The sequence below is a fragment of the Tachyglossus aculeatus genome, chromosome 8 (genome assembly GCF_015852505.1).
Source record: "Tachyglossus aculeatus isolate mTacAcu1 chromosome 8, mTacAcu1.pri, whole genome shotgun sequence".
In the NCBI taxonomy this organism is placed as follows: Eukaryota; Metazoa; Chordata; class Mammalia; order Monotremata; family Tachyglossidae; genus Tachyglossus; species Tachyglossus aculeatus.
In genome coordinates, this window is record NC_052073.1 from 16,066,204 (window position 1) to 16,313,700 (window position 247,497).

The 247,497-nt window shown below is 41.7% G+C and overlaps 6 protein-coding genes across 7 annotated transcripts; 3 read left to right on the plus strand and 3 right to left on the minus strand.

Moving 5' to 3' along the window:
* Positions 1-27,545: 27,545 nt before the first annotated feature.
* Positions 27,546-161,233, plus strand: GNAS (GNAS complex locus). 2 transcript variants are annotated; one of them, XM_038750374.1, is made up of 13 exons: positions 27,546-27,735; positions 33,517-33,589; positions 36,635-36,637; positions 76,346-76,400; positions 76,485-76,604; positions 101,483-101,580; positions 134,080-134,134; positions 139,485-139,558; positions 143,409-143,467; positions 151,382-151,502; positions 151,802-151,932; positions 156,045-156,112; positions 157,501-161,233. In XM_038750374.1, the coding sequence occupies exons 1-13, from the start codon at positions 27,597-27,599 to the stop codon at positions 157,645-157,647; spliced, it is 1,143 nt and encodes a 380-aa protein (XP_038606302.1). In that variant the 5' UTR covers positions 27,546-27,596; the 3' UTR covers positions 157,648-161,233. The 2 variants fall into 2 exon arrangements, with proteins under 2 accessions (XP_038606302.1, XP_038606301.1); XM_038750373.1 differs by lacking the exons at positions 27,546-27,735; positions 33,517-33,589; positions 36,635-36,637; ... (1 more) ...; positions 76,485-76,604; positions 101,483-101,580 and adding an exon at positions 124,884-124,946.
* Positions 161,234-174,541: 13,308 nt separating this feature from the next.
* NELFCD (negative elongation factor complex member C/D) lies at positions 174,542-190,096 on the plus strand. Its single transcript, XM_038750009.1, has 15 exons — positions 174,542-174,639; positions 178,181-178,296; positions 181,179-181,288; positions 182,593-182,702; positions 183,428-183,535; positions 184,033-184,185; positions 184,394-184,524; positions 185,024-185,189; positions 186,164-186,298; positions 187,812-187,951; positions 188,410-188,524; positions 188,782-188,877; positions 188,991-189,131; positions 189,665-189,794; positions 189,879-190,096. The coding sequence occupies exons 1-15, from the start codon at positions 174,580-174,582 to the stop codon at positions 189,911-189,913; spliced, it is 1,746 nt and encodes a 581-aa protein (XP_038605937.1). The 5' UTR covers positions 174,542-174,579; the 3' UTR covers positions 189,914-190,096.
* CTSZ (cathepsin Z) lies at positions 190,097-199,922 on the minus strand. Its single transcript, XM_038750010.1, has 6 exons — positions 199,756-199,922; positions 196,513-196,676; positions 193,248-193,427; positions 192,221-192,371; positions 191,582-191,747; positions 190,097-190,760 (listed from the first exon to the last, which is right to left on the minus strand). Exons 1-6 carry the CDS (start codon positions 199,914-199,916, stop codon positions 190,650-190,652), a joined length of 933 nt encoding a protein of 310 aa, XP_038605938.1. The 5' UTR covers positions 199,917-199,922; the 3' UTR covers positions 190,097-190,649.
* A 13,179-nt stretch (positions 199,923-213,101) lies between these two features.
* Positions 213,102-217,597, plus strand: TUBB1 (tubulin beta 1 class VI). Its single transcript, XM_038750377.1, has 4 exons — positions 213,102-213,202; positions 215,323-215,431; positions 215,938-216,048; positions 216,164-217,597. The coding sequence occupies exons 1-4, from the start codon at positions 213,146-213,148 to the stop codon at positions 217,243-217,245; spliced, it is 1,359 nt and encodes a 452-aa protein (XP_038606305.1). The 5' UTR covers positions 213,102-213,145; the 3' UTR covers positions 217,246-217,597.
* A 2,932-nt stretch (positions 217,598-220,529) lies between these two features.
* Positions 220,530-225,526, minus strand: ATP5F1E (ATP synthase F1 subunit epsilon). The gene is made up of 3 exons (XM_038750297.1): positions 225,431-225,526; positions 222,495-222,621; positions 220,530-220,681 (listed from the first exon to the last, which is right to left on the minus strand). Exons 1-2 carry the CDS (start codon positions 225,460-225,462, stop codon positions 222,498-222,500), a joined length of 156 nt encoding a protein of 51 aa, XP_038606225.1. The 5' UTR covers positions 225,463-225,526; the 3' UTR covers positions 220,530-220,681; positions 222,495-222,497.
* A 5,621-nt stretch (positions 225,527-231,147) lies between these two features.
* PRELID3B (PRELI domain containing 3B) lies at positions 231,148-242,784 on the minus strand. Its single transcript, XM_038750712.1, has 6 exons — positions 242,672-242,784; positions 236,549-236,717; positions 235,290-235,379; positions 234,802-234,872; positions 234,579-234,681; positions 231,148-232,970 (listed from the first exon to the last, which is right to left on the minus strand). The coding sequence occupies exons 1-6, from the start codon at positions 242,701-242,703 to the stop codon at positions 232,851-232,853; spliced, it is 585 nt and encodes a 194-aa protein (XP_038606640.1). The 5' UTR covers positions 242,704-242,784; the 3' UTR covers positions 231,148-232,850.
* Between the last annotated feature and the right edge of the window lie 4,713 nt (positions 242,785-247,497).

Here is a 247,497-nt window from a genome sequence, read left to right on the forward strand (position 1 = left end):
GGAAGAATGGAATGATAGTTCTGAGGGATTTCTGATTTTTGGAAACAGTCATAAAGTCATGAATTGGAATTAAAAATACATGAATTGAAAAAAATCATTTTTAAGTAGCATTTTAGCCCCTTTGGGCATCTTGTGTTTGCCTCTACAACTTGGCAATTTTATTGAAATATGATTTCTATTGCATCAGAGACTTCCTGATTATGTCAGGCCCTAATTAACTCTCAAAAGTTAAAATATACGAAACAGATATTCATACTCTTTTTTAGCAAATGTAGAAAGAGGGGTCTGAGAGACTAATAGTTCACAGCAGTGTAATACAAGTCCCAGAGCAAGGATAACCAAGCTTTCTGTCCCTGGGAACTACCTAAAGTCATCTTCAGGTGGTTGAGAGCTTTAAGATCCAACAACCGACAGGGGTGAGGGGAGGCTCACAGAAGCAACAGTTTTCACTGTTCCCCTTCCCTTCTGTCTCTATCAGTAAAAGTTCACAGTTTTATTTTGTTTTTTAAACCACCATTGCATCACCTATAGTTTACACGTGTGGGTGGGGGCAGAATGTGTTTCTCAGAAGTGGATGAGAAATTAATTATGGTGGGACAGCCACTTATGGTGGTGAATGGAGTTGATACCTGACCAGGAGCCCTTAGAGCCACAAAAGAGACACTTGACAGGAATCACTCCAAAAGCCACAGCTGGATTACAGAAGAGTCTCAAATAGCCCAAGAGCCACAAAAATTGGCCATTCTTTGTCGGGTCCCCAGTTCCAATTCCAGATCTAACCCACTGAAGGGCAGAATGCTTCTACACAGAGAGGAATTCACATACTAAATGAATCATTTAATTTTCTAGAAATATTTGAAGAGCGGAGGAGTTCTTTTAAAATGTGGCAGTGATGAATAATTGATTCATTGAAGCAGCTTTATCAACATGAAAATCTATTGTGACTGACTTGAACTCTTCTTATTATATTTACATTCTTTATGTAGGCTTTTGATTTAACTTGCATGCCATTGTCCCTACATTTACACTTAGTCTGTCAACTTCTGTTCTCAGAAGTAATTTGCAATTTTAACGTGAAATTATTAGTACTCCTGCAAGCTATGCCTTCTGGGCTAGGATTGCCTAGTTTGGTACTGGGTAGCCCAACTATCTGAGTTTTCTGAAGAGCTCTGATATATTTGATAGTGTTATTTGGAGTAGTGTTATTTGAATCAGGCAATCACAGTACTCCTTTGTGAATGAGTTCTCCATTTTCTGATATGATGCCGTCTGCTGTTGAATAACTGTTAGATTCCACTCCAGAGGTGGCTGCATTGCATCAAGGTGATAAAATGTATTTTGAACAAATTATCTTTTCATATGTTTTCCATCTGGGAGTTTAAGGAATTATAACCTTAGCTGGAATGGGAAAATGAAATCCAATGCTTTAAATGGGACATTAAAGCAGTCTTGTAAATAACCCTCAGCAGCTTATTACTTCCCACTGCTTTTTTGGTTTAGTTTTTTTAAATCATCCTGCCCTCTCTGTAAAGAGATGGAGGGAGAAAAATTAATTTGTCAGCATTCTCTATCCTCATTAGCCATTTTGTTAAGTCTCCTGAGCTATGTTCCCGATTGCAAATAAACCCCTGAAGTTTAGGTTTTTAAATTCATTTAGATATGTTAAAATATCTTGATATATTACATTTAAATATGACTCTTCATTCAATTCTAATCTGTGATCTAAGGTCACCGCAAAGCGAGTTTAGTGTGTTTGAAGTTGGCCCCAGAGTTGCATCAGCCCCATGCCTCAGCCTCCAAAAATGTCCTCACTATGGCATGGCCTCTCCCACTCTTTTGAGGAAATTTGTCTAAACGAGGCAGGGCCCTGTTTTACCCCCACAGTGTGGGAGAGGCAGAAATTGGGCCCATGCTTTACTTGTCTGTCATTTCCTCCTTCTCCAGGATTTCTAGGCTGAGCAGTCCCGGAAAGTGAGGCTTCTAATTCAGCTACTCCAAGTTGATTCCTCTGGGCTAGCTAAGTCTTCCCTTCATGCCCCCAGGTCCTCATTTTCACCTTCTGAGCCAATCCTACATCTCCTGCATGAATTTTGAGCTTGCAGCCTGGTAGTACTGACCTTAACTAGAGTGATTTTGATAACAGTGATCTCCACTTAGATTCAGTGCAACTGGACTGATGTTTTCGCTGATTTCCATATTCCATTTTTTGTCATCCTTCTAATTTGTTAAAACTCTGCCCCAACTCCTCCAAAAGCACAAACTATTATGTTCTCATATTGATTTGCTTCCCTGTAAATCATAACTGAAGCATAGTAATACAAAAGCACAAATTGACATGAGCACTGTGTGGGACAGGGACTGTTTCCAATCTGATTAACTTGTTTCTATCCTAGCACTTAGCATAAGACACCATTATTGTAGAGCAACCATACAGATGATTGAAAAATTTCACAGTAGCTTGGCACTAACAGTGTCTGATTCATTTGCCAGGTAATGATAGGTGGACTTGCTGCTACTGAAGTCCTTTTTAATTAACATTCATCTTGGTAGAAATGAAAAGAATAGGTTGAAGTTATAGAGTTAGGTCAGCCTTGGCACAGAATCTTCCCCTTGTGGGTATCTCCAAATTCACTTGATAGGCAGCTGCTGCCCTAGGGTGCTGAAAGCTCTGCATTCCTTCTGTTGGTCAGCTGCTCCCTTCTCTGGGCCCCGAAAACTGTCTTGAGGCTACTCATGGCAGCAGCAGGGTAGAGGAACCGGATTGCTGTGATGAAAAGCCAGAATTGGTTTTAGATTTCAGTTTATAAATCAGGTAGATGAGCATGTTAAGTGCTTACCCTGTGTCTGGTGCCGTTCTAAACACTGGAGTTGATACAAGATGATCAGATGGGACACAGCTGACCCAAATGGGACTCACAGTCAAAGTAGGAGGGAAACAAGTATTGCATCCCCAATTTACAGTTGAGGAAACTGAGGCACAGAGAAGTTAAGTGACTTGCCCAAGGGCACACAGCTGGCAGCTGGCTGGTCCAGGATTAGAACCCAGGTCCTCTGACCCCCAGGCTTGTGCTTTTTCCACTAGGCCACACTGCTCCTCTTAGCATTCATGAACCAACTTTGAAAATAGGACTACTTACTAGTACAGGTAGCCAAAAAGATTTTTTGGGGGTGCTTAGGACAGTCCCACTAGTGTTTTGGTTGGGCTAAGCATTTTGTTTCTATTTAGTACGAAAATAGATTTTTCTATTGAAAAACTGCACTGAACTACTAGTGCTTTAGTTTCAACACTACTCCCACACGCCCATACTGCAGTAGTAGGTTTTGTTGGCAGATTCCATTTCTATCAGTTTTGTAGATACTCTTTTCACTCTGACAACAAACCACATTTGTTGAATATATTTCCTTAGATTTTTTTGCTTTCACATTTGCTTTCAGAGTCAGGAATGGACTATAGGTCCTTCATGTGTTATTTCAAATGAACAAGGAGAGTTTTATAGGGACAACCATAGGTGAAACAATCTGAAATGAAAAAATTTGAGGCTGGAACGAAAGTTGCCAGAACATGAAAACATAAGTGGGTCCTCTTCATTTTCATTCAGTTGTATTTACTGAGCATTTGTTGTGTGCAGAGCACTGTACTTAGCACTTGGAAGAGTACAATACAACAATAAACAGTCACATTCCCTGCTCACAAGGGGCTTACAGTCTAAAGTCAGGGAGACAGACAGCAGTACAAATAAATAAAGTTACAGATATGTACATAAGTGTCATGGGGCTGGAAGGGGTGAAGAGGTAAAGGAGCAAGTCAGGGCAATGCAGAAGGGAATGGGAGATGAGGAAACATGGAGCTTAGTCTGAGGAGGCCTCTTGGAGGAGATGCGCCTTCAGTAAGGCTTGAAGGCTGGGAGAGTAATTGTCGGTTTTGAGGAGGCAGGACTTGGGCTAGGCGTCTTCCACACCCCCACTCATGCTGAGCCAAAAATAAAACCACCACAAATAGTAAAAAGTAAATTGTCCTTTATAACAATAGTTATCTTTTCTCTTTTATAACAATGGTACCTTTAACTCCTTTTTTAATAATCTGCCTTGAAAACAGAAAACAAAATGGGATTAAGTTTAGTTGATAATCCCTTAATGTGAGTTGCATTTGGCATTATCTGGTGATTTTAAACCCTTCACCTTACTGCTGGAAAGTTAAATAACTCTTTTGCCTTCTTAATCTAAACCCAGACGATCAGTTTGGGCTTCTACTGGCTTGTTCCTGCTGTCGGTATATTCCTAAGTAACGGAGTTTACACAGTTCTCTCCCTGATTTTTATTTTGAGTTGGGAGGAATCCATTGTAATTAACTATTCATGCCTCTGCCTGTTTTCAGTAAATGGGCCTTCCCTTTTATGCAGCTTGTTTTTTCCATTGGTAACCAAGAACAGCAAGTCTTTTAAGGCCAGGGCTATGTAATCCAAAATCTTCAACTAGAACTCAAATGCCAGAGATTAACACTGTGTATAACATCTTTGAGAATGCATTCGAGCCTTTTTTTCAAAGCTCTGGGATATTTGCCGTTGCAATCCGTTGTGCATATTTTACTGGAATTAATCTGCCAACACTGGGCAGGTATGATGGTTTTGTGGGTGTCACACTTCAGGTCGATACCCCCAGGGATTGTCTTTGGGGCAACACCCTTTACCACTGTATGGTCTAGGTCTGTGCCAGGCTGGGTTCTTAGTCTTCACACCCCAGGGCTTTTTTTCTATGTTTTGGCCTGGTTGGATTTTGTAAATCAAAATTCCTAGTCTTACTTTCAGCTTTAGAGAATACAGAGCACGTCCCATCAAGGACCCCACAATACTGTAGATTTTACCATCCAAACTACTGCAATTATGTAGTGATCTGAAAAAATTATGCCAAAACCAATACTGGAAGCAATTGAGATTCAATTTGTAATTCATCTCCTTTGGCTGAAATATGGCCTGAGGGGGCCTGTATGAACCCTTATTTTTGGTAGAGTGATGATTAAGAGCACAGTTAGCTTTTCTTTATAAAAAAGCATAAAATAGTTTACTAGGATAAAGTCATTAGGGAATAGGAAAACAGCATAGAAATAAGATCCACAGAGTTAAAATGACATTCCAACATTTACACTAAACATCAGTCATGGGCTAAAGGAGCTTAAAAATAAAATTTGTTTCAAAATACAATCTTTCTATTCACTAGATAGAACCCCAACCACAATTAAACCGTCTCCAGGGTTCAGAAACTAATCTAAGCTTGTCGTGGGCAGAGAAAGTGTCTATCTACTCTGTTATATTGTACTTACCTAATGCTTAGTAGTGCTTTGCACACAGTAAATGCTCAATAAATACGATTGATTGATTGAGATTCCTCTCATTCATTTCTTCTCCCTCAGAGCTGCCTGCTCTGCACTTTTGGCCCCTCTCCTCTGAAGCTGAGCAATGCAACCTGTAACTACCGCCTACTCTCCCGACCTGCTTTGTGTGTGTCGGGCTGGGGATAAAAGCTGCCTGCTGCATGCCCTCAGTTTCTCCCCACTGGACAATTAGCCAGGATGCTTCTTTGGGAACTGGAACTTGCTCTCTTTGGTGCCGTTGAGGAGCCTCCTCTCCATTCCTGCCTTCCATCACCCAGACTGGAAAAAGAAAAACACCCATAGCGTGAAACCCCCACAGGGCCTTAGGAAAGACTGATAGATACTGTAGTGATTTCTGTGGCTACAAGTATGGCTTTGACTCTAATCCACTAGGAGCCTGAAATTCTTTTCCTCTAGCCACAAGCACCCTACTGTTTCTTGTTCTTATTTTGTGAATTTGATCTTGTTTTTCTACCTTTTAGTGTTTTATCATTTCATCACATCTCCTCCTTATATACTTACATTGTGAGTCTCCACAAGAGACAGGTATCATGTCTAATTCTCACCTGTGTATTCTTTCCCAGAGCTTAGTACAGTGCTCTGCATACAGTAAGCACTTGGCTCAATGGAAAGAGCCCAGGCTTGGGAGTCAGAGGTCATGGGTTCTAATGCTGGCTCTGCCACTTGTCAGCTGAGTGACTTTGGGCAAGTCACTTCACTTCTCTGGGCCTCAGTTAACTCATCTGTCAAATGGGGATGAGGACTGTGAGCCCCGCATGGGACAACCTGATGACCTTGTATCCCCCCAGCACTTCGAACAGTACTTGGCACATAGTAAGCACTTAACAAATGCTATCATTATTATTATTATTATTATTAATAAATACTCTTACTACTATTATTACTACTACTACTGCTACTACTGGTCCTGTTTCAGCGCTCCATTTGTTTAGACATTTAATTTCACTGAGTCTCTTTTGGCCTGGGATTCCTGTTTTTCAGCTCTCCATGTAAAGACCCAGGCTTTTTTGCTACCTGTTTAACCCTTTGCAAGTTCATGAATGCTGAAATGTTCCCTGTGTCAACCAAGTGGGCACAAAGATGTCAGAGTTTCTGGGATAGAGCTGGAGACATGAAATTCTAACCAATAATTTTTGTTTTATCTACCCAACTCAATTACTGCTACCTTTGGGTAGTCACAATGTGAAACTTGCCTATTGCAAACTTGGGGCAAAATCAAAATTTCCCCTTGAAAAATCTACAAAAAAACAGGCTTGCCTGGTGCAGATATGTCCAAAATGTTAATAACGAAAGCATGTTCTAAGTGATTTTTTTCCCCCAGATGACCTGGAAACATAGGGTATTGACTATTGCTGAGATAGCCTGATCACTATAAAATTGAAACTTAGATAGTGGCATCATTAAATAACAGTAAGAGGTCTTTGGAGTATTCAAGTTTTTTGTAAGGACAGTATAAATTAAAAATATTTTAAGCCTGATCATTTGTACCAACTGGTTCAATTTAGAAAAATAAAAGGAATTATGGTAAAATTTGAAGTAGTTTTACAGTAAAAGCTTTATTATCCAGCAATTCATCAATTGAAATACTCTGCTAACTAGTATGATATGGGATCATTATGTATGCAATCTCACCGCTGGCTGAGACATCTTAGAACCCAAGGACAAATACTCCAAACTGCTACTTTGGAAAACATGGCCTAGTGGAAAGAACATGGGCCTGGAGTCAGAAGAACTGCATTCTAACCACAGCAATGTCGCTTGCTGTTTGGCCTTCGGTAAGTCACTTAACTTCTCTGTGCCTCAGTGTCCTCAACTGTAGAAGCAGCATGGCCTAGTGAATAGAGCACAGGCCTGGGAGCCAGAAGGATCTGGATTCTAATTCCGGCTCTGCCACTTGTCTGCTCTGTGAACTTGGGCAAGTCGCTGAACTTCTCTGTACCTCAGTTACCTCATCTGTAAAATGGGGATTAAGACTGTGGGGTAGGGACTGTGTCCAACCTGATTACCTTGTATTTACCCCAGCGCTTGGAACAGTGCTTGACATATAGTAAGCACTTAATGAATGCCGCTGTGATGGTGATGATGATTGTTGTTAGTAATAATAATAAAATGGGGATTCATACCTGTGTCCTGGGACTGTGTCTGACCTGATTAATTTGTATTTACCCTGGTGTTTAGAATTCACTTGACACCTTGACAGCACTTGACACCTAATAAGCACCTAACAAATACCATAGTAAAAAAATATAAGCAAACCTGATTAATTCATTCCCTTATGGAGAAAGAGTTCACAATGGTTGAGTCCTCCTGTGAGGTAATACACCCAGCAAACACCTTCAGCTCACAAACACCTTCAGCTCCCCTTCAATCAGAGTTCCCTTTCCCTCCATTGATGTCTGGTCATCCAGTTTCAAGTTGTATATGCTCTGACTTGCTGTTCTGCTAATAGGATTAACAAACAGGACTTTTCCTCTTCTAGATTTAGCAGCTACATTATCTACTGATCTAATGAGCAAACAGTCCTGCTGTAATACCTGAATGTAGCATAGCCAGGGTTCACTGGGCTGTTGGCTCCTCACATGCCTTCCTAGGATTTCTGAGACTTTATTTGAATCCTCTGTCATTGTGCAAAGCTTTTTGAGTTCAAGAAGGATTTGCTCTAAAGCAAATCACCCTTTAATAGCCCATCCTAGGATCTCTTCTTGGTCCCCTTCTGTTCTCTATCTACACTCACTCCCTTGGTGAACTCATTCACTCCCACGGCTTCAACTATCATCTCTATGCTGATGACACCCAAATCTACATCTCTGCCCCTGCTCTCTCTCCCTCCCTTCAGGCTCGTGTCTCCTCCTGCCTTCAAGACATCTCCATCTGGATGTCTGCCCACCATCTAAAACTCAACATGCCCAAGACTGAACTCCTTATCTTCCCTCCCAAACCCTGCCCTCTCCCTGACTTTCCCATCACTGTTGACGGCACTACCATCCTTCCTGTCTCACAAGCCCGCAACCTTGGTGTCATCCTCGACTCTGCTCTCTCTTTCACCCCTCACATCCAATCCATCACCAGAAACTGCCGGTCTCACCTCCGCAACATCACCAAGATCCGCCCTTTCCTCTCCATCCAAACCGCTCCCCTGCTGATTCAATCTCTCATCCTATCCTGACTGCATCAGCCTCCTCTCTGATCTCCCATCCTCCTGTCTCTCCCCACTTCAATCTATACTTCACGCTGCTGCCCGGGTCATCTTTGTGCAGAAACGCTCTGGGCATGTTACTCCCCTCCTCAAAAATCTCCAGTGGCTACCAATCAACCTACGCATCAGGCAAAAACTCCTCACTCTCGGCTTCAAGGCTGTCCATCACCTCGCCCACTCCTACCTCACCTCCCTTCTCTTCTTCTACAGCCCAGCCCGCACCCTCCACTCCTCTGCGGCTAGCTCCTCACTGTGCCTCATTCTTGCTTGTCCCGCCGTCGACCCCCGGCCCACGTCCTCCCCCTGGCCTGGAATGCCCTCCCTCTGCCCATCCGCCAAGCTAGCTCTCTTCCTCCCTTCAAAGCCCTACTGAGAGCTCACCTCCTCCAGGAGGACTTCCCAGACTGAGCCCCCTCCTTCCTCTCCCCCTCCTCCCCCTCCCCCACCTTACCTCCTTCCCCTCCCCACAGCACCTATATATATATATATATATATATATATATGTTTGTACATATTTATTACTCTATTTATTTTACTTTTACATATTTATTCTATTTATTTTATTTTGTTAATATGTTTTGTTCTGTTGTCTGTCTCCCCCTTCTAGACTGTGAGCCCACTGTTGGGTAAAGACCATCTCTGTAGGTTGCCAACTTGTACTTCCTAAGTGCTTAGTGCAGTGCTCTGCACACAGTAAGCGCTCAATAAATACGATTGAATGAATGAGTGAATGAATGATCTACAGAGGAACTTGATTGAGCTCTCTGTGTGTCTACGCAAAGCCCCTTGTTGGACAGCCCTAACTCGTAGTCAACTGCCTTTTTAAAATTAGGCACCTCCCATTTCCCAAGCAGACATGTTACGAAAGCTCTTACTGTAGTTTCTTTAAAGTAATCTTTAAATGTAACCCACATTAGTCTGAAAAATATATAGCTAGACAGGCTTATACTTCAGAGAGTAATGTGCCGTAGAGGACGGTGCCAAGCAAGTCTGCTTCAGTTCTAGTTTTAACGGGAATGGCGATGCTCCCCAAGGGAGGGATGTCAGCCACCCTGACCACTGTTAGATTGCCTTTGTCCCTCAGAGGACAGCTGGCCACAGCAGGGAATCAGATAAATCAATAGTGTTTAACACTGAATTAAGTACTTGGGAGAGTACAGTAATAATAATGAAGGCATTTGTTAAGTGCTTACTATGTGCCAAGCACTGTTCTAAGCGCTGGGGGGATATAAGGTCATCAGGTTGTCCCATGTGGGGCTCACAGTCTTAATCCCCATTTTACAGATGAGGTAACTGAAGCACAGAGAAGTTCACTGACTCACCCAAAGTCACACAGCTGACAAGTGGCGGCGGTACAATCCCTGCTACCAAGGACCTTCCAGTCTAGAGGGGGAGACAGAAATTATATTAAATTGCCAAAAGGGGAAATAGCAGAGTCCCACATAAGTGCTATGTGGGACTGTGGATGAGGTGACTATCAAGTGGTTATGGGGAACTCATCCAAGTGCATAGACAATGCAAAAGGGAGAGGGAACAGGGGAAAGGAGGGGTTAGAGGAGAAGGCCTCTTGGAGGAGATGTGATTTTAGTAGGGCTTCGAAGTTAGGGTGAGTGGTCTATCAGATTTGAAGCTGGAGGAAGTTCCAGGATAGAGAGATGACTTGGACAAGGGGTCCGTGGCAAGAGAGATGAGATCGAGGCATAGGGGCTGGCACTAGAGAAGCAAAGTAAGTGGCTCGAAATCAGTGAGTTTAAAGACTGTGGAGACTGTGTCTGCTTTAATTATTTTTTAATCCTAGTATTTAGCATAGTGTTTCTTATAGGCTAAGTGCTAATACCACCATTCAGACACATTTTCTGTTGTTTATTTGTTGTGCAGTGTTCGATTTATCAAACTACTTGCTTTTTTAAAAAAGTACATTTTAAAATCAAATCCTTTCAAAATGTTGACTATAATGATGCATAACATTATTATTAGTACTAATTGTGTTATTGCGTTTACTTTGTGCTAAGCACTGTACTAAGTGCTGGTGTAGATACAAGTCCCATATGGACTTCATGTTCTAAGTAGGAGGGAGAACAGATATTGAATCCACAGTTTGCCAATGAGGGAACTGAGGCACAGAGAAGTTAAGTGACTTGCCAGAGGTCACACAGAAGATACGGGGCAGAGCTGGGATTGGAACCCAGGTCCTCTGACTCCCAGATTCATGCTGTTTGCACTTGGCCATGCTGCTCTCCATTTACAATCATTTGCACTGATTTCATATTAAATTAGGGTTCTGTTTTGTTTTTCAGAAGAAAATGACATACTAAAAAGTATATCAAGCATTTCAAATAAATTATTTACAATAGCCATATCTGTACTGAGAATAAATTTGGGCAAATGTCCAAAAAGTGTTGCCACTATCACCTACTAAAGCACAGTTCCTCAAATTACATTTGGCAAGAGGGAAGTACTGTTGTGGACGTTATGGACTTTGAGCAGTCAGTAGTGATCACATTTGGTGTTGGATTTGCAACCAGTGAACTTCCAAGCTTAACTTTGTAAATATCTAGTTATTTTAAGTTACTTTTCTATCTTGTCTAGACCAGATTGTGAGATATGTGGGGGTGGGAACTCTTTGCTATTTGTTCCCTCAGTTCTGTAGCATTTAGTATGGTGCTAGCCCCTAATGTTTAAGCAGTAAATATTAAATGACTTGAAAGTTTAAATGGGATTTGAGTACGGTCAAGGACATTTGGGGAAATATTTTCATTATTATTATTAATGATAATGATAATAATAATAATAATTGTGATATTTGTTGAGTACTTACTATGTCCCAAGCACTGTTCTGAGCACTGGGGTAGATAAAAGATAATCGGGTTGGTCACAGTCCCTGTCCCACATGGGGCTCACAGTCTGGAGTTAACAGTGGACACATTCACCTGCATTTGCAAAAAATTATCTCTGCATACTCAGGATGCTAATAGCCATCCAATCAACACATTTGGTATAGCAACTACACAACATTGAAGCAACATACATAAAAACTGATGATGCTGTAACTATTTAGGGAAATGTTGCACAGTAAGTCTTGGGTATAGAAAAATGTGAGCACAATATTTGTATAGAATTCTTTGATGGATCAGAAAAATTTAGTAAATATAAAATGGAGAGACTTGCTCTGATCTGATAACCTTATATCGTTTACCCCATTGCATAGCCCATATGTGCTTAATGAATGACACATACAATCTATCAATTAATGGTATTTATTGAACGTTTGTTGTATGCAGACCACTGTACTAAGTGCTTGGGAGAGTTCGTAGACACATTCTCTGCCCTCAAAGAGCTTACAGCTATTACTGTCTGCCTTATATGCAGAACACAACTTAATTTTCTTATCTATGGTGAAGCTTGGAGAAATTCAGAAAGAGAAAAAATTATGTTCTTTAGAAACTTTAGAAAACTTGATAGCAATGAATTAAAGGAAAACCAAACCCGGAAAACCCATGTATTCATAATTGAAATTTAAACAGAGTGAGCTGCTGAGTAGTTTGTGGATTACTGAGTAGTAGTAGGATTTGATATATACTATAGGATCCAAAGGTGGCTCCAGAATCAGTGGAGTGTTCAGTATATGATTGGAAAAATGACTTTCCTTGTCCTGCCAGGAAATTCCCAAGGGAAAAGAATTGCCTTAAATATCTGTATCAAATTTAAGTAATGTTTAATAGATGGATGCCCTCCCTCCCCCCCACCACACTGGCCCTAGTGCATTAGCAGGAGGTAAAACATGTGAAAGGCATGTACTTCTTGGGATGATTGATTGGCCTTTGACTCACATGCCAGTACAGTGAATGAGGAACTTCATAGGAAAGAAAGAAGGGATTTATGTTTTTGCAAAAAGAGGAAGCATGGAATCAAATCTAATGGGAAGGGTGGATCAGTCTGTTTCAATGCTGAGATAACGTCTAACTGGATGGATTAGCTTGAAGAGAGAGTTTCAACAGGAAGTGTCTGGAAAGTCCTTAAGAAACAAAAACTGCTTATCCCAAGAAAATATACTTGGTATCAAATTCCCTCATAATGTCATTTTAAAAGAACAGTGGTTGAACATCCTAGAGACTCATTTTGGCATTTGCTACAGATCCCTCGATGTGTGTTGCCAGTTCCTTGGCGAACATCACCCAGTCATAGATACAAGACAAAAACATAAAAAAGAGAAAATTTGGATTCAACACATTGGATTCTTTTATTAAGGTCCCAGCCAGAGATTTCCATTTCCCCAACCAAAGCCTTGCCATCCCCAACAAGAGCAAGAATCAGACTTTGTCTAGCGATGCAAGCTGCCTGCCTTTTCATCTGCATCAGCATACGGAAACAGTCAGTTAGAGCACTGTACTGCCCAAGCGCTTAGTACAGTGCTCTGCACACAGTAAGCACTCAATAAATATGATTGAATGAATGAATGAGTGTCAACTGTGTGCAAAGCACTAAATGAAGTGCTTGGAAGCATTCTGAACAGTTCACTCACCACGATCTCATGGGCAAGGAATTCATTCATTCATTCAATCGTATTAATTGAGCACTTACTATATGCAAAGCACTGAACTAAGCACTTGGGAAAGTATTGTGTCTACCAACTCTTTTATATTGTCCTCCCCCAAGAGCACAGTACAGTGCTGTGCACACAGTAAGTACTCAAAAATACCATTGATTGATTGATTAACACTCAGGTTATGCTCAATAAATACTATTTACAATCGATTGAATGAAAAGAGGGAACATGTCTTGATGTCAAATTGTACTTTCCAAGCACATTAAGTGCTCAATAAATATGACTGAATGAATGAATGAAATATTCATTGAACATCATCATCATCAATACTCTTGGGGAGTTTTCCACATAACATTCTCATGGAAAATGGACAGTACTTTTAATCAATCAGTCAATCAAGGGTATTTGTAGAGTTCTTGCTGTGTGCAGATCACTGTACTAAGCACTTGGGAGAGAGCAATGCAGCAGAGTTGGTAGACACAATCCCTCTCCATAAGGAGCTTTCAGACTAGAGACGGAGATAGACATTAGTATAAATAAATTGCAGATATGTACATAAATGCTGTAGGGCCGAGGGTGGGGTGAATATCAAGTGTTAAAATGGTACGGATCCAAGTACATAGGCAAAGCAGGAGATAGAGGGAATAGGGGGAAAGAGGGCTTAATCGAGAAAGGCCTTTTGGAGGAAATGTGCTTTTAATAAGGCTTTGAAGGTGGGAAGAGTGGTGGGTGGCCTGTTGCTGTTTGGTTAGACCTGTTGTTAGGTTACCACATCTGGAGTCTCACCTTTAGGTAACCAGCCCACCCTTCATTGAGCACTTTTTAAAATATTAATAATGATGTCATTTGTTAAGCACTTACTGTGTGCAAATCACTGTTCTAAGCGCTGGGATGGATACAAGGTAATCACGTTGTCCCACCTGAGGCTCACAGTCTTCATCCCCATTTTACAGATGAGGTAACTGAGGCTCAGAGAAGTTAAGTGACTTGCCCAAGGTCACACAACCAGACATGTGGGGGAGCCAGGATTAGAACCCATGACCTCTGACTCCCAAGCCCGTGCTCTTTCCACTGAGCCATGCTGCTTCTCAGCTTTTAGGGATGGGTAAAGCAGGTTCCAATTTGTTTCTGGGTCTCCTCCCTTCCCCAAGAGTGGCACGTCCTCCCGTGGATCTCCTCCTTGCCTCTGTTGTCCCAGCTCCAGCTCTTATGGTGCAGGTGTTCGGAGATCCTCTGGTTGGAATTTCACACCCATAGATTGAGAAGGAAAAGGAAACAGGGGAAAGCGGGGGAGGAGGCAGTTAAATAGTGGAACTTTCTGCTGTTACAGTATTTCCATTCCTTAAATGGCTCCCTTCCTGGACCAAACCCAGGACAGTGTTGGATACTAGAACCAAGGCCTCCCAGGCTTACTCCTAAAAGAGGCCAGTACATAATACAACGCAACACATTTTCAAAAACCAAACTGATCAACGTAAAGGTGGTAGGGCTGTTGGTCCAGTCCAACCTGTCATTGTCATGATCCTGAGTGTGGCGGAGAAAGGCTGTTTAAAAAGCAGAGAGCTGCATGCCTCTGGATTGCTTCTGCACATTTAGACTATGTGAGTTTTGAAGAACATAATATTCCCATCCAAAATACCAGAACAAGACCTAAATACAACCCATAGTATACTTACTAAAACGCATGTCTTTTGATTCAAATATAATGCTACTGATTGCGAGATTATATCCATGAATGTGTGTTGTGGAGAGAAAAAATCTTGCATACTTGCATATTGTGCTCATGAAAAAGTGGTAAAGCACTTTGCCGTTTGGAGAAAGCGCTGCTTAGGCACTACGAATACTGGTGATTGACACTGCTGCCACTCCCTCAGCAAGAGGTCAGACTGGGGCCACATGTTTCCTCTGATTTTAGTTTCAGAGTTTGGGAGGTGATGATGAGAAAGGTATTACCTACTGCCAGCAGGACAAGCTCTTGGGTTATTTTTGCCTTGGTAATGATGATTTACACTGAACCATCTGCACTCTCTGGCTTGGTTCTCCCGGTTCACCTGTCCACATCTTGCAAGGTGGCTGGGAGGGGTAGGGGTAGGCTGTGTTCATGGAGCCAAGTATTTCTGACACCTCATCAGCAGCTTCATAAACTAATCTTGAGCATGATTCTTGGAATAATCACCGAACCCTGCATTGAGGAAAACTCGGGTTATGAGAGTTGCACCCTGACCTGTAACATTGACAGATTGCAAGGGCACAGCCACTGTGTACGACACTGTACTGTGTTCTCTCAAGAAGCAGTGTGGCCTAGTGATAGAGCATGGGCCTGGAAAGTTGGAAGGTCATAGGTTCTAATTCCGGCTCCTCCACCTGTCTGCTGTGGGACCTTGAGCAAGCCACTTCACTTCTCTGTGCCTCAGTTACCTCATCTTTAAAATGGGCCACATGTGGGACAGAGACTGTGTCCAAGTCGATTTTCTTGTATCCACCCCAGCGCTTAGTACGGTGTACTTAGTATGCTTAGTAGCACATAGTAAGCGTTTAGCAAATACCATCATCATTATTATTATTAGATATGTATCTATATCATTGGAAGAATATTCCCCAATCCCTTAACTGTGTTCTATCCAAAATGCGTAGTGAAAATACTTGGTTGAAGAAGAGACTGTGCATAAAAATGAATTTGAGCTGAGAGGCATCATGGCCTAATAGGAAAGCTTACATACCTAAGAATCAGGAGACCTGGTTCTGCCGGTAACCTGTTGTGTGACTGTAAACATCCTTTACCTCTAGTGATGTCTTGTTCTTCTCCTGCATGCTGAGGATAATGATACAGCCCCTTCCTGCCTTCAAGGTTAAAATGAGATAACTGGTGTGGAATCACTTTGGAAAATGAAAGTGTTATAGACCTACAAATATCTCTAGAGATTGACTGATTCCTGGAAAAAGATTGCTTTCATCATCTGCCGTGAAATTCAGTTCATGTAAAAATCTTCATAATGATAGTAACAGTCATTCTAGTTTAATTAAAGTGCAGAAAGCATTATGTGTCTTAAGAACAACATTTCTATTTAAATCATGCAGAATAAGGATCCGTCCTCAGTGGAAATCTATTTAGTGTTTCCTGTACTATTACATTGTTACTATAGCTACATTATTTTTAGCTCTTGGAAAAAAATTACAATAATGCCATCTAATAAAAGTGATGGGTAAAGCTCTCGTTGGCATGGAATTATGTTACACAATTGAGTTTCTGAATGCTTTAAGTAGACTAAACTCTAGCAGGTCATCTGCTTCCACTCTAGAGGCCATTCCTCCCAACAAAAGAATAAATAAGAGTGTAAAGGAAGAACAAATTTAACATTTTTCTTTAAAAAAGATAACTTCAGGCATATGAAAGCACTCAGAAAAATATAATCATCATGAAATGCAAAATCACTGCTGTAACTTATTTAAAAAAATGTAAAACAGCACCTCTATAAGAGTGGGCGACAGTTTGTTACCATCATGATTAGAGTCCGTAAATGTAATTGCTATGTATGATCAAATTTTCCTCCTTTTGAATGCTATAATGCATTCAGTGGTTATTAATAGACTTTCAAGAGGTCTTCAAATAAACCCATATATGTAAAAATGGTCTTTTCAGGAGCTTTGTCCTTAATTCCCTAGAACTTTATCATTTAGCAAGAATGAAGCATATCAATGACCATTTGAAATGTGTTAGTAAATCTATTTTTTAGACTGTGGAGAATTTTTGAGTAGAAAAATTTGTTCTCCCTAGGAAACACGTTCCCTCTTTGTGTGGAGAATTTTCATTGAAATGAGTTTCACACAGAGGAATGTACTACTTAGAACTTTTTCTAGTCTCTAAACCTTCATTTGCCCCCAACCATCCTCCCCTCTGCATTGCCTGTGCATTCAAATCTGTATCCCCTAAGCACTTGTCATTCACTACACCCCCAGCCCCAAGGCACGTGTATGCATATCCTTACACTCTGCCATTTCCCCTTTCTGTAATTTATTTTAATGTCTGCTTCCCCCTCTAGACTGTAAGCTCCTTGTAGGCAGGGATTGTGTCTACCAACTCTATTGTATTGTACTCTCCCAAGTGCTTAGAACAATGCTCTCTGCACACAATCAGAGGTCAGCAAATACCAGTATTGACTGACTGACTGATTGATAGATAGGTTGCTTATTTAATGTCTGATGTGTCAATAGGGTTATCATTTTTTATAATAACACCCTCTTTTGGGGCCTATTTTCAGATCCATCTCTCTCCAGTAAAGTGTTACTGTAGGATCCATCTCACTTTAATATGTGCTGGGGATGTTGATAAAGGAGAGATGTCTAGTGACAGCAAATTTGTTATTTGAGGACTGCCGACCACAATATGCAGTCTTCCTTCAGGATTGACAGATGAGCCTTGGTCCCAAGAAAGCCAATGTGAAAATGTTGAAGGGGATTGTTTACTACTGAAGCCTTGTTACTTATACAAGTCCTAAGAAAAGTGCTGCCAGGGTTGTTCTTCATCCCTCTTAGCAAGAGGTCCTTCTGGTTGGGCTGAGGCTGTAGATCTTTTAAACCAGCTTTCCAGTTTCCAACTAGAACAGATCTCCTGAGGTTTGTGAACTTTCCGTTCCCCAAACATGCCTAACAGAGGAAGTGTCTCTCTTTTAAATGTCCCCCCCGGCCCCTTTTAGATAGTGAATTACTGTTATTTTCATTACTTATGTACTTAACTGAGCTGAATGAGGTAGCTCCCTCATCTATGGACATGACATGACCTCACCAATTGATCAATCAATCAACTGGAGGAAGGAAAAATGGCCTATTGGCAAGAGCACCATACTGGGAGTAATAATAATAATAATGGCATTTATTAAGCACTTACTATGTGCAAAGCACTGTTCTAAGTGCTGGGGAGGTTACAAGGTGATCAGGTTGTCCCATGGGGGGCTCACAGTCTTAGTCCCCATTTTACAGATGAGGTAACTGAGGCCCAGAGAAGTTAAGTGACTTGCCCAAAGTCACACAGCTGACAATTGGCGGAGCTGGGGTTTGAACCCATGACCTCTGACTCCAAAGTCTGTGCTCTTTCCACTGAGCCATGCTGCTTCTCAGCGAGTAAAGAGAGTAAAGGGAGTAAAGAGAGTAAAAAGACTTAAGTTCTAGTCCTGATTCTGCCATTGATCTACTCTGTGACCATGGACAAATCACTTCATGTCTCTGTGCCTCAGTTTCCTCAGCTGTAAAATGGGGATAGAATACCTGTCTGTCCCACCTCTTGGTCTGTGAGTCCCATTTAGGAAAGAGACAGGCTCTGATACTTGTCTGCTGGGTAACATTTAACTTCCATGTTCTCCAGTTTCCTCATCTGTAAGATGAGGATTAAATACGTGTTCTCCCTCACCCTTAGTCTGTAAGTCCCAAGTAGGGTCAGGACTGTGTCTGATCCAATTGTCTTGTACTTACCCCAACACTTAGCACAGTGCTCAGCATATACTAAATGCTTAACAACAGTAATAATAATAATAAACATAATAAGAACTATGTGCAATCTGGTTTCCTTGTTTCTACAGCAGCATCTAGCAGAATGTTTGGCATGGAATAAAGGCTTAATAAATGCCGTGGTTAATTAATTTAAAAAATGAGCAAACTGCATGGCTGTTTACCACATGTTAAACATAGGGAAGGTGGAGTAAATTCTGCTGGGCCCCTAGAACATTATGCACAATCATTAAATGCTAAATTACATCCACTGAAGACCATGGAGTGGGCTACCTTTGCATTTCAAACTGCAGGATGCAAAGATTAGTGTTCTGCTACAACATGTGTTTTTATTATATGATTCGCGTATAACATGGTGGAAGTATTAGAGAATATTCTTCTCACAGCACAAGTGTGTTCTGGATATAACTCAATCCACAAGATTGCATTTGGTATAGGAAGAAATGGTTATGCGCATGTGCATGGTCGAGGCGTGATGCTGCTTTACATCCTAACCTCGACCTCAGCCTTAACTTTGCAATACCATTCAGTGTTGTAGGTCTTTGCAATGCTACAGTATTCAATGCAGTAAACTAACAGTGAGTGGCAAGGGTATGCAACCATTCTGCTAGTGGTTGTCATAAACAGTAACAGAGGAATTTTCATAGAAAATTGTCAGTTGTGGTGGTGTCTTTGAATGATCTCCCTCCTAACCCAATAGTTCCCACTGAATCAATAGATACTATAAATGCGATTTTCCCATAACACAAGGTTTTTCAAGAACACATCCCCCATGTTATAACAGAAATTGCTCTTTTCTCCTCTCCCCTATTCTTTTTCTGTGGCTGCTCCACAGCTTTTGCTGAAGGGCTTATTCAAGTCCCATTACACTGGCTCCAATTCCTCCCCATTTTCCTGTTTAGTAAATAGGCCTACTTTCTCCTTCCCTTTTATACTGGCCAACTCTGTCTGGCCTGACTGACAGAGACAGGGCCATGTACTATTTACCATGATTGTTACCTGTCCAAGGAGCATGGGGTTAATTAGTTACGGTATTTACTAAGCATTCACTGCATCTAAGTACTGTGTTCTGTTCAATCTGTCTTGTCTGTCTCAGTCAGGAGTAAGGCAGTATTTATCACTCAAGTCGGGCAGACAGGGTGTGCAGCCATTGCAGTTATTGCAGGTATCTATCTGTTTTCCTCAAGCAGTAAAAGCCATTCAGGGATAGGAAATCATGACATTCATAAGCTTAATGGAAACCTTGAATTTCCAACTACCGTTACTGAGGTAACTGTTCCCTAATTTCCCACTAACAAAACTTTAAAAAATCAGGAATAAATACAGCTTTGTTAGAGGCATGGTATTTTCTTGTGAGCTACTTAAGGGGCAGAAGCAGGCCTATTTGTTTCAAAAAGTGCACAAAAGACCGTACATGAGTGACAACGGGATCATTTGTGACAAATGATGAGTTGTCTAAACTGGTCTGTTTGTTTAGCTTATTGAGACTGTCAAATTTGAGAAGCATTGTCTGGAACCACACGATTCTTAGTATGATAACTCAAACTTAGCTTGATAAATGTGAAATTTCACATTTTCAAAATCCTGAGATAGACCTTTCCCTGACCTCTTTAATCCTATCTAACACTTCTGAAAATGTTTGGACATATGTATTATATTGTATTTGTTGTGTTATATTTTCATTTTAGGATATTTTAATTAGGAGAATATATGTTCTCATTTTAATTGTGAGGTTTTAAAATCCAAACTTAAAATGAAAATTATTAAACACGTATACAACTTTGAAATTAGTGAAGGCGGTTGTTATTTACTTGCTCCACAACTTTAATTATTTTTGTCTTCTTTAGATATTCTGGAACCGTGATTAGGTGAAATCAGAGGTGGTGAAGTAATTTTCAAGTCAGTGTGACTTTCCCAGATCTGTTGATAAAAATCAGAACCGAGTTCTATCCATTCCAATTCATTTAAGAATAAATAATAATAGTAATAGTAATATTTGTTAAGCACTTACTATGTGTCAAGCACTTACTAAGCACTGGGGTAAGTACAGTGTAATCAGGTCTTACATGGGGCTCACAGTGTAATAGTAGTATTTGTTAAGCACTTACTATGTGTCAAGCACTGTACTAAGCACTGGGGTAGGTACAATGTAATCAGGTCCTGCGTGTGGTTCATGGTGTAATTAGGAGGGAGAACAGCTACTAAATGCCCATTTTGGAGAGGAGGGAACTGAGGCACAGAGAAGGTAAGTGACTTGCCCAAGGTTACACAGCAGACGAGTGGCAGAGTTGGGATTGGAACCCAGGTCCTCTGACTCCCAGACTCAAGCTCTTTCTGTTAGGCTATGCTGCTTCCACAAGAAGTCTCTGGGGTAGCTTGGTGTAAAGCTTTGCAAATTTTTCAGTCCACTTCAAATAAGTTTTTCATGCTTTTATTCTGGAGTTGCCATAGACAAAGTGGCATCATAGGTGAAAACTGGGGGACAACTGCAGCAGCTTGACCTGCTGCAGTCAAGAGAGAGTGGACTTTTTTGAGCAGAAACATCAAGAGGATTATGAGACAAGTAAAATGAAAGTAGCGGTAGGTACTTCAGCAGCAGACATGCCGGCACAAGAGGCCATTTTGGGGTGGGCATGTTGTGGTTGGGACTGTCAGTACTGTATCAGCCTTTTGGGCCACATTCTAACCCACAGGGACACTTTATCATCAGCATCATCATTTTGGAATACATTGAACAACTTTATATTCTGGGTTGGTTTCAGCGTTTCTTTAATTTTGTTGTCTTAAAACTAGGCATATGGTACATCTTCATTCAGTCGTATTGAGCGCTTACTGTGAGCAGAGCACTGTACTAAGCACTCGGAAAGTACAATTCGGCCACAGATAGAGACAATCCCTACCCAACAACAGGCTCACAGTCTAGAAGGGGGAGACAGCCAACAAAACTAAACAAGTAGACAGGCATCAGTAGCATCAAAATAAATAAATACAATTATAGGTATATACACATCATTACTAAATAGACAGAATAATAAATATGTACAAATGTACACAAGTGTTGTGGGGCGGGGAGGGGGGTAAAGCAGAGGGAGGGACTTGGGGCAATGGGGAGGAGAGGAGGAGCAGAGGAAAAGGGGAACTCAGTCTGGGAAGGCCTCCTGGAGGAGGTGAGCTCTCAGGAGGGCTTTGAAGGGCAGAAGTGAGCTAGTTTAGCGGGTGTGAGGAGAGCATTCCAGGCCAGAGGTAGGATGTGGGCCAGGGATCGACGGTGGGACGGGCGAGAATGAGGCACAATGAGGTTAGCGGCATAGGAGCGGAGTGTGCGGGCTGAGCTGTAGAAGGAGAGAAGAGAGGTGAGGTAGAAGGGGGCGAGGTGAAGGAGAGCCTTGAGGCCAAGAGTGAGGAGCTTTTGCTTGATTTGAAGGTTGATAGGCAACCACTGGAGATTTTTGAGGAGGGGAGTGACAGGCCCACAGCATTTCTGTACAAAGATAATCCGGGCAGCAGAGTGAAGTATAGACTGAAGTGGGGAGAGACAGGAGGTTGGGAGATCAGAAAATCAGTCAATCAATCATTCAGTGGTATTTGTTGAGCACGTCCTATGTGCACGGTGCTATTCTCAGTGCTTTGGAGAGTACAGTAAAACAGGATTGGTAGGCTTGATCCCTACCCAGAAGGAACCAACAGACTAGTGGAGGAGACGGATGTTCAATTACGGCTATGTCCCTGAGTGCACTGTTGGGGCTCAGGTGCGATGCTAAAAGGGTACAGATACTAGTGTTTTGCAGACACGGAATGAAGAGGGAGTTGGGGAAATGAGGGCTAAGTTGAGGAAGCCCTTTTGGAGGAGATGTGATTTTGGTAGGGCTTTGAAGGTGGCAAGAGGAGTGGTCTGTAAACACGAAGAGGAAAGAAGTACCAAGCCAGTTGACCAACTACCTCACTTTTCAGAACTCTTGGCATTTGCTTCCCTTTAAATGAACAGTTTCACTTGCTGTCATATATTTACAAGGTCACTTCCTATACTTCCCTACTTGTTAATCGTAGTTAGCTTTGTTTAACTGCACCCTTAGAGTGTTACTTTTAGTTTCCCAATTGCAGCTCATTATCCAGCAGCTATCTGGGTATCCTACTATCACCTGTCCACCTCACATAGCTTCCTCAACTAAGCCCTCATTTCCCCAACTCCCTCTTCATTCCGTGTCTGCCAAACACTAGTATCTGTACCCTTTTAGCACCCCACCTGAGCCCCCACAGTACACTCAGGGACACCTTACCTTATTGAGGTAAGACTAGTTCAATGCTAGGAGACTGACCTCGTTCCAGAACTTGGTCGTCTTTGTGATCCTGTCTTGCCATTTGCTCTTGGAGTAGATTGGCATCTGTAGGGAATCCAGGCCTCACAGTCATCGTGAAGTTGCGAAAACACTATAATTCTGTCAACTTTTAGTTGGGTCAGGGCCTATTGCCATGCTTCTTATAGCCATCTTCATTATAGATGTGCAGTAGTATCAAACATAAACGTCCCCCTTTGGTTATGTGCTTTATTTTAGGCTAGCATTAACGTCGTTATAAGATTATTTTTAAAAGTTCATGAAAGTAAAATGGATATAACATAAGCCACGATTATGTGAAATCTATCTCACAATGACCTATTTATCCCTTCCTGTTGTAACACATCTCTCATTTACTATCTAATTTACTACCATTCTCATTTTACCATCTAATTTACTACTATTCTCATATGAATAATACTTTGTACCCATAGAGCACCTTTCATCAGATGATGTCAAAGTATTTTACAAGCAAAGTAATTAATTAATTAAGCTTCACTATAACCATGTGAGGTAGGTGGGTGTAATTATAACCATTTTATAATAGAGGCAAGGAAAGGTTAAGTGGCTTGCCCAAGGCTATGCCTGTGAATCAGTAGCAAGACTGAGAAGAAAGCCTTAGGTGTCCTGCCCTGGCTATTGTAACCACCCCTGCTTTAGACTGGTCACTGATGGCGCTTGAGGATTTCTAACATCTCTCCGCTGGCCCAGAAGTCAGGTGCGGTTGTGCGACTTAAAGTAATGATGTCTGTGGAAACCTGAGAAGCTCGAGCATCTTTATGGGAGATGTCCCCTCCGTCTCCTCTCCCTTGCTTCAGTTATTGTGTTCCCTTCCCAAATATCACTGCCAAGCCAAGCTGTGGAACGCAGCAGCAGGGCCTGAGGTGGTGGGCGGCTGTGAGTTTAAAATAAACATTTTCGACCTAAAGTTGTCCCCTCTCCATCCCCCCGTCTTACCTCCTTCCCTTCCCCACAGCACCTGTATATATGTATATATGGTTGTACATATTTATTACTCTATTTATTTATTTATTTTACTTGTACATTTCTATCCTACTTATTTTATTTTGTTGGTATGTTTGGTTCTGTTCTCTGTCTCCCCCTTTTAGACTGTGAGCCCACTGTTGGGTAGGGACTGTCTCTATGTGATGCCAATTTGTACTTCCCAAGCGCTTAGTACAGTGCTCTGCACATAGTAGGCGCTCAATAAATACGATTGATTGATTGATTGGTGCCATTTCAGTGCTGGATGATGATGGGGGGGCTGGGGTCAGATCAGCAGAAAGCTGGACTTGACGAATGGCCCACCCTGTCCTGCTTTCGTGATGTTCACAGCTCGCACCAAAGAATACACTGATCATGAGACTAAAGCAAAATAGATGGCTGTGCCCTGGGTGAACACTTTCCTTCCCCAAATAAAAATGACGGTGGTATTTATTAAGCGCTTATGGTAGGCCAAGCACTGCAGTAAATACAAGATAGGTTCGACACAGTTCCTGTTCCACATGGGACTCACAGTCTACGTGGGAGGGAAAGCAGAATTTGAAGCCCCATTTTGCAGATGAGGAAACTGAGACACAGAGAAGTTCAGCCCTTAGTATGAGAAGCAGCATGGCTCAGTGGGAAGAGCACGGGCTTTGGAGTCAGTGGTCATGGGTTCAAATCTTGTCTCCAATTGTCAGCTGTGTAACTCTGGGCAAGTCACTTAACTTCCCTGTGCCTCAGTTACCTCATCTGAAAAACTGGGGATGAAGACTGTGAGCCCCACGTGGGACAACCTGATCACCTTGTATCCTCCCCAGCACTTAGAACAGTGCTTTGCACATAGTAAGCGCTTAACAAATACCATTATTATTAGTAGTAGTACAGTGCCTGGCACATAGGAGAAGCAGCGTGGCTCAGTGGAAAGAGCACGGGCTTTGGAGTCAGTGGTCATGGGTTCAAATCTTGTCTCCAATTGTCAGCTGTGTGACTCTGGGCAAGTCACTTAACTTCTCTGTGCCTCAGTTACCTCATCTGTAAAATGGGGATTAAGACCGTGAGCCCCACGTGGGACAACCTGATCACCTTGTATCCTCCCCAGCACTTAGAACAGTGCTTTGCATATAGTAAGCGCTTAAGAAATACCATTATTAGTAGTAGTAGTACAGTGCCTGGCACATAGGAGAAGCAGCGTGACTCAGTGGAAAGAGCACAGGCTTTGGAGTCAGAAGTCATGGGTTCAAATCCCCGCTCTGCCAATTGTCAGCTGTGTGACTTTGGGCAAGTCACTTCACTTCTCTGGGCCTCAGTTACCTCATCTGGAAAAATGGGGATTAAGACTGTGAGCCCCCCGTGGGACAACCTGATTACCTTGTAACCTCCCCAGCGCTTAGAACAGTGCTTTGCACATAGTAAGCACTTAATAAATGCCATTATAAGAGAAGCAGCGTGGCTCAATGGAAAGAGCCCGGGCTTTGGAGTCAGAGGTCATGGGTTCGAATTCCGGCTCCACCACAAGTCTGCTGTGTGACCTTGGGCAAGTCACTTAACTTCTCTGAGCCTCAGTTACCTCCTCTGTAAAAATGGGGATTAAGACTGTGAGCCCCACTTGGGACAACTTGATCACATTGTATCCCCCCCAGCGCTTAGAACAGTGCTTTGCACATAGTAAGCGCTTAACAAATGCTCTTATTATTATTATTATAGGAAGTGCTTAACAAATGCCAGTTATCATTATTATTTTGCCACAGGTTGCACAACCAGTAAACGGCAGAGCTGGGATTAGAAGCCAGGTCCTCTGATTCCCAGACCCTTGTTCTTTTCACTAATAATAGTGATAGTAATTGTTATGCTAGGTGTCAAACACCGTTCCCTGCCACGTTGCTTCTGGTGAATTAGCTCAGTTTTTTCCACTTCTCCCCTTTTGGGTGTCGGAGTGAGTTTTTCCTTTTGTAAAGGCTGGGGTGTCAGTGTCACTCGAAAGCCCCACATATTTGAGGGTGGCACTTGAGAAGGGGGCACGTGTAATAAATTGGGTGGGTGGGTGGGGGTGATTCAGCCAAGGCCCTGCATACCCTAGTCTTCACCACCAATTTTGAGTGCGGGCATGTGTGTATGAATATGCATTTTTCAGGGTCCGTTTGGAGGTTTGGTTTGAAGAGGGCGCCTCTTAGTCCTGACGTTTGGATATCATGTGAATGTTCCGTTCCCATGGTTCAGTGTGGGCTGCTTGCCCCACCCATTTCTCTCTCTCTCTCCCCTAATGCAAATATATATATATTTTTCATATATGTATATATAGTTAGATGCATGTGTGCACAGATGCATGTAGATTTTTTCGGAGAAAACTGGGCCAGGAACGGGGAAAGGAAAATACTGCCAATATTTTTACAATAATTTTTTATTGTGAAGGGCGGCAGGGGAAAAAGGCTCTGCTTTGGGAGACCCTCCGGGGGCCTCGCTGCTGGCAGTGGGTGTGTGTGTGTGTGTGTGTGTGTGTGTGTGTGTGTAGAAGCCCCAGGAATCAATCAATCGTATTTATTGAGCGCTTACTATGTGCACAGCACTGTACTAAGCGCTTGGGAAGTACAAATTGGCAACACACAGAGACAGTCCCTACCCAACAGTGGGCTCACAGTCTAAAAGGAAGGAGTAAGAGCCTGGAAATTAATCGTGAAAAAAAAAAAGAGGAGGGGAAAAAGGGGGGGTGGGGAGAGGGGGCTCGAAGAGAGACCTTGGGTTGGGAAAAAAAAAAACCCACCATTGGGAGGAGGAGGGGGAAGAAGAAGAAACCAGAGCCAGGGGAGGAAAAAATTCACATACACACAAACACACATTCAGAGGGAGGAGGCGGAGAGGAGGAAAAGGAGGAGGAGACCCCGCTGCGGCCGGGGAGGGGGCGAAGGGACGGGGGGGGGGGAAGAGCGCGGTGCAGCTGGAGCCCGGCCTGGGAAGGGGAATTTTCCTTTTTTTCCTGGTTTTCCACCCCCCCTCCCCCCACCCGTCATTTTTGCTTAGGAGTCGCGGTGGATCCGGGGGCCTTGTTTGGGTATTTTTGAGGAGCGTTGTGGGCGCCTTTTTTTTTTTTTTTTTTGGCGTGGTTTTTTTTTTTTTTTCTGAAGCGAAAAAGGAAAGGAAGAGAAATTGCCACCGAAGAGGAAGCGGCGGCCGGAGTTGGATGTGCCGGGGGGCTCCGGGGGCGTGAGGAGGGGCGGGGGGTTTTTTTTTTTTGGTTTTTTGTTTTTTTCCCAGCCCGGTGGGGGGGCCGCTGCGGCCCTGGGGGGGGTCAGGAGGGGGGGGGGGGCTCGCCCTGCCGCCGGCCCTGCTCTTCGCTGCTGCCGCCGGCGGCGGCGCGGCGGCTCGCACGGGAGAGACTCCCCCTCGGGCGGGCCGGGGGAGCGTGGTGGACGCCTCCGACTGAAAAAGGGGGCGAAAAGAGCGGCGCCATCGGCCCGGGCCGCTTTTCCAGCCTCAGCCGGGGAAGCGGAGGCCCACGGGGAGGTGGGGATTTTCTTCTTCTTATTTTTTTTTTTTAAAAAAGCCTCCCACCTCCCGTCTTTTCCTTATCCGCCCCCTCAGCCTCCACCCTTTTTTTTTTTTTTTTTTGGAGGGGGGGGGGCGGGCGGCGAACGGGGCTGACCGGCCGCCATGGGGTGCTTGGGGAACAGCAAGACGGAGGATCAGAGGAACGAGGAGAAGGCGCAGCGGGAGGCCAACAAGAAGATCGAGAAGCAGCTGCAGAAGGACAAGCAGGTCTACCGGGCCACCCACCGCCTCCTGCTGCTGGGTAAGGCCGGGGGTGGGGGGGGAGAGGGCGAATTGGGGGTGTGTTTTTGGTTCTGTCCCCCTTCGAGACTGTGAGCCCGTCCCTGTGTGTTGCCAACTTGGCTCCTGGTGGGCCCAATAAGTAGCCCGCTGTTGGGTTGGGACTGTCTCTCTATGTTGCCAGTTTGGACTTCCCAGGCGCTTAGTCGAGTGCTGGGCACGTAGTAAGCGCTCAGTAAATACGATTGATTGATCGAGGAGGCCGACGGGGAGACCCTCCCCTCCTCCCCGCTCCGCTCATTTCGTTTCCCTTTGCCCGCCGGCCTCGGGGAGGGGCCCGGCGGGAGGGGAAACGGGGGGCTGAGGGAGAGGCCCAACTGGGGAGGAGGAGGATGATGAGGAGGAGGATGTTTGTTAAGCGCTTACTAGGTGCGGGGCACTGTTCTAAGCGCTCGTGAGAGGGCTGTTTGGCCCTCGGGGAGGCCGGCATTCCGGGCGAGGGCTGCTTCAGGGGCCTAGGCGGAGCGGGGGAGCCTGAGGTTTGGGTGATTTCGGCCGACGAGGGACGGGGGGTGATGGGCCAGGAAATGGGGGGTGACCCGGGCGGCGTCGAGGAAGGACGATTGGGGTTGGGGCGGGGGGGGGCACTGAAGGGAGTCCAGAAAGAGGGGGGGCCCCCTAGGAAGGGGGAGGGTTCGCCCACCGCAATGGCTGTTGTGGAAGGGGGAAAGAGGAGGCCTGAGGAGGGTCGGGGTGGGGGTTGGGAAGGCGGGGGGAGACATTCATTCATTCACTCACTCATTCATTCATTCATATTTATTGAGCGCCTACTGTGTGCGGAGCACTGGACTAAGCGCTTGGGAAGTACAAGTGGGCACCATATAGAGGCGGGCCCTACCCAACAGCGGGCCCACAGTCTAGAAGCGCTTACTTGTGTGCCAGTCAATCAATCAGTCAGGGCAGAAAAAGGCCTAGTGTGGCACAGGTAGTGCTGGCTGCCCAATCAATCATATTTATTGAGCGCTTGCTGTGTGCGGAGCACTGGGCTAAGCGCTTGGGAAGTACAAGTGGGCGACGTATAGAGACGGGCCCACAGTCTAGAAGCGCTTACTTGTGTGCGAATCAGTCAGGGCGGAAAAAGGCCTAGTGTGGCACAGGTAGTGCTGGCTGCCCGATCAATCATATTTGTTGAGCGCTTACTGTGTGCGGAGCACTGGGCTAAGCGCTTGGGAAGTACAAGTGGGCGACATATAGAGGCGGGCCCTACCCAACAGCGGGCCCACGGTCTAGAAGCGCTTACTTGTGTGCAAATCAATCAGGGCGGAAAAAGGCCTAGTGTGGCACAGGTAGTGCTGGCTGCCCAATCAATCATATTTATTGAGCGCTTACTGTGTGCGGAGCACTGGGCTAAGCGCTTGGGAAGTACAAGTGGGCGACATATAGAGGCGGGCCTTACCCAACAGCGGGCCCACGGTCTAGAAGCGCTTACTTGTGTGCAAATCAGTCAGGGCGGAAAAAGGCCTAGTGTGGCACAGGTAGTGCTGGCTGCCCAATCAATCATATTTATTGAGCGCTTACTGTGTGCGGAACACTGGACTAAGCGCTTGGGAAGGACAAGTGGGCGACGTATAGAGACGGGCCCTACCCAACAGCGGGCCCACAGTCTAGAAGCGCTTACTTGTGTGCCAGTCAATCAATCAGGGCAGAGAAAGGCCTAGTGTGGCACAGGTAGTGCTGGCTGCCCAATCAATCATATTTATTGAGCGCCTACTGTGTGCAGATTGATTGATTAGAATAGAATATCAATTCTATTTATTTTATTTGGTTAGTGTGTTTGGTTTGGTTCTCTGTCTCCCCCTTTTAGGCTGTGAGCCCACTGTTGGGTAGGGGCTGTCTCTGTATGTTGCCAATTTGTACTTCCCAAGCGCTTAGTACAGTGCTCTGCACATAGTAAGCGCTCAATAAATACGATTGATGATGATGCAGAGCACTGTACTAAGCGCTTGGGAAGTACAAGTTGGCAAGGTATAGAGACAGCCCCTACTCAACAGCGGGCTCACAGGCTAGAAGGGGGAGGCAGAGAAGAAAACCAAACATATTAACAAAACAGAATAGATATGTACAATCAGTCAGTCAAGCAATTGTATTTATTGAGCGCTTACTGTGTGCAGAGCACTGTACTAAGCGCTTGGGAAGTACAAGTTGGCAACGTATAGAGACAGCCCCTACCCAGCAGTGGGCTCACATCCTAGAAGGGGGAGGCAGAGAAGAAAACCAAACATATTAACAAAATAGAATAGATATGTACAATCAATCAGTCAAGCAATCGTATTTATTGAGCGCTTACTGTGTGCAAAGCACTGTACTAAGCGCTTGGGAAGTACAAGGTGGCAACGTATAGAGACAGCCCCTACCCAGCAGTGGGCTCACAGTCTAGAAAGGGGAGGCAGAGAAGAAAACCAAACATATTAACAAAATAAACAGGATAGATATGTACAAGTAAAATAAATCAATAAATACGTACAAACATATATACAGGACTTATCTCAGGGGCCTCGGGGCGACAATCAATCAGTCAGTCGTATTTATTGAGCGCTTACTGTGTGCAGAGCCCTGTACTAAGCGCTTGGGAAAGTTGGCAACATATAGAGACAGCCTCTACCCAACAGCGGGCTCACAGTCTAGAAGGGGGAGGCAGAGAACAAAACCAAACATATTAACGAAATAAATAGAATAGGTATGTACAAGTAAAATAAATAAATATGTACAAACATATATACAGGATTTATCTCAGGGGCCTTGCGGGGACAAGTTGGCAACATATAGAGACAGTCCCTACCCAACAGTGGGCTCACGGTCTAGAAGGGGGAGACAGAGAAGAAAACCAAACATATTAAAATAAATAGAATATATATGTACAAGTAAAATAAATACATAAATAGAGTAATAAATATGTACAAACATATATACAGGACTTATCTCAGGGGCCTCGGGGCGACAAGTTGGCAACATATAGAGACAGTCCCTACCCAACAGTGGGCTCACAGTCTAGAAGGGGGAGTCAGAGAACAAAACCAAACATATTAACAAAATAAATAGATATGTACAAATAAAATAGAGTAATAAATATGCACAAACATATATACAGGACTTATCTCAGGGGCCTGGGGCGACTTATTGGACGGTGGTCGCCAGGAGAGAGGGTGCCCCCCCCTCCGCTGTAGACTCAAGAGGGACGTGGGGAACAGTTCCTCGTTGGCCATTGGAAGGAATGGAATCGGTCTGACCCTGGTGAAAGCATAATTCGATTAAATGCCAGCTCATATACGTTCAGAAATCCAAACCCCTTCCCCCTAATGGATCCTAAAACTAGCACTTGTTTCGCCGGCGCCCTCCCACCCAAAACGCGTAACAGGAATAATAATGTGTTGGTGTTAGTTGAGTGGGTTAAAATCAGATTTAAAAAAAATACGGATGTTTAGATTTATGCCCCTGTCAAACTTTTTTTTTTTGGTAGAGGGCAAGCTAGAACTAATATTTACTTCTTTTTTTTTTTTTTTACTTTTTTTACTAAAAGGGTTTGTAGTTTGGGTTAAGGATTAGGAAAATTCCATCGCTTATTTAAATGCTTACTTTTAATGAAAAAAGGAGGGCTGAAGAGTTGTACAAGTGAGTGGGAGAAAATACAGACCATTAGAGTGAAAGATTTTCCAGTTCTATTTTAAAATAGCCATTTTTTTCCATAACTTGGTCTTAGGGTGGTAATTCGCCAGAATCAGATCTAAGGTGGTATATTTTTATAAATATACCTCTGTTCACATCCAGAAAATCAGGCTGATGAAGAGGCATGGTTTTAAAAATTAAGAATTTAGTTTTTTCTCATGTCCATTATTTTTTAGCAATATCTATTTATTTGCACTCACTAGGCATTTAAATACCATTACTATTTCTTCAGCGAACGGTCCCTATTGGCATCAATCTAGAATTATAAAAAAATTGAAACATTCCATTAGTTGCGCCATAAATAGCTGAATTGTTTGTAAGTCTGGACCTATCACATAGAAACATGTAGGACTGTGTTAGACTGTGTACCAACAGCATGAATGCTACGCATAGAATACTGGGACATGATGGTTGTGAATGCTTAATAAGAAAACAAAAATGACACCTTGAATTTATGGTGCCTTGGCTACTTATTTTACATACATGCTTGAAAATTATCCCTTCAGGTGAATATTATTTAGGTGATTTTTATAAAAAAAATTCCATTTGACTAAATTTTACTGTAATTTATTAACATATTTGATTCAAGAAGGTGGAATCCTTGCATGTTTTTTTTTTAATTTCAGTACACCAGATTTGAGGAACGACATGTAAAAGAAGGAAAGCAAAAGGAAAATGCCAGAAAACGCCTGCTTAGAATATGTATTGTAATAGCTTGGGAATTCAGAAGCTGGGTTATTTTCTTCCTTGTAACTATGTTTACCGCCACCAAAGCATGTATTTATCTTATTCTGTGATATTCCCGTGGATTTCCTAACTGTGAACGTGGAAGTTCTTTGTATATATTGCATTATATTATTCCTCATTTTGATTGTCTCGGGTATGTTCTTGTTAGTATTTTTCATGCTTTAATTTGAGATGATTGAAAAGACAAACCTATCAAGTTAGGTTGTGTGCCAGAAAATAAAATAAGCATTTTTAACCCATAATTGATCAGTGAAAGGGGAGGAAGAAAGGACAGAGGGCATTACATTCTGAACAGGTTCGTTTGTGTTTCAGGAGGGTTAAAAAAAAACCTGTCAACCGAAGGACTGTCAAGGCTTAATGTGAGGGCACACACCCACTTCCGAAAGCAAGAACTTTCAATTCCCAATAAAAGAAAATAGAGTGTTTCTCTGTAAAATGAACTTCAAAATAAAAATTTAAAGATGAACCAAAATGGAGGCATCTGCTGTAGCAGTTGAAGGGTAGAGTTTGGAATCTTCCAATTCTGGAGTTGTTTCTGTGAAGTAAAGATGAAAGGGTCCAAGCAGTATGCCTAATTGACCCTGTGCACTTTTTCCTAGCTGTGCTCCAGGTTGCTGAGGATACAATGTAACAAAAAAAAAAAACCAGAAACCTAGATTTGGGTCTTGGAAAGGGTATTTAGGAGGGAGATAATTGATGGCTTACTAGGTATCCCTTTCACTTGTTTGTGAAACATAATTAGGTTGGATTCTCTAGAAAGACTAAAAGCTGTGGAGAGTATGGATGGGGTTAGAAGGTCCACTTGAGGGGTGTGGGAAAGGTGACTTCTGCAGCCCAAGGTAGGAAAAAATCAGTAGAAGGAAATTGCTGCCTGCGCACATTTATGGTCAGATGGATTGGTGGGACTGTATGAAGTGACTTGTAAATTACCCGATTTGTTCAGCGGGGATGTGGATTCCATGGGCATGCCTTTCTTTCTATTCCAGAAAGTGGTGATGGGCCCAGGAGGTTGCTGGGGAGTTCATTTGATTTTTTTTTTTCATAATGGCAAAATGGATGCATTACTACTTTTCCCTCTCTGTCTCTCTTCCCCATTCCTCAATTAAAAATAAATCTTGTCATTACTCTGGGAGAAATAGATGGTGAAACACTTAAGGACCCCGAGCTGGCAAATGACTTCAGCTGGACATTTATTTTTAGCAATGATTGCAGTTTCAACAAGATTACAGTTTGTTTCTTCTTTTGTGCCTTGTACCACTGGAAAGAACAACCCCATGTGCCCAAGTGTCTGTTCATGTTTCCTTTTAGAAACTGACTTACTTTCATTTTCTAGGTGCTGGGGAATCTGGTAAAAGCACAATTGTGAAGCAGATGAGGATCTTGCATGTCAATGGATTCAATGCTGAGTGAGTGCCTTTATGTTTTAGTCCTTTATGGAGATTTTATATTTTGAGCTTTTATAATTGGTAAAAATTAGTTATATATTGGATTTTACGGTTAGAATTCTGCATACCAGTCTACATTTGGAAAAAATTAAGAAGTATTTTTATTTGTTACTTTTTAATGGAGCAAACGTGGAAAAAAAAAACTTAACATCTTTACCGTTCAGGTAAAACAAAATTTATTTGAAGGAAGATATTAGACACTGACTAGCTAGGCAGGCTTCTGTCCTGCTACCTTCAGTGTATGAAGATTCTGCAAGGCGGACTCGATAGTAAATTTTTGTTGCAGTTTCTTTCATATCATGGCAGATATTGATTAACCCTTGGCTATGAAACATTGATTCATACAATTACAAATATGAATTTGTAGTAGTAGATTGGTCCTGAGCAAATTTGGTGTTCTTTCCCCAACAAGGAAGCTTCATTTCAATAGTTGCTCTATATTTTGGTTTACAGAATTTGTCATATTTAGTGGTAGAAATAATTTGTTGCTATAAAGCTACTTAATTTTGAGAACTTTTTATGTTTGACTTTGCTAGTTCATTTGAGTCTTTTGCAAGTTTGTGAGCCAAGAATTTTAAGCCTGAAAACCTTCTCAGCTGTTGGCCATTTGAATAGTCACTGTATGTTATGATCAGTCAAAGTGATTTCCTTTTTTCACCTGATTTCTTTTGCTATCCGTTTGGACAGAAAGATGACCGAAGTGTCCGTTTCAGCACAAGAGATTTCATTGCGTTAGTTTTTGGCTACATTTTTTTGCAACGGGAATGATTTCTTGTTTATCTTTTCCAATGGCACGTGATAAGTGGTCTAATGGAAGAGAGCAGCCGTAGGAGGGTGGGGAAGAACTGCAGCAGGAGTCGTAGAGTGGGTGTATATATAGCGGTTGAGGTACAGGATTGGGAGAGGGCCAGGATTGCTCCAGAGAGAGCCAACTCCGGGGAGACGTGGGAGACATAGCCGGAAAACTGGTGAAATTGTTGGGGGAGCAGGGCTCTCTCTTCCCCTGTCCCGCATACACCTTTCTCCCCTCCAGTTGCCTGGCTCACCATCTGATTAAGGGAAGGCTGAGTTGTGCTTTTTCCAGGCTCCCCAGGGTTTGATGGATTCTTCTTGGTCAAATTCCTGACAAAACACAAGAGTTTCTGATAGACAGCCAGTATCCTTACACTGTTAATATAGTTGGTAGACTTTTGAAAACAATTTAAAGGGATGATAGAGTAAATGTTAGAACCTTCAGTTACTTATAAGTAACTTGACATTTTGAGAGCCAATTGTTTCCTTCCTTTGCATCCTTTATATTGCTCTGTTTTCATCAGAAGAAAGCACCAGCAGTGTTGTGAAATGTTTGAAACTTCTGAAATGAATGCGCTTCTACTTAATTGCAGTAAAAATTTAGAGTGATTCTTTCACTTTTTTGCTGGTTAGAGCATATTTGAGAAGGGTGTGCTGGTTGTTCAGTATATGATAGTTGTGCCAAAAGGTTTGAGGCAATATATAGCTAGAGAGTTTTTCTCAATCCACGGTTTTAGATTCGACATGTAACTGTCTGGAAGAAGATTGAGCTTTCTCGTAATAAACATAAAAGAAGTCTAGGTTAACATGTTTTTTGCTACTGTTTATAGGTTGGGTTAATATCTTGGCTTGGGTAACATTTCCTGTCTAAATTTACCCTCAACAAGATTAAAATTTATGATGATATTTAAAATTAGATACAATCCTTCCAGTGTTAGTTTTATGTTAAGATGCCAAGTTACCCCAAAACTAATGGAAATACAAATTTGGCAAGATGCACATGTAATGATGAAAGGAATACCACTTGATTTAAATTCCTCTCCTTGTCTGGAGAAAACAAAAACAAAATTACATGACAGCAGTTACAATAGTAGTAACATATTACTGTCTTGGAGTCATGTATCATCATTTCTCTTAGCAGTTCTAAATTATTGTATGTAATGTAATCTCATTTTTCAGAGACGTGGTATATCGTAATGCCCAACATCAAGTCGCTGTTGGATTTGGGACTAGAATTCTGTGGACTCTTGACTCACTAGGTGCCTCAGCTTGAAAAATATTTTCAAAATAACACATTAATAATTTTAAAGGGTATATGATTGTCCTTATTTGATTGCTAGTAAGATGGTTGACTAAATATTTCTTTTTCTTGTTAGAAAACGTCTTAAAGAATGAGCTTCTAGGTGAAACTAGCCTGGGTAACGAAACAGGAGAAAGCAATAAATATCTGGGGTTGTTATGCTTGGTGTTTATTTGAATGCAATATATAGTAATAGCTGAAGAATTGAGTTACGCAGTTTCTCTGGTCTGGATTCCCTTGGCTGCAGTCAAAAGAACTTAGTGCCTCACCCCCTCCATCTGTAAAAGCCTCACTCACAGGTTTTCCCTGTGCATTTTGGTTAAAATGTAACAGATGAATTAGGAACTTTTTTTGTGACAATGCATGTCTGTCTGGATTCACTGTGATGCAGCATTAAAGAGGAACAGTTGTGTGCTGTTGAACACTGAGTACTGCTGTGTGTGTGGGGGGGGGTGGTGTTCCTTAATGTGGGGTCTTGCAAGGATGCAAACTCACATGGTACAGCTCTGATACACCTCTAATTAGAGTAGTAGGTGAAATGCAGCTAAGGATTTGACCCAGAATCCCTTTTACATGGCACACATTATCTCTGTTGTTCACAATCAGGATTAGTGAAGAAACTCTGTTGAAAACTTGGATGCCCTTGATTGGTCACCTCTGTGATATTTTTGTATTAGTATTAACACAGTGCAACTACTAAAGTGCATATTGTTCTGTTTAAAAATAAACAGGCTCACAGCCTATTTCACACAGATTTTACATACAGTTAATTTAAGTGTTTTGATGAATCATTTCACTGTGCCATGAGATTTTGGTAAGTGAAGGATGCACGTTTCAAAATCGAATAAACCAGTAAATTGATTATCCAACAATACCTAAGATACCTAATTTTACAATTGGATTGATGTCAGGAGTGCGTTGCATTCAAATATTTAAAAGTGGCCGTTTGACAGTGTTGTTATAAACTGGACATTTCGTTCTCGAAGTCAAAATGTGATTTGGTTTTGTGATTGTGAAAAATTGGGTGGTCAAAGTATGTAGTCAGAGAGTATATAGAGTATAGAGAAGAGCAAGATGGTTAAAGATGTTATCAAAAGTTTACTTACAGTAAAGACTGAAGTACTCTAAATTTTGCGCATGAGATGTCTCGAATTAGAAGGAACAAATTTTCTCTTTTTTTAGTACAGTTGAGTAGTGCATTTGGAAATGGAAATGTGTGTTAACTTCACTAGATGAGATAAAAATAGTGCTAAAATCCATTGACAAAACTCCTTTATTGAAAACTTGAGAATCCATTAAGTGAAAAATGTGTATATCAAAGCAGATAATTTGGCATTAACTGACTAAAAACTTCAAAATGTTTTAATAATTTTAAATCCTGAAATCAGAAGTGTCAGAATAAATTTTAGGGTTTTTTTTTCCATTTTATGAATGACTTGGAATGAGTCATAAACTTAATTTTTCCTGAGTAATGTGTGAATGTGTGCATCTCTGCCGCTACTATTATCTTGTCACAATTTCTGATACAGTGGTCATTAAAACTCCACAGCTGTCACTGTCCATCTGCAAACAAAACATCCCATTTAGTATTTTGGAAAAAAAAAAAGGGGGGGGGCATTTTAGAGTCATTTAGCAAAACAGAGTGAAACAGTCATCTCCTCTCTGGAGGCACCAAGTCATTTAATTCCTTTTTAAATTTCTAGAGATTTCACAAAAATGTGAGTGTAGAGTGTGAAAGAAGGCAGTGATGATATGAGCATGATCCAATTAAGGGAGGCCATCCGGTGATGTGTCCTAAAGTACTTTATCCAGGGTACTAACAAATTCTGTATCTTCATATGATTATATTATGCTTCTTATAATATTCTTCAGCATTATTATAATAATTCCATTTCTCTGATTCCATTCATAACTTCTCTTTACAAACTAAGGAGTCAAATATTTTGGCAATTCTGTTATTTCTGTATATGAAATAAGTCATTTCAGAAGAGTTTTATCGGTTTATTGCTAGACGGGAAAGAGCTATCATGAGGGGAAAAAATACTTTGGCGTGTGTTTTTTTTTTTTGTCAGTTTAGGTATTAAACTCCATAAAAGTACATTTCCCAGTAATATTAAAACATTTTTTTAACCCACAAAATTTTTTTTAATTTTCTGTTTAAAAATATGGGGAAAGTGTTAGTATATTAGCGGAATGGAATAATGTAGGAGAAAATGTGGAGCTAGTCTTCTGATAATAATTATTGTATTAAGTGCTTACTATGTGCCAGACACTGTACTAAGCACTGATGCTCTGAAAGTGATTTTAATTTTAAGAAAAGGTTCTGTAATGTGTTTTGTCCCAAGAATTTGACAAGGTAGTGTATCTTTACAAGGATGGTTACACAATAATAAGCTGACAGTGTACCAGTTGGGTAAATATTGTGATTAAAACTGGGCACTGCATACATTTTTAAATGGCTGCAACCACTGTTTACTAAAATTAGATGTTTTTCTCTCATTTATTTTAGTCTGATGGAATAAAATTGTGAATTGATGGAATTGTTAAAATGCTACATTTTCTAGCAGAAGGATTTCCCCCCTACAAAACATTGAAAGTTGTAAGGAAGGGCTTAACCAAAAATAAATGCTATTTTGTACTACAGACAATACATTTAAGCCATAACTTCTCCTTTTTTTATAAAAAGAGGAAGAGAAGTTCCCAGTCTGATTCCTTTTGTGGAGGAAGATGTAGGTAACCTCAGAGGATTTTATATTTAGCCTTTGAATGGCATGCTGGGAAATTTCCACGTGGGGTCTTATTTTTATTTCTGATTCAATCTTTTCACTCTCTTCCAGCAGTATCAGAAACATAGGTTTCACTTCAAGAACCTTTATGGATCTTGAGCTCTAAGTTTAAGATTCTCTGTGGAATGGTGCCAAAGGGATCACTTGAGATGAGAGATGGTGTGGCACAGCTTCATCAACGTGCTCTTTTTCTATTCAGAGAACTTGGTGAGCTTGACCAGGTGATATTTTTGAATAGTCAAATTTCCCTAAGCGTGAACTCTCAGCTTGTTGCCTCACTGATGGCTTCATTTTTTTCCCCCAGTAGTCGTGGTTCTCTATTAATTTGACTTTGAAAAGAGTGGTTGAAAGGCACCTTTTTAGGAATCCCATTTAATTAACTTGACCTGTTCAATTCTTAAAATTTAATGGCAGGAAAAATATATTAACATGGGTTGAAAATTGTCAAATGTAGAGGCATCTGGAAATAATGGGCCTTTTGTAAATCTTGAATTGTTAACATACTAATATATGCTAGTGCTCCACACACATTATATATTTAGTAAGTTCTATTGATTTATTGAAACTGTTGGAAGGAGACTAGACCTGTAAAACTTTGAGTGAAGTATAGCACCCTTCGGGATTTGAGATCCAAGGGCATGAGCAAAGACAGGAGGCCACAGTAGAGCCTGGCTGAGTGAGTGGCTGCAGGAAAAGACAGGAAGAGATGGGTCCATAGACATGGTGATGGGTCAGAGGTCACATCTCTCTATGCCATCTCCTACCCTTTTCTTAAAAAAATGTATTTGTTATGCACCTGCTATGTGGCAGACACTGTATTAAGTGCTGGGGTGGATACAGTTAATCAGGTTAGCCAAAACCCGTGTCCCACATGGCGCTCGCAGTCTTAATCCCATTTTACGGATGAGATAATTGAGTCATAGAGATGTTAAATGATTTACCCAAGGTCACACAGCAGACAAGCGGCCATATGTTGCCAACTTGTACTTCCCAAGTGCTTAGTACAGTGCTCTGCACACAGTAAGCGCTCAATAAATACGATTGAGTGAATGAATGAATGAATGAAGCGGCAGAGCTGGGATTAAAACCCAGGTTCCCTGCCTCCCATTTTCCACTAGGGCACACAGCTTTGATCATTCTAGTCTCTCTACCCTAGTTTGTATGTATTCAAATTGCTTGCTGGGATTGACAGGTCAGGAGCCTGGGTATTTTCACAGGAATGCATGAAATGAAAGAGTCCAGATATGCTTTAAGCAGTGGGGGCAGAGAGGTGGTGGTGGAGAAAGACTGAAGCCCCCTGATCTGTACAAATTGGAATTGCTAATGTTAGTTGCGTGCTTGCTCAGTTATATAAATGGCAGAAATATCATCATCATCAATCGTATTTATTGAGCGCTTACTGTGTGCAGAGCACAGAAATATGTTTTCGGCAGTGTGTAGACACAGTCAATCTTTATCCATTTTTTCTCTCCATGCCTCAGTCAATAATTAAATTGGAAATATAGGCAGGTTCATAGGTTTAAAATTACCTCAAAATACTTGCACCCCAGGATTACCGTCTACACTATTTTCGTACCTCAGTATATGTACATCCAGTCCCAAGGGTTCATTCAGTCATCCGAGGTAAACCATTCCTTCCCTGCCTCCTCCTCCTCCTCCCCTCCTCCATCATCCCTGCTCATGCAGCTTTCTTGACTCCTCCCCTCCCCCATCCCTGCACCCCAAGCTCATCCCTCCCCATCTCCCTGGTTCTGTCTCTGTCTTGGTCTAACTTTAATTATAATGTCAAGTACAGCTGCGGTTACCGGTCCCCCCACTACTTAATAATAATAATAGTGACATTTATTAAGCACTTACTATGTGCAAAGCACTGTTCTAAGCGCTGGGGAGTTTACAAGGTGATTAGGTTGTCCCACGGGGAGCTCACAGTATTAATCCCCATTTTACAGATGAGGTCACTGAGGCACAGAGAAGTTAAGTGACTTGCCCAAAGTCACACAGCAGGCAAGTGGCGGAGCTGGGATTTGAACCCATGACCTCTGACTCCAAAGCCCAGGCTCTTTCCACTGAGCCACGCTGGCTTGTAGCCTCACCTCCCCACTCCAGACAAAGCGTAGGGACAAGGATTGACTGGGATGAGGTGGCAGAGGTCTGGAAAGTTTCGGCCTCCTTTTTCTCCTCTTGCTCATTCCATTCCAGTGTGTCCCTGCCCCATACCTGTAGTTTTGGGTGGAGTGAGACTACGATCTGAGAAGTGGAAGAGGGTTGGGAGATGGCAGCGACCACGTTCACAGCAGCAACAGCTGTTGCTGTAAAGTTAAAACAGGAAAAAAAAAAAAAAACAACCCACGATTATGGGGAGGAAGACTGGAGGAACAGTCATCTTAGGATAGGAAAGCTGCAGGAAATGAGAAGGTGTCCGAGGGGGCAGGGAGGTATTTTCAGTGTCGTTTTTACTTACTGCAATTGCTTCACTGTCACATTGGGCTTAGTTTCGGCTTGGAGACTAAGTGCATGTGAACATATGGGACAACATACCACAGTACAACGATTCATACATTCAGTTGTATTTATTGAGCGCCTACTGCGTGCAGGGCACTGTAGTAAGTGCTTGGGAGAGTACAATACAACAATAAGCAGACACATTCCCTGCCCACAATGAATGGACAGTCTGTGGGGGGAAAGACAGAAATGAAAATAAATAACATATGTAATAATAATGGTGACGGTATTTGTTAAGTGCTTACTGTGTGCCAAGCATTGTTCTAAGCGCTGGGGTAAATACAAGGTAATCAGGTTGTCTCACGTGGGGCTCACTGTCGTAATCCCCATTTTACAGATGAGGGAACTGAGGCCCAGAGAAGTGAAGTGGCTTGCCTAAGGTCACACAGCAGACAAGTGGCAGAGCAGGGATTAGAACCCACATCCTCTGACTCCCAAGGCCGTGCTCTTTCCACTAAGCCACGCTGCACATCAGTGCTGTGAGGCTGGGATGGGGCAGAAGAAAAGAAGCAAGGCAGGGTGACGCAGAAGGAAGTGGAAGAAGAGAAAAGGGGGGCTTTGTCAGGAATGGCCTCTTGGAGGATATAAGGCCTTTCGGATGAGATGTGCTGTCAATAAGGGTTTGAAGAGGGTTTCAAGCGCTTAGTACAGTCTCTGCACACAGTAAGCGCTCAATAAATACGATTGATGTTGATGATGAAGAGGGAGAGCGTTATTGTCTGTTGGATTTGAGAAGCAGCCTTGTGTAATGAGAAGCAGCATGGTGTAGTGGGGAGAGCACAGCCTGGGAGTCAGGAGGTCATGAGTTCTAATCCCCGGTCCGCCACCTGCCTGCAGTGTGACCTTGGGCAAGTCACTTCACTTCTCTGTGCCTCAGTTACCTTATCTGTAAAATGGGTATGGAGATTGTGAGGCTTACGTGGGACATGGACTGTGTCCAACTCGATTTGCTTGCATCCATCCCAGGGCTCAGTACGGGGTCTGGCACGCAGTAAGCGCTTATCAAATAGGGTAGGGACTGTCTCTATATGTTGCAAATTTGTACTTCCCAAGCGCTTAGTACAGTGCTCTGCACATAGTAAGCGCTCAATAAATATGATTGATTTGAGGAGGGAGGGTGTTCCAAGCCAGAGGCAGGACGTTGGGCAAGGGGTCGGTGGCAAAATGGGCAAGACCAAGGCACAGAGAGAAAGTTACCGGTAGAGGAGTGAAGTGTACGGGCTGGGTTGTAGTAGGAGGGTAGCAAAGTGAGGTAGGAAGGGGCAAGGTGATTGAGTGCTTTGAACCCAATGGTGAGGAATTTTTTTTGTGTGGAATTTGATGTTTTGTTTGATGCACTCAACGTGCAACTTCATTTTCAAGGAACACAGCATGGTTGTATCATGGGGTATATGGCTGGTAAGATTATTCCACTCTGAGGTTCTATTACCAGGCATCAGCCACCATTCTCATGTCAATTTGAACCTAAGCATTTCATTAACCTGATCCACATCTTTCCTTATTTCGAGGGTATTAGTAACACTTCTTAGGTTGGAAAACTGAAGAATTCATTTTTCTTAAGGTTCTTGGTTGAAAACATGTTAGAGATGCACAATACTTATTTTTTAACTTAGTGTTTTGATCTTGTGTGACCAGTTTGCTCAGACTGAATTTGTGAGGCTACATTTTACTCTTCGTCCAAGTCTATTGAAGGAAATTGCATCCATATTAATCAAATTATGTGGATATAAATGATAAAAAAAATCACCAGTCCACGGGTTATTGGTATTTTTCACAAATACCAATGAAAAGCCCTGCTAGTGAATAACAGTTGATTTCTGAGGTCCAGAAGTGATTTACTGGACTAGCATAGAGTTACTGCAGCTAATCATGATATGAACATGTTTTGGAATGACTGGATTTTTTTTTTTCCTCATTGTATAAGACTCTGACCTGCAAAGGGCAGCTGGGACCCAATGTGCATGTTTTTACACTCAGTAGCCGTTATTAGCTTTCAACAAAAATGTGTGATATATAATAAGGCTGTGGCTCAGAAAGGATTGATTTTATTATAATGAATTTATTAGAAAGGTGTTCCACGGTACTTCAAATGTGTGATTTCAGTGCAGCTGCCTTCTAAGAGGGAAATAAGCATGACTGATAATATTAAGTGTCTGAATTACATTTGGTGGTGATTAGTTCTGTTAAAAAGAAGAGAAGCTCTGATTTTGTTTACTATGTGGTTGTGTTTCATATTCTCACCCTCTAAAAATACTAACATTTCTTGTTTCCATTTTTATGAAGTGTTATACGCCCATGGTCATCTCTTCTGCCATTTTGCCCATTGCAGAAACCTTCCTGCAGTAGCCATTAATTTCTCTCACTTCATATGTCTGTACATTTTTAAGCCAACATAATTTGTGTTTTAGAATTTGTTTTTCTGTCTTTCCTCAATTCTCTCAGGAAAGCTGTTGGGTAAGAATTCTGAAATTGTTTTTAAACTACTGAGAAATGTGAGCAGAATTTTTCCTCTGCTCTCTAATCCATCAGAGCAAGGATTCCTTTTAAAAATATTGCTAGTGACAAAATCTCATCTTGAAGATGCTTTGCATTGCAGAGAATGTCTGAATGGAGATCTAACTCTGAGGAAATCCTAGCATTGGTATTTATGGGTGTGAGTTAGGGTATTTTTATCAGTTTGTTCACTCACCCAAACCACATATAGCAATATGCTAGTTAGGTTGGTTTTTTTGCTTTTGGTTTGGTTTTTTTTTTTTTTTTTGCCTCTGTTCCTTAAATGGAACAGAGAAGCTGAGATATGAGAAGTAGCATAGCCTAGTGGGAAAGGCACAGGCCTGTGAGTCAGAAGACCTGGGTTCTAATCCTGGTTCTGCCAATTGCTTGCTGTGAGTCCATGGGCAAGTAACTTACCTTCTCTGTACCTCAGTTTCCTCACCTCTCAAGTCAAGATTAAATACTTGTTCTCCCTCCTACTAAGACTGTGAGCACCAAGTGGGACAGGGACTGTGTCCAACCTGCCCCTGTACTTAGAACAGTATTTGACACATAGTAAATAATTGACAAGTACTGTAAAGAAAGTCTTATGTTTTAGCATGGCAGTTTACATATGTACAGTAGAGTGGAATTTCAACTTGAAAACTTGGAATAAATTGTTCACCTTCTTCTATCCTTAAAGATATTGCGAGGATAACAAAATACTTTGTCCTCCAGGGCTTAGTAGAATGCCCTGCATGTAGTAAGTTCTTAACTAATAAATACCATTCCAGGCACAGTGTTTTTAATCTTTGTCGATTGTCAGAGTGCTCCCGTAAATTTCTTTATCCCTGATTCTGTGTATTTGCAATTAAAACCTCAACTCTGACGTTTTTGAATATGCAAAGAAAAAATATTATGCTAATAAATGGTAAAGGGGCATACAGACATCTCCTATTCCTAGTTTTTTTTGTCCAGCTTAGTTTCAGATGCATTCAAGGGATTGAACTTCCCTGATGTGTATTCTGTAATGATAGACTCTGAGCCTGTTGTTGGGTAGGGACCATCTCTATATGTTGCAGACTTGTACTTCCCAAGCACTTAGTACCGTGCTCTGCACACAGTAAGCGCTCAATAAATACAATTGAATGAATGAATGAATTGTGTTGGGTGAAAGATGATGATGATGACTATACAGAACTCTGCTACATGGTATTTAAATTCTTTATTTGATTTTTTAGGACATCCGGGGAAGGGATGTAGGTTCCCAGTCACTATCAATCAATCAGTCCGATGCATTGTGTATCTTCAGATTGAAACCCAGTAGGTAGAGCAGGAAATGAAGAAATGAAGATTTCTGTGTTCATAGTCTAACTTTATTAGATAGCAAAGTCACTTTTAAAGAAATGTCTTTATCTCTCCACTTAATGCTAGATTTATTAAAAATTTGGTAGCATTTTGAGATTCTGTTGAAATATCAGAAATGTTTAAATAATTATTTTAATTTTATATTTTGTTCTCTGAGCTTACCCAAACCAAATGTCTCACAACAGTTCTGGAGTGTAGCGATAATCAACTATTTGAAATACGGGACTAGAGCTTATAAATGCTCTTTGAATTGAAAAATTGCAGCCATGTACCATTATTCACAGGACCACCCCCATTAACAACTTATGAGGTTTTGCCTTTGATTCAGAGTATGAATTTTGAGGGCTTTTCATTGAAAAATGTTATCTAATTGGTAAAATAGTTTAAATACATTTTTCTGAAAGACATGAGAATTTATGTCCCAGGAAATGACAAAGTTCAGCCTGGTCTTCTATTTTTGTCATCTGCCTTACTTAGGACTATAAAACATCTTGTAAAGATTGTGCCCTGGTGAGTTAGTTACCTGTTGCCTACCATATTCTCAAAAGGGTTATGAAATAAGTCATTGTGCTAACTCCCTGCTGAATGTACTTTTAGTCAAGCACCAGAAAATAATTATCTCTCCCTGCTGCACCTGTTTAGACTCCCAGGAGTGCTGAGCTAATGGAGCAGGCAGACATATGGAATTCTTCCCACTGAGGCTGTAGATCGTCTCAAAAGGCATTCTGGTTTAGCCTTAGAGTAGCAACTAAGGGACTGATTTGGGGGTTGCTCATATAAATATGTTGTTGTTGTTTAACCATTTATTTAGGCTGGATGTTGAATAATAGGCATTTTAGTCGTTTGAAAAATATTTTGATCAGTTTATGAAAAGAGGAAAGTGGCACTCTCTGAATTGCCTCAAAGCTCCGTAATTGTTTGGGATTTCCCAACCTCTACAGGGTTTGGGGATGACCTAGGCAGTCGGTGGCTGTTGGGATTAAAGCTGGGAGGAAATCTGCTGGTTTCAGGCATTGGCTTGGAAATTCAGTCAGCCAAGGGCAGAGCCAGTCAGTGGTGATGATGGTCGAGTGCCTAAAATAGAACGCAGTATCAATAAGAAAACATACCTGCAACTGTAGATGCTCTTAAGCCTCCTGATCTGGCAGCCATTATCCTATCCCTTTTTTGCTTGCCCAGCTCTGGTTTTCTGAGCACTGGGATATCTCTGAGGGTAAGTAGTTTAGTTCCTAATAGTGAATGTATGTGTGTGCGGGTGTATTTGACTAAGTGATTGAGTGTGCATGAAGATATGTTAAGGAAAGCCAGGAGAGAAGATAATAGCAGAAGAGAGGTGAAGGAAGGAACAAAGATTGAGAGGAATGAGGAAATAAGTAAGAGGAGGAAGTGATGGGGACGCAGTGAGAAGGAAGGAGGGAGGGAAAAGAAATGCATTATCTTAGCAGAGACATCTAATATTGATAAAAGTTACAGTAATATCCATCATGCCGTGGATCAGTTTTCCTGGTATTTTACCTTAAAAAAACATGTGAGCAAATTACATTGGTTATGCTTCTGTTATTGCTTTAGTGTATAACTGTGTTTATATATTCCTGATTAGGCTATAAAATTCTTAAGGACAGGCCTATGTTTCTTATTCTCTCTGATCCCCTTGGAACCTAGGCAGTGCTGGGATTACAGTGGTTTCTCAGAAAATATCATCCAAAGACAAAAAGTTTGCTTCTGAATAATAGTAATAATGGTGGGATTTATATTCTCCCAAATGATTTCCAAATTATTAGCTATTTATTGGCCTGTGCATTAATTTACATGGTATAAATGGCTTTAATCAGGCTTATTTATTGAATACCTACTTGGTGCAAACTATACTGTGCCTGGCACATAGTAAGTACTTAACAAACACCATAATTATTATACCACTATATTAACACTTGGGATAGTACTGTAAAACCAGAAGACACAGTCCTTTCCCATAAGGAGCTTGCAAATCTCCTGGATTTAAGGGCAGAACAAGGCTATTATTCAACCTGAATTGAACAATTCTTCAATAATTTTGGAAAACTGTCAGCAAAATAAGCTTTTACTTTGCAGCTTCCTTTAAAGATTTATAATTATATTGCAACTCATTTCATATTGTGATGTTATTATTCTTTGAAATAAAGATTAGATAATAGTTTAGGGATGTTTATCGTGGGACCATTTTGATTCCTTAAAAAATGAATTTCATATTTTCCAGAGTTTCTGGAACAGATATTAATTTATAACACGTTATGGTAAATCATACCCATGTATGATAGAACTACATTTTCAAGGAATATAACCTGGTTGTGTCATGGGGTAGATCTGTATTGGGATTCAAGTATTCTTTTTTTTCCTACTGCAGTTTAGTATGTTTAAAAAAAACCTTCTAATTTTACCTTTCTTTTTTTTAATTTTTACTGATCCTATATGTGTTCTCATTCAATTTTGGTTTTGAACAAGTTATTTGACTCATTTACAGAGAAGATATGACTGGAAGCATTCATATGTAATCATTTGAAATTGAGCCTGCCTGAATTTATTCACAATTTTCATAGTGCCTGTATTTATACTTATGTATTATTTTTATTCTTTATGGTATTTAAGTGCTTGCTATGTGCCAGACACTGTATTAAGCACTGGCTTAGATACAAGGTTGTCAGGTTGGACACAGTCCCTGTCGGACCTCATGAGGCTCACTGTCTTAATTCCCATTTTACAGATGGGGTAACTGAGGCACTGAGAGGTTAAGTGACTTGCCCAAGGTCACATAGCAGACAAGTGGCAGACCCGGCATTAGAACCCAGGTCTTTCTGACTTCGAAGCCCATGCTCTCCGCACTAGGTTTCATTGCTTCTGCTGAGTATTGTGGAAATAAATCTTTCTTAAGGTTTGGGATTTTATTTACTTACAGGATGATTTAAGTTATAATAATAAAATCATAGCTGAAATGTATTTGAAAAGTTGAGTGAAAAATTGCATATCCTGATAGCTTCATGTCCTGCTAGATTGAAAGCTCCACAAGGAAAGGGATTGTGTCTATTTTAATGCACTTAATGGGAAATATGTTGTCACTCTGCCTTTGGAGTTGCCATTTTAAAATAGAGTAGTTAATTTTCAGCAGAATTATTTTAGGACAGTTACTCAGAGGAATAATTCTGTTATTATAAACATGGAACATACCTACCAAAAAGAGTTTTTGCTTTAAAGTAAAATTTTTTAATAAGACTGAGGCAGTCTTTAAGCAGTAAAGTTTTTTAAAATTGAAGATAAAACAGTAGGAGGTGAATGGACTAATGAAGTTCTTTCTGGCTATCATCTCAATGGCCTTGGTGGGAATTTGTGATGTGGGATGTGTAGGATTGTGAGCATAGCAGCTATGAAAGTGAAAAACTGTATTGCTTCCACCTCCTTCACTCCACAGAAACTGCCTTCTCTAAGGTCACCAATGACCTCACTCTTGCCAAATCCAGTGACCTCTACTCAATCCTAATCCTCTTCAACCTTTCAGCTGCCTTCCACAAGAGCATGGGCCTGACGGTCAGAAGGCCAGCTCTGCCACTTGTCCGCTGTGTGACCTTGGGCAAGTCATTTCACTTCTCTGAGCCTCAGTGACCTCTTCTGTAAAATGGGAATTAAGACTGTGAGCCCCACGTGGGACAGGGGCTGTGTCCAACCTGAGTTGCTTGTATCCACCCCAGTGCTTAGTAAAGTGCCTGGCACATAGTAAATGCTTAACAAATGCCATTATTATTATTATCGTGGACCACCCCCTTCTCCTGAAAACATTATCTAACGTTGGCTTCACTGACACTGTCCGCAGCTGGTTCTGCTTTCTCTCTGGCCGCTCCTTCTCTGTGTCTTTCACAGGATCCTCCTCTCCCTCCCACCCCTCTAACTCTGGCGGGGGTCTCATAAGGCTGCGTTCTGGGTCCCCTTCTATTTTCCATCTACACCCACTCCATTGGAGAACTCAGTTGCTCCCGTGGGTTCAGCTATCAACTTCATGGATGATTTCCAAATCTACCACTCCAGCTCTCATCTCTCTCCTCTGCAGTCTCACATTTCCTCCTGCCTTCAGGACATCTATCTGTAAATGGATGCCCAGGCCTCAAACCCCCGCCTCAAACTTAACATGTCCAAAACAGAACTCCTCATCTTCCCACCCAAAACCTGTCTTTCCTGAGACTTTCTCAACACTGTAGATCATGCCACTATCCTTCCTGTCACCCAAGCCCCTAACTTTGACATTATCCTCTACTCATCTCTCTTATTCGACCCCCATATTCAATATCACAGCATCTGCTTTCACGACATTGACAAAATTTGCCATCTCCTGTCCATCCAATGCTTCTGCACTGATCCAAGCATTTATATCCCTCCTGGGATACTGCATCAACCTCTTCCCTGATCTTTCTGCCTCCTGTCTCTCCCCATTCTAGTCCTGACTTCACTCTTTTGCCCATATCATACCTTAAAAGCTGTAAGCTCATTGTGGGCAGGGCACGGGTCTACCATCCCTGTGTCATACTGTCCCCAGTGCTTTGCACAGTGCTCTGCCCACAGTAAGAGCTCAGTAAATTCTACTGATTGATCAGTATCCCAGGAAGGAAATTAAAAAACAAATTCAGTCCATGTCTCCCTAGTCCTCAGGAACCTCCAGTGGTGGTGCATCCATCTCTGCTTCAAGTAGAAACTTTTTACCGTCAATTTTAAAGTACTCAGTCAGCTTGCCCCCTCCTACCTTAACGTTGTTGATTTCCTACTACAGCCGAGTCTGCACACCTAACTCCTTACTTCAGTTTAGTCACTGTACCTCAATCTTGTCTATGTCGCTGCTGATCCTTTGCCCAAACCCTCTCTCTGGCCTGTAGCTCCCTCCCACTTCATAATAATAATAATAATGGTTATTAGTTATGCACTTACTATGTTCCAGGCACTGTACGAAGCACTGGGATGGATACAAGCAGATCAAGTTGGACATAGTCCCTGACCTATATGGGGCTCACAGTCTCAATCCCCGTTTCACAGATGAGGTACCTGGAGACATAGAGAAGTGAAGTGATTTTCCCAAGGTCACACAGCAAACAAGTGGCAAAGTCAGGATTAAAATCCAAGACCTTCTGACTCTCAGGCCTGTGCTCTATCCACTACACTATGCTACTTCATGTATGGCACCTCCACTCTCCCCACCTTCAAAGCCCTAGTAAAATCACATGTCCTCCAAGAGGCCTTCCCCAACTAAGGTTCATTTCCTGTACTCCCTCTCCTTTCTGGTTTGTCAGTGTACTTGCAACCATAACCTTTAAGAACTTAATATTCACCCCACCTTCAGTCCCACAGAACTTAGAGACATAGCTAAAATGTATTTTAATATCCGTCTCCCCCTTTAGACTGTAAGCTTGTGGTAGGCAGGGAATGTGTCTGTTGTATTGTTGTACCCTCCCAAGCGCTTAGTACAGTGCTCAGATAGTAAGCTCTCAATAAATATGATTGACTGACTACTAGAAGTAGCATGGCCTCGTGGATAGACCATGGGCCTTGGAGTCAGAAGGACCTTGGTTCTAATCCCGGCTCTACCAGTTGTCTGCTGTGTGACCTTGGGCAAATCACGTCACGTATGTGCCTCAGTGATCTCATTTGTTAAAATGGGGATTAAGACTGTGAGCCCCATGTGGGACAGGGCAGGGACTGTGTCCAACCTGTCCAACCTACCCCAGAGCTCAGAACACTGCTTGACACATAGTAAGCACTTAACAAATACTATCATTATTATCATTATTACTCCACACATAGTAAGTGCTCAATAAATACACTGGTTGATTGATTCATACTGTGACCGAGCTCTAAATCATTGTTTTGAGGAGGTATAAAGGAGGAAGACATGCCTCCTGTTTTTAAAGAACTTACTATCTACTTGGGTGTGTTAGATCAGGATTAATCATCATCATCATCAATCGTATTGAGCGCTTACTATGTGCAGAGCACTGTACTAAGCGCTTGGGAAGTACAAATTGGCAACATGTAGAGACAGTCCCTACCCAACATTGGGCTCACAGTCTAAAAGGGGGAGACAGAGAACAAAACCAAACATACTAACAAAATAAAATAAATAGAATAGATATGTACAAGTAAAATAAATAATCAGGATTAATGTAAGCATGTCATGTGATCAGGAGCAGCAGTCTCTATATTTTGCCAGCTTGTACTTCCCAAGCCCTTACTACAGTGCTCTGCACACAGTAAGCGCTCAATAAATATGATTGAATGAATGAATGAACAAGGCAGTGGTGATGAAGCCAGCCCAGGGAGACCCAAAGGAGAAGCATTGGCCCCATTACTGAGCTGGATCTCTTTGGCTCCTCTGCTCCCTTTCTTCCTTAACCCTCACAGATTTTCATAACTCCCTCTCACCTAACTTACCTTGTGGTCCTTTTATATGCCCACCAAAGGAGTGGCAGGCAGATGTTGATTGGGCAGAAACTGATGAATGGCCAGAAGCTGGAGCTCCCTCCCCCGTCGTGTGTGCCAGACCACCACTTTCCCTACCTTTGAAGAGAAAGGTTTCTAGTAACCAACTAAAAATTTTGCAGATTTAATAGAGCAAGATTAACAAATTACAAGCGAGGGCAGGATTTACCCAAAGAAATTACAAAGGTCAAGAAGGGTTTTGCCAAAGTGACATGTAGCATATAAATTTTAATGACAGCTGTCATGAATGTAGACCAAAACAGACACTGTTTTTATTGTAATGTCAAAAGTAGGGTTTTCTGCTTGTTTGCACTCTTCTTTATATGGGTTTCCCTACCCTCTTGAATGTTAGGGTAAAAAAGTTCACAAGTACATGTTATTGTCTTCAAAACTCATTTGACATCAAGTTTTAATAGTAAACAGTCTTAAGACTGTAGCTGAATTGAAATTAAAATTTTATAGATGCATAATGAAAGATATCTTAGATATAGTGACTTTTGTGAAGAAAGAAACTATCCCAAGGTCTGTCATAATCAAATTGCCGTACGGAAGAGTAAAAACACAAAGCCTTGATTCTACAGTATTTAGTGGGAAAAACAGAAGGTAGTGGTTCCACTTTCTTTTTACTCCAGAGAATTCTGTTCTAAGTTCTTTGACTTAGAGAGGTGGTGTTGTCGCATGATAGCCTCTGGTTGTCTTGCCATAACTTTTGTATTTCCTTTTAGAAATACTCCTTTTAGTTGTTCCTTTTAGTTGTTTTAGAAAGATTGTTGAATATTCAAATGCCCTAATTATTCCATCAGTCTTCCAAGAAACCTAGTCATTTGACTTTGTTATAGGACTGACTTTTGTGTTTATTAGAGTCCTCAAGGGGTGTTTTTTGCATTTAAAAGTTTTAGAGACCTAATCACTGCTGCCTCATGGTCCTGAAAGAACCTTTAAAATGTACAGTCAGTTCTACCAAAATGTGTATTTTCATTGCACATTTTGGGTAGACTGAAATTGAGGAATTAGGGACTGGTGTCCCACATCCTCATGTTAGCCTAGATAGAATGTACTGTGCTACTTAAAGAAGCAGTCATGGCATGTGTGCAACGTTAATCAAGGTGTAGGCACTACAAATTCTTAACTTCCGTGTTAAAAGATGGTACCACTAAAGAATCCAACAATTTATATGGTGGAAGTGCCCAGACTGATCCCTAATCTTGAGGAGTTGTATCACATTGTATGCTGTTGGCCTTAGGGAGGTCAGGTGAGAGTCCGATAGACTCAACATTTGTTTTATGTGTTACCCCAAGTTTTATATTATAATATATTGTCATGTCTGTCTCCCCTTCTAGACTGTAAGTTCCTTGAGGGCAGGGAACATGTACTGACTCTGTTGTAGTGTACTCTCTCAAGCTCTTCAGTGCTCTGCACACAGTAAGTGCTCAATAAATACCATAGACTGATTATTCATACAGGAGACTTGGGATATTGGTTGCTCGACTGATGAGCAGCAACATTGTTTATGTGGCATTCTTGGTGTGTCTGGTACTTCTACTTAAGAAACTGGAATGGAGAAGTGACTTGAAAAAGTATCGTAAGTTGCCTGCCTTTGTTAGCCAGGCACACCACAGAACCTTGCAGGTCGAAAACCAATAGTAAAATCAAATATGAAGCTCAGCAAAGGGCAGTCTTTGTCTCCACAGTATGGTTGAAACTTTCAATTATAGTTTGGTCTCTTCAGTAACACCTAAACAAAGGGATACAATTTCCTCATTCTTCTATGGACAATTATAGCCTAAATGAATAATAAGATATTGTTTCTAATTATCTTTGGTATTCAGTATTGCTTTAAGGTGAAAAGTTGATCAGGTTCTAGAAAAGCTGCTCTTGGTGCTTTACCAGTATGAAAAAAATCCTATTCAACTTTAGGCCATTTTCAGCATAAATCTCAGGTTTCATATTTTAGGGGTTTTTTTGTCACAAGCCAAGCAATGATTCCAGTAAAGCAAGAAGGAAAAAGACACATTCTGAATATCTTCCCAAGAAATAAGTCAGAGAAGAGATCGCCAAGGGTATTTTCTAGAGGGAATAAGATTGTTTTAAAATTATGACTCTTAAAGCAAAGTCTTTCCCAAGAAAATCATGTGGCTTGAGCTCTTTTTAAGTCTTTTAAGGTAACTTACCTCTCAAGTCAAGATTTTGAACATCTTCAGGGGAAAGTTTTGATAGCTGCCTGTTGTAACTTTTCACCTGACAGTTATATTTAAAGTTACTATTTTCAGATTTTGTCCATTGCAACAATATTTTTAAACAGTCCATAGCATCTGAATTCCATTATAAGAAGTCTGTCTTTGCTTTAACAAGAGTATTCTATAGTGATTCAGTCGCAAGAATTGTCTTGAACTGCTCTAATAGCAGTTTTGATGTCAAAAAGTGTTATTATGTTGGAACATTGGCCCTCAGTGGCAGATAACCTGATTTATCCAGTGTTTTTTTAATCTAAAGAACATAGATTATTCTGTAATAGTATAAGTATTTATTTTCTCATCATTCTGGCAAGTGGTATTTGGAATTCCTAAGCAAATGGGTCCAAGAGCACCATAGATAATTGTAAACTTGGCTAGTACAGAGTGGTGGTAATTATGAAATGAGTGATTTACATTAAAATTATCATTTTTACAATAGCTATTCATGAAGTAGCATGAAGAAAAAGTATTGGAGTATTTTTTTATCATTCTTTGAGGTCCTTTCCTGAATCTTTTTTTTATAGAGGAGAAATGAATTACCCAATTCCAAATTAGTGATGGGTTTGGTTTGTTTGTGGTTAATTTTTAGAAGTGAAATTCAACTTCCTATTCCCAGTTTCATATTCTCCTTGTTAGGTCATGATCATTTTAAAAGTGGGTAGTACATGGAGGAAAACTATTAAGTAACTTTTAAAGCTTCACAGTATCTTCACAAATGGGATACCACTGGCTCAGTTCAATGATTAAATGTTTTCCATTAGTACAGCCCACCCTTTGATCATTTGTGAGGGAGAGAAAGAAAAAAAAATGCAGTCATGCAATGCAAGGTAATCCCAACATTTAAACTACAGTTTCAACCTCCTCTTCTGCTTAACTTTTACAAAAGATGCTAACAAATAGAAAGATTGGACAATCTCCTCCCTTGAACTCTCCCCTTCTTTTCCACTCTTTGGTATAAGTGTTAGTAAGCAACTAATCCCATCTCGGTCACTTTCTGCTGTGTGGCCTTGTGCAAGTCACATAACTTCTCTGTGCCTCAGTTACCTCATTTGTGAAATGGGGATTTAGACTGTTAGCCCCATGTGGGACATGGACTGTGTCCAGCGTGATAAACTTGTATCTAACCCAGTGCTTAGAGTAGTGCCTGGCCCCTAGTAAGCGCTTAACAAGCACCATTAAAAAAATTTAAAAAGGCAACTAAAGCAACAAAGAGGGGAACAGTTGGAAAGGGAAGGTACAATAATCATGCATAAACCAAGTAGGTTATCTAATCAGTTGCTTGATTGATATGCATTGATTTTATTGTGATTGAGTTCAAGCAAGAGAGTACATCTATATTTCTCTGATTATTTTTTCCCTGTTGTAACAATCCAAGAAATAATTATAAAAATCCAGGGAGGGAAAAGACAAAAATTGAGAAATAGGTCAGAAAAAGGATTGAGATTAGATACAGTATGCCTTGGATGGGGATGCTGCAGGTGCAGATCTAGCTGGTGAGAACAGATATTCAAATAAAATATTGGAAGCAGGAAGTGGAGAAAGGTTCCAAGTTACCAAGTGGTGGACTATGGATAAATTAGTTTGAAGAGGTCAGAGAGTAGGTTATAAGCGATGGGCAGTGATCCCTTTTGCCATTAATTGGCCAATCAGATCCTTGAGTCTGTTGTGATAGGGGCTAGTCCTGTGTGGTATTTAGTGAAGTAATCAGGTAATCATGCAGGCTGTTCCTGAAAGAGTTCTCTTTGCCTTGTGAATGACAAAATATCCTGAAGTGAATTTATCCTAAGTGAGGATGCTTGTGCCTTCGGGAAATGACTTGGTAGAGATTGTGACTTTAACATGATCCTCTCTCCTCCCTTAAAGCTAAATGAGTGTGATAAGAAAAACAAGTCATCCCTTCATTACCTTTCCCTTCACTGTAATGTGTATCAGTGTTCTGTACCTCTAAGTCATCTCTTTTGGTGACACCCAGACTTGCAGTCAGGAGTAAAGGTTAAGGTTAACAGGGTCAGAGACCTACTGGACTGGTTGTTTGGCTTCCCAGCCAGTCCACTAAGTGAGATGTTTTACATGTTTCTTTGATTTTAAACTTTTAAAATCCTTAGCTAGCATTTCTCTACTTCGGGCTGCTTCAGCCTTCCAGTATCATATGGTGTGGGCTAGACTTGTAGTGGGGATGGTGAAGTGAAAGCATGGAAATTGAGAATAAAGGAAGGGTAATGAGATGATTACCTATTTTGTTCAGGGTCTGCTTATAGGTCCTCCATTGGAATGTTGGGAAGAGGGGAGGGTGGTAGTGTTGGCCTGACTGGAGCTTGAAGAGCCAAGGAGATTGAGGACATTCCCCCTGAAATCCCAAGCAACGCATGTCTTATATTTTTCCAGTTTTTGTTTTGGCTTTATGTGTCTGTCCTTCATTCCTCCCTCTCCCTTTGATCTTGAGATTGTGAGCCAGGTACCTTTTCTGAGTTAAAATCCACTGTATTTATACTGATGACTATTTAATACATCTCATGGATCTGATTCTTCTTTCTGGCCTAGCAAGACGATGCAACAGCAAAGGCTCCTGGAGTGTCTGAGGTGAGGGGAAAATTAAGGCCATATAATGAAGGAAGAAATTCCTTTCTCAGCAGGAGGGAAAACAGCGAGGTGGAGCCCTGGAGCCCGGGTGACCTGAAGGGTTTCATTTTTGCTTTAAGGTGAAAGCAGTCAGAAAGAACATAGCTCTGTCCCAGTTATTCCATCCCATAGCTTAACTGCCTGAATTAGAAGTGGGGATGAAAAGGATAGGGTGGAAAATCCACCTCGGATTAGAATGATAAAGAATTTTTGGGGGGACTGATGAATTCCTGGACAGACTTCCTGTGGATCCAGTCCTGACTGCCCATTATTTGACAAGAACTTTGCATTACATTTTATTGAACAGGAACAAAAAAAAGCAAACAAAAACTCATTTGGCTTAAAGCAGTAGATTTACTGCTCAATCAATCAATCAATCAATCGTATTTATTGAGCACTTACTGTGTGCAGAGCACTGTACTGAGCGCTTGGGAAGTACAAGTTGGCAACTTAGAGAAGGTCCCTACCCAACAGTGGGCTCACAGTCTAGAAGGGGGAGAACAGAGAACAAAACCAAACATATTAACAAAATTAAATAAATAGAATAGATATCTACAAGTAAAATAAAGAAATATGTACAAATATATACACATATATACAGGTGCTGTGGGGAAGGGAAGGAGGTAAGGCAGGGGGGATGGAGAGGGAGAGGAGGGGGAGAGGAAGGAGGGGGCTCAGTCTGGGAAGGCCTCCTGGAGGAGGTGAGCTCTCAGTAGGGCCTTGAAGGGAGGAAGAGAGCTAGTTTGGCGGATGTTGGGAGGGAGGGCATTACAGGCCAGGGGGAGGACGTGGGCCGGGGGTCGACAGCGGGACAGGCGAGAACGAGGGACGGTGAGGAGATTAGCGGCAGAGGAGCGGAGGGTGTGGGCTGTGTTGGATCCCGGAGGAGTTGGGCCACGATGGACACGATGCCTTTCGCCATTAGAATCGCCTCTGGTCGCATGGCTCCCAATCAGCGTGCCGCCACGTGGCTGAGGCTCAGCTCCACCATCCCCGATTCTACCCGTGGGCACAGAACAAGCTCAGCTTGACCTCTTCGGGGCCACCACTCTGCCTTCCTGCAGAAGGAGTCGGGGAGCCGGTGCCGATGGCCAGCTGCGCTGCGTACGTCAGGGTCTCCCGGACGGTGAGGTAGCCCAGAAAAGTGTCCTCCAACAGCGGTGGAGAGGACACTGAAGTCAGTCCAGCCCCACACTGAAGACCTGCAGCAGCTAGACTGTCCAGCCAGGACACCGCACTGCAGCGTTTACACCACCTGGCCGGGATGCTACTCGGGGGTGTCTACGCTGCCTGGCCGGGATGCCTCTCTGCAGTGGACACTGCCCGGCCAGGGAGTCGCACGGCAGTGTCTACACCGCACAGACGGCACATACTCTGCGGCACCTAGACTGCCTGCCCGGGAAACCACCCAGTAGCCATGCGGGTCCCCACCCACAGGGCATAGGAGATGCAATCCTGAAACTGGTCGGCGCGCGGCCGGTGGCCGTTCACACACACGTCTCCCACCAGTGTCCCCTGCTGCCTCAGCTGCCCCGCAGCGTGGTCCTTCTGGAACCTGAGTTTCCCAGGACCCCCAGCATCTGCCCACTCTCTAGATACAGCGAGACACCCTTCAGGATCTGCCGGGTCCATTTCTGCCCTCTGACCCCGGCGGCCCACCAAGGCCCGGCCCGCTTGCTGTCTCCAGGTTTTGTTTTGTTCTCTGTCTCCCCCTTCCAGACAGTGAGCCCGTTGTTGGGTAGGGACCGTCTCTATATGTTGCCGACTTGTACTTCCCAAGCGCTTAGTCCTGTGCTCTGCACACAGTCCATCACCTTGCCCCCTCCTAACTTACCCACTTCTCTCCTTCTATAACCCAGCCCGCACACTTCGCTCCTCTGGGGCTAACCTCACTATGTTTCTATCTCACCTGTCTCGCTGCCGACCCCTGGCCCACATCCTACCTCTGGCCTGGAATGCCCTCCCTCCTCAAATCTGCCAATTACTCTCCCTGACTTCAAAGCCTTACTGAACGCACAGCTCCTCCAAGCCGCCTTCCAAGACTAAACCCAATTTTTCCTCATCTCCAACTCCCTTCTGTGTCATCCTGAGTTACTTCCTTTGCTCTTCCCCCGTCTCCACATTCCACAGCAGTTACGCATATATCTGTTATTTTATTCATTTGTATTGATGTCTGTTTTACTCCCCCCCCCCACCCCCGCTTCCCCACACTGTGAGCTCATTGTGGGCAGGGATTGTCTCTATTGCTGAATTGTACTTAGCTTAATACAGTGCTCTGCACACAGTAAGTGCTCAATAAATTCGATTGAATGAATGAAAGGAAGGTGCCGAAATGCATTTTTGGTACTTCAGAGCCTCTTCTGTAGTCTCCCAACTGCTTAGTACAGTGCTCTGCACTCAGTAAATACAAGGCAATCTTCTTTTTCCAGGAAATGTGATTGGTAGCCTTTTTTGTATTGGCTTTTCTGGGTGTTTCAACGGTTTGGGTCTTTTTACTCTTGTATTAAAAAAGAATCCATTTCTGAAGATCTCTCTCAAGTCACTTTACTTGATGGACAGGATTTTTTATTCACTAGAGTTTAAAAGGTAACAGGAAGATGCTTAAGTGTTTTTGGTAGAGATTTTTGAAATACTGGAAACAATTCAGCCCCCAGATTGAGGGAATTCATCTTTTAATATGTCTGTCTTTGTGACAGAAATAATGTTGTCATAATCACAATCTCAAGTGTCTGTGAATTTCTAGTTTTATTTGGAGGCACAGGCCATTTCATGGAACATGTGCACAATGTGTTTCATTTCACACTGGCACAGTACATTTACTAGTAAGCACTCAATAAATACCTTTGATAATGAAGTTAACTGTCTTGCCCAAGGCCACACAGTGGGCAAGTGGCAGAGCTGGGATTACAGCCCAGGTCCTTTGACCCCCAGGCCTGTGCTTTTTCCACTGTGGTGCTGCTTCTTTTCAGTTCAGTGCTCAAAGCTGAATATCTTAAAGGGAAAATTATTTCTGATAATTTTTCTAGCCTCTTATTCCTAGCCCTTTAAAAGGTACAGTGTTGGGGCACTAGCTCTGGCCACTGTTCAGAATTTTGAAGCTTTAAAAACTGTAAAATAAAATGAGTTTTTCAGAATTTAAAGCCAAGAATCTTGTCTTTTAGGCACATTCTTCCAGCATTAATTGTGCTTTTTGAATTGTATAATGGGTCTTTCAAAAAGTCTGATTTAGGCCTTCTTCAATTAGTATTTATTGAGATGCCATGAGTGGACACTTGGTTAAATTGCAAAAAATGCCCACAGGAATAAGGGAGTAAGTAAGAAGAGCCAGGGCAAAACAAGGAAACAACCCAGAAGCCCAGTAAGTGTTTCAATCTCCCAGTCAGTCAGTGGTATTTACTGAGCATTTATGTGGGTGACTACCCTACAATAAAGTTGGTAGACCAGATTCTTGCCCAGAAGGAGTTTGCAATCTAGTTGGGAGACAGACATCTATCTAGTAAACTAGGTAAGGGAAACCTCAGGGTATAGGGAAATATATCTACATCTAGATACATTATGTCTATATATCTATCTAGATCTATCTAGATAGATATATAAGTAGATTTACATACACACATATAAGTGCTGTGGAGCTTGGGGTGGGATAAGTATCAAAGTATTAAAGGAGTACAGACCCAAGTACATAGGTCACACAGAAGGGAAGGGGAATATGCTGGGGAAGTGAGAGATCAAGGAAGCCTTCCTGAAGAAGGTATGATTTTTGTAGGGATTTGAAGATGAGGAGAGTGGTGGTCTTTCAGATATAATGGGGAAAGGAGTTCCAGGTAGGAAGGCTGATGTGAGCAAGTGTTCAATAGTGAGAGAGATGAGATTGAGGAACAGTCAGTAGGTTGGTGTTGGAGGAATGAAGTGTGTGGGTTGGGGTGTAGTGAGAAATTAGAGAGATTAGGTAGGAGGAGGAAAGTTGATTGAATTTCTCAAAGCCAATGGTTTGAAGTTTGATTCAGAGATGGATGGGTAACACCTGGAGATTTTTTGAGGCATGGGGAGATGTGTGCTTGAACAAGTTTTTAGAACAATGATCTGTGGGGCAGACTGAACTGTGCCGACTTGTACTTCCCAAGCACTTAGCATGGTGTTCTGCTCACAGTAAGTGCTCAGTAAATACAATTGAATGAATGAATGAATACTCTCTCAGGAGCTCAGTACAGTGCTATGCACACAGTAAGTGCTCAGGAAATATGAGTGGTTGATAGGTATGCCAGGTGCTTGGACCAGCATAGTAGCAGATTGGATGGAGAGGAAGGGGCAGATTCTAGAAGGTATCACCCACAGGATTTGGTGACAGAAAACTATTTAGGTTGAAAGAGATGAGTTAAGGATAATGCCAAGTTTATAGGCTTGTGAGACATCTTATGGACACACTAAAATACTTGCAACTGTACAATACATTATGCATTATTATAAGTTGCTTATTCATATTAATGCCTGACTCCCCCTCTAGATTGTAAGCTGGGCAGGGAATAGATCTGCTAATTCTGTTGTAGTCTCCCAAGTACTTAGTACAGTGCTCTGCACATAGTAGTACTCAATAAATAATAACAATAATGATGTTATTTGTTAAGTGCTTACTATGTGCAAAGCACTGTTGTAAGCGCTGGATACAGTTGATTGCCAATATTCCCCAGGATCCATAAGCCTCACCCCTCAAGTTATTAATTAGTTTGCTCCTCACTCCCTCCTCCCATCCCACTGCTTCATTCCCATTTTCCCATTCTTTCCTGTTCTGAGCAATTGTAGCCCCTTTCATGCCCAGCCTTTAAAAAAAAAAAAACTATTGACACACAGTGTTCAGGTCAGGCTAGGCATTGCTATTGCCAGCAGAAAATTGTTACTGGGTCCTAGTTGGTATTCCCCCGATGGCCAAATGCCTGGGTCCAGTTCCTGGCTCCATGCCCCAAGTAGTAGGGAGTCAGTTTAGGTTGACTTTAGTACTTTCCTCTCTTTGATCTGTGTGCTGGCTCAACCTTCTCTCTGGCTCAACAGGCCTGAGCTTTGCAGTGTCAGCAACCTTCCCTGATCTCCCTCTTCTGCTGTGGCTACAATTGGGCTGCTGTGACTGCTTCTGGCCCTGGGCCCCCCCCAGAAGCAGCCACAGGGCCCCAGAAGGCAGGAATAGCTGCAATAATCCAGGTGGGATCCCAGGGAGTGAGGTGGCTGCTGAGACCATGGAGCCTGGGCTTGGTGGCCAGCGAGGCTATTAGGTTGGAGCCCAGCAGAGACTGGTGCCAGGAAAGTAACTGTGAAGTAACTGCTTGGGGCAAGGAGTTGGGCCAAGTCTCAGACAGTCGGTCATTACAAGGGTCCCAGGAACATTTTTCTGGCTGCCTCCTCCCACTGCAAGCAGTATGTGGTTTGAGCCAGATGCCGCATATATCGTTGACTTCCAAAAAAAAAAAAAAAATTATTGGAAGGTGGAAGAAGGGTGATGGGGAAGCAAGGAGCTGAGCTGAGGATTGAGGGGTCAGGACGTGTTTTAGGGACAGGGTAGAGAATGAGAAAGAGAAATTAGGGATGTAGAGGAATATATAGTGTAATTCTTACTCTCTGTAGGACCTGGCCATCATGTAAAGTCTGCTTGTGTTTAAGTCTATATATAGGAGAGCATACGCCACGAAACAGCCATTTACTATGCAGCCAGATTTTCAAGGAATATAACCAGCTGTATTGTGCAGTATGCTAGTAGAACTTTCTGGCTTGCAGATGAAATTGTAATATGGTACGATGATGGGGATCATAAGCTTTATTTACGTTTGCCTTTTTTCCACACTAGAGGGACTTCTCCATGAGTTTTCCAAAACCTCACTCGTGTTTCTTCAAATAATCTCTGCCAATTCCTTAAATATCCAAGAATGCATATCATTAGGCCCTGTTCATTAGAAAACATCCATCTTTCTTATTCCCTGCTCTCATTAAATCATTATGCGTTTAAACTGGCATGTGAGATGCCTTAATCTAATAATTTTCTGACTACAAACCAAACTGTACGAAAACCGAGATTGCTCGATTAATGCATTTCTGCCAAAGTTTAATCCCTTTTCGGCCCTTCACGCAGTTGGATACTACCCATTTGAAATTTGAAAGTAAGCCAGTCAGGACTTTTTATTTCTTAAAGAGCGTGGATTTAGGCAGGTCTTTATCACTCAAGAAAAGAGACATTGAGCATTAATATTTTGTGATGAAGAGCAGCTTTAGATAAATTAATACAGGCATGTGAAATACAGATTTCTACAAATGTGTTCTAGCATGTATAGTGAATAATGGAAGATTTTGGAATGTCTCTGGAGGAATTCATTCATTCATTCAATTGTATTTATTGAGCGTTTACTGTGTGCAGAGCACTGTACTAAGCGCTTGAGAAGTACAAGTTGGCAACATATAGAGACGGTCCCTACCCAACAGCGGGCTCACAGTCTAGAAGGGGGAGACAGACGACAAAACAAAACATATTAACAAAATAAAATAAATAGAATAGTAAATATGTACAAGTAGAGTAATAAATATGTACAAACATATATACAGGTGCTGTGGGGAGAGGAAGGAGGTAAGGCGGGGGTGATGAGGAGGGGGAGAGGAAGGAGGGGGCTCAGTCTGGGAAGGCCTCCTGGAGGAGGTGAGCTCTCAGTAGGGCTTTGAAGGGAGGAAGAGAGCTAGCTTGGCAGATGTGCCAAGGGAGGGCATTCCGGGCCAGGGGGAGGGCATGGGTCGGGGGTCGATGGCGGGACAGGCGAGAACGAGGCACAGTGAGGAGGTTAGCGGCAGAGGAGTGGAGGGTATGGGCTGGGCTGTAGAAGGAAAGAAGGGAGGTGAGGTAGGAGGGGGTGAGGTGATGGAGAGCCTTGAAGCAGGGAGTGAGGAGTTTTTGCCTGATGTGTAGGTTGATTGGTAGCCACTGGAGGTTTTTGAGGAGGGGAGTAACATGCCCAGAGCATTTCTGCACAAAGATGATCGAGGCACAGGCGTGAAGTATAGATTGAAGTGGGGAGAGACAGGAGGATGGGAGATCAGAAAGGAGGCTGATGCCGTAATCCAGTCGGTATAGGATGAGAAGCAAGGTTACTTGAAGAATAGTAGATGTTTTTGGCTCATGTAGAACAGTTCTCATGTCTCGCTGCTGAAACCAGATGAGTGAACTTGAAATGTCACTCAGGAATTCCAGTGACTGACCTCATTCCAAAAAATGTATATATCATCTTCCTCTGAGATAGATAGGCTCATGTTGTCTTTTGGCGAGTGAAGCTGTAATAACACTAACCAAGGTGTAGTTTTAGTTCTAAGGAATTAGTCTTCTTTAGAGGGTTATGACACCAAAGGTTTTGGAGTAGCCTGTATCATTAGGGACAATGGCAGGGTTTTTCTGAGCCCTAGAGTCTAATCAGAAGGCAGCTTCTCATCCCTGTAGTTGATCAGCTGGCCATGTGGGTTACTGGCCGGAAGAGAGAGAAAAAAACTTTCTTTTCTTACTCCTTCCTACTTACACTGTGAGCCCCATGTGGGACAGGGTCTGTGTCCAACCTGATAAACTTGTATGTACTCCAGTGCTTAGAACAGTGCTTGACACGTAGTAAGCACTTAGCAAGTACCATAAACCAAAACTAACAAGACTTGCTTTCTCAGTGTGAATAATGATCCAGTCGGTGAGTAGATGGGGGAAGACTATCAGTACCGGAAAGATGAGTGGGAACCTGGGAACCTCAGGCTTAGTCAGTATCACAGTGCTCTGCACGTTATAAGCGCTCAATAAATACGATTGACGATATCACCACTGCTGCCATCTACCCCTAAGGATAATTTGCTGAGCACTGGATGCTTGATTTGGCTACAGCCACTGTAATGCATGATCTGCCTGGCTCTAGTGCATGGCCAGTATGTTTTTCGGGCCTTACCTATAAGATCGGCCATCTCCGTCCCATCTACGTAGAGGAATTCCGTCAACTTTTAGGAACAGTGTTTCGCTTCTCAGGAAGCAGGGGAAAAGACTCAGAGAAGGCACATGACTGTCAGAACCCCAGTCCGTTGGATCTTTCCATGGCAGCCACCCCTCAAAGTCCATTGCCTGACCTGCTACAACCTCCAAACTCCTCCCCACTTACTGCAGGATTGAAGAAAACAGCAGCCTTCATAACTTTTTTTAACACTCTGAAGGCCGTAGCAGTTAGGGAAAATACTCAATGCCATTGAAGAGCCTGGCAGTTGTTTTCCCCTCACAACTCCTCATAGTTGGCTTCAGGTCTCTCCACAGACTTTCTGCATCTTACATATTAACTCTCTTCTGGCTGCTCCCAAACTTTCAACTGTACCTCACTTTCAACTTTCCTACCTCTAACCACTCATACTGTTTCCTTCACCCTCTCTCCCATCTTGAGGTCCTGCCTCTTCCTGGAGGCCTTCGCCGTTTTATTCCAAACATCCTAGGTACAGCAATACAAGTTATCCTTAGCCTTTCCATAGTTTCTATCCCCGGCATTTTTGTGCATTTGTATATTTGCATATTCAATTATTTATTTTACCTTGATATATTTGTATTGTTACCTGTACCTAGCACAAAGTGATTAATAAATACCATAATTATAACATTTGTGGCCTTCCTTCTCCTACTCTTTGTGAATAATTTTAGTCTTTCACCCCCATTAGATTGTTAGCTCTACGAAGGTAGAGAAAGTGTCTTGGTTTTGTAATCCTCTTTCAAATGCTTCTCAAAGTAATATTTTCATGTGTGTTCAATAAATACCATTGGTTGAAGAGGAAGCTAAATATAGCAGGGGGTATAGAATCCAATTGGGTAATTTTCTCTTTGTCCTTACAACCCAGAGATAACTCAGGATAAAGCTTGGCCAAGACTAGTACCCTGTTGAGTCAGTTGTAGCTGTCGGTAATGAGGAAGTGTACTATTACTGTACACCTAGTAGTAGTACTCATGGTATTTAATGAGTGCCCACTGAGTGCAATGCACTGATTTAAGTGCTTAGGGAAGTACAACAGAGACATAAGACATGTTCCCTGCCTACAAGAAACCTAAATTGTAATGAAGGAGGCATGACAGAAATTACTGTACAAGAGGAAGGTATTTTGGATGCATTTTGAGATTTAATCAGTTACACTGTATTGATTTTATCGTCACCATTATCTGATAGCAAGATCTGAAAAATGTTCAGGTTAGTCTTGCTACATTTGGTGTCATGCAAGATTGACCAAGGCTTGTCACGTTCCAGACTTGCACTGTCATTGAAGCCAATGTAGCATACAAACTAATGCGGAATATCCAACTCTCTTAGGATGAAGACATGTCAGAAACTTTGAAACAACATTTAGCTAGCTCTATTATGGGAAGAAACTGCCCTTATGGGGTACTGTTCTAGGCCAAAGCAACACCTGGACTGATTTAACGAGATCAAAAGCTATGTAAAACAAAGCAGGCAGTGGATCAACAGCAAACTTGCATAATCCTCATGACACTGATACGAATGATAAAAAAGTCTAATAAGTCTAAAAGTCTAATAAGTAGAGAGATGCCAAAGATTCAAGGCTACGTAGACTGAAATTAATCAAGGATTTTTACAAAAACTGAAGGGGGTACTCTGTGTGGAATCACGTGCACAACTACCACCACACCATAAAGAATAAAAGAAACAAAGGGGGCAACTTAGGGAGAGATGGTAGCAACTGTTCGGTGATCTTCCTAACACAATTTTCACCTTTGAAGATGATGTCTGCTACCACTTAATGAAGTCACCACTGTAGTTATAGTCAGGAAGATTGGCAGAACTCCCAGATCTAATGGTATATCAGCCGAGTTCTACAAGCATGGAGGGGTTATGCTGTGAGTTAGCTACAAAGATTCTTCCTCAACTTATATTGAAGAGATATCACAGAATTGTATAGATACCATCTTTAGCTCTTGAAGATAGTTTCAGGAACCATTCAATTTCTAGTAAATAATTTAAATAGGTGTGGTTGGTTTATGCCGATGACAAGCTGGTAACAGGGTTGCCACAGATACTGCCATTTTGCTCAAAATAAGTACTCCAGGAATAGCAACATTGTGTTTTAACCGATTTACCACATTATGGTAACTTTTCTATGTTTCGTTATGTTCTATACAAGTTGCGTAATGAAAGTATAGCGGAAATGACTGTAATTAAAAAATAATATTTTCTTCACTTGACTTCTTTTTCCCAGAAGTGTTCAAATTTCTTTGCTTAAAGAGTCGAAATTTTTTTTTCTTTTTCAAGATTTATTAGCTTTGGTCCAAGATAATTTTTCTAAGCTGTCAAGTAGCATAAGTATACAACGTTCTTGTTAATAAGCATGGGCCTAGATCAGACTGGCACAGAGTTGAAACCACTCATCCTGAGCTTCCTCATCCTCCTGATGCCTAAGCCCACCGAGTAGTCAACTGGGCTGTGAGGAGGAAGAAAAGAGGAAAACGGAATGAAAACTTTTAAGCCGTCTTTTGTTTAAGTTTTACGATTTAGCGAGAAATAAAGCCTGAGCAAAATACATGTAAAGTTTTGCTTACATTTCCTGTTGAGTGCTGGCACTTATGCCGAGAGCTGGGCCAACATCGGTGCATGCTGACTGTACAGACAGAGCCCCTGGGTCTTTAAAGGGACTGCTGACTAATACGTTGATCTTGCCTCACCAGCAAAACTTTATTTTAACATTTGGAGTTTTGCTCTGCCTGTCATGCTTGAGCCAGCAAAGTCCATGTGAAGAGTTAATTAATTAATTAATGTTGGCATTTGTTAAGCGCTTACTATGTGCAAAGCACTGTTCTAAGCGCTTGAGGGGATACAAAGTGATCAGGTTGTCCCACGTGGGGCTCACAGTCTTAATCCCCATTTTACAGATGAGGTAACTGAGGCTCAGAGAAGTGAAGTGACTTGCCCACGGTCACACAGCAGACATGTGGCGGAGCCGGGATTCGAACCCACGACCTCTGACTCCAAAGCCCGTGCTCTTTCCACTGAGCCACGCTGAGCCCCAAGTTGATGGGGCTTCTTCAAGTCCAACCTGTGCGGGACTCCCTTTTTATAGTTCCTCTGGAACTATGAAAACTCATTTGCTAAGTTTAATTTTTTTTATCCTCAACAGCAGTTTGGTCTTTTGTGGACAGAAATATGAAGCTTGGTAAGATGTGGTTCCCAGTAACAGGTGTTTTGGGATCTTCTGTACGGCACTAATGCTTTGATTAGGAAACTTATTCGGAGACCCCAAGGTCTTTAAATTTAAGACTAAGGCTAGAAAATCCATAAGGGATGAAGAGTAAGCAACAGAACTTGTTAACTGAGTTTCCTGAGGCTAGATTACACTTCTTTTCCTCGTGTTGGGTGGGTGTTAGGGTTTGTACCATTCCTTAGCTATTTTCTATTTATTACCAGCATTTCATTTCTCATCTATTTTCAGTTTTTGAAGTTTGTTGGAACAAGAATGTTATCCAATCGTATTTATTGAGCGCTTACTGTGTGCAGAGCACTGTACTAAGCGCTTGGGACGTACAAGTTGGCAACATATAGAGACAGTCCCTACCCAACAGCGGGCTCACAGTCTAGAAAATGCCATAGCCATAGAAGATGCACTGACTGTTATTGAGATGATTCTTTTCCATATTAAAATTTTCAGTGTATTCATTAATATGTAATTTTTCTATTGATGGCAATGCAGGGAAAAATTAATTGCTGTAATTTCTCTTAAGAATGGGAAATGCCTGAGTTTCAGAATCCAGAATCTGGAAGCTGGTTTGTGTTGTCTCGACGTTTAGGTGGCAAAGATTTTACAAAAGACAAATAAATGAAAAATGTGACACCAAGTAGGAAAAATCAATACTTGTACTATCAGGAGTTAATCTTTAAGTGGTTGGAACTCTTGGGTACTTGAATGAGTAATATCCTCAGGATACAAACTCATCCAAAGGATATTTTACCGTTTTGTGTCTAGCCATTGAAAGTAATTTTATCTTCTGTTGATCCATTGTTATTTGAATGTCTACTTTTTCAGATTCTCTTTTTAGCAGACTGCTTTAACCAGCTTTGTATTTAGTAGTTCTGTCATTTGGTTTCAGTCTCTACTCTACTTGGTTTAATTCAAAGTGGGAAAAAAAGCAACATTCTCACTTGTAGGATTCTCTAAAAGAATGCGTAGCTCACAAAGTTGGACCATGGAGAGGATGCTCTCCTTTCGAGCCCTGGTTAACAGGCCCTTTTTCAACTTCTCTTGACTAGAGCCTATGTGATAACCTATCTAGCTAGAGAAGCAGTGTGGTCTAATGGATAGAGCAAGGGCCTGCGAGACAGAAGGACCTAGGTTCTAATCCTGGCTCTGCCGTTTATCTGCTGTGTGACCTTGGTCAAGTCACTTAACTTCTCAGTTATCCCAGTGTAAAAGTGGGATTAAAGCTGAGCTCCATTTGGGACCTGGACTACGTCTAACCTGATTAGCTTGTATCTACCCCAGTGCATAGTACAGTGCCTGGTACATACTAACCATTTAATAAATACCTTAGGAAGAGGAAGAAGAAAAAGCTAGATTATCTCTCCCCACAGCCAGCAGGCACCCACTTCATTCATTCAGTAGTATTTATTAAGCACTTAGTGTGTGCAGTGCATCGTACTAAGAGCTTGGGAGAGTACGATACAGCAATAAACAGTCACATTTCCAGCCCACAACAGGCTATGCTGTCCACAATGTAATTCCAAGAAATTAAAGCCTAATTTACTGTTTCTGCGATAGGGGCTCTTATGGGGCTCTTGTTCTCTATCGGTGGGGAAGTTAGGTTGTGATCCTGATATGGTGTGCTTTATGCTTATGGAAACTGACTCGTACAATGGAACAGGTAGTGGAATACGGTCCAAAATGATTCTCATGCCTAGAGGCTGCATCTAGGCAGTACTGCTCAGTGAATGACACACCTTCAGTGCCAGGAATGAGCCTGGAGCCACGGCTGTAGCCTGGAGTGGTAAGCAACAAAATCACCAGATTGGGAATCAGGAAACCCAGACTCTAGGACTGGCTCTGCCACTTGCCTGCTGTATAACCTTGGGCAACTCATTTAACCAACCTCTCCATGCCTCTATTTCCTCAGTAAAACGGGGATAAAATACCTGTTTGTCTTAGACTGTGATGCTTCTGTGGGACAAGGATCAGGGCCAATCTAGCCCAGTGTGGATTGCACAGTAAGTGCTTGCATCATTAGGAGATAGAAATCTGAGAGCCAGTGGAAGATAGTTTTTTTTCCCAGAATTGATGCTGTCAAGGAGAGAGTGCTGAAGATGTGATGAGCTGGCTGGGTTGCCTAAGGAGGTGTGACCTACCCAGGAAGTGGGTAGAGTCGTAATTTGCCTCCCGGGGTTGGGGGAAAAGTTGGGAAGCACCATGTTCTGAGTGACATTCTGATTCCTTCTTAAGGAAGAATGTCTAATTGGGTTAGTGGATGACCTTGTCCTCTAGGATACTAAGGCATGCTAGGTCTAATATGAGTGGTTGGCTCTAACAGGCTGAGGTGGCTGCCACTGGGGAGTTGCTTTATGAACATTCAGAACAAAGTTGGGAAATTGCAGTAGCACTCATTCATAGACCAAAGATGGGACAAACCTAGGAGTTCAAGGTTTGTGAACCCAGCTTTTACCCATCATAGGAGGCATTGTATTTCCCAAGTGCTTAATACAGTGCTCTGCACACAGTAAGTGCTCAATAAATACGATTGAATGAATGAATGAGCGTACATATCAGGGTGGGTGATGAATGGAGGCCAGATGGGTCTAGCCAGAGATGACAGGATAATGCTTCCTTCGGGGTGGTAGCACTCAGGATCCAAGTGTATGGTTGGGCATCAGATTATGAACTTCTAGCAATTTTGAAGGCTGCTAGTAGCACTTTTTGTCACCTCCATTGTGTTCGGGTTTGTCAGTCTCAATCCTTTCATCTGTCTTCTTATCCTAAGAAGTATTAGCCCTTCCAGTTCGGAGTGCCGGGGTCCATTGTACTTTGAAAGCAGCTCTGATACCCAATGGAAGGGGATTCAGCTATGACCCCCCTGGCACTGAAGGTGTGTCATTCACTGAGCAGTACTGCCTAGATGCAGCCTCTAGGCATGAGAATCATTTTGGACCGTATTCCACTACCTGTTCCATTGTACGAGTCAGTTTCCATAAGCATAAAGCACACCATATCAGGATCGCAACCTAACTTCCCCACCGATAGAGAACAAGAGCCCCATAAGAGCCCCTATCGCAGAAACAGTAAATTAGGCTTTAATTTCTTGGAATTACATTGTGGACAGCATAGCCTGTTGTGGGCTGGAAATGTGACTGTTTATTGCTGTATCGTACTCTCCCAAGCTCTTAGTACAATGCACTGCACACAGTAAGTGCTTAATAAATACTACTGAATGAATGAAGTGGGTGCCTGCTGGCTGTGGGGAGAGATAATCTAGCTTTTTTTCCTTCCTCTTCCTAAGGTATTTATTAAGTGGTTAGTATGTACTAGGCACTGTACTATGCACTGGGGTAGATACAAGCTAATCAGGTTAGACGTTATTCATTCATTCAGTTGTATTTATTGAGCACTCACTGTGTGCAGAGCACTGTACTAAGCACTTACTACAGTGTTCTGTACCCAGTAAGTGTTCAATAAATACTATTGGCTGGTGGTCATTTTTGTAATTATTGGGAGGCATTACTGACATGGTGAGAATGCTGAACTAGGTTAATAGTGCCCCATTTGTGCCTGAGCTTCGGGATGAGTGGACTGGAGAGTGGTATACCAGAGTTTTCCCCAACCCATTTGCCCATCAAGTATTCCCACCACTTGTCCTCTGTGTGATATTAGGCGTCATATAACTTGTCTGGGCCTCCATTTCCTCATTGCAAAGTGGGTATTAAATACCTATTTTTTCTCCCACTTCATCTTGAACCCCATGTAGGACATGGACAGTGTTCAACCTGATTATATTGTGTGTACCCACATAGTAAGTGCTTAGAGTACCACAGTTGTTGTAATCATTCTTATTCAGTTAAAGGAAGTTCTATATGCTCTTCTAACTATATCGTCACCATCAATGGTGTTTGAGTGCTTACTATCTGCAGAACACTGTATTAAATACTTGGGAGAGTACAGTACACTATACTTCACTCTCAATTCTCTATTCCTCATTCTCAACTCTCCCTCCTTCATATCTGCCACTTAGGCCTTTACCCTGGTTTGGATATCTTTCCCTCCCTGCAAAAGACAGACCACAGCTCTTTGTATATTCAAAGTCCTCCTAAAATCCCCCATCCTCCAAAAATCTGTCCCTAATTAATTTTCCTGCACCCTGAGTCATATCTTCCTTTCCACCAACTCTAGCACTTATGAACTTGTTTACGTAGTCTTTAGCATTCATTTACATTTATATAATAAATTATTTATTTTGACCCTCTGGGTGTGACTCATTTTCTGTTTGTACTAGCCCCTCTTAGGATGTAACTTCCTTATGGGGCAGGGAACATGTTGCTTCCCTGTACTCATGAGGCCTCACAGTGTACCATGCCAAGTGCTCAATCGCTGTTGCTACTACTACTACTACTATATTACCACAACCACCACTCTTCCTTTTTGAAAAAAATTATCTTTTGTACTACCTCATCTCAAAAAGAGGAGAGTCATCATCTCAGAGCTCTTCCTCTTGAAGGTCAACTCTGTGTCTGTGTATAATGTCAGCCAGTTTGTTTTCCAAGTGTGCTAGGTTTGTGGCCGTGAAGTACATCTGTTGTGTGGCCCATACTTATACTAAGAATTTCTTCCCACATTGCATCAGAGCAGTCTGCTGCTTGGAGAGGAAGAAAATGTGGTCACCTGATTGTCAGCCTGCATCTTGGCCTTCTTTCTTTTGTAGCCTGTCTAGGAAGGTTAGCAGGCTAGACAGACTTTTCTCCCATCTAGACTGCTAATTAGCAGCCAGGTGCCTGGCAGAGACCAAACGCTTTGGGCTTTGAGGTTCCTGTGTGGTTGCCCAGTTCATGGCTGATGCATTTGTGGTTACTAACCGGATGGTCTATAGCAGCTGGAGAAATTACTTTTTCCGCTATTGTGATGACTTCCTAAAGCATAAGGTCACTGGTATACACCTCCTAAAGTAATGTCTGATCTTTGGAAATTGCCCACTGTCACACTCATCAGAACACAAGTCTCCCCATCTTCAAAAGCCCTCCTGAAATCCTACTGTATCCCATCTTCCCTGTTTAATTCCAGGACTCCAAGTCATGTTCAGGTTCTAGATAGGCCAGGAAGAGGTCCTGGATCCTCTGGAGAAAGAGTGGAGTGTATCAGATGGTGGTAGTGAAGAAAAATGCACACAATACATCATCCTGACCACCTGGAAGTCCAGGAGTCAAACATGATGAGAAGCCATGTGGATTTGTTGCCTTTTGGTGGGTTGGGGGAGAGAGACTGAGTTTTCTGTGCCTGTTAATTGCCTTGTTGGTAATTCATTGTCATTTTTCAACTTAACGCCCTGTATTCTGGCCTTCATCTCAATGCCACAATCAGGTGACATGTTTGTAGGTGGTCAGATGGGATGCTAGGGTATGCTGACTTCCAGTACAAATGCTTGATGTTATTGAACTCACGCATCTCCTCTTGCAATTTGGTCGCTATGTCTTGTCTCTGAATAGAGTCTTGGAATTAATGTTGGAGCGGCTTTTATAGTGGGTCCAATATTTCCTTCTTAAAATTTTCCGTTGGTTTTGAGATTTTCCCTACTCTCAGGTTAACCGTGGACCAGGCTTTCCAGGTGTTGGCATTGATTCTTGGGAAGTGAGTGTTGGTCTCTACACCTTTGGCGATTTTTGGATCTCCAGAGGCTTTTTCCTCTTGGACTTGCAACTGCAAATGGCATGGCATTTTTCTCTAGAGTTCGGAGGAATGTTCACCAGAGCAGTGTACACCTCAGGGCTTTGGTATTTAGCCCATTAGGTTTCTTGGCTTCATAACTTGGGAGCTACTTTTTTACCCTATTTGTTGGTTTCAGCTGTGGCCCTCTGGTATAGAATCTTGAAGTTACAGCTGTGTGCAAAGCATTGTAGTGCTTGAGAGTATTGGAATTAATTGGGGAAGGCTTGATGGAGGTAATGAGGTTTTAGGAGGGCTTTGAAGATTGGGAGAGTAATGATCTAGTAGCTATATATATGTAGTGGGAGGAAGGCCCAGGTAGGAGAAAGACTAAGGTGTGAGAGTTGAAATTTAGGTAGGGAGATCAGGAGAACAGTGTGTGGAAGGAGAGGGTCCAGGTAGGAGGAAGAGGCTAAGCAAGAGATCAGTGGTGGGAGAGATGAGAATAAGGCACAAGACGTAGGTTGGCTTGGGAGGAGCGAAGCATGCTAGCTGGGTTGTAGACGAAGAATTAAGAAGATAAGTGGGAAGGAACTGATCGGATGCCTTAAAAGCCAAATGCTCAGAAGTTGCTGTTTGATGCGAAGATAAATGGGAAATCATTGGAGGTTTTTAGGAGTGGGGAGAAATGGGCAGAACAGTGTTTTAGAAAAATGATATGGGCAGCAAAGTGAGGTATGGACTGGAGATGCTGGAGGCAGGAAGATATAATACAGTTGTCAAGTTGGGCTATGACAAATGCTTGGGCCAGTGTAGTCGCAGTTTAGATGGAGAGGAAGGGGTGGGTTTTGAAGATGTTGTGAAAAAAGGAACAGCAGGAGTTAGTGACTGAATATACGGGTTGAATGAGATGAAAAGTCAGGGATATAGTAAGGGTTCAGGCTTGTAATAAGACCTGTAACAAGTGTTCATGGAACTTCACAGTAGCCAAACTTGCCTCCTGCCCCAGTTGCTTTCTCGGAAGGCATGTGGCTGGCTCACCGGCACTTTTCTCGGTGTGTGTGGTGCCGTGTGCCTGGCAGAGGGACTAATCTTTTCTCTGGCTTACGAAGGAGTTGAGCGCTTTCTTCGTCTGGCTTGACTGGTCTCCCCTTGGTGCTACTGCTTTTTGTTGTTGTTGTTTTGGTTTTGGCTATTTTTGCTGTGGGTGGGCAGTGCATTCAGGGAGATAATGGGGACAAGAGCAGCTCCAGGGCACCCTGCTGTTGGAGAGCCGTAGAACTGGCATCATGGCTCTTGCACAGCCCCTTTCTGTCTTATGGAGGCAAGATAGACCAGCTATTTCCTGCCCAGTTTCCTGTGAAGCTAATGGCTGGACCCCCATAATCTGTGGATTTTGTGTCTCTATCCACCCTGGCCAAACCTGATTCCAAAACACACTTTATCTGGCCTTTGAACCATAGGTTTGTGATGCCAGTAGTACCTTCTGCTTCTATAAGAGCCAGTTCTGTGTAGCTGAGAGATGTGACCAACCGTATAATTTCGGTACAAGCAGATCATTTACAATGTCTAGCAAAATCAATTTTCTTACACATAAAGACTTGCCACCTGCTCTTTCAAGGACATAGCACTCATTTTTATTCCTTTAATTTGATTCTTTCCTTTCTTAGGTTTTTGGAATTGGGTAGAATAATAGCTAGTGATAATCATTCCAATAATTGTAAACAGTTATTAAAAGAATAAGTCTATTAGGAGATATTTTTATTTTTATTCCGAAATAACCCCCTCCATCCCCCAAAATTTAGTTACCTCTTGAACAGTGAAGTAACTTGTTTAAAATAACTTTCTAGTAATAGAACCCTAATTTAAAAGGCACTGAAATGAGGGTTCTGACTTGCTCTCCATTGACAATATTCTAGTATAGTTCAGAAAATATTTACTGCTATTATATATTTGCATTTGTTTTCTGAAAACAGTTAACTTGTTAGAGGGTAAAATATAATTTTATAAAAAATAGAATTGTCCTGGGTCAAAGATAGCTTATGACTTAATATTTAGTAAGCATATATGCAATTATTAGACCTAAAGTATATTATTAAATGCACTGTATAAGCACACCTATGAGGAGAATTGCAATATTGAGAGGTAGTTTTTAGCTCAGATTGCTCACCTGATTTGTGGTTTCTAATTCCATATGGGAAATCTTTCTCTTCGGTAAACTAGTTAGGTTATATTATTTGAAGTGCTTATAAAACAGTTGGCTCAGCAACCTTGAATTTAGCTATTTTGAGATTGAAAGCAACCAGTTTTTCTTCTTCACCATATTTATTCCCAAAGGAGAAGGAGAAATTGAAAAATGCCAGAAATATCATTCAGTAGCATAATAAAACCTGATTCACACCCAGTGAACTAATCCACAAACAACGAATCTCAAATAATTCCCACCTCAGAATCTTTCCATGGGTCTCAAACATTCCATCACAGCACCCCACAATTTAGTTGTGTTCCTTTTGTGGTAGCCAGTATAAACACTGATATTTCTAAAATTATGATGGATTTTGTTACTTTAGGATGTGTATTTGCAAGTAAAAACTAAACTTGTTAAAAATAGATAATGTTCATCCTTTAGTTGTGTTGAAACCTTGATTTTTACATTGTTTGCCATAATCTAGAATGCATTTGAGGATTGCTTCATAATCTGCATTATAGAGGGGATAGGATAAATTAGCAGATTTATTTGGGTGAAATAAAGTTTCATAGGTATTGTGTGTGTATGTGTGTCACTGACTTGTATTTGAATCTCATAGGATAGGTGGAAATTTTCAATCTGTGGTTTTATCCCTTTGTTTGATTGATTTCATTTACTGATATCTGAAGTTGCTTTCTTCCACGAATGGTATTTTGAATGGTATTTCCAAGTCTTATTAACTTTCACTTTTCCATTTTAGTTCATTACGTCTTGTTTTGGATTTAAAAGCAGTCTCCCGTTAATATAAATCTCAGTGCCCAAATGAATCCAGATCAGTTCTAGCAAGACACTGCTGTTTTACCATGATAGTGAATTTCTTAATGATTAATTTTATGTGATTACTTAAATCCTAAAATGATAAGAACGTTTTCTCATTTGTTCAGGTTTAACTAAAATGAAAATTGGTAGTCTAGCATTATAAAGCAGCCTTTTCAATCAATTGCTTGATTCTGTTGTTTACTGTTGTTATAAATTTGTTGTTTATTAGTAAGCTACAAACATTTTGAAACCCAACATCCTCTTTTTTTCTTTTGTTTACAGGGAGAAAAAAATGAAAATTCAAGATATTAAAAATAATATTAAAGAAGCTATTGAGGTAAAAATGCATGGTTTTTTTAGCATTTAAAGCAATCATATTTTACTGATTACTTACTAAGTAAAGTCTCTTGTCTTTTTGCAGACAATAGTAACAGCAATGGGTAATTTGGCACCTCCTGTTGAGCTAGCAAATCCAGAGAACCAGTTTCGAATTGACTATATCTTGAATTTAGCTAACCAGATAGACTTTGATTTTCCATCGGTAAGTAAAGATTTTATTTCTCTTAAAGTTAGGTTTTTGGTATTTCATCTTCTTAACCATTTTCCCTGTTGTTAAATTACATGAGTTCGATTTTTGTGCTTGGTTGAAGAGGGTACAGGTGTGTTACTGAAGCCAAACAAGAGGGCTTGCACACACTGTATTTTCTGGGTCTGTGTAGCAGATCTCCTACCAACCACCTCTAATCAGCCTACGAGGGTGACTCTTGGTGGAGGGAGGAATGTTCATTCTTTCCGTCTAATAGTTGTGATTTGGGGGTAATCACAAGGTAAACAGATTAGATATTGTCCATGGTCTGCTTAAGATGGGACATCTGGTTATTTTAAGGTAACATGTGGCGAGGCCACTCCTGAAAACCAGAAGTATAACAGTGCAGTTTTCCCTAGCTAGTAAGGAATATTCGAAGGTGTCAAGATCTCTTTGAAATTATCTTCATGACTATACAGTAGGAAAGCTAGAAAAACACTCTCCCCAAATTAACTTAAGAAACAGGGGGAGTGATTTGATACAGAGGTAAATTTGCATTGTGATGGAGACTCCTATTTGGGAATAACTGGTGAACCTTGCTCCTGAGACTTCAAAACCAACAGCCTGAGTGGAGGAATGGTCGCACTAGTGGTTTGCTCAGTGCCACTTAAATGCTTTCTTCTTTGCCAGGCATATTTCTGCTGAGGCAGAGCATGCAGTGAGTAAGTTGGCCAAGTGCAGCAAAGGTATTAAGTCTGGTTTACAATAATTGGATCATTTTTCTGCCACCTATTTCTTTTAGATTTTAGCTCAAAATATGCTGACACTGTCTCATCTTTCTGAGTTAGGCACAATTTATTTAGTAAGTTCCGCCCACACTTAGTATTACCATTACAGTTGATAATTTGATCACACTTGGTATGTCTCTATGTTATTTGGCACAGTGGAAGCAGGGAATTTAAAGAGCAAGCCATCAAGTTTAGGTAGGTTTTCTAGTTCTAAATAGCCTGTGGAAATTCTGTTTCACTTTTAATTAGAGTCCATAGTGGGCTTTTTTTTTTTGGTTTTGTTTTTTTTTAGAAGTTTACGTGAATTGGCCATTTCTCTTCTGGTATTTTTCCCTTGGCTTCTAATTCCCAAGAGGCTATAGTTCTTTACAAGTCAGATATGCAGTGAATTCTCAGTTTTATCTGGAGAGGACTAACTTATTCCCAGTACATTTCCGCATCTATTTGTGGCTTGGGGTAATAAATCTTAAGAAGGACTTGATTTGTTGCCAGAGACTTTCTGAATGGATAGTAAAGTACTTTGAAACAGGGTGTCAGTGTTTCATTTAGGTGACCAGGGTTAGTTTAGATACGGGCTCCCAGTGGGGCAGAGTCAGGATGGGATTAAGGTAAGAGCAAGGGACAAAGACATATCCAGTCCCTGGATGGTGGCTGCGTGAATGTGCAGATCTGAGCGTGGACGGTGGGCTTACAAACACAAATCCATAGGGCCAGAGAAGTGGAGCCAGCGACACCCAAATGGGGGTAAGGAAGAAAACCCATAGATAGGCATATAGGGCCAAGGGGGTTACAAGGAGTGATGGCCCTTTTTATTTGCCACTGGAGTTGCTGCTCCTGCTTTAGGACCTATTCTTCACAAGATTAGTTGGCCATTGTGAAAGGTGTCAAATGCCCTGAACTGAACCTGCAGACGTTTTTTGCCGAATTTTTGGCTAAAATCCAAGTTTCCAGTCTCTACAAAGCAGCCATGTCTGGGGTTTTTGTGTGTGTTTTTTTTTTGTTTTTGGTTTTTTGTTTTGGTTTGTTGTGGGGAATTTTCATAGTTTAAGTGTGGAGATTTGGTCCAATTGGGTTTTCCCTTTTCTTAATTAAGTTTCTCCTATTCATCAGTTTAGCTGTAACTGAAGAACTGGCATGTGGATTGTTAAATTAGCCAACTATAAAAAAAAATACTATTTACTGAGGGGTGTTCCTCCATCCTCACTTGTTCAAACATACAACTGCTATTTTTCATCATGGAGAATTCTCAATCTTCTGTGGGAGCCTATCTCTTTTGTTATATCGTTCAGTGTGGTTAAAAAAAAAGGATGAGGACCCACAGTCAGCCGTCTCTAGTGTCATGTGCCCTGCTGCTCTGGTCCCTTACAGATCTGAATCTGTGGCAGAATCTATGCCTCACCTAGTTCCTTTGAACTTCCAAAAGATTTAAAAATTGACCTTAGGAACACTCTGATATCTCTCATTTGGGGAAAGTGAAAGTGGGTGTATGCATGCTTCTGGTGCCATTATTACAATCTTGTACTAATAATAATGACATTTTACTAAGCATTTAGTATGTCCCAAACACCCAATTCAACACTGGTGTAGATACCAGATAGGTAGATCCAAAACAGTCTCTGTTTTATACAGGGCTTACAGTCTAAGATGGAAAAAGAATAGGCCTTTTTCCCCATTTTACAGATGAGAACATTAAGGCCAAGGGAAGTGAAATTACATGCCCAAGATCACACAACAAATAAGTGGCAGAATTGTAACTAGAATATGTGTCTCCTGACTCCCAATCTTGAACTCCATCCACTGAACTACATTAACTCCCTTCTAAAAGATGTGAAATGTCAAGTGAGAGGAATGGGGCCTTCTCAGAATGAGATAAAGGCTAGTACGAAACTAGTCTTCAAGATATGGGCTCAGTCGTTAAAGCCAAAAATGACGGTTTTACCTGCCTCTACTCTCAGACGTTCAGTGACTGGTGGAGCTCCAGGGAATGAATAAACTTATTCAGATAAGTTTTTAACACTGTCTAGAAAGTGCCCTTCCAGATGTTAATCTTTGAGGTTCATTTAATTTATTTTCAACTCCTTTAAGTTACAGACCATGTTAGTTTAACTTTTTGTGCCTTGCCTTGACAGTCCCACAGCAAGAACCTCCAGGGGTTGCCCATATCCGTAATTTATTTTAATGTCTGTCTTCCTCTCTAGACTGTAAGCTCCTTGTACACAGAGAAAGCATCAACCAATTCTATTATATTAAATTCCCCCAAGTGCTTTGTTTGTGCTCTGCACACAAAAAGCGTTCAACAAATACCATTGATTGAGTTCCAGAGGGGTGTGAACATCATTCTGAGTTGAAGATAGGTGTTACCAAAATGGATGATACAGCTTCATCCTTAGCCTCACCTCTCAGGTACATTTAGAGGGCATGAGCTCTATGATTGTGTTTGCGTATGTTGAAGTGCTCCTACACTAACTGCTTTATAACTGCAATAAGTCCGTGCTTATGACTTCCAAGTGTGTCTTAGGAAGAAATAGATTTCATAAAAATAGTACCATGGTCTAAATTACCCCCAAAGCAGATTTAATTTTTGTGATATATAGTAGTAGTAGTGAGGCTGTTGCACTCTCAACTCAGTGAGCAAAGGGCATGTTTGGTGAGGAATGAAGGGGAAGAACATTATCTGAATGTGTGGCTTAAAGCCAGAATTCAAGAGAGCGGGTTCAGAATGATTTGAGAAGAGGGAATTCAGAGCCCTGAAAAGAACAGAACAGAAGAGGCGAAAAGTAATGGGAAGTTTTCAAAGTGGTATAGTTGAGTGGGTAGACAGGAGATAAAGGTAACATCTTAGATTCTTCATAAATTCTTGGCAGGTTTTAGCTAGTTTCATAGTAATTTAAGACAACCACTTCCCTTCACACCATTTATTCAAAGAAAAGGTATTCATAAAGCCATCGGAAACATACTCTACATTTAGATATAGCAGTTATATTCTTTTTGGCATGGATTTGAATTTTCCTTTAGACAAACAAGCATCTCAGGTAAAAACATAACAGTGGTTCAAGAGGAGGTGGAGGAGGAGGGTAAAGTCATCAATGAACAGTTGCTAGAGACAAAGTTGGGAATGCTCCTGTGAGTAGGGAAAATGTCTACCAATTCTGTTGTACTCTCTCAAACAGTTAATACAGTGCTCTGCACACAGTAAGTGCTCAATAAATGCTACTGATTGAGTAGAAAAGGTACATTTTAAAATAAATCAATTTCAGGGAGGGCTGTCATCACATGATCTTTTCAAGCATCCACAATGGACCATTTGATAAATCTAGAGATTGTACGTTTTTATATTCGTAAGAGTAACCTAAATCATGTAATCATTGTTCAAAAGAAATCGCTTTTGGGAGGTATTAAACGGTATGGGGCTCAGATAAAGATGTGTGAGAGGAAGAATGAATGTCCAGAAGAAGGTAAATAAAAGCATTTCTTTAAAATGTGGGGTTAATAGCACAGCTTTTAATGTTTTATTAACTCCAAAAACATAACTTAAGAACATTGGCAGTGTAATTCCAGGTCAGACCATGTTCCGTTCTCTGACAGTGGCACCAAAGAAGCTCTGAAGAACAGTGTACTACTGTTCTCTCTGATTTCAAACCACATGGTTAAGGATGCCCCAGCCTCTTCTTGAACCCATTTACTCTTTCTGCTTGCATAACTTCCTGTGGTAATAAATTTCATGTGCTTACTATCTTTTATGGTATTTAAGCGCTTACTATGCACTGAGCACTGGGATAGATACAAGATATTCAGTTTCACACATTGTTTCACGTGAAACCCCGTAAGTCAGGCATGCAACCTAGGCAGGACACAGAATCTTACCCAATATAAAGAGCCGCCAACCTTTTCCACAAAGATCATGGTGCTTATGCTGAGCAGGCCTGGTTGTCCCGAGCCCCAGTCAATACCATGATTCAGTAGCAGAAGCCTAAAACCTCTTGGGTCAGGTTTGCCACCTCCCCCACCCCGACTATTCCTCTTTACCTTCCCTTTATCCACAACAAAGATGAACCATAGATGTATAATTGAGACTTTACTGTATTCTGGCTACCTGAGTGTGCCAGTAATGATTAGACATTGATGTATTTCTTGATTTCTCTCATTCTATATGTTCAAGAAATGTGAAGTACTATATTCTTACATGTAGATTTCCCTTTGCAAAATTATTGGCTAAAAAGTATTTGAAGACTTCCGTGCCTAGAAATTGATCCATGAACTAAACTGCCTGGAGCTTCATTTGTTTTTTTGAATTCAAGACTATACCTTTGATATATGAAAGCTTGATTTTTTTTTTTTCATGGTACTTAAGTGCTTACTATGTGCCAGGCATTATACTCAGCACTGGAGTAGATGGAAGGTAATCAGGTTGTTCATTAATTACTTGCATTAAATTAAAGGTACAAGGGCTCACATTTGTCAATACATTACACTCAGTTCTTCTGTACTACAAGGGTTAGGTTCTCAAGGAACCTTGTGTTAGGGAAAATTGGCATTCCAGTTTGCGTGCATTGACTCTCAAAGGCACAAAGCCATTTCTTCCGAAATGGCAATCACATTGTGTCAGATAAGTGTGCATTGTTGGAGAAATGTTTCCGAATTCACTAGTAGCATTCTATAAAAGCACGTAGTGGAAAAAATACAAACAGGATGACTGAGTGTATATTTTCATTTAAATGTGAATTATGTGGGAACTGTGCAGATTTCAGCTTCTTGGCATGATAAATCTCTATGGTAGATTTTCAATGAGAGGGAAAGAGAAGGAACTTGCTTTACTTTGAAAGTTTAACAGCCCAATTCAAAATATCCTATTTGCTTGTTTTGCTACTTTAAGGAGATTTTAAAGGAGCTTACACTGTGAGAATGTAGAGTAGTGTACCTTTCTTTCCTCCCTCTTGTTTAACAGGACTACTTAGAATGACATATAGCAAACTAGGCTATGATTATGTTATAAGAACACAATAAATTAAAAAGTATGAATGGAAATTTGAATATAGTTTCTTTTGGTGTGAGCCTAATGTTCCAGCTTTCTGGATTGCAGACTTAGAAACTGTATTTTCCATATTTACATATCATTTATTGAGCGCTTACTGTTAAAAGTACATTGTACTAAGTGTTTAGTGTAGAGTACAGTATAACAGAGTTGATAGACATGTTCTCTTTCTACAGTGAGCTTAAAGTCTAGAGGGATATAGACATTAATATGAATAAATTGTGGATATTTATCTGCCCACAAATTTAGGATCAATTCCTGAAAACATTATAAACCAAAAGTTATGTACCATCAAATTTAAATAGCAAGATAGTATTAATAAATGTGAAGCTGTAACCCCTGTCAAGAGGAATCGAATGGTTCCTGAACTGGCCAAATGAAATATTAGGTTGGGAAACGTACAGTGGAGATATTACAGCCTCAAATGGCAGCTTCCCCAAAGATCCTATTCTCTTTGTTTTGTATTATATTCAAATATGATGGCCACTCTTACTTTTTAATGGTGCAGGAAGAAAAATTGGTAATGTAGATTTTTAAAAAAAAATCCTTAATGTCTCAGATAACTTCCATGTAGCCTTGGAAAAAATATTTAAAATGATGAAAAATTAATTGATCTCCAGGAAATAATACACGAAACTCTGTACTTTCCTTGCCATTTTAACACTTACGATCCTCTGTGCTCACATGAGGTATTAGTGTAGAAGAACATTTTTGACATAAATTAGTTTGTTTTATTCTTAAAAGTAGGCTGTTTGCATTCAGATTGTTCATAAAAAACAATATTTTAGATCTATGTTAGATACCATGCATAGATGTTTTAATATTTTGTGAAATGGGTGTTTGCATTTGAGTTGAGAGGGCACATTGTAATAATGGACAGATGCATAGGTCACTTGTATTTTGAATAACTTCTCTTTTGAAAGTTTTGAATAACTTTCTCGTATACTTAGAGTTGGTATTCTTCTCATCCTGGCATACATCAGAATATAGGTAGTGAAATATCCCTGTATAGAGAAGCCTTATTTTTCACTGACCAGATCATTTGCAAATTTTATTTCTTGTTGTATGATGTCATTAGTACGTTTCTGCCTCTTCCTCACAAGTAACATTTTTTGACAAATGAAACAAAAGGCCCGTTAGATAAACCATAGCTTGAAATAAATCATGGTGACAAATTTGAGTTTGATGCTAAGAGAATTATGCTCAACTCTGGTATAAGTGTTAATAATTCAAATGACTGTGCGCCTTGGCTAATACAGTGTTTGGTTTGTGGGTTTCCGCAGAGAAACTCAGTAAGAACTGATCTTGCTGAGTTTGCACTGGTTCTACTCTTGCTTTCCCAGCTCTGTTCCTGTACTGCTATTTTTCTACCAAGTAGTTTGTTCAAGATGGGTCATATTCGTGCTTTTTCTGTGTAATCAAAACAGTAGGAGTCTGGGGGTCGTCCTTGTACTTAAAACTTCTCGATCATCTAATGCCTGCAACTCCTAACCTGTAATGTAAATTGGTGCATAACATCTTGGTCCTCAGTCTGTGTCCACTACCTGGCATGTTGGTTCTAGTGCATGGATAAGCTTCTGCTTCTACTGTCCCATCAATCAATCAATCAATCATATTTATTGAGTGCTTACTGTGTGCAGAGCACTGTACTAAGCGCTTGGGAACATGTAGAGACAGTCCCTACCCAACAGTGGGCCTAAGCAGCTGTTCTAGGTTTCTCCCTGATGTCTCTATAACCTTGCTGTCTCAGTTTAGACTATAGGTCCCCTAATGGGAAATAATGCCCGAGCCAAGGCTGATTCTGCAAATCGTACATTTACCTCTTGTGCTCCTTGGAATCTGACCAGTCCAGTGCACATTTTAACTAAGTTCCCAAAAATCCAACTGCAAAATGTTTTGTGAGCATGTAAAATTTTCCCCAGGCTTTCTCACTGCCACCAGTGCTAAGTGTTAGCAATCTAAAGGACAGCCCAAGTTTGATTGTTAAACTTCTGATCTATCTCATAGTTTATTTCGTTTAGGCCCAGTATAAATGCTTTCAGGCTGGGTTGTCATGATTAAGGTCCGGGGTTGGTTGGTGCTGGGTTTTTGGGTTTTTTTGTCTTCGTTTTTTTTCGTCATGGTTTCCAAAAACACAACAGAAGCAGCATGGCCTAGTCAGTAAAGCCGGGCCTGGCAGTCAGAAGGTCATGGGTCCTAATCCTGGCTCCGCCACTTGTCTGCTGTGGGTCCTGGGGCAAATCACTTCACTTCTCTGTGCCTCCGTTACCTTCTCTATCAAATGGGAATCAAGACCGTGAGCCCCATCTGTGAGCCCCATCTGTGAGTCCCTGTGGGACAGGGACTGAGTCCAACATGATGATCTTGTATCTACCCCAGCACTTAGTACAGTGCTTGGCACATAGTAAGTGCTTAACAAATAGCATAATCATTATGATTAATACAGTGCGGAGGCCTGAAGGTGGACAACTGGCTGTCATTATTGAAAGTGACGAAAAGCATTGAAGGGTCACTGTAGCTCTGTGATACTATGAGTTGTCCATGGCAGTTTGGATGGGATTCAGGAAAACCCAGGGAACCGGTTGTGTAGTTGTGATATTTTGTCTGGTTGGTTTGTTTTCTAAATGGTATGTAAGTGCTTACTATGTGCCAGGCACTGTACTGAGTGCTGGAATAAAGGGGTACAAGGTAATCAGGGTTGACACAGTTTGTGTTCCACAAGGGTTTCACAGTCTTAATCCCAATTTTACTATGAATTGTCCATGGAAGTTTGGATGGGATTCAGGAAAACCCAGGAAACCAGTTGTGTAGTTGTGATATTTTGTCCATGGCCCAGCAGAACATAAATGTCAAGGATCAAACTTCATATCCTGCACGTATTGTTCCACGTGTGCAAGTGCCCTGTGAGTGTGTGGAAACATTTCTTGCAAGCGAGGTCCAGGCTTTGTTCTGACCAGACTGGTCTGAGAAGTTCATTTTTGGACCGTACCAGATCAAGTTGTGCCTGGAAAATCATGCATGTTCACAGCTCTTATAAGAACTTTGATGTACCGGTAATCAGAGTTTTAAAGTAAGTGTTAAGGATTACTATCATATATTTCATGTCCAGGGTCATGTCAGTGCTTTGAACTTAAATATATCTTTCCCCCTTTCTGAAATACTGGCATGACGGCCATTTTAAATACTGAATTTTAGTATTTTTTTTTTTCAGCAAAAAAATTGGGGTCAGGGTCACCTTTCAAAATTGTCTATGTGGCTTTATTTCAAAGTAAGTTGGAATTGTACAAGGCCTAGAATTTTTTTATTGTAACTTACCTTGATACTTCAGCCGATTGTAGGCCTTTCATTGCTTGTATGCAGTTTTTTTTAATCACCAGCTCTTTTCTATTGACAGATCTGATTTTTAATTATAAACTCCTTGAGGGTAAGGACTCCATTTTAGGCATTTTTATAGTTATTAAGTGCCTAATCTAGTGTTTTGCACCTAAAGATGCTCAATATGCTTCGAGAAGCTTAGTGGAAAGAGCACGGGCTTGGGAGTCAGAGGTCGTGGGTTCTAATCCCGTCTCTGCCACTTGTCAGCTGTGTGACCTTGGGTAAGTCACTTAATTTCTCTGTGCCTCAGTTACCTCATCTGTAAAATGGGAATGAAGACTGTGAGCCCCACGTGGGACAACCTGATTACCTTGTATCTACCGCAGCACTTAGAACCGTGTTTGGCACATAGTAAGCGCTTAACAAATATCATCAACATCATTATTATTAATAATAATAATATATTATATTATATATAATAATAATATAGCTAGAGATTATGACTGCCTAAGCAATTTTTTTTAACTTGATTCTTTTGGAGGGGTGAGAGCCTCAACACTTCATGAGAACACTTCATGGCCTGGGAGTTAGGTAATGGATTCTAATGCCAGCTCCGCTACTTATCTGCTATGTGACATTGGGAAAGTCGCTTCACTTCTCTGTGCCTCAGTTACCTCATCTGTAAAATGAGGATTGAGACCGAGCCCCACGTGGGACCGGGACTACATCCAACCTGATTTGCTCAGCGCTTAGTAAAGTGCCTGGCACGTAGTAAGAGCTTAATAAATACCATAGTTATAAAATCTTTTGAGAAGCAGCGTTGCTCAGTGGAAAAGAGCCCGGGCTTTGGAGTCAGAGGTCATGGGTTCAAATCCCGGCTCCGCCAATTGTCAGCTGTGTGACTTTGGGCAAGTCACTTAACTTCGGGCAAGTCACTTAACTTCTCTATGCCTCAGTTCCCTCTGTAAAATGGGGATTAAGACTGTGAGCCCCCTGTGGGACAACCTGATCACCTTGTAACCTCCCCGGCACTTAGAATAGTGCTTTGCACGTGGTAAGCGCTTAATAAATGCCATTATTATTATTATCATTATTATTTTGTCATGTTCACTTTGTTACTAGCTGAGGAAGAACCTACTCCTGACTTTTATTGTCAGAATTTAGTGACTGTCCTTCCCAAAGGACCAGTTAATCAGGCTACATAGTCAGATTTTCCCACTGGAAATAGTCCCTTACAGTGACTCCTTTAAATAGGAACCACTTTTTGTATATCTTTTGTATATCTCTTCTAGGCTGTGAGCCCACTGTTGGGTAGGGACTGTCTCTATATGTTGCCAACTTGTACTTCCCAAGCATTTAGTACAGTGCTCTGCACACAGTAAGCGCTCAATAAATACGATTGATTGATTGATTCTGTAATGGCCGTTGCACTAAAGAAAACTGTCTGTTTTTTGTTCTCATTATTGGCCCTTTATAATTTGGCATGATCTTTTGGAATGGAAGCCATCTCAGTATGTGAAGGAAGCTTTCCCTTTTGTTGCCAAACAGTTTCTATGAATAGCTTAGGTATAGTACCTAAGCTTCCTCTGCTATCTTCCCTTTAAGCGCTTAGTACAGTGCTCTGCACATAGTAAGCGCTCAATAAATACGATTGGTGATGATAGTATAAAGATCCTAGAAAAAACACTTTGCCAAAGCCTAGGTGAAATATTCAAGTCATACCTTTTAAAGTGAGAACCGTTTGGTACTGTTCTTCCTTGAATCATTGAAACCTTTTTTTTCCCTTTGGCATCTTATTGAAGCATCATGGCTCAGTGGAAAGAGCACGGGCTTGGGAGTCAGAAGTCATGGGTTCTAATTCCAGCTCCGCCACTTATCGGCTGTGTCACTTTGGGCAAATCACTTAACTTCTCTGTGCCTCAGTTACCTCATCTGTAAAATGGGAATTAAGACTGTAAGCCCCACATGGGACAACCTGATCACCTTGTATCCCCCAATGCTTAAAACAGTGCTTTGCACATAGTAAGCACTTAATAAATGCCATCATTATTATTATTATTACTATTGGAAGTTTTTTTATCCATTCCCACTTTTTCACAACATAATCAACTGATGTAGTATTAAAGCATTAGTCCTAACTTTTTCTCCTTTTTTGCCCTTTCTTTGGCATTGAAAGATCCATGCAACTTGTTTCATTTTTGACCCTGGCATTTTGAAGTGAAATTTTAGTCTGTATTTTTGTTTATCTTCAAATCTGGATTTTCTGGGCTATATTCTTTTATTCTTTCTTTACCTATAAACTTGTATAGCAAAATGTAAGACCTTTAGATGACCAAATGTTTTAACGTTTGTGGTGTTCATTAGATAAGGTTGTATCTTTTCATCTTTTTCACTTTTGGACTGTTCAGTGTTAGTGAGAGTGTTTAATTACCTGCATTCACATTTACCCACATTGATCCCCATTCTCCTGAAATTGCTTTTGACCTTCCCTGTACAATTCCTGGGTAGTTGCTTCTATTTCACAGAACATTCCAGAGATACTTCCTCACCCTTCATAATCCTAGCTGGCTTCCAAGAGGTTAAGTGGTTGGATTTGGGTTAGCTGTTAATGCTATTTTCTATTGGAGTGTTTTATACTATACTCTTTTAAAAATCATCACTTCTCTCCGTTGTTCTTGCCATTAACCTGCACCAAAAGTGCACATAATTAAGTATATATTTTCAAATATGTCCATGTCCTATTAATCTTTCAAATAGGGAAGTCTTAAGAACCTCAATTCTTATTTTCCTTGATAATTCAAGTTTTTAACTATAAAAAGTATTGTCAAGATAGACATGAAATAACTTTAAATGTTTAGCAGAGTGATCGATGTCCAGCCAGAAGATGTATTACAGTTCAATAGGAATATTTAACATTAGATATATTTGTTCAATGCCTATTACATTTTCTGTAGCAGTGTTGGCAGATTGATAGCCAAATTGGAATTGATTAACTATACCAAATTATCCCTTTTATTTGTTAGATTTCGTTTGTGGATAATGCCTTTCCAGTTTTCTCATTTAAAAAGCCTTGTTTTTGATTTCCCAGAATTTTTTGACCCCTGAACATTTCTTAGTAGCCAGTCATATCTGCACTGGTCATGTTTACCTGCCACCTACTGAAACTAGCTGTCCTGATTTCAGTAAGGCAATTCTAGAATTTTAAATATCTCCTGCTGCCTGTTTTAGCTTTTCAGGAACTTCTTATCCACCGCCCCCACCCCTCTATGTAAAACTCATCCATTTTGGAAGGGGGTGATGAGGAGAAGGGGCTGCATGCCCACACCAGCATACTTTGCCCCTCCTTCTGAGAGGGTGGAAGAAGAGGAAAGAAGGGACAATGATTGCAACCTTATGAACCCAGTGGGCCAAGTCTCAGGACTGTGCCCTACCAGCTTGGCCCACAGAGTCTGTGACTTGTCAGTTGCACAGAAAACTAGGTCTTTGGGGTACAGGTCACTCAAGACAGCAAACCTGCCCTGGATCTTCCTTTGCAGGACCCTTTCTTTTCCTTCTGCCTGACTTTTCCCTCTGTGATGTTAGGTGCTTTGCCATTTTTTCCTTGTCTGTCTGTCTGTCTCTCTCTCCATCTCCTCTCCCCCCCACCCTTTACTCCCTGATATGATGTCACCTTGGGTGACTAGGATTTTACCGACTTTGTTGTACCCACATGACTTCTGGCTCCATATCACTTGTTTAATGGAACAAATAAATATTGACCAAATTCATCACCCGTTATAATACTCTGCTACATTCGATTGTTAGCTCTTTGAAGACAGGGAACATGTATCTTACTGTTGCCACACTCTCCCAAGCACTAAGTACAAGTGTCTAGCACTCAGGTGCTCAGTAAATGCTGTTGATTGAGGAAAGAACTTCATTCATTTTATTCTGATTTAAAAGGGGTTTCCTCAGAGTCAAGATTTGGGTATTGTTGGACTCAGCCAAAATTAAGCAAGGTGGCCTTTACATTCCCGTGTAAGCCAACAGGTACTTGTGATGCCAAGTGTTTATTTAGCTGGATCCAGACAGCAACAGTGAGGCCCCTAACTGTCCTCAAACGGTGCACTGTTTAAGGGCTGCCGCGGGGCTGACCTTCCAGACCACACAGTGTACCAACAAAAATTTTCCCCCATTGGGCTGATGTGCTTGCTTTTTGCAGCACCTGGCACTGTTTGCAGTTTTTTGCCCTCTCTCCTCACAGTTCTCCAAGTTCTATTTGAAAGGAGCTACTCCTTTTTTGATTGAAGGCCATCAGGTTGGTCTGTCTGCCTTAGCTGTAGCTCAGCGTTCAGCCTGTTGTTGGGTAGGGATTGTCTCTGTCTGTTGCTGAATTGTACTTTCCAAGTGCCTAGTACAATGCTCTGCACGCAGTAAGCGCTCAATAAATACAATTGAATGAATTCCTCACTTTTTGGCCTACTTAAGGAGTTTCTTCTCTGCCAACTGGTCCATATTAGCCTTCTTTACCCACTATTCCCCAGCTACTTCTTTTTGTTCCTCCCAAAACCTGCAGAACTAGAAAAGGGAAAATGAGGATTTTTCAAAGTAAGCCTTCATTTTTCACCCTATTTCAACTCATTATAAAGAGGGGGCTTGGGTATTGTAGGTTATTCAGTTTTCTCACAAGTCCACCAAAGTCAGGTTGTGATGAGCATATCCTCAATTTTAGCGGACTGACGTTCCAGTATTTTAACGTTTTTGACAATTCTTGCCATTTGAAGATGAGTATGGTGGTTAGGCAATAGCGATGAAGCCGCCTAAGAAAGCTATAAGTGGTGTTTGTGGTGGTCCAGGACTCATAACCGTATAGGCGCTGGGTTGCCCTGCAACACCATAGAGCTTCGCTGTCCTACTCTGTGACCCTCTCACAAAGGATATGCTGGCCTTCTTACTTCCTTATCTATTGTGGTATCAGATGGTGTGCTGCATAGGAAACAGAATTCTGCAACGGCATTCAGTTCTTGTTAACAGTAATAACAGTGATAATAGTAATTGTGGAATTTTAAATGCTTGCTCTGCACCAAAGCACTATATTAAGGGCTGAGAGAGATAATCGGTTTGGACACAGTCCCTGTTCCACCTGAGAGTCACAATCTAATGTATAGATCTTCGATTGTGGGTCAGGTATTCCTAGTACAAGAGGTTGTTATCTTGATTTTCTTCGTGTCTGTCACCGTTCATGTCACGTCACTGCTTTGTTGCCTAGTGGATAGAGCACACAGGCTTGGGAGTCAGAAAGTCAAGGGTTCTAATCCCAGCTCCACCACTTGTCTGCTGAGTGACCTTGGGCACTTCTTTGTGCCTCGGTTACCTCGTCTGTAAAATGGGGATTGATTGATTATTGGGTCTAACTCAATTTGCTTGTATCCTCCCCAGTGCTTAGCACAATATCTGGCACCTAGTAAGCACTTAACAAATGCCATTATCATCGTCATCATTATTAACCCAGGTATTTGTTTAGTGCTTTGAAATCTCACACACACTGTGAATGGAGTTTTCCCCAAGATCTGTCTGTTCCTGATTGCAGACCCAGGTGAGGAGGGATTTATTTTCCCTTACGCTCTGGCTGAAATGTACGGGGGCAGTCAGGCCAAAGCTTGGGATAAAGCATCCAAAAAATGCAGGTTCTGTTATACCCCTAGAGTGGTTGAACCGGGGATATCCCTGCAAATTGGGCAGGATCTACTTACTATACAGTCTTGCTTATCCCATTGGCTCTAGGAAATCTATTGAACTGAGGACCTACTGACTGACCGAGCATGGCATCATGATGCAAGGTCAGGATCTTTGTGTGCGATGGTGATAAAATCACTTTCATTCTTCAGCTGTGTTGTAATGTCTGTTCTAAGCCATATAGGATCCCTAGTTATGTATTAGAAAGCCATGGTTTGGTGGCAGTCTGCTTAGTGGTAGCTATTTCAATCTGGCAGTCCACCATTTGTCATGCCTGTTCCTTTATTTAATTGATTTGCAGGGTACAGCATAGATCGGCTTCTGTAAAACTCTTGTTAGGATCAAGAGGAGCTCCTTACAGGTCTCTTCATCTCCAGCCTCCTCTCCCCTCTAATTTACACTGCTTATGTGGGTTATCTTTTTGAAGCATTCTTCATGTCAAATTTCTTTCTCCTTAAAAACCTCCAATTGCTTCCCCTTTCCCTCCACAAATAACAAAAACTCCTCATAATCTGCTTCAAGGCTTTCTACCAACTGGCCCACCTTATGTATTATTAGCCTTCTTCACCCACTATTCCCCAACTCACTTTCTTTATCCCTTTCCAAAACCTGCAGTACTAGAAAAGCGGGATTGAGGATTTTGCAGAATAATCCTACAGGTATTTCAATCCATATCTTTCACCACAAATCACTGTTATAATAATGTAGCATAATGTTTAGTGATAATTTTTGTTCAACTACTGAGTGTTTGTCCTTCCCCTAAGGCTTTTCATAGAGTAGGGTCTTAGGTGTGTGTTTACTTTCACAACAATATCATGTTTTAATGCGTGAGTGGAGAATTACCTAAATGGACAGGTTATTTTATTTGTGGTCCAGGAATTATTGTCCATGGTTTCTCAGTTTACATGTTGCCAGAAGAGTTACCTTTTATCCTATTTAAATGATATTCCCTAAAAATCCTAACTACAGGAAACTCAATTTTTCAATCATTGTTAATCTTTAGTTTATCTGTGCCCTTAGTCAGATGAGCAGGAGAGCAGGAATGGTGGCCCACCTGAGCTGAGAGGCTTCAGCTTTAGACACTAGTCACAGATTTGTGTGGTAACTAGGTCTTAGGATGTCCAGTCTGGTTCAGTATAAATGTGTCCACTGTTATGGCAGCTAGCCTGTGCCAAAAATCCATCAATCTTCACCCTGAAAGGTATTTTTCAGTTTTACTACCTGTAAGTTTTCTGCCTTACCTGAATTGGAAGTTGAGCTGGAAACTATCGAATTTGCAGTACATGGAAGTATTGTAGAAATAGAGCACGGTTACTTTCAGCTTCATTTAAAGAACTCAAAGCAGTACTTTGATGATATGATATGGTGTAATAGATGATGATATGGTGTAATTACAAGTGAGCTATTATGGAATTGTTTTATCTTTTGTGAGCCCCATAGAAAGGAAAATCTGGCCTTATAAAAGAGATGCAGTAAAAGTTTGTGGATTTGAACCTCACTAATTCAGTTTGTGATCATTTCTATTGAAATTTTGTTGTTCAAAACAATGAATACAGTATTTTAAAATCAGATAGAGAAATTGACTGCCATAAGGAGTTTGGAGAGATGCAGCATAGGTGAGTGAAAAGGATGGGAGGGCAGGGGTTCAGAGGTTCATTCATTCATTCACTCAATTGAATCATATTTATTGAGCGCTTACATTGGGAGAACACAATACAACAATAAACAGACACCATTCCCCGCCCACAATGAAGTTGAAAGAGCTTTGGAGCAAAGCAGAGCAGAGAAGGGGAGATAGAATTTTTAAACTTCATTCAGCTCTCAACTCCCCTGATATGGGGTTAAGGGAAGGTAAGTTAGGAAATGCAGGTGAGTGTGTGAAGAAACAAAGGCTTCAACAGAAGAAAGAGGCCAGGCTCTTTTTCCACCATTTCTCGGTACTCACTAAATTTGTCGATTTGATTGGTCTTCTAAAATCCTGGAAATCTGGTCTGTCTCTGTCTCCACCTACTCACTCCACAGTTACAGCTTCTTCCACCTTTTCCCTCCGAATGTTCCTCCCATGTTTGCAACTGTGTTCAAAATGAAAAGTTGGCACTCTATATGCACCGCTCTCTTAGAGAGCCAGGCAGTGTTTAGTCCTGGTTTCTCAACTTCATAGAGCTATTTTTACCATACCAGAGGAAACTCATGACTAAGCAGTGTAACATACATTCCATCAAGTTTATAGGGAGAAGTTTGCAAGGAGGGGAAAAAAGAGCTGAATGTTTACAAGATGTATAAGGAAATGATTTCCACTGTTGAAACAATTAGAGTAAAAATAACCTTGAAAATCAAGACATATCCCTATACCTTGTGCTTCAAGGAAATCAGGCATAGGTTTAAAAATAAATCTAATAAGCTATATTTCTCCTTCTCTGGGCTTCTTGTTATGTTTTATGGTAATTTGTGATTGTGGGCAATATTGAAATGCTTTGAAATGCTGAACTTCATTATCGCTTAATTGACTTCGTTTTAAGTTTTTGGGTTTGATTATCCCTTAATAAAGTTAATAAAGCTTACCTCATTATAATGCTACTATTACTTGGGAATCTTCAACTTTTAAAAAATTAAAGCAAAACACTTTCTCTGTACCTCAGTTTCTCAATACTCAGTAGTTATAAACGTTAATTATTAGGTTTGAGGTCAGAATATGCCAAGGATGCAAAAGCTCACTGCATGACAAATATATTTTTAATAATCAGTAAACTCATAAAATATTTTTAGCCCCAAATATTCTGGACTGACTCACACTTAGCACTAATAATAATAATAATAATAATGGTGTTTGTTAAGCACTTTCTATATGTCAAGCACTGTTCTAAGTGCCGGGATAGATACAGGGTTATCAGGTTGTCCCACGTGGGACTCACAGTCTTACTCCCCATTTTACAGATGAGATAACGGAGATACAGAGAAGTTAAGTGACTTGCCCAAAGTCATACAGCTGACAAGTGGCGGTGCCAGGATTAGAACCCACGACCTCTGACTCCCAAGCCTGTGCTTGTTCCACTAAACCATGCTGCTTTTCTGCTCTTTACCCTCTCCAAAACTCTATTGCACTCTTCATCACTCCCCAGAGCACAAATCAATTAAGTGATAACTTCAGCATTTCACAAAACTTCAGGTTTAAAAAAAAAGTAATGTTAATTATTCGAGGTATGCAGATCCCAATTGTGGACTGTAAAAATCATACTAGTAGGATTAACTAGAGTTAATAAACAAGAGATTAATCAGGGAAGACCTCCTGGAGAAGATGTGATTTCAAATGGATGTGAAGGGGAAGGGAGTTCCAGGAAGGAGGGAGGGCCTGAGGAAGAGGTCAGCTGTGTGAAAGAAAAGAATGAGGCACAGTGAGTAGGTTGGCTTGGGAGGAATGAAGTGTGCGAGCTTGGGTGTAGAGGGCCAAGAGACGATAGGTAGGGGGAAAAGAGCTGATTGAGTATATTTAAGCCAAGGGTTAGGAGTTTCTGAGACAGAGAGAAATGGGCAACTACTGAAAGTACGAAGGAATGGAGAGAAGTGTGCAGAATTGATGTTTCAGAAAAGTGAAGTGTGGACTGGAGAGGGGAGAGACTGGAGGATGGGAGGTCAGCAAGGAAGCTGATGCAATAGTTAAGATGGGCTATAGTAAATGAAAAACCCACCAAAATGTACCAGAAGATATAACTAGATTTTGGGAGCTGTTTGTTTATAAATATAGTATTTCACTATACCCTATTTCACACCTCACTACCTCCTTTCTAACACATGCCTGCTCACCTTGACTGCGCTGAGCTGATTTTTTTCATTTTCTGCATTCTTTCCTCCCTGGTCCTTTTTTGCTGCTCTCTTTTACCGATCATCATGTCTAAACAGTCTTCATTTCTACCATGCTACATCCTGCGTATTGCCTGATACTAGGTAGAGATAAGCTGTCTCTCTGTTTTCCTTTGTCCTCCAGATGCCCAGCTAGCACTGACTTAATCCAGGAAGTAGAGGGGCTTTGGGAAAGTGTGGTTCCCCTGTTTCATGTCTCTTCACATCTGAATAATGTATAAAAAGTTTGAAGTTCCACAAAACTAAAATTCATCTATTGCTCTCCATTCTTTCACGACACACAACTGGTATCGCCATTACCAAACTCCCATTTGATTGCAAATGTTTTGTACGTCGGAAATGAGTGCTATTCAGTAAAAAGGTACAGACTAAATCCAAGCAGCAAGCAGGATATACCATTTAATAAATAATAATAATAGTAGCATTTAAGTGCTTGCGATGGGTCAAGTACTGTTCTAAGCGCTCGGCATTTACAAGTTAATCAGTCCCTGTCCCACATGGGGCTCACAGTCTAAGAAGGAAAGACATCAGGAATTAAGTCCCCAGTTTACAGGTGAGGAAATTGAGGCACAGAGAAGTTGTGACTTTCCTAAGGTCCCACAGAAGGCAGGTAGTAGAGCTGAGACTATAACCGAGATCCTCTGTCTCCTAGGCACATGCTCTTTCAACTATACCATGCTACTCATCATTTCTCTTTCTCGTGTCTTCCATTGTTCTGATAAAGGGTGAGCCCGTTTTTGGGTAGGGACCATCTCTATATGTTGCCAACTTGTACTTCCCAAGCGCTTAGTACAGTGCTCTGCACACAGTAAGCGCTCAATAAATACGATTGAATGAATGAATAAAGGGGCTCTAGGAAATTGTGGTTCCCCAACTCCCGCCTTTCTGGCTAGTGGGGTGCAGTGTGGGTTTTAATTTGTGTTTTCCACCCTAATCCTTTTTCTGCAAGTGTCACTTCCATATTGTATTCCATTTGACCAGGGTTCTGGGTTGGTGAAACCGCATTCATCATCAGTACATCAATCAATCAATCAATCGTATTTATTGAGCGCTTACTGTGTGCAGAGCACTGTACTAAGCGCTTGGGAAGTACAAGTTGGCAACATATAGAGACAGTCCCTACCCAACAGTGGGCTCACAGTCCTGTCTGGGTGTAGAGTCATTGTCACAGCACTGGCTAAGACTGGCAGCCTGATGCAGGATGGCTCATGGAGATGGAACTGGGGGCTCCTTGCTGTGGAGGGCTTTCCTCATTGGAGTAGGAGCTAAGGGGGAGGACGTGGTTTCACAGTCAGACTGTTGCTAAAATCAGGTCTTCCAAAATTGTCTTGAGCTAGAAATGACTGTCCAGTAGTGCTTCACTGCCCTTTAACACAGCCACTCTTCTATGCATATACCTTGCTCTGATGGTTCTACTTTTTTACAGCTCTCAGTGTGTGGAGGACAACTGTGCTTCTTTTTTTGCTATTTGTTGTTGTTTTTCCCTAGCTTTTTGGAAGAAAGTAGAAAAGGCCATATTCTACCTCTAAACTGTTATCTGCTCAGAATATCAACGAATTAATGTTTATTTATTGAGAGCTTACTGTGTACAGAGCACACAGCACTCTGATGGTTCTACTTTTTTTACAGCTCTCAGTGTGTGGAGGACAACTGTATTTCTTTTTTTGCTATTCTCTGTTGTTTTTCCCTAGCTTTTTGGAAGAAAGAAAAGGCCATATTCTACCTCTAAACTGTTAGTAATCTGCTCAGAAAATCAACCAATTAATGTTTATTTATTGGGAGCTTACTGTGTACAGAGCACTGTACTAAGCCCTTTTAATAATAATTAGGGTATTTGTTAAACTTTTATTATGTGCCAAGCACTGTTCTAAGTGTTAGGGTAGAAACTGGACAGTCAGGTTCCACATGGGACTCACAGTCTAAATAGAAGGGAAAACAGATATTCAGTCCCCCATTTTGTAGATGAGGTAAGTGAGGCACAGAGAGGTTAAGTGACTTGCCCAAGGTCACTCAGGAGACACATGGCAGAGCTGGTATTAGAACCTAGGTCCTCTGATTCCCAGGCCCATGTTCTTTCCACTAGGTCATGCTGCTTCTCACATTTAGAAGAGTACAACAGTGTAGAGTTGGTAAGAGGGATCCCTGCCCACAAGGCGCCTATACAGTGATGTCTTACCAAATGAATAAGAGCACAGTGTTGTCCCCTGCTGTTGGGGTGTCAGACATATTCTGTTCTGTGACCACAGGTCAAAACTTCTCCTGACAACAGCCATGTTGCAGTGTGAACCTGTGAATACGGGGGGATGTGAATTCATGAGCACAGACCAACATCAGAAATAAAAGTAAATTTCCTAGCTGGCAGTAGGGCTATATAACACTCTCTTCTCCTCTTTTCTCTCTTCTCTCCTTCTCTTTTCTGTCCTTTCACTCTCAAGTGCTGGAGTATATACAAGCTTATCAGGTTGGACACAGTCCATGTCCCATTTGGGGCTCCAAGTCTTAACCCCCATTTTACAGATGAAGTAACTGAGGCACAGAGAAGTTGTGACACGGCAGACTAATGGCAGACTTGGGATTAGAACCCAGATCCTTCTGGCTCCTGGGCCTGTGCTCTATCCACAAGGCCATGCTGCATAATCATTGGTACCTGAATAATACTCATCCCAATTTCTAGGGGCCAGAAAAGATGAACGAATGTGCAAAAAGTTCACTTTCAAAGGCACACCTTCATGAATGAAGTCTCACTTTGTATCACCTTTGAACCAAAGGACAACTCTACTTCTGTTTCATCCCTGCTATCATTCAAAGCGCAACTGTGGATTTGATCCTTATTAAGATTGTTTCCCATTTTGATCTTTGCATTCTCTGAGCAGCATGGGAAAGACTAGATAGGATCCAGGAAAAAGCAACAAGATTAAAACCAAAAAATTGAGGTGACTTAAATGAGTTAGTGCCGCTTAATCCATCAAAGAACAGACGACTAAGTAATGACTTAAGAATTAAAAATGAGGAACATCATGAGCTGTTTCAAGGGACAGAAAAGAAATGGCCTCCAAGTTTATAACAAGAGCTTGATTAGGCAGAAGGACTTCTTAACTACAACTGTGGTTAATCACTGAAAATTGGTAGAGATAATGAAGGCAGTGGGTGTTCAACCCATTCAAGGACCTTGGGCAAGAGTAGGAACAGGGAGATAGGGTGATAACTGGAGGGTGAAGTAGAATTCAGAAGCTTATTTAACACGGGAGGCTTGAGCAGGTTTGAAAGTAAAAAGAAAGGAAGGAGCCAACAGAGATTGAAAGATTAAAGATGAACTGCAAGAGAAGGAAGAAATGTAGAAGCAACTGTATTTAATAGGCAAGAAGGGATAGTGCCCAGAGTAAAAATAAAAGGAATAGTTCATTAGACTCTTTCCTAGATTTCTCTCAAAGGAGATTGTGGATTGGGGATAAGAATTAACTCTGGGTAATTCATGTCTATTTATCTCTATTTAATAATAATAGCAATAATGCATTTATTAAGTGCTTACTGTGTGCAAAGCACTGTTCTAAGCGCTGGGGAGGTTACAAGGTTGTCAGGTTGTCCCACGGGGGACTCACAGTCTTCATCCCCATTTTCTAGATGAGGTAACTGAGGCCCAGAGAAGTGAAGTGCCTTGCCCAAAGTCACACAGCTGACAGTTGGTGGAGCTGAGATTTGAACTCATGACCTCTGACCCCAAATCCCGTGCTCTTTCCAATGAGCCACACTGCTTCTCTCAAGCAGCCAAGAAGTAGCAGCAAAGTCTTCAGAGATAATAAAGGAAAAAAAGAGTAACTGGGGGACAGGACTCCCTCGATCATGGTTCTGTTATTTGGACAATCTTTTCAATTTTTCAACTGATTTGTCTGAGATATGGAAAATCATAATTACCCTTGTCCTTGATGCCTAAAAATTGATTTGGGGATTATTTGTTCCAATATTTTTTCTACAGATAAAATGAGTGATATGTTTCTTCCTGGAAACATTTATATAGGAAGAACCTATACCAGGATGTTTTGTTAGCTTATGCCAACAAATGAATCCTTATTATGGAAGCAAGAAATTCATTTATGGTGACATGCAGGAACTAACTGCCTGACTATTACTTATGGGAAATTTTACCTCAGAACTTACAGTGCCTGGCACATAGTAAGCACTTCACAGATACCAGCCCACCCACTTTGTTCCTTTAATGCTAACCATCTCACTGTACCTCGATCTTGTTTATCTAGTTGCCACCACCATTATACATTTCAAGAAAACATCTAGCAACAAAAATCAGAACACAGCTCAGTTTTCATGGTGCAGGTTCTCAGTCCTGAGCCGAAGGACTGGGCTAGTCTGTAGTTTTCAATGGGAAACTCCACTGCCACCTCATTATTGAATAGGGAATTCTTTAGTCAAAGTCTGAAACCATCCCAAAATCCTTATGTCAGTTAATGGGCAAAATTGCATTTTATTTCTAAAAATATATTATCATTGTGATCTAGTGCATGTCTGACAATACTAAACCTATTTCTCTGGAAACTCATTATTTTTGAGGATTGCCTCAAATATCTTTATTTGACAATTTGTGCCTGGTCTTGTGCTTCAGAATCATCATCATCATCAATCGTATTTATTGAGTGCTTACTGTGTGCAGAGCACTGTACTAAGCTCTTGGGAAGTACAAGTTGGCAACACATAGAGACATAATCTTTTTATACTAAAAGTATGAACTTGAAATCATCAGTTTTTACGTCACTAACGTGCCCTGATGAATCCCGGAATCCGCGAGGAGCCAGAAACATTTTACAAACCAATCTATAGAAAGTCATACACAGAGAGGACTTCTTGACAAGCAAATTCATGAAGCATTCCATATTTTTATTCAAAGCTCTTTGAAAATCCCACCTCCCACAAATCTTCTCCAACTAAATTATCAGTACAGGTGTACTGCTTGTTCTCCTCAACCACAGTATATAAAATCTAGAGATGCACCAAGCACTAATTGCTGACAAAGCCCAGAATTTGTAGGCCCCCAGTCCTGTGTTACTAACATTCAATCACTGAAGAGAGGCAAATGGGGTCAGGTCAAACCAAACTGACTCTTCGCCATTTGAGACCAAGTGGGGCTGAGGTTCAAGGCTGTGGATGTCTGATCCCATTTGGGACCCCCTAAGTTGTTCACAGCTATTTGCTCATTCTCCCATATAGTTTCTTTTAAATAGCAAAGTCATAATCCTTGGCTGTTTCTGCTAATCCTGTTATATTGTACTCCCCCAAGTACTTGTACAGTGCTCTGCTCATAGTGCACAATAAATCCAACTGAATGAAGACCTCACACATACGTCTTTTCAACTTAGATTTAATCTCCTTCAGCAAGTAGTTTTAATTTCTGGATCTGCATATTTTCTATATTCAGGGCTTGAGTTTTAATTGCCCTGGGGTATAATTCTTAAAGGATTTCATCCTCCCTCTCCTTCCTGTGTTTGTTGAGTTTGGGTTTCTCTAGGCTGGCTTTCCTTTAATTAGAAAGGAAGTAGAAATAAGAGGGTTTAATGTTCTATGCATTCTTCAGTTCATATGGCATGTAATCCCCCTAAGAGTTCTGAATTATTTTTAGCCACTTAGCTCCTGAATCCTATGCCTAAAACTTAAACCAAAAGGTGTGAACATTATAATCAGTACCTTCAGAGAAGAGAAGTTGCTTGTAGGTATGCTTTCTTTATAATATTTTGTATTTGTAGAGTATTAGCTCTAGGAATCGCAAACTGCTTTGTAAAACATAATTTATTAATCCTAATAACATACTTGTGAGGCAAAGAATTATTATATTCATTTCAGAATGTGTTGCTTCTATAAGATTAACTAATAAGTTGGTGGTAGAACCTGCAATAGTACATGCTTAGATGCCTGGCAAGTAATAAGTGCTTAAATGCCATAAAATAATAAATTACCTAGGCATCGAAATTACCATTGGCATGGTGCAACTGTAATGGTGACATAGTTAAGGTGAAGTGGTGAAAGTAACACTAAATTAAGATGAAAAAGAGCATGTGATAATTTTTTCCACATGTTTTTTTTTTGTAGACCTAAAGAAATGGTAAGTCAGCTCTCTCATTTTATTGATACTTTCTTGTCAATTTTTTTATTGAAATTATATTCCTGTGTTTCACTTTTAGGAGTTCTATGAACATACCAAAACACTTTGGCAGGATGAAGGTGTGAGAGCCTGCTACGAGAGATCTAATGAATATCAATTGATTGACTGTGCCCAATAGTAAGTAGCACACTTTTACTTCTTCAGCAAAGTCTAATTTTCCAAATGATTTAATAAAGGTATGAGGAGATTAATTTTGATCAAGTAATAGGTGTCAGTTCCATAGTTCAGGCATATAATTATGATTTGTTAATGATTTTTTCTTAGACCTAAGGTAATTATTGCCACTTAGAATTAAGTTTGCTTCTGTAATCCTTTTGTGTTTATAGTGAGGTACATTATGTATATGAAACACGCTCTTCTCTTTTTGGTACATAATGAAAATATAACTGTAGCTGGATCATTTAAAATTGGTTTGACATTATGTCTTGGCGTAAAATAAATCGAAATGCATCATCCTAGTTAGACAACTGGTTGAGTTGACCTTGAGGCATTTAAAGATCGTAGATAGAATAAAAAATTCATTCTGATTGCTGTTGCCGTATTTTGTTGATAATAGGAGCCAAGTGATGTTTTTCCTAAAGTATTTCATTCCTTTTTGTATGTCATGATGGTAATACTGCATTACTATTATATATAGATGTGTCAGATTGACCCATATATTAATTAATTTTTTTAAAAAAGCCCAATCCCCAATTCTGTTGTACTTTTTTAGTTAATTCAATCTCTGGTCATTGATTTTGTGGAAGTCAAACTGAGTTATCCCATTGATGATTTTACCATCATGCTCCATCTAGTGGAATATTGATTTTTGCAATATGTGCTTTTTAGCCAAAAAAAATTCCTCTTTGATCATTTAATGGAACTTTTTTTTCCCAAGGACCTTATTTTCAACTCTTGACCTACTTAAGTTTTATTATAGTCCCAAGTTAATGTCCATTGAGAATTGAGATGGTATTAGAATGTGAAGTTTATCTACTTGGATTATATTGTACCTCTTCCAAGAGCTTAGTACAGTGCTCTGCACACAGTACATGCTCAATAAATACCATTGATTGATTTGTCTCCCAAAAATATTTTGTACATAAGAGTGAGCTGTGTTCTGATTTTTGTTGCTAGATGCTTTCTTGAAATGTATAACTTTATAGAGACTTTGAGAAAAATATGTTCAGGTCTTCAAGTGATCAACTAAACTTTCTTAGAAACTGGTCATACTGCATTAACCAGCACTTAGAACAGTGCTTTGCACATAGTAAGCGTTTAATAAATGCCATTATTATTATTATTATTATTAATAGCATATCTACAATTTTCAGACAAATGTATATTTTTGCCTGAATTGCCCCAGTGATTTACTTTGTACTGGCTTTGAAGGCACAGCCCACTCAGATCCTTATAGCCTCATTGTGTTTCTCATGATTGATTCCAAATTCAGGGCTATTAGATGACTGATCTAGCTTTCTGGCTAATTTGTCCAGTCTCTATCTGTACCATTAATGGAGGTAGAAACTACTTTTTAAAGATCTGTGTAGTTAGACCTAAAAAGCCCAAATCAGGTTACATTAATTTCTGTTCCTGCTAAGCACTCCTGATAAGAGAGCTGCAGTTTAAATGTAATGTCCTGCCGTGACCACCTATGTTTAGAATATAAATTCAACATTAAAAAAAATTCTTAATATAGAGTATATGTTCTAGGTGCTTTTATGTGGGTTTCCCATGTTCCTTTGCTTCTATAATGCAACATATTACTCAAAAGTAAACTCGTTAGGAATGTGACTGTTATTGCCTTTTCATTGGTGACTAGAGAGATGGAATAAGACAGTTACTTCTATTTTAGTTTTCAAAAATCAGGGTCCTTAACTTTCTGAATAAGGGTTTTACCGGGCAACAATGAAGGTGTTGTCTAATGAAGCACCTTTGGGTCCGTTCTCATTTGCTTCATCCCAATTCCGGCTTGCTTTCTGAGACTAGCTACAGGATGGGCAGCTTCAAGGGATGAGCCATAGCCTTGTTGGGAAGAAGCCTCCCACTTTGCCTCTCAACAGCTTTGAGCATATTTCACATTTGGGTGTTAACAGTGAAAAGCTTCTTCCTGCTACTTAGTGACTCAACTTTTTTTTTAATGGTATTTGTTCAGCACTTCCTATATGTCAGGCAGTGTACTAAACGCTGGGGTAGATCATCATCAGTAGTATTTGTGTGCTTACTATGTGCAGAGCACTGTACTAAGCACTTGGGAGAGTACAGTACAGCAGAGTTGATAGACAAGTTCCTTGCCCAAAATGAGTTTTCAGACTAGAGTGGGGGGTAAGACATTCACATAAATAATTTATAAACATGTAATTTATGGATATGTGCAGAAGTGCTATTGGGCAAATATCAAATGCTCAAAGGTCACAGATCCAAGTGCATTGATGACACAGAAGGGAAAGGGAGCCGGGGAAACAAAGGACTTCATCAGAGAAGGCCACTTGGAGGAGATATGACCTTAGGTTAAAGACAATCATTTTGGACACAGTCTGTGTCCCACATGGGGCTCACAGTCCCAGTCCCCATTTTACAGATGAAGAAACTGAAGCACAGAGATGTTAGGTGACTTGCCCTAGGTAACACAGCAGACTAGTGACAGAGCCAGGGTTGGAACCCAGGTCTTCTAACTGCCAAGTCTGCACTCCTTCCACTAGGCCACATTGCTTCCAACAAGGAAGAATCCTTGTGATGACTGTGTATTTTGAATGTGAGGTAGCCTGTAACCCAGGCAACAGCAGTTCCCAGCGTGAGGGTCAGAGTGCCGTTAACAATTGCAAGTCATTATCATCAGCAGGAGCAGTATTTAACTGAGTATCCATCATGCGAAGAGCATTTGGAAATATATAATAAAAGTAAGAAGATATAGACCCTTCTCTCAAGGAACTTACAACCTAATGGGGGAGGAAGGATGTCTGTCATCTTATCTTCTGTCATTTAAGTGTCTCTGCCTCCACTGCACTGCTGCCAATGTAGAGTCTTGCAAGCACAATGCAAATTCCAGAATGTCGCTGTAGAAACTCCAGAGCAACTGTAGTAGCTCAAACCCAAAAGCAGTATTAACTGCTACAGTTACACTGAGATCCTGGCTCCTGTCCTGCCCGATTAATACCCCATATGCCTGCTAAAAGCAGGTGTAACAGTATCTCCCAAATGCTCTTTGTGCCAGGAGCGACATGGAGCTTGCAGCCAGATATTTTTCTCTCTATGGCATGATGCTAGGAGGGAAGAAGGGAATGTGAGAGAGGAGTGGTAGAGTTAGGAGAAATGATTGACTTCCACAAGTGACATTAGAGGACCATATGTTGCTCAAGGGCCCATGCGTTTACAAGAGATCTGATGTACACTTTCACCTACCAGAACTAACTGTTTAGGAGAGTACAGTATTGGTGATAAACATAATTCCTGCCCTCAAGGAGTTTACAGGTTAATGGAGAGCCTAAATGCCGAATACTAAGCTCTTTTAAATGCTTCCTATTGGCCAGGCACTGCACTGAGCACTGGGGCTGATGCAGGTTAATCAGGTTGGACACAGTCCATGTTCCATGTGGGGTTCACAGTCTTAATCCCCATTTTACAGATGAGGGAATTGAGGCACCGAGAAGTTCAGACACTGAACTTGACACTGACACTGACACTGAACTGTAGTACCCTCGTCTACAGAACAGTAATTCAGTATCTGCTCTCCCTCCAACTTAAACTGTAAGCCTTATGTGGAACCTGATTATCTTGTATCTACCGCAGTGTTTAGTACAGTGCTTGGCACATAGTAAGTGAATATTATTATGATGTGGTGAAAGCCAGATTAGAACCCAGATCCTCTAACTCCCAGGCCTGCCATGCTGCTTCCCATTGAAACATAGCCTCATTAGATGGGGTGTGTGCTTAGAATAGGTGACTTTGGCGTCCCTAAATAGCTTTTATTTGGCACCGTGAAATAGGGAAAAATAAGGATGCGGAGAAGTACAGCTTCGTTCCCTGAAGCGTGGCAGACTGTTGAGATACAACAGCAAACATACCAGACTGATCTGAACAGAGGGTTTGGGAGAATCACAAGACTAACAGGCAAAACCAAGAACAGCAACATGTGCTAAAAATAGCAAAAATATCATTCCAAATTGGGACAGCCGGTACACGCCATGATGTAGAAGATTTTCAGGCATGTATTGGGTTATTCAACCATACTTACACATGGGTAAAGTTCACCATCCGTGGTGTCATCTTGGAATATGATGGTTGACTATCTAGTGATGAAAGAGGCTTTCTGTTACACCAGATATGATACTCATACTAATGTTTTATCCCATACCTTGCGCAGAGCCCAGGGTTGCTGGACAGGAGAGAATGCCTGGTTCCTAATCCAGTCTCTGAGTAGAAGGAATTTTTTTTTAAAAAAACTGAATACCAGGATTTACAGCGTGAATGGGTGTTGAGTTGCTCTGTGTATGTGTAAATTCATTCAATCGTATTTATTGAGCATTTACTGTGTGCAGAGCACTGTACTAAGCGCTTGGGAAGTACAAGTCGGCAACATACAGAGACGGTCCCTACCCAGTAATGGGCTCACAGTCTGAAAGGGGGAGATAGACACAAAACAAAACATGTAGACACGTGTCAAAATCGTCAGAACAAATAGAATTAAAGCTATATGCACATCATTAACAAAATAAGTAGAATAGTAAATATGTACAAGTAAACTAGAGTAATAAATCTGTACAAATATATATACAAGTGCTGTGGGGAGGGGAAGGAGGTAGGGCGGGGGGAACGGGGAGGAGGAGGGGAAAAACGGGGCTCAGTCTGGGAAGGCCTCCTGGAGGAGGTGAGCTCTCAGTAGGGTTGTGAAGGGAGGAAGAGAGCTACCTTGGCGGATGTGCGGAGGGAGGGCAGGTGTGAACGAGGTACAGTGAGGAGGTTAGCGGCAGAGGAGTGGAGGGTGCGGGCTGGGCTGGAGAAGGACAGAAGGGAGGTGAGGTAGGAGGGGGCGAGGTGATGGACAGCCTTGAAGCCGAGAGTGAGGAGTAAATATAAGAAGAGCCATACCAAATCATCCCTATGGTATGGGCCTCAGATGCCTTAGAGAATATGACACTGTAGAGCTTAAAGTCGCTCAAGTATGGTGGTATGGGATCTCAAGTTTATAGGGGTTCAAGCTTCAACACTCCGATTAGCATTTATTGAGTCCTTACTGCGTTTGGAGCACTGCATGAGCATTGGAGAAACTTTCACTATTTTATGGTCCCAGCCACTGGAGAGTTTAAAATCTAAAAGGAACCTCAAGTGGAAGCAAATTACCAAATCGACAATATGCTAACATTTAAGAGCAAAAATAGAAGTGATTAAAAAACAAGAACAAGCTATTAAATAACTAGAGGAATGCCAGTCTTAAGTTACTGCAATATTTGTCATTTGCAACATCTGGCTGTGGTCCAGGAGCCATCTGATTGCCCCATGCCAGGGCATGTCTCTGTTGGTTCCCCTGAAGAGTGCCACTAGGTTGCATTATTTGAGAACTATGGTCTGTAAAGTAATATTAAGAAACAAGATACTGTATGTTATGCATAATAAAACCGAGGCAGAGGCAGGGAAATATGGAAGTGTGGCCACATCACACCTTGACCAGTGTCACACATGGTACACTAAATCTGTTTGCACCAACTTGTGGATTGTGTTATAGCAAAACAGACTCATGTTGTGGGAGGACTGTTCCTCAATTCTTCCACAATCAGGGAAATATTGCATGGGATGAGTATATTCTGTCAGTGGTGGACATAATAATATGGGAGTCCATATCAAAGAAGTCAGTCATGGTATCTTCAAACCATCTAATTCCCATTAAATCTGTGACTGTTACTCTAGGGTGATTTTTCTCATAAAACAAGTTTCATCAAAAATGCAACCCTCACAGTTTTCTAGGATAACTCCTAGTACCTATAATGCAAGACAGCTGTGTGTTGTTATTGTGCAGTGAGCCTTTGTATGTCCAACATACAGAGCACATAGACACTGCCCACCATGCATGCCCAGTAAAATCAAAGTGCTTTCTCAGGCAGTGGGACCGCCCTAAGGATTACCAGTTTAAAAACTCAATGATGGTATCTCAGAGAAGTGTCAGAAAAAGAGAATCCCTGTACATCTTGAGAACAGCAAGCCTCAGTGGACCACATTCCCTAGCAGGGGGCTCACAGTCTTAATCCCTATTGTACAGGTGAGGTAACTGTGGAACAGAGAAGTGAAGTGACTTGCCCAGGGCCACACAGCAGACAAGTGGTGGATCCAGGCTTAGAACCCATGACTTTCCGACTCCTAGGCCTGTGCTCTATTCACTAGGCATAAATCCTTCAAATTAGAAATTACAGCATATTGAAAACAGCTCAGTGTAAAGGGTAGATTGAGGATTCTATGAAGGCAGTCTCCCCTAGAATGTAAGCTTATTGTGGGCAGAGAATGTGTCTGCTAACTCTGTTGTATTGTACTTCCCCAAGCGCCAAGTTTGATGATGATGATGAAGTAGAAGGTGCATGTCAAAAGACATGAACATATACCATGTTACAAAGGGATTTTAATCACGTGAAAGCATAGAAAAAGAGTGACCTACGGATTTTTTTATTGATTAACAAAAAAAATCAGTGAAGTGGAGGAGCGCAGTCAATTGCATGTACTGGGGCCAACTCTACCAAAAGAACAATGCTATCGGTGGAATCACATGACATTTTAAAAAAAATACTGATATGAAACTTTCACTGTTGTCTTGAAAGTAGGCAGAGATATCACTCACAGCAGTTCAGACCAGCAGTTGCTATGAGTGAAGTTAAAATTTGTCACCGTCCAAGAAGACCAAATTAAAACAACATATAAGCCAAAGTAGAAGTGCCATTATAGAATAAGATTTGGAGAAGAATGGTGGACATTAAACTTTCAATACAGTTGATCTGAGAAATAACCAGGGGTGTTTTGGGGTTTTTTTTACACAGTTAACTATAGATAGGCAGGCACACCTAGAGTTATATATATACACACACACACACACACATATGTATATAGATAGATAATGTGGATTGGCAGGAAGAGATATGTGGATTAGCAGGAAGAGAAAGCACTCCCATCTAACCTTCTGAATCCCAAGCAAGAAAAATGCCCGCACAATTACTGATTATGTACTGGGCAGGGCCATTGACAAAACTTCTTGGTCAACTTATGATAGTATGGTCGGTATAGAAGAATTAATGAAAAGGATCAGGTACAGGGATTTTGTGTTTGTAGGCTTGCTGTGGCATAGTTAAAAAGGAAAAGGACATTTTAAAGAGAGAGAGAGAAGAGTGAGCAGATGGACTTGGAGTTGAGCATATAAAGCAGTTTGGCACCAACCTGACACCCCTTCTTTTATAAAGCTTGAACCAGTACTCTGGAAGACCAGGAAACATTCTTGCCTTTGAAAAGTTATGCCACACTGCCTTCCAGAATAGGAAAGTGCTAACTCTTTTTGATGCTGTATTCCACTGCCTTAGAATTAGAAAGTCTGTGCTAGGTGGTGTGACTCCTGGAACCTATGGCAAGAGGGAGCTTTGCTAGTTTAGAGGTGAAAGTGTCTGGAACATTACAACCACTAGCACAGACCATCTCCCTACTTCTACGTCTCTTCCACCATCCCAGGTTCCTGTCTTTGTATTCCATCGCTCGGGAGGTACAGATCCCAATGGTAAACCCAGGTTTTGGTAAAAAATCACGACAGAAAAATGCTAAAATTAAGGTATTATATAAAGCTGATGAGGTTTAAGACTATCAGGCCCAAGCTGAGGATCTGATTAGTAGAAGGCAGATGCCATAAGAATTTTGCTTGAGGAAACAGGTGGGAAATAGGGTTTAATCAGAGATAACCCCCAAAGTAAGGTAGTGATTTAGTGAACCCACTCCAACTTCCTTTTTACCCCAACAATAGCTTAGAGTAGAGAGTAGTAAAATCTCATCTTTACCACTCTTTTGTCTGTTTCTTAAGTAACTAGGAGAGCAGCACACCTTCCAGCCAACAGGAAGCTCCCAACTCTGATTTTCCTTTAAAGGCCCCATCCCCCCCGGGAGAGGAGCTCTCCCACTATTGGCAGAGAAGCCAACTTTCTCCCAGAATGTTCCAAATGATTCAGGCAGATCCCTGTGGGGAAATTTGTCCTGCCAGGTCTGTGACCTTGCTGCCTAACACATAACTTAAATTGTAACAGATTTCTAAGGCAATTGTGTTTGGTTTTTGAAAGTCAGATTGAATTAATAAATGCAGAGATTCTGGCTCTTGAAGAGTTTATACAGAAAACCAGTGTGTGTTTGTGCACAAATGAAACGCTGCTTAGTCATGTACCTTGCAAGTGCTGAGTTGATCATTCATTTAGGTCATTAAATGCATCAAAGTTACATTACGAGGGGTGGAACCTCATTCAGAACTGCCGTAGAGATTTAGCCCTAAAATTCTATTCATTGAATAAAAACATCGGGACCCATTTCTCTGATACTGCTGTATAATTTTTTATTTAATATGGATTTGAAAATGTTGATGATGATGGTATTTAAGCACCTACTATGTGTCAAGCACTACTCTCTAAGCCCTGGGGATGATACAAGCTAATCAGGTCGGACAAAATCCCTGTCCCACATGGGGCTCACAGTCTTAATCCCCACTTTACAGATGGGTAAGAGAAGCTTAGTGACTCGCCCAAAGTCATAGAGCAGTCAAATGGCAGAGGCAGAATTAGAACCCAGTCCCGACTTCTAGGCCTGAATCAGATCTACTAGGTCATGCTGTTTCCCATGAAAATAGTATGGCATTAGAAATGTAGAAGACCCCCATGTGAATTAATAATAAAGAAAAATTTCATCAGCCAGTTATGACATAATTAGCAGACCATTAGTATTTAATAGAGGGTATTCTATTCACATCCTACTGAGAGCTCACCTCCTCCAGGAGGCCTTCCCAGACTGAGCTCCCTCCTTCCTCTCCCCCTCCTGTTCCTCCCCATCCCCCGTCTTACCTCCTTCCCCTCCCCACAGCACCTGGATGTATGTATATATGTTTGTACGTATTTATTACTCCATTTATTTTATTTGTACATATTTATTCTATTCATTTTATCTTGTTAATATGTTTTGTTTTGGTGTCTGTCTCCCCCTTCTAGACTGTGAGCCTGCTGTTGGGTAGGGACCATCTCTATATGTTGCCATCTTGTACTTCCCAAGTGCTTAGTACAGTGCTCGGCACACAGTAAGCACTCAATAAATACAACTGAATGAATGAATGAACATCATTATTCTAAAGTTGAGCATGGTTGGCTGATGCTTGAATAAAACGTTTTCTCTTTAAGAAAAAAATATTTTTTTCAGGGCTAAAGTGTTTTCCCTTTAAAAGGAATTAATTACATGGAGCAGGAAAGCCTGAAGTAGTCAAGGTGCTTACAGACATTTTTATTTAAACTGGGTGTTAGTGGAGGTGATGTGGCAAAGTCAATAAATGTTTAGATTTGCTGGTTCCAGTTAATATTTTGAGAAAATGTAGTGTTTGGTGGAATTGAAAAATGGGTCAAAACTTGGTTGCAGTTTATGTCCCATTTGGAGGGAAAAAAAATTATACATAAAACTCTACACTGTAAAAATTATTTTATTCATCAAGACATTTTCAGGAGGCAGGAATAATGCAGTTTTTACATACTTCCATTCTTCAGTTAGGTACATTAATTTTAAAGGTACTTCCAATGTGATGAAAAGGAAGTTTCAAAAGAAGGATGATCCATTTTATTCTAAATCAATCAGTGGTACTTATTGAGTGCAAAGCATTGTACTGAACTCTTAGGGGAGCATAGTAGCCCACGAGGAGCTATTTGGAATCTTCATGTACCCTCCTATACCCAGACTATAGATAATAAGAGGAAGGGGGCTGATGACAAGGGGAGCAAAATTGGCAAAAGCCATGCTAAAGGAAAAACAGGTCTATGTGATATCCATTTTGTGCAGACAAAATGTTTTCTGGTCCAACTTGTTCTTTCAAATTGGTTGGTCCATTGGTATTCAGCGATTGGGTGAGAATTGCCTCATGAATGAACATTTTTTTAAAAAATAGTATTTGTTAAAGCACATGTGTCAACCACTTTTCTAAATGCTGGGGAAATACAGATTAATCAGGGTGGACAAAGTCCCTGTCCTACATGGGGCTCACAGTCCAAGAAAGAACAGAAACGGGTGTTTAATCTCCATTCTGTAGATGAGGAAATGGAGACACAGAGAAGTTAAGTGACTTGCCCAGAGTCTCACAGCAGGCAGGTGGTAGAGCAGAATTAGAACCTAGGTCCTCTGACTTCCACCAAGCCATGCTGCTGGCATCAATGTGGATGTCCGGCTGCCAGTGCCGAAGGCTTAGAACAATAGGGGGGTTAGTCCAGACATCAGTGACGTCCAGCTAGCCGGTCAACATTGAGAAAGAACTGTTCATTTCAAAAATTTCTGAAAATAAAATTGTCATTCAGGCTAGAATGTCATTTTTCTGACTGTCAGCAATAACTTTTTGAAACAGATGGTAGAAATATCTGTTGTTATTGAGAATTAATTAGGGGAAACTTCACGGAGAAGTTAGAAAATAGGCAGCAGTTGCATTTCTCATTTTACCACTTAGCATTAATAGGAAAAATAAAATGTGCTGGTATAATCGCTTATCTGTTAAAAACAAACCAAGATTTGTAGGGAATCAATTTGATGTGATCTGAGACTCTGCAGGAAATTAATGGAGAATCTCTGAATTATTCCCCCAATGTTGTAAATACCAAATATGTAAAAGAGGAGGGGTGTCTGAAATATTCTGGGGGAGAAAATGAATGTTTGGCATTTTTAAATTTGTCATTAACGTTTTTGCCTAAAGCTAACTATATGCAATAAAAATATTACAAATTTTGATTAATCTTAAAGAATGTTCTTAATTGTAGAAAACAAATACTTGCATAAATTCACACCCTTTCTTTAGATTCATTCATTCATTCAATCGTGTGTATTGAGTGCTTAGTATGTGTAGAGCACTGTACTAAACGCTTGGGAAGCACAACTCGGCACCACATAGAGACGGTCCCTACCCAACAACGGGCTCACAGTCTAGAAGAGGGAGACAGACAACAAGATAATATAATGAAAGATACATTGTCCATAAGTGGATATAGATTTTGGTGAAGATTTTGGTGATCATTGTTTTAAATGATTTGGCTGGATTTGGCTGATATATCATCATGTGGTATTAAAAGACATTTTGCCCAACAGGAATATTTCATTCAGTCATATTTATTGAGTGCTTACTGTGTGCAGAGTACTGTACTTAGCACTTGCTTGCGGTATTTTAATGTTATGTACAGATCATTACTACCAACTTTTCATTGTGTGTGCAGGGGCGATAAGGGGACAGGATTTTGGGGGGAAAAGAGGAGGGATGAGGACTGGGAGGGGGCAGTTTTTAAAGAAAAAACAGGCCCAAAACCTATGATTTTGAGCCAGATTGAGAACTGGGATGAACAGATCTGGGAGTACAGCTCAAACTGTGGGTATAAACTCCCCCATTATTCCCCTCTCACGCTTTTTCAAAGAAATATCACTCAAACCATAGTAGTAATAATAAATCTGGTATTTGTTAAGCACGTGCTGTACGAAAGGGACCGTAGTAAGCCCTGGTTACAAGCAAATCGGGTTGAACACAGTCCCTTTATCACGTGGGACTCAAGGTCTCAATCCCCATTTTACAGAAGAGGAAACTGAAGCACACAGAAGTGAATTGACTTGCCCAAGGTCACACAGCAGACAAATGGCAGAGCCGGGATTAGAACTCACAACCTTCTGAGTCCCAGGCCCGTGCTCTATCCACTGTGCATAGTATTTGTAGAGCATTCCCTGTGTGGAAAACTCTGTACCAAGCACTTGGGAGAATGCAGTAGAACAGCTCATGGACATGTTCCCTGCCCACAAGGAGCTTACAGTCTAAGGGGAAGATGTTAAAATAAATTATTTGCATGTATGTAAGTACTGTTGGGCTGAGTGGGCAATAAATATCAAATGCTTAATGCATTTGTGTATAAATGCATTTATATAAGGAATGGCATTTGTTCAAGCATCCTTGGGGTTTTTATTAATCAATCAATTGTATTGAGTGCTTATTGTGTGCAGAGCACTGTACTAAGCACTTGGAAGAGTCTACTTTCCCTTTGAAAGTCACAATTTCAAAAATATTGGGAAACACCTTACTAAAATATGTACTGTGAATTTTATTATTTGCTTTTAGTATTGCTTCATTTTTATTAAGAGAAATGGAATATCTTTTCATCCAGTGAAGAGATAACATTTCTTTAAAAGATTTTTGAGCCTTTTTGCCAGAACTTTAAAACAATATACAGTTCGAAAAAATGTCCGTTTGATATTTTAAAAGTTATTCAATGTAAAAATTTGAACTGTATTTTACTATTTCATAAGAAGCAGCATAGCCTAGTGGAAAGAGTATGGGCCTGGTTATCAGAGGACCTGAGTTCTAATCCCAGATCTGCATGACTGCTGTATGACCTTGGGCAAATCACTTAAATTCTCTATGACTCAGTTACCTTATCCGTAAAATGCGGATTAAATTCTCCTTCCACCTGTTTAGACTGTGTTTTCCATATAGTGTAGGGACTGTGTCCAACCTGATAAACTTGTATCTACCCCAGCACATGGAATAATGCTTGACACATAGTAAGCATTTGACAAATGCCTTGAAAATATCTTGAAGTTATCATACTTTTTGCCTTGCCCCACTCTTTCTACAAAAAAGGAAACATTATGTGAGGTCCTTGTTGTATTTTGAATTTGTAGTAGGTGATGACAGCTGAATTATATATACACAATAATATCACCCTGAAAATATACTGAGGGGTTTTTTGAGAGTTTTGAGGAATTAATGTCTGAAGTAAGAATAGGTCCAATAAATTCATAATTAGAACCCACGGTAAAAAAGAATATATTCTGACATGTTTTCATCATCTTGTCTCAGTTGTGTTTGCATCCATCTTACTTCCCCTTCCCACCTTCATTTTGTTCATACATTATAAATATACTCTCAAGGTGTTGTAAACTAGTTGTCTACTATTGGAAACAGTATGATTGTGGGACACAAAGCCTTTGACATGGAAGAAGAGGAGAATGTCATTGAAAGCAGTCACAGTAGAGCCACAGGATTTTGGCAGACCTCAGTCTTTTTAAAATTTTTAAAATTTCTTCCCTTTGTGTAAAACAAGCACACTGTGAAACCCACAGAAAATACTATATATGAACTTAGAGATAACTGAAAGCAGAGATATATCATAATTTATCAGAATTATGGTACTTTTATTTATAAAACCGTGTGCTGTAGTATTATCAGACAAGCCACATTTGGTGGGAACAGCAACAAATTTTATAGTTCCATCCTGCCACTTGAAAAGCCTATGACAATAAATGCCCACTAGAGAACCCACAATTGATTGGGTGACAGAAATGGACCCCGAAGCCTTAGTGCCAGCAGCATGTCTACTGAACTAACCCCAGCCAAATGGAACTCTTTCCAGCCAGTGCAACCTAGAAGTGATGTCACTTTCCATAAGAGCTTTACCAAACACATTCTGGGAACCCCCTCTTCCATCCAGGCCATGGTCTGGGCAACAAATCCTCCCTTGCCTGGAATCCAGTGGCTCGCTGGCAGGCCTCAGTCATCTGGAAAGTAACTGGGGCTCCAGCTTGTGCAGATGGAAGTGGTTGGCAGAGAACTAAAGCAGAAATAGTTCCCTCCTAACTCTTGTCCCCTCCTATCCTTTTCCCCTTTCCCACCTCATTTCTTTTCCTTTCTCTGCTTTCTTTCTATCGTTTTCTCTTTGGGGGCCTCTCTCCCCTCTCCTTCTTTCCTTTCCCTTTTTGATCTTTCCCATTCACTCCTCTCTTTTTCCCCTTCCCGCCTCATCCCATTTCTCTTTCCCTCACTCCTTCCATACTCATTCCCGTTGTCCTTCCAGCTCTCTGCCCATTGTCCGTGGCTTTGTCCATCGCCTAATCTTGTTACTGTCAGAAAAAATATTGTTCCCTTCAGGTTGTCTTTGTATGAAAAGTGTGATTTAATACAAGTAAAATTAGTTTAGTAAAGAATCCCCCACCATCTGAGAACAGCACAGAGATTTAACCTTTTGTCTTTTGGACTTTATTTTGGTGGTGAGAGCTCTTTTTTTTTTTAATTGGCATCACAAATATGGTGCCATACAAGTAGTGGAGGCATACATTTGGAGGAAATAAGCCTATTTAGGTAGTACACAATCCCTTTAACTTTATATTTGTACCCTTAGCTCGTTCCTGAAGTACATCTCATATCCAGAAACTTTCTATTAGTCCGAGTACCTTGGAGCCACTGCAAGGATCCCTTCCCCATTAAGTGCTTATGTAAACTACCAACACAGCAAAAGCCAGCAAAGAGCTATTTTTAAACAAAGCGGCTGCCTTGGGGGAAGGGAAAGACTCTGGGTATGCAGGAAGGCAAATCAAATAGGAGAGTCCCTGTTACGGGCTGTAACCAGCTGTTATCGTGAGAGCTGAGAGGGCTGCAGTGTGTCTGTGAGCATTTTAAAATGCTAAAAATGGAGTCGTTTAGATTTGGAATTAAAGTGCTAGCTGTAGAGCCGTATTCTTTGTCTAAAATTTGACAATTGAAGGTAATACTGTATTTTGTTTTTCATACTGTGAGCCCACTTCTAGACTGTGAGCCCACTGTTGGGTAGGGACCGTCTTTAGATGTTGCCAACTTGTACTTCCCAAGCGCTTAGTCCAGTACTCTGCACACAGTAAGCGCTCAATAAATACGATTGAATGAATACTGTCTGTAGGGCATTATTCAAATATTCACCTATCAGAACTGTGTAACTAACCATTTTTCTTGAACATGATAGTTTAGCGCTTAGAACAGTGCTTGGCACATAGTAAGCACTTAACAAATACCATTATTATTATTATCAGCATCACTATTATTATTTTGAATGAAGCCATTATAATAATTGTGGAATTTTCCGAACCCCTCAAGGTTAACAGGAACCTGTAAGACATGTGCACCATATCTAGGATAGGAATATTTGAGATTTTACTTGATTACATCAGTTTCTATCCACAAGTCATTTTTGAAATTTAATTTCTAAAGAAGTAATTCTTTTATTTTGTTCAAGTATTTCTTAACACTTTCATGCAAAATTGATTTGAATTGCAACATTATCACTGTAGTTAAGACTCAACTGCTAGTTTGCACTGGGATTCACTTCTCTGGGCCTCAGTTACCTTATCTGGAAAATGAGGATTGAGACTATGAACCCCATGTGGGACAGGAACTGTTTCCAACCTGATTACCTTGTATCTACCCCAGCTCTTAGAGCATTGCTTGGCACATAGTAAGCGCTTAACAATTTCCTTAATAATAATAAAAGATATACTTATTTTTAAATGCATCTCCCCCTCTAGACTGTAAACTGATTATGGTCAGGGAATGTATCCACTAATTCTGTTGTATTGTACTCTCCCTAACACTAGTACAATGCTCTGCACCTAGTAACTCTCAATAACTGCCATTGATTGATTGATATCTTTTTTCCCTCCGGAGGAATTTCCCATTCCCCAATCCAAAAATATTAGTGTTTCTTGTGTAACTGAAATACTTAGTTTTTCCTTATCCTTTATGGAAGTGTAATAACTTCTCTTGCCCCACTCCTGAGCACTGACTGTATCAGTTAATTTGAGGTTGATGCAAAGCCCAATAACAGTGCAAGGCATATCAACAGATAGCTGAGAGGTGCGTTCAAACATTTGTAAATTCCATTGAGGAGAAATATTACTAAAGAAATAAACACCTGTTGGGCAGATCCTATATGTGAATTTTAAAACTAAAAGCAAAATTTGAATCAGATTTTTGCACAAATTTGTAAAAAAAAAAAAAAAAAAAGATCCCTTGACCTCTGGGAGGGTTTTTTTTCCCCTCAAAAATTCATACCCCAAACATAGACATTTTGGATTGTTTCTGCCTTTAGTTTACAGTAAATTGACCAGAATAATGTTACATTCCATCAGGAGTATGATTTTAAGTCTTTACTCATAGTACAGGTATTTTTGAGGGGAAAAAAATCTATCCTAGAGCGCAATTCTAGTTGGATGGAGTGGTCTTATTTAAATTGAAAATAAAATTTTGTTATAACATTAAGTACATATGGTAAAATTAAAAGGGTAGGCAGCACAAATTTAAATATTAAGTATATGCTAATTATATTTGACAAAAGATCTAATTCTATCATTTGCTATATTAAAAATTTCAAAATGATTAATAGCACTTGTTTGTCTCCGAATGTAACATGGACTTTAAATTTATGGACTCTGAATTGTATGTCACATTTATTTTTTTTTTAGGGAGTGCATTAATGGTAAAATTCTTCACGTCACCATTTCCTAGAGAATTTTGTTTTAAACTCTGATCCACTGGGGAATAATTATTCTGGATCCCAAAAATGATTTCATCTTAAGCAGTCTCCAGAAGTAGTTTGCTAATTATACTACCACTCTGTTCTTCATCAGCTACCCACAATCCGAATACATCGGTTGAAAACTTTGGAGCATTTTTAGTTGTCTGTGGAAGTGGTCTTAGGGATAGGGAGAAGGAAAACCATGAAAAAAAACAGGACTTTATAACCACAAAACTTTCACTCTCAACAAAAACTGACTTGCATCCAAATTCATGATTGGGGTAAGTGATAAGTTTTTCTCCAGCTGAACGGAAGACTTGAGTTAGCTAATGTTAAATTTAGCCATAAGAGTTCAAACTAACTTGCTCTGTTTTTTGAAAGAGACACAATTTTGCTTAAATGGACATTGTAACACTGTCATTGAATAATAATGATGGCATTTGTTAAGCGCTTACTATGTACAATCAATCAATCAATCGTATTTATTGAGCGCTTACTGTGTGCAGAGCACTGTACTAAGCGCTTGGGAAGTACAAGCTGGCAACATATAGAGACAGTCCCTACCCAACAGTGGGCTCACAGTCTACAAAGCACTGTTCTAAGCGCTGGTGGGGGATACAAGGTGATCACATTGTCCCACGTGGGTCTTACAGTCTTAATCCCCATTTTACAGATGAGGTAACTGAGGCTCAGAGAAGTTAAGTGACTTGCCCAAGGTCACACAGCAGACATGTGGGGGAGCTGGGATTAGAACCCATGACCTCTGACTCCCAAGTCGGTGCTCTTTCCACTGAGCCACGCTGCTTCTCTTTACCATTATTAATTAATCTTTACCATTATTTATTAATTACCATTTAATAATGGTAATGAAATTACCACTATTAAGAGAATCTTTCAAACCTTTTTTGCACATGATTCTGTCCTAAGGATTGTACAAAGACTGACTGACTTAGTCATATGTACATAAGTGCTGTGGGATGGGAGTGGGCAAATATCTAATTTCCAAAGGACATGGATCCAAGTGCATAGACAACATAGAAGGGAGAGTGAGCTGGGCAAAAGAGTGTTTTATCAGCGAAGGGCTGTTGGAGAAGATGTGACATTTTTGATGCTTTGAGGGTGAATAAAGTGGTGTATATGGAGGGGAGATTGAGTTCCAGGCTAGGGGGAGGATGTGAGAAAGGTGAGGAGGTTCTGTTTGATGTGGAGATGGATGGGCAGCTATTGGAGATCATTGAGAAATGGGGAGGCAGTTTTTTTTATTAATGATAGGAGCAGCAGAGTGAAATACGGATTGGAGTAGGGAGAGACAGGAGGCAAGGAGGTCAGTGAGGATTCAGATGCAGAAGTCAAGGCAGATGCAATAGTCAAGTAAAAGAATGTTATGATTCAAAGTAAGATCCTTCTCTCTGGGGGTCTTTTATTAACAGTAGGTGGAGATTTCTTCTGGCTGTTAGAAAGATACTCTTATGGTGAAAGCATGATTTGTGGTTAAAATATAAAACAATAATCAGAATTCATAGGTTTTAGAGCAGCTTTGCCACATCTTATATTCGTAAAGATAAAAACATTTTTTTCAAAGACTTTATTCTGAAGTGCAATGAAATCTTCCCTTACATGTTACTATATTATAGATAACTTTACAAATACTTTATTCTGTTATTTTCATAGTGTAGATTAATCATTTTACTTGCCCACCAAATCAGCATGCTTGGCTCCCTCATCTGTCTTTACTGTGGCCAGATACCAAGTTTTATACTGGATATTCTGGTTTATAGTTCATCTGTGCCCTCTCTGATACAGATCTGGCACCAAACGCCTTTTCTTTTTGTTTTCAGCATGTATCCTTCCGAGGCACTCTTTCTTGTTCAAGAGAATCTGGGAAAGGGACACAAAGGCACTGAAATAAGTTAAAGTATTTGAGGTCCTCCGGGGTTCAGGTGGCCCCCGGTAGAGTTCCGCAAAGTGGCACATATGATGTCGTCGTTTTTGCAGTGTGCTTGGCATAGTTCTTGAGACGTTCTGTACGTTTTCCTTGTCAAGTATTTATGAAGGCCTTCAGTGGCCACCCTACTCATACTTATGTCATTATCTTCCATTTCCTCTACCCCTTCTGCCTCTGCTTTCACTAGTGATTGATGTCACAGTTGTAAATGTATTCTTTTACAATTTCGGCATTTCCTTATGCTGTGGATTGTTACAGCAACATACCTATAGATACGATCATTAAAATGAAAGGCAATTTTTGAGGTACACAATAACTATTGTTTAATGAAACTAACCCAAAATAATGCTAGTTTGAGTGATATTGTGCATGGAAGAAAACTGGAGATGGTGCCTCATTGCTGTTTTATGAAATCAAATGGTTCACTCCATTTAGATGTTAGTTACCCTCATCCCCCAAAAGAATTAATAGAATTAAAGAATTGAATTAGCAGAATTAAAGAATTAGCCACCCGGCTATCTGTTCTTAACTTCATTTTATTTTTCCAGATTTAAAGATTTGGTAACAACAAAAGGGAAGTTTTTATCATTTGAAAAAGGGTAGTCATTAACAGCTATTATATTAATTTAAAGTTCTTAAATTATCCCCAATCTGGCAATGAGTTTCTGCTTAAGTTTGAAATAGAAGCTTAAAACATATTTATACAGGTATTGAAAGTTTTGTTTCATTTCACTCATATTTTATATTTAGTACTTTGATAGCCTCTGAAATGCTACTTTGTCCGGAGAGATCCTTGAGCTCATTTATGTGTGAGAAATCAGCTATTAGTCTTATTTCATTTTTCCAAAAGAACAAAATGCTTTAGTGAAAATATATTCTGATGCAGTTATTTACTTTTACAACTGACTTTGGGATGAAGAACTTGCACTTAAGGGCAGTAGTAAACATCAATTAGGCATGATTTTACGCAGAAGAAAACAAAGATAAAAAATGCTCAGGTAGACAAAACCGAACATGCTCATAAATCAGGTTTTTCATTTAAAATCCATATTACAGCAAAAGAGGAGGCAACATTTACTTAATTCTTTCCACCAAGTATGCTGCAAATAGAGTCATTTAAGCAAAGTTCAGAGTTCTTTGGAGATTTAAGCATTAATTTTGAAAATGTGGTCATATTTTCCTGGAAGGAAGAAGTACAGCACACCCCATTTGGACCTCCTCCATTACAAAGTCCATTTACCTGTGCTTGTTCGAAGGCTCAGTTGTAGAATCTGCAGGGATGATGCCCAGATATGGGTTTGGAATATTTTTATATATACATATATATGTTTGTATTTCTTTATAAATATGAATATAGGGGAAGCATACAGGATACTGGGAAAAAGTTAGGATCCATAGAATGAGATCCATAGGGTAGCTAAGGAAGGACAATAGATACAGTACTGCTTCAGACTCAGGAGCATTTCAGACATACATCTGGCATTAATACCCGGGTAGAAGGACAAGGGCATTGACTGAAGAATAAGTACAAGTCCGTCAGAACCTTGTAATAGGATAGGCTGTTCATTTGGTTAGAAAAGAGAACTTTAATAACGTAAGTGTAAGTAGTGTTAAATTTGGGAGAGCCCCTCTCCATGTATAATTTAATATACAGGAGTAAAGATAGCAGTAAGCCAAAAACAATTCTCCATCTTAAGTTCACATGACTCCTTGTTCCCCAATGTATTAGATTTTCTCCGAAGTTTAAACTGAAAGCTGGAAGCACTAATTATAGCAATGGAAAACAAATGGAAATCCTGGAATTGTTCGCCTTTCACATTCTGGATTGAAGTCAAAAGTTTAGTACAGGTGCAAGATTTGGAGGGCTAGTTGGAGTACTTTAGAACTAAATAATATCAGTACTGCTAAATTATTTGTTAGTTTTCCTACTGTAATGAAGAGGGAGCTGCAGAGATCATTGCCCTCACAAACGGCATTTATCCATCCAGAATTGGCAGCTGTCAGAATATTACCAAATCAGCAAATAGGGCACCGTCCTTAACAGTTTTTATAGAAATGGCTTCATATTGTGACAGGCAACAGGATTGGACAGAGTTCAAATAGTATCATTTCAAAGGATCTTCCAACTCATTTGGCCAGTAGACTGGTTATGTACTCTCCAGATGGAAGAATTTTACTTTTGTTGATGGTCAGTCGATTGAAGATGATTGGGTTGGTTCCATGATGACCTCAGGGCATATATAGTTCAGAGTGCTAGCCCTCAGGTTAACTTTAGCCTTTCAGATAATTTACAAAGTACTCTGTTGCTGTGGTAGCATGATTATGTTGGAAGGAACTGCATATCATCTCATGTCTGGATGATTGCCTCATAAAGAGCTGATTAATCAGCAGCTCAGAGGAGTCTTAATTCTCATTATGAAATCCTGTTACTCAATCGAACCCTGATATTCATTGGAGCCCTTATCCACGCCAGATAAATGAAAGCATTCTTACCTACTCTCAGAATCAAGCAAGCAGTAATCAAGTTTCTAACTTATGAAAACATCAGCAAGAGGAATTTGCTGACTTTAATGGTGCCCACCCAGGTCCCACAGTCAGATTCGAGGCTGCATGAAGACATGGTAGACCAAAAGATCAGGTGCACCAGAACTTCTATTCACAAATATAAAACAGTGTCATTTGTAACTTCTTCCCCAGTAATTGATTACCCAGGATCCTTTATATGGACAAGGCCCACTAAGAATTGCCATACTGGATACTGTTAACTGCTGCATCTCTGAAAGAAGTGGCCTGGGGGAAAGGGTATGCCAGATGTGGCCTGGGGAGTCACAGGACCTAGGTTCTAATTCCAGCTCCATCACTTACTTGTCATTTGACTTTTTGGCAAGTCACTTCTCTGTGCCTCAGTTTCTTCATCTGTAAAGTAGGAATTCAATAGCTGTGAGCCCCATGTGGGGAAGTGACTGTTTCCAATTTGACTATCCTGTATCTTCAGTACTTGGCACATAGTAAGCACTTAGCACAGACCATTGTCAGTATTAGAATAATAATTATTATTATCATTCTTAAGAAAAAAGAAACAAGGCACAGAGTTCCCTGAGGCATTTTAATCTTCTTACCTTTTCCCAAGACATCCGAAAGGGATTTCCCATGTACAAAAAGAAGGACAATCAGCCTCACTTATTTTATGTCGTGAAACAAGGAGGCATTTGGTCCAGTGCCTTAGTTGAAAATTAGAATTATGATTTCAGGTAATATGTGTACTATAAGGAACTTTTATTTTCCTTACTTTTGAACAGCTAAGCATGCCATTTGTCTGGCTGAAGGGAAACTGCAATTGTAATCAATCCATCAGTGGCATTTAGTAAACACTGTGTGCAGAACACTTGGGGAAGTACAGTGCAATACAGTAGGTAAACATGATCCCTGCCCACAAGAAGCTTACAGAGTAGAGGGGGAGAAAGGAATGAGATATCAATGAAACCTCAAGGAATCTTAGGGATCGATGTTGCAGTGCAGATCGAATCTGTGTATTAATGCACCAGTGGCACTTGTGCAATATAGAACAATATAATTTCTTTCATGGCTTTGTAAAATGGTGTCTTTGGTTCCTTTACATCTATTTTTCTTCTTCGGCTTTAAAATAGCTATTGCCTTAACAGTGATTTTACTTCAATATAACTACTTATTTCTAACTTTTCTGGTATGTCACGCACTCACTTCAACGTCATCAAATTATATTTTTCACTCTTCTAAGGAAGAGTCAAATTCTAGATCATATGATTGTTCAAAGGCGTTATATAATCTGAAAAAAATTAAAGTTTAATAATTGTCAAGTTGACCTTGCCTCCAAAAGGCTGATTATTGTGAATTGAACATTTCCAGGTACCATATTCATTAGCAATAAAATGCACAAATAAACATACATTTTTATGAAATGAAATGTTTGTTCAGTATTATTGACAGATACTATACTGTTGTTTAATAGTCCTACCTACACTGATAGTTTTGGAGGATGATTCAATGGATTGAGGAAAAGCATTATGTTAAAGTAGAATAGTCTTCCAGACATTGAAGTGAAAGAAAATTCTTATTAAATAGTAACAGAGGAAGTGGAATCAAGTAGTGCTATGAATTTTAATAGAATTGTCAACTCTAGAGGCAAGTTTAGATTTGACTTGTCATAAGGAAGATTAATTTTTCAGTCACCCAGATATTTTTTGTTATTTAGTTATCCTTATCCTAGAACTTTTATAGTGTTTGGAATTATCTGTTATACATTTGGCCATATCATAGAACTTTTATGGTGTTCGGAATAATCTAGCAAGCATAGTTGATGCTTCTGAGATGAAGTAAATGTGATTAAAATGGATTAGCAAACATCATATGTCTGCCTGAATCATTCTTGATCTGTCGTTTTACTCTTTTAACACGAAGCTTATATTCCTCCAAAATTTAAAAATGAAGAAAAGCAGAACTGTTACAACACAACTTCATCAGCCGTTTTTATGTATTGACTCGGAGAGGAATGTTTGAATATTCTGTGAAAAGAACCGAGGTGGAGAACAGCAAAATCTCAACTGCTGTACTTTATTAAAGCGACCTTTAGACGTGTTTTACAAATATTTGCCAAAATGTAATCCTGCATTTCAAGAGAGGCAACTTCTGTCTCTTTTAATTCTGGTTAGCTCTGCTTAAGGGTTGAGAGCTGCATTGTACCTTTCAGTTTCAAAACTGCCTGTGTCTATTTTTACTTGCAAGCTGGGGTTTGACTGGCCCTGGTCCAAATGTCTGTCTCTCCCCCACCCTTTCTCTCTCTCTCTCTCTCTCTCTCTGTTTGTCTCTCCCTCTCCTTCCTCTCTCTCCCCCCCTCCATTTCTCTCTCTCTCTCTCTCTCAAGATTTGGTGTTGTTGATCTATTTATAGAACTGTGGTTCCATTGTCATGACAACCATGCTAGAGGCCAAGGCGGCTGGGAGCTATTTCTGTCCCTGTGCTGTAATGTAAAACTGATTGGGAAAGTGAGTGTATTCTTTAAGCTAGACTAACTTTAGACTAGTAGAGTGAAGAAAAAAGACTTAAAGTATTTCTTTAAATAGATGTGATTTATTCTTGTTTTTTCGTAATTGTTCTTTCTGGCGCTATATAGTCTGTGGTCCCAGCATATTTCACATTCTGTGATGTTTAAATTTGCTAGGATTGTCTAGTGCTTCAAATTCGTCTCCCTAATAATATAGTCGAAGTAGCCCCCTGTGCTAACAGAATATCCTTTATTTAGGAAAGAAAGATTCTTAGAGAAATTTTTAAACAAAACTTTTTATTAATGATAGCTGTACGTCTTCCTAGCTTGTGGTTTTAATATTCTCCGTTTTTGTTTGTGCTTGAAGTTCTCCATTCCATATAAGGAATTGTAACCTTGATTACCGCAAGTTGATTCCAAATATACGGAGTCATACTTTTTTAGCTTTCACATTATTTGATTCAAATTTGCCTAGTGGTGCCCCTCTGCCTCCACGTGGTGAGAATGTTCTGAGGCTATTCTTTAATTCAAACTGACTGCATCTTTTAATGTCAGTTGTGGACAGATATAGTTACTTGTATTTTAAATGGTATATTTTTAATTTTTCTAGCATCTTAAATATGTTTTAAGGAGGTCATTTTCCTTTTTAAAATAATTCTCATTTAAAATTACACCTTTATTGACTTTTCCATTATAAATTTCAGTTTCATGGCTAGGCTAAGCACTTTTTTCACTTTGAAATTTTAGGAATTGTGGGTTTTTGTCTTGTAATTATTATGCAACAGAGTATCTCATTTTTTTTTTTTAAGAAAAACAGTTTTTGGCCCGTACTCCATTTAAATTTTATTAAATATTTGAAACATTAAAGATTATTTCATCAACAGAATGTTTAGCACTTGAGTATATAACAATTTTCCCTTTCATTTTTTACAATTCTTATTTTAAAGAAAATGTTGGGATATAGTAAGCTACTTGGTGACAGGGATCATGTTGTGCTCTCCCTAGGGCTTACTATAGGACTCTGTACAAAGTGCCCCATAAATACTATTGATCCTCTACTCTATAAGCCCATTATTGGCAGGGAACATGTCTGCCAATTCTGTTGTTCTGAGTTTAGGGGAAATACATTGTGTTAGTACAGTACTCAAATTTTCCTCTCATAATCCTTACTTCATTTTAAAATTTTACCCCATCCATGAGAAAGAAAATATTAAAAGTGGGAATTATTTTGTCATTACTCAAGTAGTAGTTTTTATTGTGCACCTGCTTAATGTAGTGCACTGTACTAAGTGTAAAACAAAGACGTGACATCAATTGTTTGGAGCTCTGCAGTTTTCTCACTACTTTTCAGGACCGTTCATGTAACCCGTGGTTGGCAACTATTAACATTATTTTGTCAACAGTCAATCAATGAGTGGTATTTACTGAGTGCTTTCTGTGTGCAGGGCAGTGTTACTAAGCACTTGGGAGAGTAGACACATTTCCTTCCCAAAAGGAGCTTATAGTCTAAAGGGGAAGGCAGACGTTAAAATAAATTCCAACTGTGTACGTAGGTGCAGTGGGACTGAGGGTGGGGTGAATAAATGGTACAAATCCAAGATGCAAGGGTGACATAGAAGGGAGAGGGAATAGGGGAATTGAGGACTTAATCAGGGAAGACCACTTGGAGGAGATGTGATTTTAACAACACTTTGCATGCATGGAGTACTTACTCATTGCCTGCAGAGCACTGTCCTAGAACCATAAAGTATGTAGTTGTTAAGAATGAAAGGTCAGTCAAACGTATTTATCGAGCGCTTACTGTGTGCAGACCACTGTACTAAGCCCTTGGGAGAATACAATATAACAACAAACAGGCACATTCCCTGCCCACAACAAGCTTACAGTCTGGGGGGTGGAGGGGTAGACAGATATTAATATAAATAAGTAAATTACAGATTTGTACGTAAGTGTTGTGGGGCTGAGCCGGGGGGAGGGGTAAATAAAGGGAACAATTCAGGGTGTTGTAGACAGGAGCATTGTACGGTAATACACATTGGTGGTTAAATTAATAGCAAATAGTGTAAATGAACAACGGATAAGTACAAAAGAATGCTAAGGTATGTAGAAAGTAGAAAAATTATTCATCAATCAATAGCGTGTACTGAGCTAGATTGTAAACTCCTTGTGTCTGCCAATTCTGTATTCTCTTCTCCCAAGCGCTTAGTATAGTGTTCTGCATACAGTAAGCACTTAATAAATGCCATTGTTTAATTGACTGACCACTTATTTTGCGCAGTTCATTATGACTAGCGCTTGGGAGAGTTCAATACATTTAGTAGACATGATCCGTACTTTCAAGGGGCTTACAATCTGACAGGGGAAACAAACATTAAAATGAATTACAGTTGGGAGGAAGCAGTAGAGTACAGACATATGTACAGAAGTCCCAGGGGACAGGGGGGCGAGGATGGGGGGGATAGGAGTTGGGGTTGAGTGCTTATGGATGCAGATGTGTTTAAGCAATAATAGAGATGGAAATAGTGTGGGAAGATGAAAGATGAATCAGGGAAAGCTTCCTGGAGGAGATGCGATTTCAGAAGGGCCTTGAAGGTGGAAAAGCAGTCCTCTGCGAGATGTGAAGGGGAAGGAAGTTTCAAGCTGAAAGAAGGTTGTGATCAGGAGGTCAGTGGCCAGACAGACAAGAACAAGGCTCATTGAGTAGATTGACTTGAGTAAAGCATGTAAACTGGGGTATAGTGGAGGAGAGCAAACATAAGTAAGGGAGAAATTGCTTAATTGGTGCCTTAAAGCCAGTGGTCAGAAGTTACTGCTTGATGCAGGGAAGAATGAGCAATCATTGCGTATTTCTGAGGTTTTATGCAGTACAATGTTTTAGAAAAATGTTTTGAGCAGTAAGTAGTGGGGAGTGACTAGAGTCAGAGAGGTCTGTGAAGAAGCTGATGGAGTAGTTGTATCTCTCACAAGTGTTGAAACCAGTATGGTGGTGTCAGTTGGGAGAGAGATGCAGACTTTGGAGATACTGTGAAAAAACCACCAACAGGATTTGGTGACAGACTAAATATAGGGTTGAAAAAGAAAGAGAGGAATCAAGAAAAATGTCCTGACTGTGGGTGTGAGGCAGGAAGGATGGCCGTGTTGACACCTGGGATGAGAAAGTTAGGTTTAGGTTTAGGTTGAGTTGCTTTGCTGACAGGACATCCATATGGAGATGTCCTGGAGGCAGGAGGATGTGCGGAGTTGCAGAGGAGATTGGGACTGGTTAGGTTGTTTTGGGAATCATCTGCTCAAAGGTGGTAGTTGTAACTTTAAGAACAGATGAGCTCCTCACGGGAGTGAATGTAGATTGAGAATTGAAGGGGACCCATAACTGAATCTTGAGGGACAGCCACAGTTAGAGACTGAAAGGCAGTGAAAGGAGAGAGACGTGAGACGGAACAGTCACAGAAAGAGGAGAGACAGGAGAGGACTATATCAGAGAAACTAAGTTTAGTTAGTGTTTTCGGGAGAAAGGGGAATCTCAGAGTGTCTAAAGTAGTTGAGGGGCCAAGGAGGATTAGAACGGAGGTCTCATCCATGAAGGGGAGGTCATTTGTATCCTTGAAGAGAGCAGTTTCGTGAATGTGGCGAAAATTGAATCATAGAAGGTTGATGAGGAGTTGAAGGAGAGGAAGTGGAGTAACAGGAGTAACAACCCATTTGAGTCACTTGGACAGGAATAGTAGGAGAGATGGGAAGGTAGCTGAGTGGTGTCAGAATGATGTGGGGAGTTGTGGGCATGTTTAAAAACATTGGGGAGGGAGCTGTAAAAGAGTGAGCAGATGAAGATGGCAGTCAGGGAAGGAAGAAGAATGAGCACAAATAATAATAATGGTATTTGCTAAGCACTTATTATGTGCCCAGCACTGTACTAAGCACTGGGGTAATAAGGTTGGACACAGTCCATGTCTCACAGGGGGTTCACAGTCTAAGTGGGAAGGAGAACAGGATTTGAATCCCCAATTTACTGATGAGGAAACTGAGACACAGAGGAGGTGTGACTTACCCAAAATCACACAGTAGGTAAGTGGTGGAGCTGGGATTAGAATCCGGGTCCTCTGACTTGACCCAGGCCCATGCTGTTTCCACTAGACCATGCTGCTTCCCAAAAGTCACATCACAGCCATATCACAGTTTGAGTTTGCAGATCTAATCTCCACAAGCCCCCTAAGGGTGCTCCTTTAACTCAAGCTATCTTTAAGCTCTTTTCTCTCCACCTCTACAGATCGGTTCTTCCAGCAAGCTAGAGGACTGGTGGATCAACTTTTCCTCTCTATTTTTGGCTTGTTTTTCACCCCTCTAATCACTTTATCTTGACATACTTAACAAACGCCTATTTATGTGTATGATTTTAGACTTTGGTTGTTCTGTAACAAGACTAAGACTTGGACAGAAAAGCTCTGAATTTTAACACCTGTTATTTCTTGCTTTTCTCAAAATAATGTTTCAACAACCGTTGAGTTTTTGGCAACTATGAAGTGATTGCATATTTACTATTAACAGTAAGAATGCTGGAATTTCCTCATTTCTCAGAGAGGATGGAGGACATTTCTTAGCCCCAAACTTGGTCATTCACCCTACAGCGGATGGGACGGTTATGAGCCCCCCGTGGGACAACCTGATCACTTTGTAACCTCCCCAGTGCTTAGAACAGTGCTTTGCACATAGTAAGCGCTTAATAAATGCCATTATCATTATTATGATTATTATTATTACAGGGAGCACAAATATGCCCCTTCATCATCATCATCAATCATATTTATTGAGTGCTTACTATGTGCAGAGCCTGTACTAAGCGCTTGGGAAGTACAAATTGGCAACATATAGAGTCCCTACCCAACAGTGGCTCACAGTCTAAAAGGGGGAGACAGAGAACAAGACCAAACATACTAACAAAATAAAATAAATAGAATAGATATGTACAAATAAAATAAATAAATAAATAGAGTAATAAATATGTACAAACATATATACATATATACAGGTGCTGTGGGGAAGGGAAGGAGGTAAGATGGGGGGGATGGAGTGGGGGACGAGGGGGAGAGGAAGGAAGGGGCTCAGTCTGGGAAGGCCTCCTGGAGGAGGTGTGCTCTCAGTAGGGCCTTGAAGGGAGGAAGAGAGCTAGCTTGGCGGATGGGCAAGCCCCTTCTGACTGATGACGAGACACTTACATCCTATAGCATGGTCAAACACTCTAATTTTGACTATCTAGAAGCAGCAGAAGTAGGAATTTCTGGGTGCAGTGGGCAGCATGGAGCCTTGCAGCAGCAGGTAAGTGAGGCAGTCACCAGCTCCCCAAAGCACTCACTGCTGGTATTTGCCCCTCCTGACCAGCTTCCTTGCAGGCAGACACCACAAGAACTCCAGAAAACTGGGAGCCACAACTGCCTTACTCAATGTCTGCAGTTTCTTGCCTACTCCTACAGCTTCTGATTAGCTCAGTGTTTTAGTGAATTTCAGTCAAACTCCATTTCAGTCTTGTGAGGTGTTTGCTCAGCCTCTGGAACTGGTTTTGGTTCAGTCTTGGTCTGTGGCTCTGGCTTGGTCCCAAGCAGTGATTCCATCTCAGTTTCAGGCTGCGGCTTCAGCTTTGGCTCGGATTTAAGGTGTGGCTCCGGTTCTGGCTCGGTGCTGTGGCCCCGGCACTGACTTGGTCTTGGACTGTAGCCTCTGGCTTTGGCTCGGGCCCTGGCTCATGCTTCGGCCCTGGTTTGTGTCTCCGGCTACGAATCTTTGTATCTGACTCTAATAGTGGCTGCCTCGGTGTGTCTCTTCGTCTCTGTCATGATTTGGCCCTGACCCGAGAGGCTCCACCTCTACAGCATGCAGAAGTAAAAACCTGATTGCTTTGTCCAAACGTGTTCTGCTCGATGTGCATTTGCTATTGGAATAATTCTCTGGGACAGAACGGCTCCTCCTGCAGTATGTAGCTGGTGTTTTTCAAGGAAATTAGAGGTCTAAAAATAGTCTACATAAACAAGCCTAAGAGGTTTGTACTTTCAGTTCTGGGTTTTAAAATCTTTTTATTTCACGGTTGTCAGAGTATCCAAAAACCAAGTGAATTTATTATTAGTATAAAACTTGCTCGCATAAATGTACTGTAAATGTTAGTTGAGTGAATCTGGTATTCTGAGTTTTAAAGTCATATAGAGACTAATTATGTACTATATTGATGCAGCAAAGACGTTCTTTACCTGGCCTGATGTAAAGTGCATGTGCCTGAGAGTCACAGGACCTGGGTTCTAATCCTGACTGCCACTTGCCTACTGTGTGACCCTCCTTGTGCCTTAGTTTCCTCATCTGCAAAATGAGAATTCAGTAGCTGTTCTCCCTCCTACTTAAACCGTGAACCCCATGTGGAACCGGGACTGTGTTCGATCTTTGTATACTGTGTCTACCCCAGAGCTTAGTACAGCGCTAGGCACGTAGTAAGTGCTTAACAAATACTACAGTCATTACTATTAATTATTATATCTGTCCTGCCTTTCTACCTGAAGAGCGAGAAGAGGGCGGCGAGGTATTCAGGGAAAGACCTCAATTGGGAGGGGCTCCACAAAGGCCAAGCTCCCTGAGGTTGAATTTCTCTCGTTCAGCAAAGGGTACCAGAAAAATAGGTCTCTCTTCAGCCACCCACTCAGTTCCTGCTTTGGACATCGTTGACGCTACACTGACCAAAGATCTGAAAAAGCACTGATCCTACCACTTATGTATTATTTTGAGCTATAGACAAAGCTTTGAAAGCGTCAGCCTGCAGAAGCTTTTGGGGACCCAGGTAGCACACCCATCCGTCTAATCCTGGAGAGAAGCAAAGACTGTACAACCTGAAAAGAAAATGTTTTGATAGGCTACGGGAATAGCCTCAGTCGAAGTTTACTGAAATGTCACAATTTACTGAATATCTGACTTAGTAATCGCTCCTAATATTTATCCCTGGTACTCTGGATTAGTGTGTATCTGCAAGAGTAATAATAATAATAATTTTGGTATTTGTTAAGCGCTTACTATGTGCAAAGCACTGTTCTAAGTGCTGGGGGAGGATACAAGGCGATCAGATTGTCCCACGTGGGGCTCACAGTCTTCATCCCCTTTTTACAGTTGAGGTAACTGAGGCCCAGAGAAGTGAAGTGACTTGCCCAAAGTCACACAGCTGACAAGAGGCGGAGCAGGGGTTTGAACCCGTGACCTCCGACTCCAAAGCCCGGGCTCTTTCCACTGAGCCACGAAATAAATTTATATAAAATGGAAATCAATATATAAAATGGTTCGTTAGGAAATTTTCGTTGAAAAATTGCATTACTATAACAACATTTTTCCCTTTTTCACTAAAGGTCAGAACTGGGGGTACTGAGTTCATGAACACATTGCCACTCATCTGTAATTCACATACATAACTGTCATAACTGTCTCCTAAGAATCTATTTTTTCAATAAGTGGGATAATATAGCCGAAACAGCCCTAACAGTAAATAGGTGTCCTTTGTATAAAATCAAAATTTGTGAAATGTGTATTTCCTGGAGCATTAACTTATCTTGCTAGAATTTGCCTTAGCACTTGGCTACTATGTAGATTTTGTAGAATATGCATTTTATCTTATACCCATGCCACAAAGTGAAAACATTCCAGCTTGAATTTTTTTAAATCACAAAGTATCTGTATAATATTCATAGAACATGAAATTACTTTTTAAATGGTCTTTCTAGAGTAGGAAATGGAGTAGAGAATTAGTGGTCCCTTGAGCAAAGCATTTAACCTCCTTGTGTTTCAATAGCATGAGGTATAACCTTCTAAAATGTACTAAAAAGGATCATTTGCAAGGTAGTTGAAGGTATTCTAGTTAACAGCATTATTTAAGGACAACATAGAATACGGCAAATGCTTGTGTCTTCATAACCCACAGGGATGCTATGAAAGATATGAGAATTGATTACGTGAAAACACTTTTAAAAATAAAGCACTACATTGTCATATTTATTGAGTGCTTACTGTTTGCAGAAACCGCACTAAGCGCTTGGAAAGTACAATTCAGCAACATCTAGAAGGGAAAACACTGTATAAAATCGTATTATTATTTATCATTTAAATGCTTGTCTCAGAACAAGAATTATATCGCATATATTGCATGCATATGTCGACTTGTAATATTCTTTGTCTCTTGGGTCTGGGGCAAAGCAAAATTATGCATTTAAAATTATTTTGTTTAAAAATGGCGTTAGAATTGGGGTCCTCAATGGTTTTTAAGCATGGGGCCAAAGTTAGGATGGAACTTTGAGGGGCTGAGGAAGGAAAAATAGGGGGAGAAAGAGGAGGGGAAAAAAAGAGGGAATTGAGGAAGAAGAAAGGGAGTTAAAAAAAGAGAAGAGGAGATTGAGAGAAGGGGGAGAAGATAGAGGATGGCATTTTCTTTGAACTCTTCCTACCTTCTGATGTACAGTTAGATGTTCAGTAAATAATGTATCCTCCCTGTTATACTGTCGCCATCCCATCCTTTGCCTCTGCTTGATGGACAGTCCCATGATATACTACCCTCCTCCCTCACCTCTCCTTCCCTGCCAGAATTGGGGTCGGTAGCTAAGGCTGGGGGTGGTTGGCTTCTCTTCAAGCCCCACAACCCATTGAGGGAGACTGGAACCTCTCAGGACCAGATGCTAAGTCCTGCCAAGGGGGGCTGAACATGAAATCCTCCTCATCTTGGCTCCTTCTCTTCCCTTTGCATCTCCAAGGGGCAGAGCAGGCTAAATTCAACTGTCCATTGTGCCCCAAAATATGGTGGTATAGGTGCCCACTTCATTTTGGAGGTGTTATCTCTGGATTGAAAGTATAGTCTTGAAAGTTTTTTTGTTTTAACAATTGTCTTTTCTATTCATTGTAGCATTTTTAAGGCACAAAGCTTGAGTAATTGCCGTTAGACGAAATTTCTGTTGGCCAGCAGGTGTTCAGTAAATACCGTTAGTTGATGGTACACTATAACTGCAAAAAAAATCCCCGTCACTTCACTCTGGCAATTTTTTTTCCAGAAACTTTTAAATGGTTATAATATAGAAAAGCAAAGTGATATGAACTGTGTACAAAATTAAATGACTTCGTTTCTGTTTCAGCTTTTTAGACAAGATTGACATAGTCAAGCAAAATGAATACACGCCATCTGACCAAGTGAGTAAAAACCCCTTTTAAAAAAACATAAAGCTTTACAAACTCTCTTAAATCATCTGGAATTATATATAAAGGTCTCCAGACTTCTTTCTTCCAAGGGACAATTGGCAAAGTTTAGTGTTTCAGCAAATATTTTTAGGAAAAGGTGGAAATCAGCCCAGAGAGAGAGGGATTTGGGGAAGAGAGAGAAGAGGAATTTGGCACTCTGAGAGAAGGTGGACTTATGGAGGGAAAGATTTATCTTGCATTTCCACTGCAACTCCTTAAGGTAATGGGCTTCCCACTGCTTTTGCCTTCATCAAGGCTTCTTAGCTAAAAGCAGTACTGTTTCGAGTCCCACCCATTTAGGTCTGGAGATATGGTGGTAGCCAACACTTGCAGGAAAGCGGGGCTGGTGATGATCTCCTGTCACAGAGTTATTCTGTGCATAGCCTCCCTCCTCTGGGAAGCAGGGCTGTTGGAAAGAGTTATAATAATAATGATGGTATTTGTTAAGCGCTTACTATTTGCCAAGCACTGATCTAAGCGCTGGAGCACGGGAGCTACTTGTATGCCGTTCACATCCTAACTCTCATCCTCACCACACAGTAACTACCTAGGAACCAACAGTTCTTCGTGGAGTAAACTGTAAGTCAACTGTGGTACTTGGCTACAGTGACCCAGATTGGCAAAAGTTTCCATTTTTTATGTAGAAATATACAGGAATACTGTTAGGTCCCAGCAGGACTGATGGAAATAGAAATAGGCAGTTGCCTAAGGTCATATTTCCTGGATCCTACCCCTCTAAGAAGCAGTGACTTCTCTTCTGTCTGTATCATTTGCCCCTCCTTAGCACAGTTTGTCAAACAGGCGTTTCAGAGTCCTGTGCTGACTGGGATTTAATCAATCAATCAATCGTATTTATTGAGCGCTTACTATGTGCAGAGCACTGCCCACTATCACAGTAATTCTACTCCCTAAATCACTTAAATCCCAACTCATGGTGGTACTGGACCCCAGAACCAACACCTGACATTTACCCTATTTCAAAAAGTGTATTTAATGCACAGAAAATAATAGATTTGAGCCTAGTAAATCTTTTAAGACTTTGTAATCAAATACTACAGGATTATCAACCTTTTTGGAAGTATATGTATTTTTTAATTTGAATTCGTTCATTAGAAATTAGAATTAGTTGGCTTCTGAAGGTCAAGGGCTTTTCAACAATATTTTTCAAATCTGCAGTGACATTTAGGCCAATTTTGTTTTGACTTTGAAATTTTCGAAATGTCACCAGTGCTCTCAGAATATTGCATTTATTGGAAAATTTATTTGGAAATGAAAATCTACGTGGATAAAGTCATTGTTTCCAAAAAGAGTATGAAACTATAAAAATATACTTGGCAGCCAAACATTCAGTTAAGGCATTAGCTTGTTACTCTTACATAACGTGTGAGGGCCAAAGAAAATCTCAATTGTTTTGTTTACCCAACTTGAGGGAAATGAGGAAGGTTAACCATAAATGTGATTCAGGAGCAAATCCTGCATAGTCGTCTTCTACTTCTTTGTTATTTTGTAACTCTTATTGTAAACCACTCTAATTAAAAATAATATACAATTACCTCATGCAACCAAAGATAAATTATAAAAAGTATACTTGGCTTCATCTTAACTGTATGTTAAAAATGCTCATTATGTTCCTGTGAAAGTGTTATTTTTCATTGTATGATGTGTCCGAATGTACTGAGAAGAAACTTCTCAGTTATTTAAACTAAAGTGGTCACCTTTAAGAGATAAAAATGGAAAAAGTGATGATTGGGGAAAACTTTAAAAATTCCATAAATTCCAGTTATGCTGTTGTGTGACTCCATGAAGCACCTCAAGTTGTGCTTCTGGTCCGTTTCCAGCTGATGGTATTGTGTAGAAGGCCTGCCCGTGGGAAGGAATAATAATAATAATGGCATGTATTAAACGCTTACTATGTGCAAAGCATTGTTCTAAGCGCTGGGGAGGTTACAGGGTGATCAGGTTGTCCCATGGGGGCTCACGGTCTTAATCCCCATTTTACAGATGAGGTAACTGAGGCACAGAGAAGTTAAGTGACTTGCCCAAAGTCACACAGCTGACAACTGGCAGAGCCGGGATTCGAACCCATGACCTCTGACTCCAAAACCCATGTGCTTTCCAATGAGCCATGCTGCTTCTGTAAGGGAATCAATCAATCAATCAGTCGTATTTATTGAGCGCTTACTGTGTGCAGAGCACTGTACTAAGCGCTTGGGAATATAGGGAAGTTTTGGGAACCCTGGAAACTACCCCCAATGACTTAGACACCCCTTGAAATCTCCCCAACACTTCTCCTGGTGCTCCTAGAGCCCAGGGAGTAGCACAGTCAGTCGAGAGTCCTGGGGAGTGCCCCCAAATCCCTGGAGTTTAATTTAGCTTTATCATGGTTGATTAATATGTACAGTGAAGAGAAAGGCAAGTTGTCACCCAAAAGTTTACCACACCTCAGATTTGGGACCATTTAAGCGAATTCAGAAATAATAGGTAGGTAGCCCTAACTCCTTACCCAACCGTAGCTTACAATTCGGTTGCTTCTCATTCAGTATGGTTTTCAGCAACTTAACTTTGATTGTGGAATTATAATGAAATTGTTTCCGCTGTGGGTAGATTACCTGCACCTGATTGTGCCGCTAAGCCTTAGGAGGTCCAGGGAACCCGATATACTCTGTAATGTCCACACCGCTCAGCCTGCCTTGTAGCTACCAAACCCAGCCAACCCGAAATCAGTGTGCTTGTGTAGTTCAAGTATGGCAATTCCTGATTATTTTGAAAGCTTATACATTAGTTAAAAAATACTGTTATTCCCCCTCTCTGTTTCTGAAAGGGTGGGCGGTAGTTCTGTCATGCTGCTGGGCAGGCATAGTGCTTTATTCTCCTTCCCTCCCTCCCAATTCTCCAGTTTAGGAAGTGAGGTAAGGTTGCCTTTGGTCCCCACCGAGAGCCAGGGTATTTCTAGGCTCCATGGTTTTGGAATTCAGCTGGGACCATTAACCTAGATTGGGTTCTATTTTTCTGTCCATAGTCACCCTTTTAAAACAGGAAGTCACACGTCTACCAACTCTCCCAAGTGCTTACTGCAGTGCTCCGCACACAGTAAACAGCCAGTAAATAAGATTGATTGACTGGATATTCATTGATTATACGAAGCAGTGTAGCCCAGTGGATAGAGCACAGGCCTGGAACTCAGAAGGGCCTAGATTCTAATTCCAGTTCTCCCCCTTGTCTGATGTGTGACCTTGGGCAAGTCGCTTAATTTCCCTGGGCCTCAGTTACGTCTTCTGTAAAATGGGGATTAAGACTGTGAGCCCCATGTGGAACATGGACTGTGTCAAACCTGATTACGGAGAAGCAGCGTGGCTCAGTGGAAAGAGCACGGGCTTTGGAGGCAGAGGTCATGGGTTTGAAACCCGGCTCCACCACTTGTCAGCCGTGTGACTTTGGGCAAGTCACTTAACTTCTCTGTGCCTCAGTTACCTCATCTGTAAAATGGGGATGAAGAATGTGAGCCCCACATGGGACAACCTGATCACCTTGTATCCCCTCCAGCGCTTAGAACAGTGCTTTGCACATAGTAAGCGCTTAATAAATGCCATTATTATTATTATTATTAATCTGTATCTGCCCTGGCGCTTAGTTCAGTACCTGGTTCATAGAAAGTGCTTAACAAATACCATTAAAAAAAAACCCACATATAGTCCTTCTTCCTGGCTTTTCTGAATTCATGAACTGTTAAGTCTTTACAATTTATAGCCTCCAAAACTTGTTCATCATTTCTTCGAACTCCAACTGAATGTGGCAAAGACCTGGGCCCCATATATCATAAATTGGCAATTAAACTTCTCAGTCAACCTTCCAGTCATTTAACCCACCAAGCCTCTTCCAGGACCTGCCTACTTTTGCTTTCATTAGTCCAATAAATACGCCCCATCAGCTCATTTAATCAGTTCATTTTGTGACGGATTTCAATTTGTCACTTTTCTCTAGGGAAAAAATAAGTATTATGCATAGCATGTAAGATTTTTTCCTTTATAACACATCTACATTTGAAGTACAGTCATACCCCATGATACCCACATTTTTTATGTGGGATATGCTTTCCTGCATACCTGTGTTACAAACTAGGAACTGTTCTTGAACCTAGAAAAATCATATGAAATATAGTTAGATGCTATATACTTACTATTAAATTAATATTAGACATCAAACTATTGTCTAATATTTGTTTAAGTATAGCAAAATAATGGGATGCAGTCTCCTAAAACTGAGCTGACATACCACAACTCAGTGATTCTTCTTGTGCTGTTTTTGGATGTGTTTACAGACTAGATGAATGAGGCTGCCCTGCCCCATCCCTCTATCCCTAGCTACTTTTCTGCCGCCCACCCCCCACCGCTCACTTCCTTTATGCTAAACTGTGCTATATAGTGTTTGTTTTGGGGTTCTTTCACCTTTAATTTTCACCTAAGCAGGAGCTGTCTCTATTCTCATTCTCTGCCCTGCAGCCCTGATTCCCCAAGGGGCCAGGGCCTTGGGAACAGAACCAACAACTTCCCAACAGGGAAGCAGCGTGGCCTAGTGGAAAGAGCATGGGGCCTGGGATTCAAAGGGCCTGGGTTCTAATTCCACCTCCGTCACCTGTCTGCAGAGTAACCCTGGGCAAGTCACTTATCTTATTTGTCAACGTCCTCGTTTGCAGAATGGGGATTCAGTACCTGTTCTCCCTCCTTCTGGGACTGTGAGCCCCTGTGGGATCTGATTGTCTTGTATCTGCCCCAACGCTTAGTACAGTGCTTGGCATATAATAGGCGCTTAACAAATAGCGCCGCAGTTAACAGCAGCTCAGGGCAGGATTGTGGGGAGAGAGGGAGTGGCGGTGGTCACCTACCCTTCACCTCCCATCCCATCCTGACCCATCGAACCAGTCACTGCTTCCATCCCCTGGTCTTAACTGGAAGCAGGGCTCTGAACCAGCATGTGGGAAGCATTGGAGGGTGGAGCAAGTGGCTGCCACTAAGGTTAAAATTCAAGGCAAAATAAATAAACAGAAAACCAGACCACTTAGTATAAGTCAGCACAAAGTGGATGTATGGATGTGGGAAGACAAGGCCAGGATGAGGAACGGGAAATGGACTTGCCTGCAGTGATGAGATGTTATATCAGAGGCAGACCTTCCATAGCCTGGGGTACAACAGCAAAAAGTGTTGGGCCTTTCCCCAGGTTTTAAGTATTATGGGATGCTAGGAACCTCGGGTCCTCCTGCAATGTTTAAATGTATCGGTTTAACAGTGGCTTTTGTCTTTTTCAGGACCTTCTCAGATGCAGAGTTTTGACATCAGGCATTTTTGAAACCAAGTTTCAAGTGGACAAAGTAAATTTTCAGTAAGTAGAATATGCATTGTCAGTTGCTTTTATTCCTCCTTTAAATGTATCACGTTTAGGTAAAGGGGAAGAGTAAATTGTTTCAGAGTCTTGATTCTTCAATCCCCAAATCCACCCCTGAAAAATTACCTGTGGGGACCCCCGAAAAAAATTTCACTTACAGCCAGGGTGATTGGAAAGGGTATTGTGGTGGCAACAACTGGGGACTCAACACAAATAGTGAGCTCAGGGGCAATTTTAGGTAACCAAGGAGAAAAAGGCTGCCTTTCCTTGAAAGTGTCTCTGCTTCTGCCAGGGCCTTTTTCTCAGGAGCTTCTGGTTCAGATACCCTATATGTGGACATCCCATGCTGAACCTTAAAGGGAGCAGGTATAAGCAGCATTAATACTTCTAATTGGAACAGTGATAGAAGCCTTAGTGAGGCAGGTATCCTGGATTGACACTTTTCATCATCCCACTTTCCCGCTGCTACTATGTCAGCTGTATTGAATAGAAAATATTATAGCTCTGGGTGTGAATTTGTGTGTATGCCTGTTTGTGATTGCCCATTTGTCCTGGCTTGTCTTTTTGTCTCCATTGGTCGTCTCTACCTCTTTTCTTCCCCCTCCCCAAATCTTGGACCACTGCCCCCCATCTCCATTTAAGCTTTCCATCTCTGCTGTTCTTCCATTATAGATTGTGAGCCTAGGTGGGATGGGGACTTGAGCTCATCTGATTATCTTGTATTTACCTCCAGAGATTGGCATAGGACTAAGCCCCTAGTAAGTGTTTCATAAATGCCATAGTTATTATAATTTTAAACCCTGTTCCAGCTTGACGTCCAGAAAATGGGGTTACTTTTGGGAAGTCATGTGTCTACCAACTCGGTTACATTGTACTCTCCCAAACACTTACTTCAGTGATCTGCACACAGTAAGCGCTCAGTAAATACCATTGACTGACTGACTGTGTGTTAATGGATTATAATCAATCAATCAGTCGTATTATAAGAAGTTCCACACTGGGAAGCAGTGTCTCCGAGTAGAAAAGAACAGACTCGGAAGTCAGACGACTTGGCTCTTAATCTGGGCTCTGCCACCTACCTTCTTTATGACCTTTGGCAAGTCACTTAGCTTCCCTGTGCCTCAATTTTCCTAACTATAAAGTGGGGATGAAATACCTATTCTCCCTCCTATTTAGACTACGAGCTCTGTGTGGGACAGAGACTGTGTAAGTGTCTTTGGTCATAGTTTTAAGTTCTGCTCCTTCCCTTCCGAAGAACTTGCCGCAATCTCCCAATCTTCTTTTTTTTAACGTCAAATAGCAGACAGTATTTTTCAACTAGACTTTGTTTGCATTGTCATTTTCCCTCTTTTTTTTAATTGGAACTAAAATTAAATTCACTTATTTAATTGCAAATAATCACGCGTTCTCAACCAAAATTTGTAATGCCCACATAGGTTATCACTGCTACTAAAGAGATAGGAAGCACAGAGAAAAATATATGATAGTAGTATTGGGTTCTTGTTTGATTTTTAATTTTTTTTTGTTACTGCAAAAAATAATACCCCATTACCTCTAGTAGTATAGAGAAGAAGCCACTCTTTTGGAACAGATGCTTTTGTAAGGATTGAGAGACAAGGAGGCAAAAGCACAAAGCCATTCCTAAATTCTGCAAAAAATCAAACATGACAAAACAACAAGGGACAATGTGCACTGGCCCTTGAGTCACCTATATCCTAATTGATGAGTTTCACTATTCATGGGGTGTTATTTGAGCACTAAGAACAACTGTATTGGAGAAGCAGCATGGCCTAGTGGCAAGAGCACGGGCTTGGGAGTCAGAGGTTGTGGGTTCTAATCCTGGCTCCGTCACTTGTGTGCTGTGTGACCTCGGGCAAGTCACTTAACTTCTCTGTGCCTCATTTACCTCATCTATAAAATGGTGATTGAGACTGTGAGCCCCACGTGGGACAACCTGATTACCTTGAATCCACCCCAGTGCTTAGAACAGTGCTTGGCACATAGTAAGCCAAATACCATAATTATATATATGTATATATATATATCCACTGTGTCAATCAATCCATCAGTTGTATTTATTAAGCACTTACTGTGTGCAGAGCCCTGTACTAAGCACTTGGAACAGTACAGAGTTGGTAGACATGTTCCCTGCCCACAAAGAGTTTACAATCTGGTGAGGGAGACGTTAATATAAACAAATAAATTCCAGATATACACCATAAGTGCTGTGTGGTTGAGGCTGGGGTGAATATCAGGTGGCCAGTACAGAGCCAAGTACATAGGTGATGCAAAAAGGCGGGAGAGTGGAGAACAAGAGGGTTTATCAGAGAAGTCTTCTTGGAGGAGATGTGATTTTAAAAGGCTTTGAAGGTGAGGATAGTGGTGGTCTGTCATATTCAATGATTAGCTATAATTTTTCTCAACATTTTGCCCCCACAAGCTCCAAGTTTAGCTATTATTTTAACACTGACATTGAGTTATGAGTTATGTGTACAGCGCACTGTACTAACCACTTAGGAGAGTACAATAAGTAGACATGGTCCCTGTCCTCAAAGGTCTTACAAGATGGGGGAGATAGACATTAAAATAAACCACAGCAGCCCAACATAAAGGGATGTTAAAATAGGTTCTCTGGGGTAGGGGGTTGGCAGTCGTGTGAGTATCTAACTGCTCAGTGAGTACAGACTCCAGTGCATGGGAGACATGGTAGGGAGCGATAGAATAAAGGATTGGGAGTCAGGAGGGCATGGGTTGTAATCTCAGCTCTGCCCCTTGTCTGCTGTGTGACCTCAGGCAAGTCACTTTACTTCTGTGCCTCAGTTGCCTCATCTGTAGAAAGGGGATTAAGACTTTGAGCCCCCTGTGGGATAAGGACTGTCCAACTTTATAAGCGTATATCTGCCCTTGTGCTTAGTATAGTGCCTGGCACATAGTAGAAGCTTAGCAAATACCATTCCAAAAATAGGATGGGGAGATAAGAGATTAATCAGGAAAGGTATCCTGGAGGCGTTTTGATTTTTAGAAAGGTTTTGAAGATGAGTGAAAGTAGTGGTCTGTTGGATGTGAAGGGAGCTGAGGTTCCAGGAAGGAAGGAGGGCTTGAGCAAGGGGTTCATGGTGAAAGAGACAATGAGGCATAGTGAGTAGGTTGGTATTAGAGGAGTAAAATAGTAAAATAGTGGGAGCGGAGCAAAGATAACCCTGTTTCAATTTTCAAAAACTCCATTTACATACCTTGAATTCTCTCACATTTTCATTTTTTTCTGCACTCCTTCATGTGCTTCTGTGTTTCCTTGTTTGATCTTCAGATAGTTCATCTGTGTTGTTAGTCATTTAGAGAACCATTTTTTCATGTTCAGCTTCTCCAGGGAATCAGGTTACCAGTTTCTTCTTAACCAAGAATTAATTATCATCATCATCTTGAAGCTACCCTAAGTTTCAGTGGTAAATATAGGTACACTCCATCCCACACAGAAATGAAAATCGTTCTGAGAATTTTAAGTATTAACGAGTCATAACATTAGAAGTTCTTTCAAGAAGACATTTTTCTGCACTAATTCCATGAATAGTCTCATTGAGGGAATCTCAGAAAAAGTAAGAAACTAATGAAGTCTACTGAATTGCTCTAAACTTCTTTGCAGTAAAAAGTAACAAAACAATTTGGGTGACAGCAAAATCTCAAGATATTCAGAAATGCGTAAATACATCTTCACGACCAAAATTACCCCAAAACCCTGAATTCTTAGTGACCTTAAATTGTTCATCTCTAGAAAACAAGTCATTCTTAGGTTCAGATACTCCTCCTCTCCGTGTTCGTTTTACTAACTCGATCTTTCTCTCTTCATTAGTATGTTTGATGTTGGAGGGCAACGAGATGAACGCAGAAAATGGATCCAGTGTTTCAATGGTATGGTTTGAAACTCTTTTAGAATATTCTTGTATTCCTGTAATTGCTTAGATGTTTGTCATGATTGTGCAAAAAATGCCTTTACTTTATTGCCGTGTGTGTGATCCTAATTTCTCTTTTAGAATATTCTTGTATTCCTGGAATTGCTTAGATATTTGTCATGACTGTGCAAAAAAATGCCTTTACTTTATTGCTGTCTGTGTGATCCTAATTTCTGCTTTGAGAAGGATTTCTTGTTTAGATTGCCTTTTTTTGATGGTCAAATTTGGGGCCAATGGGATACTTTTATATCTCAAATGTAATTTTGTAGATTTTACAATGATACTTAAAAGTAATTTAATTCTTTAATTAAAACTAATATTAATCTGCATCAGGACTCCAAAAATACATGTCAGAGGGAAAATTTGGCTGAAAGAACATGGCATTGAACCTCATTCTATTTCCAATGTAAAAGTCATCCAAAGTGTTTCAAAGTCAAGCAGCGACTTAAAGTGCAAGCCATGTTTTGAGTAGATTCTGGTGTTTCCAAAGTGAAAACACTCTGATTCCGGTTTGGGAATGATATGGGTTGGAAGGGTAGGCAAAATGTGATGGGAGGAAAGGAGACATTAGGAGAAGCAACTGTACTCAGGCGTTCCTGAGCAAAACCACTCCTCAATTCCCCAAACTATTCTCTGTACCCCCTCCTCTTTATCTTGCCCACACTCAGGCTACATCCATTCATGCCTATTTTGCACCCTCCTTGTCGATAACACTCTCCTAGGATCGATAATCAATAAAGGAACTAGTAACCAAGAAATACGCCGAAGATTAACGTTAGGAAGACTTGCTGTGAAGAGCCTGGAAAAAGTCATGAAACATGCTGATGCCACAATTGCCACAAAAATACAAATTGTCAACCCTTTTAGTGTTTCCGGTGACAGCGTATGGATCCGAAAGCCCACTTTTAGACTGTGAGCCCACTTTTAGACTGCGAGCCCACTGTTGGGTAGGGACTGTCTCTATATGTTGCCAATTTGTACTTCCCAAGCGCTTAGTACGGTGCTCTGCACATAGTAAGCGCTCAATAAATACGATTGATGATGATGATGATGATGCCTTGAATCTGGAACCATGATCAAAAACAAAGAAGCAAATCAGAGGCCTAGAGATTGCTATTTCTGATCAGTTTATCTAAAGGAGCTAACCATTAGTGATTAAAAACTGGTTTGCCAAAATGAATGTGTAAGTAGTTCCTTTAAACTTCTATGGTCAGGGCCCCAAAATTCAGTCTGGCCTGGATCCAGCTCAAGAGCACAAAACCAGAACTGTGGAGACCAAGTTCCAAACAGGTACCTGTTCCTCACTCCCCCACAGCAAGGAGCCACGCATGGGCGACTGTAGGAAAGCAGTGCATGCATGTGTAAGAGTGCCATAAACGGTCAGCCCGGCCTCAACCCAACATGCCGTGGTCTTTAAAAAGGGTATCAGGAGCAACAGGATTTTTGAGTATCTAGTGTGTCCTTAGCAAAAGAAACCAAAGATGTAATCCCTATTCTTAAGTTTACAGTTTAATGGATGAGGTAACAGACGTGTACGTGTGTTTGGTGGGGGTGTGAGGGAGGGTATATAAATATACCATCATTATAGTTAGAAGACATGATCCCTAGGGAAGCAGCGTGGCCTAGGGCCCAGGGAGTCAGAAGACCTGGGCTCTAAGCCCAGCTCCCCCATTTGTTTGCTGTATGACTTTGGACAAATCACTTATCTTCTCTGTGCCTCAGTTCCGTCAGCTGAAAAATGGGTATTCAGTACCTGGTCTCCTTCTTATATAGCCTGTGAACCCCATGTGGGACTTGACTCGACCCCAGGCTTAGTACAGCGCTTGACATAAAGTAAGTGCTTAGCTAATGCAGTCATTATTATCCCTACCCACAAGAAGCTTCCGATCTAGCAGGATAGACAGACATTTAAATCAGTTACAGATAGTATGGTAATAGAGTATGTATAATAATAATAATAATAATGGCATTTATTAAGTGCTTACTATGTGCAAAGCACTGTTCTAAGCACTGGGGAGGTTACAAGGAGATCAGGTTGTCCCATGGGGGGCTCTCAGTCTTAATCCCCATTTTACAGATGAGGGAACTGAGGCACAGAGAAGTTAAGTGACTTGCCCAAAGTCACACAGCTGACAATTGGCAGAGGCTGGATTTGAACCCATGACCCCTGACTCCAAAGCCCCTGCTCCTTCCACTGAACCACACTGCTTCTCTAAGTGACTTGCCCAAAGTCACACAGCTGACAATTAGCGGAGCCAGGATTTGAACCCCTGACCTCTGACTCCAAAGCCTGTGCTGTTTCCACTGAGCCACGCTGGCATATGTGTTAAGAGGGTTGCTGTGGTCTGGAAAGACCTAAGGGACAGTTGGGGGATGCAAGGTAGGAAAATAAGAGATTACTCAGAGAAGACCTCTCAGAGAAAATGTCATCTCAGAAGGACTTTGAGGATGGGGAGGGTTTTGAAGTTGTCAGATGTGAAGGGACATAGAGGCACAGTGAATAGGATAGCTGGAGAGAAATGAAGATTAAAAGAGTTGTTTACACCGTGATTCTCCCTGTTCCAGAAACCAGCAACCTCTCTGTCATTCTTGGTTCCATGTTGTTTTTGAATTCTCATATTCAGTATACTGCCAAATCCTTCAGCTTCTTCCTTCACAACTTCTCCCAGGTCTACCTCTTCATCTCCACCCAAACAGCTACAATAATAATAACAATAATAATAATAATAATGATGATGGTATTTGTTAAGAATTTACTATGTGCAAAGCACTGTTCTAAGCACTGGGGGGGATACAAGGTGATCAGGTTGTCCCATGTGGGGCTCACAGTCTTAATCCCCATTTTACAGATGAGGGAACTGTGGCACAGAGAAGTGAAGTGACTTGCCCAAAGTCACACAGCTGACAATTGGCAGAGCCGGGATTTGAACCCATGACCTCTGACTCCAAAGCCCGTGCTCTTTCCACTGAGCCACGCTGCTTCCATCTGGTATAGCTTCTGATTATGCCACAGTTATACTGTTGCATCAACTTACATCAATTTACCTGCTGGTCTTCCTGCTTCCAATCAATCAGTCAATCAGTCAATCGTATTTATTGAGCACTTACTGTGTGCAGAGCACTGTACTAAGCGCTTGGGAAGTACAAGTTGGCAACATATAGAGACAGTCCCTCCCCAACAGTGGGCTCACAGTCTAAAAGGGGGAGACAGAGAACAAAACCAAACATACTAACAAAATAAAATAAATAGAATAGATATGTACAAGTAAAATAAATAAATATGTGCAAACATATATACAGGTGTGGGGAAGGGAAGGAGGTAAGATGGGGGGATGGAGAGGAGGAGAGGAAGGAAGGGGCTCAGTCTGGGAAGGCCTCCTGGAGGAGGTGAGCTCTTCGTAGGGCCTTGAAGGGAGGAAGAGAGCTAGCTTGGCAAAGGATGGGCAGAGGGAGGGCATTCCAGGCCCGGGGGATGACGTGGGCCGGGAGTCGATGGCGGGACAGGCGAGAACGAGGCCTAACGGTGAGGAGATTAGCGGCAGAGGAGCGGAGGGTGCGGGCTGGGCTGGAGAAGGAGAGAAGGGAGGTGAGGTAGGAGGGGGCGAGGTGATGGACAGCCTTGAAGCCGAGGGTGAGGAGCCTCTCCCCCCTCCAATCTGCTGCTGCCTGGATCATATTCTTGAGGTGTTGCCTGGCCTGTGTCTCTCCCCCTCTCCTCCAAAACTTCCATTGGAGTTCTGAATCGACTTCAAGGCTCCCTCCCAACTCACCCTACTTTACACTATTTCCCAACTCTCTCCCTTTGCTCCTACCAAGCCAGCCTTCTAGCTGTACCTCGCTCTAACTCTCCTGCCTTCCATCCTTTTACCCACTGTGTTCCTCTTGCTTGGAATACAGACGTAGATTGAAAAGCTCCCATAAGAGCATAGCAATAGGAAATAGCAAAAAATTCAAAAAAAGAGTGTAGAATCTAATGCTCATGCTTAAATTAAGTAAAGGAAGGTCTAATTTTATGAATATAAAAGTGTTTGGGGTTGTTTTATATGTGAGGCAACCTGGACAAAGACCTTAGGCTTAGTTGAAATAATTTAACTGGTCTCAGTTCCTCCGACTTCCTGACTGATTTTGGCTTAATGATATTTGCCTTCTAATTTCAGAAGATTGAGCGTATTAATGGAGTGAAGTCCATTGAGTTTCTCAGTAGTGGGTATTTCAGGAGAACCGACTTGAAAAGTGCCAAGTCAGCTTAAGTTCCTTGTCTTTTATGCTTTCCGTGGGAAAAGAAAGGGTTTTGGAGACTGGTCAACTTTTGTTTAAAAGGTTACTTTTAAGTTGCTTTTTATTTCCCTTTGTAAATGACTGTTTTTCCAAAGGAAGGACATCGTCATGTGCAGGAACAGAAAGTCATCTACCCAGAAAATCAGCTAGCTAGAGAAAGCACTACCTTGCCTCAACTTTGAGTAGGAAGGGTGAGTGTTAAGGACAAAGGTTGAAGGTTAAGGACAATGCTTGTGAAAACCTCCATTAAGTTGCTTATTTTTGAAAGCCTGATTTAATACAGTAAATTGAAAAACAAGCTCTTCCTGGCAGTTTTAACATTTGCAAAAGGTGAAGCAAAAATAAAGTTATCTATGCAACAGTGTGCTTTCTAGTCTGCCTTCAGAGACTTCTGAGACGAGTAGTGCCTGACAGTGGCAGATTTAATGGGCCATTCCTCGGTGAGCTTTATACTGATGGCAAAGGGTTAAAAACAAGAAATTCCACGTGAAGTATGAGTTGGTTTACGTTTCAGAGTTCTTTCATCTCAGTGCATCTGTGGTTTTTATAGGAAATCAGAATGTAGCTTTGACAGACAGCTGAATTTTTGATGAGTTGAAATATGGAGCAGTTTGTGAAACAAAAATACATTAAATGTGGTTGTTCAGAATTTAGTTTAATGTCTGTCTCCTCCTCTAGACTGTTAGCTCCTTGTTGGTAGAGAATGTATCATCATCATCATCATCATCAATCGTATTTATTGAGCGCTTACTATGTGCAGAGCACTGTACTAAGCGCTTGGGAAGTACAAATTGGCAACATATAGAGACAGTCCCTACCCAGCAGTGGGCTCACAGTCTAAAAGGGGGTCTAAAAGGAATGTATCTAACTCTGTTGTATTTTCCCAAGCTCTTAGTACAGTGCTTTGCACACAGTAAGCACTCAATAAATATGATTGATTGAGGGATCCATTTTGCAAACTCGGATCAGTCAATGGTATTAATTGAGTACTTACTGTGTGTAGAGCACTGTACCAAGCACTTGAGAGAATACATTAGAGTTGGGAAGCACAATCCCTGACAAGAAGCTTACAGTCTACAAATGATGAATTGTTCATTTCCAAACTAAGTCTGTTTTGTCTCACCTATTAGGCATTCCACTTGCATACTCAAAAATAAGGATGTGGAAAATACTTCAGTAGCTGCTATTTAGCTCCGTTCTGTTTACTGGAACTCAAGACTGGGAATTCAGCATATAGGTCTCTTCAAAATCAGCATTCAGTCAGTGCTTTAGAAAGCGATTTTATCTTCTGCCTCCTGGGGTTAATTCAGTTTTAGTCACTGAAGTTAAGAGCCTTTTCTTTTGTTTTTGGTCCGTGAAGTATGTTGAGTTGGAATAACTGCATTCTGGCCTAAAATTTCCACTTACAGTTTCCTGTCAGAACTGGATTCTTTTGTGACCTATATTGTTAATTAGTTTGAGTTGTGTTGGGCAGATTGTTAAACAGCTTTTGAATTTCATCCCAGACATGGATATAATGTGAAGTGGGAAAACCATTACCTATTTGTGGGGACTACAGAAAGTTGGCAATAAATAATTGGGTGAAAAACATTCAGCGTTATATTCAGTGGAAGTAATGTTTAGTGGCCTGATCTGGTAAGGTGGCCTGACTGTGCAGTGTTTCTTGTAAATAAATTGTAAGGATACTTTCAAAAGGCTAGGAATCGTAATAATAGTAGTGGTAGTATTTCAGGGCTTACTCTGTGCTAAGTGCTGGGGTAGATACAAGGTAATCAGATCAAACACAATCCCTGTTCCATGTGAGATCACAGCCCAAGGTGGAGGGAGAACAAGGTGGAGGGAGGGAGTCCCCGTTATACAGATGAGGAAACTGAGGCACAGAGAAGTTAAGTGGTCAGGATCATACAGCAGACAAGTGGGAGAGCCATGTTAGAATCTAGGCTCATGATTCCCAGGTTGTGCTCTTTCTACTAAGCTCTGCTGATCCCACCCTGCTTGGAAGACAGTAGTATAAGGGATCTGGAGTCTAGGTAATGTGAAGCACTATCTTCTCTTATTTCAAATACACATTTTGGGTTGGAAAGAGACCAGAAACTCAAGCTGACCTATTGGTGTTTTTTACCATTAAAATCAATGATACTGCATCCCTTTCTGACGTATTTTACAAGACAAGAGTATATTCTCTGGCTGCCCATGACATTGTGCTAAACACTCTACAAAGCAAATAAACAAATACGACTGTCTCCAGAAGCTTCGGTCTCCAGAAGCTTAACAACTGAAGATAGACATTGATGGGGGCAGTAATGTAAATTTAGTGAAGCAAAACTAGTGGTTGCTTATCTGAAGCTCCATTATCCAGAAATTGCCAGAAATTATCCAGAAATTGCCGAACAATCAGGATCTGCCTGCCACTTTCCTTAAAGAGCAGCACAAGAGGCCAGAAAGAGGCCCCACTTCTTTCCCTCCCCCTTCCGCGTCTTCTCCAGACACCCTAAACCGACTTGTCTCAGATGTGTATCCTCCACATACCCCAACACCTCTCCCCTCAGCTGTAAAACGGTATGCCAACACGTTTTTCCTCTCCTGCCCCACTGTAATTTGACAGAAACCCTAGTCTAGGAAAGAAATAGAGGAATGCCTGTTTCGAAGGGGGCATAAATGAAGATCCGTGAAGTTTAAAGAACTAAAAGAATTAGAAACACAAAAAATCTTCCCCAATTTCCGTCACCTTTGCTCTGTCCAACCCCGTGCTAATAAACAAAACTCTTCTAAAAGGAGAATCTCATTATGTACAAGGGATAAGTTTGTATTGGTCCATTCCCCTCTGAACTATAATCTCCTGGTGGGCAGAGAACGTGTCTACCAACTCTGTTGTATTGTACTCTCCCAAGTGCTTAATACAGTGCTCTGTACACAATAAGCACTAAATAAATATCATTAATTGATTGATCAGTATTTGTAATAAGATGGTAAGTAAACTAGGAATCAAATGATCATATGAATAAACATGTTAAGGTAAAGGAAATTTACTAACATTATGTCCTGTTGACTCTAAAAATGCTTAAGTTGTGAAGAGGGCATTCCACATAGAGAGTACGTAGCCTTTTGGAGGACTCAGAATATTGTATTTGCTTGCATAATTGCCCCACTTTTTTACAAAAGGTAAAACAAAGGTAAAAAAAAAAGGTAAAACACTTTTTTACTTTTTTTACTACACTTTTTTGTAGTTTTTGCAACCCTAAATGGGGGAGGCTTTATTATGCGGGGAATTAAGTAAAGCAGAAAAGGGAACAATGAAAGGCAGAGTTCTTTGTCATTGCCTATTACACCTTGCTTCTTAACCCTAGTAGTTTTCTTCCTGCCGTTTTTCTCCTCACCTTTTGTGTCTCTATTTTTCTCTCATTTCCACTGCTATTATTGCAAGTCTTTTTGTGTACATCTTCTTGAATTCTTCGCTTTAAAAGCAGGAAATAGTTACAAGGTCAGCTTCTTCCTTCCTACATCCTTGTTCCTGATCACTTAAACAAAGAACTCTGACATTCTTGGAGATTTTATAGAGGTGTTGATCATAATTCCTCAATGTTTCTTCTTCTAGATGTGACTGCTATCATATTTGTGGTGGCCAGCAGTAGCTACAATATGGTTATACGAGAGGACAATCAGACCAATCGGCTTCAAGAAGCACTAAACCTCTTCAAGAGTATTTGGAACAACAGGTGTCTGAACCGAAATTGGCTCATTTCTTTAATGTGTTATAATAGCATTCATATAATTGAACTTTTGTAAGAATGTGATACATTTTATTTTTGTAATAGATCAGTAATTGTTTATTAATCACTTTGGTAAACCTTGTAATAGTGCCCATTAAAAGCAACAACAACAACCTTATAGTAAACTTAAGTATGGGCATTGGCTTATTATACTATAGGTGAGGTCTGTTCCAAAAAGTTAACTATTTAAATGTTAGTCTTTATTCTGCCCTTTAACGTTTGCCATTGTGCTGAATTTTCTGTAGGTGGCTACGGACCATTTCAGTAATCCTATTCCTGAATAAACAGGATTTGCTAGCAGATAAAGTTTTGGCAGGGAAATCTAAAATTGAGGACTACTTTCCAGAATTTGCTCGCTACACTACACCAGATGATGGTAAGGATTTCTAATTTCTGACGTTAATATTCCGAGGAAACTGATGAAAGTAGTATAGAGTTTCAAGTTTTAATATCACAATTTCAATTGTTTTACTTCAATTAATTAATCACTGGTATTCAGTGCCTTACTATTTGCAGAACACTGTAATAAGCCCTTGGGGGAGTGGAACATAACAGAATGGGCAGACACATTCTCTGCCTGTAATGATCTTCCCTACAGATAATTCATTTGAAGTGAAAATTTGCTAGTGCTTTGTGGATATTTTAATTGGTGTGATAAATTCATTCCGATGAGGAAAAAACGAAGGTGTTTATTAATGTTTACTCTTTTACACTGAGAACCCAATTTTGTTAAATCCCCAGATAATTTTACAGTTCCTTCTGTAGTGCAAGGATTACATTCTTGCAAAATTTCCCATTAAGGAAAGCTCAATCAATGGCATTAATTGAGCACTTACTGTGTGCAGAGCACTGTACTAAGCATCTGGCAAAGAACTGTACAACAGAGTTGGTAGACGCAATCCCTGCCCAAAAGGAGTTTACAATCTACAGGGAGAAACAGACATTAAGACAGGTTACAGATAGAGGAAATAGTAGAGTATAAGAGTATTTACAGAAGTACTGTGGGGCTGGGTAGAATATCCAAGTGCTTAAGGGGTGCACAGCCGAATTCAGAGTTTATGCAATGGGGAGAGAGTTGGGGGAAATAAAGGACTTGTTCCGTGTAGGCCTCTTGGAGGAGATGTGATTTTAGGAGAGTTCTGATTTTAGGAGAGTTCTGAAGGTGAGGAAAGTGATGGACTGTCAGATGTGAAGGAAGTTCCAGGCCCTAGGAAGAACATGGGCAAGTGGTCTGGTGGTGGCATAGACAAAATCGAGGTACAGGGAGTAGGTTGGTGTTAGAGGAGCAAAGTGTGGGTTTTGGATCACAGTAGGAGATCAGCAAGGTTAGGAAGGAAGAATGGAGCTGATTGAGTGTTTTAAAGTCAGTGGTAAGGAGTTTCTGTTGCTGCAGAAGTGGATATGCCCATCCACTGGAGGATTTTGAGAGTGTGGAGATATGGACTGAGTGGTTTTTCAGAAAAAATGGTTTGGGCAGCAGAATGAATTAAAGACTGGAAAGGGTAGAGACCAGAGAAAGGCAAATCAGCAAGGAGGTTGATGCAGTAATCAAGATGGGAAATGATGAATTCTTGGATCTACGTGCTAACAGTTTGGATGGATAAGAAAGAGCAGATTTTAGAGCTATTGCTAAGGTAGAAACAACAGAATTTCATGACAGATTGAATATGTAGGTTGAATGAGAAAGATGAGTCTAGGATAGTGCCAAAGGTATGAGCTTGTGAGATAGGGAGAGTGGTGGTGCTGTCTACAGTGGTAGGAAAGTCAATAAGAGGACGTGGTTTGGTTAAGATGAGTTCTTTTTGGACATGTTAAGTTTGAGGTGTTGGCAGGATATCCAAGTAGAGATGCCTTGAAGGCAAGGGGAAGTGTGAGACTGCTGAGGAGAGGTTAGCGCTGGAGAGGTAGCTTTGGAAATAATTCACTTAGAAATCATAGTTGAAGCTGTGGAGGCGAATGAGCTTTCCATGGGAGTGGGTGTAGTTGGAAAGTAGAACGGGGCCCAGAACTGCTCCTGAAGGAATTTCCACAGTTGGAGACAAAACAGACTCAGAAGGAGCAACCAGAAATAGAAGAACCCGGAAGAAACTATCAGTGGAAAAAAAGGTTAGAGGAGAAGGGGATAATCCACAATTTCAAAGGCAGCAGAAAAGTCAAGGAGAATTAGGATGGAGTAGAGGCTAGTGGAGTGTGAAGAAGGTGGACGCCAGATTGTAGGGAGTTGAGGGAGTTTGAAGAGGAATGGTAGAAGGGAGATGGGGCAGTAACTGGAGGTTACTGTCAAGGGAAGGGTTTTTTTATGGTAGGTAATATATAGGTGTGCTTGAAAGCAGCTGGGAAGGAGCCATTGGAAAGTGAGCAGTTGAAGAGGGTGGTCAGGGAGGGAAGAAAGGATGAGGTCAGAAGCACAGGTGGAGGAGATAGAACTCTCCCACTTAGTACTCACCCATTCTGATACCACTGTAACGTACTACATTCACACCAGTTTGGGTTGTCAGATGGACATTTCCCAAGTGCCTAACAATATTTTATCCAAAATGCCTAATGAAGGCATGTGTCATGGCAAAACCGGGGTTACTTTGTGTTTATCACACAATATATAAACCAAACATGCACACTTCTCTCCTCTAACACCGTTCTACTCTCTGCACCTTGATCTTGTCTATCCCACCACCAAACTCATTTCCCACTCTGTCTCTCAGGCCTGGAACTCCCTCCCTCTTCATGTTCAGGAGTTCACCACTCTTCCCAGCTTGTAAGCTCATTTTGGGCAGAGAACGTGTCTGCTCGTTCTGTTGTATTGTACTCTCCCAAGCACTTAAAACAGTGTTCTGCACATAGTAAGCACTCAATAAATACCACTGATTGATTGATTCAAAACCTTCCTAAAATCACATCTCCTCCGAGAGGCCTTCTGAAACTAAGCCCTCTATTTTCCCATTTGCCCTCCACCCGGTATTGACTGTACATTTGGCTGTGTTCTCCTTAAACACTTTGATACTAACCCCAGCTTCACCTTACTTATGTAAATGTTCTTATACTCTATTCTGTAATCTGTTTTAATGAATGTCTTCCCCTGTATACTAAAAACTCCTTGTGGCAAGGATTGCATCTACCAGCTCTGTTGTATTGTACTTCCCCAAGCACTTAGTACAATCATTCATTCATTCAGTAGTATTTATTGAGTGCTTATTGTGTGCAGGGCATTGTACTAAGCACTTGGGAGAGTGCTCTGCACACAGTAAGTAGAGTAACTTGGGTTGTTAGATACACAGTTCCCAAGTCCTTAACAGAGTTCAATCCAAAATGACTAATGAAGATATGTGTTGTCGCAAAACTGGGGGTTCTTGTTGATTGCTGCTGAAATTACTGAAATCCTAACATTGCAAGTTTGCTGATCACATTTGAACTTCATTTACTTAGCATCAACAGTTGAGAACTTCAAAGAAATAATGTGGCTTCACTTTTTTAAATCTTCAAGAATTGTGTTCTCAGTTCTCTACTTTAAGCTTGACTATGGCATCAGGCTCCTTACTGGTCTCCCAGCCTCCAGTTTCTCCCTTTTCCAGCCAGTACTTCATTCTGCTGCCCATATCATTTTCTGAAATGTCATTCTGCCATCATCTTCCCATTTCTATTTACTTATTCCTCTCCATGTCAAGTGGAAACCGCTGACCCTTGGCTCTAAGGCGTTCAATCAATTCCCTTCCTCCTACTTATCTACTTTCTGCTTCATCTCTATCCCAGCTCGCACATTTCATTCTTTCAAGCTTATCGTTACCTCCTTCCCTTCTCCCTTCCCCTCCAAAACCAAACTCTTGCTCATGCCCTCCCTCCTGCCTGGAATTACCTCCCCCTTACACCCAGCAGTCACCATTCTCCCCATGTTCAAAGCCCATGTGAAATCAAAACTCCCTCCAGCAGACCTCCCCTAAGTTATTTCTAACCTCATATCCCTGAAATGCCATTTCAACCCTTCCATACCACTTAAGTACTTATGTGCAACCCCCACAACTCTTACAAAGATCTTTATACTCTATTACTTGCTTCTATCTGTAATTTATTATGTCTGTCTCCCTTGCTAGTTTTAAACTCCTTGAAGGCCAAGATTGTCCATTAATTCTATTGTCTCCTCCCACGTGCTTAATACAGTTCCTGTCCCACATGCTCTCGATAAATGGTTGATTAGTTGATATCTCAATCCCATTCATTTTCTTTCCTGAAGTAAATTTATTATAATCTTTAGTCCAGTCTTTTTCATTAGAAAGAAATGGCTATATTTATATGCCTACATATGTCATTTTGAGAAACAACTTCCTAATGTCTTGTGGCTAAACCTAATTAAGAAATTTTTTCATAATTGAAGCAAAGAATAAATAGCTTATAGGATTTAAGGTCTGAGAGATTTTGGATTTCAAGTTCTACTACCACATTGCTCTTGCATCACTATATCTGATTTAACCATATGCTTGTTGTTTTCTTAATTAGCAACACCTGAACCTGGTGAGGATCCCAGAGTTACAAGGGCCAAGTATTTTATTAGAGATGAATTTCTTGTAAGTATTTTTTTTCCTGGTGGCATCTCATTGTTCCCCCACCTAATTCCCCATTTGAAATTTATTTGAAATAATTTTTTTGATACAAAATTGCTACTCCATTAATTTCATTTCACCTACAGTTAGTATGGACTCCAGCAATTTGAGTTATCAAATGGGTATAGTTTCCATTTTGGTTTAATAGAGGCAGTGAAGGAACCATGACTATTAATAACCTCTGGTAAGCTATTTTGTATTCTGAAGGAAAAAAATAATTGAAAAACTGTTTGGTAACATATTCTTTTCATTTAGCTAATATTTTAAGAGTTGCTTTTAACCCACTGAGAATTTGATAACTACTAAATGTATGTGTTTTTTAATGTCATTTTTCTAATTATGTTTTTGCAATGAATTGCAATAGAAGTTGATCGGCTAAATTAGAAGGGTAGCATGTGGTTTTCCAGCCAAAGGTATTACTCTGGAGTAAAAGGTGAAGTGTTTTTAAAACTTAGAAGGGAGAGATTTAGATAGGGAAAGATTAAAATAGAAGTATAAATTCCAGTATAAAAGTAGAGAGTACCTGGAATTTTGCTGCTGTGAAAGTGGCAGAGTTTGATTTTTTTACACATATGGTGCAGCATTAGGAACTTTCCAGGAAACTTAGAATCTAGAAAACCTAGAGATGCCTAATATTGACTAAAATATAAACCGTTAAGATGCATCAGATGTAGTAGTAGTGACATTCTGGTCACCCAGCACTGAGCATATGTGGGCAGAATGTGGCCATGTAGGAGGAAGGAGAGCCCATATGAGAGTAGAGGATAGATGGATAACAGAGCACTAGGACCTGCAGTGACAGTAATAATAATAATGATGGTATTTGTTAAGCGCTTACTATGTGCAAAGCACTGTTCTAAGCGCTGGGGAAGATACAAGGTTATCAGGTTGTCCCACCTGGGGCTCACAGTCTTAGTCCCCATTTTTACAGATGAGGGAACTGAGGCCCAGAGAAGTTAAGTGACTTGCCCAAAGTCACACAGCTGACAAGTGGCAGAGCTGGGATTCGAACCCATGACCTCTGACTCCAAAGCCCATGTTCTTTCCACTAAGCCACAGCTGCTTCTCCATCAGTAGGGACTGATGGTGAGACTCACCCAGGGAGGGGAAAACCAGAGCCTGCTGACTGTGATGGCAGGTGAGCAGGCATGAAGAGGGTTGAAGCCCAGGGCTGGAGTGGAAACTTGTGGGTAGGTGGAGGGAGAACTGAATCATGCTAACAGCTGGCAACAAGGAGGGGCAACGTAGACAGGAGAGAAAGTGGAGACCCCTCAAAAATGTCAAATTTACTGGTAGTGAATTTGCTGTGCTGACTTGCCTTTCATGGAGTATTGTTGTGCTTTGTTTTCCAGAGAATCAGCACAGCAAGTGGAGATGGAAGACACTATTGCTATCCTCACTTCACATGTGCGGTGGATACAGAAAATATCCGGAGGGTTTTCAATGACTGTCGGGACATTATTCAGCGGATGCACCTTCGCCAGTATGAGTTGTTGTGATGGAGAGCACTTTTTTCCTGTGTTTCTGGACTCCTTATTCCTCATGAAAAAAAACCAACAAAAAAACTTGCCCACAAAGGGTGAAAGAGAACTGATGCAGTCTCCCTCCAGTTTGCACCCTCACCTTTTCCCTTGCTGGACAATAGCAGACTTGTAGCTTGCTTCCGGCCCCTGGGACAGTTTAAGACAGCCAACAAAACAGAATGGCTATTTCCATGTGGGTTCCTTAACTTCAATGTTATTAACAACAGCAAAAGATACAAATAACAAATGCAAGGCCCTGAATGTGTGGCACACCAGAGAAGATTGGGGAATAATAAAAGTTAACACAAAAAATGAAGAGAGAAACCTTTGGTAATTTAACACTGTTGTGGGCAAATGCATACTACCCCTGATTTCAACTTTGAATCCATATACTGCATCAAATGAAAGAAGGTGCCAAATTACAGGCGAAGTTTGAAGACAGACACCTGAGTTCGGTTGTCTTCGACTGTAATTTGGCTTTGAATGGAAATCCTGACAGTTCTACAGCAGACCTAATGCAAAAACTTACTGCTACCTTTCAAAAGGGTGTTTTTAAATCCAGTCTTGGACATTAAGAAGTGAACTGCATATGGCCTGTGATTGCAGAAAGAGTTAACCACACACTGTTTTTCAGTTTGTCCATCGATGATCTTGCCTGATAAGAAAATCATTAATTGGACAGTTGTCCTCACAGGTTTTTCTTCCCTTCTTTTCTTCTTTCTCCTCTTCTCCCTCCCTTCATTTTTTATTTTACTCCTGGATTATTATTCTTGTACAGACTGTAAAATGTATTATTTTGTACAACTTTACTGAAAAAAAATAACTTGTAGAAGATCTTTGTGCCTTGATTATGGCTGTACCTGTAAAATGAGCTAAGATGTAAGTATGTTTGATTGCGCTGTACAGCTTTGTCAACCCTATCTGCAGCATTAGCTCACGGTAGGGGAAATTTATCGGTAGTTTAGTTTTTCTGGTTTATAAAAGAAGGAAAAATACTGTTTAGTAAAAAAAAAAAAAAAGTACAAATTGTGCGAACTTAACCACTTTAAAAGTGAGGTCTTCAACAAGTGACCAGATGTCGCAGCATCATGCTTTTTAATTTTAGCTTTGACTCATTTAAATCTCTATCAAAATGCAAAACATGGCTTGTTTCTACATAAACCAAATTTTGCTACAAATTATAAATGTTAGTCTTTGGTCATTCATAGTCCTTTTCGCAAAAAAATAAACAAGACAAAAGTTTAAACCAGTAGGCATTGTGCAGGTATGGTGACTATCTGTAGACTGGGCAGAATTCCCACCAACCTTCACTTAACTGTATGGGCAAAATATTATGGAAATGACCAGGTGTACACAGCCCTTGTATTTGGCCACTGAATTCCAGTTGCAAATGACATTTTTATTTCTCTTTTAATAAAGAGATACCTTAGAAACTTTGGTTTTATATTAACTATATAAGTAGCTTAAAAGTGAAAGATGTGTGGATTTTTTTCTTAAACTTGAATAATTTATGCAAATTATATGCTTAGAACAACATGTGGTACAGTAAAAAGAAAAAAAGAGCAAAAATCACTGTAGCAATAAGAAAGCATGTAATTTTAGTAACTACTACACTGCTTTATATTTTATACCTAGGTGTTTTATGTCTCTGTGAGTGTGTTACTTTTTCATGTGTCTAAACCTCCGTGTACAATCTGTACAAAGTCAAGAATTACAGTTGTAATATCAGATCTAGAACAGTGTTAGCCTATATTACTCAAAAAGAAATCCCAACCAATCTGGATTTTAATGCAGTGAATTTTAAAACTTGCCTCCTTGCTGACACACTAGCTTTTTCGCAAACCGCCGATAGTTTCTCTCAGAAAGAAGTCCAAGTTACATGAGAATCAGGAATTGGTCAGTGTTTGTTGTGACTAGCTTTGCTACAGGTACCAGATAACTGATTTTCAGAGAGCTGTTATTTACCAACTCTGGCTACTTAAAATGGGGTGGCCTATGTTGCTTTTTGTTCTAACTTTCTGTTCCAGTCCATTTCCAGGACTGAAGATAGTCTGGACTTGGTGATGTTTGTCTTGCGCCCCATTTGCTCGAATTATGAATTTTGGAAACTTTCAGGGCAGTATTAAAATACCGTTGGTAAATTGCCCACAAGTATGCCTGTGATCGCTAATGAGCATTGAAAAGTTGTGTTTATGTAGTTTATAACTTCAAAGAAAAGCTGCTGCGTGAATCTCTGAAAGTGACAGAAGATTCTGATGTATGGAATTGCTCTGCACTAAAGAATGTATCCAGTGCCTGTAGTTTTCAGAATAGGGGAACTTTAATAGGCAAAATTTAAATAAGCCTTAATTTCTTTTTTTCACCAGCCAGAAACCTTGGATTACAGTGCCAAACTTTTAAAACTATCCCAAGTATTAAGGGTGCACGTACCAAATTTATGGATGTGTATCTAAGGCTGATCACTGAAGTATAAGGAAAAAGACAAAGCGAAAGAGACTAAGTTGAAGAATAATCCTCGCCAGGATTTGGGGAAGGAAAACACCTGTCACCAAAAAAAAAAAAAAAATGCCCAAGACAATGAAATTTTGGGGAAAGGAAAGAAAAACACGCAGAAGATTATATCTGCTAAGAAGTTTCAATGTTTGAGGCACTTTTTTGAGGGATGGAGAAAGACATTATCCAAACAGTAAGGTTGAGAGGCTGAGTATATTCTCCCTCAATTCTTGGTTGGTCTTTACATTAGTCATACCGTTTGATTGCCCAGTAAAACAGTCATTTAAAAATAACCTTTTTATTATGAAAACGTGAAGCTTCAAAGCTTTCTCTTTAGCAACTCGGTCATTTTTTTCTGTCACTAATTTAGTGACCATAATTTGCAGTTTTTGAACCATTCCAACCTTCTAGTTTCCCTGATTTTCTTAGTTTTTATCCTTTTTTTCTATTTATTTATTTTAACTTTTTGTTTTCAAAATCAAGGACTTTCATTTTTGTGTCTCAATCCCGTTTGAGAATAATAGCCAAGAGTTTACTCGTTCTATTCAGTATTCATGATGCTGAAGTGTAAGATATCTGCGGATGTAAACACTACCACTTTATTAATAATAAAAAAAATTCAGTGTTTCTAGGGGCACATTTGCATCACTAGAGTTTAAAGTTGTGTCGACATTTCCATTTGGAATCCATGGGTGGTCTATCAATATCTTGGCACATATGGTTTGCCCTAAATTAAAATTCAAGTAATACAAGGACTTAGCTCAGGAGTCATTTGATGTGCTGTTTTTTTGTTTTTGTTTTTGCTTTGGAGTGGGGAATGGATGCCAATTTCCAACAAAAACTGTCGGTTCAGTTTTAAGTTATTCAACTATTTTGTTGTTTAGGGGTTAGCTTTAAAAAAATTACTGGTTCCAAGTTGCTTTTATTTTTTTTAACACTTGTATAACTCAAAAACGGTTTGGGTCTCTTCATTTACATTTGGCAAGAAAGTTACCTATTAGTATGGTCTGCTCACTTTTGGGTATTTTGTAAAATAATAAATGGTAGAGATGTTGTGGTTTCAAAATCAGCTACTCTGCATTGCAGTAACTTCTTTCAGCCAAGAAATTATAAGGGTCTTTTGTAACGAAAGCTTAAGTTTGCATGTTTTTAAGCCAGATAACTTCCTCAAGATCTGATGGTGGGTGTGGGGGGTAAGGGAGAATGATCTTTGGCCTTAGTACTTGTATAGGTTGGTCCAAATGGCTACGATTGCCTCCAAAAATCTGCTAAAGCATATGAATTCTCTGGGCTGGCTTGATAAACTCCGTTTCTATTATGTTAAAAAATTTCAAAATGTGTACATTTCCTCCTATATACTGCTACCCTTTCTGTCCAGAAACGAATTTACAAAGTGTAAATACAGAATTGAGTAAATTGAAATGTAGTGCTGAATAGCTTAAGCATATCTCTTTGACAGTGTGGAGAAATAATCACAGATTATGAAAATATAGGGTGGTTAATACCCACTCTGAACCAACATTTTGTAACTTAACAATCAAACAGTTTTTTTATTTTTACCCTCATACATTAAATTTCCTAGAAAATGAACATTGAGTTAAATTACTTGAATTTGTGACAAGCTGAATTTTTATCTCAAAGACAAGATTTTTTTAATTTCAAATTTGCAGGCTAAGAATAAGTTCTTAAACTCACAGACAGCCTAGTGTCATATATGTTGGGAGGGTAGCAGGTATTAGGTTCTAACCAGTTTTGAAATTTTTGGAAGATTTGAAGTTTCTGAAAAGCAGTAGGACACTCAAACAAATCAGATGGTCTACAAAACTGAGCATGATCTAGCAGCCCATTTAAACTAGCTCCAAATGTTTTCTACCTGACTCTCCCAACGCTTCATTTGAAGTAACTCATCACTAAAAAGATCTCATCAGTTCAGGAGTTAGGAGTATATTGTACTTCCTTGTGGTTTTTAAATGCGTTTCCCAGTTTATGCTAAAAAGAGCTTATTGTCATTGGTAACTTTTGGTACTCTGGGCTAACCTTAAAGAAAATGGTGCAAGCTTGGGTAACAAGCAATTGAATGTAAGAAAGGACAAAAGTTAGTGGCTTGGTGCTACTCTTTGATCCACTCTATTTTGCCTTGATTTTGAAAGCAGATCATAGTAGTAATTTGAGGCCCAACTGTCAGTGAGATAGGGCAAAGTGGCTTGAGCGTAAGCATAGGAGAGCATTTAGGTCTTGTTTTGAGTGTTCATAGTGTTATGGGTCTAACACACCTTAAAAGCATCTGAAGTGTACATTTGGACAGGAGTCCTGTATGAACTTCAAAATACATAGGAATTTTAGCTCCAAATGGCTTCAGTCTGTATTTCTACCATCTGAAATGATTATGTATTGCAGTAAACTTCCAGGATAAGTGAGGATTTCTATCGCCTGAACTGTGATCATCATTGTATCTATCCCAGCGCTTAATAGAGCTTGGCACATAATAAGCACTTAAAAACCATGACTATTATTACGAACTCTGAACAGCCAAATCTTGTTTTTTTGTTGGACAATTCCCTTCTAAAAGCTGCCACTATGTTCAGCCACATTCATTTTTCCTGCTGTTCTTATTGTGTCTTGCGTGCATTTCTGTGGAAAGTTAATCCAGAATGTATTTTAAGATCCCAAATTCCTTAGGATTGATCAAAAGCGTTGTGATAGGTTTTTCTCTTTGCTTCTATCTCCGGCCCTCACATAAAAAAGACACTTTGGAACACAATTTTTTACATATTCTCAAATGTTTTGTGTAATGTCAGGAAGCGGGTTCAGTGGTTTAAACTGTGGGTTTTCACCAAAATATAGAACAAATTATGGTGAAGCATTGCAGTCATTCTTTATATTTGTGGAATAATCACTAAGGGTGGGGCTGAGCTATAAGGATTTGAGATAAAAGGCATTGGACATCTGGTTTTAACAAAAAGAGAAAATCTGATCTCTCTTTGAGGGACCACTTGTGGCAATCTCCATTTTTCTTAATGGGTTCAGTACCACATTCCTACAAACCACCACCGTGCTCTGGTCTTCTGAGAAATACTGGGCAAGGCTACTTTATCTTCCCCAGCTACTTTCCTACTTCTATGGATGTTTTGAAACACAGGTACAATACAGCAGCTGTTAGGACACCAAACAAGTCGATCCATGGAAGATTAAATGGAAACGAGATAAAATAGACTTCACCCTCCTCATAGAGGAGAGGTATGATTATGGAGGCCTATTCTCCAAAATCAGTGTCCCTGTTTGGATCAATATTTCAAAGCAAAAAAAGACACTGCGTTAAGTTTGGTTGCTGTGAACTGAGGAATATCGTGGAAAACATGCACACATGCATAAAATTAACACTGGAGTAAAGGTTAAGTATTCTTTGTACCTTCTCATTTAGTCCCTGGTTATTTGGTACTTTATTCTTTTGTGGATCAGTAGGGAATATGGGTTTCCATAAAGATGGCCTTCAGAAATTAGAATAACGTATTAGTAAAAGCATCGTAAGGTTATGTTATTGAGTATTTTACTGCTTGTAAATATAATTTAATAGTTTTTAGCAATAGCGTGAAGTCATTAAAGTTACATTTAGTTTCGTAATCAGTGACTATTCGAGATTTTTCCCTCTGTTTTGTCCCAACCTCCCAGTTACCAAGCAAAGTGTCTTCATGTTGCAGTGTCTAGAATAACAAATCTGTGCTATTGTTGTGGCTCTCAAGGTCAAAATGTGCATTATCTTAAGCTTTTGGAGCTTGAGAAACTCTTCAACCAGATCTTGTAAGGCTAACTAAATGCTGCTAATTTTTTTTTTACTGCAGATCTAAAAGTTATTTAGTACCATATTTCTAATGTATTGGCCTTAAAATGTTACAGATCCAGAAATACGTTGGCGGGGTGGGGGGGAGAGTGGAAAACTGGGCTTAAATATGAGTTAAGTTTGAGGAAATAGTTAAGGAAGGAGATACATTTTGTTGTTTAGCTAGCTTTTTTTCATGATAAAGGAATTGCTTTCAATACAGAAGCCTCATGTTTACAAATTCCTACTTGTCATTTGGAACATATATGATCTAGTATTACAATTCCTTTTAAATCAAAAGGTACTTTCCTTAATTAGTAACTGAAAACAGAAAAATGAATAGACGGTACAGGCTAAATTCACATAAGCAGCACAGGCATCATAGCATATAAGGTAGCCTTTAACCATAAAATCATGAACAGTAAATAAAGCCTGTTGAAAAGAATACTCTTGCAACACAATTGCTCCTCTTGAGACTGTAAACATTTTCACTAGAGATTACCTTTTTAGGATAGGCTCCAGATATTTCTTAGATCAGTTTAAGCAATAAATTAAAGCTGCAGTCTTATTTCAGCATTTACCTTAAAGTGTTTTTACTTTTCATGAATAGTAAAAAAAACAACGTAGAAATTGCTTTTTTTGTGTATGAAGATGAAGGTTTATTCAGCTAAGGTTCAACTCTGTGGTGAAACCCTTTTTCCCCTGTTTCCTCCAAGAAATTGTGTAGGAAGTAAAGGCTTTGAGTATTGTTCATTTTATCTATAAGAAAGCAAAAGAATCTATTTTATGTTGCCATAACAATCAAATAAAGAAATATGAATATATGCAGAATTACAACTTCATATTTTTTGGGGTTTGGCTAGTCATGAATATAGAGCTTTTCTTTTATCCATAGCTACAAAGCTAAGTTAATCTGTAGAGGTTCTGCTGTACTGAAACTGGTGTTCAGAGTAACCCTTTAAGAGTGCAGAGTTGAAGTTCATCCAAACTATTATAAAGGAGACCCCATCAATTGTCAAGGATGTCAATACCCTCAAAGTTGGGGATTTTAATTAATTTTTACATTTCAGTACTTGATGGACTTGCAAGAACTGGTTTGGCATTTTGGTGAAACCTGGCAGAGTGAGTCAAGGTGGACTTGACTTTCTTAATTCAATTCTCCCTAAGATACTGTAATTTAAGCCGCGATGATGTAACTCAATATTTTCAACATTGGTGTCTTGCTTCCCATTCTAGCGAATGAGGGTTCTTCCAAAGGAGAGTCTCAATTGGAATAATTTAATTGAAACATTGCACGTCTTTTATCATCCTTGGTGAAATAATCAGAAGTAAGTACAATACTGTATATTGATGCAACCGTATTCCTCACCCAGTCTGCTCACCTCTCATTTCTCGAAAGGTTCATTTTGCTCTTGCAGAATTTAATTATACCATGAACAGAACAAAGCCAATTTTCCCCCAGAGGTATACCTAAATTTATAAATGAAAAGTTACGAGGAAAACAGGTGGAATTAAAGCGAACCCGTGTATGTATATGCCTAAACATAGGAATCTACTTTGATGTTGGGATCTCCCACCGGTACCGACAGATGAGTCTTGGTCCCTGTCACGAAGACATCGGACCGAGAACCTGGGCAACAGAGTTGATTATTGTCCTAGTGGTTTGCACAGCGTCACTCTCCTGTTCTCATCCCTGTTAGTCACTGTTCTGCTGAGGCAAGGAGAAATACAGTGAAGCACATTGCAAAAAAGTGCACACAAAGACTTGACATACAAGACATACAAACTCATTTGGTAGAAGTATTTATGAAATACCATGTGCAGAGCACTGCAAGACAATGCACAGCTGGGAATTAGAGGGGTTGGAGACTCGGTTCGGCCGCTACGATTCTCTCCCCACCTGCCCCCGTTGAAAACAGTGAACAGGGCAGCTGAGGGTCTCTGCCACAGTGTAATGTTTATGCTTTGCTATAGTCCCATAGACCAGTAAGCAGTTTCCAGAGTAGCCAAAGGGATCTCATGTGAAGGTGGGAGGGGACTGGCTAGGAATGTGTTTGTCCTAAAGGATTTCCAGGACTTGCAGGCCACAGAAATAGTATGTTGATTCCAAGCATCTCTATGTGCAAATCCAAGGCAGGATGGTTAGGATCGGCACGTTCTGTGCCCTACATGACTTTGGGAACACACTCAAATAACTTTTATGCTCCTTTAACTTGGCCCTCCTCTACTGTCTTTACTTAAACTAACTTTTTAACTCATTTCAGAAGACTTTCCGCTAACACGTTGCTGGCTTTACTAAGGTCATTTTACTTACTATTTTAATGGTCTTTCCTTTCATGATTTTTGGATGCTGAGCCATCCGAAAGGAACGTTTTATAAGCGTGTTTTATTATTTCACACTACTCCAAAGCTAGGTCAAAGCAGAGAATTAGCCTGGTGATCTGCTGTAGCCTGAGTCATCTGGATCATTACCCCAATTTTCTGCCTCTTTGACTTTGAAGTCCTGTGCATGAAATGATCTACACTGAGCTGTCATACGCTTCACGCAGTCTCCCTAGGCCCAGGTACACATATCACGAGACGAGTAGGAGGGAGAATACATGTGGTCTGTGATGTACTGTTACCTTCAAACTGGACACGTCTACTACCTACACATGAAATCTCGGCAAGTTTTAAATCCATTCTTGAGATATGACACTCATTATGTTTAACACAAACACGTAAGTAAAACATTTTAGGAGTCCACGTTTATTTTTAAATCAAAAATATAAAGGAAATGAGAGGTGGTTGACAGTGGTCTCAAATTCCAAATGTATGTTTTAAAATTAAATGTTTCATAATGCCAATTCGAGTTCAGAATGATGCTTCCATTTTGCATTTTCTCTCATTTTTACGATAGCCAACAATTTCACCAAAAAGATAATTATGTTAGCCATATCAATTTGTTAGTTGTCTGGTTAAAATCTGTGCCCCTGAGGACACTGGATACTAATTTTAATAAATACTGTGGTTTGCACGGAAAAAGATTCAGTGGGAATTTAGGATTTAAGCAAAATCATTCTTTCATTCAATCTTATTTATTGAGCCCTTACTGTGTGTGAAGCACTGTACTAAGTGCTTGGGAAAGAACAATACAATAAACAGTTATATTCCCTGCCCACAACGAGCTTACAGTCTGGGGTTGGGGGGCGGGGGGAGGCACACATCAATACAAATAAAGTTACAGATATGTACATAAGGGCTGGAAGGGGGAAAGAGCAAAGGAAGCAAGTCAGAGTGACACAGAAGGGACTGGGAGATAAGGAAAAGAGGGACTTAGCCTGGGAAGGCCTCTTGGAGGAGATGTGCCTTCAAAATGGCTTTGAAGCTGGGAAGAGTAATTGTTGGATTTGAGGTGGGAGGGTGTTCCAGGTCAGAGGCAGGACAGCATAACAAGTATGGTGGCATAATACATAGCTTAAACCTATCTCTGAAAAATATTTCAAATATTTTTATGGGAATCCTTTATATCAACTAAAATTACTTATTACTTCAGAAAAAAACATTTTTACACAATTAGAGGGCACTTGTTTTAATATAAATAATTCGGAATGCTTCATTTAGTGTCTTCAGAAATCTACAACCCCATAACCGTTTTTTTGAGACCTGGACCCTATAAATAGAATTTGCCAAAGCATCTGATTTTGAATCTAGGCACTGCACTATAAATACAGAATGTCTAAGGTAAACCATGGGTATGCAAATGTAAATTTTTCACCTGCATTTAACTATATATATGAACTAGATAGAGGTTCACTGAGTACTTAGTTTACAGGTGCAACTTTATATACCCCCATATTCAATTACCAATTTGATCTTTGGCAGGTGTGCTGAATAATAATTATGGTATTTGCTAAGGGTTTACTACTTGCCAAGCACTGTATCTTGCTGGGATAGATGCAAAATGTTCAGCTAGTCCCTGTCCCAATGGGGCTCACAGTCTAAGAAGGAGCGAGAAAGGGCATTTCAACCTCATTTTACACATGGGGAAACTGAGGCACAAAAGTTAAAGATCTTGCCCAAGGTCACGCCACAGGCAAGTGGTATAACTGGGGTTAGGACCCAGGTCCTCTGATATTCAGGCCTATGCTCTTTCCGAGGCCACGTTACTTCTTCCTTACTTTCGTATTACATCCATACTTATTTATACCCATCCTCAGCACTTATAAATATGTGTACATTTACATTCATATGCACATTCATTTATTCCATATCATCCTGGTGTATTTGTTCTACTCTCCCTCATTCTTCATACTGCCCCCCATTATTTGTAAATTCTTTGTAGGTCTGTCTCTCAAATTGAGAGCTCCTCATGAGCTGGGAATAGGCTCTACCTCTGCTGCACTTTCCTAAACGTCTATTATCAATCGTATTTATTGACCACTTACTGTGTGCAGAGCACTGTACTAAGCGCTTGGGAAGTACAAGTTGGCAACATATAGAGACAGTCCCTACCCAACAGTGGGTCTATTAGTCTATTAGTGTCTGGTACTTGGGTGTCCCCAAATACCGTATCCGTTACTCCTAGGAGTGTTGATGAAAACCAGCCCAACCCTAGTGACAGGTGGTTTCCCCAGCTCCAGGCCTACCCTTCCTCTTCCAGATGGCTTCCCCAACAGCCTCCACACCTTAATCCCTAGCCAAGGGAAACTTAAAATGAATGGAGAATTGCCTCTGAAGGAAATGAGGCAGGAAAAGCAAAGGAGTAAAATCAGGAGAGGGTGGGAACAGGGGTGTGAGAGATAGTAGTGACGGAGGGGCAGACTGACAAGACAGACCTAACCATGACTTGGGTCTCTCATGTAGACTGCTCGCCTGAATGTTCCTGGGCACGGCTGCTACTCTTGTCCTCCGTGGTGTGTGTAATAACTGTGGTAATTGTTAAGCCCTGACTAATGTGCCAAACATTGGGGAAGGTACGAAATGTAATCAGATTAGACGTACCTGGGGTTCAGTCTACAGATAAACTAAGTGGCTCGCCCAAGGAGACAGACGAAATTGCGAGGGAGGAATTAGGCCCCGAGCCTTGACCCCAGGCTTCTGCTTTTTCCACTAGGCCCACGCTGTGGTCACTGGCAGTAGGACCCAGCGGTCATCATCATCATCATCATCAATCGTATTTATTGAGCACTAACTATGTGCAGAGCACTGTACTAAGTGCTTGGGAAGTACAAATTGGCAACATATAGAGACAGTCCCTACCCAACAGTGGGCTCACAGTCTAAAAGGGGGAGACAGAGAAGAAAACCAAACATACTAACAAAATAAAATAAATAGAATAGATATGTACAAATAGAGTAAAAAATATGTACAAACATATATACATATATACAGGTGCTGTGGGGAAGGGAAGGAGGTAAGATGGGGGGGATGGAGAGGGGGACGAGGGGGAGAGGAAGGAAGGGGCTCAGTCTGGAAAGGCCTCCTGGAGGAGGTGAGCTCTCAGCAGGGCCTTGAAGGGAGGAAGAGAGCTAGCTTGGCGGATGGGCGAGGTCCCGAGGGTTCATTCCATTGTACTTATTGAGCGCTTAACTGTGTGCAGAGCACTGTACTAAGCACTTGCGAAGTTCAAGTCGGCAACATATCAATCAATCGTATTTATTGAGCACTTACTGTGTGCAGAGCACTGTACTAAGCGCTTGGGAAGTACAAACTGGCAACATATAGAGACAGTCCCTACCCAATAGTGGGCTCTGAGTCTAGAAGGGGGAGACAGAGAACAAAACCAAACATACTAACAAAATAGAATAGACAGGTACAAGTAAAATAGAGTAATAAATATGTACAAGCATATATACAAGACATATATAAAACATATAGAGACAGTCCCTACCCAACAACGGGCTCACAGTCTAGATTGGGGGAGACAGACAACAAACCAAAACATGTAGATGGGTGAAAACATGTAGACGGGCCAAAACATGTAGACGGGGTTAAAACTGTATTTTCCTCCGCTGACAACCCTAACTGGTGCCCACACAAATGGACCCAATGATTTGTTTTTAATGGCTGGAATAATAATAATAATAATAATGATGGCATTTGTTAAGCGCTATGTGCAAAGCACTGTTCTAAGCGCTGGGGGGGATGTAACGTGATCAGGTTGTCCCATGTGGGGCTCACAGTCAATCCCCATTTTACAGATGAGGGAACTGAGGCTCAGAGAAGTGAAGTGACTTGCCCAGGGTCACACAGCAGACATGTGGCAGAGCTGGAATTCAAACCCATGACCTCTGACTCCAAAGCCCGGGCTCTTTCCACTGAGCCACGCTGCTTCTCCTGCTAATGTGGCCACTCAGGATGGACTGTTCCGTTTAGGCTGACTGTACAGTCGTCAAACCTGTTTAAAGGCTGATTTTCTGTCTCTTGGGGCCTAAAAATTGATGGTTTCCCTGGCGCAGAGGGGGTTTGTGGATTTGCGTGCTGCTCTCTGTCCGAGGGAGCAGGAGGAGGGATGGCGGCGGAGCCCGTGAGGCGGCCGGGCGGCAGGGGGGATGGGATCATCAATTGTATTTATTGAGCGCTTACTGTGTGCAGAGCACTGTACTAAGCACTTGGGAAGTACAAATTGGCAACATATAGACAGTCCCTACCCAACAGTGGGCTCACAGTCTAAAAGGGGGAGACAGAGAACAAAACCAAACATACTAACAAAATAAAATAGATATGTACAAGTAAAATAGAGTAACAAATATGTACAAACATATATACATATAAACAGGTGCTGTGGGGAAGGGAAGGAGGTAAGATGGGGATCATCATCATCAATCGTATTTATTGAGCGCTTACTGTGTGCAGAGCACTGTACTAAGAACTTGGGAAGTACAAATTGGCAACATATTGAGACAGTCCCTACCCAACAGTGGGCTCACAGTCTAAAAGGGGGAGACAAAACCAAACATACTAACAAAATAAAATAAATAGACTAGATATGCACAAGTAAAATAAATAAATAGAGTAATAAATATGTGCAAACATATATACAGGTGCTGTGGGGAAGGGAAGGAGGTAAGATGGGGGGATGGAGAGGGGGACGAGGGGGAGAGGAAGGAAGGGGCTCAGTCTGGGAAGGCCTCCTGGAGGAGGTGAGCTTTCAGTAGGGCCTTGAGGGGAGAAAGAGAGCTAGCTTGGTGGATGGGCAGAGGGAGGGCTTAATAAATCAATCAATCGTATTTATTGAGCGCTTACTGTGTGCAGAGCACTGTACTAAGCGCTTGGGAAGTACAAGTTGGCAACATATAGAGACAGTCCCTACCCAACATTGGGCTCACAGTCTAAAAGGGGGAGACAGAGAACAAAACCAAACATACTAACAAAATAAATAGAATAGATATGTACAAGTAAAATAAATAAAGAAATAGAGTAAATATGTACAAGCATATATACAGGTGCTGTGGGGAAGGGACGGAGGTAAGATGAGGGGGATGGAGAGGGGGACGAGGGGGAGAGGAAGGAAGGGGCTCAGTGTGGGAAGGCCTCCTGGAGGAGGTGAGCTCTCAGTAGGGCCTTGAAGGGAGGAAGAGAGAGAGCTTGGTGGATGGGCAGAGGGAGGGCATTCCAGGCCCGGGGGTCGATGGCGGGACAGGCGAGAACGAGGGACGGTGAGGAGATCGGAGCCCGTGAGGAGGGCAGGGGGGATGGCGGCGGAGCCCGTGAGGAGGCCCGGGTGGCAGGAGTGATGGCGGCGGGCCCGGCGCGGGGAGCTTCCCTCCCTCCCTCAGCCCGTCCCCGCCGGTGCGTCCCTGTCTCTGTGAGGGCGGACTGGGCGGAGCCCCGCCCCTCCCGGCGGGAAGGTGGCCACCATTTTGGTATCTCCTCCTTTAACATCGGCATGTTTTGGCGTCTTTTGAAGGCGTCTATCACAGGCCCGGGCCTCACGGTGGCAGTGCCCCCGCCCCCGCCCGTCCCTCATGGCCGCAGCCACGGTCCTCTCGCTTGTGACCCGCAGTCAGTGCCACGGCGGGCCCCCAAACGCGCGCCCCCTCCTACCTCACCTCCCTTCTTTCCTTCTCCAGCCCAATCAGTCAATCAATCAGTCATCATCATCAATCGTATTTATTGAGCGCTTACTGTGTGCAGAGCACTGGACTAAGCGCTTGGGAAGTACAAGTTGGCAACATATAGAGACAGTCCCTACCCAACAGTGGGCTCACAGTCTGAAAGGGGGAGACAGAGAACAAAACCAAGCATACTAACAAAATAAAAATTATAATAAAATAAAATAATTATGGCCCTACTGAGAGCTCACCTCCTCCAGGAGGACTTCCCAGACTGAGCCCCTTCCTTCCTCTCCCCCTCGTCCCCCTCTCCATCCCCCCATCTTACCTCCTTCCCTTCCCCACAGCACCTGTATATATGTATATATGTTTGTACATATTTATTACTCTATTTTACTTGTACATATCTATTCTATTTATTTTATTTTATTAGTATGTTTGGTTTTGTTCTCTGTCTCCCCCTTTTAGACTGTGAGCCCACTGTTGGGTAGGGACTGTCTCTATATGTTGCCAATTTGTACTTCCCAAGCGCTTAGTACAGTGCTCTGCACACAGCGCTCAATAAATACGATTGAATGAATGAATGAGGCCTTCCCAGACTGAGCCCCCTCCTTCCTCTCCCCACAGCACCTCTATATATGTTTGTACAGATTTATTACTCTAGTTTACTTGTACATATTTACTATTCTATTTTATTTTGGTAATATGGTTTGTTTTGTTGTCTGTCCCCCCCTTCTAGACTGTGAGCCCGTTGTGGGGTAGGGACCGTCTCTATATGTTGCCAACTTGGACTTTCCAAGCGCTTAGTACAGTGCTCTGCACACGGTAAGCGCTCAATAAATACGATTGAATGAATGAATGAGGCCTTCCCGGACTGAGCCCCCTCCTTCCCCTCCCCACAGCACCTGTATATATGTTTGTACAAATTTAGTACTCTATTTTACTTGTATATATTTACTATTCTATTCTATTTTGTTAATATGGTTTGTTTTGTTGTCTGTCTCCCCCTTCTAGACTGTGAGCCCGTTGTGAGGTAGGGACCGTCTCTATATGTTGCCAACTTGGACTTTCCAAGCGCTTAGTACAGTGCTCTTCACACGGTAAGCGCTCAATAAATACGATTGAATGAATGAATAAGGCCTTCCCAGACTGAGCCCCCTCCTTCCCCTCCCCACAGCACCTCTATAGATGTTTGTACAGATTTATTACGCTGTTTTACTTGTACATATTTACTATTCTATTTTATTTTGTCAATATGGTTTGTTTTGTTGTCTATATCCCCCTTCTAGACTGTGAGCCCGTTGTGGGGTAGGGGCCGTCTCTATGTGTTGCCAACTTGGACTTCCCAAGCGCTTAGTACAGAGCTCCACACACGGTAAGTGCTCAATAAATACGATTGAATGAATTAATGAGGCCTTCCCAGACTGAGCCCCCTCCTTCCTCCCCCCTCCTTCCTCCCCCCTCGCCTTACCTCCTTCCCCTCCCCACAGCACCTGTATATATGTTTGTACAGATTTATTACTTGTACATATTTACTATTCTATTTATTTTATTTTGTTAATATGGTTTGTTTTGTTGTCTCCCCCCCCCCCCCTTCTAGACTGTGAGCCCGTTGTGGGGTAGGGACCGTCTCTATATGTTGCCAACTTGGACTTCCCAAGCGCTTAGTGCAGTGCTCCGCACACGGTAAGCGCTCAATAAATACGATTGAGTGAATGAATGAATGGATGGATGAATGGATGGATGAATGAATGAATGAATGAATGAATGAATGAATGAATGAATGAATGAAGCAGCGTGGTTCAGTGGAAAGAGCCCGGGCTTTGGAGTCAGAGGTCATGGGTTCAAATCCCGGCTCCTCCACTTGTCAGCTGTGTGACTCTGGGCAAGTCACTTCACTTCCCTGGGCCTCAGTTACCTCATCTGTGGCTCAGAGGAAAGAGCCCGGGCTTTGGAGTCGGAGTCCGGGGGTTCAAATCCCGGTTCCACCAATTGTCAGCTGTGTGACTTTGGGCGAGTCACCTCACTTCTCCGGGCCTCAGTTCCCTCATCTGTAAAATGGGGATTAACACTGTGAGCCTCCTTAACACTGTGAGCCCCCTGTGGGACAACCCGATCACCTTGTAACCTCCCCAGCGCTTAGAACAGTGCTTTGCACGTAGTAAGCGCTTAATAAATGCCATTATTATTATTATTATTATCTGGAAAATGGGGATGAAGACTGTGAGCCCCCCGTGGGGCAACCCGATCACCTTGTTAACCTCCCCAGCGCTTAGAACAGGTGCTTTGCACGTAGTAAGCGCTTAATAAATGCCATCATTATTATTATTATTATAATGAATGAACCGCTTCCTTCTGCCCCGCCCCGCGCGCGCACGCGCGCCTGGCTGCTGCCCGTTGAAACTGCGCCGGGGACTGAGGCGCGCGCATGCGCGCCGCCGTCTCCCCGCGCGCGCGCCGCCGCCTCCCCGCCCCCCCCCCGCGCGCGCGCGCGCGCTCCCGCCGTCGTCGCCGGCGCCTCGGTGCCTGTCGTTGGCTGGCGCGCTGAGGCGGCCTGAGGCGATGGACGACGATTACTTCGGCAGCGCAGCCGAATGGGGAGAGGACGCCGACGGCGGCCAGGTGAGGAGGAAGAGGTCGAGGAGGAAGAGGAGGAGGAAGAGGAGGAGGAAGAGGAGGAAGAGGAGGAGGAGGAAGAGGGAGAGAAGCGCGCCCCACGGAGGCGGCCCCGCATGGTGGCCACCGTGTCCCGCCTCACCCCCCCTCCCAAGTCCGCGCCTGAGGGGAGAAATGTCCCCGTCTTCCCCTGCCACATCATCATAATAATAATGATGGTATTTGTTAATCAATCAATCAACCAATCGCATTTATTGAGCGCTTACTGTGTGCACAGCACTGTACTAAGCGCTTGGGAAGTCCAAGTCGGCGACATAGAGAGACAGTCCCTACCCATCAGTGGGCTCCCAGTCTTTTAGGCTGTGAGCAAGTCGCTTCAATCAATCAATCAATCAGTCGTATTTATTGAGCGCTTACTGTGTGCAGAGCACTGGACTAAGCGCTTGGGAAGTACAAGTTGGCAACATAGAGAGACAGTCCCTACCCGACAGTGGGCTCACAGTCTAAAAGGGGGAGACAGAGAACAAACATACTAACAAAATAAAATAGAGTAGATATGTACGAGTAAAATTAGAGTAAAAAATATGTACAAATATATATATATATATTTGTACATATTTATTACTCTATTTATTTATTTTACTCGTACATATCTATATATATATACACAGGTGCTGTGGGGAAGGGAAGGAGGTAAGATGGCGGGGATGGAGAGGGGGACGGGGGGGGGGGAGGAAGGAAGGGGCTCAGTCTGGGAAGGCCTCCTGGAGGAGGTGAGCTCTCAGCAGGGCCTTGAAGGGAGGAAGAGAGCTAGCTTGGCGGATGGGCAGAGGGAGGGCATTCCAGGTCAGGGGGATGACATGGGCCCTCAGTTCCCTCATCTGTAAAAACTGGGGATTTTAATAATGGCATTTATTAAGCGCTTACTGTGTGCAAAGCACTGTTCTAAGCGCTGGGGAGGTTACAAGGTGATCAGGTGGTCCCACGGGGGGGCTCACAGTCTTCATCCCCATTTTCCAGATGAGGGAACTGAGGCCCAGAGAAGTGAAGTGACTTGCCCAAAGTCACACAGCTGGCAGTTGGCGGAGCCGGGATTTGAACCCATGACCTCCGATTCCAAAGCCCGGGCTCTTTCCACTCAGCCACAATGCTTCTCAGGGATTGAGACTGTGAGCCCCCCGTGGGACAACCTGATCACCTTGTAACCTCCCCAGCGCTTAGAACAGTACTTTGCACATAGTAAGCGCTTAATCAATCAATCAGTCAATCATATTTATTAATAACTTACTGTGTGCAGAGCACTGTACTAAGCGCTTGGGAAGTCCAAGTTGGCAACATATAGAGACAGTCCCTACCCAACAGTGGGCTCACAGTCTAAAAGACTGTGAGCAAGTCGCTTCACTTCTCCGTGCCTCAGTTCCCCCATCTGTAAAAAATGGGGATTGAGACTGTGAGCCCCCTGTGGGGCAACCTGATCACCTTGTAACCTCTCCAGCGCTTAGAACAGTGCTTTGCACATAGTAAGCGCTTAATCAATCAATCAATCGTATTTAATGAGCGCTTACTGTGTGCAGAGCACTGTACTAAGCGCTTGGGAAGTACAAGTTGGCAACATATAGAGACAGTCCCTACCCAACAGTGGGCTCACAGTCTAAACGACTGTGAGCAAAGTTGCTTCACTTCTCTGTACCTCAATTCCCTCTTCTGTAAAAAATGGGGATTGAGACTGTGAGCCCCCTGTGGGACAACCTGATCACCTTGCCTTCCCAGCGCTTAGAACAGTGCTTTGCACATAGTAAGCGCTTAATCAATCAATCGTATTTATTGAGCACTTACTGTGTGCAGAGCACTGTACTAAGCGCTTGGGAAGTACAAGTTGGCAACATATAGAGACAGTCCCTACCCAACAGTGGGCTCACAGTCTAGAAGGGGGAGACAGAGAACAAAACCAAACATATTAACAAAATAAAATGAATAGATATGTACAAGTAAAATAAATAAATAGAGTAATAAATATGTACAAGCATATATACAATAATAAATGCCATTATTATTATTATTATTATTATTATTATAGTTAAGCGTGTAATAAATGCCATCATTATTATTATTAATTGGCGGAGATAGGATTTGAACCCATGAGCTCAGACTCCAAAGCCCGTGCTCTTTCCACTGAGCAACGCTGCTTCTCTACACTGGGCCGTGGGTGTATCCATCAATCGATCGCTAGTGATTATTGAGCGCCTGCTGGGTACCGAGCGCTAGGGAGAGCACAATACAGTTACGGGATGCGATTAATGCCCCCCGCCCCCGGTTTTGCACCCAGGCCTGCCCCCGCAGCAGTTACTGTCCGGCGGGGAACACAGGCACTAAATCATTTCCCCAGAAGGCCAGCAGATTTCTTGTCATCCCCCATTTAGAGTTATAGCCAAAAATTTTAGAGGTATTCCCAAACTGCCCCAGAAATGGAAAAGCGTGCCCAGAGGATCCTCAAATACTCTTAGATCATTTTTATGCTAGTAAATGATTTTCATTTCAGTGGGGTTCAGAGAATCTGTCAACTGTGGCTACCCCTGTCTCCATTTCCACCTGGACTCCCATTCTAATTTTTCTTCAGTTTGACCCTGTGAGTCAGAAGGACCTGGGTTCTAATCCCAGCTCCTTCACGTATCCGCTGAGTGACCTTGGGCAAGTCCCCCTTCTAGACTGTGAGCCCGTTTTTGGGTAGGGACTGTCTCTATATGTTGCTGATTTGTAATAATAATGATAATGTTGGTATTTAAGCACCTATTACGTGCCAAGCACTGTTCTAAGCACTGGGCACTGTTCTACTTCCCAAGCGCTTAGTACAGTGCTCTGCATACAGTAAGCGCTCAGTAATACGATTGAATGAATGAATGAACTTCTCCATGTCTCAGTTCCCTTATCTGTAAAATAGAAATTAAGACTGTGAGCCCCATGTGGGACAGGGGCTGTGTCCATCTTGAATATTTTGTATCTTCCTCCGTGCTTAGAACAGTGCTTAATAATAATAATAATAACGGCATTTGTTAAGCGCTTACTATGTGCAAAGCACTGTTCTAAGCACTGGGGGGATATAACATGATCAGGTTGTCCCACGTGGGGCTCACAGTCAATCCCCATTTACAGATGAGGTAACTGAGGCTCAGAGCAGTTAAGTGACTTGCCCAAGGTCACACAGCAGACATGTGGCGGAGCCGGAATTCGAACCCATGACCTCTGACTCCAAAGCCCGTGCTCTTTCCACTGAGCCACGCTGCTTCTTTGCTGCTGCTTGACACTTATTAAGCACTTAACAAACTTATTATTATTATCCAAATGAATATAGTCGATCCAAGTATCTTCAGTTTCTAAGTCTTAGGCTTCCATTCAGCAACCAGGATTAAGAAGAACTAAAGAAAATGACAGATCAGGAGATAGTAAATGCTTGTACGTCAGGAGGATGGAAGCTTTCCAAAGTAGAAAAGAAGCATTTGTTGAAATGAAAAAGTGAAGGTCTGTCACTGACTGTAAATTTTGCCAACAGCAAGATGATGATTATGGAGAGGGAGAAGATGATGCAGAGGTTCAGCAAGAATGTCTGCATAAATTTTCCACCCGTGACTACATAATGGAGCCTTCTATATTTAACACGCTCAAAAGGTAAGAAGAAAAGGCTTTCTTGAACTAATATGCCCCCTCCACAAAAAACCTTTCAGGTGGCAAGAGACCCTTCAAACTGACGGCTACACTGAGACATGCAGATTTCCTGTGGGGGTTGTGTTCTTGCAAAACCTCAACATTAAGGACAACTCACATTTTAGTACTCAGTGTCAGTGCTCTCAAAGCACACCACATGTGCATAGACACAACCATTTTTTCCGAGTTTTTGCCATGCTGCATTCAAATAGGTTCCCGGAGTCAGAGGAAAGTTCAGTAATTCCCTAACCCAGTTCTAGCCCAAGTTTTAGTGGGAACACATATTACAGCAAAATATGTTCAAAATCGATCCACCAATTGTATTTATTGAGTGCTTACTGTATGAAGAGCACTGTACTAAACACTGGGGAGAGTGCAGTATAAGAGAGTTGGTAGACAAGTTCCCTGCTCACAAGGAGCTTACAGTCGAGAGGGGGAGATAGACATTAAAATAAATTACAGACATGAGGGTGGGGTGAATAAGGGTACAAATCCAAGTGCAAGGGTGATGCACAGAGAAGGATTAAAGGAAATGAGTCGGAGAAGTTTAGTGCCCTCTGGACTGTTAGCTCCTGGGCAGGGAATGTGTATTATATTGTTGTGTTGTACTCTGTCGAGCACTTAGTACAGTGCCTTGCACACAGTGAGCACTCAATAAGTACGATTGATTGATTGAGAAGGCCCCTTGGAGGAGATGTAGTTATAATAAGACCTTAAAGGTGGGGAGTGACGGTCTGTTGGATAAAAAGCGGGAGAGTGTTCCAAGCCAAAGGCAGGACAGGGGCGAGGCATCAGTGGCAAAATAGATGAGATCGAGGTACAGTGAGCGGGTTGGTGTTAGGGGAGTGAAGTTAGCGTACTGGGTTGGTAGTAGGAAATCAGGTAAGATAGAAGAGGGACAAGGTGATTGAGTGCTATAAAGTCCACGGTAAGGAGTTTCTGTTTGATGTGGAGGTAGGTGGGCAACCGTTGGAGGTTCTGGAGGAGGGGGGGAAAATGGACCAAATGGTTTTGGGTTTTTTAAATGATTCAGGCAGCAGAGTAAAGTATGGACTGGCATGGGCAGAGATATAAGGCAGGAAAGTTAGCAAGAAGCTGATATAGCAGTCAAGGTTGGTTAAGATAAGTACCAGGATCAATGGGGAGGCAGTTTGGATGGAAAAGGAAGGGCAGATTTTAGTGATGATGTTGTAAAGGTAGAACTGACAGGGTTTGGTAAACAGATTGAATGTATGAGTGTAAGCTTGCTGTGGGCAAGGCACATGTCTACAAACTCTATTGTATTGTACTCTCCCAAGCCCTAAGTACATGTTCTGCACACGGTAAGTCCTCAATAAATACCACTGATTGATGTCTGGGTCAAATGACAGAGATAGAGCCGAGGATAGTTTAAGTACTTAGGTGGCGTTGAAATGATAGAGTGGCAGTTGGGGCATAAACTGAAAAGGTCAGAAAAGACCTCCTGGGGGAGATGCAATTTCAGAAGATGGAGAAAACTGCGGTCTGTCATATATGAAGGCGGAGGGAGGGTGTGGGCAAGAGGTTGGTGGTGGGAGAGATTAGAATGAGGCCCAGTGGGTAGGTTAGCTTGAGAGGAACTAATAGCTGGATGTAATGAGAGAAGAGAGCAGATAAGTAGGAGTGGGAGAAATGATTTCCTTAAAGCTGGTGATTAGGAGTTTTTTGCTTAATGTGGAGAGGAACAGGCAAGCGGAAGTTTTTGAAGCATGGGAAGACATGCCGAATGGCATTTTAGAAAAATAATCCAGGCAGCAATGTGAAGAATAAATTAGAGAGGGGAGAGGGAGATCAGTGAGGGGGCTGATGGCTTTAGTCAACCTGGTATGTGCCAAGTTCCTGGTCCAGCATTGTGGATGTTTGGGTGGAGAGGAAGGGGTAACTCTAGAAATGTGGTGGAGGAAAAATCAACAGGATTTGGCGACAGACTGAATGTGGGGGTTGAAAGAGGGAGAAGTCAAAGCTAGTACTAAGGTTTTAGGCTTCAGAGATGGGGAGGGTGGTAATGGTGTCAATTATGATAGGAAAGTTAGGTGGTGAGGATTTAGGTGGAGAGGGAGAGGTGAAGAGTTTTTGAGGGCCACCTTATAGAAAAAGTGGAGGGTGTACCTTAGGAAGGCAAAGTAGAGGGAATTAGGTAAGCAGTTGGTTGTGGATAGGAAAAGAATGGGTGTTTTCCACTGCGGATTTGGACACCGGTACTGAACAGTGCCTGGCACGTAGTAAGCACTTAACAAATACCATAAAAAAAGCAGTGAGAAAAATGGGGATGGAGAGAATGAATGGAAAGTTGGTCAAGCAATGATTGGTGTTTGGTTCCTGCTGCAGAAACCTAGGAGAGGATGGTCATAGAGTAGAGGTGAGGGTAAAGGGCCTGAGGTGGGAAGGGCATTTCCTACTGTGGGGGCTTTGCTCTTTAGAGAGTCAGGGAATTCTTGTAGTTTTCCCACTAGAGAGGCATTGGCCCTTCCAGCGGAGCACCATGGGGGGGGCTTTGTTTCCTGTGGTCAAATGGTAGAAACAGATGGTAGGACGTGGAAGAGGAGAGGCAAAGCAGGCCATCAGGCCCACTCTCCCAGACCTCACTTTTGTTGCAGCCCTGTCATTCTGGGAGACAGAGCTGCTGGAGCCTTCCAGCCAGGTGCTCTTTAGGCCGTCAACAGACCAATCAGGGCTGCAAGTGATCCAGACAGTAGTTTTTCCTATTCTGTTTTAAAATTATAGATACATTAAGGGGATATCGTTTGGAATGACATCGATCATCTTATCTGTGAGACTTTTCTCCTGCATTCTAACCTGTGTAATTGCTGAATTTTGACACTTTTCAGGTACTTTCAGGCAGGCGGCTCTCCAGAGAATGTGATCCAGCTCTTATCAGAGAATTACACTGCTGTAGCCCAGACAGTGAACCTGTTAGCCGAATGGCTCATTCAAACAGGTACCTTATGGTCATCCCACATTGCTCGTTGACAGCACTGGATGAGGGGTCTAGAAGACTCCTCAAGCCACCCAGAGTCCCCATTCAGCCCTGGCTTTTCCCATATCCTTCTTCCCTGAAACTTCATTCTGCAGCAGAGATAAGAGTAGGGAGGATGTAGATGAGATATCATTTGGTCATGGTGGGGGGACACCCCTGAAGCCCCCAGACCTGGGCCACTGATCCGCAGCCCTGCCCCTTGATTGTCATTTTAGGACTTGAAGGGAGCACATTAAGGCTAGTTGATAACTGCAGTGGGAAATTAATCTACTTGGTTATGCTAATTTTCCTTTTTTGTGGACTCCATCCTGATGTGGTTAAAAAAATAAGGTAGAGGTTTTCCCCAACATTTAATTATTTTTTTGAGCCATGATGCATAGAATTCTTTTATATTTGTTTTTCTCTGCTTTTAGTTACCATTTATGGCTGACGTTTCCCAAAGAGCCCATGAACATGATTCTCTCTGAATTTGCCTCCTCTGATCTCAGCACTGTAACAGTAGAATTGTAGGACATGCAGTGTGTGTTTAGCCTCTAGACCTCGACTTCGACCTCATTATGGGCAGCTCGTTATGTGTCAGTTTTTGTAGTGTACTCTCCCAAACGCTTATTACAGTGCTTTGCATCCAGTAAATGCTCAGTAAATACGATTGAATGAATGAATGATCCATTTAAGGAGCTACACCGTCATCTGAGGTAAATAAGGGGTAATTCAGAGCTTGCATAGTACAAATATGCTGTTACTATTAATACACTGGCTGCAAAATAGATCATCTGCAGTGCAGAAACTAATTAGTCTGAATCGCTGTCACAGCTAGTAGGTATATTTGCTGTAAAATAGTTGCTCTTATGGTGAATATTTTTGTTATTGACTTCTTTGACCCTCTGTCTTTAGAGAGCTTGATAATGTATATATATATCTTTGACAGGTTTTTGAAAATTTTGGTGTTCTTTCTGCTTATAAGAAGAGATTCTTAAATAGAGAGGTGTTCGTATATTTTCTGTGGTCTTTTTCAGGCCATTTTTAGATGGTCATAATATGGTTCAAATAAGTGTTTCAGTATTTGAGGTCTGAGTCAAATCTCATAAAAAATTTCCAATTCTCCACTGTGCATTCCTTTGTTTCCCTTCCTTCTCCTCTCCCTCCTCCAGAGTCCTGTTTTAGTTTTTAATACACCTTGTATTTGACTAATTCGAGTAAGTTGACGCCTTCATAACAGGTACTCGAGAGCAATTTTCTTCCTCACCAGTTGTGTCCACTTTCAGGTGTTGAGCCGATGCAGGTTCAGGAAACTGTGGAAAACCACTTGAAGAGCTTATTGATCAAACACTTTGACCCTCGGAAAGCTGATTCTATCTTTACTGAAGAAGGAGAGGTAAGGGGAAGATATTAATCACACGTGTTTCAGTGTTCTTCGGCCTGATCCAAAGACTTTCAAAACTGTGGTCTCTGAGAACTTGTGTGTGGTGGCACAGCCTCAACCCAGGCAGAATGAGACCTAGGCAGGTGCACAGCAGCCCAGAGGGCCCACTACACGGGTGAAGGCACTGCTTATGCTGCAAGGTAGTGTTTAAACTGCCATGCCTGACCCCTGCCCTAACAAACAGACTGAAACAGGAGACTATGGGGCAGCCTGGCTCTTTGCTCCATACTTAATATCCATACAATAAATCAGACTTGTCACTGAAAGTTGTGGGTGGTGGTGGTGATAGCCAGGTTGGGGCAGCCCTCGAGGGCAACAAGCGAACAGGAATGATTGTGAGAGCAGAGATGAGACCAAGAAGCACCTAGCTGGGTAGACAGCTTAAAATCGGAAGGTAGCTTGACCAGGAGTAAACAGGGAATGTCTGTCCCTGCACCACTCTCCTCCTCTCCCTCTTCTCCCACTTACAAAATTCACATCAGCCCCACGATCCTCCGGTTCTGATGATCAGGGAAAGCAGTTTGCCACAAAACCTGAACGTCTGGGCCTGCTCTGTGGTAACTTTCAAGTTGAAAAATACTTTAGAGCAATTTCCATATACATTTTGTTTGTTCTGCTAGGTGTAGTCATTAATATATTTTTAAGTTGGATCGTGACTTTAGTTTTAATTTTTGTAGACTCCAGCCTGGCTTGAACAAATGATTGCACATACTACATGGAGAGATCTCTTCTATAAATTGGCAGAAGCGCATCCTGATTGTCTGATGCTTAATTTTACTGTCAAGGTAAGAAACCCTGAGGTATAAGAAAATATGTATCTGTGGAAATGATATATTTCATTTGTTTATCAATAATTATGGTATTTGGTAAGCACTTGTGTCACACACTGTGTTAAGCACTGGGGTAGATACAAGATTACTGACCGAGCACCCACCCTGTAACACATGGGGCTCACAGTCTAAGAGAGAAGGAGAGCTGGTTGCAGTTTTTCTTTAAATTTTTCAAGTTTGCTTTTGTGAAAAGTAATTGGTCCTTTGTCATGGTCGGATTGACCTTGGCAGGATTTAATATTACACATACTGATTTTGGCTAAGTGATTTTCTTTATCCATTTTGTAGAAAATAAAGGAAAAGCTTTATATTACTTTTGTCTTAATTCTGTTTGTTTATTGATGGTCTCTTTCATTGGCCCTCTTGCTGAAGAAGCAGTGGGGTTTTGCGTAGCTTAATTTTTGAAGTGCTAATGTAAACTATGGCATCTACAAGTTGTTTTTGCATTCTAGCTTATCTCTGATGCTGGATATCAAGGAGAAATAACCAGTGTATCCACAGCTTGTCAGCAATTAGAGGTGTTTTCACGAGTGCTCCGAACTTCTTTGGCTACCATTTTAGATGGAGGAGAAGAAAACCTTGAAAAAAATCTCCCTGAGTTTGCTGTAAGATCTTTTCCTTTTCTCCCTTGTTTTGTATTCTCTCAAGAGTGTGAGGAGTGTTACAACTCATTTCATAGCCTTTATGCATTCTCTTTCCCTCATTCTGTCTCTGTATCACTTGCTACATAATCGAAAGAAACCAGTTTTTCTCAGCTGTGGCTAAATAATCTTGCCATGATGATTTCCTTGTCTCCAAATGTGTGCCTTTCAGAAAATGGTGTGCCATGGAGAACACACATACCTTTTTGCCCAATCAATGATGTCCATATTGGCCCAAGAAGAGCAAGGTGGATCTGCTGTGCGCCGAATTGCTCAGGAGGTTCAACGATTCGCCCATGAGAAGTAAGCCGAACAGCCCTTCCCCAACACATACCCTCTTCCCAAATGCCTGTTTTTAAAAGTCCTGGCCATCCAGGGCCAGAAAGAAAATTCCCAGGTTCTTCTGTTTTAATTAAAAAATGAATAATTGCCAATATAAGGTCATCAGATTCAAGTGCTCTTCCAGTACAAACTTTAACAGAATACATTATTCTCTTATATTGCTAATGTAGTAAGGAGCTTGTCTTTTTGGTTTGTTTGTGCTTTTATTTTTTTGGCTGTGGGTGAGCTTTCCCTCAAAAATTGTGCATATTTTTCCAAATGAACCCACTTTACATTAAAAATGGCCATATCTGTTGATAAATACATGCCACTGCCTAGCAGCTTAAGAAAGTAAGAACCAGATATCACTAGCTTACAACCAAGTTTGGGCATTAAATATAAAAAACCCAACTTCGATAGTCACTTCACCATTAAGACTAAAATATGTATCTAAATTTGCATTTTTATTTTTGATAACTAGAGGTCATGATGCAAGTCAGATAACTCTAGCATTGGGAACAGCTGCTTCGTACCCCCGAGCGTGCCAAGCTCTCGGAGCCATGTTGTCAAAGGGAGCCCTGAATCCAGCAGACATCACTGTCCTTTTCAAAATGTTTACAAGCATGGACCCTCCTCCCGTGGAACTGGTAATTATTGACTCTTTTGGTGATTACCCTAAATACCCTTCTTGTCCTTAACAGGGGGTTCTGCTATTTAGGAAAGCTTGTACAAATCGTTATTAATTATATTTTTCATGAGCACACCATTCTGCCAGACGTGTTTTCATGGTAGCAGAATTAGGAACATCCTTTAGACAATGCAAGTGTGTCCGGGTCGGTGTGACACAAGGTCGGAAAAAATGGTCATCAGACACGGGGAGCACTACATTATGAGTTGTCCTTAATGTGCGTTCTGCGACAACACAACCCCTGAATTATGCTACTAGGTGTTATAATAATAATAATGGTATTATTATTCATATGTGACAGGCTACTACTCTTCACTCCTTCAAAGCCCTCCTAAAATCACTTCTCCAAGAGGTCTTCCCTGATTACGCTTTCATTTCCCTTATTTGCCCTCCCTTCTGCATTGCCTATGCACTTAGATCGGTATCCCTCTAGCACACGATATTCACCCCACCCTCAGCTCCACAGCACTTATATACATGTCCTCAGTCTCTTCCATTTTCCCTATCTGTAATTCATTTCAATGTTTGTCTTCCCCTGTATACTGTAAGCGGGGATTACTGTCGGCCATCTCTATTGTATTTTACTCCTCCAAAGTGCTTGGTACAGTGCTCAGCACACAGTAAGCACTCAGCGGCGTCATGTAGAGAGCACAGGCGTGGGAGTCCAAAAGGTCACGGGTTCCAGTCTAGCTCCACTGTGACCTTGGGCAAGTGATTTAACTTCTCTATGCCTCAGTTACCTCATCTGGAAAATGAGGAATGAGACTGAGAGCCCCACCTGGAGCAAACTGTGTCCAACCTGATTTGCTCGTATCTACCCCAGGGCTTAGTACAGTGTCTGGCACATAGTAAGTGCTTAACAGATCCCATAACTATAATTATTATTGTTATTAATATGTACATTTGATTGATTTCTACTCTACTTTTCCGTAGATTCGAGTTCCAGCCTTCTTGGACCTGTTTATGCAGTCACTCTTTAAACCAGGTGCTAAGATAAACCAAGACCACAAACATAAGTATATCCACATACTGGCTTATGCAGCCAGCGTGGTGGAGACTTGGAAGAAGGTAATATTTGTTCTTTGTGAGTTTGAGGTTTTGTAGAAATATATGAATATGGTTTGGCTTTAGCAGTCGGGTTTGGGCGCTTGACCTTGCTTGCTCCATCCTGACCATCAACTGGGCTTATAGAGGACTTTAAGCAAGGCATTTTACTAAATACCTTAGTATTTAGAGAATGCTTTAGAGAAGCAGCGTGGCTCAGTGGAAAGAGTATGGGCTTTGGAGTCAGAGGTCATGGGTTCAAATCCCGGCTCTGCCAATTGTCAGCAGTGTGACTTTGGGCAAGTCACTTCACTTCTCTGGGTCTCAGTTACCTCATCTGTAAAATGGGGATGAAGACTGTGAGCCCCCGTGGGACAACCTGATCACATTGTATCCTCCCTAGCGCTTAGAACAGTGCTTTGCACATAGTAAGCGCTTAATAAATGCCATTATAAATCCTGAGAACTACTTTTCATACCCAAGTGATTTACTATATAACTGGGGAGAAGAACAAACCCAAAATATATAATCAAAAAGGCAAATGTTTGCGAATATACCCAGTTCTGCCTGAATGCATATTTTCATTATATGATTTGGCTTGAGCAGTGTTAGGGAATTATGAAACATTTGTCTGCCCCTATGAACCTGTTTGGAAACAGGTTGTCATGATGTTCAAAGAAGTTATGCACATGATGCTACGGTAGGAGCAGTTGTCCCAGAACACAAGAAATCCTGGTCCCCTCAATCAATCAGAAGTAGTATACAGTGCCTACTGTGTGCAGAGCACTGTATTAAAGTTTTGGGAGAGTTCAGCAGAAATATGATCCTTGCATTTGGGGCATTTATCTTCTAATCGGGGAAACAAGCAGACACAAACACTAAGACAAGGAGGACCAAGGTAATAATAACAATAATGGCATTTATTAAGCGCTTACTATGTGCCAAGCACTTGTTCTAAGCGCTGGGGAGGTTACAAGGTGATCAGGTTGTCCCACGGGGGCTCACATTAATCCCCATTTTACAAATGCAGGAACAGAGGCCCAGAGAAGTTAAGTGACTTGCCCAAAGTCACACTGCTGACAATTGGCAGAGCTGGGATTTGAACCCATGACCTCTGACTCCAAAGCCCATACTCTTTCCACTGAGCCACGCTGCTTCTCTAAAGTATTCTCTAAATACTAAGGTATTTAGTAAAATGCCTTGCTTAAAGTCCTCTATAAGCCCAGTTGATGGTCAGGACGGAGCAAGCAAGGTCAAGCGCCCAAACCCAACTGCTAAAGCCAAACCATTGCAATTTACAAAAAATGAACAAATCAGTCTCAGAAAAGGAGCTTGATATCAATGCCACTTGTGCCAACTAGCATAAAAATCTCATTGTTTCACAGAGATGACACTTATAATTGACAGAAGGGGGCACCTGATTTTTACAGAAGTGGTTTATCTCAGCTCTAATAATAAAGTTGTCTTTCAATCTAAAAATACTGAAGCATCATTCGTCTAGAGTTAAGGATACAGCTGTGTGTGTTTTTTGTTAAAGAACAAGAGAGTGAGCATTAATAAAGACGAGTTGAAGTCAACCTCTAAAGCCGTTGAAACTGTTCACAATCTGTGTTGCAATGAGAACAAGGGGGCTTCAGAACTGGTGGCAGAATTAAGCACTCTTTATCAGTGCATCAGGTAAGCAGAACAACTTCTTGCTGATGGACAATCTTTTGGAGGAAATAGCTTGAATTTGCCTACTTAACTGAATAAGTAGTGGAGCACAGTGGGTTTTGATTATAGCAACAATTGTTCATGACATTTGCAGAATAATCTTTGGATAAATGTCTCTTAGACCATATTGCCAGAAGAGGAATGTTCGAACGTTCTCTACCAGTCCAGTCATCTGATGCTGAGAGCAAGTGCTTTCAGGTCTTATAGCCAGAGGATTAATGAAACATGAAGTCAGGAATTTGCATTACCTTTTTCAGAGTATTAATCTGCTAGCACCATTCTAGGTCTTATACTCACCAAACAAATGGAAAGGAAAAAACCCTTCAGTCTTGTGTTAAATAATACCAGGCCATATACTGTTTTGAGAATTTTCAGATTATTATTTGGAAAGCGTTAGGTATCGATGTGTTGTTGGCTTCTAGATTTCCTGTGGTAGCTATGGGTGTGCTCAAGTGGGTGGACTGGACTGTATCAGAACCCCGCTATTTTCAGCTTCAGACGGACCACACGCCAGTGCATTTGGCATTACTAGATGAGGTAAGGTAATAAGCAGCTCTCCTTTAGGGAGTTTATTCATTTGCCTAATCACCTGTAAAAGTACCCCAAAATTATGCTACATGCCCTGGTCTCTGGCAGCGTTAAGAACTGAATTCAAAAGTCCCCTCTCAATAGTCCCGCACGGGGGGGAAAGTCCCATCCTCCTGCCCTATCAAGGTTACTGTAGAAATTACACCCGTGGAGATTAAAAAAAAAATAAAAATGAAGCTAGTCTCACCTTGCTCAATTGTTTGCAGATTAGCACCTGCCACCAGCTCCTCCATCCTCAGGTCCTACAGCTCCTAGTTAAACTCTTTGAGACCGAACATTCCCAGCTGGATGTAATGGAACAGGTGCGTCCTCTTTTACCCTTATTGTTGACAAGGAACTGATCCAGCCAAGTGTTACATTATAGCTGGAACAACCTGATTTTTGTTGGTTTTTTTTGGTCTCCTCCTCTTTTCAGCTTGAGCTGAAAAAAACGCTGTTGGACAGGATGGTTCACCTCCTCAGTCGAGGCTACGTGCTGCCTGTTGTAAGTTATATCCGCAAGTGCCTGGAGAAGCTGGATACTGACATTTCTCTCATTAGGTACTTTGTCACTGAGGTCAGTGCATGTCTTTTTTATCCTTTTAGCAATTTATCCCATACCCAGGGTTCACTAACTGAATGGTACACTAGCAAAGGCTAGGTGTCATAGCAAATGTAAATGTGAGGTTGCAATTGGCTGGCTGTCAGGGATAATAGTGGAATTTGGCTTTTAAATGTATGTGAAGACTACCACCTTCAACATTTTCCCCCTTGGTATTTAATTGGCATTTATTAAGCACTTTGTGTTAACCATTGGGATGACAAAAGCTAATTAGATCACGTCCAGCGTGGTTTAGGGGCAAGAGCTTGGGAGTCAGAGGTCGTGGGGTCGAATTCCAGCTCCGCCACTTGTCAGCTGTGTGACTTTGGGCAAGTCACTAAACTTCTCTGTGCCCCAGTTCCCTCTTCTGTAAAATGGAGATGAAGACTGTGAGCCCTACATGGGACAACCTGATTACCTTGTATTTCCCCCAGCGCTTAGGACAGTGCTTGGCACATAGTAAGCGCTTAACAAAAACCATCATTATTATTACTGGGCTCTCCCTGCAGGTGCTGGATGTGATCGCTCCTCCCTACACCTCTGACTTTGTGCAGCTTTTCCTTCCAATCCTGGAAAATGACAGCATTGTGGGCACTATTAAGACTGAAGGTGAACATGACCCGGTTACAGAGTTTATAGGTAAAGTTAACGTGATGAGCTCGGACCCTCTTATATTGTTTCTTATTTGACAAAATGGAATAACAGTCTGTCTTTGTTTTTAAGCTCACTGTAAATCGAACTTCATTATGGTAAATTAGACCAGAGAAGCTGATGCTGCAGAAGAAGGTGAATGTCACATAAGCCTGAAAACAAACATCCCAGCTCCTTGAGTGTTCATTTTCTTCTTGCACCCTAGTCTCACTGCAACCTAACTTCTGGTAGACTGATTGGAGACTTTCTTGTATTTCACTTTTTAATTAAAGACAAAGAGAGTTTTGAAATGGTTCTGGGGAGAATCTTTAGTTTTGAAACATTATGGCTCCTGGCATAGTGGTCCAGCAATCACAGTCAGTGTCATTTTTACATGTAAAAGGCCACTCTATCAAAATTTTAGTGCAGAAGTAGAAAATACTCTTCCTCAAAGTATCTATCACATTGACATCCTTCTTGAAGGGCAAGAAGTACAAAAGCTTAGTGAGGCTAAACTTTCTTACTCCTTAAACATTGTTATATAACGTACAAAACACATGCTGCCTAGCTACAAATAGCACATTAGCTATAGATCAGATTTCAAGTTTCTGTGCTCTTCCACAGTTCAGCACAGTAGCCTTGAGTAATAATACTTCATATTTTGACTTCCAAGAAAAAGTTGACTGACTCATTTCCGTTTTTGGAAGTGCTGAGCTAAATGTCTGAAAACAGCCACCCAAGAGGAGCAGCTCATCTCAAGCAGAATTGGAGCAATTCAGCATCTGAGGAAAGGCATGTGAAGAGGAAGAATGCATCAAGTAGGGATCATATAACTGCAAGGGTTAGTTTCTTTAGCATTCCCAACTAAATTATAGGATCCCCAAAGGAGCATCTTTCTTCAATGGCAAGATTGTAGTCACTTCCTTTTCCTCCTTTATATGTACTGGTCACAATTCTCAGCCAGCCTCTCTCTCCCTGTGGAAAACAGTGGATGTTAGTGTGGCTAAAGGAAAGGAGCGGCATTTTCAAGCCTCCCAACCTGGGCCACTGCCTCTCTCCCTCCTCCACGCTTCTTGTGCCCACCACAAGCTTTCTTTCCATAGCATTCCACGTTTCCCTTGGACATCCTGTCTCCAGTGTAAATCTCGTATATTCCATTAAATTCAGTCTACTTCGGTAGAACAAGCAGAACTTATTTCCACTGTGCAGTCAACTCAATGGTAAGATTACCTTCCTAACCTTGAAGAATATTTTGTGGATTGGATATTTTAAAATCTTACCACTCCCAAACTATTTGGTCACCTACAAATCCCTTGAAAGAGATTAAGGGAGTTATTTTTTCCTAAGGATCAGGCCCTAGCAATCAATCGTATTTATTGAGCGCTTACTGTGTGCAGAGCACTGTACTAAGCGCTTGGGAAGTACAAGTTGGCAACATATAGAGACAGTCCCTACCCAACAGTGGGCTCACAGTCTAGAAGGGGGAGACAGAACAAAACCAAACATATTAACAAAATAAAATAGAATAGATATGTACAAGTAAAATAAAGAGTGATTATAGTTCAAATCATTTACAACTACACTCTTCCCTCCACCATAGGCTTTAAACCAGAAATATTGTTGAGTCAGTGGATTGTCCTATTACAAAGGAAACATTCCCTTTCAACCCACTCCAGATGAGACTACACTTTTCCAGGCTCTTACAGAACATTCAAGGCCTCGGTCAAATTACTATTGTCCCTCGAAGAAACCAGCTTTGGGTTTTTAACTATTTAAAATGAGTGAATAGAACTTACCCACGGTTCGCCCCAAGAATTCCGAACAATCCAGTATTCTGTTCCATCACTGTCTACACCCCATCCAGCCACAGATACAATGTGGTTAATAGAGGGATCCTGATTATATTCAGAATAGATTCCTCCAGTGTAAGCATCCAGGCCTTCTGTCGCCATTATACCACAGCTGAAAGAAAGCACATGTTTTACTCAGTACTGCACAAACCTTTTTTTTTTTAAAAAAAAAGTAGCTGAGAAGATCAAAATCAAAATTGTCAACAAAGGTTTTAGCCACTAGGAAGTCTTCTGCTTGTTGGGAAGACAGAGCCACACAAATGGATGGCTAGTCACAAGGCAGGTCAGCATTTCCCTCAGTCTTCAATCAATCAATCGTATTTATTGAGCGCTTACTGTGTGCACAGCACTGTACTAAGCGCTTGGGAAGTACAAGTTCCCAAGTACAACTTCACAGGGCGGTAGGGAGCCCATCCATGTGCCTGTGCTCAAGCACCAGTGCCTAGTTGCCCAACTGTATGTGTGTTTGACTCAGCTCGGCCCTGATAGTTATGACATGGCTATACACTTGCTGGCCCTATACCGACCTTTGCCATAGGAGGAGGAAAGGGAATAGTTAGGAATAATCCAAAGATTTGTCTTTACCTGATCGGACCGTTTGCATAAATTTCTGCCTTCATTTTATCTCTTCCGGCAACAGAGCCAAAGTCTCCAACTTTCCAAAGGGTGTAATTCTGTATGACATGACACACCTTGAACTCAGTGCACGTTCCACATTCATTGAACTTGTCGCACGCTGCAGGCAACAGCAATCGTTAATGGTGGAAAAACTGGAAGAACCAAATTGTCTTTATTTTCCGGGGTCTGGGAATTTTATGTGGCCCTTTGTCCAACGCTGATACTCTGTGCAAAAGGTGACTTACACAGTCCTTATACACAGGACCTAGTCCAAGATGGGCTATTAGAAAAGGGGCCCTCGAACTAATGCTTCCTTCCCCATTTCCCTCCGCCCCTGTATCTTTTTAAGACAGAGATTCTCAAACCCAGATGGGCCAGGGCAAGGGTCTCTACACTTCGACCTACAAACCCAAAGAGCTTGTAAAAGTGTTGTTAACATTCGCACTGCCCCCAGACACAAAGGATGCTACCCAAACTTTACAGAGTGCAAATAAAGAACTCGAATGCATTTGTATCAGAGAAGACTCTAAGACTCTAAGACTCTGGGATGCAGGGTAGACAAGCTGTATTAAGTAAGCCCACCCTTCCCCCAGAGAAAGATCAGACACTCCCACAGCTATAGCAAGAGCCTGGAGTGCTTACTTTCATGCCAACTGAAAATATAAGAGTTCAGCTGGGCTGTGGCATAGCCACCAAATCAGCTATATGTTGGATGGCCCTATATCAAATCCACAGCACCAACCTTCACCCGAGTCTGCTTGTCTGCATGCCTATTTTAAAGCATTCTACAGCTTTGGAGAAAAATGTGAAAAGGTTTTTAGGGCCCATTTTCAAGTCTCTGTCCTAGAACCACCCAAAAACGTCACTCTAGCAATTAAGTTTAAGCCTGTATAAGTGACGCATGGTGGCCCGGGGCAGGGAGGAACATGCACATTAGAAAAGGAGTGCTCATTAACAGTGTAACCATGAATAGTTAGGAAGTTGCTTTGCTTACGCTGGTCCTTTGCCTGGTAGTTGTTGCAAGTCTCATCAGGAATCCCGTGTTTGTGAGCGTACTCCCAGACTGGCAGGTCGTCTCCCCCTTCACATGAGCCTGCATTGCCACAGTCAATCACGTGCTGCACAGACAGGAAGGCAGATGGCCACGCCCCTTTCCTCTTGATGTTGATCCGATCTGCAACCAAATCCCAGCAATTTACCTCCAAAAGAAACCATCCCCACTGAAACAGAACACTTCCAATCATCCGGCTGTAGCACTCGGCAGCCTTAATTATAAAGCAAACGGTTTAGGGAATAAATAGTATCTGCTGAACTGCTGTCTAGACGTTGAGAGAAAAATTAAACCACCATGAGAATTCAAAGGCTAAAGGTCAATGCATCTGCACTGTAAGGGATAGGCCACTACCAGGTTTGGTGCTAAGCAAAACAAACTACACCCACTCGATCTCCCAGGATTTCCATTTAGCCTCACACTGTTCACCAAGAATGAATGTCTGCTACTACTCCTAGAACCTCAAAACAGCTCATTAAGTGCCTTCTGTTCAGAGATTTCAGTCCCTCTGGCTAATGATGCCAATTTGCCTCCAGTCTGAGGTGTCTGAGCTAACATTTTCAAGAAGCAGCTGCCCAGCTCCTCTGATCCACACCAGGGAGGTGGAAAAGGAAAGCTGGAGGAATCAGGGAGAAGGAACTGATTTACAAGCAGTGACTCAACGAAATGCTGGGAAAAGGCTTCATGAGTGTTGGGCATGTGTCGGGGGTGGCTGTATCATAATAATAATAATAATAATGTTGGTATTTGTTAAGCACTTACTATGTGCCAAGCACTGTTCTAATCATAGAGAAGGCTTGTAATCTGCCCAGGTCACGGGGTGAATAAAGTGTCAGATTCTGCCACATTCAATCATCAAAATGTAGCAATAACCCAGGTAGAGGGTCTTAAAATACCAATCATTTAAAGTTGAAATAATTTAAAAGTTTTAACTTACGCGAGTGGTTTATTTGTTCAGTAAGGAGTCCCCAAAACAACATCCCAAAAGCAGTAAGGGCAGTTACGCTGCATTTCTGAGAGGGCTGCTTTAGATTTAGAACAATAAGTCTCAGTTTAGGACTCATCCGCTTCACTAGCTGGGGGGGGAGAGCACTAAAAACTAGAGATTCTTGGCCAACAGAAGGTTAACTGCGGTTCATATTAATCCTGACCATCAAGACTGCCCTAAACAATTCAGGATTCAATCAGACTGGGCGAGACTCAGCCTATATCATCATCATCATCATCAGTCGTATTTATTGAGCGCTTACTATGTGCAGAGCACTGTACTAAGCGCTTGGGAAGTACAAATTGGCAACATATAGAGACAGTCCCTACCCAACAGTGGGCTCACAGTCTAAAAGGGGGAGACAGAGAACAAAACCAAACATACTAACAAAATAAAATAAATAGAATAGCTATGTACAAGTAAAATAAATAGAGTAATAAATATGTACAAACATATATACATGTATACAACAGTATATATGTACAACAGCATGGCCACGGCCTGGATTCTCAAAGCCAGCGACCTTAGCAGCGGCCGTCAACCCGAGCCACCTACCAGAGCCCTCGATTACTCACAGTCCGTGAACAAAATGCCCTGGCTCAAGCTTTATGTGGTGCAGTGGAAGATCTACACATGTACACACATGTACACACATGTCCGACGGCTCACCGTGCCCACTGTTGACCCAACCCCTCACAACTGGTCAAATCCTGATGACCCACGAGTAGGCTATGAGAACTAGGACTGTAAGGTTCTTGAGGGCAGGGACTGTGTCTAACACTGTTCTCTACTCTAATGTACTCTCCCAAGCAGATCATCATCATCATCATCAATCGTATTTATTGAGCGCTTACTATGTGCAGAGCACTGTACTAAGCGCTGTACAAGCAGATAACCTGGTTATCTGCACCAAAGTGCTCAATAAATATTAAGAGGTTCAGTAGGGAGCAGGCCATAATCATCATCATCAATCGTATTTATTGAGCGCTTACTATGTGTACAGCACTGTACTAAGCGCTTGGGAAGTACAAATTGGCAACATATAGAGACAGTCCCTACCCAACAGTGGGCTCACAGTATAAAAGGGGGAGGCAGAGAACAAGACCAAACATACTAACAAAATAAAATAGAATAGATATGTACAAGTAAAATAAATAAATAAATAAATAAATAATCTGACTGATAATATGAAAAAAATCCCAGAATGATAGTTCTGGTTTGAAAATGGTTCCACTGTGACGGGCCTTGATATGTATATATGTTTGTAGATATTTATTACTCTATTTATTTATTCTACTTGTACATACCTATTCTATTTATTTTATTTTGTTAATATGTTGGGTTTTGTTCTCTGTCTCCCCCTTCTAGACTGTGAGCCCACTGTTGGGTAGGGACTGTCTCTATATGTTGCCAACTTGTACTTCCTAAGCACTTAGTACAGTGCTCTGCACACAGTAAGCGTTCAATAAATACGATTGATTGATTGATTGAGGGCAGCGTGGAGGTCTGGGGGGCCCAGGGAGGGGCTACGGTACCTAATCCCACCCCCACAGCCTCCCACCCCACATCATGTGGTTGCCTGGAGCCGAGAGGTCCTACAGGCAGGGTTGGAGGTGGACCTCCTGGCCTACATCCCACAAACTCCCCACTCTGCAACATCCTCCCATCTTTTAGACTGTGCGCCCAATGTTGGGTAGGGACCGTCTCTATATGTTGCCAATCTGTACTTCCCAAGCGCTTAGTACAGTGCTCTGCACCTAGTAAGCGCTCAATAAATACGATTGATGATGATGACGATCCCCTCCCTGCTGCCAGAAACCAGGCTTAGGGCAGGGTATGCCGGAGGTGGCAACGGATGGGGGTACGGCCCGTCCCTTAGAGACGGCCCTTTTCTCTGAGGGCTTCCGGTCCCAGTTTGACAAGTAAAGTTGGGGCGTCCAATCAATCAATCAATCAATCGAATTTACTGAGCGCGTGGTCCAACCCATTACCCTGTGTGTCCAGCCTAACACGGGAGGTGTCGGGGGTCTTCCTGTTCGAAATAATTCTGTTTCACCCCTAGCAGGGGGTAGCTCTTGGCTATATGGAAGGTTGGGATTATTTCTACATTTCAACCCTCCACGCTTCCCTTGCTCTCTCTAACCAGCGATGGTTGAAAGAGGGCTGAATTTGCCCATTCAGAGCAAACCCATTTTCCCTCCCCGCCATCGCACGTCCTACCTGCCAGAGCACTGGTGCTTCCATGAGCCCAGCAGGAGCCGCAGTACTGAGGGATGTGCTGGTTCCTCGTGGTGCTGGCGTAGTTGACCCCGTTGACGTTCCGCCAGTCCCAGCTCTTGGGTAACTGGGCCGCGTCCAGGTACTCGTGGGGCCTGGGGTAGGTCCTGGAGCGGGGACACAAAGTGGGTTCACTCCCCGGCCCGAGCAGGGCAGGCCCAGGGCCCCAAAGGCACCCACCCAGTCTCTCTCTCGCCTTCCCCCAGCCGAGATGATGGGAATTCAAGTTTCAATTCCCGTCCGAGGTGAGGAGAGAGGCTCAGCAGCCCCCACCCCGCCGGCCGGGGAAGGAGGCCGCCTCCCCCCAACCTCCACCAGCTCACAGCTTGGCTCAGTGGAAAGAGCATTGGGCTTTGGAGTCAGAGGTCAAGGGTTTAATAATAATGGCATTTATTAAGCGCTTACTATGTGCAAAGCACAGTTCTAGGCGCTAGGTTTGAATCCCGACTCTGCCACATGTCAGCTGTGTGACATGTACTTCCCTGTACATGTCAGCTGACATGTACAGCTGACATGTCAGCTGTGTGACATGTGCCAATTTGTACTTCCCAAGCGCTTAGTACAGTGCTCTGCACATAGTAAGCGCTCAATAAATACGATTGATTGATTGATTGTGACCTTGGGCAAGTCACTTCACTTCTCTGTGCCTCAGTTCCCTCATCTGTAGAATGGGGATTAGGCTTGTGAGCCCCACGTGGGACAACCCGATTACCTTGTATCTACCCCAGCGCATAGAACGGTGGTTGGCACATAGTAAGCGCTTAACAAATACCATCATTATTATTAAAATGGGGATGAAGACTGTGAGCCCCACGTGGGACAACCTGATTACCTTATATCCCCCCACAGCGCTTAGAACAGTGCTTGGCACATAGTAAGTGCTTAACAAATGCCATCATTATTATTATTATTAAAATGGGGATGAAGACTGTGAGCCCCACGTGGGACTACCTGATCACCTTGTATCCCCCCCCAGCGCTTAGAACTGTGTTCTGCACACAGTAAGCGCTTAACAAATACCATCATTATTATTAAAATGGGGATGAAGACTGTGAGCCCCACGTGGGACAACCCGATTACCTTGTATCTACCCCAGCGCATAGAACGGTGGTTGGCACATAGTAAGCGCTTAACAAATACCATCATTATTATTAAAATGGGGATGAAGACTGTGAGCCCCACGTGGGACAACGTGATCACCTTGTATCTACCCCATCGCTTAGAACAGTGCTTGGCACATAGTAAGCGCTTAACAAATACCATTATTATCATTATTATTATTATTATTAATATGGGGATGAAGACTGTGAGCCCACGTGGTACAACCTGATCACTTTGTATTCCCCCGGCGCTTAGAACAGTGCTTGGCACACAGTAAGCGCTTAACAAATACCATCATTATTATTAAAATGGGGATGAAGACTGTGAGCCCCAGGTGGGACAACCTGATCACCTTGTATCCCCCCCAGTGCTTAGAACAGTGCTTGGCACATAGTAAGCGCTTAACAAATACCATCACTATTATTAATCAATCAATCGTATTTATTGAGCGCTTACTGTGTACTAAGCGCTTGGGAAGTACAAGTTGGCAACATATAGAGACAGTCCCTACCCAACAGTGGGCTCACAGTCTCAAAGGGGGAGACAGAGAACAAAACCAAACATACTAACAAAATAAAATAAATAGAACAGATATGTACAAGTAAAATAAATAAATAAATAAATAGAGTAATAAATGCGTGGCTCAGTGGGAAGAGCCCGGGCTTTGGAGTCAGAGGTCATGGGTTTGAAACCCGGCTCTGCCACATGTCTGCTGTGTGACCTTGGGCAAGTCACTTACCTTCTCTGAGCCTCAGTGACCTCATCTGTAAAATGGGGATTAAGACTGTGAGCCCCACGTGGGACAACCTGATCACTTTGTACCCCCCCCCAGCGCTTAGAACAGTGCTTTACACATAGGAAGCGCTTAACAAATGCCAACATGATTTTTATTATTAAATATGTACAAACATATATACATATATACAGGTGCTGTGGGGAAGGGAAGGAGGTAAAACGGGGGGGGGGGATGGAGGGGGGGCGAGGGGGAGAGGAAGGAGGGTCATGGGTTCTAATCCCTGTTCCGCCACATGTCTGCTGCGTGACGTCGGGCAAGTCACTTAACTTCTCTGAGCCTCAGTTCCCTCATCTGTAAAATGGGGATTAAGACTGTGAGCCTCACGTGGGACAACCTGATCACCTTGTATCCCCCCCCCCCGGCGCTTAGAACAGTGCTTTGCACATAGTAAGCGCTTAACAAATACCATCATCATCATTATTATTATTCTCTGCGGCGTTGCAACCGGGGCTGCAAGGCAATGGAGGGAGGGACAAAAGCGGGGAGAAGAAAGGGGGCGAGCAGAGCGCCGCTCCGGGAGCTGGCTGGACGCCTCCGGGGCGCGGGGAAGGAGGCGGAAGAGGCGGGAGAGGGGGGAAAACATTCATTCATTCATTCAATCGTATTTATTGAGCGCTTACTGTGCGCAGAGCACTGTACTAAGCGCTTGGGAAGTACAATTTGGCAACATATAGAGACGGTCCCTACCCAACAGTGGGCTCACAGTCTAGAAGGGGGAGACAGAGGCCAAAACAAAACATATTAACAGAGTAAAATAGAATAAATATGTACAAGTAAAATAAATAAATATATCACCATCATCATCAATCGTATTTATTGAGCGCTTACTATGTGCAGAGCACTGGACTAAGCGCTTGGGAAGTACAAATTGGCAACATATAGAGACAGTCCCTACCCAACAGTGGGCTCACAGTGTAAAAGGGGGAGACAGAGAACAAACCAAACATACTAACAAAATAAAATAAATAGAATAGATAGGTACAAGTAAAAAAAATAAATAGAGTAATAAATATGTACAAACATACATATATACAGGTGCATAAAATAGAGTAATAAATATGTACAAACATACATATATACAGGTGCTGTGGGGAAGGGAATGAGGTAAGATGGGGGGGATGGAGAGAGGGACGAGGGGGAGAGGAAGGAAGGGGCTGAGTGTGGGAAGGCCTCCTGGAGGAGGTGAGCTCTCAGCAGGGCCTTGAAGGGAGGAAGAAAATACATACAAACATATACATATATACAGGTGCTGTGGGGAAGGGAAGGGAGGTAAGGCGGGCCGGGCTCACCTTTGCCCCCCGTGCAGGGTCGGGGCTCCCGCCAGCGGGCTGAAGCAGGTCTGTCCCGGCCGGTAGTAACGGCCGGCGGAGCCCAGGGACAGGCCCCCGCACAGCAGGGCCAGGCCCAGGCCCAAGGACAACAACCGCCGATCCGCACCGGGAGACCCCATGCCAACCGACCCACCCACCGACCGACTGACCCACCGACCGACCGACCGACCGACCGCCGCCACTTATGGGCGGGAAGGGAAGGGGCGGGCCGGGGCCCCTGCTCACCCCGCCCCCAGGCCCGGATAATAATTATCATTATCATCATCATCATCATCAATCGTATTTATTGAGCGCTTACTGGGTGCAGAGCACTGTCCTAAGCGCTTGGGAAGTACCAGTTGGCAACAGTCCCTACCCAACAGTGGGCTCACAGTCTAAAAGGGGGAGACGGAGAACAAAACCAAACATACTAACAAAATAAAATCAATAGAGTAATAAATATGTACAAACATATATACATATATACAGGTGCTGTGGGGAAGGGAAGGAGGTAAGGGGGGGATGGAGAGGGGGGCGAGGGGGAGCCCACTGTTGGGTAGGGACTGTATATGTTGCCAATTTGTACTTCCCAAGCGCTTAGTACAGTGCTCTGCACACAGTAAGCGCTCAATAAATACGATTGATGATGATGATGATGATGAGAGGAAGGAAGGGGCTCAGTGTGGGAAGGCCTCCTGGAGGAGGTGAGCTCTCGGCAGGGCCTTGAAGGGAGGAAGAGAGCTAGCTGGGCGGATGTGGGGAGGGAGGGCATTCCAGGCCCGGGGGATGACGTGACGTGGTGATCATCATCGTCATCATAATAATAATGGCATTTGTTAAGCGCTTACTATGTGCAGACCACTGTTCTAAGCGCTGGAAGGGATACAAGGTGATCAAGTTGTCCCACGGGGGGGCTCACAGTCTTCATCTCCATTTTACAGATAACTGAGGCCCAGGGAAGTTAAGTGACTTGCCCAAGGTCACAAGGCAGACATGTGGCGGAGCCGGGATTTGAACCCATGGTTTCTGACTCCAAAGCCCGGGCTCTTTCCACTGAGCCATGCTGCTTCTCTAATAATAATCAATCAATCAATCGTATTTATTGAGCGCTTACTGTGTGCAGAGCACTGGACTAAGCGCTTGGGAAGTACAAGTTGGCAACATAGAGAGACAGTCCCTACCCAACAGTGGGCCCACAGTCTAAAAGTCTAAAAGTTAAATGACTTGCCCAAGGTCACACAGAAGACATGTGGCGGAGTCGGAATTTGAACCCATGACCTCTGACTCCAAAGCCCGGGCTCTTTCCACTGAGCCATGCTGCTTCTCTAATAATAATGACGATGATGGCCTTCCCAGACTGAGCCCCTTCCTTCCTCTCCCCCTCGTCCCCCTCTCCATCCCCCCGCCCCGTCTTACACCTCCTTCCCTTCCCCACAGCACCTGTATATATGTATATATGTTTGTACATATTTATTACTCTACTTATTTATTTTACTTGTACATATCTATTCTATTGATTTTATTTTGTTAGTATGTTTGGTTTTGTTCTCGGTCTCCCCCTTTTAGACTGTGAGCCCACTGTTGGGTAGCATCATCATCATCATCATCAATCGTATTTATTGAGCGCTTACTGTGTGCAGAGCACTGTACTAAGCGCTTGGGAAGTACAAGTTGGCAACATATAGAGACAGTCCCTACCCAACAGTGGGCTCACAGCATGAAAAGCAGCGTGGCTCAGTGGAAAAGAACACGGGCTTTAGAGTCAGAGGTCATGGGTTCAAATCCCAGCTCCACCAATTGTCAGCTGTTTGACTTTGGGGAAGTCACTTAACTTCTCTGTGCCTCAGTTACCTCATCTGTAAAATGGGGATTAAGACTCTGAGCCCTCCATGGGACAACCTGATCACCTTGTAACCTCCCCAGCGCTTAGAACAGTGCTTTGCACATAGTAAGCGCTTAATAAATGCCATTATTGCTATTACTACTGTCTCTGTATGTTCCCAACTTGTACTTCCCAAGCGCTTAGTACAGTGCTCTGCACACAGTAAGCACTCAATAAATACGATTGATTGATTGATTGATTTGTTAAGTGCGTACACTAGGTGCAAAGCACCGCTCTAACCTCTGGGGAAGGATACAAGGTGATGAGGTTGTCCCACGTGCGGCTCCCAGGCTTCATTTTGTATATATTTACTATTCTATTTATTTTATTTTGTAAATATGTTTTGTTCTGTTGTCTGTCTCCCCCTTCTAGACTATGAGCCCGCTGTTGGGTCGGGACCATCTCTATATAGGTTTGCACGTATTTATTACTCTATTTTATTTGTACATATTTATTTTATTTTGTTAATATGTTTTGTTCTGTTGTCTGTCTCCCCCTCCTAGACTATGAGCCCGCTGTTGGGTCGGGACCATCTCTATATAGGTTTGCACGTATTTATTACTCTATTTTATTTGTACATATTTATTTTATTTTGTTAATATGTTTTGTTTTCTGTCTCCCTCTTCTAGATGTGAGCCCACTGTGGGTAGGGACCGTCTCTATATAGGTTTGTACGTATTTATTACTCCATTTTATTTGTACATATTTATTCTATTTATTTTATTTTGTTAATATGTTTTGTTTTGTTGTCTGTCTCCCCCTTCTAGACTGTGAGCCCGCTGTTGGGTAGGGACCGTCTCTATATAGGTTTGTACGTATTTATTACTCTATTTATTTTATTTGTACATATTTATTCTATTTATTTTATTTTGTAAATATGTTTTGTTTTGTTGTCTGTCTCCCCCTTCTAGACTGTGAGCCCGCTGTTGGGTAGGGACCGTCTCTATAATAATAATAATGATGGCATTTGTTAAGCGCTTACTATGTGCATAGCACTGTTCTAAGCGCTGGGGGGGATACAAGGTGATCAAGTTGTCCCACATGGGGCTCACAGTCTTAATCCCCATTTTACAGATGAGGTAACTGAGGCTCAGAGAAGTTAAGTGATTTGCCCAACGTCACGCAGCAGACGTGGCAGAGTTGGGATTCAAACCCATGACCTCTGACTCCAAAGCCCAGGCTCTTTCCACTGAGCCACGTATATATGTTTGTACGTATTTATTACTCTATTTAGTTTATTTGCACATATTCATTCTATTTACTTTATTTTGTTAATATGTTTTGTTTTGTTGTCTGTCTCCCCCTTCTAGACTGTGAGCCCGCTGTTGGGTAGGGACCGTCTCTATATGTTGCCAACTTGTACTTCCCAAGCGCTTAGTACAGTGCCCTGCACACAATAAGCGCTCAATAAATACGACTGAATGAATGAATCCCCATTTTACAGCAGCATGGCTCAGTGGAAAGAGCCTGGGCTTTGGAGTCAGGGGCCATGGGTTCGAATCCCAGCTCTGCCAATTGCCAGCTGTGTGACTTTGGGCAAGTCACTTAACTTCTCTGTGCCTCAGTTACCTCATCTGTAAAATGGGGATTAAGACTGTGAGCCCCCCGTGGGACAACCTGACCTCCTTGTAACCTCCCCAGCGCTTAGAACAGTGCTTTGCACATAGTAAGCGCTTAATAAATGCCATCATTATTATTATTACAGACCAGCTAACTGAAGCCCAGTGAAGTCACTCGCCCAAAGTCACACAGCCGATAAGTGGTGGAGCCTGGATTTGAACCCATGACTTCTGACTCCAAAGCCCGGGCTCTTTCCACTGAGCCACGCTGCTTCTTCAGAGTCATCTGATAAAGTCTCTGAAGATGACTCTGAAGTCGCTGATGTCTTCAGAGACATCACCTGTGGCATGATACTACTTCTACCTGTGGGTTTCTGCCTCTGGTCAGCTTGGGTGAGGGCAGTGAAAGGGACTCGAAGGGAGTGACCATGGCACAATCCCCATTTCTGGGTGTGCCCACTCCTTTGATATCAGTGAGACCCCTCCGCCACGCCAGCGGAACACCACCATCTCAAAAAAGGCCGCCCAGGTATGGCCCCGATCCATCGATCGATGGTATTGAAAACTTACTGTGGGCAGAGCACTGGATTTAAGCACTTGGAAGTGTACAGAGTTGTCAGATTGCCCCAGACCATGAGGAGTTAACATCCTCAAATGTTCTTGAAGGTTTCTGTGTATCAATCATTAACCAGGCCCCGCTTCTTCTTTAAACATTTTTCCGCTGACAAGGCTCCTTAAAAGCAGAATTGAGCAACCGAAAAAAGGCAAGCCAAAAGTGATTTCAAAATCTTTCACTCAGATAAATGTGTTTCCAGACCAGAACCCAAAAATATCAATAGTGCTTGGAATTATCCAGCAGCAGCGCTGAATTCCATCCAGGCCCATTTGTGATCTACCTGACCTTGAGGATTTGCTGTTGCTAAGAACTGGCTAGAGGCCACCATCCCCTCCCCAACCCTTCTTCCTCCAAACAGGCACTGACCAAACAGAAAGAAACAGAACCCACTTCCCCATTCACCCATGGCTAACATTATGACGGAAGGAGCTAACAGTTCTTTAGCTCAATTCATTCATTCATTCATTCAATCGTATTTATTGAGCGCTTACTGGGTGCAGAGCACTGCACTCAGTGCTTGGGAAGTACAAGTCGGCAACATATAGAGACAGTCCCTACCCAACAACAGGCTCACAGTCTAGAACGGGAAGACAGACAACAAAACAAAACATATAGACAGGTGTCAAAACCATCAGAATAAATAGAATTATAGCTATATGCACATCATTAATCAGAGCAGTTAATATGTACAAGTAAAATAGAGTAATAAATATGTACAAATATATACAACTGCTATGGGGGGGGGGGGGGGCTATGGAGAGGGGAAGAGGAGAGGAAAAGCCATTCATTCACTGATTAGTTCTTCTAGGCTCAGACTGCCAACCAGAATAGAAATCAAGGTACTTTCATTTACAACTCTTTGCATTTGCATGTTAAACCTCCTATTTTCCCCCACTGTAGATAGGTAGAACCACCATCCTCCCTGTCTCACAAGCCCATAACCCTGGCAGTATCCTCAACTCAGCTCTTTCATTCAACCCATGTATTCACCAAATCCTATCAGTTCTACCTTCACGTTGCTAAATTCCACTTTTTCCTCTCCATCCAAACTGCAACTATGCTGATCCAAGCTCTTTTCATATCCCAGTTTGATTTGCTGACCTCCCCACTCCAGTCCAGTCTTCACTCTGCCACCCAGATCATTTTTCTAAAAAAAATTCAGTCCACGTTTCCCCCCTCAAGTTGCCCATTCAACTCCACATCTAACAGAAACTCCTTATTGTTGACTTTAAGGCACTCAATCAGCTTGCCTCTTATTTCACCTTGCTGATTTCCTAATATAACCCAGCACATGAACTTTGCTCCTTCAACACTAACCTACTCACTGTATCTCAATCTCATCTATCTTGCTGCCAACCCCTTGCCTACCTCTTTCCTCCCCTGAAACTCCCTCCCCCTTCATATGCGGAAGACCACCACTCCCCTCACCTTCAAAGCCCGAATGTGTCTATTATATTGTACTTTCCCAAGCAGTTAGTACAGTGCTTTGCACACTGTAAGTGTTCAATAAATACAAATGAATGTATGAATTATAAGAATCACATCTCCAGAAGACTTCCCCAAGTCCTCATTTTCCCTACTCTCTATCTCCCTTCTGCCTCGCCTGCACCTCAGTTCAGGTCTTTCCTCACTAGCTAATCTTCTCACTGGGGACTTTCGCCCCCTCCTCATCCACAGCACTTCCAAGCAGTCAGTCAATAAATCAGTGATATTTATCAAGGGCTTACAGTGTGTAGGGCACTAAAGCAAGCATTTGGGAGCGGTCCAATGTAACAAGAGTTGAGAGACATGTTCCCTGCCCAGAAGAAGCTTTTGGTCTAGAGGGAGAGACAGCCATTAAAATAAATTATGGATCTGTACATAAGTGCTGTGGGGCTTAGGGTGGGGTGAATATCAAGTGCTTAAAGGGTACAGATCCAAGTGCACAGGCAAGGCAGAGGGAGACGGAGTAAAGAAAAATGAGGGTTTCGTTGGGGAAGGCCTCTGAGAGAGGTGATTTCAAATAAGGCTCCGAAGATGGGGAGAGTGGTGGTCTGTCATATATGAAGGGGGAGGACGCTCCAGGACAGACGAAGGATGTGAGCAAGGTAGATGAAATCGAGGTACAGAATAGGTTGGCATTGGAGGAGCCAAGCCTGCGAGCTGGGTTGTAATAGGAGATCAGTGAGGTAAAGTAGAAGGGGAGGGCTGATTGAGAACTCTAAAGTCAATGGTAAGGAGTTTCTGTTTGATGTGGAAATGGATGGGCAACTATTGGGGATTCTTGAAGAATGGGGAATCATGGACAACTTTTTTTTTAGAAAAATAATCTGGGCAACAGAGTGAAATAAGGACTGAAATGGGAAGAGACAGAGGTCTGCAAAGAGGTAAAAGTTGGAGTCATGGTGGGATATGACTAACTCTGGGATCAGCATGATAGCAGTTTGGATGGTGAGGGAAGGGCTGATTGAAGTTAGAACCGATGGGATTTGGTAACAGTAGATAAGACAGAGAAGAAGAAAGGGAGGAAAAGAAGGAAAGGGGCCTGCATAATTCCTTCCTGAGGAATTGTGAGTTGGCTGTATGGAACTCACAGAATTTAAGGAGTTACTAGACCATATCAGGCATTGTGCTAAAGCCACAGTCCTTGCTGACATCCTAGAGACAAGATAGACTATCTTTTTATGCCTCCTTTTTACTTTGTTTTATTTAGGTCATTAGCTCATTTTTGGCTCCAGAAAAGAGTTAATCATTAAGACAATGCAAAAAAGAGCCAATGACTTTAAAAAAAGAATTTGGATTGGGGGAGGGAAGACAGGGAAGGCCAAGAAAAGGGGAAGATGTACTTTTAACATTCTCTGAGGCTTGGATTAACTCTAGTATTTTTTTGGATAATAGAGGCCACATGAGGTCTATTTTTAGCAGAGTGGGTGTGCGGGAAATTCTGTTACTACTACAGCTGAAGCACTTGGTAACACAGGCTCAGTTTCCTGCAGCAGAAAGTGGGGATAATCACTCTTGCTACATAACCCTCCAGGGTATTCCATGTTGCAATGAGTTAATAACAATGCCTTGTATTTATATAGCACCCTTTCTTCTTAGGAATTTAAACGACTTTCACATCTATCATCTCATTTTATCCCGGTTTCATCCCTGTGAGGTAGGGAGGGGCAGGGATTCTTATTTTATAAATGGGGAAACTGACCCCTGAAACTGGTAACTTGCACAAGGTCATCCAGTGAATAAGGGGCTTAACTGAGACAGGACAGTCAACTCTTCCGTCAGACCATACTATCTTTAATCTTAGACAATTTTTTTTTAGGTTAGAGTCATAATTATCAGAGTATTTGGGACAAAACGCAGTGTAGCCTAGTGGAAGAGCATGGGCCTGAGAGTGAAAGGACCTGGGTTCTATCCTGGCTCTGTCACTTGCCTGCTGTGTGACCTTGTGCAAATCACTTATCTGTGCCTTAGTTTCCTTAACTGCAAAACGGGGGTCCAATACTTGTTCTCCCTCCTACCTAGATGGGACAGGGACTCTATCCAGGGCTTTAGAACAGTGCTTGGCACATAGTAAGTGCTTAACAAATACCATCATCATCTGGCCTGATTAACTGGTACCTACCCCAGCACTTAGAAAGGTGCTTGAAACATTAAGTGCTTAAATACAAAAAAAACCCAAAACAAAACCAAAAAAAGCCCAACAAAAACAAATAAAAAACAACCTTCCTACTTTTTCTGAACTACTCAGATAATTTCAGCAATAGAAGATTTTCCCCTCAATGACCTGTGCAAATTCTGTGGATCTGACTTTCCCAATAAATGATTATTTAATTTGCTTGCAATGTTGGATACACATCAGGAAGAGAAAGGGTTCAAAGAACACAGGGAAGACAGTAGTCTTGGCCTTGAAGTGCTCACAATCTAGATTAGGCACGAGATGTAAGTTTCAGGCCAATCAATAGTCTGACAGGTTCCACATCATTCCGACAAAAATCACTCCCTCTCAAAAATGACTGCTGCTGCCCAGATCTCTACTTCTGCAAATTCACCAGGAAATAACCCCACCCTCTCTCTTCTCTCTCCCCATCCTACGCCAGGACAGCCCCATACGCCTGGTTCTGCAACCCCAGAAGGCAGGGGCTGCCAGCTGCAGAAGCATCTGGGTTCAGAAAAGTGGCAATAGTAGCAGTGTGGAACAGAGTGGGATCCAATAGCATTGATGCTGTGGGAAAAATGAATAAATTACAAGAACACCGCTAGAGAAGGGCACAGACCCAGAAAGCCATGGAGGTGGAGAGGGGCAAGGCTTAGTTTACATCCTTCAGAGGGAAGAGGGCTAGCTTTACATCGATCAACAAGAAGAGGCTGTGAGCAATCCTCTGAGGTTCCCATAACCAGGACAACCTCTGAGTTGATGGGATTGGGGGAGTTGCAAAACTGCTCAGCAGGGAGTCTGGCTCTCTCCCCAAAACCTTGCCATACTTCCTCCAAACTCCCCTCGGCTGACAGGATCGTTTGGCTCCTTCAGATAACTAAATACATGATGTGGGAAAAAATGTGCACTGAGTTTGCTTCAGATCTCTAGACTGTAGCCCTCACTGTGGGCAGGAAACGTATATGCCCCTCTAGACTGTCAGCAGGAATGAGTCTGTTGTTATATAAATGTAATAATAATAATAATAATAATGGCATTTGTTAAGCACTTACTATGTGCAAAGCACTGTTCTAAGCTGATGTACTCTTGCAAACGTGTAGTACAGTGCTCGGCACATACTAAGCACTCAATAAATACCACTGATGATGACAGAATCCTAATCAGGTTACTAGCATAAAGTCAAAACAAAATGCTCATCAGGAGGGAAGAGACAGTGGCCTAAAGGCAGATGGTCAATGAACTCAGATCACCCTCTCAGTGTGTAATAATAATAATCATGGTATTTGTTAAGTGCTTACTATGTGCCAAGCACTGTTCTAAACACTGGGGCAGATACAAGGTAATCAGGTTAGACACAGTCCCTGTCCCACATGAGGTGCACACTCTTAATTCCCACTTTACAGATGAAGTAACTGAGGCACAGAGAAGTTAAGTGACTTGCCCAAGGTCACACAACAGACAAGGAGTGGCAGAGCCAGGATTAGAACCCATGACCTCTGACTCCCAAGCCTATGCTCTTGTCACAAGGCCAAGCTGCCACAAGGCCAAAAACTGGATTTGGAATTAAGGGAATCAGACAATGGTGAGACCCTAAGAACAAAGTCACAGTGCAGGTATCAGATCTACCAACTCTGTTGTAATTGTTCTTTTCCAAGAGCTTTTTACAGTGCTCTGCACACTATAAGTGCTCAATAAATACTACTGATTGATTGAAAGACAGACACTAAAAAGCAAAGTCATGGAGACATTAGTTCAGTTAAATAGCAAATCACTTAACCTCACTGGGCTGGGCAATAGTTTATGGGCAGGGCAGTTCAGAGCAAGGAAATGTTAAAAAAAAACCAACCCAGATTATAATTTCAGAAGCTATGGGGAAAGGCATTTTTTTTTAATCCAAGGTATAGTACAAAGTAGTAATACCCAGGGGCCAGCCCAAAGGTGCGAGTAAATATTGTCTATTGTGTACAATTTGCAAAGTTCTCATCAAATGTCAAAATAAACATGAACAAATCTGATTTTCAATCCGTGATATTCAATAAGCAAAGTGCTCCTAAAGAAAGGGTGTTTTGGGCTGTTGTCTAGATCACTGGTATCTTGGGTTGCCCTGGTACTACCTTCAGAGTGTTATTACCAATATTACCATCTTGTTGGCAATATTATTTTAGGGTACTCACATTTAGTGGCAGCAAACTAAGGATCCTGTTTAGAGTTGGTGGGTGCATGGGCTCAGTTGATCCAGTCAGATGGGAAGGGAGATCATTGTCTTGCTAAATTACGCGGAAAAAATCTCTGCTTTTAGCAATCATCATCTGAGTTATTAATGAATTTTGATATTCTTAAAAGTGGAATATTAGGGGCAGGTATTGTCGCTGTAAGTACTTCTGGATGGAATTCTCTGATTACGTATTTCTAGAAGGGGAAAGTCCAAATGGGAAATCTAGAATGAGCTTATTTTTGATTTCACAAATTTACATTTTTTTAGTCTTCTAATTTTATGTCATTTTCACATAAGACCTATCAAAAGGTTTACCCCCCAACAACATATTTCACTTGATTCCAACACTCCATCATTCTTCCTGTCATTGGATTTCAATTACCACTCAAAGAACAATCTCAGTATCTTTAAGTACACAAGCCCCTATCTCAGTTAAGGCTGAAATGGGACACCTGGACTTTACCCTTTAGTGTAATATTTCCACTCTAAGCTCTGCCCTAGGAACTAGTTGCTATCATAGGGTGAAAACAGTCTTGCAACATAAAACGAGAGCGTGACCTCATCACTTGCTGCAGTTCAGTACTGAGGGGCACCTTGAGGACCGCTTTTGCAAACTGGAAACAAGGCTCTGGGGACTTTGGTGCTTCTGGTGTCCTTTGGGGGGAAGCTCTCCTCCCCTTACATGGAGAGTTGGAGCCGTCCCCAGCCTGGACTAGACACAATTGGAAAAAGCATCTTCAATGCCCCCAGGAAAAGAGGTTTCTAGTGAGTTATCCTGGGCTTAGTCTTCCTTCCTTGGTTAATATTTCCCCTTTTTTCCAGGTGCCCATTTTGCTGATCACAACTAGCAGTATCTAGTTAGTGGATGTGAACCCACTGAGGGGTCTAAACCTGCAAGTTTCACCTGCTCCAAAGCCACACCCGCATTTTTTGTGCTGTGGGGGTGACCAACAGCCCACACAACTACTAAAGCCACTTCTTACACAGTCTTACTTCTTCAAAAGGACCCTTAGAAGCCCTCATTGGACTGTGAGACAGACCAAATGGGATGTTCAGTGGGATGTGTAGCCCGAAACCCAAGCTAGATGAGAAGCAGCGTGGTTCAGTGGAAAGAGCTCAAATCCCGGCTCCGCCACTTGTCAGCTGGGTGACTTTGGGCAAGTCACTTAACTTATCTGGGCCTCAGTTCCCTCATCTGTAAAGTGGGGATGAAGACTGTGAGCCCCACGTGGAATTGGGACAACCTGATCACCTTGTAACCTCCCCCGTGCTTAGAACAGTGCTTTGCACATAGTAAGCACTTAATAAATGCCATCATCATTATTATTATCATCAGTATTATTATTATTATGACAGAATGGAAGTTTCCATGTGCAACTGCTCCACAGCTTTCAAACCAATCAGTGAATTAATGGTATTTATTGAGCGCAAAGCACAAGTGCTTGGGAGAGTACAATATTACAGAGGTGAAGACACAGTCCCTGCCCACAAGGAGCTTACAGTCCAGAGGGCTTTCTACAGTCTTGTGAACTTTCGGTGAAGCTGTCTGGGGTAAAGACTACCCCACCACCAACACCTTAGCAATATGGTCATTTAAACCCTGAATAAAGATGCTGTTGGTTTCAAGAAAATGTCACTGACCCCCACGGCATCTGCTTCCCAGTACTCACCCAAATCTCCACTAGATTGCAAACTGCTCCAGAGAAAGGAATGTGTCTTTTACTTTTGTTTTTTTTTACCCCCAAACAGTCCAATGCTCTGCAGAGAGCAGGTACTCAGTAAATACTGAGTGCATGAATCTCCGGAAGGTCACAGTGTATAAGGCATTTTCAATTCCAGAAGCTTTTGAAGCCAAGCGGCTTTCTTTGTAATCCCCTACTAAAGGAACAAAGGGCCTGATTCTCAGGTCAGTATTTGGTAATAGTTCTTCCCCTCTCTATTTCAGTTTCCTTCTCATGCAGATCAGATTAACTGCCTGGGGTTAGTTTGCCTGTGAACATGAGATTCTTTTTTAACTACAAATGTTCTAAAACAGTCATCCTTGCACAGTAGCCAAGATTCCTCAGTCACAACTGACCCTGGCAGTGATGAAAGCCTAATACAAAGAAAAAACTTTTGCTGTGAGCCTCAGGGAAGCAGAGGCTGGTTTGTGCAGCCTAATGGGTTGCAAAGGGAAAACAAAATTGCTATCAACACTAGGAGCTGCTTGGTAGCTCTCCTAAACTGTTCCCTCGAAAACTGCTTAAAATTAACACACAGGTCTAGTATTCAAAGACCGCTAAGATCACAAGTTTCTCAGTGGGGAAGAAAAAAGTAGAGAAAAAGGAGAATAAGCCTCTTTTAGCTGCATACCTGTGTGGTGTGGTGTTTTTCCTTTGAGATCTTGGAGAATCATTGTACTGTATCCTCACACATTGTGGGTGCTTGTCGAACACGTTTCTTCTCTTCTTTCAAAAGTTGAGGAAAGACTCCAGAGAAGGACTGGGTGCTGCTGCTGTTTCAGTTACCTGCACATCTGGGACCTCTCACAGAAGTCAAAAATTCATTGTTAGCTCTGTTCCCAGAGGTAGAATTTTATTACCCAAGACAGCCTATTCCACCTACAAAATGTGTTTTCTCACTACCTAACCATCCGATATGAAAAACTTCCTTTTGGGGCTGAGAAAGTTGTGAGCACAGCATTGGCCTCATGATAGCAAGGACCCCGTGGGAGCTAAAAACTGAATTTCTGGCAGCGAGGCACTGAATTTAGCAGATTTCCTTGAGCAGGGAAATAACCTCTTCTTGGGTGGGTGAAAGTCCAGTTGCACTTGCACCTTGTGTGGGGAAAGCATCTCCATCAAATGCAGCCTTCATTTCCCGTTAATGCTACCTGAGCTGAGACAATCTTCCTTCCTCTTGAGTCTGGAGAGGATGTTCATTTCTGCTATGCAAAAACTGCACTTAAATAACCCTACTGCCTTTTAAACCTTTTGAAGATATGAGAGTTCACATATGCAAAGGCTAACCTGACCTCAGTTTGTAGTTTTGGAGAGCAAAACCGATGAAAATGCCCGACGTACTTCCTTCTTTTCACTCAAGATGTACACATCAGGCCCATCAATCAATTGTATTTATTGAGCACTTACTAGACCTATCCACTGTAGCTTTTTTGGTTCAGCCTCAGAGATGACTGGACACTATTTCATGCAACAGTAAAAGCCCAAAAGGAAAAAAAATACCCAGCCTCTTTAGGGGTAAGATAGGCAGAAAATTGGGAGGGGGGGGGGATGGCTGAGGGTGGAAGAGGGCTTGGACAAAGACACGCCCATGGTGCTGTTCTCTGACAGGCAACTGTCAATATAAAGCCTGCCCTTGAAATGACTCTAGTTGTCACCAGCTGATGAAGGTGGATGTGCAGGCTTCTAGAATCTGAAAAATACAACTTGGGGGTCTCCTGACTTTACAGTCTGAAGTAAAAATGCGTGAAATTGTGCACATTCAGATCGGCCAGTGTGGCAACCAGATTGGAGCCAAGGTAAGAAGGGCTTGATTACTTATACAGTAACTGTTGAAGAAGAATCTATCAATAGGAAAAGTATAAATCGATGTGAAAGTTTGCGTCTTTAGTTTGTAGGAGAGATGAATGGTTAGAAAGTGGTAAAAAAAAGATCAACAGTTGACATGGGTTCAGAAGAAATGTAGCACTTAGTGCAACTTCATCACTGTCCTTAGAAACTTGTTTTTGTAGATGATATTCCTTTACAAAGGATCAGTTATCAGTTCAGAGCAAAACTGACTGAAAATTTGATTTTGTGGGTATGTTATGCAAATTTAATTAGGAATGAGATTATCCCTAAATTTAAGAGCAAGTTTTCTTCATATATTTATTTTTAAAATTATAAAGTAAAATAATTATGCTTTCCTATTACTGTCCAAGTGAGAATTCTATGGGAAATTTTAAATTTGTTTTATGGCAGGGTCACCTGAGATAGCATATTTTTAAAAAATTCCCTGATAACCAAACTTTCGTCCCTTTTTTATCATGTCAACTTCATCAAAAAATGGCCATTTAACTCAGACAATAGCAAACAAGTTGGGGGCTGAAGATGACAAATGCCCATTTTGAAGATGAGCAAATCTAAAGAGAATCACCCAAAACTGCAGTGGCTATTGTCAATTATTTCACTGCTATGTTAAAACTAACATAAATGTTGGAATTGGGATTTTTAAAGATTTTTTAATGTGGCCTTCTGTTGGCAGACTTTTCTAAGTGAAAAACGTATCGCTTGCTGTAAAATTGTTCAATGTTTCTGCCAAAATCATGAGAGAATTCAGGTTAAATGACTTGTATATGGACTCTCAGGGGCTGTGACTTCCTTAAACTCATTGTTGTGTGGCTTATAGATAAAAACACAGGAATGGAAATGAGACTGTAGAGTAAAGATAGGACTGTTCCTTTTTTGACAGTGTGGTCTAGTGGTTAGAGTGTTGGACTGGCTATTGCTCTGCACTTTTATTTATGGTGTGTCTATCTCCCAGGAAGAGTACTGTTCCTCTCCAGTTTTTGAAAAAATAACATCCTGCAATTGATATATCAAAATTGCCATAATACAACCTATAAAATATGAAAAAGATTTTTTTTAAATGTGAACTTTAATGAAGAAAATGTTTTTTCAGTCAGAGCATTGCTAGATGGAAAAAATTTGTATTTTGCCCACATTGATCAGCGTAGAGCATGTGCACATCACTACAACTGGTGGTTTCACACACGACTCATGTACTTTAGAAAATATTAAGGTCACATCTCTTCCAATCAATCAATCAATCGTATTTATTGAGCGCTTACTGTGTGCAAAGCACTGTACTAAGCGCTTGGGAAGTACAAGTTGGCAACATATAGAGACCCCAATTAAGCCAGGCACTGTCTGCCTTCCGTGTCATCTATACACTTGGATCTGTGACCGCTGGGTATTTAGTATCCACCCCATTCTCAGCCCCACAGCACTAAAGTACAGAGATATCTCTATCACATATTATAACACATGTATTATATTACATAATACATGTATTATAAATTATGTACTATAAATTATTTATATTAACGTCCCCCTCTAGACTTTACAGCTCATTGCGGGCAGGGAATGGGTACGTCAACTCTGTTGTACTGTACTCTCCCAAGTACTTAGTACAGTGCTCTGCACTCAGTAAGTGCTTAATAAATACTACCGATTGAGTGACACGAATCCTATGTATTGCCTTTAAAAGAATCATACATACCATTGAGGATGCAAGCACAGTAGTGCAGATTTCTGCACAACAAGCAGGAAATCCTATGATAATTTGACTAGCAAAATAATTATTTTTGCACTTTCTACAAGCATAAATATGTAGGGGATGCCTACTTCTAGTATTAACTTCTAAAACTTACTTTAAAGGTCTCCTGCTAAGAACCCCCATTACATTGTAAGCACTTTATGGGCAGGTAGTGTTTCAAGTAACTCTACTGTACACTCCTAAAAACTGAATACAATGCTCGGCAGAGAGAAATCACTAGGTGAACACACTGATTGAATGTCTCAATTCCCAAATCCAGGCTTTAACTACTGTCTCCACTGTCACTTGGTTTCAGCCCCCAATTTTTCCTGTTTCTTTCAGTTCTGGGAAGTTATAGGTGATGAGCACGGAATAGACACCAATGGAAACTATCACGGAGATTCTGCCCTGCAGCTCGAGAGGATCAACGTCTATTACAACGAAGCCTACTGTACGTTGTCTCCCGGGACCTTGTCTTGGTTCCAGGAGACAAGCTGAGGCATGACCAGGAAAAGGCAAAGGACGGCTAGACCCAATCCCGCTGGCTGAATGAATGGGTAGAAGGGTAGCGGTTTCAAAAATGCTCAGAGAAATTAGCTAGCTTCCAGATAAAAGAAAAGGTTGGGGATAGAGAGTAGCTGAAATTAGGCCCAAATTTCCAGCCAAAAAACAGCTTAGTCAAATGCTGGTCCGTCTTTTGGGGGGCAGTTTAACACTTGAACAATCCCCCCGGGGAAGTACTGGAATGCCCTTCTTTGGAATTAAGAATTGGTTAAGGACACATGAAGAAATTTGACCTGGATACTAAATGTTTCTGCAATGCATGGAGGATAGGATTCTGAAGTCCCTTCCGAGGACTAGTTTTGGTGATCCCAAGTGGAATCTGCATTAACAACCAAGATAATAGTTTTGATATAAAGGAAACACAAGTTGCTAACCTTTTTCTGTTTTCAGCAGCCAAGAAGTATGTGCCTCGGGCAGTCTTAGTGGATCTGGAACCTGGAACAATGGACAGCCTCCGGTCTAGCAAAATGGGAACGCTCTTTCAACCCGACAGCTTTATCCACGGTAGGCACTGTCAAAATGTGACCAACAGATGCTGGATTGCCTGCTCTTCCTCTGTGGATCACTTCTCTTCCCCACTCTGGTTATGCTGACCTTGCACACTGTCCCTTGCCTGCAGGTAACTCGGGAGCCGGCAACAACTGGGCAAAGGGCCATTATACTGAAGGGGCGGAACTGATTGAAAACGTGATGGACGTGGTCCGCAGCGAGAGTGAGAGCTGTGACTGCCTGCAGGGATTTCAGATAGTCCATTCTCTGGGTGGAGGGACGGGATCGGGTATGGGCACTCTCCTCATGAGCAAAATTAGAGAGGAGTATCCAGACCGCATTCTGAACTCCTTCAGCATCATGCCTTCCCCCAAGGTTTCCGACACAGTGGTAGAACCATATAATGCTGTGCTTTCCATCCATCAGCTCATTGAGAACTCTGATGCCTGCTTTTGTATCGATAATGAAGCGCTCTATGATATATGCTTTAGAACCTTAAAGCTGACGACACCCACCTATGGAGATCTAAACCACTTAGTGTCTTTGACCATGAGTGGCATCACCACCTCTCTGAGGTTTCCTGGTCAACTCAACGCCGACCTGAGGAAACTGGCCGTGAACATGGTTCCTTTCCCCCGCCTGCACTTCTTCATGCCTGGCTTTGCCCCACTCACATCCCGAGGCAGTCAGCAGTACAAAGCTCTCTCTGTCTCAGAGCTCACTCAGCAAATGTTCGACGCGCGCAACATGATGGCCGCTTGCGACCCTCGCCGGGGTCGCTACCTGACGGTGGCCTGCATCTTCCGGGGCAAGATGTCAACCAGGGAAGTGGATGAACAGCTCCTGGCCGTGCAGACCAGAAACAGTAGCTACTTTGTGGAGTGGATCCCCAACAACGTCAAGGTGGCCGTGTGTGACATACCTCCACGGGGGCTCAATATGGCCGCCACCTTCATAGGCAACAACACTGCTATCCAGGAGCTCTTCACTAGGGTTTCTGATCAGTTTTCAGCTATGTTCAAAAGGAAAGCTTTCATCCACTGGTACACTGGGGAAGGGATGGATATAAATGAGTTTGTAGAAGCTGAAAGTAACACCCACGACTTGGTTTCTGAATATCAACAGTACCAGGAAGCCAAAGTGGATCTAGAGGAATATGAAGAGATAGAGGGAGAAGTGGTAGTGGAACCAGAAGAGGAGAAACAACAGTAAACATTAGCATTTAGGGTGAATCGCATTAACAAAAGGTGAAGGCATTCACCTGTAGGTGATTTACCTCTAATTTTTTTTCCTCTCTGCCAACTCAAAGCCTTCCCTACCTCGCAGTACAATGAATCGCTGAAATGAATATTCTAATCTTCCTCTATATGTGGCATCAAAGGAGATAAGAGGGTGAAAATGGGAAGGTTTTTGAAAAAACATTGTTTGTAATATTATATGGGCTTTGCATGGAACTTGCTAACTTTAAGAGCTTCTATTGGAATAGCTTGGATTAGTATTTGGGTGTCTAGTGCAGCGTTGAATAATGCCATACTGTTAGGGGCATGGGTTTGCAAGAAGTCCCTGGGGGGAGCACCAACACAAAGATTGTTCTGGGGTATTGGTCCTGGTCCAGTGATACACTGGGATCTCCTCAGGACTCATTTAGGTGCTCTTCCTGCCTTCCTACCTCCCTCCTTCTGAAGAGTAGCACCTTTCACTGCTGTTCTATTTCTCAGATTACCCCAATCCACCTACTAAAATGTAATCTTTTGCGTATCTTTTGGGCATTCCACGTTAGAAGGGTCTTTAAGGAAGCAGGCACTTGATAAATCCTGATAGTAATGGCCAAAAAACCCAGGGAATTGGAGCTCTTAAATGTTGCATGCCTTTATCTCTACTAAAACAATTACGGAAAGGAGAGTATGGAAAGGAGAGAAGGGACGTTCAAAAGCAAGTGTCGCTTCAGCAAATCACTATGTTAGCTGGAAAAACAATTCAGAAAAAGCTGGGCAGGATTTCCAGAAAATTTTAAAGGTTCAAGGAGGAATTAAAAAAATTATAAAGTTGACATTTCTGAGAAACTTTTTACTTTTAAAAAATTAGGTTCTGGGTATCCAGTTAGGAAAAATTTTTAAAGGGTTTCTGTGGTTTAGGGAAGACTATACAGGTATCTCTTGGGTTTTTTGTACTCAACTTAGTATCCAAACCTGGGAGGCACACACCATAAGCTACCTTTACTTGCTGCAAAAGGAAAAACAGCAATGCCAAATGCCAAATAAGGAAAGTAGCATTTATATACAGCTGTTATAGAGGAAATTTTCTCCAGGGAACTATTATGCTACTGCATAAATCTTAACTATTTATATTTTTACACAACTATAAATTGTTATCTGTTCATCCTGGTAATAGTTTAGCAAGAATAAACATTCTATAACATAAACAAATCACCCTGCCCTTCACAACAGTACAATTCTATAGTTCTAGCTTATCTGCCATACACCATTACTACTGCTTTTAGTTATGGAAAGATTTACATTTTCTCACATTACCTCAGTTATGCAAGTTGAACACATTTTGCTTTTGGGGGAGGGCAACTGGATTTTCAATTGCCAATTTCTATTTGAATTAACCAATAGAACAAAAAAGTGGCAGGAATGGCAGAAGAAATGAGGATGGGGGAATGGTAGTTTTCTGGAACCTATATTCACTTTTATCACACATAGACAGTATCCACAGAGCTGGCAGGAAAACCTTGAAGAGAAAGAAAAGGCAGATAAAATGTAGTGAAGAAGTGCAGGAGCCAACCATCATCACCCTACTCTAGAAGTGCAGAAATGTAATGGCTTTAAGAATTTACTTTGAATGTTTGGGGACAAGAAGTGCTTGAAATATATACATAATTTATTCTACTGCAAACTTGCCCCCAGAGTCCAAATGCTGGTAATTTTGTATTCATTTTCCTTGAACATTAGAGAAACCTTTTAAACCTCATGAGAAGACAATAAGATGTGGGAAGCGGGAGAAGTGTGCCTATATACTTGCTATGACTCCTTAAGATTGCTTTTAAATTGCTATAGAACTTTTTTGCATTATTAATAAAGATTAAAGGAAATAAATGCTTTTAAATTAGACAAGAACTTTTTCTTTACTTGAAGATACTTTTAGTGTCCTGACAGCTCTGAATTTGACCATTAATTACATCACATTGAAGGATTTTTAAAAAAATGATACTTAAGTACTTACTATATGCCAAGCGCTGGGATTCGAAACAATCCAGTTGGACACAGTCCCTTTCCCACATGTGACAGTGAAATCTGGCAAAGTCAAAATTTCATATTGTTTCCTCTTATTTTGGTGCCTTATTCTTTTAAATACAGTTTTTGATTCCAGCTGCACTATTTCTCTTTAGATGCTAGGCTTAAATTAAAATGGTTAAGATGAAAAACAGCAGGCCTGGGAGTCAGAACCTGGGTTCTAATTTCAGCTCTGCCACTTGTCTGCTGTGACCTTGGATAAGTCAATTTCTCTGTGCTTCCCTTACCTAATCTTTACAAGGGAGACTGCGACAGTGCTATGTCCAACCTGATCATCTTATGTCTAACCCAGTACCTGGTGCATAGTAAGTGCCTAACAAAGGCTACAAGAAAAAAAAAAAAGAAAAAATGTTGAGACATCAACATCTTGTCTCAAATCTGTCATTGTATATATTGATACTCTGCTTCAAAGGGTATATTTTTTAAAGGGCCTCAAAATTAATATTACTTAATTGAACACTTTGATTAAAAAAAAAAAAACAAACAAGATGAATTTGGTATCTGAAAATCCAGTTTTTAACCCTGGAGTGGGGTTTGAGTTCACCACAGACTCAGGGCTCCAGATAGGCCTGGCATCTCAATGGGAGGTAAGCAAAAATGAGCCCATCTGATCCTTGAGACAGATTCTGGTTTATCTCCTAACATAATGGAGTTCAATACCCAACTCATCCAGACTTTTAACTTTCTAAATTCCTCTGCACTTTCCACCTCCCCTATCTCCCCACAGAAAAAAATCCAGGAAGCATGTGGTAATGTACTAGGTTACTACATTTTATCACTTTATCAAGATTAGTTAAAAAAAGCGTAAGAATGATCTGAAGCCACATTTACTCTCTAGTTCAGACATGTCTTTAACTGCTTTAATCACTGGCCAGTCCACTATACCTAGCTAGCAATGCAACTTTTCCACACAAAAATTTGGGGAGTGACAAAGCTTGTTCTTTAGCTGAAAAAGAGCTTCTGCTACAGAAAGATAAGACAACTATGAAGCCTCAATGACAATGTAAAATTTCATACACAGATAAACTTCAAAAAAACCCCAAACTTGCTATTTTGAAATACTTCTGTATATCTTTGTATTACACAATATTACAAACTTTGGATAAATTATGAGACTATTTAAGTGGTCACCTGATTCGTAATTGTGCAGAAATCCCAGGTGCTATAAAATAAAAAGTGGGTTGGAAACCATGGACAACAGTTTTTTGAAGAGTCAGTTTATTGACATCAATTTATATACAGCAGGCATTTTTTCTTTAGCAAATACATAGCAAAACCATTTCCAAACTGCCACATCATAGGCCCAACACATCTTCACTTTGAAAAGAAAGCTTTGAAAGACAGGCCAAGTCCTAGGAAAAAAGAGAGAATGCAAGTTGCATAAAGTTCCTCACATTTCCTTAAAAATCCACCTCTGCATTACAGTACAGATTTCTTATACTGGCCAACATACTCTATTATCTCAATTCATATCCCGCAGAAGGCTCAGTTTAATTTCACACAAACCCTGAGCTTGAAACCAGTCTCTAGTTCTGGATTTCACTATTAAGTTTATCCTTTAACAATTCTATTTAAACACAATACAGCTGTAAGCTTAGCAGGAACCCTGCTGCATGTATCAGGCACTTCTGACAAGTCCATCCACCCTGCTGTTCTCAAACAGCAACCGAAGTATGAGGGGGAAGAATGGAATAGCAGGAAGCAGGAAGAGACCTGGCTGGGAAAGCCAGCAAAACTGTCCTTCCATGTCATTTGATGGGGCTCATACAATTAGGCCAAATTTTACTGCAGCAATGTGGAAAGTCCGGCCTGAATGTAGGCGTTAGGATGGTAGTTAGAGCATCTGCTCCTGCCATTCCTGCTTCGTTTTCTTTCATTTTCGGCAAATCAAAATACATAAACTCCACAGACGCAATTTCACACCTTACAGGAGTGTTCGTTCATAAACTATTAAAAGCATATGATTGGGGCTTAGGGTTCTCATTTGGACTCAGTTACTGACAAGCTCTGTGACTTGGGGGTGAAGGTGGATTGACTGTGTAATGACTAGGATGGCATCAACAGCAGCAAATTCTCTTTTTTATGGTGCCTACATCTGTTCTCTACTTCTTGCTGGGTTCTTTGAGGGACATGTCTCTACAGAAAGCCAGCTAAAAACAGTAATAATGGCAGGAACGTATGCTGCAACCACAAACCTAACCTCCACAGCCAAGGCCTCTTAACCAAGGCATGGAAGGGAGCACACCTCCTACACTCTGTACTGCTGGGGGAATCCAGGGAGATGGCAACTCCAGGAGGATTTACAAATACAGATTTGCTGCGAACAACAGACTATGTAAACTATTTTCCTGACACTTGGAGGCAAAGAGGAGGAGCACTCCAAATAAGGATGGTCTGATCTCCTGGCTCCCAAAGGGACAAAGGAAGGGGCTCATTCTGGAGTTTGGGCTCACAGCACTTTCAACCCACTCCTGAGAAGAAAGATAATGGTGCTTTTTCTTCACATCAACTATTTCATTTTATTCTCACATCATCACTGTGAGGTAGGGAGAGAAAGGTACTATCTCTGCAGTTTATAGATGAGGAACAGAGAGGCTACATGACTTGCTTTAAGCCTCACAGCAAGTGGCAGAGCTGGGAACCCAAAGGTCCCTCCCTGATCCTGGTCCTAAGCTCTTTCGCTTACACCACATTGCTTTGCTACTATTGAGAGATGGTAGGTGAGGACAGGGGAGAATGTGGGAATTGGTCCACATTTTCTCTGAGCATGTATTTTCCGAACAACAGAGGATGAATAAGACTGTACGCTTGCTGTGGGCAAATTATCTACCAACTCTGTTGTAATGCGCTCTCCCAAGCACTGAGTACAGTGCACTGCACACGGTAAATATTCAATAAATACAACTGATTGATAGGAGGCTAGATACACATTGCCTACTGGTCCTGAACTGCCCTTGCTTTCTCCTAAAAAATAATCTGCATGACATCCTGAAATGCTGTGTCAAAGGGATATGTAACAAAGAATTCTTAATTCATTTCAGCTACCTAAACACTGAGTAAAAGTCTAGAATTGAAGATGCTTTAAATGTTCAGGTAGTAAATGACATTAAAAATGCAAATAACTTAAAGCACTATTTATTTTCAATAATTTAACCAAGTACTTACTCGTTACTCCTTTTTCACTTTTACTATTTTTACATTGGCACCAGATGCTTTTTGGGCATTTGCTTTAAATTCATTCTTCAATGCGTCTCTTACTGCCTTGGCACAGATTTGAGAATAACGGATGTAGCTTAAAAAAACAGAATATAAAGAAGTGAAATCAAGTCATTTACTTTTGTGGACAAAACACAGGGCTCTCCACTTTAGATTATAATGCGGCATCTTCTGAGGGAAACCGACATAGGTGACGAGTATAATTCTGCAATCTCTGTCTCTAGAATTATCTGCCTACCCCACCAAATCATTCGAATAATGTAAGTGACATTTTGGTACAGTGCTCTGCACACAGTAAGCGCTCAATAAATACAATTGAATGAATGAATGAAATGAGTAGACTGTGAGCCCACTGTTGGGTAGGGACCGTCTCTATACGTTGCCAACTTGTACTTCCCAAGCGCTTAGTACAGGGCTCTGCACACAGTAAGCGCTCAATAAATATGACTGATTAATAATAATAATGATGGCATTTGTTAGGCGCTTGCTGTGTGCCAAGCACTGTTCTAAGCGCTTGGGGGATACAAGATGATCAGGTTGTCCCACGTGAGGCTCGCAGTCTTACAAGTACAGCACACAAGCAGCATGGCTCAGTGGAAAGAACACGGGCTTTGGAGTCAGGGGTCATGGGTTCGAATCCCAGCTCCGCCAATTGTCAGCTGTGGGACTTTGGGCAAGTCACTTCACTTCTCTGTGCCCCAGTTCCCTCACCTGTAAAATGGGCATTGAGACTGTGAGCCCCCCGCGGGACAACCTGATCTCCTTGTAACCTCCCCAGTGTTTAGAACAGTGCTCAGCACACAGTAAGCGCTTAATAAATGCCATTATTATTATAAGCAAATGGGGTTGGACACAGCCCTTGTCCCACGTGGGGCTCAACATCATAATCCCCATTTTACAGATGAGGAAACGGAGGCTCAGGGAAACGATTTAGCCAAGGTCACAGTGGTTGGGTAGGGACCGTCTCTATATGTTGCCAACTTGTACTTCCCAAGCTCCAGGAGGCCTTCCCAGACTGAGCCCCTTCCTTCCTCTGCCCCTCGTCCCCCTCTCCATCCCCCTCATCTTCCCTCCTTCCCTTCCCCACAGCACCTGTATATGTGTATGTACATATTTATTACTCTATTTATTTTACTTGTACATACCTATTCTATTTATTTTATTTTGTTAGTATATTTGGTTTTGTTCTCTGTCTCCCCCATTTAGAATGTGAGCCCACTAGGGACTGTCTCTATATGTTGCCAACTTGTACTTCCCAAGCGCTTAGTACAGTGCTCTGCACACAGTAAGCGCTCAATAAATACGATTGATTGACTGCACACAGTAAGCGCTCAATAAATATGACTGAATGAATGATTGGAACCCATGCCCTCCCTCTGCCCATGCGCCAAGCTAGCTCTCTTCCTCCCTTCAAGGCCCTACTGAGAGCTCACCTCCTCCAGGAGGCCTTCTCAGACTGAGCCCCTTCCTTCCTCTCCCCCTCGTTCCCCTCTCCATCCCCCATCTTACCTCCTTCCCTTCCCTACAGCACCTGGATATATGTTTGTACATATTTATTACTCTATTTATTTTACTTGTACATATCTATTCTATTTTATTGTGTTAGTATGTTTGGTTTTTTTTTATAATGGCATTTATTATATTACTATGTGCTCTGCACATAGCGCTCAATAAATTCGATTGATGATGATGATTTATTAAGCGCTTACTATGTGTAAAGTATATATGTATATATGTTTGTACATATTTATTACTCTATTTTACTTGTACATTTCTATTCTATTTATTTTATTTTGTTAGTATGTTTGGTTTTGTTGTCTGTCATCCCCCTTTAGACTGTGAGCCCGCTGTTGGGTAGGGACTGTCCCTATGTGTTGCCAACTTGTACTTCCCAAGCGCTTAGTACAGTGCTCTGCACACAGTAAGCGCTCAATAAATACGATTGATGATGATGATGATGATGTACTAAGCGCTTGGGAAGTACAAGCTGGCAACACATAGAGACAGTCCCTACCCAACAGTGGGCTCACAGTCTAAAAGGGGAAGACAGAGAACAAAACCAAACATACTAACAAGATAAATAGAATAGATATGTGTAAGTAAAATAAATAAATAGAGTAATAAATAGGTACAGACATATGTACATATATACACGTGCTGTGGGGAAGGGAAGGAGGTAAGATGGGGGATGGAGAGGGGGACGAGGGGGAGAGGAAGGAAGGGGCTCAATCTGGGAAGGCCTCCTGGAGGAGGTGAGCTCTCAGTAGGGCCTTGAAGGGAGGAAGAGAGCGAGCTTGGCGGATGGGCAGAGGGAGGGCATGGGTTCCAATCATTCATTCATTCAATCATTTATTGAGCGCTTACTGTGTGCAGTCAATCAATCAATCGTATTTATTGAGCGCTTACTGTGTGCAGAGCACTGTACTAAGCGCTTGGGAAGCACAAGTTGGCACCATATAGAGGCAGTCCCTAGTGGGCTCACATTCTAAATGGGGGAGACAGAGAACAAAACCAAATATACTAATAAAATAAATAGAATAGATATGTTAGTTGTTAGTATATTTGGTTTTGTTCTCTGTCTCCCCCATTTAGAATGTGAGCCCACTAGGGACTGCCTCTATATGGTGCCAACTTGTGCTTCCCAAGCGCTTAGTACAGTGCTCTGCACACAGTAAGCGCTCAATAAATACGATTGATTGATTGATTGCACACAGTAAGCGCTCAATAAATACGACTGACTGAATGAATGAATGATTGGAACCCATGACCTTCTGGGCCTCAGGCTCTAGCCAAGGTCAGCGGGCTGCTCGGGGGCTGAGGCAACAAACCGAGGGGAAGGTCTTAGCTCCGCCATGGCCCCCCTCCCTTCCTCCATTCCTCCCTACCTGATGCCGGCCTGCCTCCAGTAGGCCACCATGGCGACAGCGAGGTCGTCGCCTCAGGCTTCGGTCCGCAGTGAGGGCCGCCAGGGGCGGGGCCTGCCCGACGCCTGCCAATCACGTCCTCCCGCCCCCCCCGCCGCGACCAATCCCCGCCAAGCACCGCCACGTTTCCCCGCCCACCCCACTAACTGACACCCCCGGCGCCCAATAGCAGGGCTCGTCTTGGGGGGGCGGGCCGGGGCCTAGCCGGCGCCATCGCGAGATTCGGCGGCCATGATGCTAATAATAATGACGATGGCATTTATTAAGCGCTTACTATGTGCAAAGCACTGTTCTAAGCGCTGGGGAGGTTACACGGTGATCAGGTCGTCCCACAGGGGGCTCACCGTCTCAATCCCCGTTTTACAGATGAGGAAACTGAGGCCCAGAGAAGTGTCTCTATATGTTGCCAACTTGTACTTCCCAAGCGCTTAGTACAGTGCTCTGCACGCAGTAAGCGCTCAACAAATACGATTGACTGACTGAAGTGACTTGCCCAAAGTCACACAGCTGACAATGGGTGGAGGTGGGATTTGAACCCATGACCTCTGACTCCAAAGCCCAGGCTCTTTCCACTGAGCCACGCAATCAATCGTATTTGTTGAGCGCTTACTGCGTGCAGAGCACTGTACTAAGCGCTTGGGAAGTACAAGTTGGCAACATATAGAGACAGGCCCTACCCAACAGTGGGCTCACAGTCTAGAAAATGATGATGATGAAAGCACTGTTCTAATAATAATAATAATCAATCAATCAATCGTATTTATTGAGCACCTACTGTGTGCAGAGCACTGTACTAAGCGCTTGGGAAGTACAAGCTGGCAACATATAGAGACAGGCCCTACCCAACAGCGGGCTCACAGTCTAGAAAATGATGATGATGAAAGCACTGTTCTAATAATAATAATAATCAATCAATGAATCAATCGTATTTATTGAGCGCTTACTGTGTGCAGAGCACTGTACTGAGCGCTTGGGAAGTACAAGTTGGCAACATATAGAGACAGTTGCTACCCATCAGTGGGCTCACAGTCTAGAAAATGATGATGATGAAAGCACTGTTCTAATAATAATAATAATGACATTTATTAAGTACTTACGATGTGCAAAGCACTGTTCTAAGCCCCAGGGAGGATACAAGGTGACCAGGTTGCCCCACAGGGGGCTCACAGTCTTAATCCCCATTTTATAGATGAGGTCACTGAGGCCCAGAGAAGTTGCGACTTGCCCAAAGTCACACAGCTGGCAATTGGCGGAGCCGGGATTTGAACCCATGACCTCTGACTCCAAAGCCCGGGCTCTTTCCACCGAGTCATGCTGCTTCTAAGCAGTGGGAAGGTCACAAGGTGATCAGGTTGTCCCACGGGGGGGCCACAGTCTTAATCTCCATTTTACAGATGAGGTCACTGAGGCCCAGAGAAGTGAAGTGACTTGCCCAAAGTCACACAGCTGACAATTGGCGGAGTCGGGATTTGAACCCATGACCTCTGACTCCAAAACCCGGGGCTCTTTCCACTGGGCCACGCTGCTTCTCCGGTGGTGCGGCCGCGGTCTAGACCTGGAGACGGACTGGGCCAAGCACCGGCCTTTGCTTCAAACCACAAACTTGCCTTTGACAGTCGGGAAGACTTATCAGCTTGCCATTAAAAAGTACCTCTCCCCCCACACAAATACAAACCCTCCTTAAGAGCTGCCCCCTCCATGGTCATTTGTTAATGTTTAATAAGTTACCTACTATTTGGTTGGGGTAAGATACTATGCCCTTCAATATTAACCTTGAGTGGAAGGGGCAGGAAAAGGTGCACTACTGTAGTTTCTTCCCCCTCCTCCCCCCCGACCATTCAAAGCAAACACTACTCAAACATCAGTGATTAATAATATCACTACAACCATTCAAAGCAAACACTACTCAAACATCAGTGATTAATAATATCACTACAAGGACTTGGGCTTCAGTTGTTTTTGTAGCGGCAGTGGTGATTCGTACTGAGCCCTCCTTTCTCTCTTGCTAAGTCATCCTGGGCTCAGCACATAATGATGATAGTATTTAAGCACTTAACTATGTGAGAGGCACTAATAATTCTGGTATTTGTTAAACTCTTACTATAATAATAATAATGGCATTTATTAAGCGCTTACTATGTGCAGAGCACTGTTCTAAGCGCTGGGAGGTTACAAGGTGATCAGGTTGTCCCACAGGGGGCTCACAGTCTTAATCCCCATTTTACAGATGAGGGAACTGAGGCACAGAGAAGTGAAGCGACTTAACCAAACTCACACAGCTGACAATTGGCAGAGTCAGGATTGAAACTGACTCCAAAGTCCGTGCTCTTTCCACTGAGCCATGCTGCTTACTATGTGCTAAGCACTAGGGTGGTTACAAGCAAATCGGGTTGGACACAATGCCTGGCCTATGCGGGGCTCAGAGTCAAAATCCCCTTTTTAGACAGTCTTTTAGACTGTGAGCCCACTGTTGGGTAGGGACTGTCTCTATATGTTGCCAATTTGTACTTCCTAAGCGCTTAGTACAGTGCTCTGAACACAGTAAGCGCTCAATAAATACGATTGATTGATTTTACAGATGAGGTACCCGAGGCACAGAGAAGTGAAATGATTTGCCCAAGTTCACACAGCAGACAAGTGGTAGAGCTGGAATTAGAACCCATGACCTTCTCTCAGCTCAATGCTGTATCCACTACACCAGGCTGGGGTGGATACAAGGAAATCGGGTTGGACACAGTCCCCGTCCCATATGGAGTTTAGTCTTCGATCCCTATTTTACAGATGAGGTAACTGAGGCACAGAGAAGTGAAGTGACTTGCCCAGGGTCACACAACAGACACGTGTTGGAGCCGGGATTAGAACCCATGACCTTCTGACTCCCACATGAGTCATGAGTTGTCCGGTAGGCAGAGCAACTGTAGTCCCTGGTTACTGAAGAAATATGTTTAAGATTGCAACATCCGGTGACACCGCAGTAGCTTCACCCACAGTGAGTTGTTAAAGGCTGGAAGGGTGTGGTGGGGGAGTTCCACTTTAACAAACACAAAGCAATGAACAACAGCACCAGATTTAGTTGTCAATCAATCAATCAATCGTATTTATTGAGTGCTTACTGTGTGCAGAGCACTGGACTAAGCGCTTGGGAAGTACAAGTTGGCAACATATAGAGACGGTCCCTACCCAACAGCGGGCTCACAGTCTAGAAGGGGGAGACAAAACCAAACATACTAACAAAATAAAATACAGTAGATATGTACAAGTAAAATAAATAGAGTAATAAATATGTACATACATATATACAGGTGCAGTGGGGAAGGGAAGGAGGTAAGATGGGGGGATGGAGAGGGGGGCGAGGGGGAGAGGAAGGAAGGGGCTCAGTCTGGGAAGGCCTTCTGGAGGAGGTGAGCTCTCAGTAGGGCCTTGAAGGGAGGAAGAGAGCTAGCTTGGCGGATGGGCAGAGGGAGGGCTTAATCAATCAATCAATCGTATTTATTGAGCGCTTACTGTGTGCAGAGCACTGGACTAAGCGCTTGGGAAGTACAAGTTGGCAACATAGAGAGACAGTCCCTACCCAACAGTGGGCTCACAGTCTAAAAAGGGGAGACAGAGAACAAAACCTTCAGCAGGTCTGGCAGTAAAAAGACCTGGTTCTAATCCACTTGTCTGTTGTGTCATTCATTCATTCAATCGTATTTATCGAGTGCTTAGTGTGTGCAGAGCACTGTACTGAGTGCAAGTCACTTAATAATAATGATGGCATTTAGTAACTTCACCTGTAAAATGGGGATTAAAATACCATTCCATGTGGAACATGGACTATGACCAACCTGATTACCTTCTATCTACACCAGTGCTCAATACAGTGATTGGCACATAATATGTGCTTAACAGATACCATAAAAAAAAACCCCAGGCTGAGCAGGATTTACGCAAACAGCCTGTAACTGGCCATACCTGGCTTTTACAGCTGCATTAATAATAATAATGGCATTTATTAAGCGCTTACTATGTGCAAAGCACTGTTCTAAGCGCTGGAGAGGTTACAAGGCGATCAGGTTGTCCCACCGGGGGGCTCACAGTCTTTATCCCCATTTTACAGATGAGGCAACCGAGGCCCAGAGAAGTGAAGCGACCTGCCCAAAGTCACGCAGCTGACAACTGGCGGAGCCGGGATCTGAACCCACGAAAGCAATTAGAGGAGCCATGACAGAGCAACCCCCCTTCCCCACCCAGGACTGTCCTAGTTCCCTAGGGATGAGTCCAGATTTGAGAAGCAGCGTGGCTCAGTGGAAAGAGCCCGGCCTTTGGAGTCAGCGGTCATGGGTTCAAATGCCGGCTCCACCAATTGTCAGCTGTGTGACTTTGGTCAAGTCACTTAACTTCTCTGTGCCTCAGTTACCTCATCAGTAAAATGGGGATTAAGATTGTGAGCCCCCCGTGAGACACCCTGATTACCACCTTGTAACCTCCCCAGAGCTTAGAACACTGCTTTGCACATAGTAAGCACTTAATAAATGCCATTATTATTATTATTTGGGCAGCTGACTCCCTTTTCCCCTTTCCTCCCCATCGAAATCAATGGTATTGATCGTGCACTTACTTTTACTCGAGTGCTTACTGTGTATACAGCACTATTCTAAGCACCGGGGAGAGTACAATAGAATTAGTTACATTCCCTGCCCATAGTGAGCTTATCTCAAATAAAAATGAGTCAAACCCCCTCCAAGTACTTACAAGCAAGAGCAACGCAGCAGCTTTCCCTCTCATCCCCACCCCCAGGGACATCATCCTCATCAATCGTATTTATTGAGCGCTTACTATGTGCAGAGCACTGTACGGATTGACATCAGTCCAATCCCTCAGGCCTCCTCATTTTCCCCACACCAGAGGCTATAGAGGTGGCCTGGTCAATTAAAACTAGGAGGGGACGGTTGGAATTTATTTTTACAGCAATTCAACACAAACGGAATTAAACTATTACGGTTGCATTTTACAGGTATCGGTACAGCAATCCTCTAAATGGGCAGCTTGGGCTGGGGAGTTAGGAAGTGTCTAGCGGTCCATTAAACAAAAACGACCTAAAAGGTGGCCTGAAATGCAGATTTTCAATCAGGCAGACAGTTACTTTCCAAGGAAGGCTCACTCACCTCAGATGTGTTTATTCAGATATTTTTGTTTAGTTTTAACCATGGTACATTAGGCAACTGTCTCCCTATTAAATTGCAAGCTCTTTAGCAGTAGAACCTTTTCTACTCTTTTTTTTTTCTCCTCTAGTGTGTATTAAAGTGCTCAGCTCATAGTTGGAGCTCACTAACTGCTGTTGCCATTGATAAAGACTTCTAGACTGTGAGCCCGCTGTTGGGTAGGGACCGTCTCTATGTGTTGCCGATTTGTACTTCCCAAGCGCTTAGTACAGTGCTGTGCACACAGTAAGCGCTCAATAAATACAACTGAATGAATGAATGAATAAAGGCTTCCCATCCTTGGCAGAAGTGGGTATTTAACTCCCCAAATCTTGCTAATTTCTGAATGGTGAAATAATAGGTTGGTGCTAAATATGAGGTTTGCTGCTCGCTGACCTGGGATAAAACCAAATTTTCTAACGAAAAATGTTCAGAACTGATACTTTATAAGGGAAAAATTAAGTCAGATTTTAAAAATGAACAAGTCCAGAATACCACAGTTCAGAAATATTTTATCATCAGTTTGAGCATTGTACCTTTTTCCCAACAAGCGCAAATGACAGAAATTATTCAGAGGCAAATATTTTTCAAGTGTTAACATTTACCGTTTGGTTTAGCTGAAACGTTAATTTTGTAAAAACAATCTCGAGGTTACAAAAAAAATTTCAATAATTTTAACGGATATGAGTTGCTTTTTACAAATGTACTAAAATCCCAGACCAAACAAAAATGTTTTTAAAGTAGAAAAAATACTAATTTTTAGTTTGGCAAACTTCCATTTTTGCTTTATACGTACACAAACTACTTGAACAGAAACCATTTCTGAAGATGGTATTATCACATATTAAGGTTAACAAGACAAAAATCTAGTTGCCTTTTAACACTCAATACACAACTTCAATATAAAAAAAATCAAGTATCAGAAAATACTTTTTAAACAGGTAATATTTACCTGCCTTAAAAAAATTAAATATAGTATTTATAGGATTAGATTTTCCCAATTCCACTGGCCACCTGGCCCCAGAAATCAGGATTTCCCACTAATAAAAGCTGAAGTGCAACATCCCTTTGTAGTTGGCATCAAAAGTTAGAGAGAGCTAAGTACCAAAAATCACACCATGTCACAGCATGTGTCACAGCATGACACAATTTCAGTCAAAAATCCAAGCATCTTCATGAAAATAGAAACTTGTTTGAGGGCAATTACTTAAATAAAACGATGTTGCAAGTACTTAAGTGTTACTCTTGATTTAAAATACGCTCGATTAGTTTGAGAAGTCATGCTAGAGATATCGTTTCGGAACCACAATTTAGTCACGTGGCACTTTTTTGTATAAACTTTGCAATAAAAAAAAGTTTTAAAATATGCACCATTGTCTTGGTTTATAACTTTATATAGTGCTACCAGTTCAGAGAATTGCTTTGCTTCCAAGGTTTCTCTCCAAAATTTTAACATTAACTTATCCAGCCCCAATTTGTGAATTCTAAAATATAAAGCTCTTTGGAAATGCTAATCCCAAAAAGAAAGTATCAGTTCAAATTATACTTTGGCAAACAGTACAGTAGACTGTTTTACAATAAAATGTCATTTAAGTATGAGCCATTATACTGCTTTAAGCATAGTGTTTAACCCTAGAGTACCATTTTAGGGCTTGCAACCAAATCAAATCCACCATAAAAAAGTATGGTGTTTATCACAGCAAAATTCTTTGCACGAATAAATACCTTTTCATTTCAGATTTCAAATAACACGTTCCGTCTATTAAAAAAAAGCTACCATCACACAAACAGCTCAAACCAAATGCAACAAGGCAATCCGAGTTATAAAAGGAGGTGATCTTTACTTTAGAGTTGGTCCAAAACCAGGCAGGGTTTAATGAATCAAATGCCATAACATTCCACTATGCGGAATTCTGCATGCCAAAATCAGTTTCAAGTTATATTTTTAAGGTATTGCCAAAGGGTCATATAATTACTGGACCTCGCAACATTAGATGTTATTTTTCAACTAACATTTATTCCAAGTGATCCCATGGGAAGCCCATTCCATTTTTAATCAAAAATTGCAGCCTCTCTCCAAGCTCCAATTACAAACCTACCTAATATACAGATATGCCTTTTAAATAACAAATATGAATAAATATACCAGCTTGGAGAGACCCTGGTAGACCTAGCTATAAGTTTTTACACTAATAACACTATTTCTCCACAAATGCCGCCGCTGCCATTGGTGTCCTTATGCTTCCTCTTGCTGAAGCAGCCAATTCTTCAATCTCAGCATTCAGTTTATGTATTACCCATTCCATTGCTTCACGGCCCTTGAAAATCATTACAAAACCAATTAATGGCATTCTTCATTCTCAGAGTGGAAAAGGGGCGAACGGAAAAGACTGTGAGCTCATCTCAGTTATTTACTACACAAAATGTTTTTATTAATTGGCTTGGATTTTAATATAAGAATATATTATCCATTTATATTTCCTGTATTGTTCCCCATGAAGATTATTTTGGATTTAAAGCATCTCACTCTCTTCCTTAATGTAAAAATTAATGTACAGAGGAAACACCCACTAAATTAAAATTTGTGTTCACCTGATATAGTTTGGGAATATAACACAACACTTCAAATTTGCCTAATCCACCATGGCACACCCACCTCCATCACTCCCACTAAAATGCAGCACATTCTCTTCATTGCTTTCACTACTTCTACCCACTCTACATATACTGCTCCACAAATCTAGAGGAGGACAGACCTAGATTTTTAAACAGACATATGAGCTATTTAAAATTTACCGCTCTCAGGGTAAAAGGGCATGATTTAAAAGCTTAGCCATCACCCAGGTTGAACAGTATGGATACTGCCAGAAAGTAAATGGATAATGGATCCAGTTCTGTTGTGGAAGACTCAAAACCACGATTTGCAAGGACTGACTTGGTTTCAAGAACAGGTTCATTCATTCAATCGTATTTATTGAGCGCTTACTGTGTGCAGAGCACTGTACTAAGTGCTTGGGAAGTACAAGTCGGTTGGTGTGTGGGAGAGGTGACTTTTTTGAATTTTCTTATTTCCCCTGCACCCCCCCCCATTAGTGCAAATAAAATAAAGTGTATAGTGTAATTGTTAGGTCATGTGATGACCTCACTTTCTAGGACTAAACATAGTTCTTGTCTGAAATGCAATATGCAAAAAAAAATACAGTTATAAATCAGGAAGAACCCAGTGAGCACTTACTAGACTGAAAAATCAAGGTAGTCTATCTTTACAAAGATGAACCTAAGTACAGTGCTTTGCACCCAATAAGCACTCAATACGACTGAATGAACCTACCTTGAAATTACCCATGTCACTAAGCCGACATTTTCCCCCCCAAAAGTTAAAGCTATTTTGCTTTTATTTTACACTATACTTTTAAAAAAATCTGAGTTACCTTTAGTAAGAAAAATAATGCATTACTAAATAAGTATATGATCTTGATTCTTAATCTACACTAGGATTCGCTGTACAAGAATTTAGGCTAATCCTGTGTCCACAGAGCAACCAAATCCATCCAGATCCCACAAAAAGGAAAAAAAAAATCCTACTTATTCAGCTTGACCTGCAAAATTTAGCTGTAGGAACTGCAGGCGGGGTGGGTTTATGTCAAGAGCTGGTAATGTACATCTCAAGCTTAGCACCAAAAACTTTATGTTCACAGGGTATTAATGGGCTACAATATTTTGTATTTCACCATCTTTATCCCAAGCAATTTTAAGGGAGCTGAATCCTCAGGTGCTTCGAATATGGAAGAGTCAAATAAATATGCTATTTATTAAGAATTTATTAGGTGCTAAGTATTGGAATAAATACAGGACAATCACGTCATATTTTAAAGATTCCCCAATATTCAAGTCAATAAAGAACGTATTGTGCAAATACAACTTACTTTATTAGCGTTTGAAGATATAGTGTTTTCCATCAATCCTTCTAGGTAACTGCTAAGGCTGACTCCTTTCACGGTGATTATTGCTTCCTGAGTCAGAACAGTTCTAAACAAAAACATTTTTTGTAGTTTGATCAAGAATAACCATTTTTGAATCCTTAGAAAAATCAGAACCTTAAACACTAAAAAAAATTTTTTTTGGCTTAGGAAAAAAAACTGTACTTACTTTCCTGGTTCTTGTGGGTGCGGTTTGTATACAAGCCTCTCATCTACTGAAACCATATTTGTAAATGAAATCTATACATGAAATTAAAAAAATCCCAATCATAGGCAATGAGAAAATCTCCAAGTTTTATTCTACAATGAAATTAAACATTCAGTTCCTTAAGAATGTTATTTTCATCTTTAACTAAAATTCATTTTTATTAACTCAGAATTACTGCTAAACAGCTCTAAGAAGTCAAAGTACTCATAATTTCTGGGTCACTCTCAATTACCTAGATTGTCAAATTTTAGAAGTTTAGGATATTGATGATGCAAAGTTCTACAACATAAAGGAACGGGAAAAGGGAAATGGGAGATATGTCAAAGTATTTCTGTCACAAGCGTTCACTTTCTACAGTCATGAAAGTATATTTGCAAAAGAAAAAAAGGGAAAAAAATCTAAGCAAGTTGGGTACAGTACTGGCAATAAAAACAATGCTCAAAACTTACATTGGTAGACTTAAGCTCCATTGTTTTCTCCACAGGATCAACTACAGAGTGTTCTTGAACATACGTTTTTGTTCTTGATGAACCAATTAGCTAAGGGAAACATTCACAATCAGTAACAAAAGCTGTGATTATTTAAAAATGAACCAAATGTGTTGCTTTAAATTAGCAACTAAAAATTTGTTTAGGCTAAAAATTTTGCAAATGCATACCATCTAAAACCTATGATTAGTTTCTTAATGAAAGAAAGGCCTCTGCTTTCTTTAAAAAAACAGCCATAATCAACCCATCATTCCTAAATCGTTCTATTTCCTGTCTTAAGGCTGAACTTATTCCAGTGTCAACACCATATATCAAAATCTGGTGCTTTAGAGTTTAACAGTAAGTACTGTATTTGGCTTTATTCCTTTTTTATAGAATGTATATGTCATCATGAAGATTGCAATAACATTTCCAATTCATTGTACCTTAAGACTGAAATGTATTAAGAGATTTTGTCTTAAAGGTGCCTAATAAAAATAAAGACCAAGGATCTTCCAGACTGGAAAAACTCTGTCTTTCATAAACTATCATAGCTCACCTCCTCCAGGAGGCCTTCCCAGACTGAGCCCCCATCCTTCCCCTCCCCATAGCACCTGTATATAGGTATATATATTTGTACATATTTATTACTCCATTTATTTAATTTGTACATATTTATTCTATTTATTTTACTTTGTTAATATGTTTTGTTTTGTTGTCTTGTCTCTCCTTTCTAGACTGTGAGCCCGCTGTTGGGTAGGGACCGTCTCTATATGCTGCCAATTTGTACATCCCAAGCGCTCAGTACAGTGCTCTGCACACAGTAAGCGCTCAATAAATACGATTGAATGAATGAATGATACTGAGCAGCTGTTAAAATTAGATTTTTTTAAAAATGGTATTTGCTAAACATTTAGAATAAATATGATTGAATGAATGAAATGTGCCAAGCACTAAACTAAGTATCTATAATCTAATCAGGTTGGACACAATTTACACCTTATGTGGGGCTCATAGTCTTAATCCCCATTTTGCTGATGAGGTAACAGACACAGAGAAGTTCACAGCAGAAATGTGGCAGTGCTGGGATTAGAACCCAGGACCTGTGATCCCAGGCTGGTTCTCTTTCCACTAGACCACAGTGCTCCTCAATCATCAACAGTAATCAACAACAATCTGTGTTTAATGAAAAGAAATAAAGCTCATTGGGAAGTTTCCATCCTCCAAGGAGGCCTACTTACCGATTTTACAATGGAAGGCATTCCCCATTCTGTGCTGAGAAGTCTGTGACTATGCAACTTCCCATTAGGATCTACATGCCTGTCCAATACATCTACTCCAACGACACTCGGATTCATAGGATTTGGATATTTTTGCATAGCAGCTGTTGTGACTGTTTCCCAAGGGTGGCTGCAAAATAAATACAAAAAGATGTTTGTGAATATCATATATTCTTTATGGGGGGAAAGCATACCGTAATGTACTTTTAAGCAATAATTCCTATTGAACTTCATAAATGTAAACATTCAGACCTTATCATACCAAATTTTCATATTCTAATTCTATTTGTGAAGCAAACAAGGAAACGAAGATGCTAATTGCTAAAATACAGACCTGCAAATTAAAAAATTCTTCTGAAGATATGAAAACCAGACAAATGATAAATTATTTGCCCTCCATGACATCCATCTAATGGTTACGGCCAAACCATCTAAAACCACCCTCAACCCCTAATATCCCTAACTTTTCCTTTAATAACCACCTGTGTATTTCAAAATGGGACGCCATCATCACCATGGACCTCACATCCAAATTTCCATTCCCCCCAAAAATAACCCATGAATCTTGGATGCTTGGTAATTTACCCAGGGAGTAAGTTAATCGATCGACAACATTTATTAAGAACTCAGTTTCCTAAATCTATCAGACATGGCCCCCGGTCCACAGAGGGCTCAACTAAAAGGTAAGCATAAGGTCTACAAAGTTACAAGTTAGGCCAAATCAAAAATCAAAATAAAAGAGAGGTCACTCTTTGTCCCCTCCCTGCTCCAGTCCAGGCTGTCCTATCCAAACTGCCACAAATTCCCAAACATTAGGATGCTGTAGGCTTTTTCTCCAGGGTGTGCAGTGGCAATAGTTTAACTGATGAGGTTTACCCAAATACTAATTTAAAGCCTCCCCTTCAGAGTGGCAGTGGGGAAAAATGGGGACGGCCTAAGATTTTGGGCCACCCTCCTCTTCTGGTGGTGGGAAACTGGACATTTCCTCTAAGGTGCTGGGTTATCTAGGCTTTGAAGATTTCTCTTTTTAATGATAGTGTATGTGTATAGGAGGGTTAAGGTGATGATGAAAAGGGAAATTTTTAGAAATTATACAATGCTCAGCACACTCAGGGTTGACAACCAACTTTGAACACAGCAAGGTCAAGCGTGCCCGGTTCCAAACCTCACTCTGACCCATCCAGCATTCATTCCTAATTCAAACGTGCCAAACAAAAATGACAAAAACTGTGTTCTAAATTAGTCTTAAAAACTCAACTAGCCTTACCATGTTATTCCCATTGGCCTAGATATCAACATGAAAGGAAGCCTGCAGGACAGCATTATTCAGCTGTGTCTACACAAAACTGATTACTGTAATTACAGTTCTTTAATTGGCCAATAAATTACATTTTCACACTGGTCATGTGGAAAATCGCTGTTTCTCAAGAACACACTAACTGCTGCATAAGTTTCACTTGCGGGCCAATAAATTTTAAAAGTTGACTTTCTTAGCTTGGCTAAGACTTCTACTAAGAAATACGGTAATACTACAATTATTGAGAGTCAGGTAGCATACGAAAAATATAATTTTGCTCCTTAGCTCTATTCAGCAGAAGGCTAGAACTATTTCCCTAAATTACCTAACCGCTCCCCCAACAACTGAATTTACCTAGATTTTAAGAAGTTACTGCCTAAACGGAAATCTACAAAAATGTCAGTACACACTGAGAGAGCGCGAAACTGAAAATCTAAAAAGCCAAACTCTCCATTAAACGATATGATTGTACTGTGTTGAATATTCAATCAGTGGTATTTACTGAGCGCTCACTATTCACACAGCACTGTGCTAAACGTTTGGAAGAGCGCAATACAACAGAATCGGCGGACAGACTCCCAGCCCATAAGGAGCTTAGAGTCTAGAGGAGTAAAGAAACCGAACTGTTGAATGGATGAACTCCCTGGATGTACCGAGCGCCGACCACTCCGGGGAGCACGGAGTTTGGAGGTAGAGGAAAGAGCCCGGGACTGGCAGTCAGGAGGAGCTGAGTTCGAATCCCGCCTCTGCCACTTGTATACTTTGTGACCGCGGGCCAGTCACTTCTCTTCTCTGGGCCTCAGCTCCCTCATCTGTGAAATGGGAATGAAGACTGAGCCCCCTCCCCATCACTCTGACTCACTCCTTTTGCTCTACCCCCTCCCCACCCCACAGCACCAGTGTATATATATACATATTTATAATTATATTTTTACTAATGATGTGTATATATCTATAATTCTATTTATTTACGATGATGCTACTGATGCCTGTTTACTTGTTTTGAGGTCTGCCTTCCCCCTTCTAGATTGTGAACCATTGTGGGCAGGGATTGTTCATTGTTGGGTAGGGACCGTCTCTATATGTTGCTGATTTGTACTTCCCAAGCGCTTAGTCCAGTGCTCTGCACACAGTAAGCAGTCAATAAATATGAATAAATGAATGAATGAATTGTCTGAATGAATGAATTGTCTTTATTTGTCCTCCATCCCACCAGCGTGGCTCAGTGGAAAGAGCCCGGGCTTGGGAGTCAGAGGTCATGGGTTCTAATCCCGACTCTGCCACTTGTCAGCTGTGTGACTTTGGGCAAGTCACTTCACTTCTCTGGGTCTCAGTTACTTCATCTGTCAAATGGGGATGAAGACTGTGAGCCCCACCTGGGACAACCTGATCACTTGTATCCTGCCCAGCACTTAGAATAGTGCTTTGCACATAGTACAGTGCTCTGCACACAGTAAGCGTTCAATAAATACGACTGAATTGAATGAATGAACGAATCGTGCGTATTTATTACTCTATTTTACTTGTACATATTTATTCTATTTATTTTATTTTGTTAATATGTTTTGTTGTCTGTCTCCCCCTTCTAGACTGTGAGCCCACGCTGCTGGGTAGGGACCGCCTCTCTATGTTGCCGACTTGTACTTCCCACGCGCTTAGTACAGTGCTCTGCACACAGTAAGCGCTCAATACAACTGAATGAATGAATAATAAGCGCTTAACAAAGGCCATCATTATTAACGCCCCCACTCCCTCCCTCTGCCCTACCCCCTTCCCACAGCACTTGTGTATATTTATACATATTTACTACTCTATTTTATTAACGATATGTCTATAGCTTTCATTCTGTTTATTTTGATGGTAATGACGCCTGTCTCCTTGTTGTGTTTTGTTGTTGGTCTCCCCCTTCTAGACTGTGAGCCCGTTGTTGGGTAGGGACTTTCTGTTGCCAAATAGTACTTCCCAAGTGCTTTGTCCAGGGTTCCACACCCAATAAGCGCTCATTAAATATGACTGAATGGATGGGATGTCCTTCCTCCACATATCCGCCAACCTAGCTCTTTCTCCCTTCAAAGCCCCACTAAGAACTCACCTCCTCCAGGAGGCCTTCCCAGACTGAGCTCCCTTTTCCCTCTCCTCCTTCCCCTCCCCACAGCACTTGTATATATTTATACAGATTTACTACTCTATTTTACTTGCACATATTTACCATTCTTTTTACTTTGTTAATGATGTGCCTATACCTAGAGATGCAGCGTGGCTCGGAAAGAGCCCGGGCTTTGGAGTCAGAGGTCCTGGGTTCAATTTCCGACTCTGCCAATTCTCAGCTTTGTGACTTTGGGCAAGTCACTTTCACTTCTCTGTGCCTCAGTTACCTCATCTGGAAAATAGACTGTGAGCCCACTGTTGGGTAGGGACTGTCTCTATATGTTGCCAACTTGTACTTCCCAAGCGCTTAGTACAGTGCTCTGCACACAGTAAGCGCTCAATAAATACGATTGATTGATTGGAAAATGAGGATTAAGACTGTGAGCCCCACATGGGACAACCTGAACACCCTGTAGGCTTCCCAACGCTTAGAACAGTGCTTTGCACATAGCAAGCGCTTAACAAATATCATTATTATCGTTTATTCTTATGGCACTGACACCTGTCGACGTGTTTTGTTGTCTGTCTCCCCCTTCTAGACTGCGAGGCCGTTACTGGGTACAGGACCGTCTCTATCTGTTGCCGACTTGTAGTTCCCAGGCGCTTAGTACAGTGCTCCGCACACAGTAAGCGCTCAATAAATGCGATCGAATGAATGAATGAGGGAGGCCTGGAAGTGGGACGAGGTCTTGAGGAGCCTTGGCCAGCTGACGTGGCCCTGTTGCAGAACAATGGAACTCATTACCAAACTGCATAAAACCAAGGCTTAATTGGTCTCTATAAAATGGCTAACTATAGTTGCTTTAACTATGGGGCTGTGACCTAATATATACTTTAAGAGAAGCAGCGTGGCTCATTGGAAAGAGCCCAGGCTTTGGAGTCAGAGGTCATGGGTTCGAACCCCGGCTCCGCCACTTGTCAGCTGTGTGACTTTGGGCAGGTCACTTCACTTCTCTGGGCCTCAGTTCCCTGATCTGGAAAATGGGGATTAAGTCTGTGAGCCCCACGTGGGACAACTTGATTACCTTGTATCTACCCCAGCGCTCAGAACAGTGCTTTGCACGTAGTAAGCGCTTAATAAATGCCATTATTATTATTATACTTTAAGAAGCCCTGGCCGACGGCTATTTTCTGCATCAGATTTCCCTGGTCTTGAATGAGGTTTCTGTGAGTCTTGACTTCTTTCACCTGACACCCCATGTTCGAGCAGGGGGCTCACGGAGATAGGACAAAAGTATGTCTTTCTTATCTTACTTATTACTCTATTTAGCTTGTACCTATTCTATTTATTTTATTTTGTTAGCAGGTTTGGTTTTGTTCTCTGTCTCCCCCTTCTAGACTGTGAGCCCACTGTTGGGCTCCACCCCACCTACAAATGGCACCCCTTCCTGTTTGTATTACCCTATCCACACCTCAAATTTGTCCATGATGGACTTCCACCTGTCTTGCTCTTATGAGATGGTCTTTAATCAATCAATCAATCAATCGTATTTATTGAGCGCTTACTATGTGCAGAGCACTGTACTAAGCGCTTGGGAAGTACAAATTGGCAACATAGAGAGACAGTCCCTACCCAACAGTGGGCTCCCAGTCTAAAAGGGGGAGACAGAGAACAAAACCAAACATACTAACAAAATAAAATAAATAGAATAGATATGTACAAATAAAATAAATAAATAAATAGAGTAATAAATATGTACAACCATATATACATATATACAGGTGCTGTGGGGAAGGGAAGGAGGTAAGATGGGGGGGATGGAGAGGGGGACGAGGGGGAGAGGAAGGAAGGGGCTCAGTCTGGGAGAGTCTTTAACCTCTGCCTGTGGTGGGTGCCACCTTAGGGACCCTGGCACCCTGTTAATGGGGAGCTCCCAGTTCTGTCCACCTCTCGCCCCTGGGATAGGTCTTCACCAAACATTACATTTACACTGGATTCACCTGGCCACTTGGAAGCAAAAGCTGATTTCCCCCAGATCTCTAGGGTCTATAATCTTCATCCGTTACAACTTCCCTTTTCAATATTTAGCGTTTGTCTGATTATAGGCTTCGACCTAGTGAGAAACAGGTCTGTCGCCATAATTTCCCATTTACAAACCACTTCAAAACCCTCGCTGGCAGCTCCTTTGAGAACACCTGTAGTTTCTCGTGTAAAATTACTGTTAGGGAGCCTAAGTCTGCCCCTTGCAAAGGGGAAATGGGCTACCTTAAGGGTAGACAGCACCTGTATATATGCTTGCACGTATTTATTACTCTATTTATTTATTTTACTTGTACATATTTATTTTGTTAATACGTTTTGTTGTCTGTCTCCCCCTTCTAGACTGTGAGCCCGCTGTGGGGTAGGGACCGTCTCTAGATGTTGCCAACTTGGACTTCCCCAGCGCTTAGTACAGTGCTCTGCACACAGTAAGCGCTCAGTAAATACGACTGATTGATTGATTGCGTCCGCCCTCCGGTCCCCTCACGAGCCGGGGGCGCGCGGCGCGCGCCCGCTCCCCGCGCATGCGCACTCCAACTCGCCCGCCCCCCGCGCATGCGCACTTCAGCGGCCCCCCGGAAAGCGAGGGAGGTCGTCGGGCCGGGTGACCGGTCCGTACTCCCGCCGTCCCTCCCCCCTCCCTTCGGCGAGGACATACTCGAAGACGTGTTCCGATGTCCAGATCTTCATGACGCCGACGACCGGCTCGGCGCCCGGGAGGCCACGCGAAGCAACCCGGCGGCTCCGCCACTTTTCCCGGGCCGGCGAACTACTGCGCAGGCGCCGAAAGGGGAACCCCGCCGCCGCTTCATGACGTCACTTCCGGAAGCCAAAGTTCCCAGGGTTCTGTGGGCGTTTTCCCGTTGAGTCAGAGGTGCCTGTTCAGTCCCGTGCTGTAAGCCGCAGTGCGCAGGCGCAGCTGCCCCACAGCCAGCGAGGCCTGCGGCCGGTGCCTGAGGGAGGGAACTGGGCGCTCAATCAATCAATCGTATTTATTGAGCGCTTACTATGTGCAGAGCACTGTACTAAGCGCTTGGGAAGTACAAGCTGGCAACATATAGAGATGGGCCCTACCCAACAGTGGGCTCACAGTCTAAAAGGGGGAGACAGAGTAGAAAACCAAACATACTAACAAAATAAAATGAAATAAATAGAATAGATATGTACAAGTAAAATAAATAAATAAATAGAGTAATAAATATGTACAAACATATATACATATATACAGGTGCTGTGGGGAAGGGAAGGAGGGAAGGAGGGAACTGGGTGCTCAATCAATCAATAGAATAGATATGTACAAGTAAAATAAATAGAGTAATAAATATGTACAAACATATATACAGGTGCCGTGGGGAAGGGAAGGAGGTAAGATGAGGGGGATGGAGAGGGGGACGGGGGGAGAGGAAGGAAGGGGCTCAGTCTGGGAAGGCCTCCTGGAGGAGGTGAGCTCTCAGTAGGGCCTTGAAGGGAGGAAGAGAGCTAGCTTGGTGGATGGGCAGAGGGAGGGCTTAATCAATCAATCGTATTTACTGAGCACTTACTGTGTGCAGAGCACTGTACTAAGCGCTTGGGAAGTACAAGCTGGCAACATATAGAGACAGTCCCTACCCAACAGTGGGCTCACAGTGGGCTCGGCGACTGGCCTGGGGAGGCGGCCTACTGGGGCTAAGTCTAATCAATCAATCAATCAATCGTATTTATTGAGCGCTTGGTGTGCAGAGCACTGTACTAAGCCCTTGGGAAGTCCAAATTGGCAACATTTAGAGACAGTCCCTACCCAGCAGTGGGCTCACAGTCTAAAAGGGGGAGACAGAGAACAAAACCAAACATACTAACAAAATAAAATAAATGGAATAGATATGTACAAGTAAAATAAATAAATAGAGTAATAAATATGTACAAACATATATACATATATACAGGTGCTGTGGGGAAGGGAAGGAGGGAAGGAGGGAACTGGGTGCTCAATCAGTCAATCAATCATATTTATTGAGCGCTTACTGTGTGCAGAGCACTGTACTAAGCGCTTGGGAAGTACAAGCTGGCAACATATAGAGACAGTCCCTACCCAACAGCGGGCTCACAGTCTAAAAGGGGGAGACAGAGAACAAAACCTAATGGGACCTTGAAGCGTTTCCAGATCGATAACTGTCAAGCCCCACATTTTGAGGGGTCCAAAGCAAAAATAAACTTCCTCCCTCTTACTCGGGCAACAGCGATACATTCTAGGAATGGACGAATGTGGGAAATGCTTTCAAGCACCAACTTCCCCAAAGCAGAGAACATTCTCAAAACAGCTAACATCACCGTCTTTCCCCATCTCTCAAGTCTGTACCGGAGGCTCCTCCCTTTTCCAACTCCCAAATTCGGTCGTGTCACTTTTTTCTGTCAATTTTCAACCATATTTTCAAGATCCCTCCTCTCTCTCCATCCAGGTGAGGTAACTGCGGCACAGAGAAGTTAATCAATAATCAATCAATCAATCGTATTTATTGAGTGCTTACTGTGTGCAGAGCACTGTACTAAGCGCTTGGGAAGTACAAGTTGGCAACATATAGAGACAGTCCCTACCCGACAGTGGGCTCACAGTCTAAAAGGGGGAGACAGAGAACAAAACCAAACATACTAACAAAATAAAATAAATAGAACAGATATGTACATGTAAAATAAATAAATAGAATAATAAATATGTACAAACATATATACATATATACAGGTGCTGTGGGGAAGGGAAGGAGGTAAGATGGGGGGATGGAGAGGGGGACGAGGGGGAGAGGAAGGAAGGGGCTCAGTCTGGGAAGGCCTCCTGGAGGAGGTGATCTCTCCGTTAAGTGACTTGCCCAAGGTCACACAGCAGACAATCCTTACCATTTTGGAAAGAGCCCGGGCTTTGGAGTCCGAGGTCATGGGTTCAAATCCCGGCTCCTCCAATTGTCAGCTGTGTGACTTTGGGCAAGTCACTTAACTTCTCTGTGCCTCAGTTACGTTATCTGTAAAATGGGGATTAAGACTGTGAGGCCCCCCCATGGGACAACCTAACCTGATCACCTTGTAACCTCCAAGGTGCTTAGGACAGTGCTTTGCACATAGTAAGTGCTTAATAAATGTCATCATCATTATTATTAAAATAAATGACATATAGGAATAAATTACCCAATTACCCATTATTTTAAGGAAAAAATGGATGCCCATTTCTACAGGCCCCCCTCTCTTTTGCTCTTTTTCTCAGTGGCTTGTGCCTGGTGGATGTTCAGAAAATATTAACAACGCCTATAGTGTTGAGAATATTAAAATTTTGCCATATTTGAAAGTAAGAGACTCTGTGACCATTGGCAAATGTTTCCAGTGCTTAGAACAGTCACTGGCACACAGTAGGCACTCCAAAAACATGGCTGTTGAGAGAAACTGAGTTTCCTAATAGAAGAAAATCTAAGATAAATTCAGTTAGGGTTTCATAAAGTCAGAGTTGTAGGCTAGGACATCTAGTGGGGTCCTCCTCTCAGGACCTGGACGATATCATTACAGTGCTATCATCCAGAGTGGCAGCCTTGGCAACCAGGGACAGCAGGCCTTTTTTGAGTCAGGGCACAGTGGGGAGAGGGAAGGAGGAGTCAGGGGGACCCCCACCATCACAGAATGACTTTTCTGAAAAGCCTCTTTCCCCTCTTCCCTCTCCACGTTTCACTTTTGTGGCTTGCCCTTCTGAAAACCAGGCAGCTGCAAGGCTGAGGGAGGAAGAAGGGTGGTGGGTAGTCTCCTCTCTTTCCCCTCTACTGCCACCCCTCTTCCCCACCAATCATAGTGACACCCTCAGCAGGGTGAGAGCTCTAATAATAATAATAATAATGATAATCATAGTATTTGTTAAGCACTTACTATGTGCCAAGCACTGTTCTAAGCCCTGGGGTAGATACAAGATAATTAGGTTGGGCACAGTCCCTGTCTTACATGCGGTTCACAGTCTTAGTCCCCATTTCACAAATGAGGAAACCGAGGCACAGAGAAGTTAAATGACTTGCCAAAGGGCACACAGTAGACAAATGGCAGAACTCACACTAGAACCCATGTCTTCTGACACCCAAACCCGTGTTCTTGCCATTGCTTCTTCTAATGAGGAAACACAGGCATACACACCAACACACACACACACCTGTACCACACCACTAATCAAATTAAACATCAAACCCACATTTCCCGTTTCTATCCATTATTCTCTTAATGATCTCTCCCACGACGGAATCAACAAGATTTCTAGTGAAGAAGAAGAGCTGGGGTGGGGTGCCAGTGACTAGCGCTGGTATTAGCACCTCTTTGTGTTAATCACTACCCCTGACAGGGGGCTAATTAGGGAGATTTGTAAAGGAACTCTCTCTTACTGCACGCTTCCCAGCAATTTATAGCCAGATACGGAGGCGTGGGATGCCTTGAGAAGCAGCGTGGTTTAATGGAAAGAACACGGGTTTAGGAGTCAGAGGTCATGGTTCAAACCCCGGCTCTGCCAATTGTCAACTGTGTGACTTTGGGCAAGTCACTTAACTTCTCTGTGCCTCAGTTACCCCATCTGTAAAATGGGGATTAAGACTGTGAGCCTCACGTGGGACAACCTGATCAACTTGTATCTACCCCAGCGCTTAGAACAGTGCTCTGCCCATAGTAAGCGCTTAACAAATACCAACATTATCCTAGCCCATCTAGATTACTGCATCAGCCTCTTGGCTGACCGTCCAACATCTTGTCTCTCCCCACTCCAGTCCATGCTTCACACCGCTCACCTTTCCACAAAAACGTTCAGGACGTGTCATTCCCCATCCTCAAAAATCTCCAGTGGTTGCCTATCCACCTCCGTATCAAACAAACACTCCTCACCATTGGCTTTAAAGCAGTCCATCACTTCGCCTCCTCCTACCTCACCTCGCTTCTCTCCTTCTACAACCCAAGCTGCGCACTTCTCTCCTCTGGTGCTAACCTTCTCACTGGGCCTCCATCTCCCTCGCTTCAAAGCCTTCCTCATGGCACATCTCCTCCAAGAGGCCTTCCCAAACTAAGCCTCACTTTTCCTCATCGCTCACTCTCTTCTGTATCGCCCTGACTTGCTCCTTTTGCTTCCCCCGTCCCAGCCCCACAGCACTTATGAATATATCTGTAATTTTATTTATTTGTATTGCTGTCTCTCTCTCCCCCTCTAGACTCTGAGCTCGTTGTGGGCAGGATTGTCACTGTATATTGTTGTATTGTTCTTTCCCAAGCGCTTAGTACAGTGCTGTGCACACAGTAAGTGCCTAATAAATATGAATGAATCAATAAATTCATTTTTATTATGCTCCAAATAACAAGAATTTAATTTGGCCTTAGACCAGTAGGTGGTGCACAGATGCTGTAAATCCCAATATACGACACGCCCAAGTAGGCGTGTGCTTTTGAAGTGATGTCCTGAAAGAACACTCTTTTTTACTGGTTTTATTAATCATATTATACTCCACCCAG

What these genes read in the sequence shown, in the direction of transcription:
- GNAS (XM_038750374.1), top strand. Translation starts at nt 27,597, where the DNA reads ATGGGGTGCTTGGGGAACAGCAAGACGGAGGATCAGAGGAACGAGGAG. An exon ending in GTGGACAAAGTAAATTTTCA is followed by an intron (nt 139,559 to 143,408) that starts GTAAGTAGAATA and finishes TCTCTTCATTAG; the next exon opens with TATGTTTGATGTTGGAGGGC. An exon ending in AAGAGTATTTGGAACAACAG is followed by an intron (nt 151,503 to 151,801) that starts GTGTCTGAACCG and finishes AATTTTCTGTAG; the next exon opens with GTGGCTACGGACCATTTCAG.
- NELFCD (XM_038750009.1), top strand. Translation starts at nt 174,580, where the DNA reads ATGGACGACGATTACTTCGGCAGCGCAGCCGAATGGGGAGAGGACGCC. An exon ending in ACTCTTTATCAGTGCATCAG is followed by an intron (nt 187,952 to 188,409) that starts GTAAGCAGAACA and finishes GTTGGCTTCTAG; the next exon opens with ATTTCCTGTGGTAGCTATGG. An exon ending in CCCGGTTACAGAGTTTATAG is followed by an intron (nt 189,795 to 189,878) that starts GTAAAGTTAACG and finishes TTTGTTTTTAAG; the next exon opens with CTCACTGTAAATCGAACTTC.
- CTSZ (XM_038750010.1), bottom strand. Translation starts at nt 199,916, where the DNA reads ATGGGGTCTCCCGGTGCGGATCGGCGGTTGTTGTCCTTGGGCCTGGGC. An exon ending in AAGCACCAGTGCTCTGGCAG is followed by an intron (nt 193,428 to 196,512) that starts GTAGGACGTGCG and finishes ATTTGGTTGCAG; the next exon opens with ATCGGATCAACATCAAGAGG. An exon ending in ATTCTTGGGGCGAACCGTGG is followed by an intron (nt 190,761 to 191,581) that starts GTAAGTTCTATT and finishes TGTTTTCCACAG; the next exon opens with GGAGAGAGAGGCTGGCTGAG.
- TUBB1 (XM_038750377.1), top strand. Translation starts at nt 213,146, where the DNA reads ATGCGTGAAATTGTGCACATTCAGATCGGCCAGTGTGGCAACCAGATT. An exon ending in GCAACCAGATTGGAGCCAAG is followed by an intron (nt 213,203 to 215,322) that starts GTAAGAAGGGCT and finishes TGTTTCTTTCAG; the next exon opens with TTCTGGGAAGTTATAGGTGA. An exon ending in CTATTACAACGAAGCCTACT is followed by an intron (nt 215,432 to 215,937) that starts GTACGTTGTCTC and finishes TGTTTTCAGCAG; the next exon opens with CCAAGAAGTATGTGCCTCGG.
- ATP5F1E (XM_038750297.1), bottom strand. Translation starts at nt 225,462, where the DNA reads ATGGTGGCCTACTGGAGGCAGGCCGGCATCAG. An exon ending in TGGAGGCAGGCCGGCATCAG is followed by an intron (nt 222,622 to 225,430) that starts GTAGGGAGGAAT and finishes TGTTTTTTTAAG; the next exon opens with CTACATCCGTTATTCTCAAA.
- PRELID3B (XM_038750712.1), bottom strand. Translation starts at nt 242,703, where the DNA reads ATGAAGATCTGGACATCGGAACACGTCTTCGA. An exon ending in ACATCGGAACACGTCTTCGA is followed by an intron (nt 236,718 to 242,671) that starts GTATGTCCTCGC and finishes TTTATTTTGCAG; the next exon opens with CCACCCTTGGGAAACAGTCA. An exon ending in CACCCACAAGAACCAGGAAA is followed by an intron (nt 234,682 to 234,801) that starts GTAAGTACAGTT and finishes GTTTTTGTTTAG; the next exon opens with AACTGTTCTGACTCAGGAAG.